Genomic DNA, 277058 nt, shown 5'->3' with positions numbered 1-277058 from the left:
CATCCTTCCTTTCCTTCGCTACTTTTCCCTTTCTGCCCGACGTTACAGCGTTGACGAGAAACGAATGGGAATAACACGACTGAAAAGAAAGGTGGAACAGACCGGAATCGGAGATCTGCCGCATAAATTTTAGCCAGTGAGCTGCAACGGGTACATTTACAAAATTTGAGTGGACTTGATCGGAGCAAAGAAAAGTAACGTGTTCGCGACTAAATTACTCTACATTAATATTCTACAAGTCGATCCATGGAGATTGTATGTGCGCTGTGCCGTAAACTTTGCCTCAGACATAGTCGAATTGAACGCTAATCGTTTCTCTTTAGAATCGATCGAGTTAATAATAATTGTACGATTGGAAAGATAATCATACATACATAGATCGTTTTAAACCGAATGCGCTTGTCATCGAGGGTGCAACAAATAAAATGCAGAATACAATATATAGGAACAGTAACCGTTATTATGTCTATCTGAGAAAGAAAGTGTAAACACATTTCGTCAAATTTGTCTTAGTCGAATCAAATAGACTTTTTGCGATTAAAATAGAGATTTTATTGGATTTCCGTACGTATGTTTCCAGCAACGTGAATATCCATACGGACAACGGTCGTCAGTGGCTTTCTTGCAACCGCATTCCTTTCCTTTCCTTTATTGTTCGAACGAAAGGTGGAAAACTGGAAATTTTTATGTAAAACAACCAAGTCGATTATTTGAGCAAAGCACTTGTTAGATATTGAAAATCGAATGAAATTGTCGTTGACATTTATGTACAAGTATCGCATTGGAAATTTATTCGAAGCTCGTATTCACCGCTCCAAAAAAATTTTTCGTTTTTCAATGAAAAACTCAAAAACAAGCATCACTGTTATTAGATTTGAACAAACGCTTGAACTTCTTGCGTTCTTTAAACATTGATTCGATGGTCGACGACGCGTTCATCGAGAAGCGAGCATATGTATATGTAGCTACTCGGACTTGCCGTGAAATGTGCATTCCGTGATTATTAGGCCGCATCGACGCCAAGTATACATTGAAATACCAAAGACGACCTCGGGAACGAAGAAATAGAAAAATGAAAAATTCTATTGGAGGAAAATGAAAAGGAATAAGAAAGGTGATCTATGAAAAATAAGACGAGGGGAAGTGGGAGGGGAAGAGTGAGGAAATGAGAAACAATGATAAGATGAACGAAAGTGATACGAGGAAAAAACAAACGCGACGAAAATACACAACACGTAGGAAATAAGGAGAAAGGAAATTAGACGGGTAAAAATTGATCTATAAGTAAATGGTTGTTGGGTTCGTTTATCGACTACGATGCTTGAACGTTTCGAAAGGTGGTCGAACGTGGAAGAGGGGCGTAATAAGAGTAAGAGCGAGCGAAGCTTGTAGTCAGGGCAGTTGATACCAGTTGATACGTTGATCGACCGGTCAACTGACTGCTTACCTGTTCACTCGTTGCTTACGTTGTTCTATCTACCGTAATACTCTTCGGTTGATTGAAAAAGGATAAAACACAGGCTCGATCGCGAACTCCGACTTTCGGTGAATGTTATTAATATCGCCTTGAGGTAAACGCGCTTGATCGGTCTTGCAGCCTTCGGAAGAGCCCCGCGCGCGCACGCGTCTCGTATATACGTGTAGGCATACAGACACTGGAACGTTTCACGCTTTGTACTCAAGAATCGCGCAATGCAAAATTTCATTTTATTCGAGACACGAACATTGGATAATTCAACGATCGAATGCTCCAATAGAAAGCACATATAATATAGTGCGTTTAAAAAGGAGAATTTTACTTTGTTAAAATTGCGATCTTTACGTCGAGTTTCTTTATCTCAAAATACGCGCATAAACGCATAAAGGAACATGCAGACGCGTAGACGTAGAAACAAGCTTGAGACTTCGTTTATTGAATCATACTACCCTTTTTCGGGCAGATAACATGTTTTAGGCGTAATTTTGTACGCTTGCAGAATTTCAAATATACAAAATAACGATGATTCATTCTCCAACTAAATAGAAAATTTAGATATATAATGTCATAAATACAATCCATTGGTACTTATTTTCTCAATAGTATGGTCTCCGAGGATTATTCTGAAAAAAAAAAGACACTCGAATTATTTGATAAAGCAAATTCAATCCTTATTCTTTCGTGTTCAGCAATAATATCGTACCAATGGATTAGGCCTAAATCTGTAGGCAAGCATCATTCTTTTTCTATAGGCATCGAATTCATCATCATCTCTGGATACACCGTCCGGTCTTTCGGAACCCAAACCAGCGCTATCGAATCTGTTGGTTGCCCTGAGAAAGAACATTATTTTCAATACCGAAAATTTACACTGTCTAAGGGAAAGTATTCCCCGGTGATAAAATTGCTTTATAACGCGGAAAAAATTAACACTTGTGTGCGAAAAAAAATAACATATGAAATGTTAATTGTATTCCAGAAATCGCTTACTTGTTAATAGGTTCGATGCGACCGTTGCCTTCGCTACCCAAACCTTGTCCTTCGCTCCAACCAAGTTTTTGCAACATCTGAAATCCTGAGAAATCGAACATTCGTTCCGTTGATTATCAAATAATTCGCCAAATCTAATGGATGAGAACTAATTTTTTTAAACGTTTGTTAACACTCGAGAGAACGAAAGCATTCTCGTGAAAAATTTCTTTCAGATACACACCTATGTTGTCTTCTTTGAGCTTATATTCCTTGTAATCGCTAAGGTCAGGTTCCTTTCCTTGCTTAACCGCATTGTACTGTTCCATGAACTTCTTAAGTTCATCCGGTGGTAAAAAGTCACCGATATGATGCTTCCCTTCCGCCTGAGCAGTTAACTCTTCTGCCCACATTTGAGTGGCTTCCATCTCGGCGGACCTAAGCTTATGTTCCCAAGTGCCGCCTTCGGTTTCTTCGTCGCTATCGTATTCGTATTTATGTTTCCCCTGTGCCTCTAAGCGTTTCAATTCTTCCCTTTTCCTCAATAGATTTTGATAGAGAAGGTTTATCTGAGTAAGAAACGATGGTTGATAGAAATTTTAATCGCGTTAAAATACGATGCAGACGAATCGTACAACGATATCACTGATTAGTAAAATCTTACCTTGTAATGATCCTCTGCTTTTTTCCATTGTTCTTCGGTAAGATCTAAGGTACCGAAAGTTTGTCGAGCATATTGTATTAACGCAGGGTCGTTCCTCGAAATTTTTGTCAACATAGGATTCTTCGCTTTCGCGTGTTGAACCTTCGACGATGGAATTATAACGGCTGGTTGTCCAATTTGCCCAGGAATTGCAATACCCGGCTGCGAGAGACCACTGTTTTGTTTGCGCACGGATAATGTGTTCATTTCCGTTATAGACACTTTATTATCCGGATCGCCCCAACGACTACGTCTTTTCCGTTTACGTTCTTCCTTGTTTTCGTCCTTTGTCCTATCTGTAGAATTATCATCATTATCATCTTCATCATCATAATTATGATCGTCATCATCATTATTATCATTATCATCATCATCATCATTATCATCATTATCATCACCATCATCACCATCATCACCATCATCACCATCATCATCATCATCATCATCCTCATCATCATCATCATCATTATTATCGTCAAACTCTCTTTCCCTTTCTGTTTATATACGTGCTCATACATATGTATATACACTCGTTGTAACAAACTGTAACGATTAATGTTCGATAACCGATCGCTTACCTTGCGAAGAAACGTGTCTATTCATCTGACTTTGTTCACTGTCGTCGTTGTCACTGAGAGCTTCTTCTGGACAATACGGTTCCGCACCGCTGTCTTTAAATTCTCTGGCGGACTTTTCAGCGCGGAACTTTGCCACCAACCCCCTGTACTGCAGATACGCTGCACTTTGCTTTTGGTGCAGAAACCTTGATTAAAACAATACTTAAGACTCTGACGAGTAACATATTCTCCTAGATTAGGTTCCTTTGTTAAAGAAAAAAATTAATACAAAAAAAAAAAGAAAAAAGAAACAACAACAACATCAACAACGACGACGACGACGACGACGACGACGACGACGACAACCACAACAACAATAATACAACGACGACAACAATGACGACGACGACGACAACCACAACAACAAAAATGACATAGAAAAGAAGAAAAAAGAATAAGGTGGTATCACGCGTAAAGAAACGGCTACGGAAAAAATCACCGAGTGATAATGTAACGTGAGTGGTAGCTGTTATGTTCCCGAGAACTGGCCGAAAAAATGACACCCGACTTTTCGTTAACAAAACGATTCTATCAATAAAGTGGTAATTTTACATTGACTATTTCAGGCAGTGTTACATCGATCGACTGCGTGCAAATGCATAACAATTACCAATATACAAACGATAAAATGAGATTGTCGTCGTCCGCATCTCGACACGTGATACAATTGCGGACGACGAACTTTAAATTTCAATTACAACTTCCCACGTCGTTGGTGTTTAATACTACAATTTTACTACATACTAAACTAAACGCAGTTGCGGATAGAAGGGCAGAGTTTCATTGCATCGCATTATACACTATCCCACTATCGCGTAAACTAGAGAAATTGAAAGAGAACGACCGGTACACGAGTCGAAGAGGGGAGGAGATAACGCTACGCGACGCGTTAAGACACGAGACGGGGACCAGTGAGGACAGTAGTTACCATAATTTAGGATCTTGGGCATTCTTCTCTCGCGCTTCCTGTTCGATTTCATCCCCGCAGTCAGCGACGATGCGTGCCAGCTGCTCAGCCTCTACGGGACACACTTAGAAGCCTTTGTCAGACATGCGTAACAACGCTAAAACTTTTTTTTTTGTTTCTGTAGCGTAGAACCTACGTATATCTACACGGATGGTCGACAGATATGCTTTTGCAAATCTCACGTTCTCCCACGTGTCTTGTATTCGGCGTATCGCAAGCGCTTATGCGCTCTCGATTACTCGAACGAGCAATCATTTTGACAGCGAATAAATTCTTCCCCTTAAAGACCGATACGCGCAGCGATACGTCGAAACGAAGAAACGATTGAAAATAATCGACATGTCGTACCTAGCTGTTCGGTAGCTTGTTGACCGGTCAATGGCCTCACCGGTGGTGGCACTTGAATGTTAGGTGGTCCCACAGGTACCTGAGTGACTTGATTAGGAAGAGGATAACTGGTTGACAGCAATGGAGGGGGTGGACCGGCATTTTGAATAATAGAAGGTGGTGGCACATTCGGTGGTGGGATATTTAAGTTCGGTGGTGGAACTGAATTAATACTTGACGGAACGTTATGAACTGGAGGTGGTGCGGACATCATTACAGATGGTATCACATTCGGTGGAGGGACGTTCGGTAGATTCGATGCATTTGCTGGTACAGCGACCACGATTGTCTGTGAGGCCGGAGAAATCGGCATCATGTTCGGCGGCATTTGCGTCATCGTTGATAACAAATTGGGAGGAGGAATATTTGATGGCAGTAAATTCGTAGTTTGTAATGTCACGGGCGAAGGTCCGGCGCATTGTCTCCCGGAGGATATTACAAGCTGTTGCGCGTTGCCCGACGCTGTTGGCGTTGACGATACGGATGACGGAGACGACAATGAAAACGATGCCGATGCCAATGCCGATACCGATGCCGATGCCGATACCGATGTCGACGTCGATGCTGATGCCGATACCGATACCGATACCGATACCGATGCCGCCGCCGCCGTCACCGCCACTACCGACGACGACGATGACAACGAAGCCGGCGACGCCGGCAACAACAACAACGACGACGACGACGACGACGACGACGACGACGACGACGACGAAGACGACGGTGACGACGTCGACGACGACGAGGATGACGTCGACGACGACGACGACGAAGACGACGAAGACGAAGACGACGACGGCGACGGCGACGGCGACGACGACGACAATAACAACAGCGACGATGATGGTTGCAGCGCTAATGTCGTTGAGGAGGGGTTTAAAGAGGATGAAGAGGCCGTGGAAGAAGAGACGACTGTGGAAGAAGAAGTACAGGAGGACATGAATGATGACGGTGACAACGATGATGAAGATGTACAAGGTGCTGGTGGAGGTGGAGGTGGAGGTGGTAAGTTTTGTAGATTAGGTGCTATTGTTCGAGAAATATGCATATTCGGTGGAGGTACATTGGTATTTGGAGGTATAGGCTGTATGGCTGGTGGAGGAGGAGGTGGATGTATCGCGTGCGGTGGTGATATTTGCATTCTTGGATCGCTGGACCGGTCATCCATTCCAGAGTAGGCATTGACCAAATTTTTTGGAAGAGGCATTCGCGATAAATGTGGGGGAGGAACATTGGTTATGATATTTCTTATATTAGGTGGTGGTACGCTTGTAAGATGCATTATAGGCTGAGACGCGAGGGAAGGAACAAGAGGTGAATTCCCATTTCGAGGAAAATACTGTTGTTGGCTGTGTGGCACACGCTGTCCATTGGAAGGTAATTGATTAAACGAACGTCGAGCTTCTGGACTTTGAGATGTTGGACGTCTAGTAGGAGATGGGCTCGAAGGAGAACTATGCCTCTTATTTGAGCTCTTTTCCCATCGAGAATCGCCTCTTCTACGATCTCTTTTACTCTCCCAATCTCTGCTTTTATCATTGTTTCTCTTTCGTTCTTTGTCGTGCGATCCCTCTTTATATTTTTCTTCCCTCTTCTCTTCCGATTTCAAACCAAACGCAGACTCTGTTTTAGCTGTTCCTTTATTACTCGCAATTTTTTTAAATTGATCTAAAAAACTGCCATCGTTAGCAAATAGATTGACTGATTGCGACACGGCTGGCTTCTCTTCTTGTTTCCTGTAATAAAAGGTGTTCCTTCTGTGAGAGTAGAGAGAAAAAATATTTCGAGTTGATAGAAAATTCATAAATAATTATTCTCTAAAGAATTAAACTCGCGATACGGTTCAAAATATAATTTCATGGATTAATTGACATTTAGAAACAATGCCAATCCATTGTTAATATCTAGACGTGTCGTTTGCTACTTCGTTCTGGGCGTAAGCAGGAATGCATTTGCTACTTTTGGCACAAAACCAATCGGCTAATAACAATTACCGAACTAGAAGAAAAAGTATCGTCTTTTTCGAGTTACGTGATATGCCTACAAAATTATACTGCAATAAAGAAGCTTGTGAATAGTGTGAAAAATAGCAATTACTCACTTGGTAGAGTTAGATTTATTCACTGTTGAGTTCGGGACTAACGCATTTGTCTTTTTCAAATTTTCCACAGCTTCTTTTGCTTTTTGTTCTTGCATCTTCGCTTGTATTTCGAGTTTCTTTTGCTGAATAATTTGTTCCTGCTTCGACATTTGCGCAAAACGTTCATTTCGCGATGTTTTTGAAACAAATGGATCGGAACCTTTCACACCGCGATACGCCATATTTGTTGTGTCACAGACGATTCTCGAGTAAGCTTGGTACTTCGAATGAAAATCAAGTAATTCGAGGTCGAGAAACGACTAACTTGTAACCTATGAACGACGTAGAAGCATTGGCGACTCTCGTAGAGACAGTAGCGTAACCAAGTGAGAAAATTGAACGGTTAATGACCGAAGAACTAAAATCAAATTTTAACAGCTTTTCGATGTTCTTTTTTACGCGTTAACTAACTAGGAGTTTCGTTAATATACTATTTTCAAAATTAACAAAATAATTAACGTTCAAGTATGTTGTAATACAATGTAGAAGCTCTGATCATTTTTCTATCATCGGTATAATCTTTTGAACGATCATGTATTGTTTCGTATATCGGTATACAAGCGTGTACGTACAATTTTTTATTAGATTTTATTTTAATTTACTGTTATTAAAATTATTTATTTACAAATAATTTACTAAAATTTAAATCAGCAATGTATTGTAGTTTTACAAATAGTTAAATAATTATATTAATTAAATGTTAATACTTTTTTTTACATTTTTCAATTCTTCGAATCGTTTATTTGCGCTCATCCGCGAGCCTTAACTATGAGCACGCGTAACTATGTATGTTGTACACCAGGGTTCGTTGATTCTTGCCGCTTGAGGAGAAAGTCACCAGCTTTGTATACCCTATTCTGATTTATCATGTATTAAGATTAAAATCGGTTATGAATTCAAGGATTAAATCTTTATTTATTAAATATGCTTCATTACGATTTTGGATTAGTTTTAACACATGTAACTAGTATCTTGCTTACTTTAGTTTAATGACATATATAAATATCTTATACATATTTAATACATTAGAATGTAGAGAAACGTTAGAAGATACAGTAAAAATCATAAGTACGTACAAAGGATATTACATTTCTCACCCATCTTCAGTTTTCAGCAGTTCAACAGTGCGTGTTTTTAGGACGTTTTTACAATCGGTTAGAAAAAATTTTGTAATTATTTTTAATACTGACCAATACAAAGTACATACCGATTGAAAATCTTTGGCTATACGAACGTATTGTTTTTCGGAAACATCGTGTAAATATATATATATCAACTTTTCCTTGCACTGTATAACGTACTCTACTCACTTTGACGTTTTAAATAAAGAATGAGATAAAGATTTCAATTTTAGACCAATCTAATGGATCAACGTACATCGATATTTGTAAAAAAATGTAGGTGATGGAAAATAGAAAAAGAATGGGATGAGAGGAGGAAAAGGGGGAGAGAAAATACAACGGAACGATGATCAAAATTTATATTCAATGACTAAATTTTAAAAAGTTATTTGTTAACAAAAGACAGGTACGCCAATGGATAAACGTGTATTACGATCTCGTAAAGATTGCAGTGTGTTAAGATGGCAGTACTCTTGATTGCAGGCTGCCGTTGATTCAGGATTGACCTAGAGAGATGTTTTTTGGATGCTAGAATTTTAAGAGCCTGGGTATTCTAAAATGAGTAAATGTTGGAAGTGGCAACAGAGATCCTTTAAGTTAGCTAACAGATTGCTACGTCGCTGAGAGAAATCTATTAACTGCTCGTACTCTATAAGGATATTGCTTTACAGACATCTCAAAAGTAACTTGTTTAAATAGATTTGTAAGAACTTGGATGGGAAAAGCATAAATGAAAATAACCAAAGAAAATAAGGCAGGAACGAGAGAAAATATTGGTGTATTAATTTAAAGAAATGGATTACGTGTAATTTTATTTCAGCATTTAAGTATCGGAGTTGGTAATATGATTAGAAAAGATTTCTATTTGCAAGTAAATGCCTTGATCAAAATGATTAAATTACTTTATCATTTGATAAAAAATCAAGAAAAACTACCCTTAGGAAAGGAACTATCTTGGAACGTGCAGTTACATAATTTTGCGAGTAATATAGAGAAAGCCACAATCGAAGTAAAACGTACGTTTTTATGTAACATATTTATGTTGATAATTGGTGACGTAATGTATTGTGTGTTTCCTTATACAATGCAATATGTAAAATTTTGTCTGGACAATTGCAAGATGGCTTCTAAATATTTCTTAACAGAATGGACATTTGGCCTTTGCGAGCAAAGATTACATTTTATTCATTTTCAACAAAACGCTAAGATGAACTGGAAAACAATAGAGTCGATAAAGATGAATATTAAAAAAAATTTGGAGCAAAAACTGGCGGCACAAGTGTAGGTCATTTTTCTTCTTGATCCATTAACGAGTTCAAAATAAAATAAATTACTACGAATTAGCTACCTTTGAACAATTTTCTAGAGAGTATCGTTTACCAATAACTTTCTAATTTGTAGTAACAAAACTAAAACCATTTTAGCACACAATTTAGAACGAAAATGTTAGCTACAAATCAGGAAAACGAAATTCGAAAGAAATGTATACAAAACGAAATAGAATTGTTAGAATTTTATTCAAAATCTATAGATAGAGTACACCATACGAGGAGAGTCGATCTGTGCAATGCACGGTACGTAGCAATTTTATGTAATAAGACTGACTTTTTGCTTTTGGATCATTTTAGTTGAATTTTGAATTAGAAAAACTACATCGTAGATTTACATTTAGCTGTTGCAAATGCTAACATTAATTGCATGATGATTATGCAGCTTTAAAGCAAAGAAACAATGTTTGGCGCAGCTCGCAAAATATGACAAAAATATCGGAAAGCTTTATAATTGGAAAATTGCTCTTCTAATTGATAAAGATTCAGTCGAGAAAGAGTACATTGTTATTCAGGTTTGTCCTACTATTATTATCCACTTTCGATTTATTGATACTGCTTCTTCTTCGGTCGTCTACTTACATGGTAGTAATAAAACAAACTGTTTTAATTATTCAAATGCAATTCCTTTTTGATGTTCATGCATAAATATGTATTGCCTTGCAGAATGAACTTATCGTTCAGCGTAGTTTATATAACCAAATGAAAGAAGAACGTGAACTAAATAAAATGAAAGCTTCTTTGGCAAAATTGAAAAATTTTCGTCGAAATCGCGCAGCAAAAATGATTCAGCAAAATTGGAGATTATATTGGGCACGTGTGTCTGCGAAAAAAAGAAAAGGCAAAAAGTAAATGCTACTTGGATTCCCGCGTATCAGTCGTCGCGTCCGAGTCTTATATGGATCGATAAACTGTTATGAATTGCAGGTGCTTTTTGGATGGTTGAAATTAAATAATAAAATGATGATTTTACGAAGTACGTATAAGAAATATGTACGATTGCATAAAATAATAAATTTCCAAAGAGATTGTTCATTCAAATGGTAGTACCTATGTAGGTACGTACTAAAGAATTTTTAAATAGGAAACATACAGCCTAGGTATTATGCACATCGGTTCATTTTTCTGTTACAATTTGATTTTAATCCTCTATCCTGTAATGATGAATTCGTTTAAAGACAACACCTTTGATATCTTTATTAAGTGGTGATTAATAAGATTTATTTTTCATTAATTGCACCGGGCGACAGTAACGGTAATGTGCTTATATCGTTGTAGTACAGTTTTTGAAGAGAAAATAACGAAGTACCCAACTATATTGATCTTTTGCTATGTTTAGAAATCTCTCTCTCTCTCTCTCTCTCTCTCCCCCTCCTCTGACGCCTTCCCTCCCACATTCTCCCCTCTTTGCCATTCTTGCTATCTGTCTCTCTGCCACTGTGCCTCTCTTTTCCTTCGACCACCCCTTTCCGTCCTCCATTCCCTGCCCCTTCTAGTTTGCTCTCGTATCGGAATATATGTACCTACGTAATAACCAATGCTTGTCATTATGCCCGAAGAAAAGTTTGTTTTTCAATTTGATAAACGAATTCGAATTTTGTATTTTTTTTTTATTTCTATGTTTTAAGCACAATCATAAATTAACAATTTTTCGTTAACCATTTTGTTATGGACGAATTGGTCACATAGCTCTATCACCTGTAGAGGAACATTGGATATCATCAGCGTGTGTTGCTGTTAATTAACGTACAATATATTTGAAATAAATAAAACGGGAATGAAAAACATAAAAAGTATGAACGAAGCGGAATCCACTTTGCGAACGGAAAGCCACTTTAGTTGCGTATCGTTTTGAGTGATCGGTTAGCGGGCATCGTACGAAAATGGTTAAAGATCTTAGAAATATGTGTGGGCGAATGACACAAAAGAGAACAAAGGGGCATACGAAAGAGGGAAAGTAACGGTGAAAGTAAAAATGTGATAAAAGATACTCGCGTCGGTGACAACGAAGTAGCGGAATGAGAAAGAGGGTGGTAAACCGCGCGCACGCGACTGAGGAGCGGGTAGGTAAGTAACGGCGCGCGGAGGTCGACGCAACGCATGCTCCGAAACGTTTTCCCGGGGTGATATTCAGTGAGGGAAACCAAGTAAGCCAGCAAGCAAGCCTGACGAGCGGCCCGATCGTTACGAGGTGGTATCAGTGACCGGCCAGTCATCCCGCGGATCACAATTCGGAACACATACAGATATATAGATCGTTATCGTTCATACTTACGTATGATTATTTTCCGGTTAAAAATCTTAACCACGGTTGATATTTGGTCTCGTATATAGAAATGTTTCGGTTCCTCGAAAAGGGGTGAGAAGAGAGTCGGATAAGCATGAGCAAAAGTGCTATTAAAATTCGTTGCGACACAATGAAACGATTCAATTGTATAGTACGCATTACACCTGACTAAAATTGAATGAAGTTTCGGCGAAACAAGCGTGACGCGAAGTGAAAGCAGCGCCCGATAACAGTACTAACAGCTGTCTGGATGCGTGTCGACATCGGATAGTCCGGATCCAGGCTGACTCGTAAAACGAATGCGCACCACCTGTAGCTCGATATCTACGCTTAAAAGGTCAACCGCCCCTCTGTCGTCGAGTTTCTCTACGAATGTAAGTGAAAGGATTCCTTTTTTTAATTTACAATTCTTTATCGAATATGTAGTACAATTCATGGGTGCGACAAAATTTCTTAATTTCTTAATATTCGCGCGTTCTACATATAAAATCGTGACTTTGTGCGTGCCACATATCGCTAAATTTTCTATTAAATACGAGAATATCCCCGATCTCCTTGAAATTACGAATAAAGAAGATCGGAACCATAATTACTTTACGTACTTGCGCGAAATTTAACGATCGAAATAAAAAATATGCTGCAGACTTTTTTTCTCTGTGATTTCTTTTCGGTCGTCGAATGAAAATTTACTTACTATTTACTTAAATCGTTTTGATCGTTGAAAAACGAGGTAAAGAAAGATTCGTACTCTCGATAAAAGAGATTTAAACGTAAGAACAGTAATCGAGGATACGTTTCACTGTTTCGAATCTTTGGAAAAATAAATGAATCTTTTTGTCATTTTTGTCGCGGTAATAGTGTAAATTGGAATAAGAAGTCTAACCGTTTTACGTACGACGCGATAGCTCTGCAGAAGTTACAATACTATATTTACACGTGTATATATGTATACTCACTTGTACGATAAATAACGGGATAAAATATGACGCGTATGTAGGTCACACGTTTTTAGCGATGCACACAGGGGCAAAATACTAACAGTGCTCCATAGCAAAACAACTGTCAACTGATGATTATGCGATCATCCTTGTAATTTGAGGCGTTTAAGTTTCTTTCGCGCAGAGAACAGGAGAAACAAAGAAGACGAAGAAGAAAAAGAAGAGGAAGACGAAGACGAGGTCGAAGTCGAAGTCGAAGTCGAAGTCGAAGTCGAAGTCGAAGTCGAAGTCGAAGTCGAAGTCGAAGTCGAAGTCAAACTCAAACTCAAACTCAAACTCAAACTCAAACTCAAACTCGTAGTCGAAGTCGAAGGAGAGGGAGAGGGAGTGCTGGACAAAGAATAGAAGAAGCGAGACAGAGGGAGAAGTGGCGAGAACAGAAGGAAGGAGGTACGGAGGGAGGGAGGGAGGAGTAAGAGAACAAGAAAATAAGGGTAGCGGAGGGAAAATAAAAAGGAGTCTTGGTGCCGTGTCACGGGTCCGGCAACGTGTCAGCGGCAACGTTCGTTTTTACTTGGTTTCGCTTTATTTTTAATAAAAGTGCTTTAAAAGGGGATCGTTGCGCGCAATTTTGTCGAGATGTAAGTGCGCTTCGTTTGCACACGACAAAGATCGATTGCCTCGGAATCGTATAATTCCGACTGTTATCTTACTAATAATGACCGAGGGAACAAACAGTATCGCATTTTGTAAATGGAGCATGGAGGAACGGGAGAAGATTTTGGCCACAGGGACGTTAGATCAAAGGAGAGAGGCTTTTAAAGATGACGATGAACTAATGCGAGAAACTACAAAATTTGTTAGCGAAGTTATAGAAACGGCGACCACAGAGGCCTCTAAGAGGAAAGCGCATTCCGAGGTAAGCGACACGTACGACTTTCGTTCGCGACATTTCAAACGTTTCTACCAATTACAATTGTTCGTTGATCGTTCCGTTTCACATTTCAGGAAGGCGATGTCAGCGAAGGTAAGAATAAAAACCAAAACGGTTGTATGAGATTGCTCGAGAAATGATACAGATAGAAAAACTTGTTGCTGATCGAACGAACGAAATGTATGTTTGTCCAGGAACTAGACTGAAAGGTGCTCGTAGCATCGCTGGTTGGAATCATCGTGCACGAGGTTTCTGCAATCGATTATTGAACGCGCTTTGCCCGTGTTTCACCAATAATGGTAAATCGTAGAGCGTTTCGAAGTATTGTAATTGCGCGCGATGCCACTCACTCCGAATATTGTAGCTTTGCATCGCTCTTATTGATAATCATTTTCTAACCTAACCATCAAACAGACTACAAAGCCCCGCGTTCGCATATTATGTATACACAATAATTTCATGTTCGAGGACGGACCGAATATTATTTATTGTTTATCGGCTATTTCGTATATCGTTCGTTTCGATCGTCGAATTCGAGGATTCGAATCGATTCGAACGAAAATATTGCTTTCGAAAATAGTACTTTGAAGAGTAATGACCGAGAGAATACTAAGAAGGGGATGGAGTGAGCTAAAAAGGTGACGATCGGAGACGCGGAAGCAACAATGTTCCGTGAAAACCAGAGAAAACGGAGAAACGCAGGACGGTTCTTTCTACGGATTCGATTAGAAGTGAAACACGCGTGTCACTGCATCGGGCAAAACGTCTGTTCGCGACAATCTATACAAGTGTCTACGCATAAAAGCATTCGATGGAATTCATTTGCCGTAATATTGGCCGCGCAAATGAGTTGCGAACTTTCAATTTTTGTCGTTAAGAATACGCACGGATCGCCATAATTGATAACGAGTAACGCGCGATTTAGTTGATAAGAAAATTTTCGAGAGGTTCGACACACTGCCTGTTGGACACTTCGAAGAACAACTACGACGTCCTCGTTCATTCTTGTTGCTGAACGATTAACGCATGCATCGTTCGACTCTTGCCTCTTATCCTCGTATCCTGTAGCAGCTGTTACAATAGGAGCTATTCAATTCACCTAGCATGTTCAACCGAGGCATCTACCATTGACGATGCGCCCACTTCAATCGACTTATGTACCTTTCTTTGCTACCTTCAGGATGGACCATTCAATTGAATGCACCTAAATGTACTTCGTTTCTTGTAGATTTGTGGAAAAAGAATGATTCGGGACGTAGATAAACTGTTCGAAGAGACAAACACAAAGTTAAAGAAAGAAAAGTTCCCCCGAGGTCATAATTCTTTCGAAATTTCAAAGTCACGGATGTTCTTTTTAAATAGAATCGCGTCGAGTTGTTTTTAAGTATTATAGATCCAGTCTTTTCGTCATTTTGCGCATGAAAAGATCAGGAAAAGTTGTTCGACGAATGTGATTTAATTAGGTGTGTATCTATATCTTTTTTTCTTAATGCTCGGGTTGTATATTCATTTGAATAACGAATAATATTTTGTTCGTGAGTTACGAATTCGGGTTTACACGTGTAATGTATATAGGCGAATAAATATTGATTCATATTATGTAAATGATAAAAAATATATATATATATACGTAAGTAACATACATTTAGGTGTTCCCATTTAAATGGTTTAATTTATATACATATGTAAGATTAGGGTCAAAATGTGAATTTGGTCGATGCATGCGCTTACTAGTGAATTATTACGCGGATATTAATTTCGCCAGGGAAACTGTATATAAACCAAATCAGTGATACGGGTGCTGTGGTAAACTTATACATCTACCAGTATATACGGAGTGCCCCAGAAGAAGAGAATCTTCTTAAGAAAGCTGATTGGGAAAATCAATTTTGATGTGTAAAAATCCTATAAATATGGCGTCGAAAATGTATATTGGAGCAAATGAATGCTATCGAAGAAATAGTAAAAGTTATCGAAGTTAAGCGTTAATAAGAAATAGTAAAAGTTATCGAAGATACAGATACGATTCGATGTTTATGTTTACGTCAAAAGAAAGTTTTTTCCGAAGAGAAACACGGAAAAGCATCCAGAGTCGAATGTTGCAATCACTTTTACGTTTGTCAAATATCTACGTACACACACACGCACACACACATTTTTTTTTTTTTTTAAACAAAATTTTTAGTTTATTTTATTTATTTATTTTATTTATATTAACAATCAGAATAATTAGCGTCCTTCAAGCTAATGGCTTGGCGTAGAACTTAGCGATATCCATACAATGACCATAAATCTTCCACTACATCTTCATTATTTTTGAGACTACAGTCAGGGGATCGTTTTTAATCTATCGGTACAAAGATTTTTTAATCGATAGATTTGTAAAGTATCTAGTAAGTGCGCGCATTGACAAACTTGATGTTTTCACTGTAACGCATATACATATACACTAGTAGAGAAAAAACATCGTACCGATGCGATCTCGATATTCGTTTCATTGGTGGTTCACGGTTGAACTGTGTATTTGTTCCGCGTGGCCACGAATAAGACGGAAACAGTATTTCTCTACGATTTTGCAATCTACTTAGAAAGATATTGTATAATTACGAATGTCAGCGATGGAACAGTATCGAGACACGCAGTAACATACTGCACGTTGCAACCCGTAGAGATAGTAATCGCTCGAAAGAATGTATACTATCAGTGTATCTATTCTTTTCGTAGAATTATTCGCCTGGACACCGTATCGATATCGCTTCACGAGACCCTAATCGGTCGCTGGCCTTCCAGAATTACCATACATTGCCGAGCAACCATTGATTCGATTGCTAAACTAATGAAATGCGCGATTACACGTTGCGTATTAGGTAAAACGAGTTAGCAACCGATCGGGAAAGAGAATATTCTCATCTCGGACAACGATTGATCGTCAAGTCCTTCGTACGTTTGGATTTACAAAAAAGCTTCACCCTAACATCGTAGCCAAATTGTACGGTTTGCCATAAATACTTTCACTTGATTGTACTTTCCCTACATTCGGATTCTCGTCGTTTTCTTTCACATTCTACTTTGTATGCGTATGTGTGCGAGTATCTACTATGCTCGGCTCCGAAATATTGTTCCAACTACTCCAATTGTACGAAACGTATTTTTAGGGAAGATTCTTTGCCAATGATCGAATTACTTTTCGCATAAGATAATTGTGAAATTAATTTTTCTATCGAATCTTCCTTCTACTGCTTCTATGTATTTATTTCTAACAACAGATTATTACAAAACAGTCGATAATTTATGAATTAAGTACGATGACAGCTTGATTTCTTTCTTGTCTCGCATATATATGTATTCCTAAAAAACGAAATTCCATTAACTGTACAGTAAAAGAAGTATTGAAAATTTAATTACTTAATAATGTTGTAGTAATCTGTACACGCGCGCGTGTGTGTGTGTGTGTGTCAGGGAGAGTGAGAACGAAATAAATAACAGTAGAAATCGATATTTGAATTTATTGTACAATCATTTAATGTGGGATCAACAAAAATAACATACCGGAATCGCTCGACTGACAATCAAACGAATACGTTACACATGAATGCGAGTTTATATCTATACATTATTCTTTGCCCACGGTTATAAGCACCGATAAACCAAATAGCATATTCGATGACGTTGGTTTCTAAAAGAACTTTTTACTCTAAAACTGCTACGATGAAAAATTTATCAATCAAACGAATCGTTATATGAAATAATGTATCGCACATGTATATTTCTTTATATACGACTGTTACTTGTACGAGTGAGCGTACTATTAATTTTGTGTATCCGTTAATAAATATAGAAATTCAAACACAAATGGTCAAAAAGTGTATGTACATCTTTTTGTGAACACGAAAGGAAAAAAAGTATGTACAATACATATACACACATAATGTACGTACATACATATGTACAAATAATGTACATACATTCGTCCATTGTAAATCACAGTTGCACAGTTGGTGCAAGTAAGGCAAAATGTGTGTGGTTACGATACACTAGTAATTATTGTAGTAAAAAGTTACTACCGATGAATAACATATTCTATAATGTGAACAAAGTTTGTGGTTTGTAATTGTTCGAAGCTATTAGCGTTTAAAACTGAGTTGCATTTTGAGTTCGGAAGTCTTCGAAACAAAGAAACGGAATCAGATACGACTCGGTTGTCATGGAAAGTTACCTCATTTGCCGTATTAGCGAACGCGTATTGAAATAACATCTCGTTGTATCGAAACACAGCTAGTAGAAGTAAAAGTTCTATCCACGGTATCCGTAACGTTCCTAGTCGCACATGTGATTCGTCGGATTCCAATTTCACCGAATGTTCTCCGTTCTCAAACGCAAAATGTCGAAAAACGACCGAGAGTCAAAAATCGCGTGTTCGCCCGTGTACTTACATATAGTTAGGTCATTTCCGGCATTTCGTATTTACGTACGTGGCGCGTAGTGGGCAAAGTTGTACACAATATGTATGTACGTATTACCACCAACTGTAAATGGTTAGCGATTAATGCGACGTTGGTTGCTCAGATCGAGGAAATTATAGCGATCGAATTTTGAACTAAGGTATTTTGACTCGATTTACCTTTGTCGATTTGTGCGTCGTAATACGCAGCAGCTATGGAACGCAGGAAAGGAAAGTCAATTTTAAAAACGAAGAAATATCTGTCGTTTTGTCAAGAAAGAGACAATTTTCGTGCGCAACTTGTCGAAATGATGAAAAGGGAGAAACTGTTGTGCGAAACGGACGACATTGAACCGAGACCAGGCAAAAGAGGGAAGAAAACGGAAAATTTTATAACGGACAAAGACAAAAATATCTTGCGATATTATTATTATTTAACGCATGGTATCGATGATATTTATGTAGGGTCAATGGACCTCGATCTTTTGGGAAATATTTTACGGATGATTCCAGCCAAATGGCAAAACAAGTTTAAGGGATCTGTAACTCGTTTGGTGAGAGAAGTGAAAGAAGAATATGCGTTGAACGTGAAGAAATCGGTCGTAGAATTTGTTATCGGCGATCCGTCACAACCTTCGTTCGATCAGGTGCGTTTATCGTATAAATTCTTTGAATTCAAATTCCCTGGCCATACAATTCTTCTTCTTCTTCTTCTTCTTCTTCTTCTTCTTCTTCTTCTTCTTCTTCTTCTTTTTCTTCTTCTTCTTCTTCTTCTTCTTCTTCTTCTTCCTCTTATTATTATTATTATTTATTATTATTATTATTATCATTTTTGTTGTTATTATTATTAATAGTAGTAGTAGTAATAGTAGTAGTAGTAGTAGTAGTAATAAAAGTAGTTGTAGTTCTTAGTATTGTTCTTGAGGTTGTTATATTTTACGGCAACTTGTAGAATAAATAGAATTATAGAGGGTGGTTGAGTGGAAAGATGGTGGGAGCACAAGGAAGGAACGAATGTATTGAGAGTGGCTACCATTTTCAGTTCACCGTGTTCAAGAGAAACGAGAAAGTTGAGGCAATCCGTCTGCCGGCAGGACACGCGGACAGTTATCGACGGAATAAAGCGAAATTGAAGAGAATAATTATCCTCTATTGCCCTGTTATGCGACGAATCGTAGACTATTGGTATCGGGAATTCAGGTTAGTTTCTACTAAAGAAAAGTACACCGAGTAATTCCGATCTAACGTTGACATTTGTCAACGAAATGTGTAGCTTTTGCTGCGATAGTTAACGAGACGAGGACACAGTTGGCTACCGACCGATTTTCACGGGTTTTCGCGCACAGTGAATTTACATCGAGAATAAGTCGACGTGTGTCCATACGTTTGTGCCAATGAGCCTTAATATTTAAGATTCGAACGTATTAAAATCGTGCAGGTTATTTCAATTGTTATGTATATTTTTAATCATTTTAATCGCATTTTAAACAAAATTGCCATTCGATCGGTGGCTAGTCGGCTGTGTCCTACCCTTCCCAAATGTATCTATACATAATACACATGTGTGCGCGTGTGTGTATGGGCGTGCGGTTGACACGATAGCGAGAGTAAGCTGATAAACGAAAAGCAACTGATGGCGCGCGGTACGTCGTACAATCTCCGTAGTTTTGAGAAAACCGTCTTAAGGATGTGTCGTCAAACGAGGGAGAATCTTGAAAAATACTGGCTACCGAAACTTCGAACCATTTTATTTGCGGTATGAATAGAAACATTATTCTTATATACATATTTAGCATTGTCTGGTATGTGCGGTATTTCCCGGATAAGTGAAAAAACTCGAGACCGTAAAATTTCCGTTATTCGTGTTTGTTCAGGTTGCATTCCCGAAATCGATCTTTCGTATTTGGGCCGTGACCCAACGCACGCGAACCATTCAACGGGGATGGTAAACGAAATACGGTAAATTCTTGTTGTACGATCGACATTTAGGAGCTTTACGGCTTATGGAATGCGAACGATTCGTAACATAAGTCACTTTTTGCGCACGCAATGAGCTTTCACAGACAACGGTGCATCTCGTTTTGGACTCGAGTGATACGTAGATGGATAATATCGTTGAAGTTGGTGGAGATAGCGATGATTATAATTGTACCGGAATTATGGAACGAATAGAATTTGGTGATTGTACAACGAGAATTTACTGTACACTAAAATTGAAGGCATCTTGTATTACATGCCCTTGGTGGACGAAAATGATGCCGTGTATCTATCGGTGTAGCAGCTTTTCGTACACATAGATATCGCGATATGGCACGCTCGAACCGAATGAAACGAACAGTGCCGAAGACGATTCCATTTCAGTTATTTGGGGTAAAATTGTTCAGTTATCTGAAAAATACTGCACTCGTACAAGTACATACTTATGCACGATATACATATACTCCGGGTGGGCTTGTAATTCATGGTACAAACGAAAGAAACAACTTTCCATGAGACAATAAACAAGTGAGAAAAGTAATTGAACAAATTTTAGCGTTTCCAGCCGAAACGATCCCTAATGAATATTTGCACGTATAACGTTTGCGCAGCGTTAAAAAAGTGGAAACTTCCAATTGTTAACGACAGCTGCACGACGTAAATATTTACACATGTAGGTAGGTACCTACGTATCCGATTCAATCTGTTCAACCGTGTACTCGTGTCGCGATTCCAAGATCGTTCGAAGCACACCCTCGCATAAATGCTTACTTTCGATAAAGTTTAAAAATCAAAAACGAACGTAAGCTCTTTACTTGATACCCGTTTTTGAATGAGAATAAAAACAATAAAAAATGGGAAAAATCGAAAAAAAAAGTGAAACTGGAAATCAATTGTACGTGCGTTCCTCGACCTCGGTTACTAATACACGAACAAATCTTGTTCTTACCTATACGAGACTGAAATTTCCTACATCAGAAAATGTGTTGTAACGAATCCACGGAGAACAAGCCTCGCTCGAACAATGATCTCCAATTGTACTCGTCGCTTCCTAAGTAACTATCCCTTCCACTTGCCAACTCGATGCAACGATGCTTCGATAAAAGTGTCGACTGACTCACCAGCTAGTTACGAAAAACAGTTTTCGGTTGTGGCATGAATTACTAGCACACAGCTTTTAAACGAGGATGTAGATTTAAAGATTTTAATTGACAAAATGAAAATTTTGTCGTTTACAATGTACAATGCTTGTCACAATGAAAGATTAATTCGAGCAAGTAGGTCGTAAAGATACAAGAAAAGTTTCGTATTTTCGTCAAACGTCTTGACCCGTTTATTGACATTGTACAGTTGGACACTGTACCCTCCGTGAAAAGAAAAAATAAATAAATAAACCATAGCGCTACGACAGATCGGCACGGTCGCCCCTAATGGAAGAAGACGTAAGTAAGTTGTATTATTAATAATAATATTGCTGGAATTTTGTACGATTGTGTTTAACGACAGGGAGTTTATTGGAGGAGCACGTGCAATCGTTGGTATCGCGATTTAATAAAAATAACTATTACATTGGTCCATTTTGTACGAATACGGAAGCAAGAAACCAGATCTAATCGTTTAATAAAAGTATGAAACTTCGTTTGTATCGCTACGATCTATTTGGGTGATCGGTTTAACGGTCGATATATAGTACTTCTATTAGTAAAGTTTCAAGTTCTCGATCGATTTGCTTTGTCCGATACATAATTACGTATGAATACATGTGCGTGTGTACACACGTAATACGAATCTAAATCGGAGGTGTTCGAAAAATGGTAAATACGAAGAATATTTAAATAATTCGGCTATAATTTATAACGCAGATGTGTGTGTGTGTGTGTGTGTGTGTGTGTATATGTGTGTGTCTTTAGGCATACGAAAGAAACGAATTACCTTCGACGAGTGACGTTCCCAGATTGAGAAGATTTTTCAATTGTGTCGCTTTTATTATGGAAGATCAACTACGAAGACTCTGTTTGGAATCGATGAAAAAATACATCGACTATCTTTTCAACGCGAACGTAAGCGAAGAATATTTGCGCAGATTGTTGGTGGTTTTCCCTTCGATCGGTGAATCGAGGGATCGATCGTTTCGGATATGTTTCCGTTCGTAGAATACGCGTTGCGGATTCGATGTGAGGATGACCGTAAGGGGTACAATCGTGTCGTTTGAGCCAACGTTTAAAACCTTTGCGGAAACGCTGTCGAGGTTGCTGAATGCTCCGCGGGAGGCAGTCACTTGGTTGCCGCGCGTTGAAACGCTACTGAAATGGAGGAACACCGATCCCCTCGAGGTTGGTCGATCGTTGCTCGAGGTAAATATTATACTATACGTTGTGCCGTTAACCGTGTAACGGTGAATTTTAGGAACACTTGGTCTCGTTCGATTCCTCGATACACGATACGCGTGTGCACGTGTATTTTAAAACCGCTAGTCTACGCGGTAGGTAGAAATAATGTATTTAGACGTATCTTCGATTCTAACCGGTCAACTGTTCTAGCGTTCACAACTGTCCTTCAGCGTAATAATTTCACAGTCTCCGTTGTTCGATTTGTCATCGTAGCCACGTATATCGGAAGAGTACATCGAGCAACGCGCAGAGAAAATCGCGCAATTAATCAACAACGAAAGAGCAGAACTCGAGCTTCAAGTTGGGGAATTTGAAAAATATGCGAGTTTCGTAGACGACACGGAAACCCAGAAGGTTCGAGAATTTTTGAAAACGGAAACCGACACGAATTTCGAAAACTATCGAGATCTAATCGAACGCTACGATCAGCTGTCCCGTCACGTACCGGTCGAACTTCATCGAACTTATTTCGGTGAATTTTTCGTCGTCTATAGAGGAAATTTTATGGATCATGTTGCTTCGGTTGCCCACCGGCTTAAGGAGGAATTGGTCTTTAGAATGGTTGGCGATTGTTTGAAAAAATCTCGAGCGTAAGTAATTCTATACACGTAAATCGTATTATCGCAATCTCCTTCTTTGATTATTGTGACATTGTTTACGGAGCGTGTCTTGCCTTCAGTGTGTACATCGTGTGACAAAATGCGTGTCTAGCGTTTGCTTAAAATGTCGGTAAAGTATCTCTCCTCTTCTGGAATTGTTCGGTCGTCGATCTCATCCGTACTAATTTTTCATAAAATGTCGGTAATTCTCATCTCGGCCGTTCGTACACGGTTCGTACATATTTCCGTTACGCTTTTTTCTTTTACGTTTAATTTTTCTTCAATGGTTTCAAAGTCGCGAGATATGCGTATTATTCTACAGACGCGAGTACACGTACATTGCTACACTCGAAGTATACACAGACAGATAGGACACGAACTTGTGTAGTTACGTTTGTACGTATCCGAGTGAATAGGTAGATATCATAGACACGTAGATAGAGAAATCCGCTCACGCGTTATCCAGTATAGGGGATGCCTATCAACACATCGTGGACCGAGCCTTGAGCGTACCGGCAAACACCTTGGAACTGATGAAACTCGTAGAATTCATACACGAGACGAAAACGAAAACTGCCTTTGAGTTGGAAGGCCGTTTAAAGGAAATTGTTAAATACGTTCTCTTGCTATCGGATCATTCGATTTTGAGTCCCGTCGAATTGAAAACCAATAACTTTGCTTTTCAATGGTAAGTAAAGACGACAATCGTGATTGAACATTTTGCTCGAACGTTCGAGTCCTCGTTCTTACGAAGCGTAACGCAAGGTATCACAAGCTTCCGGAAGTTTTCGAGCAGCACCGAGAAATTGTTGCGAGTAAGACTGGAGAGTATCAGAAGAGCTTGAAGAAAAGGATCGAACAATTCGAACGAGAGCTTCGAACGTACGCGAAGCACTGCAACGAATTGCAGTATTGGGGTAACATCGAGGAGATATATCGGTATAAGAAGAAGGCCGATCGTTTGGAAGAGAAATTGATCGCCGCGATGGACACTATCGATCGATTCAACGACGAGGAAGAACTGTTCGGTTGGAAGGAGTCCGAGTATCCGCTACGAAAGACGGTAAATACCTGTACGGTGCCCGATAGAATCGTTTGCGCTCAAACGGGTTTACATTTAATTGTGTCTGGTTGTACTTTCATCGAAAAACGCGACGCGAGACCAGACAGCGGACAAGCTCGCGCCGTACAAAAAATTATACGACGCCGCGTGCGAATTCCTGACCAATTACGATACCTGGATGAACTCTACGGTGGGTAGCCACTATCCAGAGGACATCGAGGCGTTGACAGGAACCGCTTATCGTACCATCTATAAATTGGAAAAATCCGTACAAGAACCAATCGCTCGGAAGCTCGCCGAAACGATTCGAACCAAGATAGAAGAGTTCAGAGAGCACATGCCCGTGATATCTACTCTTGGAAATCCATCCATGAAGAGTCGTCACTGGGAACAAGTTTCCGAAATAGTCGGCTTTCCCATAAAGGTCGACGAGTCGATGACACTCACCAAGGTATTTATTTAGGTGGACAATCGTATCCACGTTTACGCGTCGATTGGTTCTCTGACGAGAGTGTTTCGAGCAGATCCTCGATTACGGTTTGCTCGACTATGTTTCGAAATTCGACGCGGTCTCGGAGTCAGCGACAAAGGAGGGCAGTTTGGAAAAGGCTCTCCTTCGAATGCATCTCGATTGGGCAGACATTGCGTTCGTCGTTAATCCTTATCGCGATACCGGTACATACGTGATTGCCAGTATCGACGATATACAGTTGCTTTTGGACGATCATTTGACCAAAGCTCAGACCATGAAGAACTCTCTCTATATTCGACCGTTCGAGAAGGAGACGCTGTAAGTGTTTTTCGACTCTGTGCGATCGATTCTTTATTTCTCTCCCGTACCGTAAACGATCGATCGACTCTCTGTTATCGCTCTCAGAGAATGGGAGTCCAAGTTACTCTTGCTGCTGGATATCATGGATCACTGGCTACAGGTCCAAGCAACGTGGATGTACCTGGAGCCGATATTTTCCTCGGCCGATATTCAACAGCAAATGCCGGAAGAGGGTCGACGGTTCAGCGCCGTCGACAAAGTACGTCTCCCTTCGTTTGCTTCCTCCTTGTTCTTTTTATTCGTCGTCGAAAAACCGCTCCGCGCGGTCGCGATCTAACGAAATTTTTTTAACAACGGCCCGACATACGTAGATCTGGAGAGAAATTATGCAGCTCGTAGCGGCCGATCCGCGGGTCATGTCCGTTGTTGGAATCGATCAAATGCTCGAACGTTTCAAGAAATGTATAAATTTACTCGATCTGATACAAAAGGGACTTACCGCCTATTTGGAGAAGAAGAGGCTCTTTTTCCCGCGATTCTTCTTCCTCTCGAACGACGAACTTTTGGAAATTTTATCGGAAACGAAAGACCCTACCAGGTAAGAATTCGCTCGTGTGTACGTTCGTACGTTCGTACGTTCGTACGTTCGTACGTTACGCGCACTCGGTCGGAGCCGGCTGGAAAAATATTTCGTCTCTTTCTCGTTACATTTTACAAATCGATGACCATCAGGGTACAACAGCATTTAAAAAAGTGCTTCGAAGGTATCGAGAGATTGAACTTTACCGACGATATGGAGATAACGTCGATGAAATCGTCCGAGGACGAAGAAATCGCTCTCGTGGAGATCGTTGATACGGCAGCGGCTCGGGGACAGGTCGAAAAGTGGCTGCTCGAGCTCGAATCTTCCATGAAAAAGAGCGTCCGAATGCAGGTAAACGCGATAACGGCGATACTTTAAGGTGATAATTTTTCTTCTTAACTCGGTAGACGAAATTACGTACCTACGCTTGAACGCATGCAAGAGCATGACTCGAATATAGTCGTTGTATTCGAAATTTTCTAAATAGGTTATTCTAGCGAAGGATGCGTACTCGAAGCAAATCAGATCGAAATGGAGTCTAAAGTGGCCTGGTCAGACGATTTTATGCGTCGGCAAACTTTATTGGACGGTAAACGTAACGGAGGCATTGTCGAAATCTTTGAGCAATTTGGAAAGCTACGTCGGCGTTTGTACAAGCGAATTGCACGAAACAGTAAAATTAGTTCGTGGACCGTTATCGACGCAAAATCGTACAACTTTAGGTACGAAGGAACTTTACCGTAGATAACGTTTTCTCGGAATCTTGCAATTATTCGTTTCAGAGGCATTGGTCACGATGGACGTTCACAGTCGAGACATCGTAGCAGCGTTGTGCGAACAGAAAGTTAACGATGCAACGGACTTTGCATGGTTGGCGCAACTGAGATACTATTGGATGGTAAGCGAGCCGAGTAATTTAGAATCGAAGTGAAATATTGGAGATCCTCGCACCTCGTATCTTATCGGTTACAGAACGACGACATGAGGGCAACGATGATAAACACTTGGTTGCGTTACGCGTACGAATATCTGGGCAATACGTCGAGACTCGTGATAACGCCGTTAACCGACAGATGTTATCGGACCTTGTTCAGCGCGTTGAGTTTGAATCTTGGCGGCGCACCCGAGGGTCCCGCCGGAACCGGTAAAACCGAGACGACCAAGGATTTGGCTAAAGCAGTGGCGAAACAGTGCATCGTTTTTAATTGTTCCGAGGGACTCGATTACATTGCCTTGGGGAAATTTTTCAAGGTAAGGAGAACTCGCGCACAGCCTCCTCCTCTTTTCTTTTCCTCTCTTTGCTCTTTACTTTACCGTTCAATTGTACAATTATACGAGATATAACGCCGAAAATAATGTGGTCAGGGATTGGCAAGCACGGGTGCATGGTCTTGCTTCGATGAATTCAATCGAATCGATTTGGAAGTGTTGTCGGTGGTAGCGCAACAAATTTTAACCATTCAACGAGCCATCCATGCTGCGAAGGAAACGCTTATCTTCGAGGCTACGGAGATCAAATTAGACCCCACTTGCGCCATTTTCATCACAATGAACCCTGGATACGCTGGAAGAACGGAACTTCCGGATAATCTGAAGGCCCTCTTTCGATCGGTCGCTATGATGGTTAGCAGATAGTTTCGTCCGTTTTCGATCACGGTCAACAACGGTCAACATTCAATTGTGGAATTTCTACGATATTCTAGCAAACGTATCGTAATCGAAGCTACTAGTTGCATAATTTTACTTTCGGTGTTTGCATCCGTAGGTCCCGGACTATGCTTTGATCGCTGAGAACATGTTGTATTCTTACGGATTCTACGAAGCACGCCCGCTTTCGGTGAAAATCGTGACAGCGTACAGGTTGTGCTCCGAGCAACTTTCCAGTCAAAATCACTACGATTATGGTATGAGGGCGGTAAAATCTGTTCTGGTGGCGGCTGGAAAGCTAAAGATCAAGTATCCGGATCGAAACGAGGATATTTTAGTGTTGCGTAGCATCAAAGACGTTAATTTACCGAAATTCCTCAACGAAGACTTACCGTTGTTCAACGTACGTGAACCACTTTTGAAGAAAACTTTCGACCACTGATCGCGCTGCCGTACAGTTCCTTTTCTCGTTGCAGGGCATCGTGTCGGATCTCTTTCCTGGAGTCGAACTTCCGGAACCAGATTATACCGACTTGAACGCGTGCACTCGCGACGCCTGTTCGGCATCGAACCTGCAATGCACTCCCGTATTTTTAGAGAAAATACAACAGATGTACGAAATGATGATCGTCAGACACGGATTTATGATCGTCGGGCCAGCGTTCGCTGGAAAAAGTTCCGCCCGTAACGTTCTGATCGATGCTCTTGAGCTTTGCGAACAGCGGGTAACGAGCTTTGTTTAAAAAACGTGCAGGGCATCGCCCGTACGCGTACAATTTACCTACCAGCCCGTTATTTCACCCGATACGTTACAGAACCTGATCAACGAACGTAAAGTAGAAACATTTGTCATAAATCCGAAAGCCGTGACGTTGGGTCAGCTCTACGGAGAATTCGATCCGATTTCTCACGAATGGTCCGACGGAGTTCTGGCCATCGGTTATCGCGCTTTCGCGACATCGGGCAGCGGGAATCGCAAGTGGCTGATCTTCGACGGTCCCGTGGATGCGGTATGGATAGAGAGCATGAACACGGTACTCGACGATAACAAGAAGCTCTGCTTGACGAGCGGAGAAATTATCCAATTGGCGCCACTCACGAATCTGATATTCGAAACGATGGATTTGGAAGTAGCCTCGCCAGCCACGGTGTCCCGTTGCGGTACGATCTCCTCGATATATGATAAATACACGCGTACACGGAATTATATCCGATCACTTTTCGCTACAGGAATGATTTACATGGAACCTGGAGCGCTCGGTTGGGATCCTTTGCTCGAGTCTTGGATAGCCGAGACTCCGGCTGCGTTGGACCAATGGTTGAAATCCTATCTGTATCGATCGCTTTTTCGAAGGTTTTGCGATCCCCTGTTTTACTGGTTGCGGCACAGCGACGTTCAGGTCCTTCCCCTTAAACTCGATTCTTTCTCTCCAGCTGACTCTTGCGCTTTTAAAGGAACACGGTTTTCAACGGTGCAGGAAACGTGTCCGATGCCGGAGTCGAATCACTTACGTTCGTTGACGTATCTAATGGACTGTTTCCTCGACGAGTACCGCGACGAGAAGATAACCAAGAATATAGACGAATTGGATCTACGGGCGCAAGTCGAGGTTGGACGAAAACGTACTCGTATTTCGTTCGTGTACAGGCTACGTCGAGCAGAACCGTCTATCGATTCGCGATCGAATCTAAATTATCGATGAAACCGATGACGTCGAGTGCGTTCGTGCGTTGAGACGGCCCCGAAAGGGGTCGAGTGCGGCGTGCGATTACTTTCGTAGACTCCGATATTTGTACGCGTGTTCTTTCGCCTTTTGAAAAAGTAAAAGCGCCGACCCCGACCTTGAGATTTCCACAAATCTCGTTCGAAACGAAGCTTCGGTATCACCTTGTACCGCGTACGGTATCGTCCGTCCAACTGTATAGTAATACGGGTTTCAATCGGATCTGTTATTCTCGTATATTTTTGTACAGGGTTCCTTTTTCTTCTCGTGTATCTGGGCCCTGGGCGGCACTTTGGAAGCGAACTCCAGAGAACGCTTCAGCGTCCTATTTCGCGGCTTTCTCGAGAGAGATTTTCCATCGAATTTGATGGAAACGTTTGGACTACCGGCATCGATAGAGCCTCCTTTGCGCCCGTATATATTTCTGATGCCGCGACACGGGCTTGTCTTTGACTACAGATTCGTCAAAGAAGTGAGTCGAAATTAATTTTCTATTAGCCGGGACACGCTGATCACTCGCCGATGACGTTTCAGGGGAAAGGAAAGTGGAAATTGTGGTCCGATGAATTACTCGACGGCCCGTCGATTCCTCGCGACATTCCCGTGAATCAAATAATAGTGCCCACGATCGAAACGGTACGATACACGGCTCTGTTTCGATTGTTGACGAGCAACGCGAAACCAGTGCTGTTCGTAGGTCCGACCGGGACTGGGAAATCAGTTTATATAATCGATTTTCTACTGAGAAAGAACAATCCTACGGTGAATAAACCGTTGATCATTAATTTCTCCGCGCAAACTACGGCGAACCAAACGCAAGACACGATTATGGGGAAACTCGACAGAAGACGGAAAGGCGTTTTCGGGGCGCCGATAAGTAAGCGCTGGATCATTTTTATCGACGATCTTTCGATGCCTATGAAGGAAATATATGGCGCGCAACCACCTATCGAACTTTTACGACAATGGCTGGATTACGGAGAGTGGTAAGGTCTTCGCTTTGGATTTGTTCGAAAGTCGACGAACGTTCCGCGGCTATTTGTTCGGTCGGTATCATTTCGCCGAACTCGTTTTAAGGTTCGATAGGAGAGATAAAACGATGATAAAACTGATCGATGTTCACTTGATGTGTGCCATGGCACCGCCGGTACGCGGTGGAAAAGACGTTACGCCTCGATTCAAGAGACACTTTGTCGTTTTAACGATATCGGAGTTCGAGGACGAAGTAATGACGATGATATTTAGCAAGATTGTTCTTTGGCATCTAGACACAAGGTAACTCTTACGAGTCTCGTTATTCGAGATGCGCGCAACTCGCATCTCTGTTTACGCGCGCGAAAAGACGAAAGAGGGAATTTTTAGCCATTTTAATTTTAACCCATATTTCCGTTTCAGAGGATTCAGCAAAGAATTCGATCCGTGTATCGATGAAATCGTTCTAGCTACGTTGGACGTGTACAAGCAGAGCCTTTGCAATCTTTTGCCGACACCGACCAAGTGTCACTACCTTTTCAATCTTCGAGACTTCTCTAGAGTGATACAGGTTCTCTTTTTTTACGAACTTTGAACACGATTCCATATACAATCTACGTAGATGTGTATGGAACATAACTGAACGCACGGGGAACACTTTACGGATGGATTCAACATTTGCGAGAATAAAAGTCACAACCGTGTGGCCGCTTTAATCTTGTCTTGTATGTCTCCGTGAACATCGCATACAATACGGGTACGTGCAAAGGTGTACCGTACACGCGTGTACGTTTTTATCTTTCCAAACTCGTAGATATCGTTCGTGTCCTATTTTCTCATCGCATCCAGGTGTTCCTCGAGCCACACGCATACACGTACACGTGTGTGCGCGTCCACCAACGATTCGGCGAATAATTGTTTACTCGTAGGGTGTTTTGTTATCCGTTCCTGAAACAATGTCGACTTTAACGAGTATGAGAAGACTTTGGGTTCACGAGGTACTCAGAGTGTTCGGAGATCGCTTGATAGATCGGGAAGATCTGTCTTGGTTGGTGGAGCAGATACGCGTTACTTTGCGAAATCGTATGGAAGTGGTCATAGAAGAGTTGTTCCAAGACCTTCTTCCCACGAGGGGATCGACCAATGCCAAAAACGGAGTAAGTCGATCGATGTGGTCGACACGCTCGTTCGGAGAAATGTTTGCGAAATTACTTGCATTCGTGTTCCATAGTCGCAACTCGTCACCGAGACGGAACTCCGAAATTTGCTGTACTGTGATTTCGCGGACGCAAAGGTGGATACTCGACTTTACCAAGAGGTTCCGGATCTCGATCAATTGCGAGAAGTAGTGGAAACTTATCTGGACGAGTATAACACAATGACTAGGAAACCCATGAATTTGGTGTTATTTCGGTAAGTGTCGTCGAGAGCCCGGGAATCGATTGAAAATAAAACGTTGCTTCGCCATCGCGTTAGGTTCGCCATCGAACATTTGTCTCGCATCTCTCGCATCATCAAACAACCGCGAAGTCACGCGCTTCTGGTCGGCGTTGGCGGTTCGGGAAGACAGTCGCTGACCAGATTGGCTTCCCACATATGCGACTACGATGTTTTTCAAGTCGAGATCACCCAACAATACGGAGTTTCCGAGTGGCACGAGGACGTGAAGGAAATTCTGAAACGGGTAACTAGTACGGATCTTCACTCGACGTTCATCTTTTCCGATACTCAGATCAAGGAAGAGAGCTTTCTCGAAGACGTCGGCAATATGCTCAACTCCGGGGAGGTAAATGCATTCGATTCGACCAGGAAGGCATTAATTTGAAAAACGATTGTTCGAACGAAATTTAGATACCGAACGTATTTACCACCGATGAGCTGATCGAGATATCCGAGCGAATGAAGCAGATAGATAGGCAGCGGGACCGATCGGTGCAAACCGATGGAAGCGCGGTGGCTTTGTTCAATCTTTTCGTTCAGATAACGCGCGAACAATTGCACATCGTGGTGATTATGTCTCCGATAGGCAATAATTTTCGTATTCGGATGAGAAAATTTCCAGCGTTGGTGAACTGTTGCACCATCGATTGGCTTCAGGTACTCGTGACTTTGACTTCTCCTTTCTACTTATTCTCGAAATTGGAAACGGAGACGCAAACGTCTCACGTCTCACGTTTCTTCGTTCACTTTCTCTCCCTTTCATCCTTTCACCGAAGCCGTGGCCAACGGATGCTCTATCGGCGGTCGCGACTAGATTCCTATCGACGATCGATCTGACGGATCACGAGAGAATCGCCAGTATCGATATGTGTCAATTTTTTCACGTATCCACGGAGCATCTCAGCGCAGAGTTTTTTATTCGATTGAACAGATACGTTTACGTCACGCCAATTTCCTATCTCGAGATGATAAACACGTTCAAAGATTTACTCGAGAAGAAACGCACGTAAGTGTTTAATAATGTTACTCGAGTCGCCGCGTCGTACCGTTTCTCTCTCTCTCTCTCTCTCTCTCTCTCTCTCTCTACGAGACTGTTTATTTGAACGAAACAGGGAAATAACGAACGCGAAAACTCGTTACGAAGGTGGTTTGGGCCAACTGGACGAGACGCAACGGCAAGTTGGAACGATGCAAGAGACGTTGAGATCGTTGCAACCGCAATTAATAACCGCCACGCATGACGTTGAAAAAATGATGCTCGACGTGGACAAGGAGAAGGAAGAGGTGGCAGCGTTCGAAGAAATTGTTAAACTCGACGAGAGCGTTGCCGAGGTCCGAGAATCGAGACTCTCGAGTTCGTTCTCCGTTCGGTTTCATTTCGTTCTGACCGTTGGAAATTTTCAGACTTACGCGAACGAAGCAGCCGCGATCAAAGCCGAGTGCGACGCTGATTTGGCCGAAGTTATGCCAATCTTGAAACGCGCTCAAGTTGCTCTGAACACGCTGACAACCACCGATATTGCGGAGATCCGAGCGATGAAACAACCACCGTACGGAATCAAATTGATCATCGAGGCGATTTGCGTGCTCAAGGTTGCGATCGATTCGTTTCGTTCGATTCCATCGTTGTAATATCATAGATACACAATAATAATAATAATAATAATAATAATAATAATAATAATGAAAACGTATGTGTTGCACAGCAAATAAAACCGGAAAGAGTTCTGCAACCCGACGGCACGTATCTGGAGGATTACTGGCGATCGGCACTACGAATGCTAAGCGACGTAAAGTTTCTCGATTCGTTGCTCAATTACGACAAGGATAATATACCCGATCACGTGATCGAGAGAATTCGTAAACACTATCTGACCAATCCAGATTTCGATCCTGAGAAAGTAAAGAGAGTATCGACGGCTTGCGAGGGACTGTGTCGATGGGTGTACGCGATGTCGGAATACGATAAAGTATCGAAAGTCGTTGCCCCGAAACGAATAGCTCTCGCCGCAGCCCAGGAGGTTTACGACGCCGCCGTGGAGACTCTCCGAGCGAAGCGAGAACAACTTCGTCGAGTACAGGTTATTAAAACGATTTTCTCGTTCGATTAACCCCATTGAACGAAAAACATTCTCATTCTCATTGCCGCGTAGGAAAAACTGCGAATGTTGCAAGAGATTTTGGACCAAAGAAAAATGGCTTTTCAAGAAATGTCCGACAAAGTGGCGGACTGCGAGATTAAATTGAAGCGCGCCGAGGACTTGATCGGAGGCTTGGGTGGAGAATATACGCGTTGGTCCGAGACCGTGAAAGCTCTGGAAAAGAGGTAAAACGATCTCGCGTACCGTCGATCTCTACTTGGTACGTGGATGGAAATAGGATATACAATACTCGTGCGCGTATACTCCGCGATCTCGTAGATATCACCGTTTGACGGGCGACATTGCGATCGCTTCTGGCATAGTAGCGTACATGGGTCCGTTCACGATGCCGTTTCGCGTTCAACAAATCGCTGCCTGGATTGAACGTTGTACCGACTTGCGAGTGATTTGCACCCATGATTTCCAGTTGCGCGATGTTCTCGGAGATCCAGTTTTAATTAGGTATTGGAACATCAGCGGATTACCGAGGGACGCGTACTCCGTCGACAATGGCATTATCGTCGAGTAAGTACCGTTACCACCTGTACAATATCTTACCTACCTACAAATTCCTATTGTTTCCCCTTCGCGTTTAACGTACGCAGAAACGCAAGGAGATGGCCGCTGATCATAGACCCTCAAGGTCAAGCGAATAGATGGATAAGGAACATGGAGAGACAGAATAACGTGAACATTATCCGATTCAGTCAACCCGACTACGGTCGTGTATTGGAGAATGCGTTGCAATTTGGTCAACCGGTACTTTTGGAGCGCGTCGGTGAAGATATAGATGCCGTCCTCGAGCCGATTCTGATGAAGAAAACGTTCAGACAAGGCGGTGTGCTTTGTATAAAATTCGGAGATTCGATCGTCGAATACAATACCAATTTCAGGTACTCGACGAGGAATAGATCGTTCGTCGCGAGAACGCAACTCTCACCGTTATTCTGTTTACAGACTCTACGTTACAACGAGGTTAAGAAATCCCCATTATTTGCCAGAGGTAGCGGTTAAGGTAACCTTGTTAAACTTTATGATAACGCCGAGTGGATTGGAAGACCAACTATTAGGTATTGTGGTTGCGAAGGAGAGACCTGACTTGGAAACGGAGAAGAACGCCTTGATCGTGCAGGGGGCCGCGAACAAAAAGTTTGTCGTATCATCGAGAAATTGCTCCCCGTTTTATTATTCTTATTGGCGCGCGCGTTTCATTTCAGACTTCTTCGCGAAACCGAGGACAAAATCTTGGAGATACTGTCGATCGCCGAGGGCAATCTATTGGAAGACGAGGAAGCTATCGAAGTTTTAACATCGTCCAAGAATTTAAGCGACGAGATTCAAACGAAACAGACGGCGGCCGAACAAACGGAGGCGCTGATCGACGCAGCTAGATTGCAGTACACATCGATCGCAGAATACTCGACCGTACTTTTCTTTGCTACCGGTATTCCTATTTCGACATTGTAGATATCGCGCTAGATCTAATCCACCGTGCAAGGGTCGCCGCCGCCTCGTGTTCCTACCAAGGAATAGCTGGTCGAACGTAACGTAACAGTTTCGTTTCCTTTTCAGCGGTACTGGCGCACGTCGATCCGATGTATCAGTATTCGTTGACATGGTTCGTCAATTTATTCGAATTAGCTATCGATAATACGGAACCGATGGAAACCGTGGAACTGCGGCTAGCGGATCTCGTCAAGTATTTCACCTATTCCCTTTACACGAACGTCTGCAGATCACTTTTCGAAAAGGACAAGCTACTGTTTACCATGTTATTGACCATCAATTTGCTCGAGCAACAGGGAAAGCTTTCTGTGCCGCAGTGGATGTTTTTGCTGACGGGTGGAATCGGTCTTGACAATCCACACGTGAATCCGACAACGTGGCTACCGATGAAACAGTGGAACGAATTGTGTAATCTCGACACCGTGGAGGCATTCTCGGTGCGCGTTCTCCAACTTTTAACCGTTATTTAAAAATAAAAGGCACGACCGCGTGAATAAGTAATCGTTCTGATATACCCGACATTGTTCGATCAGGGTATTCGAAAGGCCTTTACGAACGATACCGAGCAATGGAGAAAACTGTTCGATTCGAAAGAACCACAGAACGCGCCAATTCCCTCGCCGTTCCAAACATCGAATCTATTCGAAAGGATGTTGATATTGAGGTGCATTCGTCCGGACAAGATCGTTCCGGCGTCGCAGAATTTTGTCGAAGGTACCCCTCGGAAATGCGCGCTGTACGACGCGGTGATATCTATCCATATATTATATATATATTCACGGTATATTCGCGCGTCCGAATCTTTCACGACTTGAATTTTTCTTCTTTAGCGGAACTCGGCCCGCAATACGTCGATCCTCCACCGTTCGATTTATCCTCGTCTTACGCCGATTCCAATTGTTGTACTCCGTTGGTATTCATCTTGACGCCTGGCACCGATCCGGCGCAACTGTTGCTCGTGTTCGCGGACGAGCAAGGTTACGCAGCGAGTCGTCTCTTTTACCTTTCCCTTGGTCAAGGTGAGTGCACCGAAATAGAAATAGAAAAAATAACCGTTTCGAGGAGAAACTTGTAACCGTACTCGGCAGGTCAAGGTCCGGTTGCCGAAGAAACGATTCGAACGGCCGTGATGGTCGGTAACTGGGTGGTCCTGCAGAACTGTCATCTGGCGATCAGTTGGATGAGCACCTTGGAGAACATTTGCGAGGGTTTGATGCCCGATACGATTCATTCCGAATTCCGATTATGGTTGACGAGTTATCCGTCCGAACATTTTCCTTCGTCGGTTCTAGAAAACAGTATCAAAATGACCAACGAACCGCCGAAAGGCCTGAAAGCCAACATTCTTCGATCCTATACGAGCGATCCGATCAGTGATCCGGATTTCTTCGAATCTTGCGCGCAACCCGATTACTTCAAGAAACTTCTTTATGCGTTGTGCTTCTTTCACGCTATCGTGCAGGAAAGGAGAAAATTCGGTCCAATCGGTTGGAACATCGGATACGAATTCAACGAGACCGACCTACGGATCAGCGTCCTACAGTTGCATCTTTTTCTTAACGAGTTCGAAGACGTAAGGTTCGACGCTCTTCACTATCTGATCGGAGAGTGCAACTATGGCGGCAGAGTGACGGACAATTGGGATCGCAGAACTCTCAAAACTATTCTCTCCATGTTTTACCACAAGTAAGCATTCGTAAATTTCAATCGCTCGAATTCCTATCGGGCAAACGCGACATCGTTACGACGATCTCGATCGTTTTACAGAGAACTACTCACCGACGAAATCTATTATTTCGACGAAACTTCCACCATTTATTACTGCCCGAACGTTCGAGAATACGAAGCTTACACGGAATACACGAGAAATTTACCTTTAATCGCCGAGTCGAGTGTTTTCGGTATGAACGAAAATGCTGACATCATTAAGGACCAGCAGGAAACGCAACTTCTATTTTCCTCGATTCTACTCACGCAGGTATATCCACTTACAATAATACAATTTTCCGCGTTCTAACGTTTCTTATTCATTGTTTATCGTGTTTCCTTTTCCACGAGGCACGTTTACTCAGGACCGTGTGGTATGTATAGATTGTGTACATTTCGTGTGTCGTATGTTCGACCGCGTAAGACAACTTGTTCTTTTTTTTTCTTTCCTTTTTCCTTCTTTCTACAGTGAGCACAGATTAATTGCTCGATCAACGGAAGCAAAAAAGTGATTATATACACGCGGATCGCTTAATTACTGAACTTTGAATTCGATGCTCGCGAATGCGGTCAAATTCTTTGTTATAAGAGTAATTTGTTTGCGCTCGCTCTGCTTTTCACCATCGAATGATTCATTTTTCAAACCGTTGTTCCGTTGCATCCACCTCGGATATTCGCTCCTAGGATCTCTGGCGATCGAGAAAGGTTAGTAAGCCTATGATGCGTGTCAAACAATGTTCCACCGTCTACCGTATTGTCGTTTAACGCGCGACGGTGGTTAGAATTTGAAGAGCCAAAGTCTCTTGAATAAACGAGACGGGAACGTGTGTATTTCTTTGCTCGTTGCAGGAAACGGGTAAATCTGGAACCGGGGATGTTTCGAACGATGAAATAGTACTTGATATCGCCAGCGACATTTGCGGCAGGCTCCCGCCGGATTATGATCTCGTATCAGCGCTGCAAAAGTATCCAATGTCCTACGAGCAAAGCATGAATACCGTTTTGGTACAGGAAATGGGCAGATTCAACAAACTTCTTCGCTACTTGAAAACCAGTCTGGAGAATATTCAACGAGCTATCAAAGGTTTAGTCGAGAATATCAATTTTATTCGACCGTACATGTCGTGTTTCAACTAGTATTTACTTACATACGTCCTCTTGTAGGCTTCATCGTAATGTCCTTTGAACTCGAAGATATTTACGATGCCATTTTCACTAACAAAATACCCGAGTTGTGGAAACAACACTCTTACCCGTCTTTAAAACCTCTTGGTAGTTACATCCATGATTTGTTACAACGTTTGAAGTTTCTTCAAGTAAGACACGTTATTCTCTAGTCGTTAATTTCTAGTCATTCTTATGTTGGCAAATAGAGAAACGAAAAACAAAAATGTCGAAAAACTTTAATCCTGTACAAATAACTATTAATATTATCGATGTTTAGAGGTGGTACGAAGACGGACCGCCAATTTCTTATTGGATCTCGGGATTTTACTTTACTCAAGCGTTCCTCACCGGAAGCACGCAAAACTACGCGAGGAAGTATCAGATACCCATAGATCTTCTAGTCTTTGACTTTGTTATATTGAAACCCGATATGGTTCGTGTCTCTGCTCCCGAGGACGGAGTTTATATATACGGATTGTTTTTAGACGGTGCTAGATTCAACATGGAACGTATGACCCTGGACGAGAGTTTCCCGAAAGTACTTTACGAAGAAATGCCCTCTGTAAATATATTTGTGTCTGTTCCTTTGTACCGTTAACTCGCTCAATTAAATTTGATTCCCGTTTCTTGATTAGTCATCCTTTACTTTTATTATTATTATTATTATTATTATTATTATTATTATTATTATTATTATGTCATCATTATCTTCATCGTCATCATTATCATCGTCGTCGTCGTTGTCATTGCCATATTTTTATTGTAGGTATGGTTGATTCCTACGAGGAAAGAAGATGTTAAAGTAAGAAAAACGTATCTTTGTCCAGTATACAAAACTAGCGAAAGGCGAGGAATTTTGTCAACCACAGGACATTCGACCAACTTCGTGATCGCTATGACTTTACCTACCGTAAAACCACAAGAACACTGGATCATGAGGGGAGTCGCCATGTTTTGTCAACTCTCCGAATAGACGCTGTTGTTTTTCACTTATTTCTACTTCTAATAGATGAAAGATTTTAGTACTGCAACTTTGAAACAGAAACATTCAATTTGGAATATATCATAAAAATATTTCTTACAATTATCGAAAGAACAAAGTTTCGGTGTTACCTAAGATGTTTGAACGAACTTGTGATTAATATTAAATAAACTTGAATATGTATTAAATTTAAGGTGATTCTCGACAAACAATTTATTACGTGTTATTTATTAATTTTACCGAAATTATCCTTTACATATAAAAAATGGAATATAAAATAAAACATATAACCATTATTGAAAATTACGCAATAACAATGTAATGTATAAATATTGATTATTGTTAGGAAAATATGGAGTTAATTTTATAGAGACCATAGACTCGTTGGATAGTCACGAATAAAGACAAGACGATTACTTTTAATTCATTGTTGATTGATTTTATTTCTTTATGTCTTAATAACTTGTTCCACATTTATCAATTTGGCTTTCTTAGCTAGGTATTTTCTTGAACAAACGAAATTGTATTATAAATACAGTATTATAAACACTGTATTAAATTTCGTTCAAATCGGCGATTTACACTTAACCGGTGTCCCTTGTAAGAGGAAACAGGACAGTTACTAGTATTATATAATCAGTAGGGTAAACTGCACGAGTGTAATCCATGTATCTATATAAAGCGGTCTCTGTTAGCAACAGCTTCTTCGCGATGAGATCCAGGATTGGTACTATTTGCAACAAAGAATTATTGCTTGTACAGAGTCAATCAGCTACAAATTTAGAGTATTTCTTACTATCTATAAAGAAATATAACATTGTAACGTAGATAACTTTTGTAACGCGCAAGAAATGCAAGAATATGAATGTTAATTGAAATGAATTTATTGAAATGCGTTAGAGTTACATGCGTAGCTCTTTTCCCTTCTTTGCTTCAATTCCCTTTATTTCATCCTACATTATGAATAAAAAAGTGAGGTATGGCAGTTCCAAGTGTTATTTGACTATTTCTCCCTTTGAATATAAGATACCGTCATCGCCAAATCCCTTATAAACGTTTAGGAAAGTAACAATGTTTAAAAACGTCAACGATATTAATTATACACCGTGGACCGTAAACCGTTGTACAAGCAGAGCTTCAAAATAAATGCGTACGCGTGTAAATACCTGATTGGTTCCAGGCGTAAAAGATTTCACTACAGACCGTTGTTATAACTGTTTCTCTGTATATGAGCGAAGCATTGTCACGAATTCATCGACTACAGCCGACGACCAGGTATTTACATTAGAACTCTTTAAATCATAAGACCTATACGCCTGGTTGGACGCATCAGACAGCACACCGCCGCCCTCTACATACACATACGTAGCATCCGGCACCTATTTTACGCAGAAACCTCATTTTCTTGGTTGCTCTCAATAGAAATGAATGATTTGAAAGCTTTGTTCGTCCTAAAGTAAAATGTATTTGTCACAGAATTTGACGATTCGGAACGCAAGAAAATATCGCGCGGCCATGAAAACGTTAGGAAGGTTATAGGTACAATTTCGCCGAGCAAATATAAAAATATTTTGCATACGCACAATATAAATATCTCAATTATCTCAACTATCACGGAAACGATTGTAAACGTCTCCTTTTGGCCGACTCGTCGCTGGCCAATCTATACCTTTTGCGTTCTCTTGTTAAAAGGACGAATGTGAACATAACAATTCGGTCGCGATCGGCACCACTCGGTGATGATCGGTTGTCAAACGAAATTGCTATCGTTCACTAATTGGCCGCAAGAGGGCAGCTCCTGATGGGTCGTGAAGAGTACATGCTATGCAGTGTCGAACGCGGAAACAATTATCATTCGATGGATAAAAGGAACCAAATCTTTAAAAGTGTGTTTAATTTTTGCGATCGTTTTGTGCGATCGTGTGTTTAATTTTGCGATGACATCGTTTACAATGAAAGAAGCATGTTTGTATTTGTACTCCTCCTTACTGTATCGCGTCGTGTCACTTGTTCGATGATATTTAATAATAGTTAATACCGGTGGTACGTACGACAATTCTGATAGTAAATAACGCTTCTCGTTGTATCGTATACAGAACAACTGTAATAACGGTATGTGTCCGTAGTGCAATTCATTACATCACCAATATCGGTTACGTGCACGCGTATTCGATTGATTTTCAAATTCATTTTTCGGGAGAATCAAGAAACTTCGTGCGGCAAAGTTATTCTGGAACCAATCCCTTTCACCTTATTTGTTTCATAATTTATACCTCTTTGTCCATATTTAGATTTAATTTTTGCTGTTCAACTGTGCCTCCTGAATACAAACATTGTCTAGCGTCGCAATCAAACCCTTATCTACGGATTATGTTATCTGTCGCGACTGAACTGCTTGCTGGCTTATTGTGTCACAGCTGCCTCTGTTTTATGTTTCATAGATAGAATGTTAGTTTTTAATCTTATTTATTACTTTTGTACGTCCTTCGATAAACTATTGGTCACTCTTGTCGAGTCTGTTTCAAATCGTAACTCGATAAAGGAATATTTCATTGGCAGCATCTTTTAACAGTAGTGTTTACCAACACTTTCTTATTATTATATATTGTTGCATTTTTTCTTTTTCCATTCTTATAAGATCCCTTAACAATTATGTTAAGAAAAAAAAGAAAATTAAAACGCAAACTTTAAAAAGATATAATTATATCAAGTAGTAAGTAGAATAGTATTTTGGCAGTACCAGAGTAATTTCTAAGTACCTAGGCATGTTTCTTACCATTATTTTTAATTATTTTACATCTTAAAATATTTTACTTCGTATGCGCCGCGTTATTCAATAGCCTGTAACTGTAGATGAATTTTACAGTTGAAGTATTTCACGAAAAATTGTTGTTACTAACTGATCGTATATAACATATTATTTGGATACATAAATGAAGAAAATGCGTCGGTAGATCTTTTAGATTGTACGTGACTCGTAAAATATTTTGTTCCAAGTGATAGATGCAGTTAGGATAATTTAAATTAAAGTAATTGGTAAGTTCAGGAAAACGGTTGAATGAAAACTCGAACTCGGATCGAAGCGTTCATCGAAAGGGGACAAGAAAGTTTGTTCTTTTCTCTTTCACGAAATTTTCGTTATAGAATCACATTGAATAAAAAAAAGTTTTCTCGTTTGTAAATACATGGGTGGACGAAAACGGTATACACAACCTCGCGAATCGATTCTAGTAAACCGCTGGATCGCAATGTATCGAGATGTAAGCGCGTAATTCAATCGTCTCGAATCCTTTGCTCGAGACGGCGCAGCTGACACGAGTGACGACACAGTCCTTGTAGCAATGTGTCAAGCTGTGAAAATCCATTTAAAGATGGCTGCTGATCGAGCGATGGTCTGCCGTGTGATGTCATTTTCGAGCAACGTTTCGACGTTATAACACGAAGAAACTGTCGATAATCGTTTGCTGTCACTGATGCGAGCAACGTTTACAACTGAGAAGTCAAATTAACGAAGAATGAATTAATTTTCAATAAAAAAAATGAATTGTCATCAAATATTAAGTGGAGCTTGTAATGTGGGCGATCGGTGTTACGCCGTCGGCTCTGTCGAAGGAATTTCTTTTACCGTAAGTATCTCATTTTGCAGAACTACGACCGATGCAATTATTTACGTTTGAAGACATTTTCTTTTCTATTTGTATATTAAATTTTTATCGCGCTCGCGAATCATCAAGAACATTCTACGCACTACGTTCTTGACAATTCGTTGAACGAGTATCTGTAAAATATTTTTCAGTGTTCCCGGTTTTATAGGATCTATTGAACATCGTTTTATATCGCCACTCTATTAAATTATTATTTTCTAATCGCATAATTATACTTGTTATCGATTATTAAGATGCTTATTGGTTTTTATTGCCTGTACATAAAATTGAACATTTCGGTGCTTACTTACCCTACTTTGTTACAAAAGTAAATCTTGCAGGCTGATACAATATTGACAATGTATTTTTAAAAATTTTTCTTCCATGGTCGCATTATGCTTACAATATGTGTATTGTCCGATACAGGCGTACGCAGCAGGCTGCAATATAGTAATTCTTGCCAGCAATTTTGAACGAGTTCAAATAATTCCTGGAGCTGTACATAACTATATAAGAATCAGCTGCTTGGATTGCAGTACCGATACAGGAAAAATTGCCGCTGCGTATGAAAATCAAGTCTGTATTTTCGAGCCTACGCCATTGATTCATAGCACATGCTCTCATGTTTGTATTCCTTTTTTCCTTGTATTTATAGTTTATAACGATTATTTGAACATGTATTGTCATTTTTTGCACTAATTCTTTTAAACAATACGTGTAGCAATTAGAGTATCGATGGGTCCAAACTGGAAGTTTACAGACAGAATCCAATATCAGTTCGCTGTCGTGGAATTTAGAAGGAACGCGATTATTGACCGGTGGAGAACTACTGCAATTATGGCATCAAAACATAACACCGTTTCAGGAAGAACACAGTAAGCCTTTTCCGTTAACCTTTATTCAGATTCTATGTAGTTATAATTAGCATTGTATATAATTTTGTCCACTTTGATTTACGTAATGGAATTCTTGATGTTAGTCAAAGTAAAATTGTGTACAGCGATGAAGATGAATATGTTACGCGCGCGAGAAGCTGTTGTAGCCGGGCAAGAAGAAAATACTTCGAATGTTCCTCTGGATTGTGAGTTTGTTTTCGATGCAAGCGTAAAGTTGTAACAAGCATCGATTGCGTTTGAAATTTTGCAACAGATTTATTACCTTGGAAAAATTAGTGTGTATTTAGAATTATTTACAAGCGCTGCAACTTACTTCCAGTAGTTTTCTAAAATTTAATTAAAATTTCCAATGCTTTGGCTGTGAAGTAAATGATACGAATATTGGCCTTTGCAATTTTGTACATAGCTAATTCCTTTGATGCTTAAATGCGCTATTGAAAAGAAAGACGCTACGAATAATGTTGCTTCTCTCAGAGTCAACATCTTCCGTTTAAAGGAACCAATTCTTTGATTAGAATAGCGTTGTTAGCGTTTGAAGTAAAGAAGGAACTTTACTGCGTGTACATGTACCTGGTTAAATTCATTAAAAAACAGCCATGCTAAAGAGGCGTAACTTTTTTCAGCCAGTACCGTTACTTTTTCGATCGGCGGGGAAGCGGAAAGTCCCGCACCTGGAGATTCAAGCACCGGAAATGAACCGGGAGCATGGAATTGTGTTTGGAAGTGTCGCACAGCCTCACCGGTTCATCTCATGAGTTTCAGTCCGGATGGTACATTATTCGCGACGACAGGATTCAACGATAGATTGGTCAAAATTTGGTTAGAGTATAAACAATGTATGATTCTTTCGTATCTAATAGAAATGAGATATTTTTAAACGTTGTAAATAGTTTATCGAAAGTTTTAACGAATCCGTATTTTGAATTTATTATTTAGTGTTTTCAACAAGATTGGATCACACAAATATTACGCAATCCACGGCTAGCGACAGTTACAGTTTCGTTTATGTCGCTCATCCTCGTGCAGTCACACATTTATCTTGGCGCAAGACTAGCAAATACATGCCAAAGTATGTTAAATGCGAAAGCAAATAATTCTTTGAAACATTCATACTTAAATTGAATGTATTAGCGAACAAAATGTTATCGATGAATTTTCATTAATTCTTTGTTTAGGGGTTCTGTTTCCAACATGCTAGTTACATCTTGTAGAGACAATATTTGTCGAGTATGGGCAGAAACAATACCACCCGAGGCCGAAGGATTAGCTAATATGAGCCAATTTGAAGGATCCGACAGGCACGGTCATCACGGGAAACATCGACATCACAGTATGCACAAGCATCGATTCATGCAGCGACTCAAACACATGAAGTGCGTACAACGTAATCGCCCGTGTCGTTTCACTCCATGTCCTTCATCTGCTTGTATACCTTTACGTTTGATTCGTTTAAACGGTATGTATTTTTCATAGAACGTGTTTCCACATTCGTCGACATGCTAAACAACAGCATCAAGCAGGACATGCCACAGCTCCAACGTTACCGACATTACCATCAACGTATTCTGTACACGATTTTCATAATAATTATCAAGGTGCAGGCCACTATCCAACGATGCATTTTCATTTGGCAGCTAGTATCAATGCAGAAACTGGTATGATTATTTTACGCGCGTGCGCGCGCGCGTGTGTGTGTGTGTGTGTGTGTCGGGGTGGGGGAGGGGGGGGGTGGTTATGTCAGAGGTCGGCAACCTTATTTCGGAAAGGGATCAGTGGCTATATCAATGAGTAGATCTTTGGCCACGTGTATCTATAACTAATAAACAAAGTTAGTAATAATAAGCTTATGTTCATACGATTACCACCTTTTCACGGGTTCTTGTTGAAATATAAAAATTTGTCACAGATCTATTTCAAATCGATCAAAAATATAACGAGAGCAACAAGCTTCTCGATGTTTCCAAGTTCTAAATGGTATTTTCCATATATTTGTGGCTTATAAACATTTACGTGAATACATATTTATATGCGGTAAATCGATAGAATTTCTTAAAATATGAAGATTCTACGTCAGATCTAAAATACTTGAATTATTTTTTTCGTTTAAAACTGTTATAAGTTGCCAACGCCTAAACGTATACAGAATACCCCACGCTACGGAGACCAGTTGTATATTCGAAAGAGTCAGAGATGGATAACAATGTCATAAAACCAAATTAAACGATATCGAACGATGCATAATTTCTAAATAATTTTGAATTAACTTTGAAAACGCAATTATTTCTTTTTATTTAACAAACGAGACATTGCCGAAATATTATTTAGTAAACTTTCAACTCTAATAATTTTCTACGAGAAACTACTAGATTCAGGGCATAAGTACTTTGGTACTTTTGTACTTTTCTGCAGAAATTGCATGGCTGCATCGACTGGTCCAGTAAAACTAACAGGATTCCATTTATAAAAGAAAAGGAAGAAAGTGCAATTGCATTTTCCGGGTGCACCAATGTATAGAATTGTACAAAATTAGATTCAGATTACGTATCGTTCGTTACCATTTAATTTCGCCGCGTGGCATTTTTATCCATCGCTAACCATTTTGAAGATGCATCTTGTCGCATCACTTACGTGTTTCTCTTGAACGTTTGGATGAAATCGATCTTCCGTGTCGTAGATATACCACTGGTACCGAGTTTAATTACCGGAGATCCCGAGAGGGAACCAAATTTCATTTTACACTGGTTGAACAATAAAGAAATGCACTTTACGATGCAAGCGGAAAGTATTTTGCAAGAACTCACTCGTAAAGTGGTAGAAAAGGAAGAAGGATTGCATGAGCAGGAGATGGATCATGCAGATCATGATTTCGAAGAGGAAGGCCTGTCGAGTGAGTTTTTTTTCATCTATTGTTTCGAATTACCGCGTTTAATTGATACGTTTAATAGCATCATCGGTGCTAGCGACATAATTGATCGTGTGTCATCGCAGAAAAGGGAATACGATCGCAACCTGTACAAAAGTCGGGAGGCACAATTCGATCGACGAGCCAAGAAGATCATAGTAGCGACGAACATCATACGGCTCATACAGTTTCGTCGCATCACAGCTTACCGCACAGTGCTCATTCGCACCAAAGTCTTAGGTACGATAGTTTCGAGAGAAAAAAAGAAAAGAAAAAATAAGGACCAGCAAAAGAACGTTGTGTGTTATTTCTGAATAATAAATTGGTATCTTCGATTGGTATATTTTAAATTGGTTGTTTGCAGCAATACTACATCTATTAATTCCATCGCAACGGATGTAACGTCTTCGATGAATCATGCTCCGGATTCTTTGGATACCAAGATTGAAACGTTATTGCGCGATTGGCATCATAATCCGGATTTACTCTTCTCGATTCATCCGATAGACGGAAGCTTTTTAATCTGGCACGTTGAATGGCTAGACGAATATCATCCAGGATCGTTTCGACAAGCACAAATTTCATTTTCGACGCGAATACCGAACGCTTTTCCCCTTGGCGACGCTTCCACGATGAGTCACAGCGTATCGATGTACTCTCACAATACCGGCGGTCCCTTGTTAAATATTCGCGAAGTGGCAAAATCATCGACGAAATCGTCGAACGACGGTAAGCATTTGTATAGTATTCGATCGAAATTGAAATAAGATCCTAGAGATCGGAATCGGAAGAGTCCTTTCGACGACGACGACGACGACGATTATTATCTTATCGAGGTTATCGGATAATATTCAATTTACGTTACTTGTTGGAACGTTACTTTTCCTTATAATCGTTAATCGTATTTTTTCGTCGCAACTGTCTTATTGGTACAGCTACCGAAACTGCGACGCCGTTACCGAGTCTGATCGAACAAGACGAAGAACAGTCTACGTTAACGTCGAGAACGGGTCAAGAGTTGTTGAAAAATATTGAAAACTCGTCCGATCCGAATCAGAATGCTGCGATGAAAGAGAGAAACGGTCATTTCGGATGTGGGAAAACGAATCAGGAAGCAGTAAACGATTTTCTAACTCATCCCAGCCCAATTGTCTCTATGGTGTCGAAGCATTCAAATGGAACATTGAACCTGTGGCAACTGACGTTTGCCGACAGAACAAAATTTTCCCAGGTAAAAGAAAAATTGTTGGCAAATCGCACAAAAATATGGTATCGTGTTTGTTTTACTCGTTGATTTAACCAGTAGTCTGTCGATCGACAACAGGTATTGAGTATCGGACACGCGTCGAGAGCCTCGGGACATCGATTTCGGGTGAACGATATTACTTGTCACCCGGTTTTACCTTTGCTGGTGACGACGTCGCATCACAATATGCCGGAATGTTCAGGATCTCAGTGCCAGGAGACCGATTCGAACGAAAATTTGAATAGTATAGCGAGTTCCGATAAAACGATGTCGAAAGATGTCTCTTCTACCGTAAGTAAATACATACGTATCCATTGTGTATAATGTGTATATAAATCGAGTAAGTAAACGACCAGAAATCGTTGTGCTGTTTTTTAATCGTTCGAATCGTTGTTCCGGTTGAACCGATTGAAGTTCTCGATCGTGATTTTAGGGGTTTTGCAGCGAATTGATACTTTGGCGCGTAGACCCGGTCGGACCGTTATCAAAGAGCGGCGGAGTTTCCGAATTGGCGCGCATCAATTCCCCCGAGATCTCAGCGTTTAGTAACGTGGCCTGGATTCCAACTTTATTGCCAAGTACCACTTTAGGTAATTTATCGAATTCTCCGAGTGCGTGTTTCGTCGCCAGCGACGGCGAGTGCTTAAGGGTTTACCAAGCTGTTATCGATGCTAGAACGTTGCTGGCAGAAGTATCGAGCAGTGAAAGACGAAGCAGAATGATGGTAAGTGAACGAGTACGAGTAATTGATCGGAGTACGATGCATCAAGATGTCAATTTATTCACGATAGGATTCAATGGCGAGTCTCTCGACGGATATATCGTCGGACGATGGTATTAGGTATTCGATCCACGACAGGATAAAGATAGTATCGCAACAATCAACCGCAAGACCAGGTTGCGTGATACAGTTGGACGCTATCGCTGACGCGACGCACGTAAGTTGCTTAGGGAGAAAGAAGAATTGGAGAAGGAGGAGAATGGGGCTACTAATTGATCGATACGCGATTGGCGTCGCCCGCGCTCAATTCGAGGTTGATCGACGCGAGTGATTTTTGTCCAAATACAGGACTGGCAGAACACGCAGTTTCTACACGTATTCCAAGAGCAATTGATCACCGGCGACAGAAACGACGATAAACAAACTGGAGTGGATACGTCGGTAAACGATTTAGGTTTGATGGAGTCTACTTTGGACGCGATGGTAGATTTGCAGCAATCCGCAATATTCGAGGAACCATTCTATATAGTTGTTTTAGAGAGAACGCAACTGGGTACCACGGTACACATGTGGCGGTTGGTTATAGCCTCTCAGCCCGAGACGACCGGTACGGATCGAAAGTAACAGTTGCGTTGGAATGTTTCCTTCCGGATCCGTTAATACATGTGTCGTTCGATTTCGTAGGATTGTCGGGATCGATGATGTACGTTCCAGACTCTCATTTGGTACAAGACGAAGAGGAGGAAGGTGGTACACCTGGACGATATAATCATCCAGAGGGTAGGAGATCTCGCAGAGCGAGTCAAACTCGTCGCGATAGTCAAGGCGAGTTTGACACGTTTTTCCAAAGACGGCCTCAAAGCAGCCACGTTCTTATCACAACCACGAAAGCTTGTACTCAGGAATTACCATTACCGGACGGAGTTGAGGTTCGTATTATGTTTACTCGATTTTTTTCTTTTTTTTTCTTTTTCGTCAGTCGTCGCTGACGTTAACGAGTATTGTCGTAAAATTAAAAGAGAGAGAGAGAGAGAGAGATTGGGGGGGGGGGGGTGGAGCGAGGAAGGAAGATGATCATTTTTCGTGGTAATCACGCGCAGGTGGTACACGCGGCACCAGCCGCTGGACATTTGAGCAGCTCTTCCATATATCCTGCTTGTTTCGCACCGTACATTGTAGTGACGGCGTGCAGCGACAGCACGACACGATTTTGGAAATGTAAAGTGACAAAGGGTCAACAACCGGACGATAAGCTTCTTTACGAGTGGTGCGAATGGGAGATGACACGGAAGGATCAGGAATCCACGATCGATATTACAGGTACACGAACGTGCGCGATATCGCGATAGTCGCGAGGGAATGGTAATGGAAGAGATCGAACGACAGATAATTTCGGGTAAATGTTTCAGGGCAACCGTTGAATATAAGCGCAGCGTACAGTGGACGAATCGCGTGCGCGTACAAGTATGGAAAATCGTTTACGCGACCGACGAAAAACGATCCCGACTCGCGGTACGTGAATCTGTGCGTCGCCATATACGAATGCGAAAGCACCGGTGGGAGCGAATGGATTCTAGAAGACACTATACACCTAAAGAACATACACTTACCGAGGATTCCGGTGGATCAGCATTTAGACTTGAGTTATCTCTACGACAGTAGATTCTTACAAAAGAAGCAAAGGCTCACTCAAGTGTTGCAAACATTGAGCCACGAAGACGTAAGATCGCCAAGAAACGGAGAAAACGGAGAAAGCGCAAAATCGAACGCGGGTAAGTTTTTTTCGTTCGTCCGTTCGTCCGTCCGTCCGTCCGTCCGTCCGTCCGTCCGTCCGTCCGTCCGTCCGTCCGTCCGTCCGTCCATTCGTTCGTTCTTTCGTGCGTGCGTCCGTTTGTCTTTCGATACGATTACGCTCGCAATGGGAATTCGGTCAGTTGTGAGAAAAAAAGAAACGAGGGCACGAGGCAACATTTGGAAGACCGGTTGAAAAATTGAAAACTTGGACGCATATTGTACGCAAGTATACGGTCGTCGTATACCGATTGTTCCACTGTTGGTTTTTCTCACAACTGGAAAATTTGTTGAAAGATTCCCCTTGCCGGTGTTGGATCGATCGGTTCGTTCCGGAAGCGAAGGTAAAATAGAAAAAAAAGAACCCTGTCTCGAGTTTCGTTGGCAAGTTGTAAAAGTTGCGTGGTCTGTCACGGTTTCCAAAGGTTTGCTGGCAGTTCCGTCGTTCAGCACTCTCCAATCTCTGCGAAAGTCCATCATAGAGAACGGCAACACTTGTCCACTTACCCAGAAACATTTGGTTCAACTGGATTGGGTGTCGAAGGAGGATGGCTCGCATATTTTAACGGTCGCCGTTGGATCGAAGATTATGCTGTTCACACCGGTTTGTTCGGACCTCGCGCAAGCCAATATGAAAGCGATGAAGGAATCGCAGAGCAACAATCGACCGATATTGCGGAAAGCTTCGTCGTTGGCGCAGCCACAATTCGTCGACGAGATTCGTTGGATGAAACTACGAAAGATCGAACTGACCACGGCGGATGGTCTGCCTCCGTTGCCCATGCAAATATCTTGGGTGAGGGACGGGATTTTGGTAGTCGGCATGGATTCGGAGATGCACGTTTACTCACAGTGGAAACCAAATCCTAAGAAGGATTGTTTCCATTCGAATTTACAACACCAAGAGTCGGACGAGTTTCAAGCGAGTCGAAATTTAAGGGACGAAGACTTGCGAACATTGGCGAACGAAACGTCGCAGAGACGGCTGGCGAACGTGTCTTCCATGCCCCACCTTTCTCGCGTGAGCAGCATCAACTTGACGATGCTCGACGCGAAAAAGAAACGAGGTATGCAGAACGAAAATTTGAATTTCGACTACATGCCGGATTACGGTCTGTTCGAAGCGTCGCGTATCGCTTGTCCGGTTCTGCCTCAATACCATCCGAAGCAACTGATGGAGTTGCTCAACTCGGGGAAAATTCGCTGGGTAAAGGCGATATTGGCCCACCTGGTTAGATGCATAGGAAGCTCTTACCCGTTGAGGGCGGACGACGAGAGCCTGATGAAGCAACGCGGCGTCGGTGGTGTCGGTGTCGGCGTCGGTGTCGGTGTCGGTGTCGGCGTCGGTGTCGGCGTCGGTGTCGGTGTCGGTGTCGGTGTCGGTGGCGGTGGCGGTGTCGGTGTCGGTGGCGGGAGCGGATGGTCCCGTTCGAGAACAATGTCGGTCAGTTACGTGGGAACGACGTCGCCGCTGGAACCGAGAGGCTCGACTACCCAAATACCGGAAGAACTCACGTTGGATTACGCGGAGATAACCTCGATATCCCCGTTGCCGCTTTGGACGTTGCTGATCGCGGACAAGGAAACCAATCTACCGCATCAGCACAAAACCGAGGACACGCAGGACTACAACGAACTGTTCGACAACAATTTGGACGAAGGCGAGTCGTTGGACGACATGCTGGAAGAAGAGTACGATTCCTCGCGGCAAAAGGATAGGCGTTCCTCGGTCCCGGAACGGCAAGGAATATCGCATTTCGGGCCGCGGCAAGGAAGATTGCTCTCGCGATTGTTGACGCACACCCATTTGCCCGGGCTCTCCAGCCTCGATCAGATGCACTTGCTCGCTCTGGCCGATACCGTGTCTACCTGCAACGTGGACTTTGCCGAACGATTCGCGATCGACGCCGCGAAGAACGCGATCGCGAAAGAGAATTTGACCGGAATCCCCGACGGCGAAACGGTCTCGATGGATTCGTTGGACGATTGCGGGCTACGGTTCCTACTGGCCATGAAGCATTACAATTATTTGATACGTTGCCTCCCGCTCGCCCAGCGAGCGCAGTTCCAGAAGCAGGGTATAGCCTCGAACAACCTCGTTTGGGCGTTTCATTCCGAATCCGAGGAAGAGCTGCTCGGCTTGATACCCTCATACGCGAAAGGTCAACCAAGGTGGAGCGTATTGAAGGAGCTCGGCGTAGGTTGGTGGATCAGAAGCAACACCGTGTTGAAAAGGTGCGTCGAAAAGATCGCGAAAGCGGCCTACCAACAAAAGCAAGAACCTCTGGACGCTGCGCTCTACTACCTCGCCATGAGAAAGAAGAATCTCGTTTGGGGGCTGTTCCGAAACAAAAGGGACGAGAGAATGACCAGTTTCTTCGCGAACAACTTTACGGAGGATCGCTGGAGGAAAGCGGCCTTGAAGAACGCGTTCGCTTTGCTCGGCAAGCAGAGATTCGAGCACGCCGCCGCCTTCTTTCTATTGGCAGCCGCGCTCAAAGACGCGATCGACGTGTGTTTGAACAAATTGAACGACATACAGCTGGCAATGGTCATCGCTCGACTCTACGAAGACGATACCACCTCTTCCCATATGAGAAGGCTGCTCTACGAAGAAATTTTAGGCTGCGACAAGGACGGCCGAAACCAGGATATGAACAAGGCTCACCCGGATCCGTTTTTGCGCAGCATGGCCCTCTGGATACTGAAAGATTACGCCGGCTCGCTCAACACTTTGCTCCTGACGAACGTCGGGACCTCGCATCCCCAGTACAACGACGAAGCCGACAAACCCGAAGGCACCACAGGTATCGGGAAATGGATCCGCGCGATCCTCTAGACGCGCTCGTGCGGGTCGCTCAATTGTTTCCTTCGTTTCAGCGAATCCAAACGTTTTCAACTTTTACGTTTACCTTCGTACCCACCCGCTGCTCATCAGACAGTACATCGCGTCCACTGCCCAAGATAAGAAGAAAGGTCATTCGGTGGTTATATCCGGATTTAGTTACGGCACGGAGACCAAATCGCAGCCCGACAAGCAATTAACTTTGGAGGACAGCATCACTCCGTTGGAAAGGCAGCTGTACTTTACGACAGCGCACGCGCACTTCAAGGCAGGATGTCCCGCTCTCGCGCTCGAAGTTCTTTCGAAGTTACCCAGTAAAGTAATGGAGACCAATTCCGAAGATTCCCCCAGTACGTATCCTATCGTGTCCGTCGTTCGTTTGCCCCCCTCGATCGATTCCGATCCATTTCTTTTCTTTCCGTATGGTGCCAAGGTTTGTTGAACAGCCCGAGCAAGTCCAGAACGCAAGATTATCAAATAGACACGGGTATCATCAGCTGGGACATTGAATCGAAAAAAATCAACGAGGACGAAGGTAAGTCGAGCAATTTAACGCGCATAGGGATTTAGATACCTTACGTATCGACCTTAGGTATCGTCGATTGGTCCCAACCTGCGTCGCGCAAAATCGAGGAAGAATTGGTGCTCGAGTGGGACGACGACGCGATCGAAAACGACAATACCGAGAGCCCGCCTTTGAGCATGAAGCTGGACAGAAAGGAGTCGAACGATGCTAAATCGTCGGAGAAAGAGGGTGAGCTCGCGCGTCGACGATCGATCGTTGACCACTTGACAACAAACTCTCGCCTCGTGATTCGCAGAGAAAAACTCGAAATCGCCCGGTCAATTGGACATCATGGCGCAACAGTTAAAGTTTGTGGCTTGTTTGAAAATTTTGATGGAAGAACTGTCGACGTTGGCAACGGGTTTCGAAGTGGACGGTGGTCAACTTCGATACCAGCTGTACGTGTGGCTGGAACGGGAAGTGGACGCCCTTAGACAGCTTTGCAGCTACAGCGTAAATTCGGACGGAGACGCGAACAACGTTTCGGAATGTAAGTGAACGTAAAACCGATCTCGATTTCGATTAACGAATATTTCTTTCAGACGAAGGCGGCGGTATGGTGGATGACGTGCAACCGTGCACCAGGCCCGGTGAACAGCCAACGTTGCACGAAATATTGGTGGCCGAGAAATTGGATTTCGAGGCCAAAGTACAAAGAGCCGTACGAAGAAAGAAATGGTTGAAAGGTGACGACAGATCCGAACGCGTAGATCGTTCCCGAGCGAGAATATCGTGACCGTTGTTTCTACCGTTAACTTTTCAGCAAACGAAACTTTGCTGCGAACCTTGTTGTCCTATTGTTCGTTACACGGAGCATCGGGTGGTGGTTTGGCGTCCGTAAGAATGGAGCTTGTTCTCTTGTTACAAGAGTTGCAGCAGGAAAAGACGCAGCAGCAGTTACTCAGCCCTCTTCCGTTCCCAACCACGCTTCCTCTCCTAAGCGCCAGCGTAGCGTGCAACAAAACCGTCGTGGCGGATCCGGTCAGACACTTGCAGGTTCGTAGATATTTTAAACTCGAGTGTGTACTCGGTAGATAATATTGGAAACTTTCTAGTCCCTTGCTCACGATATGCTGCAAACATTGGTGGAACTGCGCAAACCGCCGATGCCGACGAGAAACACCCACTATTGCGAAGTATTTATAATGAGGGATCTAGCGGTAGCTCTGAGCGCTTGCATTTATCAGTCGCTTTGCGATTCCGACACTTTTGTTACGAAACATCAACAACCGGAGAGGTAAATGGTCGTATTCGTTTATTAACCAAGTTGCGGAGTTGCGGAGTTGCGGAGTTGCGACGCGAAATCGTTAAATGGTGGTGAATCCGCGTAAATTTGCGTCGTATAGTTTTCCAGCGGTTGCCGAGATAGAAACGTTCTCCGGCGGGCACTTGGTGGCCTCGAATCGACACCATCGAAGATACTCGACGGACGATGGCGTATGCATTACCACGACGCCCTCGAAATGGCCCGGTGTTACCAACTTGCGCGCGCTATTGGCTCGCGAAAAAGACGAGGACACGCCGAAATTGAATATTCTCCTTTGCGAATCTTTCGTGGCCACCTACATGAGCCTGTTCGTCTACGCCCTTTGGAGCTGCGACAGCCATATTCTCTACAGGCTCGTGGGTCAACGATTCGATAACAGCACGTGGTCTTGCCTTTTCGGTGGCGGTGTGAAGAAATTGTTGCGCGTCGCGAGCACGAGCAGCCAGGTAAAGTGCAACACCGTTTTTTCGTTTCGCGTCGAAAACGAAAATATGCGTTCGATTTGTTCAGATTTGCGGACCGGGTTCGATGGAGAGGGCCGATAGCGGTTCGAACGAAGCGCAAACCACCGCTGGGGTCGTATGGAGCACCATGACGTCGTTGACCAAGCAACGCGTAAAACTGAATATGAAATTATTGGGCCAGTTCACCGGTCAGCAGCCAAACATGAAAGAGGACAAGCCTACCTACAGAGAACAATTCGTGTCGCCTCAAATGAGCATGATCTCCTATTTTTTAATGAAGGTGAGCGGCAACTTTTGCGCGCAATACCCTCAAGGGTGTATCGTCGCGTAACACGTTTATCCGTTTCTTTGTTCCGCCGAGGTAGCCTCACATAGATAGCGAGTACGCGGACGAAATAGATTACGATTCGTCCGACTCTGCGGTGTCGGATTTGGATTCCTCCGAAGACGAGGAAGACGTGTTCGACACCAATTCGAAACCAAAGAGCAAACCAAAGGACAGTACGGAGCACACGAATCCAAACTCGTACAGTTGGTGTGTCATGAGATTGGCCATAGTCAAGATACTGCAGGAGCAGCTCCAGGATTTCTTGAACGTCGCTGGCATAGAGATGCAAGGTATTTTAAGGTCTCGCCGAAACGGGAAACGTAGAAACGAACGAGATTGAACGGACTCGCTCTTTCGTAGAACTACCCGTGAGTAGCCCGTTGATCCACGGAACGTTGGCTGTCGTGGCGCAATGGCAGGAAACGTTGCGCGAAGAGTTGGACAACAGGGGACCACCGCCGATCAATTATATTCCCGGTTGCGCACCGGATCCAACGCCCACTCCGGGAAAACCAGCGATACACAAATATCGATCATTGCTCGAGAGAGGCAATACGCCGTTCAAGTAAGATCGCGATCGGTTTCCAATTTCAATTTCAATTGTTCGAATTTCGGGATCGTAGCTCGATCGGAGTCGTCTTTTACTTTTTACTTTTAGTACGCGGTTAGCGTCCACGGCTCCGGCCAATAGGCTCTGGTGTTACTTGGTTAGACAAGAATCGGCGCAAGATGTTTTCATTCGTGCCGTGTTCGGGAAACGAAGATCTTTATCGTCGATATTGGACAGCAATCAAACCGCGATCGACAATTTGAATCGTGGAACAACGGCGGAAGACAAGGGCAGCGATAGCGGAACCACGAGTTTGCCCGAACCTGTGCGAATTATTCACAAGGAACAAGATAGCATCAGCGCGTTCTGTTTGAACCAGGTTTGTCGCAACTTATGCGGGAAAAGCTCCCGTTTCATTTAAATCGTATTCGCTCGTAACATCGCGAGCGAATCTATACGGTCCGTCATTCCAGGTGAATCCAGGTTTGATGGCTTTGGCCACTCTTCGCGAGGTACAAGAAATGAATATATCGTTGCTGCTCGAACTCCCATCTTGGTTGGAAGACGAATGCGAGTTCGACCTGATCAATTTGAATAAACCACCGGAACCGGAACCGGTACAGCCGAGCAGTTTCTTGGTGATTCAGGCAAGTAGATCGACTCGAGCCGAGCGTGTCTCGTAGATCGATGATGATTCTCATCGTTTCCATTTGCTCGCGTCTAGACGGCAGCGGATCGACCGTTGCTCGCCCAGAGTCCGCAAACGAACAGTCGTCAACCGCAGTCGGGTATCGCGAGCCAAAGCGGAAGAGGAGCTAGCGTGGTAAGTCTCGTCTCTTCTCTCTCTCTCTCTCTCTCTCTCTCTCTCTCTCTCTCTCTCTCTCTCTCTCTCTCTCTCTCTCTCTCTCTCTCTCTCTCTCTCTCTCTCTCGAGGTGATCGTAACTCGTGCGCGCGTGCGTACGTGCGTGCGTTTTACACTTTTACCTCTGGTCTCCTTGCTCCGGCCTAGACCGGATCTTATTTTTCTCCGTATCTCCATATATTTACCTATGTACGTGTAATAACTTGTCACGATAATTTACCAATTGAGGAATGTTTGCGTTAAAATGGTTCTATCCCGCGATAGTTTACGATCGATCGTGTTGAATTCGATTCTCTCCTTTTCGGCTCGACGCCGACCCAACGTAGAGAGACAACCGACCATGTACTTATCGTTTCTTTATTTGTTCGAACTGCCGTTACCCGCGTTTTCGGCGCCTAAGTTTTAAGGCGTTCGTTCGTATTTTCGATTGCATGACACGTAAATAAGTTTGCACCATAGAATGCACTATTTGAGACACGCGGCTACTTCGAGGCTTGTTTCTTGCGAGATGTTGGGAAAGAAAGGTACGAAGATGGAAAGGCGGAAGGGCGGAAGGGCGGAAGGATGGAAGGGTGGTAAAGGTCGCGGGAGGGAAGCCTCGGTAGCCGTGATTGCGCGTCGATATTGCGTCGAGTAGCCGTCGCACTGGGTCGAGTCGAAGTAGCACAATTGGTGACGGACAACATGTTCCTTGTTCAATGCTTGCCTAACGTCTAACTTGGTTCGCGCGTCTGACCGACGTCACTGACCTGGTGGCTCGTTCGCTCGCTCAGATGAAGGGGATGCCCGCTTTTCCTGGCTCCCACGACCTGCGTTTCTGTCGGTTTGTTGCCGATAGGAGCAAACACTTGTTGCAACCGGTGAGATTAACTTCTAACAGACCCTAGCCTGCATAATATATCCTAGTATCTTAGTGCCAGTTTCGTATGCGGTTCTTTCTTTCCTTTTCGTCAGTTATTTTCATTTTCTTTGAATCATTAACTAACCATATACGCTCCAGTTGGTAATATCGTAAGCGTAAATGGTCGACTTAATTTTCTCTCTCGGCGTGTTACGCTCCCCGTGGTGCCGTTCAATATTCATGCGAACAAAATAGGCTGATCGTTCGAAATGCGTGGCCTCGCGTCGCTACAAATCTATTCGCGGATACGGTGTGCACGTTGTCTCGTTGAGAAGCAACCTTGACCGCTCGCGATTCGAATCGTCGATCAGCCAATTGGTCGCGCGAGCAACACGCGATCTACGTATTTAGAAACGTGCGCGCACTCGTATTTACTAGTTCTTCTTGTGCCGCCTCTAGCGCGACGAAAGCTTTATTTCCGCGAAGCTATCTCGACAGTTGGTTTTCGTGAGGCTCGAAAACGGGACTTGTTCGATCGGAACACCGACGCGGCCTCCGTAACGGAAACCGTTCGGCTCAACGATCGCAAGCGCAACGCGAAGCTTTCGCGAGCATATTTCTGTACGAGATAGCTTGTATACCTTTTCCGGGGCGAAATTTGTTCGATGCAATCTCCGAGCGAACAAAACGAATCAATCGACGCTACGCTGACCATTCTTACGGATCGTTGTTCAATTCCTCTCTCGCGGGGAGCTGCATGCCCCTTTTATTATTATTATTAACCTTTACTTTGCCTACGGAAAAATACTTGGAGCATCGAGCATTTTCTGCCTTTTGAACGTTGTCTCGTCTTGAATGTCGTCCGTAGTATTTAGCGCTACTTTGCTTACCCTCGGACCGCGCCTCGAAGAAATCTCCAACGATTTCCATCCGAATCCCGAAACGCGGGGTCCGCTAGCTCCTACTTAAATTCGGTTGCGATCGTACACCATCGGGTTTCAAGAACGAACCGTCTAGCGGACCCTGACGGTTCGCGGAGTGGCCGCGAGAACAGCTACGTACGTCGATGAATCGAAGATCGAAAAACCGTTTCGTTTCGTCTCGTCGATCCATCGACGTACGTCCAAAGAGCGATCGTTTGCTCCTAGGCTTTGGCTTCTCGAATCAACGACGAAAAAACTAACGAGAAAGACGATAGCATGCGTTTCTCGAACGTGCAGCCCGATCGAGGCGCCTTTTACACTAGGTAATACGTATATGTATTGTATGTGTTGAGCGTAGATGATCGCCCCTTCTTCTTTATCTCTATTTCGTTTACTCGTTCCACTGCAAGTCTTAATGTCCGCATCCTAACGTATGCTGGCATACGCTTGCAGAGTTACATTGACTTTTCACACGAAACACTTATATATGTACGTATTGTTTGCGTGACAACGAAGCAATCGATTTCGATTACTCCTGGCACCGATATAACATCGAATATACATTTTCTTCCGACAGATCTTGAAGCATAAAATCGACGGTATCCGAAGAATCTCCTCGCATCCACTTTTGCCGTTATGTAAGAATATTATTATTCGTAAGGTTGCGGTTACCTACGTACGCGTATCTACTCTTTGCCAATACGTATCTTCGCGTGTTCGACAGACCTGACCGGTTCTCAAGATGGCTCGGTATCGCTTTGGGAATGGGGACACCAAACGGCTGTGGCGACCCCCAGACAGCCGGGAACCTTTGCAAAAGTGACTCGCGTCCGTTTCTCCCAGCACGGAAACAAGTTCGGTGTCGCTGATTCCGATGGGCATCTCAGCTTGTTTCAAGTAGCCTGCAGAGAAGGAACAGCCCGACCGTTCTTCGTAAGAAATTTTGCCTACGCTCGCTGCTATCCTCCTCTTTCTCTGCCTAGAATACACCATCCGTGTACTTACGTATGCATTGCGCGTTTACAACCATTTGTCGTTCGTTCGTTTTTTCTCTCTCTCTCTCTCTCTCTCTCTCTCTCTCTCTCCTCTCTTCTTCTTTTCTTTTTTCTTTTCCAGAATTATCGATGTCACAGCAAAGTGACGGCAGACTTTGTCTTCCTCGGTGCGTGTAGTTTAATAGCAACTGCCGGTCATGGTTCCGAAGGACGTAACGTTGCCCTTTGGGACACTCTGCTTCCGCGAAAGAAATCTTTGATTCAAGGTACGTATCGTTCGTCTTCGATGTATCGTATGCACTCGTTCCAATGATTCTCGTCTCTTTTAGATTTTACGTGTCACGAGCAAGGGGCCAGCTCGTTGATATTGGCACCGCAACATCACCTATTGATCAGCGGAGGAAAGAAAGGGGACATCAACATATTCGACGTTCGACAGAGACAACAAAGACACCGCTTCCAGGCTCATGAATCGGCCATCAAGTGTTTAGCCCTGGATCCGCACGAAGAATTTTTCGTCAGTGGAGCAGGAGATGGTGACATCAAGGTGACGCCTGTACAGAACGAAACGAGTTTCGTTTTCCTAGAAATGTATAAATACCACGTTCTAGCAACGTTTCGAAAAAAAGGGAAACTTGTTTATTCGAGACCGATAGAATCTTTTCTATTAATTACAATTATATTAGCGTATCGAAAATTAATAGAAATACCTGTAATCGCACAAATATTTTTCTCTTCTATTCAGATATGGGGTTTAACGGTCCATTCTCTGCTTTATTCTTTTCCCGGAGAACATCCGCGATCCAGTTTTTTCAAAAACATTGGACAAGTAAGTTGGCTCGACTTAACCGACACATATTTCTGTGAATAATAACGTCAAGAACGTTTTCCAGGGTGTGACGCAACTGCACGTCGATTCCGCAGGACGTTTATTTTCTTGCGGTGCCGACGGATCCATGAAAGTTCGTCAGTTGCCGGAACGCGATTGCATTGTGCACACTTTATATTAGAAGAACAAAAATATGTTAATCTCCCGTAAACCAAACGTTTAAAAATGAACCGTTCGTTCGTTCGTTTGTTCACGAATCTAAACGCTATTAAATATATGAATGCGTATTCTCCTCGTAAATATTCTTTGTACGAGATTGTACGATGAACGATCATCTCTTCTGCTAAATTACGAGCTTGGATGGAAATATCTTGTTCGTTTTTCCTTCTTTTTCCTTCTTTTTTTTTTTTTTTTTTTTTTTTTCGTTTGCCCATCGAGTACGGAAAATCAATCAAATTTAGAGAAGAGGATCGTTAATTGCCGTGAAATTGAATGCATTCGAAAAATTGAAAGGCAGTGCTAACCACCGATGAGACCCTTTGCGCATCGTATGATGTCGATATGGGTTATTCGCACGTAATACGATGTCAATCAACGTTCCTGCCCATGGTAATGAAGACAATACGAGGAAAACTTCCTAAGCTTTGGAGTTTGCGTTGTATGTACGATATCGTTAAAATTGATGACTCGGTGAAAAATAACCTGGCCGTGCTACTACAAATAGACGATCGCCGTTAGCGAACAAGCAATCGCGATACACGACGAGAAGGACGCGTAATGAACGACGATAGTGTATTCGTTCGCGTGGCTCGGTTTTTTTTTTCACCGAATGTACCGTCCGTGTGTACTCACGGGATACGCACCGCCCAAAATTTCTTTACCATAATATTAACGGAGACAAAATTGTTGTTGGTTCTAAAATCCCGAAACTCGTATTGATCAGCACTGCTTCGAACGATTTGTTACTTAGTCGCTCCAATCCTTTTCCACTGAAATTCGCATTACGAAAAACGATCACTTTCTTATATATTCCGATATGTTGCACATGTACGTCCAAGTACCTTTTCAACAATTATATTCATTTATGTCCTCTTTTATCATCTCTCGAACGTCTTAATGCCATGCTAATATTCGTTTCCTATAGAATGTACATTTCTAGGTTACGAATGTGTATAAATTTGAAATGATACACCAAAGTTAGTCAAATTGTTAATGGCGAGTGTTGATCGTGTATCGTCTTGCTTTTACATTCGCATCTAGTATTATGTAGTTAACTTTTCGTCGCAAAATACAATCGTATTTGCATTCGCTAGGATTGCGACGAAATACATTTTTAAGAAAGCTTTTATTATGTAAAGGAATGTTTAACGCAAATACTACGTCATATACTATTCGACAAATATGTAAATTGACGCAATGAAAATACAGATGAAATCAGACGCATTTATTTCCTACCGCATCGTGACATTTGTATACCATTGCGCACCGTGCGGAATCGGTAGGTCGGTCAAAAGGATTCACAGGTATCTACTAGATCCCGTCTCTCTCGAATGTGGAGGCAAACTGACCTGACTTTATCAACGACGTATAAAGTTATCGATAATCGTCGATACAGGGACGATGATTGAATTTCGTTCACTAATAACAGACCAAATATTTATATTTTTTAGAATATCTTTATTCAAATACTATCAATGCTTTGGCAAAGGGACGCGTATATTAATGGAAATCATAAGTTATTCGAATAAAGTACAATTAAACATCCGCTGAACATAGTTTCGTAAGAATACGATACACGATAGAAAAATGATAAATGTTTTCGTTGGGGAATGAAATTCGATCTCGTACACGTGCCGCGTGTCCTACTCGACCGTCGAACGCCGAATATCGAGTACGCGTAGACAGAGGATCGCTCGGACCGCGTAAAACTTTCCGAGTAAAAGTGAAAGAAAACGATAAATTCATTTTATTGACATTTAACTGAATAAAGTTGACACAATTCGTTCGTGTAAATTCGGGCCTAGGACGTACGAGCGCCCGATCCTCGAAGAAAACATAATCCCGGAACGATACTCTTCTGCGAGAGAGGAGCTAAACTTTTCTAACGTCACCAGCAGGAAATTACTTTTACCCGTTTATTGTATAGGCGCTGATTTTGCCAAATATTAGTATTATAAAAGAAACGAGAATTGGAGAAAAATGGAGCGCGATATGTAAGTGTGTTACATATCGCGCACAAAGCATAAATTCATCAAAGAGATCTGATCTTCGATTATCGCTGGGGTGTTTAGACAGCGGCACTGTCTACTTAGTCCTCTACTAAATCGACTTTTTACAATACTTGCATATTTTAGAATCACAAGCAAATGGAACAAATCACAAACATATTAATCTTAATATATTTCATAATCGAGTCTCTAGATTTGCCAATAGTTTCATGTAAGATTAAAACTTTAAAAGTAAAAACAGTTATGGATTACTTCCGTAAACAGACGCCGGCACGGAAGTGACAAATTTAGAGATCTAAGGACGACAACGTTCCAAGAAGCGTGGGTAAAGGCATACTTCGCGTATATGGTATCTGTTTAAAAGCCAACAAAGGAACCTTTCGAGACCCAATCCGTATCCACCGTGAGGGCAAGTTCCATATTTTCGCTGAATAAATTACATAAAAAGTCCATTAATAACGTGAACCAAATATATTAGTGTGTGTGTGTGTGCGCGCGTGTCTATTTATTTATTCATTTATTTATGTTGAATTGTGAGCCTTACCTGATCCGTGTACCAATAATAGGGTTTTGGGTCAATGTTTTCGCGAGAATAACCCTCCAACAATTCATCGTGATTCCAAATACGCATCGAACCGCCAACTATCTCGCCGACGTTCGGCAAAAGCACATCCACGGATTCTGTGAGGCGTTTATCATCAGCGCAACGTTGCATATAAAACGATTTAATTTCCGTAGGAAATCTACATAGCATTATCGGCTCGTTTATTGTGTCAGTCATTTTTCTCTCTGGCATTTCTGGAATGTCCTGCAATTATCAATTCCAAGTCGTTTGTTTTCCCATGTTAAAAAGAGTAAAGTAAGAAAATAAAAAAAATAATTGATTCTCGAGCGACATCCATATTTATTGATCGTACCTCCCCAAATTCATAAAATGTTCCGTCTTCTTTGGTTATGCCGTTAGCTCGGAGATACTCGATTGCGTCACTATAATTCATCCTCTTGAACGGCTTTTTTGGTATTACAAAATCTGGATTCAGTTCTTTGACGAGATAACCGTAAGACGAATTTAAAACGCGATCGACAACATCGCATATTAAATCTTCTAAACGATCGAGTAAGTCCTCGAATGTAATAAATGGGCACTCTGCCTCCACATGCGTATATCTAACAAGTAGAGAACTCTGTATAAATTTTATTTATACGAATTTTTTTTTCTTAATGTTCGCTTCAATTTCAGTTAAAGAAACTGCACAAAATAAACCAGAGAATATCACGAATTCTGCGTATTTACTCTGCAAGATGTCTCCGAGTCCTAGATTGTTCTGCTCTGTAAGATTGTGCGATAGAATACACATCGCCCATTGCTGGAAGACAAGTTTCGAGGTAAAGCTGCGAACTTTGAGTTAGAAACGCTTCTTCTCTACAAATAAAAGTTAAACTTTTAAACAATAACCAAATAAGTTAAATCCAAGCACAATATTTCCTGAGAAATATATACGAATGAAAGAAACAAACAATTAATGTCTTTCTACACTTACCCAAAGTAATTCAATTTAAACAATGTCGAGCCACCTTCTACCTGTGTTTGTACCAAAGTTGGTGGTGTTACTTCGTAATAACCTCTTTCCTTGTAATGATCCCTAAATGCGTTCGTCAATATAGATCTCATGATCAATACGCGAGATGTCTAGAACAAGTAAATCATAATCAATCCCTTAGATAACCAAAATAGTTAATTATGATTTAAATATAAGCTACCTCTGTAAAAATAAAAGTAATTTCTAATGAGAAACAGTACGTTACAAATAAAGTCAATGTTCAATTTTCATTTTTTCAATCAAAAGTAAATCATTTACAATTCAACAAAGTATCTGTTTACGTTAATTATCTTACATTTTCACCACGTATCATAATGTGTCTGTTATCCAACTGCACGTCTGGAAGAGCTTCTTCGTTTAATATAGAATCTGCACCACCGGGAGGAGATGTTCCTATTAATCTCCAGTAATCGACATGCAATTCGTGTCCATTTGGAGCCTAAAAATCAGAGATCATTGTATCGCGATCAATTTTCGATAATCTTTGTAATGCACAATATAATACATTTTTTCCTTCGGGCACTGTTTTCAGAGTTCCAAACACTTCTATGGAAGCTTCGGTGGATAATGTCAGTGCGTCGTACGTTTGACATAAAAGATCGCTAATTACACACTGCAGAAAACCAGTTCCATCTCTCAGTGTAACAAACATCAGTGCTTTGCCTATTACAATAAAATACCAAGTTGATATTTGTAAAACAATAATAATTCATTACAAAATGATTTATACTCGATCCAAATGATCTTGTCCATACTATTGTAGACGCACAGAGAGTGCTATGTTTCAATTTCCAGCCGATAGAGCGAGATTACGTGCATTCTATCGATTGGAAGTTGAAACGTGCTTAAAATTTTTCATATATACTAGGTCGTTTGATACGTCTTGTCGTTTCTTCCATTGTAAAAAACATACTATGACACTTCAACTTTGAACAACTGTAAATATACGAACGAGTCAACGGATCTACCTGAAACTTTACACACATGTTCATCAAACAGTAGTACCATCTATAGAAAAATAAAACAACAAACCTAATAGCTCCATTTCCTATCGAACAACAAAACTTATCGAGCAACCTATTGTGTGATAGTCTGAACAGAATCATTTGGACAAATAGTACCTTGACGTCTAAGCCTGTGTACCCATCCAAACAGTTTTACACGTCGATCTCGATAATCAATACTTTTCTGGATTTTGATACAGACAGCGGGTAACAACGTCTGATCTACTTGAATTACGATTGTTTTAGCTTCTTCTAAGTTCTTCAATCTCTTTTCTTCGTCCCCCAATAATTTCTTTTGTTTGTTCTCATTCTTATACTGTTCTCTTGCCCAAATTTTTTGGACTTTCTTTAATTGAGACTTAGACGCTACTTCATACTTTTTGCCATCTTCTTGAGAATCTTGATAAATCGGTGGAAATGGTTCCCTTCCAATGTAACGCATTGCTTTTAAAATTGTTTTGAAAGGATTACATTCAGAACCATCACCCGTTTCGTCGTTTCCATTCTTTTGAGATGTGTAAATAGCATCTGAAACAAAATGTGTGAAAACTGTTTTCCGTCCTTTATACATTAAAATTATAAGTGTCATGTTATTTAATTTTTTCTCCAAATGTGGACAGTATGACACGATTTTCGTAATTATGTACATCTTAAAAGCATAATTCTTAAAAATATTAACACCGCGTTGGAAATGTGAAAATAATTTTAATTCAAATCCATTGCTTGCTCACAAGAAACATAACACAAGTAATAAATACTTACCCGGCATCGGGTCCAATATTGTCATAGCCATTATCGTTTCGATGTCAAATTTCTTTTCCTTTTTCCTATGATGTTTGCTCTTCTTTACTGACAATCCTAAACTTTAATTATGTTTTCAAACATAAAAGTTGTAACTGTTATACATGTATAATTATGATTTGACAGTTGCAAACTTTAAATAAATGCAATTTGTTATTTTAATTTTACTGTGGTTATACGTAAGGGTGAAGTGTTACGGTTCACCGTGCATTAACACGTAGTTAGTGACTGCTCCACGTAAACACAATTATTAAATGTACAGATATTGGTTGAACCGTTCCATAAAAATTGTATCCGGTACAAATCAATATCTTACCTTGCTATGTGCAACGTGTAAACCTTGAGAGGTTGCGTGGATCCATATATACTACTTAGAGGATCACACGTGAATCAGAAAGATTCAAACCTCGTTGTGGCTCCATCTATTCCTACTTCTATTCCAAAGCACTAATTTAACCTACTTTGGTTTTATTCGAAGCGGCTACAAATTACAGCAGCGAGTGCAAATAATCATTCAATACTTCTATTCATTACTAAATAATAATCCATTAGGATCCTTCGTTTCACAAAATCAATAAATTAAATCTATAAAAAGGAAAAGACTTTTCATTCAATTTTTCGTTTCGATTTTGGAACGTAAATTGAAAAGAATTTTCAAAAATAGATTGGAGTTTTGTCCAGTTTTTGCTGGTGAATTAGTCAGTAAGACTGATTCAGTATACCTTGTCTTAAACGCTAAAAGATATATTTTTAAAATACATATTTTGATGTCATTACTGGGGATAAATTAATAAATTTTGTATATAATTTGTCTTTTTTTGACAGCACGATTGCAAGAAAAACCTGCATATTTTGATAATTTATCTTTGCTGGTGTATCTTGAGATACATACAATTATGTACTTATGTATTGTTGTCCAATTCTTGACGGTAGGTTTGAGAATATTAAATAGTGCATGTTAGTAAAAACCTTTGTTTTTTTTTTTTAAATAATTACAAGTCTGGATTTATAGGTAAAACTATCTAAATAAAATAAATTTTTATCATATACGGTAATTGTAATATGCTAGATGTTCCACGCATTTGAGTATCTTTGTCAATAAAGACATTTATTTAAAATACCTCAAGAACCAATTATATATTTTTCTACAACTTTACCTCCACATTTTTTTATGTAGAACGATTAGATGATTCAATCTATGCCTATAAAAAGATAAATTTTCATTTAAAAAGAATAATGTATTTGTTGAATTTCAATCCAGCTTCTTCGATCGATAGTTTTCCCCAGCTGCATTAATAGCGGAGTTGCAACTTGAAACGATTACATAGATTATCTAGTATATACTTACGAATGTAAGATATTTTTAAATTATACGTAAAGTCTCAATTGGTTAATGAAAATATTTGTAACAAGTATACGTACTAGGATTATGATTGCATGCAGGTATATACCAGAGTTTCCAAGATGGTAGTACGATTTTGGGTATCGAAGAAGGAAAATGTTGATTTAAAAGTTTTTGATATTCGGAATGCATAATTACGATTTTTGAGAACCACTTGATTTAGTAATGGCTGGTCTGAAGGATCATAAGAGAGTCTATCGTGGAAAACGTACAAGGTTTTGGGAAGGTGGAAACAATTACTCGTATCCATACAAAGAAGGAGAAGAGGTTATTCATCCTTCGGATGTTTCCGATGAGCATATTTATCCCGAAGATTGTCCTTTTACCACTGGTAAGTTTCGATAAGGGATCGAAATAAATGAACCGCATTTCATTTTATAGACTAGCTCACTTTCACGCGATAGACACTGAAAGTTTAACTTTAGACCAGTAATTTTCATTGAAGTAATATTTTGAGTAACTTTTGGTTTTCAGCTCTCATTCTGAAAACATACATTGCCGCTGGTTGTGGTTTAGCAACCTTAATCACCGAAACTTTATTAATTCATCCATTCACGGTTCTAAAAAGACAATGCCAAGTAAACCCTGGATCAACCAAATATCATATAATACCATTTACTTTGGTACCTGTAATCATGCGTCTTCATCAAACTCAAGGATTAGGTACACTTTGGAAAGGAGTTGGATCGGTTTTGCTTGTGAAAGGAATGATGTTAGCTATTGAAGATTTTATTTATAAAATTACGCTATGGCCAAAGTAAGGTGACCGTTGTAAAATATATTTTGTATTTATTGCAAGTTTTAGATATATAAATGATTAAAATGTTAAATGGAAGAATATTTTAAATTGGATCAACATTGTATACATGTATTTACGTACGACTAAAATATTTGAAATACAGGCATTACAAGGTACAATACAAATTAATAATAATAAAACGTTTGATTTTAGGGAAATAACGCGGAACAGTTCGTTGAAAGAGTTTGTTCAGCATGTTCTTTTAAAATGGTAATAATAGATTGGCGTATATGCTTCTTACACCTTAAATTTATTTACAGGGAATATTAATAGGAAGTATAATAGTGTTTCGATAGGTCTGGCAACACCGTTTTTCTCTGCATCGTTAGTTGAAACGGTACAGTCCGAAATTGCATCCGAAAAACCTGGAATATTAGACGTCTTTCGAGATGGTGCAATTCGTTTAGTCGATGTGAGCAATAAGGGTAGACTAATCTCTGTATATGCACTTTTGCCACCGACTATTGCTTACGAAGTCTGTAAATATCTCTTTAACTTGACTGTTCTGAGAATTACCAGTCACAGTATGCAGAGTAGGAAAAAATACACTCAAGAGTTACAAGTAAGTTACAGACAAAAGTTGTTTACCATTGGAGATAAATACTTTGGAATATGTGTACATAACACCATTTGTATGTTACGCGAAGGGTGCATATAGCAAAGATTTGCTGTCCGAGGAAGCTATACTTGATATAGAGCTACAGTCAGGATTGGTTTCCATGTTTATTACAGATGTATTGTTTTATCCTTGGGAAACAGTGATTCACAGACTTCATCTTCAAGGTACGCGTACTATTATCGACAACTTGGATACTGGGCGTAGCGTAACGCCGCTGCTAACCGGATACAGTGGAACATGGGATTGTTACCACACAATAATTTTTACCGAAGGTCCTTTTGGTTTTTACAAAGGGTTCGGTGCTTATCTTTTTGCATTTACTATGGAAATAATATTAGCGCGGGCGATTAAATGGTTCGGTGTGAAATTAATAACGATATTGAGTTCAGCATCAAAGTCGACACGAAAACCGTCACATTAGAATTATAACGAAAATTAAGGGACAAAAAACATGCGTGCTTTATTTTCGACTTGTTAACTGTGGACATTACCATTTGTTTGATTACATTTTTGCATATTCTGCTTGAATAGTTAACTGTATAGGCGAGATCATATAACACGTGTAAAACTATCAACTACTTGAAACGTTTCATTTTTTAGTTTATTATGTGCTTTTATTAACTATTTAAAAGAAAAACAAACAAATTTTTTTTAACAAGAAATGGAGAAAGAGAATTTCAAATTTTCAAATTTTCAAATTTCATCGTTTTAAGTGTATTATAAAATGGAAATGTTAAAACCGTCGAATCACTGACAATGGCGCATATAAAAAGTCCATTTGTTCGTTGAAACATAGTAGACAGAGGAAGTACTTTATGTATCTATTGTATTACTTCTGATTTTATTACTAATAAAGAGATGAATGTGTCGATGCCCGAGAACCGACAACATATTTCATGAAATTAATATTACATAATATTTAGTAATAAATATTACTAATAATCTCAGTAATATTTGTTTACAATTTCACATGTACTTTTTTCATCTTGTATCATATATTACACAGCCTTCTTTTTTATACCTATAGCATATGTAATATGTATGATATACACATATATATTACCGCGCGTGTATGTATGTATGTATGTATGTATAATATATATATATATATATATATATATATATATATATATATATATGTATACACACGCTAATAAAATGTTCTCAAGTAACTTATATTTGTCGGTAACGAGTGTTTCTGTTTAACGTTACTGTTAAAAAGTACGTGTAGTTTCTAAACTTCTAATTTCGTTATTTTCGCTAAACTATCATGTATATGTACAATATGTTACAAACATTCTTGATTTACTTATCGATGCATCATTATTCTCATCGATTTTCAAACTCTAATGTTTCTTTTACGAAACTTAATATTTGCCTAAAATTTTGGATACGTTACCCATTATACAATATGTACGAATTAGTGCACAAGTATCATTAACTTCGTTTTTATCTCTGAAGTGTAATAATGTACAGAACGTACTCATAAATGTCGTGTTTGTAAGGAACGAAAATATTGATTTTCTGTTCCCATTGTAGTCGAAATATATCTAGTTTAAGCGACAGTATACGAAAGTTTTTGCTTAATTTCCTGCGTAAACAGTCAGAAGCGAAGGAGAAGGAAAAGTATATTTTTCGATCAAATATCCTTTCGTACGATTTCGAATTATTCGCAAAACTAATAAAATATCACTGTTTGACTCGATCAATATGCGTACGCATTTTTATAAAAACCGTTATCGTAATTTCAAAGATATAAATCCTTTTGCTTGAAAATCTTGTTTTCTTATGTCGTCACCCTCTTATACAGTATATTGAAAAATATCTCTGTAAGTGTAGTATCGAACGATATTTAGGAAAGGGAGAGAGGAAGGTTCAGATGTGTGACACGCCTTTCGTTTTAATAATTTGTTAATTGTGTATATGCTGAGCTTGCAACTCGTCCTCGGTGGCATCGGTTCTTTTGACATACTGCGGTTTCTCCTGTCCTCGTACACATCCTTCGGTCACGTGAACGGACATTACATCGCTACCAGGTACTTCGAACATGGGTTCCAATAGTAACGACTCCATTATTGCTCGAAGTCCTCTTGCGCCAGTTTTCTTCTCCATCGCTAATGCGGCTATCGCATTCAAAGCCTCAGTGGTGAACGTTAATTCTACCTGCAAACCAGAAAGTGAATTAAACAAAATCTGAAATTTTGTGTATATATGATATATAAGTATTAAAAGCTCCAACACGTAAATTGTATCCTATACCTTGTCCATTGAAAATAACATTTGGTATTGAGGAACCATGGCATTTTGAGGTTCAATCAGGATTCTGACCAGCATATCCCTGTTAAGAGTGTGAAAAGGTACTAGAACAGGAAATCTGCCAACAAATTCGGGAATCATACCGAAATCAATCAAGTCTCTTGCTTCGACTTGCTGTAGCAAAAAATCTTTCTCTTTGTTATCTTTTTCTGAAGAAGGTGTCATATTTGCGACATCTGCTAGACTCGCGGCTCTCCTTCCTTGACTCTCGGAAGACGGCGTTGCACCAAATCCGAGATACTTTTCGGTTTTTCGCCGCGAGATTAATCTATCTAATCCATTGTAAGCACCGGAAGCAACAAATAAAATATTTGTGGTGTCGACTTGCAAAGTATCGCCGCGTAATTTTCTGGAACTATTTCTTTCGGGTACGTTCACAATCGTACCCTCTAACATTTTTAGCATCCCTTGCTGAACGCCTTCTCCACCAACGTCCCGCAACTGATGTATACCAGGAACGGCGCCGATTTTATCAACTTCGTCTAAAAATACAATACCCATTTGTGCTTTGTCCACTACGTAGTTGGCATCTTGAAGGAGTTTTGCGATAACGCTTTCTATATCTTCGCCGACATAGCCTGCTTGCGTCAGCGTCGTACAGTCACAAATTGCAAATGGTACGTCTAAGCATTGGGCTATTGTCTGCGCAAGTAAAGTTTTCCCACTACCGGTTGGACCGAGTAACAGAATATTACTTTTTTCTAATTTTAACCGATGCTGCTTATTATCCAAGATATCCGATCCAGGAGTCGATTGATTGCCAGTTGATTTTTGCTCCTTTCCCGTGGGAAATTGTTGAAATCCAACCCCGAGTGAATTTCCGATTGTCGAAATATGTAACAAATCTAAAATGAAAAGTAATAAGTGTATTCAGTCCAAGTACATGGATATACAGATGATTTTAATGATACATTGCAAAACCCAATTAAAACGTATGCGTTTAGCTATGGATATTTCGTATTAAGAACTGTACACCGCATTTTAGATTTTGTCGTTACATGCGAAAAGTGTTATTTACGTGGTTTAAGACCTCTGTGAGTAAAGGGATGATTCAGATCTTGTGTACCGGTTGTATTGGGAGATCCTTGCGCTGAATTCTGCAGTGGCAAGTTATTGTAAATTCGTTTATAGTGATTATAAACGGCAACGCTCAGAACTTTTTTAGCGTACTCTTGTCCCACAACGTGTTTATTTAAATACTCGAATATCTGAAAATATGAATACGTCAAGCAGCACTCTCGCATATGCAACACGCGAAGCAGAATACGCTTAAAGCACTTAAAATGGATCGCTTTTAAAATGCACCTTGCACCAAACAGGCGACCTAATTGTGTTCTATGCTGCGCATTGTATATGTGGAATCATGGCTTTACATTAATGCCTCCAGTTACATATAGTGTGCTCATATATACAGTCCTTTATTTTGTTGCAAAAATATTTGCCTGTAAAACTCTTGGATGAAATTATTACCTTCTTTGGTGGAGGGGGTGGTTTTCTATAGAATTCTTGTTTTGTGTCATCGGGTCTCAATGCTTCTTTGAGACTTCTTTTCGAATCTATCTCTGACAGAACAACGAAGAAATGATGGCATTTTTCGCACTTTACGAACCTCGTTGATGCTAATAAAAAAAGATGCACTTATATCCTGAATGATTCTGTAGCATTTCGGTAAATACTCTGTAGAAGAACTTACGCACATTCTCTACTTACACACAAAGGTTTCTACGTGTGTACAAGGATCTCCACACTTTGGACAGGTAAGCGTGGTTTTCCTTGTCCCACCGTTACTGGTGGAGGATTCTTTTTTATTAGTGTCTTTGCCGGGTGGTGTTGGTTCAGTGGGTGCTTTTCCTAAAGTACTACCAATCATCAAGGACCTAGTCACAGCTACTCTCACAATTTTGTGAACTAACACAGAAATCATATGGTTATTTGTTTTTGAATTGCAATAATTTGAGAGATCGCGAGAATAAATGTATTGCAAACTTACCGCGATTTCCTACATGATTGGAGGATACTATACGTCCAGCGCTAATTAAGCAACAACGAACACAACTCATTTTTGATCTTTGATCTTTTGCAGAGAATATCAAAAAAAATAAAACAATGAAAATTGCTTTAGATAAAACCTAAAATTATAAAACAAAACGTGTTAAATTAATGCGCATTTTTTGTTACCTTCAAAGAAATTTACATAAAATCAAAAGTTAAGTACAATCTAACGCGATTGAGGTAATATACGAGAAGAAGAATATAATCTTATGTATTAAAAATTTGTGTAATTTCAGCGAACAGTCTAATAAAAGGACTGTAATCAAAGAAACGTTTAGCTTAGTATGTTACAAACGCGATACCATTACCAATTACAAAATAAAATGTATTACAAATTATCGTGAATGTTGATAAAATTCTAGTCAAATGTTGTATTCGCACGAAATTCGTGTAAATTGTGTAAATATAAAATAAAGTTGATGTTTCTTTCAACGAGCGGCAAAGAGAAACGGAAATACGGTATCGAAGAATAAAAAGAATATCACAGTAGATATAACACTGTGACTTAATGTTTATAGAAGAAACGAAGCTGTGATGTACGTATCAGGAAAGTAAAATATGGGTACGAGCGTAACGTCAATATAAAAATAAACATTGAAGAAGAAGCTGGAGGTTGGACGAAAACACTCAAGTGTCGAAAATACTAACCTTCCGAATAAACATTAGCGCACAAAGAGTCGTTATTATTCATAATTTATTTATTTTTGTCACAAGATGTGTAAAAAGTCCACCGATCTAAAAAATTTTGTACAAATTGTTTATCGCGAATGAATTAGAGAAACAGATTAATTTAAAGACACGGCTATTTGACATATCGCGTTAGAAGGTCCAACATTTGCTTGACCATGATTCAAGGTCATTCGATGATTTCCTTCTGAAATCTTTCGACGTTGTATTTGCTGTTCTTAATATTTGCTTGAAAACAATCGGTGCTCAAGCTGCGCGAAATTTACCTCCATATCAACGAAATATCTAAAAACCACCAAATTGCTGGAGAATCGTACGACACGATCGCGTACGCACATACCTACATACGTGGCGAATATATATATGTGCAGTCAGTCACGGTCAGAGAAACGATGTAGACTCTCCCACTAATGGTTGATTCTCCTTCCAGGAATCTATGTGCCACGGTTATTTTTTCAATTCACTCACTCTGTCCTCTGGCCAGAATAATTTCATACGTTTACGTTAGTGTTAGGTTTTATGATCGAAGTTAACCGACGTCCTTTGCACGAGCATGCATTACACGAAATGACGTTTCTACGAGCTAACAAAACGTCAGAATGCTGCACGGTATTGTCACTCGAGGGCGCTTAATAGTGTGTCGTGCGTGTATCTATACCAGTAAGTATTTTCACTCGTAATAAAAACGTCGGTGAACGAATGAAATTCGTTCCGTTACCTTACGGATGATTTCAAACAATTTCGGCCAGTCACGGGTTTAGTAGGCTAGTAAACAACAACGTATCTTTGCATCATCCGACTATATACATTTAATTGATTTGCTTCGTTTATACGAATGCAAGTTATTTTACCATGTGTTCACATAGCATGCGCTCTTTTGAATATAGGCGATAGTGTTGTGTAAAAACGATTGCAAACAGTATCATTACGTGGTCCACGTAAAATTGGCAAAAGTTTGCGATTCTTTGATCAATTCAACTGTGCTTTTCTTTCGCTCTGTTTTGAAATATTAACACGATAATTTCACAGACAACATGACTTTGACGGCAGCTCGAACGGAAGTAAATAACGAGGTATGTTTTTATTGAATTTGACATAAATAAGCAAACTTTTGAGGTTCGCAGGTAACTATCGATAATTTTCAAACATTTTGTTTATTCGCTTCAATTTTACCGAATTTTACATTGTTAACTTTTCAGATTGTTTCGTTAAGACAGTACGTGCGTCAGGCTCGTATTCGTATTGTAAATAAATTGGTTAGAGAAACTAAACGATTACGTACCAATCGTGGTAGTGAAAAGCAATTGGAAAAGAATAAAAACAAAGCGGATAAGTTTTTGAGAGAGGTCTTTGCCTTAAAAGGAATCAAAGACGATGAGATATCGAAATTTGGAATTGCAAACTTGGACCGTTTACAAGAAATATTGCAGAATTCGTCCACCGACGATAAATCCAGGGCTATGACCAAAGTTGTTTGTTACAAATCTTTAAAAGCAAAAATAATAGAATTTAAAGAGAAGTTTCCAGATTACAAAGAATATATTTCTCAGAGGAAAAGGAAGCATTCAGCGAAAAGAAAAACAAAGGATTCCGTGGATAAGTTCCAGGAAGATAATTCAAAATATAAGGCTGGACAAGAACAAAGCGTAGAAATGGATGCGAAATACGATAAGCGGTCCGGAAAAATGTCTCCGCGCAAACAGATGGAAGAGAGATCGGAGAAACAGCTCGAAGGGAATATTAAAGATTTTACGAAAATGCTAGAAATTAACGATGCGAGTAACGACAGAGGATCAAAGTGTACTTCTAACGTTGTAAGTAACGAAGCTGCCGTTAAAAGATTCGCAGAACTTTTGCAGGAGACAAACGCAGAGGGAGCGACCGATAAATGCGAAGCAAATAACAAACAGGAGTTGTTTAACAAGCCAGTGGAAATTGGGAAAAAGATAGATGACTTTTTTTTAAATTCGTACAAGGTCGTATCAAGTTTCAACGTAACAACATTTTCACCCAACGGATACACAAATGTCTTTGATAACAGATTCAACACGCTACGAGTGAGAAACGAAAGGGGCAAGTTCAGGAGAGAGAAAGTAAACAGGGAAAACAGTATGAACGCCAAAATACGAAAAATCAATAACGAGGATACTTTCTACGATAGGAATACTATGGCACATTGGAAACAAAAGAAAATAGTTACACCGGCTGAAAAGACATCCACTGCATACAAAAATGTTAAGATTGGAAATTCTTTGGAAAATGAAAATCTGCATCCCTCGTGGATAGCCAGGAGAAAACAACAGGAGATTATGAAACAAGGTTTCCAAGGAAAAAAGATTCGATTTGACGAGGATTAGGTAATGAAATTACAAATTCTCTATTAAAATTGTGGAAAAGAAAGTTGATCGCACGAGTGACATATTTACTATCTACCCTTCCTTTTAAGAAAATCGCGTATTTAATCGTTATAAAAATAAAATGAGACGTGATTCGCATTTTGGATGGTATCGCGTAAACATGGTAATTTAAGGCTGAAATAATATAATTTATTGCTCAACTGTTTGCGCGCTAGAGGAAGTTGCGAGAGTCTATTCGAAAAATGATAAACGAGCGGCACATTGAGCCGAATAAACGTTACAGTAGGACCAAGGGAACATCCACTGTTGAGCACTCGATGCCTCGATTTAAATTTGTGCTAAAAACGAGCGATTTTTACGCTGCTAAATATTAGTCGAACGTTTTGGGTATATTTGCACAGCATGCGATATGCGACGTGCAACGTATAAGATACTAGTCTAATTCAGGTCTCAACATGGAAGTTATAGAAGCGCATTTTCGTGCTCGTTGACACTCTGCATGAGAACCGTAGGAACGTGATCGCACTACTCGATACTACTCATGCTTAAACAGTTAAATTTATCGATGTGAAGAAAATTAGTTTTCTTTTTTCTTTTTCTTTTGCTATATAGACAGATATTTCATTTTTCTACGGATCATGGTTTCTTTTTTTAACGACTTTATTGCACCGTAACAGAAATACAATGATTCGACTTTCATCGAAATTGATATTATCGCGAGTCACATACGAGTAAAAAATATTCTATTAGCATTTCTTATTTAAATATTTGCATTAATTATAAATAGTACAAAGTGGTTTGGACTAATTAAGATTAAAAACGAGGTTCAATTATGAACTAATAGTTGCGTCCAGCGCTCGTGCACGAGTTCCAAATCACTTTTCGCCAAATTTATTTTGCGTAAGTACGCGCGTGTATGGTTCATCGTTGGGCGAAACGTTAATTCTTGAGGTAGTTTTCGATTGTTATTTAATTATATCGAACGTGGGAAAATTGAGTACAAAATAATTCGGTAAATATCGAATAAAGAAGAAGAAGAAAGATTAATCGTTCAATGATTTCGGCTAGAGTCCGAACGATCAAAATGTGGTATACGTCTCGAATCGAGAAGTTTTTTTTTTTTACGTATTTGGCACGTTACTTACTTTTAGGTAAATACTAAGCGACATTTTCAATGCGCATACTATATTTTGGCCGTGCTTGTTTCTTTTATTAATTTATGTTCCGTTAGATAAATCATTCGAAAGGTACTTTTATTTAAAATACATTTACAGAATTGGATTTTGTACACGATCCGTTATTTTCTGTCGGAATTTATTTCGGTTAGTTTATCGCTTAACCAATAATAATAATAATAGAAAAAAAGAAAGAAAGTTTTCGATAAATGAAAAGAAATTAATCGTTTGAGACTAAGAAAAGTTTACAAACGACGTACGAAAAGATGATTTTCAATTTGGGTCGCTCGAAATGTTACGAAATTCATTGCATCGTACATAGTGTGGCAAGCAAGACAAGGGAAGCTCGTCAGCTCGGATACCAATCGAAACACCTACCCGAAAGAAAAAAAAGTGTGCAACTTTCCCTCGAAGCGAAAAGGAATTAATGCTCCCCGGTGTACATACTTGGAATAAGAGTTAATTGGTCGATCGCGATCTTTGGGTAGAATACGAATGTTGTAAAGTGTAAACAAAGAATAGATTTGGTGTGCACGTTATATCGATCGGTCGTATTTCCCTGAGAATGCATCTCGGTATGGTTGCTTTTACGTTGTTCGACATTGCGACTAAAGGGGACTAAAAATCATACACAAAGGATTTTACGTGATTCGTGGTACAGTCGAAAAGAAAGCGAAAACGTACGAGTTTTTCTTACGTGGGTTCGTATTTCGAAGAATCGGGTCGAGTATCGATGCAAATCCGGTTGAATCTCGTTCGGTATAAGTCGTTATTTCGTTCGTTCGATATTCACGAACACGGAGAAAGTGAAACGAAACACAAGTTTTCGTAATATATTCGTTTACGATGTGTCCCGCCTATACGTGCATCGATTAAAAAACAATTGTAAATATTCCAAGATCGAAGAATAATTGTTGCATTTAATTTGTTTCTTTACCAGCGACAGATTGTCGTAGCGCTGTTGAGGTATGGTAATCCGATTCGATACGATTTTACAATAAAATCAAAATTGATAAACTAAAATCGGTTCAATCGAAATTGAATATCAGCTGCAGTTGTATACGACGATTTATCGAAAACAAGGAATTACGGGACAATCTGTGTTCGTATAAAATCGCATCGGGAATATAATAACTTTGGAAACCCGGAAATTACGAATCGATAAGGCAAATGACGTTTATTCGCACGGTATATTTGTCGAGTCGAAGAGGTAATCTTGTTTTATAACTAATGTGTAACGTACACATGATCGTTTTGCAATTTGTTTGTTTGTTTTTTTCTTCTAGTACATACTAACGAAGACGAAGATTGTATTACAGAAATCTATCGAATTGTCGGTAATCGTAGTTCTCCTCGATAATTTGGATCACTTTATCGTTAGTTTGTATATACATCGGGAGGAGGATATACATTGATTCGACAAAGACGTTGAAATCGAACACCGTCTTCGGATTACTTGTTCTTCGAAAGGGTACGTTGTTTTTCTGCATGCGTAACGAGCTGAGAATCCACGGATAAACCTTTTCGTCGACGGACCGCATCTATGTACTTCTTGGCTCTATTTTCGCTGTCCGCTTTGTCACCGAAGTGAAGGTATTCTTCGTCCGTGGAAGGTGTCCAATAAGGATCTTGCTCGATCACCTGCGACGCGAAGAAGACAATTTGTACAATCGACATCGAACAACGATATTATTGGTAAGAAAGAAAATGGGTATACTTGAACGTAGTAGCACGGAGAAAAATATAAAGGGTAAGATGTTTAAAACGAATCACCCGAATGGATCGTTCGGTCTACCATAATGGATTGTTTATGTATTCTCTAATAGAGGTTGTCAAAACGAGTACGATAATCTTTGATTTTGCGAAGAAAAATATTTAATTATTACGCGATACATACGCGATTAAAAATGGTGCTTCGAGTAAAGTTCGCGATAGACACTCCGATAGAATTTAATACGGAAAATATTCGATTCGAAATTTCATACACGGCGTACGCTCGCTTTCTCTGTTTCGAGTCTTGTTTGGTTATCGGTGTCTGGCGGTAGAACGCTTGTTTTTATTTATCTGCGAATGGAAATTTAACGGTAATAAATATTTTTCTACGTAATACGTCGTACGACGTTGAACGATCATCTCGAGTCTTAAAAGTCTTTGTCAACGCGTTTGCACTTGGAACGAAAAAAATGACACTCGTATCGTAGATCAATACGTTGTTTTCTATTTTCTCAAGTTCTGTCTTACGAGTCAGTAGTCTGTAGGAACAAGTACAAACGAGCACGCGGTTGTTCGTTTCGACCACCGTTACACATTTATTCGTTGTAAGGAGTGTTCCGTACGTTTTCCGGTCAGTTTGCGATCGAGGAAAGTGGAAAAACACGGAGATATCGAGTGTCCCTTGATATGGAAAAACTTGCCTCCCAATGACTGAAAACCAGTTGAGGACTAGCCAGCCCGGACGTTTGAGTTCGCAACTCTCTGGCAAGTTGAAAACTCTCTGGTACAGGTAACGTTGCTAACACGCGAAACTGTCCACCGAATCCGGCACTCTCCGCAGCGATCACACGGCCTTGTCTTTTCCCAAATACTGCGTACAGTTTTCCTGAAACAAAATCGCAGCTATTTTTCATGTACTCTATACGTTGCGTGCGTGTGCGCGCATCGTCATCGTTGTATCGCGTTCGTGTACCTTAACGCGGATAATTGTCAAACGAAAATACGGAATCGGAAGCGTAACAATTTGAAACGTAATTTGTCGAAATATCTCGAACGATAGGTGGTGTAACGTTAAAGAGAGAATTTTCTGGGAAACATGTTCCACGGAAACGTTGAGAGTAAGCTTTTTCAATGTTTTCCGAGATACAAGCATTATCGAAAAGTTTGCCACTTTACGAACAAACGTTGAATCGAACGTGACTCTACAAGGTTTCCAAAGTCCGGTAAACCCAATTCTGTGTGCAATTACTCGAATCACAATCCCCCCTCTAAATACGCATACGCAACTTGTCGAGTTTCGACGCTCCGTTCTCAACCGCGCCCTACTCCGCTTTTGTCCGGTAATCCGTTGATAAGCGTTCCTCCCCACTCCTTCCCGTCGTTCCACCGAGAGAAGTTCGTTCATGTTATTCAGCGGTTCTCCCGCGTTTTACAGACAAATACATTAGCGAATGTTCCATAAAAAAAAAAAAACAGTTATCGAACATGGCGGAGTAGCGATGGACGTTGAAATTTTAACGCAGAAAACTACATTTGTTTCGATCGTGTAGGTGTTGATTAAATATCCCTATAGTTTTACGGATTGTTCCTTTCTTCTCGCAGGTCTCTAGAACTTGAACCAGGTCCGGTTCGAAAGACGAATCACGATCTCGTCCCGTTGGATGGCTCGATTCGGCATACCGGTAATTCGTCGATAATTTTACGTTACTCCGAACCGAGTTCGATCCGATTCCATTTTATTCGTTTTCAGAAACGCAGAAGAGTAGCCGCGAGGAGATTAGCGCAACGTCTGCAAGGACGGCGGAGAAGGGAGACCGTGGGAACGAGAGAGGAAAGAGCTAGAGAGGAAAAGAGAGAAAATGCGAGTGAATGGATGGTGGCGTCGATCAATGAAACAGTGATTCTCAAACACGATTCTTGGAAAATGTTTTACAATTGGAAAGTTGCGGGTCACGAACGTCCCAATCGGGAAGTCCTGGTGCAAGGGTAGAAAAATTCCGCGCGAGTTCGAAAGCTCGGAAAGTAATAGACAATTTTTCGAATAGGTGCACACTCGCACGAATCGATAGATCGAATCGATGCAAAGCTATCCGAAAGAATGGGAAACAGCTTTGAACATTTGCAACAAATTCGTAGTAAACCGACAATGACGGATATCGTGTTTCGGAGAAGGTTCCCGTCTCTCGATTTCTTTCACCTACGATTACCCGAAGAAACAAAATCGAAAGACGACTGGTTGGCTCGCTTGAATTCGACCTTTCTCGTGTTTAGAACTCGTTTCGTTTACCGCAGAATTTCAAGCAAAATAAGACACAAACAAGAATAAAAAAGTTATCCGTAAGTAAATATTTGTCAGGTAGACGTATACGAAGAAACTTGCGATGCACGAACGATAGCAAGACGAAGCGAATAGCGACCAACGAACGAGAATGTTTCGAGCGTGTTAGTTACATCTGGAAAGGTAAAGCACACGGAAAGAAGGAAGTTGAATCGAGTAGAATAGAGTAGAATAGAGTAGAGTGATGTGGAGTGGTGTGGTGTGGTGTGATGTGGTGTGGTGTGGTGTGGTGTGGTGTGGTGTGGTGTGGTGTGGTGTGGTGTGGTGTGGTGTGGAGTGGAGTGGAGTGGAGTGGAGTGGAGTGGAGTGGAGTGGAGTCGAGTCGAGTCGAGTGGAGTGGAGTGGAGTGGAGTGGAGTCGAGTCGAGTCGAGTCGAGTCGAGTGGAATAGAGTAAAGTGAAGTCGAGTAGAGTAAAATGGTACGGCACAGAATGGAGTGGAGTGGAGAGGAGAGGAGAGGAGAGGAGAGGAGAGGAGAGGAGAGGAGAAAGAAGAGCAGAGAAGGGAGCATTCATTCATGGTTTGGCTCTAGCCGTTACAAGTCCAGTCGAACAACTGGTATAGGTTCGCGTAGCAGCTTGAGCTCGGGTCGATTCGAATCGCGCCGCGATACGTAAACGTAAAGGCGCGAAGAACGCGAAGAACGCGAAGGAAAAGGGAAGACGGGGCAAGGGCCACGGGAAACAGTGGAAGTTGTGGCGCGAGTTACGATAGGAAGGTCGAAGGAGACTATAATCCCGAGATCGCGGTGGACGCGGCGATCATTCGCTGGCTTTCATCCGCACTGGACACGGGAGGAGGATCGAGATAACGTTCATCGTAAAAGGTTTAATGTTTCGTTTCGGTTATTTGGGAGCTTGATCTAGCGAACAACGGTCGAAAGATAATCCGGGTCCGTCCGATCGGTCGATCGGCCGTCCGACCGATCGATCGATCGATCGATCGCTACGACGCGCTAGAACCGCGCCGGAAGAAAGTAAATGTACCACGAGCTCGTTGTTTTCTACTCGGGGATTTGGCAACAGCTTCGATCGACCTGCCAGACCGATGCAAACGCGTCGATCTTATTCGCGTGAAAAGGTGCAACGATTTACCGGATTCGCTACCCTCGATCGATAGTCGTCCTTGCTCGCTCGAGGGTATACACGTATAGATATTACATATATACGAGTGTCGTCGCCTTTAGGATTACCGTGCGGTTGCTGCTCGCGAATCGCACATCCTCCTCCGCTATGTTGTGCTCCGATACGCGACGCAAAGTGTTTTCGATGAATCGCAACGATTCGAATATCGTATTACACGCACCAGTGTAGACGCGTGGTGCTCTATATTTTCAAAATCTCGAATGCGGCGCATCGACCGTACGTCGTCAATTTTCTCTCCATCTTCGAGCGTATCCAGTGACGAACGACGCACGTTAAACCAGTTATTTTTCACCGTTTCTACCGGGTGACGAGACAAGGACGGTATTTCGCGTACGCGCGCGAAACAATGGCCGATTCGATGTGTCTGTTATTAGCAATGTTTGGCCAGTTATTCGTTCGTGGAGTCGAAGGTAGTCTTGTTGGCGCGGAACTCGATGAAACGAGCCAAGAGTTTCTCAACGAATACTCGTCTCTCGACGAAGGCAAACACTTCACCGAGTTGCAGAGGTTTCAAGATACAACGATCGAGATCGACTTGATCGACCAAAAAAAGAAGTATCGTCCGATACATCGAGCACCTCGAGTTCTTTATCAAATCGGGGTAAGTTCGATACCTCGCGTTAACGGTTTCTACGTTCGCGATACATCTTTCGTCGCGTCTTACGAACGATCGTTAAAGTCCGCGATAGCAACCGTGTTCCATTCGATTCGAGCCACGTTACGGAAGAACGCGATACCTGACAGGGTTCGCGACAAATTTTTAACGTTCGAAAATTTATGGAAAGAGATCGTTCGCTTCGATGAAAAATTGCGCGCAGCCAGCCTCCGTTTATCGATCCCTTTTTCTTGAATTTTTTCAATTTCTCGTTTCGCGCAGATATACGTTGAAAGTATTGTACGAAAGTACATTCGCGAGCAGTTGCATTCGCCGAATTCGAGCGATAATTTTTCGCTCGAGTAATCCGAACCCGAATATTTCGTTCGACGAAGAAAACGATAAAGTCGTAAACGAATTACGAATTTCTCGAATTTCGTCGAACGAAAACGGATTACGTTGCAATAATCGTCATGGTACGTAGTTTTCCAATTTTCGGAAGACGCGACGTTCGAGATTTATACCTTTCGAGCGCGTATACCTCCCGAGAGGCAGGTGTCATTTTCACCGTAGTTGCGAAAGAAGCGAGAGACTCGTGAGAAGTTCCGGATGAATCGTGCACAGCCTTTCCGGTCCCTCTATTATACCGTTTTGGTTTACCGTCACCGATGCTTTTAACGCGTACGAACAATCTTTTGAGAAGGGCACGAGGACAGAAGAAAGAGAAGTGAACACGGCAAACCGGGAGAACGGAAGAACGGACAACAAGGTACGGACAGTGGAAAAAGCGTCCGATGAGTTTAGAAACGATACATCGGTACCCATGACGTTACTGTATCAACGTCGATGTACACTCGCACCGATCACAGCGAGATTGGCCAAAGAGGCGTACAGTCCAAATGTAAATAAATAACGATTGTAACAGAATCGGTACGCGACCAGCTAAAGAGAGACGTACCAGCTAAGCGTAACAGAAAAAAACGACTAAGAAGAACTATCGTCTTTTTCCACCGCGATCCCATTTTCCGTGTCTCGTCTTCTTTTTATCCATTTTTACTCGAGCGAAACGAGACGAATGTTCTATTTCTATCGATCGTTCGCCTCGACTGGCGTCCTCGGTTGCTAAAGTTACACGATCGATTCACGGTTATACGGACGAGAATAATTTAAAAGGTGGAGATCGAAAAATCGCAATTAAACGCCAACGCGATGCTATCGGTGGACAGAGAATTTGAAAAGTTTGGCTCGGATTCTCCAAGGCGACGTAGATCGTTGGCAACGACTCGACAGGACGTACGCGATTGCCTCATTCGATGGATCGACCAACGCCATTTCAATAGTGCAGTTAGACCAGATGTTTGTTCTTCGACAAGCTGGGGAAGATATATATGCGTATTCTTTGACGCGTTTGCTACAGAGTTTCCTCCTCCTTCTCCTTCCGCGCCTCTTGTCTGCCGCTCGCTGTCGCGATACAAGATTGGATCGGCCGGTTGCGAACGTTCCAAAGCAACAAGGTACTCGTCGAAATTCAGAAACAACGCTCGAGCGATATCCAAACGAGCGATCGAACATCGGGATTCTCTGGAGGAACAATGTGCCGTGCTCGCGTATGCTAGAGATCTCGCGGTTACGTTAGAGCCGTTAAGAGCCACATTATTGGTAAAAACTGAGTCTCGAGCCTCGAATTTCGACGGGTTCTCTCGAATGAAAAACATCGCGCCGAAATACGTGTACAAGCGCGACATTGTCGATCGACGAATGAATTCGAGAATCGTTCAATTTTATTGTTTGTGACCCGCTGCTCGAGAAATCGATACTTTTCAATACCGGGTACAGTCGTCGAATAAATGGATGCGATCGCCTCTCTGGCGAGAAACAACGATTTTTTCGAGAATCCAGCCGTGGCTGCGATACGAACCGAATGGACGAAGCGGAAACCGATAGAGATCCGTGATTATCGCGAACGCGAGCGAGCGAGGCGAAAACGATCGATCGGAAACACGATAGATTTTCGATGAGCGGTAAATAGAACGAATGGGAATCAAAAGCAAAATCAAAGCGAAATGGAAATCGTATCGCGGCGAATGGTGAATATTATCTATGGATATACGGATAGATGGACGTAGTATGTACGTATATCGAGATACATGTGTCGGATTATATTGGACGACACAGGAGGTGGCGGTGCGCTTTCTCCGAGGCGATGCTGGTAGTAGCAACGTAGGCTGCGCATTACGAAATCGATTCGTCGCGTTCCGATATTACGAATATTCGTACGCGAATAGTATACATTGTTGTCGAGCTGTTTTCCGAATGGGCGAGCACGCGTGCCACGACAAACGTCCGCGTGATCTTTTATCAACAACGACCGGCGAGTGGGGAAATACAATATGTTATTCGAGTCGAACGTTCGTTCGTTCGTTCGTTTCTCTTCTACTAAATTGTCGAGTTTTGAATCGAGTAGTGGGCGTAATTTGCGATTTTCAGGCGAGCGAGGAGGAGTTGCCCGAATGTTCGGACCGGAGCCAAGTTTGCAGCAAAGTGGATTTATACGGGTTGCCGTGGGTCGAGAGGCAGTGTCGTTGCCCGGATGGCCGCATCTGTCCTGGTAGCTTACACGGAGACGACGGGCACACGATAGTCGATAAAACGCGCCAGTACAAGCTCTGCGAGCCAGTGAAACGTCTTCCGATCTGTCGTTACTTCAAGTTAGTCGACTCTCCAGCCAAGTATAGCGGAACGATCAAACGAACCGATTCTTCGACGCTTTAACGCGCACCAGGATGGTATTACGTACATAGAATGGTCGTTTGCTGTTTACAGGGACGTCACGTGGACCTTAGCTCCCGGAGGGGGCCCGGCGAACGCGACCATTCAGCGAGTTTACTGTCGATGTCGACCAGCCAGCGTACCCTATCTAGTTCGAAGACAAGCATTCAGATATCCCGAGGGAAATCCGGGATTTATTTATGCTTTCGCGTGCTCTCCGCAAAGTGTAAGTCCTCTCGTTCTCGTTCTCGTTCTCGTTCTCGTTCTCGTTCTCGTTCTCGTTCTTGTTCTCGTTCAGGATCACGTTTTATACATTTTTCTACGAGTACCGCGCTGCACCGAGAAGTAAAAACGAAGCAGCGATCGAGGGGAATGTTCGATTTCAGAGGCTACGCTGTCAACGCAAGGAACCCTGTCGACTGTTCACGGTACGAAAGAGACGGGGCTCGCAACTCGAAGAAGTGAACGCTTCGCCTCTTTGCCAATGTCCAAAGGGTCGTCGGTGTCCTAGGCGACACACGGATCCGGGCTCGCTTCCGGCAAAATCGTACTCGGCCGTTTTGGAGATCAAGACTTACAGCGGTTATTGCGTTCCCTCGCAATCCCACCGTTCCGAAGTGGTCTACAACACCGTATGAAACACCGCGCGCTCTTTGTTAGCTCGTTACTTATACGGAGTAACGCGAATCGGCGTCGATGCGTCGGATACATTCGGTAATGCGCAAATATTTCTTCGTCGTGGACACGGTTGCCCATTTACCGACATTTTATATTCCGAATGGAACCAATTCTCCTTCCTATTTACCCCTATTTAATCGCAACGAAACACAACGTTAGAACCTCTACGTACACGAGGATACTGCCTGTCTGTCCGTCTACCTGCCTATCTGCTTGCCCGCCTGCCTGTCTGCTTGCCTGCTTGCCCGCTTGCTTGCCTGCCTGCCTACCTGCCTGCCTGCCCGCCCGCCTGCCTGCCTGCCTGCCTGCCTGCGAATTCCCTTTTATCCTACATTATTGTATCTGTGTAACGTTGCCCTTGTAAATATTTCATTTCTCAAAGTTGTAAAATTTACAATAAAAGAATTCCATTACTCGTTTCTTGTCGAGTGGTTTTTCATTGCTGTTACACGATGATGCCAATGTCCTGTTGCTGCTGTTAATAATTGGGCTCGTCGAGAATAAATTAAATTCATTTTTACTTATTTCTTACGGAACTTTGTTTCCTCGTTATTTCGGGGAGAAATTTTTTCTTCGAAAGTTAGAATATTCGTATAGGGTGATACGTAATGCCAGACGAGCGTCGACGTTAACGTTGTTACCGACGATCGTCGATCTGTGTCTCGCTCGCTCCGAAACAGACTTCTTGTTCGTAGTTAAAACCGTTTAAACGTTGCGGGTCCCGACGCATATTACAGCTACGCGAGAGCGAACGCGGAGATTTCTGGAAACTTTGGAAAGAAAACTTGCGAGAATCGATGGCTGTTCGCGGCCCTCTAGCGACGGGTCCGGAAGGTGCTGCCACAGATATCGAGAAACGCGTCTCGTACTTATCCTCGGAGAATTGCAAACTGTACGGCTTAAAACTTGTACAAAATTTTCACGGACAGAAAATCCTTTTCGTTTTGGGGACAACGTCTCCGATATAAGCCTCGATTGTCTACTCCCCATTGTCGAATCGATGACGAGATCTAGCAGCAAACCTGCTCGTAACGGGTTCAATGTATAGCTGCAGGTATTGCAGCGACTATAAGTTACAGCAAGCGCCACCGTGTAATGGAATTTCTATAACATCGTATTTCTTATCGTAATCGCGATTAGTAAATCATCGGTCGGGATTCGTAGTTACGTTTGTGTTACGTAATTTTTTTTAAGTCGATTTCGTCCAACCTTCGTCCAGTGCACATACGCGGTAGGAACAAGTTTTCGACGCGCTCTGCGTACCGCGTCTTCTCTAAACCCTTCTATAATAGTTTTCTTTGAAAAGCATTTTATTAGCGATACCCTTTCGTTCGCGACCGATCCTACCGTTATCGATTAATAGAAAACGGTACTAATTTCGAATTTTACTTTGTCAGATTTTAGACAAACGACGTATCCTGAAGTATCCCGAAGTATCCGAATACGACGCGCTCGAATCTTCTTATTGTCTGCTTTTGCACTGTCGATAATTAATCGTATTTGCTCGGCGGAACGTTGAACGATCATTCTTGTAAAGCCTCGGTTACGAGTTCGCTGCGACAATCTTTCACGAACAATTTTCACATTTTCTATTCATCTTACGAACCGAAGTAGCGTGTGTAGATAGTATTATACGTATGTATGTTCATTGTATGCGCATACACTCCTTAGTATTTCCATAGTAATTGCATAGTAATTGCAATTGGAAAAGAGATATGGACTCGTTCCAGTTTCGTGGACCACTCGGTATGCAGGGTAGGACATTTAAGACGAGTCACCTGGATAACCCGTTTCTTTTTAAAGATAGAAAAGAACGTTCGAGATAGAAGTTGCGCATAGTGTACCGACGATTTTACGGTTCCGGGTGGAAGTGCCAAGAACATTTCAAGGTCATCGATACATTTTCCATTTTATTCGTTTATCAATGGAGTAAGTATTCGTCTCGTGAGACGAACACGATGAGATACGGTTCAAGATCGAGATCGTCGTAGGATAGATACGACGAAAAAGATACGTTTTATTGCATATACTTCGAGTCGTTCGACCGTTTTTTCGTATCGCGGTAACGAACGGACACAAGCAACGAGTTTTATTTACATCTGCATAGACACTAGAGGTGAGTTTAGCACACGAAATTAATGTTTGTGGAAGCGTAAATTCGACACGGATCTTCTTCTCTATTTCGAACGCCCAACTATTCTTCCCTAAGATAAAGATAGCATACGTGTGCAGTTGAATAACGATTTGTCGTTTGTCTGTCGAATTTGAAGACCCCGCGAAAACGTTTCCGAATCATCGCGTCGTTTCGAACACATCTTTTAAAGGTAGGCCCTTAAAGCACCTATTTTCGATCGATTTGTACAAGAGGTGACACGTGTTAAGAAACGGGCTGTATGTATGCATGTATGTATGGTTGTTGAGCGACATTGTCATCGCGGGAAAAAGTTTCGCGCGACGATCTATATTTCGAGTTGGTCACGTAGAGCGATCGGTGTTGCATTCCTCGATCGGAGGACGCGTTACCGCGACCAAAAGCGCACTGGCGAATGAGAGCGAGCACCGACACGATCGCCCGATCGCTACTAGAGAACCTATCGTTCCAGGATCTGATTCGAATGCCAGTGAACTTAACCGACTAGTTTGTCGATGAGAACACCACAGTGATTTCATGCTCGATATATTTTTCTGCTGTTCGATCGAACTCGCGAAAAGTAGCGGTACCGTTGCTATCGATGCTCCAATTCGTCTCCTTTCTCGCTTTTCTCGAACCGCGCGCGACCAACTCTGTTCGAGAATATGTCCGGACGCTGAAGATTGCTCAATGTTTTTCCAAGCCCTTGAAGTACGTCTACACGGGCAGACGGTCCGATACGAGAAGGAGGACTATTGGAAACTTTTAATCGTCTACAGCTTGCGTCGTTTTTTCGTATCGCGCGATCGACGGAACAATTTACTTTTGCTTCTTACGTTCAAATCTATCCATGTCCTAATGACGCTAACAAATGATACCGAGTCTTTAAAGACGTAAATTCGTCATCGTAAAGCGAAAAGGATCGCGACGGAAAACTCTGAAAGGTGAAAAGATTACATTTGTCGATATTCGGTGCATATATTGAAACTGCGAGAATACAAGGAAAAGGGACGACAGAAAAGAAAGAGGACCGAGGGAAAGGAAAAAGGAAAGGAAAGGAAAGGAAAGGAAAGGAAAGGAAAGGAAAGGAAAGGAAAGGAAAGGAAAGGAAAGGAAAGGAAAGGAAAGGAAAGGAAAGGAAAGGAAAGGAAAGGAAAGGAAAGGAAAGGAAAGGAAAGGAAAGGAAAGGAAAGGAAAGGAAAGAAAGGAACGGAACGGAACGGAACGGAACGGAACGGAACGGAACGGAACGGAACGGAAAGGAAAGGAAAGGAAAGGAAAGGAAAGGAAAGGAAAGGAAAGGGAAGGGGAGCTGTCACGAGGTGGCTGTTTTTCGTTTCTAAGCTGAATCTTGGAGTCCGACTGCTAGTTCTCGGTTCCGTGATTCTGTGGTTTCGTCCCTCTCCGAAGACTGGGTATCGTAGGTGTGTTGCCATACACATCCAGAGTATCCAGGTGCTCGTGTATAGGTGCGCGTAGAGCGCGAACGAAGGTAGAGGATTGGCGGAGATGATGCAGCTTAGGATTCCACGCATAGTCGAGGAGTTTCTGGTTGGTTGGTAAGTGGAACTAGCCGGGACTCATAGGCAGCATGTCTCCTACGAGAGCTCGCAGTCCCACTCGGATCTTAAACGTATCCAACCGCGCATCGGTTTTCCGCCAAACTTGTACTCGTGCAACATTCTTTAGATATCCGATGAAACGTTCGACGATGTGGAGAGTATCGTCGCGGTTCGAATTGCTCGAAACATAGTGGAGAGTAACGATTAGAGCATTTAAACAGCGTGGCGGGCATCGAGACAAGTTTTTTTCACGCGAGACGGTCGAGTTTCGTGCTTCGTTTTCCATCTTTCGCTCCCTTTAAATTTCACTTGGAAGACGTATCACCCTCTGCATTAGTGGACCACGCACGAGAGGCGAAACTCGAAGACTAGCTCGAAGATCGGGGCTCAGGGTTGAGATTCAGATCGGACCGAGATCGAGGTCGAGGTCGAGGTCGAGGTCGAGGTCGAGGTCGAGGTCGAAGGCGAGTTCAGGGTTGATTCGTCTGCCGTTAGATCTCGAAACTCTATTTAAAAAGGTACGATCTTGTTTACTGTTTACGCGAATTTTCGTTAAATAAGCAATCTCGGACTTGACGATAACGTCACGATTACCGAATAGAAACGGAAATCGTCTATTTATCGTTCGATAAACGTGAGAAATATAAAATCAACAACTCGCAATTTTTTAAAACTTTTACGAAATTGCTAATTTTCGTTTGTAATAAAAGACGATAAACGAAGAAAGAACAAGTTCTGGCTTTGATCGCGATACCGACATTCTTTTACGCTGTATCTCTGTATCGATCGATGTTCGACAAAATATCAATTTTTCCTTGTCGTCGACGCTTTGCTTCGCATCGTGTTTTAAAGTTTATTCAAAGTTATCGACTATTTTTCGCGAAAAAGGTAAAGAACGTTCAAATCGTTCGATTGCCACCGTATTTTCGATCGTAAACAACCCTTTCCGTTTCAACGTTGACAGCTGCTTCGAACGAATGCCCGAAGATTTAAAACGCAATTTCCCTCTCTTCGAAGGAAATTATTTTGGTAAAACGAATACGCGACTCGCACGCGCGCGCGCGCGCGAGAGAGAGAGAGAGAGAGAGAGAGAGAGAGAGAGAGAGAAAGAGACAGAGAGAGTACGTAACGTTTTGTTCGAGTCAGCTTTATCGTAATTTTCAACTTGAACGAATTTTTTGATCGCGACTAATCGTTGACAACAGGGTTTTTAGGCGTGTCGAAATTTTTGCAACGAGAACGCATACGTATACAGACGGAAACGGGTTTTTTCGCGTAGACAAAATCGATTCGATTCGATTCGATTGTTTCAAAGGATTTACGTGGACGACTCCAGGCAATTGATACAGGATCGGTATCTATCGCGAAAAGTATCGAGAGAGTGGATCGAAGAGGTCGAAAATTAAGGAATCATCGAGCGGACAGCGCTTCGTGCATCGTGGGTAAAGCCGGTCGAGTGGATTCTATTAGTTACCGTACATCGCGACCTTGAAATTGCTAAGAAAGATAACGGCCCACGAGAAACGCGAGTACCAGTTAACCTAATTTCACCGCATCCGCATGGTAAATCATATCGCGCGATAATTATTACGGCACCCTGAACGCTCTTCGTGAGAATGGAAAAAGTTGATAAACTTGCTCGTTTACTCGTGCAAATATGCACGAATACATTTCGGTCTATAAAACGGTTAATTCGAATATTCTCACGAATCTCGAGTACGTATATTTGTTTGTTTACTCGTACGTTTATATCCATGGCACTTGCATTTCGCTGTAACGTTAGAAGAAAACCATCGACTTAAACGGAGAAAGGAATGGTAAAGAAAGGAGTATGCGTACGAAGGGGAGTAGTGAGTGGGGTGGTGGGGGTGGGGGTGGGGGTGGGGGAAGCGGGGTGGGAACAAGGGCGGCACACGTGGCCCGATGAGCTACATCGGTGCTCGGTACGCGTTTAAATTTCGCGATCGAATCGACCGGCTGGGAAATCGCGTCCAGTCTCTCGGCGAAAACACAGCGTTATACCGTTAAGGGAGCTGGAGCTCTCCTTCTTCCCCCATCGCGTCCACCTTTACTTATTTTTCTGTCGTGTGTTTTTTCTCTCCGAACGAAGCGCTCCTGTTGCGCGTTGCTTTACCGTGCAAGGTATGAAATACGCGTGAGAAACGAGGATTCCAGGCTCGGGATTCCATGCGATCTCGTATTCTACCTTCCGTTCTGCGTCTCTGTCGCGCATTCGTGACACCAATGTTCGATTCCAATCGGTCGCGATCGATTTTAATTTTTCGGTTTTCGTTGGAAATTTATTCGAGGATTTCGAAATTGCTCGCGTACCGATAAGTCTCGTACGCTGGTACCGACTGCGGCAGCGTATTCCAATCTATCGCGAGACAAACGACCGCAAAAAAAAAGGAAAAAAGAAAACATATCGCGTTACGCACACCTGTCGAAACGATCGGTGATCGGGGTACGCGTTCGCAAACCCATTTTACTTTCTTCGTTCGCTCGTTCGTTTTAGGACGTATCTGTAACGCAGCAGCTGCACGCAGAGAATCGCGGAAGGTTTCTCCTTTCCTTTGATCTTTCCGTCGATTCGAGCTCGGAATGGAAATGAAGCCTGTGCGAGGAGCGACATGGTTGTTCGCGATGCTGCTAACTGGAACCGTGGCTCTTCCATCGCAATCGCAAACCCACTTTCGAGCTAGCCAAGCGAAGACGAAACAGACAACACCGATGTATTTCAACGAGGATAGGTCTAGTACTTTGGCATTGACATCGAGCACCACTGGCGTTACTAGCACCGATAGCGGCGGTACAATTTCTCTCGGGGTTCAATCGATCGCGACGCTCACCAACAATGTATCGTCTTCTTCGTCGCCGCCGTCGTTGTCGTCGGCGTCGGCGTCGGCGTCGGCGTCGGCGTCGGCGTCTTCGTCGGCGTCTTCGTCGTCGTCGCCATTGCCAGTAATACCATTGGTATCAACGGGTCGTAATTCTTTAACGGAAACGATCGAAACGATGCCTACGACATCGCCGGCGGTTACGTCGGTTATAGGTACAGAGTTTGGAACATCGATGATAGCAAGTGACACAAGCACCGTGAAAAGAACCACTACTGCGAGCAGCTCGAGTACAGGCTCAAGTGCACCACCCACCGAAACTTCATCAAGAACGATTACCTCTGTTCAGGACACCGACACTTTTCTCTCTTCCTCAAAGAAATCTACCATCACTTTCAGCGAATTTACAACCACTCCCGCTTCGAGTTCGGCCAAGGAGACGCGGGAATCGACCGGAAAAATTCGTCCCCAGATCAAATTGACAACCAATTATACCAACCTTGGCGAGGTGAGTAGGCATCTTTTTCGCTTTTCTCGCTCTTCCGACTCCTTTTTTCTCTTTCGCGAGTTGATTTATCTATTTATCCATCTATCGAGGTAAACGATTCGCATTGGAGGTTGACTTTCCAATTGCTACCGTGCTACTAAGACAAAAGCGATAGAAGGAAAGCGAAAAAGAACGACACTGAACGGAATCGAAGCAACGCAACGAGAAGAAGAACGCGTTCGTGCATGCGAGATAGCAGGTACATGCGTATAGAGAGGCGCGCTCGCGCGCGCATGTACGTGCATACACACGTTGTGTAAGTATAGTATACACGATTCACCGTTCGTTCTCGCGCGATCAACGTTTTGCAAACTTGCCGGTAGGTACGATTAATTGCCGGAGCGGGTGGTACAATTTCTGTAGTTCTCTCGAATGTTGCGCAAAGAAAGGAGAGAAAAGCAGCTACGTCGAGCGATAGAGTAGAAAGGGGCCCAGATTCGAGTCGTGCAGCAAGGACCGTCAAGTATCACGAACTTGAGAAAAAATGTCATATGGGTCGACCTAGAAAGTAAGGAACGTTGCGTTCGTGATACGCACGTGTGTGTTCAGTAGTGATACGATACGTTTGGGCCAGGCTGCTTCGCAGCGATCTGCAATTCGGCTCGACGCTCGAACAGCGTGAGTCGATCCAGTTCGACTCGCGTCGCTCGGACGCGTTACGATTGATAAGCGTTAGGTGCGATACGTTAGGTGATCTTGGACACGCGTACCGGCTCGTTTCCGCTGGTTGTAGCCGAACGTAGGGCGTACGAGTAGCCGATACGTTTTATTTTCAAATATTTCTTCGCGAGAAAAGATCGCGCAACGTATCGCGGTAACGAAGTTTGTCCCAATAACCTCTTTCTGTCCGCGTTATCGAGAAAACGCAGCTTCGGTTTAAAGAAAGTTTACGAAACGTTATCTTCGTTTCGATGTTGTCCATTGGAAAGAAATCTTTGCGAACGGAATTATCTCGAATGTATTATATATCGATAGACAAGATCGCGTAATTGTTGCGTTTTCGATTAGGTCGGGCGCGGGAACTTCGATTATCGATAACGATACGGATCGGTTGCCGTACACGGAGCGAGCTTCGAAATATTTCGGAGAGAATTTTCGAACGCGTCCGAGAGCTTCGATTCTCGATCGAGTACTCGAGTAAAACGTTTCTATACGTTGGTACCGTGAATCGCGATTCGAACCAATTTCGTTCGGCATTAGCCGTTAATCCTTCGAGTTCCTCGTTCGAACAGTGTATCTTGGGTACGAACTTCCACGCGCAAAGTATAATATAACTGTTTAAGTTATAACTACGTTTAACTATGCTACCGTAAGTACCGTAACTACGTTGCTACAAAGCAGTTAAGTTTCACGGGTCAAAGATGCGTCGTGGTCGTTACGGAATCGCACGGCCGTCGACAGAACGAAACTATTCTTCTTCTTTTTCTTGTCCATTAACGCGACCTTTCTCTTCCGACGATAATCCGAGCAGCGCGACCGTATCGATACCACGTTCGAATGTTCCGTTGGTACGAATAATGTTGCGATAATTGCGGAAGTTTCCTACTATATTTCGAAAACCGATAACACCGATCGATCGTGAAACTGTCCTTTAGACTCAAATTCTCTTCGATGTACTATATTTCATTCGGTTTTCTTTTCCGAGAGCAAATTCTCACCACTGGTGCACTTGTTGTTCGTTGTTCGTTGTTCGTAAAACGTGGGAAAAAGACGTACGTTTCAGCGAAGCGAGTGCTCGTAGATCGGGTATAACGCATTAAGGGTAAGTGGCATACATTGGTCGTTACCGTTACCCACTTTACAACTGCACGAAAAAACTTGAAAACGAAGTTTCTCTCGATGATTGACTTGCGCTTCTGCATAAGTATAAAGCGAGTGTCTCGCCGAGAGTGTATCGTCGATATCTACGATGCGCGTACTTTCTTTTTACGGTGCGGGAAAGTTGGAAAATTAACACTGAAAATCGAGTTTTGTACTTTCAAAAGCCACTATTTCATCGAACGTTATTTCATCTTGTTTATCCCGATTCGAGCAAGAGTCGACGCAATCGACATCTCTGATCGGAGGAAACATTTTTCCAAATACGACGCGCGCGACGATCTTTGTCTCGTAGAGTTTAAAAATTTTTTTACAACTGGTCGAAAGACGATTAAATATTTATCCGTAGAAAATTTTAATTGTTAGCGTTCGATTGTTTTTCTTTTTTTCTTCCGTCCATCTAATTAGAGAAATGAAAAAATCGTCCGTAACACGACTACCTATACTTTTTCGTTGGCATCTGACTCGGTTTCTTGTCATTTTTCCACGGTACTCTTCTAGAACCGTACGAAACCGATGCTACCTTTCTCCGATGCTACATTTACCAGAAAGTTTTGCTCTCGATACCGAGTGCCGCGAGTAAAACTTTTGCACAAGTTGCCGAGTTGTACGGATAGGTAGAGACGGAGACAAGTGTATACGCGTCGACAGAGCATAAAGGAACAGGAAATATCGTACGTTTCACCGATTTTCCTCGCGCGCAACGTACGCCTATTCGAAACTTGAAGTTGTACGCGAGAATCGGAGCGAGAGAGACGGTAAGCGGTCGGTTTACGGTTTACGGTTTACGGTTTACGGTTTACGGTTTACAGTTTACGGTTTACGGTTTACGGTTTCCGTAAACGAAAATAAAGATCGATGAAAATTAGTCGAAAAATTCCGAACGAATGTTTTTAATCTTGCCTTTGACCGTGAATCGCGATAATTCGTCGGAAAGAAATTGGAACTTGTACTTGCACCGACTGTTCGCGATGCAATATTGCTAGTTCGAGAATCGAGTCGAGCTTTAACGGTGCTTCTACCGTATCTATACTACATAGCTTTTTAATCGTATCGGAGAAAGAGGGAAACCGTTAACGCTGCTCCGACTGAAATCGGTTGAAAGTAATACACGAATATTACGCGTAAAGATCGTTTTGACGTAGCGTTAGAAAAACGGAGGAATAAAAATCGAAAGAAATTGTTTACCGTACAACGTATACGCGATTGGAATGTAATTGATATTTTCCGAGAACCGTTGCACCGCCCTAGAGAAACGTTATCCTTGGTTTACGATACCTGCGTTACATTCGGAAATTGAATTATCTTTGTATCTATCGTCGTAAAAATTCAAGTGTAGAGAATCCTTCGATCGAACGGAATTGGAGCTGTTTTTCTCAAACGAACGCACGTTCCGCGACGAATTCGTCGATATCGGACCTTACTACGTTTCGTGACTCGCAACCGACAATTTTACTTAATTACGTCCGAAACCGCAATACCGAAGGCGAATCGTCCGGTTGCGAATTCCAAGCGACTATTTATTTCCCGTTTCTCTACGCAGAAGCTCCGGGCCTCGTCCCTCTGTATCCGGCGTCGTCGCGAAACAAGGTGCTTTTACGTAAAATTCGTCCGCGTTCGAAAGAAATGCTCGAGTTTTTCGAGTCGTTTCGCTCGAATACACCGAGTAAGAATCGTTCCGAGTTGCTTAGGAAGTTGTCACGAATCGCGTTGCTTGCTTTAGCGTTTCAAAAGGAGGGCAAGTGTTCATGACCGTGACGCGCGAGCGGATCGACCGGTGTTAATATCGGTAGTGGAACGTGACGATACCAAAGAAAAAGGAACGATTTAAAGGAAAAGAAAGGAAAACGGAAGAACGGATCGGAGGCAAAAGAAGGGTAAAAGGAGCACGTTTGATTTACCAAATGATTTTGTTGTCGCTGCAACGTACACGATTTCTCTCGAGGGCTGCGCGTTCTTGGCAAACGTTTGAAAACCCTCCGACAACGGATCGATAAAACCATAGAAAGAACAAATAATATCGAGAGATTAGCTGCTAATTGTTCTTGAGCATACCGTTCCGAAATCAAGTCGGAACGTTGAGACGGTTCCTTCTCCGATTACCAGCGGTATCGAAAAGATTCGTGAGGCTTGACGAATAAAACGAAATCGTGAATCGGCATCAGCATCGGCATCAGCATCGGCATTGGCACTGTTGCTGTCGTAATAGAACGGTTAGATTGTGGTTCGCGAGAACCAGCAAGAATCGTGATCGTGACCCCGCGATACGGCGAATTCTGATTTACTCGTTATCTTTTCGTTCGAGGAATTGTTCCTCCTTTTCGTTGGTCGCGTCTCTGTGTTCGTTTCGTCCGATTCTCTTTCTTCGTATTATTCCATTGTTTCTTCCTTCCAATTACCGCTGTGCTACGAAGAGAAATATGATTTGCTCCGGCTAAAGAAGCGACGGTAATTTACGGAAAGGAAATAGCGTAACGAATTTAGCGAATCACGCGATACGATCGTGCGGTTACTCCGGCCAGCCAGGAAGAACGCAAATAATGCTTCTTTCGAACGATTCGGTATTCGTATCGAAGTTACAAAATTTCACATTATTTCAACAGAGTCCGTAGACGAGAACGATCGTGCCCCGTTTTCGACAATTTTCGATCCGTGAAACACAAGCGGGCAAAGAGCGAGAACAGCGAATAGAAAGGAAAGAAGGGTCGGCAACGAACGCTAACGGTACCGTTTGTCGATAAATTTACAGACAGGAGTACGATTACCGGAAGGAGCGAGCGCAGCTCTCGCGAAACCAACCAAATATCATTACTACCCGCACAATCAGCACATCTATTTGTTACCGGAGTGCGCAGTTCAGCAAGTCTGCAATGCCGTTTACGTTAGACTGAATTTTACTCAGCCTCTGTGCGCCTGTCCAGGAAGGTACCGCGACCCTTGCAGCGCCTCTCTCGACAGCGACGACCTCCACACTACGGAGCTGGTCACCGACCCTAGGACCAAGGTTAGTTGCCTCGCCTTTACTTGGTTTCTCTACCACCGTTGCTTCTTTCCGCTTCGCTTATCGTACGAACCGAATTCATCGTTTCCTTCGAACGGAACAATTGCATGCTCGCGCTTTTCCTCTAATTTCGTGGTTCGTGGCTCGTGGCTCGTGGCTCGTGGCTCGTGGCTCGTGGCTCGTGGCTCGTGGCTCGTGGCTCGCGGCTCGTGGTTCGTGGTTCGTGGTTCGTAGTTTGTCATTCCTACTCATCGAACGTTTACGCGAACGTGCGTACTATACGCTAAATAACTTTGACGCGATCAAGATTCACCGTCGTTAATTTTATCACGTTTACGGACCGAATCCGATAAAAGAAAAGAAATCGATGAAACTGTACACAGAGCCACTCTGTCCGAAAAACGAGTCAATGTTCGTCGCGGTGATACTCGTCCTTGAAATTTTCTTCCAATTTGGCAAACCGTGAGTTCACGAAATTGACAAAGGTACTCGCACAAAGAACCGAATTAGACAAGTACATCCTCGCGTCGATTTACGGACATTCCTCGTATACGAATGCCCGTTACCGACTCGATTATTTTCACTCCAAGTCGAACCTTTCTTTCCTCGCTATATTTTCCTTTTGCGATACGTACACCGACTACGCTGCGGTATATAGTATGTACGTGTTTCCGTTACCGTACAGAGATACGAACGACACTTTTCGTGTACGTTGTTCCTTTTTTCCTCGTCGATTAAAAACCGAACAGTTTTATCTCGTTTTATTCGCGGTGATCGATTCAACGCGGCGCAATTAAGGCGCGCATCGAAACTTTTTCGAACACTTAGAAAGCTAGCCGCGTACTAAGTACGTATTATACTTATGTAGGATTGTAGAACGAAAGAATCGCGTAGGCGCTTCGAAGCGAAAGCAAGTTCTCTCCTTGCGAGAGACGAGACGAGACGAGACGAGACGAGACGAAACCGGACGAAGGTTCCTTCCTTCGCATCACGGACGACACGCGCGACGAGTAGATGCGATATATTTACTCCTCGATTCAACTATAATAGGTTGTTCGATAAGTTTCGTCGAACGACGAAACGATAGTACACGGCCTACCGGGGGAAAACCGGACAAGGATATCTACGCGTAACTTACGGTAAGAATTATAATAGCAACGGTCGTGTCGATTCGCCCACGATAATGGATAATTGGTCGGTGAAAAATCTAGAACAACCGATCGATACGCGATTCTTCTATCGCGAAACTATCGTACGTTGCGCGCACAACTCGAACGATGTCTCGAAAAAGAAACGAACGGAACTTTTCTCCCAAGATACCATGACAAGAATCGTATCGACAAATCGATTACCGTGTTATCTCGTATAACGTAAAACAAATGAAACGAAAGTAGAACGAACGAAACGAGAAACGAACGTATCCTGTTCAAAATTCACCAACCATTTACTACGAAATAGAAACGTTCGACTTTACAGCAATGGATCATGAAAAATGAGATATCGCTTATTTGTAACCGTGAACAAAACGTACGACAAAAGGTTTACGCATCGAGGACGTAAGAAATGCGGTTGTTCGTGTAGGAATCGAACGCTGCGATCCTTTCCACCGAAACGTTGTTGACGCGAGTATTGGCTCGATTACTCCAAGTAAGAAATCCGAAGATTCTTCTTCGAGTAACTTATCGAACGAAGAAACTCCTCGTTCATTTTGCATTCCAGAATAGTGAGTTTTCAATCGTACTTGGAAAGAACGAAGAACCAATTTCATGGATAACGAACGAATTTTAAAATTGACGCGCAATATGCTTCCCGTGGAAAGAATTTCGCGACGCGAGTGATATTTAACTCGATGAAAAGAGGTAAAAGAAGCCGACAGGTCGAAAAGGAAGGACAACCGCTCGATGTACGGCAAAGTTGCGTTGTACGGCGGGTGTTCGCAGCGACGCATCGCGAATCGGAACTCCGCCGCGTGGTTCCGAGCAACGCGTTGCTTTACCGAACGAACCGTTTTCAAAAGTTGGCGGTACGCTGCTGCGCATCGTCGTGGCCGTGCGACCAACTTTACTTAACGAAAAATTACCGTTCTCGGTAACCCTATGAAGAAAAAAAAAAAAAAAAAGAAAGAAAAATGCGCACGCGATATGCATCGAATAATTGTGTACTGCTCGCTTTAGGCTCTCACTTTGGTTAAAACTTGCGAACCGGTGGCGGAAATGCGAGAGTGTAGAACACCACGAGACTGGTCTCTCCTCGCGTTGCAAAACGTAAGAACGGGAAAATCTCATTACCTCGTAATATGCCGGTGCCCCGATGCTAATATACTCGGTAAGTAAATATCGGAACGACGAAAACGAAAAGCGAAAATGAGACAGTTATCGCCTACGATACCGTAGAAAGTAATCGTTCCCGTGTTTTTCGTAGAAGGCCCTATGAGCCACGATCAGCCGACGTACGCCAGTGTACCAGGAATTCGTGTTTACGGAATGATGTGCGTACAAGGAAACAGAAGAGGGCGACCGTTGCGGTACACTCGCAGCCTTTTCGGTGAGTACGCGAACGATAACTACACAGACATCGCATCCGCGTGTCCCGTAAGAAAAATTACGTTACGAAAGTTACATTTTTCGTTTAATCGAACACTTTTACGACAGTTGTCGCCTCGCTTTTCTTGCCGAGGTTCGATACGATGCGATGCAATGCGATGCGATGCGATACGTCGTATCGTTCGATACTTTTATTTTAGAAATCGCGCGTTAATTTCAAACGAAATTTGTCGGCAATGAACGACGAGTTGGCTATTTCTTTCGTCCATAGATTCTCCGAACGAAGAAACCGTGCAAGATTCGGTGTACATCGAGAAAGAGGACCGATTAACTTTTCCATGGTACAAGGTGCAACAACTGATGAACGCGGCTGTTTGGGATTAGATCCAGTGGCTCAACTTTTCAACGTACAACGACATATCGAACATTGTTCGATTCGCGCGCAATTTGCTTATTGCCATTCATTCGTTTATTTATTAAGCATTTCGCTTCGCTTTCTCTGGCTTTTCTTCGTTTAGCAACTCGTACTGTCTTTTTCATCTTCTTATTTATAATAATACTTGTATACGCGTACAATCGATATCGAACGAGAGGATAAATTCCATAGGACCGTTCTACGAAAGAGTCGGCTTTACCTAGCCGACCGTATCTACGTGTACGCGCCATTATTTAACCTACCGGTCGAACGAATACGAACAACGTCGACATCACCGTCGCCGTCAAAATGCATCCATCGAATTCGAGTAACTCGGAGTTGCACACTTTTTCTCCGAAGTCACCGCATCGAAATAGCGGCTTACGAAGACTGCGTGTCTACGCGTTGGGCGATCGTTGTCGATTAGCAATCCGTACCGTGGCTTTTGCGCGTATGTATCGCTTTTGGGCAAAAACACGCAACGGTAACTTCAAACCTTTCGTACAATTTGTAACTTTAATAGTTAAACATTAGGAAATTACATACGATACGTAACCAATTTAGATTCGTTGACATACGTCACATTGAAGATTACTTTCGATCGTTTGTCCTTAAAAAAACAACCAATTCCGAATCCCTGAGGCATATCGATCGTTATATACCAATGTAGTGGTTCGAATACGAACGGGACTGAATATTTTTATATTTAACTCGGCTCAACTTGGTGCCTTTTTGTGTCTTCCTTCCGAAGAATAATAATCTCAACATCGATAGTGTCTCGTGCTAGTAGTTTTCCAGTAAAACGTATTTATTTCACTTTCGATGTTTATTGGCTCGTTCTTGGTTACGTTTACGCGAAACAGTCGATACTTTGAAACAAATGCATATATATATATATATATATATTGTCAACGTTCCATGAAAAGTAAGTATTCATCGATGAGAAAAATCAAATATCCCGTTTATATTTGAATCACCTGGTTCGTATTGCGCGCGCATGTATGTATGTATGTATGTATGTATGTATGTATGTATGTATGTATGTATGTATGTATGTATGTATGTATGTATGTATGTATGTATGATGTATGTATGTATGTATGTATGTATGTATGTATGTATGTATGTATGTATGTATGTATGTATGTACGTATGTACGTACGTTAGTATATGTGTATGGGTGCATGTATATATGTGCGCATGTGCGCGCGCACGCGTATATACGTATGGTATTGTAAAATACATGCGTGTATTGTAAAACGTGTACAATTTATGAAACTAAACATTTGAGCAACGAAAAACTGAAATTTCCGTTACGATGATTCGTCTTTTAATTACACGATGATTTCAGCGATGTCTTGTCTTCTTTTTGTATCGAGGTGCAAGCGTGTTTGCATTGTCAGCGCAAATAACATCGTCCCGATGAACTCGACCGCAAAACGGCGGCAAACGACACCGGTCGCTAAAGTTCCTGTGGTCGCGGAATCGTTTCGCTTTAACGATGGTACAAGACGGTGTAACAAAATCAAAGAACGGAGAAAAAAATCTATGCAACGAGTCAGTGATTGAGAAAATCATTCGCCGTTTTTCGTTAATAAATTCTCATATTTCGTATATTTTCCTCCAATCGCAATTATTCGAAATCGTATAAGCTGCACGAAGAGCATACGAAGTCGCCTAGAAAATGTTTGCTTTCTCGCAGGTTCTACGAAGAACGTTGTGTATTCGTTGCACGCATTTGATACGGAAAACTGTTGCATTAAAATGATAGAGAGAGAGAGAGAGAGAGAGAGAGAGAGAGAGAGGCGGGGGGGGGGGGGGAAGATCCGGTTCTTCGGGGAAATGTTCGACCTCGATATGAATACATTACTACACTTTGAATAGTAATAGCGGCGCACACTTTAACGCAACGATTGAAACGCGAGTACGTAAACCTTTTTGGAAAGAACGCGTTGCGTTCAAGAGAACAGCATAATGTTACGACGTTCGCTACCGATCGTATACATTTTGACCATCTCTTGGTTAGTTTCTCCCAACTGTTACCGTTCCTGGACCAAAGCACACAGGCGAGAATGAGGTTATTTGGCTGCGATACGCGATACCAAAGTTAGGTGGAGATCCAAGGTCTTGGCGAAAATCGAGCGCTAAACGGTAGATGGGTTTAAAGTTTCTACGGTCAACTTACCTAGTACGTCCGAATTGACTAAAACGCTGCAACTGTACATCGGTGTGACTAATCGAGGATGTCCGAAGTTGAACGCACGCCGACAAGCTTCCTTGAATGCAGAAATTAAGTGACCACCCACGTAACCTTGATTCTGGCTGCAATTTTCACTGTCGACACAAGTGCATTTTTCGAATCAGATCGACGCGTGTTGATGTGAAATCGCTCTAAAAAGAAGGTAAAGCAAGAGGAACGAAACGGGTAACGCTCGTCTTCCAATTTAGTTGAAAACTTATTTAAATGTACATTTAAACGGACAGAAGGAAGAAAACTGAATATCGATGGACGATATTAGGGGAGTTTGGAAAAGACTATCGTACTGTCGTTTCGCGTGAACCGAGTGAATTGAGAATACGTTATACCTATGAGAATCTTGAAGAATTTCCCACTTCCTCAGGATAAAACAGACACCTGCCATGGGCTCTTCGCACAATGGGCCGGCAAGCGTTGCCAATTGAAAGCCATTGACCATATCGGTTTCGTATCTGATACATCATAAATAACATTACACGGTTTCTTAGACGTACGATCGTTTTATTTCCTTTGTTTTCGCGTACCCGGGACGACGGGACGCGGCCGCAGCCGCGCTAGAATCAAATTCCATCGATTAGCAAAACTCCCATAATAATTGTCTCGTTCGGTAACGAGAAACTTGTAAATCGACTTGTGTTCGATTGTTGGTCAAATCCCGAAAAATACTCGGGAAAAGTTTCGTAAAGTATCGAATAGAATCGAGTAGGCTGCAGATCGAGTCCGAGTATTTTTCGAAGCTTGGTTCGGCAAACTGCTAAATACTCACGGGAATCGTGGATCGGTAGACTTGGAGCGTGCCTCCCAAAACTTGTTCTGTTTGTAATCGGTTTTGTTCAGGAGGACGTTAGAGCCGCAATTGCGTGGACCGAAAGACCATATTTGATTTAATACGTCGTCGTCTTGTTGGCCGGCCTCTCGAAAAGCAGTCACCAGCTCTGCTTTGAACGACTCGAGCGCTCTTTGTTTCCTTTCGGATATCGAATCCGTTCGATCGGCTTTTCCCGTATCCTCCTCCCGCTTCTCTCGCTCCTCCAGCTCCTCCAGCTCCTCCAGCTCCTCCAGCTCCTCCAGCTCCTCCAGCTCCTCTTGCTCCTCCGGCAGTTCCTTGTCAGAGGACAATTTACCATAACGGTGATACAACGCTTTGATCAGATCGGAATTCTCCTCCAAGATCTTGGTAACCTTTTCCGGCAACGGTTTAGCGTCTATCTCGAAATAACACTGCCGAATGGTAGTCCCGATGTTAAAGCTCGCGTCTTCGGTTTTCTTTTCGATCGCCTCGTTCACCATGTCGATCTTTGGCGCGGGAACGACCGTTTCTCGGAACGGTACGATGGGCTCCGAGACGTTTACGTCGACCTTGGCATATCGCAATTTTAAATCTTCCAAGCATCGTTCCAAGTGAACTTCTCCGGCGGTGCTCAGTACAATTTCCCCGCTCTCTTGAATACAAACGACCGCACAAGCGTCCGCCTGATTCAGTAGTTTCAGACCGTTTATCAGCGCTTGCAGGTCGTTCGGGTGTTTCGGCTCGAGAGCTACCCGCATTATAGGTATACCGAGCGATGTTAGCTCCGAAAAGGACGGGCAAGCAACGGTGGTGGAAAGAGTCGCTGTCTTCAACACGTGTTCCTCTAAATCGCCGATTCCGAATACGTTACCCGCCAACACTCTATCCGTGGATTCTAATTCCCTGCCCATGAGAAGATACAGTTTTCGCACTGTGGTTCTGGTCACGTGTCTGCCGGGCTTTAAATTTTTCACCGTTGTATCCTCAGTGTCCACCGGTAGTAGCTCGCCTACTTTATCACCTTCCAGCGCTTCGCGGGGGTCGTGTTTCGGCCCTAGAACGAACACGGTGCTCCCCTTGCTCAAAACTCCGGAATAAATTCTGGCGAACGCTACCAGCGCGGTTTCCGAACTTTCCTCGCTCACCTTGGAAACCGTTGCCGCATCCTCCGATGATTTCACTCCAACGTCCGATCTTTCCGTGTTTTCGTCTCGTTGCGACGCTCTTTCTTCCGATCGTTCTTCCTTCGTTAATCTCTCCGCGTGTTTCGTGCGCGCTATTTCTCTTCGTTGCGCCAACTCTTCCGGAGTCAACGGTTTCAGTTTGTTCTCTGGTAATGTTTTTTTCTCCACTGGGAACATTTTTGAAATAAACACAACGGTGGGGAAGCCTGGAGCAGAACTGCAAGCTAAGAACGCTTCCTTTAATCGTTGCGTTTCAACCGGCAAAGATGAGAAATCAATGTTTCCGCTCAACAACCGCTCTACCTTTTCGGAAGTTAAATTATCGGGCGATGGAACTTTCTCGCATATTGCGTCGAGGCAAGCACGAGCCAAAGGTAACCACTGTGAGCAAATCGCTTGCAGTTGAGCCTTAGGATCCGTGTATCTCAAATCTCTCGCCGTTAATTTAATATCCAGACTCTTCGCCATCGAAATTACTTTTTCTTTATCCCTACGCACGGTTATCGTTTCGTACAAAGTCCAAAGATTCTCGAAAATAAGCTGAACGAACAAAGGCTTTTTGGCTCTCTCCTGAGCTCCTTTCATTATCCTTTTTGTCTTGGTATTTACGTAAAAGTCACCCCAGAGTGTTTTCAGTAAAACTTTTTCACTGAAACCTAATTTTACAGAAAACATCTTAGCAAAATCTTTCACGCCGAATCCCCAGCCGTCCGTAGCGCTGGAAAACAAAACGTTACCTTGTTCCGGAGAAAAATATAAACCAGAGTCGTCCAAGTCTTCCAGAACGGACTGCCAATCGGCTAGATTTCTTTCGGTGACGCACTCTACGTTTTCCTTTTTTAGTTCCTCTTTTTCTTCTCGCTCCATTACGTCGCTAGCGAATAATTCTCCCATTACGGCGTTTACTTGTTCCAGAACCTGCGTCAAGTGCACGTAAGCATCCAACGGCGATAACTTCATTTCGGTAATTAATCTGTCGATTTTGTTCAACACTAAAATTGGTTTCAGACCCTCCACGTAAGAAATGGACAAAGCACTGCGCGTTTGCGGGCATACACCTTCCAATGCGTCGATCACGATAATGGCTCCGTCGCAAAGTCTAACCGCCGTTGAAACTTCGGACGCAAAGTCTACGTGCCCTGGAGAATCTATTAAATTAATGGCAAACTCTCGACCGTCGTACTTATGGTAAAGAGCGATACAACTCGATTTCATTGTGATCCCGCGTAGTTGTTCGTCCGGACGGCTGTCCAAATACCGAAGTTTGCCAGCGAGTTTATTAGAGATGATTCCATTGCTGGCAACCAACGAATCGGCCAAGGTGGTTTTGCCATGATCGACGTGCGCTAATATACAAATATTTCGAATATTAGCAGGATTGCTTTGAATATCTGTTAATTTTTCTGCACTAACAAGACGCATCCTGCGGTTAATTTGTACGCAAACATAAATTATATACACTTCGTACGCATCGATAAACGGGCAAATTTTTAATAAAACCAGAGTATCGAACTAAGATCTTGAAGGCGGTGGAACGGATTTACTTGTGTTATCGGCACACAAACTATTAACCTACAAGTTACTGTACGAAGAAGAAGACGATATTAGCGAATCAAAAAATCAAGTTTATATGTATAATATACGATATTGTGCGATGCGCGTATAAATATACTAACTTGTACCAACAATGGTAAACACTATTTCACTTTATTCTGTTTCCAAAGTGCGTAACGTTCGATGAACACAGGTATATATCGTAACCTCGTTATCATCGTTTTCGTTTTCCCCAGCATGCCAGTTGATTTTACAGTTCTACTAGTCGGGACAAGAGTAACTTATCGGTCGAAAACGTGCTTGGCGCTTTTTCTTATCCTCGCAGGTTAGGAACACGAACGAAGAAACTATTGTCTTCCGATCAACTTTATTTCACTTTTACCTTCTTCCACGTAACGAAACACTTTAACTCGATTCTTTTCGACAAAACGGTTTTTACCGACACATCGTTTAATCGACTTTGAAAAACATTCAACCAACAAATACTCTCCACGATCTAATACGCGACGAGTATCACCGAGGCGGCCATAATACTTATTAGTTACTTGTTACAGAAATATGCGCGTATATGTATATTATATTGATTAATAATTCCGTTAAAGAATTCGAGTCGCTTGAAAACGACCGAAATTCACTAACCGGATATAAAAATTTATTGAAATTAAATGGAACTTTGTTTAACAAAATGTCGACGCACGCGCAAGTTGCGTATTGGTCAGGTAAAACGTGAAAAGTATGAATTTGCACTTTACGATTATGTCGTGCGTGATTCTTACCGGTATAGAATAACAGAATAGTATAGAGTCAAATACAACATGTTTGATTCGGAATAGAACAAGACTACAGCGCTGTTAACACGAACAATTAAACCGAACAGATTCAAAAAACATTCTACCATAGATAAGATAGGGGATAGACTGGACATTCAATGGAAGTTTGTGTATCGTGAAACCAATCTGTGGTTTCGTTGCGCACTCTGCGTTTATGGATGCCGACTCTGAAAACCATATTCAACTGAACTACCGACACGTAGTCAATTATACCTGTACACCCGACACGTAGTGTTATATATAATACACACATGCAACCGTAATGTGCATATCGTGTGTACGGTTGCATACTATATTTTACACAAACCTGTAAGTATCGTTTTCCAACCGGCAAAAACATCAAATTTTATTACCTTTCTTAGGGTATTGAACCAACCTTGTTTAAGTATTCGGTACATTCAAAGTTTACTAGTAATATAAATTACTACACTTACGAATACCAACATTTATTAAAGTTACCGATCTAGAATTTTTCGTCTATCTCGAATTTTCATTTCCAATATTCTGTGTCTTGTTACAAATTCATAAATTCTATTTATAAATTGATTATTCAAATTGTTTACAGCTGAGGGTGATTAGAAAAGGTTCTTTATAACTTTGTGATTAGTATTCAAGAATATATGACAAAAATTGATTTGAAACATTTCACATATAGAAAGTAAGTGCCTATTGGACGATACTATTAGTATTGAATACGTCTAGATACGACATTAACGTATTAATCGAGACAAACGAGCCATCCACGGTCGCCATGGTAATTGTACACGATGATACAAATGTTAGAGACTAATATTTTCAAAACTCGAATGATTTGAAAATCACTTTGATACATTTTTGGAGGATAAATCATCCAAAAATGTTTACAGAATTCGATGCTATCTAGTAAATTTGTGCTAGAAAAAAAATCTTTATTTGCAAAACGTGCAAAACTAATGCATAAAAAATTCTTTTTTAAACTTTTGTGCCCATTTACAGCCATTCGCAAACACAAAAATATACATTGATCACGTAACTCTTTTTCATTTTTCGAAACCAAACTGAACTTTTTGATACTGTTAACTTTTACGTAATATCTAATTTTTATTTAAAAAGACATGCATTAGGTAATAGCACAATTCTGCTTTTGGACTTGTATTTGAAACGAAAAAGTTTGCAAGAATCGTACAATAAATATTCCAAATCCAGAAAAATGTTATTATTCGTTGAATAACCTAAGTGACTAAAAAATATTTACTTCGCTAAAAGAACATTTAACAAATTTAAAGTTTATTTCGTATGACGCACAATCTATTCAAGTTTTAATTATTGTTCTTCTATATAGAAAAATTACTTCGAATTCACGGAAATCGCCTTGTTGCCCGTAGCCCTCTGATGGCAAGTCTGAGATGCTTTGCTTGAGCCATTGCATCGTGCGTATATGTTATATATATTACTCCGTGGTGACACTACAATAAAACTCGAACTGAAAATAAAGAAAGTCTACCGAATTTCATGATCAACGGTGGTTCGCTACGTTGATTATCAATTTTGAAAAGATGCGGCGCGCACTTCCGTCTCGTATATTGTTTCGCGAATGGTTAATATTAAGGAAGTCGTTCATCGAAATTACGATTGTATTCGTATACGGCCAAAAATGCGAGAGACAAACCTTCATTGCGATATATTCGCAGAACGTCACCCGATACGATCGTACCAATCGTCTGATTAAAATATCCGATAATTGTCTTCAGCGGTGAAGGTCTGTAACCGGTTCAAGAACAATGTCCACATCATTGGTAGCTTTTTAAAAACAACGACATGAGTGATCTCGTGTGGAACATCCGAATTCTTTCGAGTTGTGAGAACAAGTACCTGAATGAATTAATACTTTTGAATCTCGGGCAAATTTCTTCGATCAGCAGATCGTACAATATCTCATAACGATTAGATTATTGTACACATTTATACGAAATGCCACCTAGTCGTTTAGACGCGGTTTACAGAAGCATCCTTCTCACGAAATTCTTCACGAAGGGCTGGGGTAGCCCGCAAAATCTAAAAAGGTAAGTCAAATATTCTAACCTTGTGTTCATTCAAAAGAAACCCGAACATTTGGTTCTTCTTTCGAGATTGTTCTCCGTTATTCGTACAGTATGTGACGCAATTAAATTCTGTATATATACCATAGTGCAAACTTTTCTTCACACTTTTTCTTTTAATGCGTAAACGATTTCGAGAATTACGCTATTTTGTAAATAAATGGAAATCAAATATTACTTTAAAAATATTAGAAACGTCGTGATACTTTTGCCACTTCTTGCAATTTTATATTTAAACAAATTTTTCTACATAATTTGGTAACTAATGATAAGTAATGTATTCTCTTTTTAAATTTTACTTGTTTATGAAAATTAACAAGTGATTTTGGTTTTTAGGGTATTTGAATTTAGAAAAGTTGTGGCCAACAGAGAAGTATGTTATAATCTTATACCCCGTGATTATCCAATCAACATAACTAAGGTACGATGTAATTATTTTCTCGAATCACCTTAATACATATAAAAAAATATGTATTTATAGCATTTTTTATATATATGTATATATAGGATGAAGAATGGTCAGACTGTCATATAATAGAAGGATGTTTTGAAAGTCCGTTTCACAAGCACCTTCCTGGAATAATGCCAAACGAGACGATAACTGCACATTTTCAAATGGTTCTACCGCGTAAATGGTATTCACATAAAACTAAACCCATTTGTCTACATCTTGCAGGTACAGGAGATCACGTAAGTAATTTGATTTTAATTTTTATTATAATGTTACTTTTTATTATAATGTTAATCCTTACCTTTAAATGTAGAATGATAAAACAACCATTAAATGAATAAATTTGTTGTTTCTTTTTAGTTCTTTTGGAGGAGAAGAAATTTAATCGCCAAACCCTTGCTTAGAGAATCTGGAATTGCATCTTTATTATTGGAAAACCCATTTTACGGATTAAGAAAACCACAGAATCAAATGTAAGAACTTGTATTCGGAAGATTTGTAAGTGAAGATATATTAAGTTTATGAAATATTTTTTCAGTTATGTTAACATTGGCGTGTTTTGTAGACGTTCTTGTTTGCACAATGTGTGTGACATTTTCATCATGGGCGGATGTTTAATAATGGAATCGATTGTTTTACTGAATTGGTGCGAGCAACAAGGTTTTGGACCCTTAGGGCTTACAGGATTGTCAATGGGTGGTCATGTTTGTATCATATGTTAATATTGAATATCACTATGCTAACAAGTCAAGTTATTGAATAATAAGTACCGATAACGATTATAACAATGATAATTACTTATGGAAAGTATAACATTTCTTGTTTATTTGGTACATTAATGAGTGTAATATTGTAGATGGCTTCTTTGGCAGCAACTAATTGGCCAAAACCAATACCATTAATTCCTTGTCTTTCATGGTCAACTGCATCACCGGTATTCACTCAAGGAGTAATGAGTGCCTCTATTAATTGGACACTTTTGGAAAATCAATATTTTGCGAATGAGCTTTATCAAAACGATCTTGCCAAAATGGTGAGAATTGTTGGCGAAGAAGTGAGTGAACAGTCTTTTCCGATGAAACGACAATTTTTAAATAACGATTACGAGACAGATATTTCCATTCGTTCGATTGTAGGATGCGTTCTTAGCTGGTCAACATTTTGCTCAACATTATCCTGCAAGTATGACTAGGGTGAATGAATTGAAAGAGAACTCCGAAGGTGGTAATGAAGAGATTAATAAAAAAATAAACACTACAACTGCTACTCAGACTGTGGTCGATAGTAAATTAAATAAGAGCTGTGAATTTTCAAACGAAGACAATAAACTGGAAACCCAAATTACCAATGAGAAAGCAGCAGCCAAAATATTTCCTCTTAATCTCATTTCTAACAGATTTAAGCTAAAAGATTCAAACGCACTTAAAGGCAGGTATTTCTGTAGGCTGATCGGAGATTGAGTTTCGATTACTGTTATGCAACATAATCGTTATTTACATCTAAAAATCGAATATCCTGAACTTGAATGCTGCAAATAATTTACACATTAATTTGCATGAAGTATCAGTTACACACTACAAACTTTGTTTCTTTTTTCGTAAACGCAAATTGTATTTGAAATCGCAATAATATTAATATTGATGCAACTTTGATCATTTGTTACACTATTAGAATAAAGTAATTTAAAAGAGAATACAGTTAAACACGAGATAAGGACAAAGTGTGAATTTTTAATTAATAACTTCCTATTAATAAGTATCTGCATCCATAAGCAGTATGCGAATTTAATTTCTTCTTTTGTAAATTATATATTACAGTATAATACAAATTAGGTAAAAGCATGGTTAATTAAGAGCATGACTATTACGTATATTCCTTTGGCAATAGGCGTTTGTTTATTACCAGTTCCGAGGCATCCGTTATTTTCGGATTACAAGTGGCGTGAACGGGAAGCATTGCAATTTATGTGCGGTATAATGGACGAATGTACCCATTTAAAAAATTTTGAAGTACCTGTTGATACCAAACTCATCATTGCTGTCTGCGCGAGGGATGATGCGTACGTACCGCGTGACGGTTGTATGAGTTTAGAAAAAATCTGGCCAGGCGTCGAGGTTCGATACATAGAAGCGGGACATGTAACCGCATATCTTCTTCACCAGAAAGTATTTAGGTATACGAATAAGTCTAATTCAGTTTATTATATGGTAAATGTAATTATGTTTGTAATTATACTTTGATTTTCATTCAATTCAATTATTACTTTCAGATCTACTATAGCAGAAGTATTTCAACGATCTTTGAAAAAATACCCTTTACAGATCAGTTGATATATATATATGCAATCTTATGGAAAATCCAAATTAACTAGAAATCGTGTAAAATAAATTTTACGAGACAATATTTTGTTAAAATGGAAATCTGAATGGCCAATTGTGATATTATTAAGGAAATTTGTAGTCGGTCTCTGTTTTCGAAACGCTGCAATTACTATTGTCCTTAAATCGAGTAATTTTATAGAGAAGAATAGTAAATTGTGTAAACAGATACGACTCTTTACATACTCAATGTGTACAGAATACTTTAATATTAATCGAAGTAAAAAAGAGAAAAACTATACGAAGTGTTCAAGAACAGAGTGAAAATAAATTGTAATATAATCTGTAAAAAGAAATAAATAATGTTGTGCTATGATTATACGGTTACTTTACTATTTAATAGTTACATATAAATTGATATGAAATAATGTGAATTTTATTACATCTATTAACGAAAATTCGTCGCCGTAAGTTAGTTGTTCATTTTATAATATCAAAATACAAAACCAAAAAAATCTTTAAAAATGAAACATATGAGCTCCTTGGACTTGGATTTCGTAGATGATAATACAAAATTGCGAAACAGCATTGATATGATAACACGTGAGAAGTGATCTTCCAATGGGAGAAGTCAGAACTTCGAACAATTATCTAAGCTCGATAATCTTTTGGTAGAGATAACCAAAATCTTTATGTGAATAAAACTTTCGAATAGCAAATAAAAAGTATTATCCGTTATTTGTTGAGTAAATGTAAACAAATTATTCAGATCCTTCTAACGAAGAATAAAGATGATTGACATTTATTCGATCATTTATTTAGATAATTTTTTTTTATCTAGATAATATTCAACTCCCTCCAAGACGTTAAGAAGCAAGACAGAAATGGTGGAAAATCTCGGAATAAGAAAGTTAAAAATGATTATTCGTTTCCCTTCTTCATTGTGTTTTTATTCAAATGAAACTTCAAATCAATGTTTTTCAAGTTTCTAAAGGAAGTAGATATTATTTGCGAGCAACGAATAACTTTATTCGAAACAAATTTTTATTTAAATTTGTTAAACAAGTGTACCGCCACTTTCAAAACGTACTTCCGTTTCGTTATCAGAATTATTCGTTTTTAAAAGAACAAAAAAGAAAACAAGTAAGATTATTTAAATTACAAAATCGAATGACAGTTAATTCTATTGCTGATCTAATTTGAACGAATTGTATGTATATTGTACTTTTATATACATGCAGCACGTACGACATGACAATGGAACTTTTCATGAGTAGAAAATTAATCGATGGAAACAGAAACAAGAGATACATAGACATATTGTATTGTATTTATCCAAAGGATGAATGCTCGCAATTAAATCGTAATGAATAAGGAATGATTTATTAGAATAAAAATGTATTTTTTACTAACTAAAAAATTTAATTTCAAATAAAAATTGACTTGTTAGCTATTGTAACTTTTACTCATTATTCTTAATTCAATAGACGAAATAATTGTAGTACATAGATGTGTATAAATCAAGAGTAATTTATAACTTCTGAATAAATTTCCTTCGCGTTTAAAAAATAAATGTTTATACGATAACAGGTTAAATTACGCGGGTATTGATGAAAAAGGAAACGGAGTGGCGCTACCTATAGGGGTTACGGTAGAATCGATCCAACCGGATGCTCCGTAGCCGCTCGCGTAAAGGCCAGGAGCCAGCGTTGGCCACATGTGTTTTGTGGATCGCTTTTCCGTGGAAAAAGATCGCCGAAAATGCCGTGTTTACGTAATCCGTGGTAACGTGACGTTGAAAACGGTGCTCTTGAACTCACTGCGGTTGTGACAAAATTTCTCGGTCCGTGCTAAAAGCAAACCGGGAGGAAAACTCACGAATTCTATAGGATATTTGCGACAAAGAAAAATTATTCGTTCCAACGAGGTGTATTCTGGTTGTCTGCTAGCTCCTTTTATCGTACTTCATACACGTACATACGTTTCTTACCTGCGTGCGTTTTATTAGCAAAGTTTCGTCCGCGAACAGATAGACCGAATCGTTATCGTTCAATAACTCTCCCGCACCGGTTGATTTTTACTCGTTCCGTGAAATCGCCGAGTCAGCGTATTCTTAACCACGCAACCTCGAGATCGCGCCTCGTGCACGTCGTGTGTTTCAAGTTCGTCGAACGAACGTTCAACCGAATCAACAGAAACGACTCCTATTTCGTTGAGCTTTTTGTTTTGTTCGTCAAATATTGAAAGAATTCTTATACCTGAGAAATAGAAAGAAACATATTTCGAGTATTATTTGGTAACGACCGCGTGCGTGCCCGCTGCGCCTTCTGGAAAGAACGATCCCTCGTGACGAGTCTCTCGAGTGGGCGTTCTCTCGTGCTGGCAGAAGTACCGACGCCCGTGATTCGACGCAAATATCGCGTAGTTTCTGTGAAAATTTGAACGCGTTCGTGCAATACTGCACGAACTTTGGGCAGACATGCGTCCGGTCCACGGCGCGGAGGATGCCTTTAGATTGGTGCTTTAAAGCCGCATCGACGCACGAAACGTCTCGAATCTTTCGATCTTGCGACGAGGCTGCTCGGGTGAATTAATGTGCCCGAGAGTGCTCGACGTTTCTCAGGACTCTTCGACCGCCTGAGAGGGAGCAACATCTTGTAAAAAAACTATTCGAGTCAATCCCTCGTGTTCCGGGACCTCGTGTTTTTGTCTTTCGGCGCGTACCGTTCAAGATGGCGGCCAAGGTGGCCACCGGTGCTCAGGGAAGTACTAAGAGAGAGGAGGGCCCTGGAGTCTCTTACGCAAGTATCTTAAACTCCAAAAGTGGAAGCGAAACTCGACCTTCCAATACTAAGGGTAACAACAAAGAGAACATTGGTGGTCAGGTGGATCAACAAATAGTACTTGTCAAAGATTATGTATCCTCGCAAAATCTGACTGCCAGGGGAAAAACTTATCAGAGAAGTGGAAGAAGGATCAATCCGCAGATCAAATTGGAGAAGTCCTTTGAGAACGAATTGTCACTTTCCACCGAACACAGTCAACCGATCGTGCACAAAGAGGTTCCGGTTGAACAGGAACAGGAAACGATTCCTGAAAGCGAGCAGAGAAATGGTGACGTTGGAAGCAACGGAGAGTTCCAGACGGTAGCACCAAAGAGTGCTAGGAGAAAGGAAAAATTAAGGGAACAACATCGAGAGCATAGAGAACGGCATAGACATCGAGATCACAGACATCCGCTTCGTGGACATAGCGGAAGTAACGAGAGATCGCATAAGGAACGCGAACGTGTAGATAGAAGTGGTTCGGATCATATCGTGGGGAGCAAAGAGTTTCCAAAAGATAAAGAGGAATCAGAGGTGGAGTCGGAAATTCAATTGTCGCAACCGATCAAGTACGTCGAAGCACCTCTGCCTATCGTCAACCCTTGGACCAAAAGTAAAACCACGACGCAAACTGCACCTTTGAATTTTGTTACTGCCGTGCCTTCTGGAGCTTTAACGACTTTGGAAAAGCAAAGTGAAAAAGAGAAGAGGGTACTTCAACCGCAGCAACAAGAAATTGTTGGTAAGTGTTGACTCTTGCATTCAGAAAAATCTTGAATATCTTATATCGTCGTGCGAGGAGTACACGGTTGATAAATATTAAATACTTGTCGAAAAAATATATTCATACCGTTTGTTTCCTTTATCTATACGAGATTAAAGTATAAGATGAAGTTTTGCTCGAAAGTCGTATAATATTTTATATATATATATATATGAAAGTATAAGGAATACGGATAAAGATTTATTGTACCAAGAGAAAGTAATTTCTTTTTATTTGCAATATATTATGTACATTATACCGTAGACTATTTTATATCAGTTTCGAAATGTAGCTTTATCTTTTCCACTGCCAGTATTACATAATGTTGCGAAAAGCATACGATAGAATAAAAGTCACACGTATTTAAATAAATATATATATATATATATATAAACCGCTGGAGTATTGAATTTTCAATAGATTTTAAAATTATATTCCAATATAATTTCCACATAAAATGTGCAAACACGAGAAACAAATTGTACAAATGGAAATGTGAATCGCGATTAGTTTAAAACGAGCGATATAAAGACAATTATTATATACTTAAAAAGAGAAAGAAATCAATTTTACATTACGAATATTTTCACAGTGATTTTGCAACATATTAATTTATAGATTTCGAAAGCATTTCTCTAATTTATACCAAGTGTATAATAGATGTGTGTAATACATTCTTCGTACATTAATTTGTTAAGAAGATCGGACGAAGTAAATTCTCCCTTTCGCGCGATATAATTATTTTTGAAAGTTTATTCAGGTATCGTATTATTGAAAGAAGAAAGTACGTTTCGACGAGAAAACGCGAGTAGATGTTACACGTGGCTGTAGTTCAGGTGTTTGATCGTTACAACGATAATAATATCGAATTTCGTACGTTCAAATCAACCGTCTTATCTGTATACTGCCAACGAGTTCTCGATACACGTGGCAAAGAAAACAACCATGTTGGCAATCAAGTCTCAACACGTCGTATGCGTATAGTCTTTCCTCATTTGCATAACGAACATTTGATCTCCATTCTGGCCGCCCTTTCTCTGGTTCGTAAAACTTTCGAACACGCGATTCAATACCGTTTCGGTCGTGTCTAAAAAATAATGACACGATCTAGCGTTCTTTATCAATTTGCGACCACGCGGTTCCTCTAGTTCCGTAGAATTTTTGGTCACGTGGTTTGATGAGACCGTTTCGGTCATATTTGAAAAATAAAGACGCGAATTAGTATTTTTGAATTCGGTTTATTCGTGGAACGAGTAATCATCGTATTGAAAAGGGAGAGAAGAAGAAGAAGAAGAAGAAGAAGAAGAAGAAAAAGGAAAGATCCGAGTTAGAATATACTGAAAGAGATTAAGCCATTTATATAATTTACAATTGAATTTGTTTAATCGATCGAAGATTGTTATACCGTGAACGTGCACCAGCAGGGACGGAGGTAATTGTTAAGAAGGTACTTGTAAAAGTAGTTAATTAATTAACAACTTTTATGTAGATCGTTCCGGCACGTAAACGTAAATATTTTCTTGTGTAAATTGTGTTTGTATTTGAACTTGGAATAGAGCAACGCTACGTTCTGTTATTGTTTATTCAGCGCGAGTAACCTTTCGATTCGTGTGTTCGACGGTCTTGAGTAACTGCGTTCGAGTATCATGGGTATCGACTACATAGGTCGCGTCGGAGTATAGCGATGAAAATTCAAATTTTGATATATTATTGTATGTAGTTTTTCGACAAAAAAGTGAAAGCTTAATCGATTCGAGATACAAGGAAAAGTTTTACAGTCTTGCATAAAACTTGATACAGTCTCATCGAGATACGGACATTCGGGACGCTCGGCCTCGACCCATGATAAGAAACAGAAACCATCGTTCGATAATTATAAACGAGCGAATCCGTTCGACTACGATTAACCGATCGATTTTAGTAATTATTATTAGTTGTGCAAAAGTGTAGAACAAATGTCACATTTAGTAAGTCGAAGAACGAAATAACTAATACCGATGTTGTTGGTTGGCAGTGTTGTATAGGAAAACGATGTGAAAATTTTGTCGGTCGGTAGGTAGTGGTGTATCGCGGAAAATGTTTTTCGCTCGATCATTAAACGAACAATTTACGTGCTCGAGTCTCTGTTACGTTATAGTGTCAACTTATCGATTGTAACTTTATTTATTATCATTTATCATAGACGATTACGGAAATTTGACGGTGAATTGAAAAAGTAGCGCCATAGAACGTGTAAGTACGTAGGATAATGTTTCGGTGTTTGCGAATGGTCAAAAAAGAGGATTACATATACGTGGACGAAAATACGAGAAGAACCGGTCTATTGTACCAGATAAGACTACTTATCAAACTTCTCGTGGTTTAGATATATATATACATACCTACGTACGTAGAGATATCTGATATCAGATCGAATGGTCAAATATCATTAGGGCTTCCTAACCGCTGGTACTCGAATTGGTATCGGTACGCTGATACTTGGAAAAAGTATAGTAATAAGCGCTAAAAAAAGATGTACAACAAACACAGAAACTCGATGGATATTGAGTCGGATCTTGGGATAAACAAGTGACCGTATCTCGTTAAAGTTTGCAATTACGTAATTTGTTCAACGATTTTCATTTTTCGCTTTTCTACGGATCTACTTGCTTGAAATTCTTACAAGTATATGAATTTTATTCCATGGGCGATAAAAACGACAAGTTTAAGAAATTAAAGTAACGGTAATGGAAACCGATCGAACGACCTTCGACAAGCGCGGAAGGTGCTACGACGAATGAATTATTATCGATTAATTTGTTAACCGGTCGGTTCTGACCCGTACTTGAATCTATTCGTTTTCGTTTGCAAAATACGCGGAGCTAGGTTTAATTACCTACTCGACGTAGATTACTCGATTAACGGAAAAACGTCGAGGGCAACGACATTGACACTCTTTCTAAGTAGTCGACAGTGGGTCGCAACGCGTGATGCAATTACCGGAGCCTCGTAACTGCATTACGTTCTTCGCTGTAATCTAGACGTTCACTCTCGAATTCTTCTGGCATTTAATCGATGAACAGCTAACACGAGATCGTATGGATCCGGTAGTATGCGAGAGTAAAATCTCGATTATAATAAAGCGTCGTCGTCGTCGTCGTCGTCGTCGTCGTCGTCACTAGTCTCGAAAAAGCCGTTCACCGTTATTATTTGCAAATCGTAAATTTTACAATTAAATTTAACTCGAACGAAAGATAATTTAACACATCCGCGAGTGACGGATATTCCGTTTTATCGATATCGGCGATCGCAACGTAGTTCGATAACAATTAATATAATAATAACCAAGCTCTAGCCTCTAGAGAAAGATAACGGTTATCGATTCTTTCGCGCTATCCATGCCAGCGTTCGATTCACATTGAAATGTGTCGCAGAAAGTGAGAGTGGTGAGAGAGGAAACCTGTTTCAGACCGCCAGACCTTCTACCCTCGATAAAAGTAGAATCGTAAAGGCCAATGAATGCCTTTCGACCGTATATGCGTCGAGCAAGTATTTCGAACGAGAGTAAAAACAGCAAAAACGTAGGCGAAGTGTCAAGATCGTTTCCTTTTCCTTTCGAGTCCGATACACGTTAAAATATACGAAGACGACGACCGAATATCGACGAGCACGACGAGTGCCAGTCGAAGTATTCGGTTTCCATACTAGGAAACTTTGCTCTCGAGGTTTACACGTACGTACTATATGTACGTATCTTTCGTATTCTCTAGCCGATGTTTAGTTCGAAGAGCGCGCCGAACGATTCGTGTTTACGCGCGAAACGCGGGACGGTCGAACGAGTTTCCGGTGGTTACCGTAATCGCGCTTCTTGGATGGCACACCGACGATTCGTTCCAACGACAAATTTATGACCATAAATTGTTAGACGTTCGCATTCGTGTAGCATTCTACCGGCCGCTGGTTATCGATGTAACATACCGGGACAAATCGGTTGCCCGAAAACTTTCCTGCCTGGTTACTACACTCGTATTTAGGAGGCATTGATTTCTCGCGCGGGTCGCGAAACGGAAAACTTTTGCCCGCTTGTGGCGCTACTTTGCTGTATCGTATTTTTCGAAAAAGGTATCGAGTCTTGCTCTTCGTTGGAAATATTACTTCTGTTCGATCGTTCGCAAGTATTTGTTTCGTAGATCGGATCAGCGTACGTACAGAGACGTATCGTTTCGTCGAACGTACGCGCATTGTTGCGCGACGTGTACGAATTACGAACAAACGGAACGTAGAACGTTATTCGTAATAGAGGAATAAGAGTACGAGCTGGTCGGAGAAGAAATATATTTCGGACAATGGCCGTGTTCTGTCGTGTTATCGATCATTCGAGACGTTACGCGTGGATTAATATTTGAAGGTTATTCGAAAGAATTTTCAAGAAACGATAGCGAGCAAGAAACGACGCAAGTAGGTAGGTTGGCAAGACGTAAAATGGGACGGCACCGTATGGAGATTTCTACAAATTACGATTCCATGTGTCGAAATTTATTCTAAAACGGGCCAATTTATTATAGAAGAAAAAGAGGGAGGAGAGGAGGGTGTACGTTGTTAAATTCTTCACGATAGACGATCGAACGAATATTCGAGGTAGTTTGACGGTTCGTTATTATCGAACTTTGGCGACCGCTTTCCTGCCCCCGTTCCTCTTGTTTCCCAAAACGTACACATTCGTATTTATACGGTACACGAAACTAACTCGGGGCACGCAATATAGTATGTACGTGCACAGTGGGCTTCGTAACAATACGAATTGGGTTACCGAAACGGTGATCTTTGATCTTTACCGCCGTTAGCCTTTACGCGTAAATACATACGTAGCGTGTACAATAAGGAATAAAACTCGCGGTCAACGATGGACTACGCGAATATGTATCGCATACGGCCAAGATTTCGAGGGGTAAGAAATTTTACGCGGGGAGTTGGTTTTCCCGAACCAACCCATAATTTATATGGGTGATATTTGATCGAAAATCGATCGAGTCGTTGATAAAATGGTAAGGTTTAAGTATCGCGCTTTCGCGAAAAGATGGTTGTTTCGGGTGTCGGATATTTTTCCATGAAAGTATCTGTAACGATACGCGCGAAGGGTCAAGTACGGGCGGGGAGTCTCGAGACGTTTGAAAAATCGTTGGAAAAATCGTTGCACCGCAACCAATTGTTGATCGTTCCCGGAGTTTCCCGAATCGAGAACAAAGAGGGGCTGAATAGGAAGGAGATCAAAGCCGCGTTTAATGCTGGGTGCCTGCGCGTCAAAGGCTAGCGAAGCAGATGCGAGCTCCCTTTTTCCCTAGTAGCTCAGTGCACCGTTGACTCGCGAGCTGCGATCATCGTGCACGCCGATCGAGCGGCGAACCGCCCCGCGTCCCATTTTTCCTCGAGGAACGTTACTACATTCTTCCGTTTATTGTCCATTGGCAGAAAAAGTGCAAACAAGTGGTGAAAAGATGTTCGGTTGCGCTTTATTGTGCAGGATTCGGAAACATCGGTAGTAGCGAACAGCGATACGTATCGCGGTTTCGGTGGCAGGGGAAACCAGGAAACATTCTTTCGCGCCACGTTGCTTTTCTGGTGCGTTTATTTCGCCGGAAAAGAACGTCGCTACTGAAACGTATTTGTGTCTTTGATTCGTAATTGTTATCGGCCGGTTTCGATGAAAAGTACGGAAAATTTAATGGCATATGGCAAGATGCTATTTCGATGCCGTAACAATAGGGGCATTGTTTTTCGAGAATTGGTTTTCAGTCCGTCACCGTTACTATTTTCTCTCCAATTTCTACAACCGTGACTTTTATTTACTCAGGTTTTTCCCATTCGAAACGATAACAGGTAAAACTATTCGGAGTAACTTATGCGTAAAAGTATAGACGAGGGCACCGGCGAGCGCGCGCACGCACACCTGTTGCGCTGCTTCGAAAGTTGTTGGACGAAAATGCAACGATAAAGTGACAGGTCGGTCGCTCGGTTCGTCCGTCCGTCCGTCCGTCCGTCCGTCCATCTGTCCATCTGTCCATCCGTCCATCCGTCCATCCGGTGCTAAATGCGCGCGCGATTGTAACGCGTTCTCGTTGAATACGGCAGTATTTGTCGGGTTCTCGTTACTCGGTGTTCTCGGCAAGTATCGGTTTACGCGTGTCCACGTTTACGTAAACGTTATGTAAAAGTTGGAGGTGTATCCTCTTGTTTGTGCAAACAACGCGAAACGGAGACCGGTGAGAAAACCCGAGAGCGTACGACGAAATGGTTATGTTTCGCAGGTGAAGAAGATTCATGCATGCGATACGCACGATGAAGATCAACAAAAATAAGAACGGTGCCGTTCAACGTGAGTTTCTCGAACCTCGTACATCGTTTTCCAGGTTTGCCGCGAATACTGCTACTTTTATTATCGCGTAAGGAGAGGCTTGTCGAGTAACGCGTTGCTACGAGACGCCGGTAAAACGGAAACGTGTCGCGTGGAGAAAAGACGAGAATTGTTTCCGTTTTGACTCGTTGGCCGTCGATCGAGTTTCAAATCTATAGAAATTCAATTCAATGTTCGGTGATCGGATAGTACCGGTTGTATAGGTCGGGTAAATATCGAAAATGTATTTTAAGAAATATCGTTCCGTACACTTTTCGCATCGTTTTTCGAGGGGAGGACAAAAACGTCGATCACGGTTCGAAAACGGAGGAACAGAGGAAAAGAAATAGTGCCGTTTACTGTTCGCGGGTTCGCGGGTTCGCGGGTTCGCGGGTTCGCGATCGTTAACTACGCTTATTCGAGCGAGTGTATCGTTGTTATTACGGGGGCGTAGACCGATCCCCGAACAAACTCGTTGGCGAAACAAGATCGAGGTAACTGCGCCCGCTAACGAGATAATGCCCGAGGATAGCTCTCGCGGCCGGGAAACGATGCGTTAAAACTCGAAACGGACGTCTCGCCGTTCCTCCGAGTGGTAAACAAAGCCGATCCTTTCTGGCCCTTTCGGGGACAACTCTTTTCAGCTTGAAACGTTTAGGTGACAATTTACGGAGCTCGTTTCGCCTCGAACGGAGCGCTTTTACTTTTGCCGTGAGCATCTGTTTTATCGCGGCGCAGCGTACGCACAGTTACGGACAAAATTTAGCGGACGGCTAGTGGAAATTGCTACGAATTAAATTTAGTCAAAGTAGTTCTATTATTATGTAATCGAGTTTTATACGTATCTTCGCGGTAGATGGATCATTCAGCGAACGATCGAAATTAATGTTCAATTGATATTCCACTAGCCGTTCGCTCGCACAATTTCGTCCGTAACTTCGGTCAGTTCCATAACAGTGTATATATCGGTCGACGTACTTCTCTTTTCGTACGATGCGATCTAATACGTATTTAGTTACGGTCTGTGGCTACGATTGGATTTCAAGGTGACCAAAGTTTTCGAAACGTTGGTAAAAAAAGAATAGGAAACACGTTATCGCGATCGAGCTAGGTCATTTTTTGTAAAGTAAAGAATTCGCGTTCGATCCAATGGTACAGGGTTTGCGATAAATCGGTTAAACGTACGATCGTGTAAATGTTTTGTACGTTTCCTATTAGCTGTGGAAATCGAGTATATATAATACGTTGCGCAAACGAGTCGAACGGAATTGGAACGAGTCGATAAAATTACTTTCTTTCTTTCTTTCTTTTCTTTTTAAACTCGATTTTCGTTTCTCGGCGAGTAATCCGCTCGGGAAGAAATTGTAACTAGTCTTTTTAAAATGGAAGAGTAGCAACATCTTCCTCCGGTTGCATCTCGCGACTAATTTATTTCGTCGATCGACGATTCGTTTCGCCTCGATCGACGACGTAGCGAAGGTTTATCGATTTACCGTTATATTACAATTGAAACGTTTTCGATCGGTCGTCCGCTTAAAACTTTCGATCCAAGATGGAAGAATTCGTATTCGTTCGAAGAACGTTCTCGGTGTGGTACGATCATCGTTGCGCGACGATGATTGTTTAAAAAGTGTTGCGTTGTCGCGCGGGCGCAGGCGCTAGGTGTACAGATGCATCTGAAGTTGGTTTTGCTTGTGTCGCGTTACGACGGTACGTTTGTCGCGGAACGCGGAGTTAATCGTCGGACACTTGTTCCCGACGTGGTTGTGTCGTCGGTCTAGGAAAAAATCGAGATCGTAATACGAGGAGCCGGGGCGCACAGTGGCAGGTTACTTTCGCTTTCGCGCTGATTTGTGTTTTTGAAGCGAACGAAAGATCGACTCGAACGAAAAGGGGTCAACGAGCAAATCTACGGCTGTATCACTTGCGTAACGCGTTGCGGTTAAAGCGGAGCTGTTCGCTTCTAACCGAGGCTGCATTGATTATTTATAGAAAATAAGGAAATTGACGTTAACGTTCGGTATCTTTGTGGAAAAGTTCGCGAAATATTTACGAAATATCCGGACTACGCGTCGAGAGAATATAGTAAATCGAGCGAATTTCTCGTTCCGATGGAAACACATTATGCCCAGAAACCGTGAAACAAAATACGTACGTAGGTTGCTCTCGCCGACGTAGCGAAACGTTCTACCGAATAATCGTTTACGGTTTATCGCCTGGTATTATAGTATTCACGGTAATCGTTGCGCAACGTTTCCAAGTTTTTGGACCCGCGATAGGTTTTCTTCAAGAATAACGCTCGACGACAACTAGTTTGTCGTACGCGGCTAGATTTTTCTTTTGCATTGGCTCGAGGTTACCTCGACCCGAGTAAACCTAGTATCGTAACCGACTCGGAACGATACTCGAACGACTTCTTTTTCCTACGTATCTACACTATTCTTTATTTCGGTTAACAAAAGGTCCCTTCTAACATTTTAGACGTTAACAGTTTGTCGATCGATTCGAACGTTCGAGCAACTCGAATGGAAACGATGAACTCGATTTTGTTCGATCCTGTACCGAGTAGTATGTATTTCGCATACTCGAATAGTTTTGCTTCGTCCGTGTACCGTACAAGATCCTCGTAACGGTAGGAGTTTGTACAAAATTTCACACGTTTTGCCGAAGATTCTCCGAGCTTGTTGTTCCCTACGACGGTCAGTTATAGATAAAAATATTCACGAAACACACGCCTGGCTGTGCTGTGTACAGATAATCGAGGTCACGAAGTTTCGAACGGGTTAAAAGCGACGCGATAAGGATACACGACTCGCCTTGAAAAATTTGGCGTTCAATTGTACGAACATCGTGTCGATCGAATATTTTGTTGTTTGTTGCAGAAAACGGTATCAACGCCGGGAATCATCCAACTATAATCACAGCTACGAAAGATAGAAGAAAATTTAACCAAAAGGTGCGCGGTGATTTCGTTCCGTAGATAACGATTTATAATTGAATCTTTGTTGCTCTTCGATACGTTTGATCCGCCAAACGATTCTCAATTACCTTTAGTAAATGTGAATTTTACCAATTCACTTTCTCATTGATGTCTTCGTTTCGTTTTATAGAGCATAATTAAAATTTAACTCGTACATTTAACAGGCGAGCGATTTCTCGGACATCGGTGATTGGCCAACCTTGGGCGCTCAAGGAGAGGTGGGTTAAATTTATTTATCGTTTTTCTTAGCGGTTGCGTTTAATCCTTTAACGCGGCAAACGGTACCACCGTGTATCTCCGTAATGTTTACCACTGTCCTAATTCTATGCTGCTGCCGCTGCCGCCTATGTAAAATAATGAAATTTTTACCAAGTTTAATTAGAAATTTCAAATCGGAAGAAAAAGTTTTTCTTTTGAAATTTTGCTCCCATCGGACAAAGTAAAGAGCAACAACCGGTGCAAAAGCTAGAACTCGTAGAGTATCCTTGCGTACCTGTGAGCGTAGACGCTTTGCTAGAGTAATATCGAACGCGATCTCGTTACGGACTTGACCGTTGGTCCAGGCACTGTTCTTGCGTTCGTACATTTGTTCGTTTGTAAAACGATCTCGAAAATTATCTCGTACAATAACGTATCCGATGGATCTTGTTCGAAAATATTGACAAACACGGAATATTTTCTGTTAGAAGAAGACAGCTGCGACAACACAGAAGCAAAATGGTGTTGTTGAACAAAATAACGCCGAAGAAAGTAGCGCAACTATAGAAAACAGAGGGAAGGAAAACAAGGAACAAAATCACTGCCAAGATGATAGCGACGACCACACGGATGGCAGTGAAAAGAAAAAGAAAGGTAATGGTCGTCGGTCTACTCGGGATATTACGTACCGAGCGATGGAAAATGGGTGAAAAGTTTCCCCGAGTGGTTCCTTTCGCAACTGTTTTCTTCTAATTGTAATTCGGTTATCGTTTAAAACCATTGTTTCATCGTTACCACCGTACGTATTGCAAAACTGTACGCTAACGTAAATATTGTAAGCTAACGAATAACGAACAATTAACGGTTCCTTTGCAACTTTTCAGTGAGTAAACAAAAGTGGGTACCCCTGGAATTTGACATTACGAAGAACCGAAGTAAACGGGAACGTTCTCCAAAGTACCACAGCCAAAGGGAAAAGAACGGAGGAGGTATCTGTAATATTTAATATCGTTTGTCGTCGCGCGCGTATCGTACTTTCCCAAGTGCCCCGCCCTTTTCGATACAACTGGATACGTACTCGTGTGGAGAAATATCGTTGGTCGTTGATTCGAAATTCGTGGTTTTTGACAGAAACAGATTCGTACAGAGACAGGGAGCACGATAGAACAGGATACAGTACCAGAGGTGGGCGTGGTGGACGGAGCTACAAGGGGAGAGGAGGACGAGGTGGACGAGGCGCGTATCGTGGTAGCTTTAGGCACAGGCATAACCAAGACTATTCCAATTATCCAACGGACTATATGCAGGTGATTTTCTATTTTAGATTACAGATCGGATTACATTGTTTCTCGTGGATCTTGGCATTTCTAAACGAACGCGCTACAATTTTACGAATCGGCCGTTGCGTTCTTTTTTTTTTTTCTTTTTTCTTTTAATAATGATAACGATTACGACAACAACGGTATCAGACCTTGAGCAACGATCCGGTAGAATGATGAACCATCGATGGGAATCTCTCGGAATATTCCTTGACGTACGAAAAGAAAGTAGACCTGACGTGTTAAACATTTTCAGATGAAATGGTACGCGCTGTGAAATTTTTATCTCAAAGTAGCACATTTTTACAGATGCATAAATATGGACATCTGGATCCGGCTTACATGATACCTTACATGGGAACGTTTTATTTCAACAACGCAAACTATGTTAACGTAGACACGGCAACGCTCAAGGAATATATAAGGAATCAGATGTGAGTAGTTCACCGATCCTTTCGATATAGAAAAGAACACTCCGAGTAAAATTAATTGAACGGATCGAAGTTGCCCGTTTCTCTCAAATACGATTTATAACTTTACAGAGAATACTACTTCAGCGAGGAAAATCTTTTGAGAGACTTTTTCTTGCGTCGAAAAATGGACGCACAAGGTTTTCTACCTATTACCTTGATCGCTTCCTTCCATCGTGTACAAACTTTGACGACAGATGTGGCTTTTGTCATCGAAGCAATTATGGAATCTGACAAACTAGAATTGGTGGATGGATACAAGGTAGAACGAATTCATTCTTAATTATTTTAATGTAGCACAAATCGTAAACTAAATCCACCTACATCTCGTATGTGTATTGGATGAAAGATTTGTGCCAGAGTAAATGGAGGAGGATTCGCTGACACCATTAGGGTTTTCGGTCCGAGGAATGGCGTTTGAAAGTAGACCTCTTCACAATTGAACATTTAACGAAATAAACGTATCGAATTTACCGACACGTTCGATCACGACGATAATTGTGTAAAATTTTCTAAAGAGTAAAGCTCGTTATTCGATCGGTGATTTCGAAGGCTAACGCGAACGAACGGTCGATCGAAAACATTTGGAAACAACGAACGGCTCGTTACGAGCACAATCAACGTCGTTTCAATTATCGAATGTTATCTGTTTAGAATATTGTCGGAAACGATTTTTCTATAACGATTCTCGAGAATGGTAATCGATTGCGTTCTTTTTTCATCCCTCCCCCTTTTTCTTACTTATTAGGTCAGAACGAAAACAGATCCTTTGAAGTGGCTCATCTTGGACGCAGCTGGAAATCCTATTTTCTCGGAGACGTCCGATACTTCGAATCCGTCACAAAATGAAGTAACACTTTCCCCGTCCAAGTCCGATTTTTCTCCCATTTCCAGACCCTTGTCAACGATTCCTATGCCTCCAGTTCCGCGTGTTCTTCAATCCGATTCGATTGTTTCGGCGGTAGGAAGGGTTAGTGAATCGGAAAGTATATCCTCCTCGATAGGGGACAGTTTAAATCCCGACGTACCAGAGTTCGTACCGAACGAATTGACGAGTAAGAATAACGAACCTATTGTACCTGACAGCAGAACCGGGCAAACAAAGAATCAGGAACAATCGGATAGCGCGAAAAGCATTCCAGCAACATCGAGTAACGATACTTCGAAGACGGACCGTAAAACGTCCTCGGCGACCAAATGTTCTAGTCCAGGCCAAGTAATGGAAGTACAAATCAACGGCGAGTCACAATTGCCGAGCGACGACGTTTGGAAAGAGGTACTTTGTCTTTTCTACGATATTGGTTAACTTGTAAATTTGTAACAAAAATTCCGGTGAAATTTATAACGAAAAGCGCGGGAGTACGTTACGGATCGGATAATTTTCTTTTTTTTTTTTTTTTTTTTTTTTCCCTCTTTTTTCGTAACGTCGGTGTAAACGGCGTATACGAAATCGTGGGTACATTTCAAAACTTTTATTTACGTATGTATGTATGTATGTATGTATGTATGTATACTAGTAGTGTTAATTAATAACCGAGTTTATGAATATACAATAAGGTAAGGCGAAGAGTGAAACCGTCGCATAAGGAAAAAAACGAGGAAAAAGAGAAAGTCGATAATAACGTTAAAAGCGAAGAAAGGGAGGAGTTGGACTTTCAATTCGACGAGGAACTTGATACGCCACCTCCGACCGGCCGACACAATGCTTTTTCCGAATGGTTTGTGGCTATTTCTCCGTAATTGTTTGTCGACGTCACCGTCTGTTTCTAAGAAATAGGCGTTTTCTACAAGTATCTATGAATTGACGAGCAACGAATTATGTAGGTCCGAAGACGAAGAAGACTACGAATTGTCCGACAAGGATTTAAATAAACTGTTAATTTTCACACAAACAACGGTACCTATATCGACGACACGGATTCTGAAACACGAGGGTCACGATCGAACCGGTGATTGGACAACCAGAGTGAAAATGACCCAGGATCTCGAACAAGCCATCAACGATGGATTGTATTATTACGAGGAAGATTTATGGATGAAAGATGGTCAAAGAGTAAGTTAGATAGTCATTCGATAATACACTTGGGACGTTGAACAATTTTTCACGATATTCTTGACCCGCTCGGTGTCTTATTATTTCACAGTACGGATCCTCTTCGTCCATTGGAAGTTACAAAACTGTTAACGTGATCAGTCAGGAAGACTTTGAAAAAATGGCACCCAAAGCACCCAAGAAAGCTAATCCGGAAGTTCCTCCCCCACCTCCGGCCGCAATGGAAGACATGGAGGTGTCACACTCGCTCCCGACGCAGGTGCTTTGTTTCTCCTTTTGCATATTTTTGTCCGTGTATCGGTCACAATTTTATAGCATTATTATCTTTCTTTTTACCAAAACTATAGGTGCCAATTGTTGCGGATAATCAGGAAAAGAGGGATCGTCGAACGGATAGAAATCGGTGGAACGATAAACCGAGACGCAGTAGAAGCGGCAGAAGAGGAGTGGTTCCTCGTTTCTTTGCCGTAGTAAAAGACGAGCCTTCGGTCGATCCTAGAACACCTCGGAAAAGGAAAACTCGTCATAGTAATAATCCGCCTGTTGAACATCACGTCGGTTGGATTATGGATGTTCGAGAGCATCGACCGCGTACATATTCCACAGGGTACGCTTTACATCGATCGACGATGGAAAAATAATTTAACGACTTTTTTACCTTCTCATCCGTTTCGTTCTATTTTGCAGAAGTAGCGCAGGAACGAGCCCTAACGAAGGTTATCTCGCGAGTAGTTATGGAAGTGCACCGCAATCTGTGCCTACGTTTCAGCATCCGAGTCACGCTCTTTTGAAAGAGAACGGTTTTACTCAACAAGTTTACCACAAGTATCATTCGCGTTGCTTAAAAGGTAACGGGAACGTCCATATATTTATCGCGCGTATTTCGCAATCAATTATCTTCGAAATGATGAATACCTTTATTTTTGTCTTCTTTTCCCGACTGAGAATTAATCGTGAAGAGAAAAGAAAAGCTGAGAATTTCTTCAAATCTACAAAGCAGGATCGGTTCAAGGACACCGGAGTTTTAATTATCTATCCGTTCTGTTTTAGAACGTAAGAGACTTGGAATCGGCCAATCTCAAGAAATGAACACACTCTTTCGTTTTTGGTCATTCTTTTTACGGGAGAATTTCAATCGTACCATGTACGAGGAATTTAGAACTATAGCCAAAGAAGACGCCTGCGAAGGCTACCGATACGGTCTGGAATGCCTTTTCAGATTCTATAGTTACGGTTTGGAGAAGAGGTTCAGACATCACCTTTATAAAGATTTTCAAGTCGAAACCGTACAAGATTACGAGAGCGGTGAGTACATTTATATAAAAGAACGACGTAGAACTTTGTGCACATAAATAGGTTGTTTAGCTATGACTACCCTTGATAACTAAACGGTAAATTTGTGCAAAAACAAATGAAATGTAGTGTTGATACCGCGAGGACGTTATCTCGTGTGTGATATTCAGCATGGCGACAGATCGTTCAACGGCAGTCTATTAGTAGGGGATCGTCGAATGCTTTGAATTCCGTTACGAACATTTTAATTTCATACTGTAGGTCAATTGTACGGACTGGAAAAGTTCTGGGCATTCTTAAAGTATTACAAACAAGCCGATCAACTTCAAGTGGATCCAAAGTTGCAAGAGTACTTGTCCAAGTTCAAGAGTATCGAAGATTTCAGGGTCGTCGAGGTAAGTTTCGTTTACACGTAGTGTTGTTCGGACAAGTAAATGCAAAACTTAAAGTAGAGCATGTACAGGGTTAAACGAAGTGCATTTCTTTTTTTTTCTTTCTTTTTTTAAATATCTACACTGTACACTATCGACGAGAATATACGATTACACAGGATTTTATCGGACATAATTCAATAGCGCCGGTTTGATTCGACAAAAGCTACAATAGCATATAGGAAACTTTCGTTTCGAAATATATCGTTCTTAACCTTTTCGTTACGATAGAGCCGGCCGTAAAGCTATTACCGTTGTAGGGGAATTTTTTTTCAATATACCACGGACAGAGCTTAAATCCATTATTGTATTTTCCACCTACTAAAATCTATTTCGTAAGTTCATAAATGTTGCCCTTCAATCTTTTGCGCTCGAAACATTTTTTTGCACGAGAAACCGAAAACCTTTTCTTATCGTGATATTTCGTATATTTTACAAGGCACTTTGTTTCATCTCAAGTTACGAAGAAAGCTTTCTTTGGTAATTAGAAAAATTCCAGCGCATCGGTTGGCGATTATCGATCGCTTCTCGAGTGCAAAGGGTTAATTGCATTCATTTGGAAAATCAGTCTGATCGGTTATTATTGTTTTTCCGATGTAAGTAATGTGTAAAAGATAGGAAGAAAGTTTGTTCGATGTTTCGGTAAAATCTCACCGCTGTTATATTGTTGTTGTCGTGTCTTATTGAAAATTATACGTTGCAGCCCCAAATAAACGAAATGCTCCAAGGATTTGCCGCAAACTCTCGATCTCAGGCCTCAAAGAGACGCAATAGGAGTGTCTCCGAGAGCGCTGGCGGCGGTGGCGACGGTGGTGGCGGTAACGCTTCACCGATCGGCAGAGTTCGTCGATTGTCCGGCGGTTCCAGCACCGTGACACTGCCAACCTCCAGTTCCGAGAACAATTCTGCCACGCAAAAGTCTCGCGTGGACTCGGTGAATCTTTCTCAGTTTCGAAATCGAGCCGGTTCGTTTGGTTCCGGACGGTTGGGCCATTCCAAAAGACGAAACGACGTTGCCTCCTGTTCCTCGAGCAGCCAGCGAGATCTCAATAAACAGCAACCGCGTAGCAGACACAATTCCGGCTCGTTCGCGAGACCCCAGGAAACGAGCAAATCACTAAATACTGCCAGGGATCGACTGCAGACGACCGGTAGCAAGTTCGAGCAGACGAAGTCGGTCACAATCAAGGTCGAGAGTACGTCGATTTCCCAAAAATGATGGGCTCAAAACGGGAAGGGTAAGTGCACCCAGAGGCACTTGCTCGATTGCTAAAACGGATAAGTGCGTCGCTCTTCTTGGAATAGGATACTTGTTCTAGAAAAGAGAACGTCTCGTTTGAAATAACACCACGCATATAGGAGTACACACAATGTACTAGAGTGTAAGAGAACGAGCACGATACTCTGTCTCTGTGCCCCCTTCCCCTCTGTTTGTCTGTCTATCTGTCTGTGTTTGTGGGGGGTGCGTGTGCTCGGGTTTCTCTCTCTCTCTCTCTCTCTTTCTCTCTTTCTCTCACTCACTCACTTACTCACTCACTCACTCACTCACTCACTCACTCACTCACTCACTCACTCACTCACTCACTCACTCACTCCACTCTTTGTACATAAAAACGAATATCAGCCTGGACGTTGAGAAAAATTAGGAAAGAAATAGAGTAAAAACGCTAAAAAGCGAACGTGGGATAGGTGGGTACATGTATTCGTCCCTACGAAAGAAGTTTGCGTGGAGCTGTTATTAAGGTAGTCCGTTAAGGTTGTATTTACCGATATATTCGATTATGTTCTTGCTTAGATCGGGAATTTACTAAACTCGAAGGAGACTCTGCTTGGTTCGTCCTCGGTTTAAGATGTTGGCCAAAGCCATAGTGTACGCGAAAAGGGCCTAAAGTGAACGAGCGAGTCGTTGATAGATTTTTTCGATACCGTTTAATAGATTTCTGCGTTTGCTCGAGGGGATTTTTTTAAAAACAGAGGGAATAAAGTTGTACAAGATTGGTCTCGAAGATATATCATTGTGAATGCAGATCACACGAACGTGTTGTCATTGCGTTTGTTCATGGAAAATTGTTGATCAAATAGCGACAAGAATCGAAACATTGTTTCTTTTACTTTATCGTCGCTTGCCATTTTCAAAGGCAAAACCTAAACACCAACGTATACCTTCTTTCGAATAATTGAAAATCCAGCTTAGCGAACAGGCGCGAAAGAACCGGTCGTTCCGCTGTTTTGCTCTGTTGCGTTGTGGAATTTTCCTATAACTAAGTACAAATTTCTGATAATTTAACGATACTACGTATTCGACAAATTCGTTTAATCTCAAAATAGAATTTCTTTCTTATTTTTATTCGGAATCTTCGTTGTTCCGTGGATAAAAGGAAAAAACTTGAAAGAGTCCGTGTGCAACTAAAATGCAATTGAAATTCTTGGAGCGTAATTAGCAAATCGTTGACGACATTTTTAAGTACGTGTTGGAAAGGTTATCGTAAAATCGTTAGCATTCATCCGTTTAAGTACCAACGAATTGTCTTTAACTTTTTAAGTATTCCGCGGGAATGTTGTTCAATTGGTACAAAATGTTGAATCGATTGTGAAAAAGAAGTGAAAATATTGCGTCTATTTGGGTAAACGTTTCCTCGGGAAACATCGGTGAAGTACATAAACGATTCGATCGGTGAATAAATGCTCGAAGAATTTAAAATTGATCTCTGAACGAAGTAAAAGGAAAAAGAAAGGTGAAATCACGGGCATGCTGAATTCGTAGTGAGTACGGCACGACATATTATATTTTAAACGCACAAAATTTCTTCTGCGGTTCTTTTTTCCCATTTTTTTTCTCCCCTTTTTATTCCTTCTCCGTTTTATAAATAAGACGCGTGCTATTTTCGATAGTGGTTTCGTAGAGCGTTATCGTTGCTAACGTTGAGCCAACTGTGTTCGAAGCTGAAGGAGAAGGGAAGCAAAATGGCGAAAAAAATCGGTTTTAATTAGCTACCTTACACTTTTCGAAATCAATAGCTAAAAGATATCCCGATTGTCCGTGAGCTTTTACCAGAGCACATTCTGAAGTTCTTGGATCGAAAATACCCGGGTTTCGATCTCACCGCAATAAAATCTTTGAAAATAGCGCTTTATTTATTCTCTCGTAATTTTTATGAAATTTCAAGCAGGTTCAAAGACGCATCGTGATTCCAATGTATTAAAAATTTTGTAACTTTACACGTACGATAGTAACTGGTAGAATATAGAAAAATGTCGTTGTCGTTTACTTTTGGCTCTTTCGCGACACCGACGAACAATCAACTTTTAACAGACATCCAGAATCTCGACTGCCAATTTTTTTTTTTCGAATCAAAATTTGTACCTATAACGTTTCTGTGGACGTGTAATGTTTAATCGACGAGAACTACATATAATATTTCGTAAAACGGGCTCGAATCGAATTCTCCAAAAGGCTTCGTCGAATTTCTCGGTATAACGCGTAGAAAAACAACTTCGAGCTAATCGGCTAGAATTTAGAAACGAATAATCGAACTGAAACAAAACGCTGAAACTTTTTAATCGTGCAACGAAATCGTTCGACTAATTGAAAAAAGAAGTTGAAATCCAAGGCTCAATAGTTACGTAGAAGTATAATTAAGCGTGTACGGTTATGTAAAAATATAGTTAGGCTAGATAGAGTTTGTAAGTGGGCAAAATTGATCTTCGAGTTCGGTATCGAATGAGACAAATTATTGTAATGTTAATTAAGAAACGAGTAATTTTAGATCAATTCTATTATTTAAGAGAAAAAGCATAAACTAAAGATTTAATTCAGTAGAGAAGTAACTCGAAACACGAATGGCTGGCTCATTCTCGTAGTGCACCGTATCTCAATTCCATTGTCGACAATTTTCTTTAGAAACCGTGCGTTGTTGCGAATAGATGTTTGAAATCTGCAGATCCGTTCTCTTTTTTCTTTTTTAATGTACTAGTCACGCGCACTGAGTCAACGCATCGCGAACATCGTTTTGCAAAAAGTACTGTTTGAAAAAGAAAACGATATTCGAATTAAAGTATAGCTTTAATAATCGCTGTCGTCTGAATATTAGTTTTGTTCTCCCGCCCACCCCCTCTCTCTCTCTCTCTCTCTCTCTCTCTCTCCTTCTCTCTCCTTATTTTTTTTAAATCTTATTTTTCATAAGAATTCTTCTCGACCAGATTTCGTAATTCCTGTAAAATTGTAACGATCCAAGAACTGTAGCGCGATCCAACATTCTTATCGTTTAAAATTGTTCGCAACAAGGAGTCGTATTTCTGTAGAAGGATTGTTTTCCGTTATCTATGCGTAACGAAGATTGAAACGACAGAGAGAGTGGAGAACCAATAGTCGTTTGTTCGCAGTATCGTACGCCACGAGTTTATTTCTTTGAACAAATTCCACGATTTATCCCGGATAAATTGAAAGACACTGATCGAACAGATAATTTCCTCGTCTTGTGTTTTATACGCGTATGGAAATTCCCCTCGATTGTCGATAGTTTTGTTGGTTCGATGTTTCTACTACTACATATTATTATTATTATTATTATTATTATTATTATTATTATTATTATTATTTTTATTTTTATTTTTATTTTTATTTTTGCTATTAATTTTTATTTCCTTTTTTTCCTTTTCTGTCCCTCTTCTGTTTGTTATTTTATATGCGATTTTTTTTACGTTGTTCACGTCCAAAAGGCGGTTGTTTCTTGTCGCGAATCGATTTGCGAGTCAAAACGTGTTCAATATTCATCTCAAGTCCGTGTAATTGTTATTTAAACGGGTTAACAGCGATGCGATTAACGAAACAAAATCAAGCGGTCCAAATTCGTCGAGTTCTATTAAATCTTTTTTCTTTTCAGTTGCCTTAAAAGGAATGGGTTGCATCACAACTTGGTTCGAGTTCTCTTTAGCCGGAAGCCACTGAGGAAATTTCATCCGTTGTAGGTGAATCGTACTAAAATTGAATTAATCTTGTGTCGCGAAATTTTCTCCAATTTTCAAAGGCTCGAGAGAAAAGGAGAATACGAGGGTAGGGTCGATCTACTTTTTCCAGAGAAAAGAAATATAGCAAGTCGAATGGCTCGAAGTAGTCGCGAACACGACAATGTAAGACAACATATCGGGACACTGTACTTTGCGCAACTCGGTGCAAAGGATTGGACGAAAGATCTTATTCTCGGACGAGTGACCGGTTTCGTAATCATTTTGGCGATTGGTTACTTTTTCGTGCGTCGGAAGATTCGATTACCCACGGATTCCATTAGAAGAAATATAAGAGGGAAAATTGTGCTAAAAGTCCTCGACTCGGTGCGACAAGCGTAACGATTGACCGTTGCGAGCAGGTTACTCGGGTTGCCTCGTCGAAAAGTTACGATCGCATCGTTTACCGATAACCGCTTTAGCGCCGAGGAGTTGTTAATTCGTAGCGATATGCGATCGATCGATGAATATGGTTAATTTATTTTGTACAAATCGCAGGCAAACTCGACGACCGTATGTAAAACAATTGCTACTCGATATTCGTTGGCGAAACTCGTATAATTGTACGACGATGAATTATCTTCGACGATGAAGCGGTTAAAGAAATCGATTTAGTTTCATCGAAGGACTTTTGACAGAACCATCGAAACGATATATATATCACGGTTGGCGTTGTTGCACCGACGAGAGGCGTTGGAAGAGCCACGCAACGAACGCTCTCCGCTTTTTTGCCGTTTCTTCCCCTTCTCGTCTTCCCACTGAAATTTTCAAAAAAATTTTACGCACCGTGTGTTTCGATTCTCTTAGTCGGCATTGATCGATAAAAAGTAGAAAAATATAGTTTTACGAGCCACGTTACTATTAGTTAACGCGTTGATTTTCATCGAGACACTTGATCTCGTATCATTTCCAAACAAGACGATTCGTCATCGAATCTTGGTTGTTCGTCTTTCGTCTTTCGTCTTTCGTCTTTCGTCTTTCGTCTTTATCGGGATGATCGTTTTAGAGTTCCTACGTCCGTTCGAACGATCATTATATTTGTGATAGTCCAATCGATACGTACAATGAAACAAGTCCACCGCAATGCGAAAGATTACGTTATTCGTTTTACTTTATGCATTATCACTGTGCCCACTCGCAATTCTCTCGGATTTATAACCTTGCGATATCGTCGTTGTCGCTATTTGTGAACAATCGTTCACGTTGTCCAGGAATCGTTGCGAAACGTTTGGTCGTTCGTTCGAAATTGTGCGTCGCGAAAAAGCCGGTCTCTACTATCTCTTATGGCGGTCTAAACGGTTTTATACACCGATTGCGAATCCCTCGATGTTTTTATTCCTAACTCGTGATCGCGGTGTGATAAAATTGTCCGCGAAACGAGCAGAACGCGTTACGGCCGATAATTCTTCGAATCGAGTTTGGTTTTCGACGCGAGGTCGATTTCGAAGACCGAGGCGATCGTAACGATTCGTGTCGTTGTTACGCCAAGCGTGATCTCGAGCGCGTAAAATTTATCGAATTTTCCTTGAAATATGTTTTCGAGCTTTGTTCACCGCAAGAATTTCATCGTAAAACGACGGCTTGACACGGTTTACCGATCGTTGAAAATTAATTTCTACGTATTTTAGAACATAGTGCGCCGAAGCTGTACATCGATACAGCTATTGGTACGACAAGTTGCACGAATTCGAAGCTAGCCACGTTATCGTCATAATTTCCGTTCGAGAGAGTTACTTTACACCTCTTTGGTTTTACATCGAATCTATAAATAAAGGAACGATTTCTTGTTCGAACGTTCAATAAACGTATCTCAAGGAAAATTCAATTGGTTTTGGATACTTGGTTGCGCCGGTATCTCGGGATCGTGGCGACTCTCGTAAAATGGTCAAATTGTAAATCGAATTCCGAAAATATCGCTATCAAAAGGCATTCGATGAAAATGTTTCCTCAATTGGCAACATCTTCGAGTGTAATTTCCGATACGAGTCTCTTTCGTCGCTCGTATATTTCCATCGGCTTCGCTGATTTCTCGCATTCGTTAAACTATATTTATATTATTCTCGATTCGTATTTACGAGTCGTGTATCGATCTTGTCGGGTAAAATGTTGATGATCGTCGAGCAGCGTGTAACTCGATAAGAACGACGCTACGATGAAAAGAAAAAGAAGACGAGACGAAGCCATCTCGAACGTAGAGAAGAGAATTTCGAAGGAAGGAAAATCGGTTAGCACAAATTAAAGGAGTAATCGAAAATACGAGTGTACGGCCGCGAATGTTTGAAACCCGTTTACGGTGAGCGCTTTCCTTTCGCGTAATACATTCGTAATCGCCATTTTGCCATTTCGTACACGATCGACGACGCGTCGTAGGTTTAGTCATTGTAGCTTTTAAACGAGACGTCGTTGCGCACTCGTAAGGCAGTGATTTAAAAGGGAGGAACGATCACAGGCTTCGTTGAATCTAGTTAAGAGTAACGAATGGATTTTGCTACGGTTCGATCGTCGATTTCAGATTTGGAAAATATTTTACACAAGTTACAGAAGCTAAGAAAAAACAAATCGGCGATAATCGAGAGAGAGATACGTCACGTTCCGTATCGTTGGTTGATTTTTGTGCGAAGAGTTATTCGGGCTTGACGTTAAACGGTGTATCGTGATCTTTCGTTGTTGTTATTTTATTGTTTAAGCGTGATCATCGAAGAAAGGAAATCGAGACGGCAGAACGCCGCGCGCGGGCTCGTTGCGTAAATTCGGTTCGTTTGTTACGTTAACGCGAAGACTTTGAAGAATTTGTTTTAAAAATTCTGGTCCTCGAAACAGTGTTGTCTCGCAAATGTACAATAGTACCCTGTAACTGTAAAATGAATCGTTCCGTGCGAAACGAATTATCCAGCACCAGATTATGTCGGTAAAAGCAGTCGATGCTACATATTATTAAGGAATTTGCATCGCGGATAACGAGTTCAACGTCAAGTTCGTATTATTATTGTTGTTGTTGTCGTCGTTGTCGTCGTCGTCGTCGTCGTCGTCGTCGTCGTCGTCGTCGTCGTCGTCGTCATTGTTGTTGTTATTGTTGTTGACACATCGCGGATCAAAAACATTCGAATTATGAAAAGGATATCTCGGGCATTGAAATTTATCGTCTATGTACATACGCTTCGCACCTTTTGCCAAAAATGTTTAATCGATACAACCGATCGAAAATTGAAGACAATACGTGAAATATGCTCGGTAGTCGGGACAAAATCGACTGGCCCCTCGAGGATGATTCTCTCTCTCGCTCGCTCGCTCGCTCGCTCGTTGTCTCGTCCATCTGCCTCTGTCTTTGCGTTTGACTCTGTGCCTGCCATTGCTCTCTTCGTGCGAACGGAGAGACGGACAAGTTGGTGTAAAAGCAGAAATCGTGCCCGGTGTGATTTATAGCGCGAAGACGATCCTGCGCGGTTAGTCGAGTTTTGATCCGATTACAGTATCATTGGAGTGCGTAGGCGCGATAATATTTCCAGAAAAGCGGAAGAAACCTGGTTTTACGTCTCCGACGTCCGCGATGCGTTGAACGGTGGAATTTGATCGAGAATCGGGAGACGCGACACCGAACGAACAATAAAAATTATATATATATATATGTAACGGAAATAATGTCGATCGGTACGACACAGCGTCGTCGATATCGATCGAAACGCATTCTTCCGACGACTACTATCTTTTTCCATCTGTGATCGACGATTCTGTAGCATAATAATGTAAATAGTTTTTCCAGGAAGCACTTAGACTCGTGTGTCACCTGGCCAATGTCCTGTTATAGAGGAATGAAAAAGGCGCTATAGATATTACGGATTCTTATATTGTTACTTATATATACATACATACATAGATGCGCACGCGCGCACATGCATGCATACATCTCTGTGTATGTATATAAAGAAAATATTAACGCTAATAAATATTACTTTTACACGTAAGGCTTACGCTAAATATACACTCACGTGGACGAACGGGTGTTTGGGTTTGGACGCGGGTGGGGTGGGTCGGGGTGGGTTGGGGTGGGTGGGTCGAGTAGAGGATAACGAGATTTAAAAATATGTATAAAAAGAAGGAGAAAACGCGTAGGGTTTTTCTTTTCTTTTTTCATTTTTCATTTTTCATTTTTCATTTTTCATTTTTCATTTTTCATTTTTCTTTTTTTAAGATACATTTCGTAGACGAAGATTAACCCTCGACCACCTTTTTCGACGATACTTTTTCGTATTTCATCGACGACGTAACCGAGATCCCGTGTATTCGATTTCTTTCCTTTTTCCGAGCGTTCGACGGAAAATTTCATCGAACGAGAAAAGGCGATAACCGAGAGTCGTGTAAACGATTCCCCGTGGTTGAGAGTTAATCTTGCGCGCGTCGGTTAGGTTCAGCGACGAGCCACGACGAAAGAAAGCTTGGCTCGATCGACCGGTAGTCGCGAGCACTCGTTTCGGAGTCCCGAAAGCGAAAAGTTTCGCGCGTCCCGCGATAAATTGTTCGCGTACCGAACGCATAGTTTTACGTTACGCCGAGCGCGTTTCACGACGTTACTTTACGAGACGCTAATAAAATAATTATCACTCTACGGACAAAGTGTTCGTTCACGCGTACGTAAAATCGAAGCTTTCGGATCGTCGATGTATCGCGTCGATGAACGAATCCATCGAGGCGAAATGGACGACCGAAACACTCGGATTCGACGAGTTCGATCGGTGGGCGTCTCGAACTCGCAAAGGACGAGAGAGAAAACGAACGAAAGAAATATATTTTCAAGCGGAATCGAACCTCTGTTCGACTCGAAGGATAGAAAAGAAACGAGCGCGCAAAGTTCCATCGTAACGGGAGAAAATGTAGGGTACGGGTCCGGCGGGCGCGTCGTTGTTAACCGGAAGAGAGATATATTGGAAGCCGTGGAAGGCGACGTCGGCGAATAATCTGTCCCAAGCGTTGCGTTGCGCACCGCTCTGCGAAACGGTTGGAACGCGCGGCTTGAAAATTTCTGACGCAGCGACGCGTCGTTGCGTTGGCGATTTTCGAAACGGGCGCGAAACCACTCTCTCTTTTCGTTTCCCTCTTGTTCGCGTTTCTACGACGAGGAGCGCTCGTTAAAAGTCTAGGACTCTCGACGAAGAATAGAACCTAAATCGAACGAAACTCGAAGGAGTCTCTTTCCCCTGAAATTCATTTCGACCGAACATCGTTGCCGGTCGCGATCGTTAATTTCTTTTCCTTTTTCTCCCGCGTACGTCGAACGAATACGAATACACGATGTCGATTCAACGACGAAATTACTTTCGGCTTCGAGAATAATCGTAAACGAACACCGAATTTTCAAATTGTTTTCAAAACCGAGAAAATATTTCACTTTCATCATCGATCGGAAATCGATACACCGTAATCGATCTGCGTCTCCTTGTCGGCGTAGACTCGTATTCGACTATCGAAAGAAAGGGAAAACGAAAATTCGCGTGTCCCAAAGAGTTTTACGTAAAACTGCGCTAACTGTAGATCGATCTTGCGGAACGAATAATCGGCCATTTAGAAAGGTCTGTTTAGATACGCACGTAAGTCGAGAAAAGCGAAAAGTGATAAGTTAGCAGCGAATCGGCTACCGAACGATTTTCCAGGTTAGACGCGAAAAAGAAGGTAAGAGCAACGGAGTCGAGCAATCGACGCCAAAAGGTTGAAGAATGATTCGCGCGGCGCGAATCGTATCCGAGGCTCCTCGAGAAAGTCTGCTCGATCGTTTAACCGTCGTTTCCAGCAACGCGAAGGAAATCGTTTCTTTTCGACTCGGAGTTACGTCTCTCGCTCGTTCGACGGGAAATTCTTGGCAGAGTTTTCCGCGAGTGTTCGAAACGAGGTCGATAAAAGAAGAAGAAAGGGGGCGGGGGAAGGAAAATTTTGTTCGCGAAACGCGTCGCGACGGAAGAGAGCAGATTTTCGTTCGTACGACAGTGCCTTCGACTAAAATCGACTCGGAGACTCGCCGATCGATTCTTCGATTCTCGATAATTCTGCTCCCGAGCGGCGCACCTGCTGGATATTTATCGCGCGGAAAAATACCACCGTGACCCTTTCGCTCGATCTACGAGTCGTACCACGGTACCGTAAACTCCCTCGACGGAAACGTTCGATCGATTACCGTTCGGAGATAGCGTCCGAAGCCGATTTTTTACCATTTTTACGCGATGCGAATGGAAACCGACCACTTTGAAGCAGGGAAACGAGAAAGATGGGAAAGCGATAGACGCGAAGCATTTTCGAAATGGAATTTATTCGAATTTGCGCAACGGCGGTGCTATCGGAGACCACCGTCGCATCGACTCGATTTCTATCGAAACGAGTATCGGGTCTACCGTACGAAATTTTCTCGTTTCGTGACCGGAGAAACGTCGAAATGATCGCGAGCACGGCTCTTGAACGGTTCATCGATTAAAAGTGGAAATCGTTTCGAGACGACGACATTCTTGAAAACTCGTTTACGAGTAAACATCGAGAGAACGTAAAATCGTAAAACCGTAAAACCGTAAAACCGTAAAACCGTAAAACCGTAAAACCGCAAAACGTAATCGATATTTATCGGGGTTACGCGCAAGGTACGCAAAATTTCTTCACGTTACGAATAACCATGTTCCCTTCGGGTCCGCGTACCGTACCGTACCGTATCGGATGGGCGTACCTGCGCGTACTCGTTGCGAGCACGAGGGAGAAGCTTCGAAAACACGTCTCAACTGTTCCTAGTCACGATAATAAGCGACGGTATTCAACGAAGCAGATTCCGGCGCGCAACGAATTTTATTCTCGGGAACGAGTATCGCGTTGAAAATTGATCTCGAAGAGCGTGAAAGGGTTCGAACGGTGTCTCGTAAAGTACCAAGGTCCGGCGTCGAGGAGAATCTTTCGAGAATCGGACTTTTAAAATAAAAAGAACGGACAATTGTCAATGTCGACCGGGTTTTTCGTTCGAGGAAACGTACCGATGTATTTTTTCAGACTTAATTACGGGACGGACGCGCGTAGACGCGGGTAGAGGTTTTCTTACGATACGTGACCTACGACGATGATCTTTTTGCATCGAAACGAACAAAAAAGGAAAAAAGGAAAAAAGGAAAAAACGAAAAAAAAGAAGAAAAAAAAAAAAAACAAAACGAAACAAAAACCAAAAAAAGAAAGTGGAAAACGAAATAAAACTCGATAATAATCCTGCTGCGTCGAGTAATCTCGGCCGTGTAAATACGATATACATACGTAACGTAAGAGTATTATATACACACGAAGAAGAAATAGAAAAGTTGCGCGAGAAGAGAATGTGGTGTACGTTTGCGTGTATGCGAAAGAGAAGGTAAAATGAAGAAAAATGTGCGCGCGCATGCGTAGATACATATACACGCGCGCACGGAATATGTAAAATTTACATATTGTAGATGTAACGCATTGCCTAGGGATGTACGAGATAATACGAGTGTAAGAAAACGTGGCGAATCGAGGGTGTCGTGCGAGCGATCTCCGGAATTCTGTACGCGTAGAAAGGTTGTAACGTTTGCGAATGCATCGAATAAAGAGTAAAGAAAAAAGGAAAAAAAGGACAAAAAAAAGCCGAGCTGCGAAAGAAAAGGTCGTGTCGTTTTATTCCCCGCGTAGCCTTTACCGTCCACTTTTCCCTTTCCGGTGGTGTTTCTTGATGTCCGAACGGTATTCTTTGGTCGAACGCGCGAACGTTAGTTTCCGTCGTAACGTAGGAACGTAGCGCGCAACGCGATCGCGGGAGAAGGTAGGACCGTTGCTCCGTTCGAGCTCTCGAGGGACGATCGTCGCGTCCAATGTCCGATACCTGGTCCTACGAGTTATCGTAGAAAGAATGATTACTCGTTCGCGCGACCTACGGGTAAGTAGGCAACGGTTGCTTCGCAGCTTCCCTTGGAAAATTCGCGAAGCGCGAAACGTGATCGAAGTGAGTAAATTGGCTCGAGTTTCGGCAGTACGGGTAAGCTGGGTTTTCGTATCTCGCGATTTCGTTCGGAGCGCAAATTGAACGCGACGGGATTAAATTTCTTTAGGGGGAGAAAGAAACGAAAGGAAGAGATGGCTGGAGGGTAAGGAGTGCGTAACTAGGCGTGTAATTCCTTGGACCGGAACTACCGTGGGCCATGTGGTAACGTAGAGTTTGGTCGTAACCGTAAAGCTTGGAAACGCCGCTGGCGGATACGAGTCGACTTTCCGCCACTCTTTGCTCGAATAAACCATCATACCTAAATACTATCGGAACGGACAGGAATAACGAACGCGGTCTCGCACGGAACTCTTGTCCGCGATCGTATCGCGTTGGTCGATCGCGTCGAATATATCGAACTCTCTTTTGGCGTTTCCAATTTCGATACGCTCGAAAGATTGCGAGTTTTGTTCGGATTTCGAGGGTGTCGAGGTGTACCGTGTGCTCGCGCAAACGCGTTCGGTCGATCGTGGCGGTGGACCATAAGGACCGAGAACGGAGAAAAGTCGAAAGAAGGCAACGAAGCTCGAGTATCGTTATTTTATAATACAAATAAATACAAGTTCTTTATTTCGTCGCGTCTCAATTACACTATATCTTTGGTCGTATTGTTTCGTCGTCGAAGCGGGTCTCAAAAGCGCGAATCGTCGGCGTAACGTCTAGGTTTCTCGAAGAGGTTGCGCGGCTGACGTCCGAGTCTCGGAGACGGTGTCCACGGTAGTCGACGTCCCAAACGGGGAGCGAAAAGGGGTGGGAATATTTGCTCCTCCGCGTAGAGCTCCTCCCGATCCTTCGGGAATCGGTAGGAGAAGTTATCCTCTCCCGAGTCTCGTCCCAATCGAGGGGTGAATTGGGTCGATTGTCGTTTCTCTCCGCCTGGAAGGAAACTGGTCGATGTCGAACGATCGCGTTTACCGCGAGGTAATCGCGGCGATGGAGAAATCGTACCTGGAACGGTGACGAGGGCCCAGCGCCCGCCATCGAGGATGTTCGCGATCGCTTCGATGTCCGGATCGAGCTCGAATTTTCCGTCGGCTCTGCGTCGTCTTCCCAATCGCGGTCCGAACCACATGCCGCTGTTGATGCCTTGGGTGTTGCGTTTCGTGCACTTGCCCTCGGTGCACGAGCCGAACTCGTTGCCCGATGTTCCGTCGTTGGACGCGCTGCTCGACGATTCTCGGCCCTCTGTCGAGGAAACTCGGTTCGCGTTTTTAAACGCGTACGAACACCGTGGACGAAACTCGGCCTCGTTCGTAGAATCGTAGAAAACGAGCCAGAACGCGGTGCGACGCGACGCCTAGCGACGCCTACCGAGAATCTCGCAACGAACGATAGAGAGACTATCGTTTCGGTTTTTCTCGAACATTTTTTTTCGTAGCTCGATATCTCTTCGATAGTTCGAAAATCGTTGCGTCGCGTCGCGTCGCGTCGCGTCGCGTCACGTCGCTTCGGTATCGTTGGAATTTGATCTAAAGAACGTACCGTATTCGCCGTAAGCGTAGGATACGGAGTAAACCAGGCAAACCAGAGCGCAAACGGCGACGACGCGAGAGGGTGGAAACACGCTGGAACCGATCATTGCTTCTTCGAGTGAACAGTATCCCGAGACTTGGAACCACCGAATGACGTCGATACGGTCGCGATCCGTGGGTTTTATAGGGGCGCGAGCTACCCTCCCGGGTCGCTACCCTCCCGGGTTGCTCGCGTTCGTCCTCCTCCGAGACTATATTTCTCTCTTTCTTTCGATTCGGTTCGAGTGACCGGCACGAGGCGCAAACATCCGTCGCAGCTCGTCGCAGCTCGTCGCACCCCGCTGTGCCAGGGTGGCTCGCGGCAATCTCGACGGCCCACGAACCGATTCGTCTCAATTTCCATGCTCGTCCATACTCAATGAGCTCTTCCCGCCCTCTTCGAGCCCTCCGCGTTTCCTTCGCGAACGATACGAATCTACCGTTCGTTCGTTTTCAGTTTTCATATTTTTCTTCCCCGTAGCGATCGAACAAGGTTCGTTTCGCTACGAGCGTGAACGCAAACGCACCGACTCGATTTTGTAGCAACGATCTCTCTCCGTTACGCGAAGAATAAAAAACGCGGTGGAATCGGGAGGGAAGGAATCACCGAAGCGCCCCCGCGCATTTTCCCCTCACCGTCGAGCGAAAAGAATCACCCTCCGGGCGTTCCAGCGGACGGACAATCTGTTCTCGATTAAGCTTGTCAATTAGCCGATTCAATTTCGGGATCAACCGGATCGAGCCTTCCGCGCGGAAGGTCTGCCCCGTCGCGTATAAAAGATCGAGCGTGCTCGCCGAGCGACGCATTCGTGGCCGATGGCTCGACGAGAATCCGCTTCGATTACAACGCATCGCAACGCAACGCAACGCAACGCAACGCAACGCAACGCAACGCAACGCAACGCAACGCAACGCAACGCAACGCAACGCAACGCGGAATTTTTCTAACTAACCCAGCCCTTTTCGTTCGCGGCAACGATCTGGATTTCGATCCGAACATCGAAATAATAAGCGTCGCGCGTCGCGACGGTAAACCCGCGTCCCGATCGACGACCGTTTGTTTATCGAAATGCGCGTCGAGTGGCGATATATTATAGCCGCGTACGCGTACGCGTACTAAATACTCGTGGCGTATTTCCCAGAGCATCGTTTCGCGTCGTAAACACTCGTAAGATCGTATTTTCTTCGTCCGTCTCCCTCTCTCGCATCGTTCTCGATTACTTTTTTCGGGGCGTTCTACTCGGGGAAAAGCGGCCAAGAGTTCGGATCTTTCGAGTTACTTGGACATCGATCGACGAGAGACGAGGAAAGCTCGATCGATCGCCGCGGCGCGAACAATAGGATCGCGAGCGAGCGAACCGTTTCCGTTCTCGTTGAGCGAGCAGAGAGCAGAGAGGAGCGAGCAGCGAGCAGCGAGCAGCGAGCAACGAGCAGCGAAAGAAGAGAATCGCTCGGGCAATTAGAGGGCGGCTCGACACATGCACGGGTCAGTTTTTCATGAGACGGCTAAGTGGTCGTGTCGTAGTTAGTCGGTCGTGCTTCGACTTCTCGTGCGCGGACCTTCGATACTTGTCAAAGCAAACAAACGTCCGCTTCATGTTTTTTTTTTCTCCGCTCGCGTATACGTATTCGGCGAGCGTGGCACGCACACGCGTCCATACCCCTCGAATCGGTGCTCCGAAAATATTCCCACGTAACGACGTCTTTTGCTTTTGTTTTTCGTCCCCGGCGTTCGATGTTCGTGTACGCGTCGAAAGAGAGAGAGAGAGGGGGGGGGGGTGGGTGAAGGGGGCAGGGGGAGACGTTCAATTTTTTCGGAGCAACAAACTCGCGCGATGTTCGCTGATCGCGCGGTCTCCTTCGAAATCGATGCTCGCGCGATCGCATTTTCTTACCGTCGAGATCGAAGGAGTCTCCTCCGGTGTCGGCCGGCGTACGTTTCCGCGTACGTTTCCGCAAGTTTCGCGTACCTCGAACGTATCGCAACGTCGCGTCTCTCTGTCGATGGGACAGGAACAGGGAAAACAACGACAACAACGACGATAATTTAACGCCTAGGAGTAACGAGCACCCGGTTAACGCGGTTTTCTATCACGTTTCGACGAGAAAGCGACGCGATTCGTTGGTCGGTACCGAGAATAACCGAGTTCCTCGGATACCGCGGAGTGTTTATATCGTCGATTCGGGGTTCGGAAGTGTTCTGGGTTTCGTCGAGAGAAGAGTTTACAGAGCGGTACCGATTCACCTTCTCGCGAGAAAACACCTCGTGGCCGAGGTAGCGCGCGCCTCTCCCCTCGATCCCTTTTGCCCGGCTTTCGACGGAAAATTTCATCTCGGCCACCGAAGCAATCTCTCTCTCTCTCTCTCTCTCTCTCTCTCTTTTGTCGGTCGATCGGGAACGTTTCCGTTGCATAGCGTCGCGTCGCGTCGCATCGAAGAACGAGACGACTCGTTTACACCGTACAACACCGACAATGTCGTCAACGCGCGAACTTGTCGACGACGACGACGAGGCGTCCGAGAGAGACGAGTATTTAGTCTCGATCGATCGTTTACTCGATATCCGGTGGAACGATTTACGCTTTCGTACTCGAGAGGGTCGAAACTCGACGATTTACTCGGCGAACTAACGTAAAATCGACTCTGTTCGAGAGGCGCGTCGCTTCCGGATGGATCTTCTTCTCTTTGGATGCACGCATCGACGGCGCGACGAAATCCGAGACCGTCGCCACCGAACAATGCTTTCGCAGCGTGTAGCCGAGGAAAAGTCTCGGGATCCGAGAGGATCCGCTCGAAGCTCGACGATCGGTCGTCGAACGTTGTCGTTTCGATGAAAAAGGAGGCGGGACGCGATTTCGTCGCGCGAATCGAACCGACGACGGGATAGCGACGGACCGACGGAACGCGCGCGCTGCTCGAAACCGTTGTTCGATCGAAAGAATTCGCGGCTGCGAATCTCGCAAAGTCGCTCGCGTCGTTTCGAAACGGTTGACTCGTTTTCTTTCCGAAATCGCGAAACGCGAACAATTCTCGGGACCGAAGGACTAAATTTTCGAACGCGAGGAGCGCGCGTTAGATCAGCACCGTGCTCCGTATCCCGGCGAGAACGGCGAAAACGGCGAGAACGGTGCTTGAATTGGATCGATCTCGACGTGTCTGGTCGCCGCCGACGCCGCACCGTTTGTTCGGAAATAGATAGAGATCGGTGATTTTATTGCATCTGGCTGGCCTGCGATTCCTGCTTCAATTCGAGAGCCCACATGTGTTGCGGCCACCCGGTTCGTCCTTTGCTCTTGGACGATTCCTCGGACGCGAGGCTCGACACCGAGTGCAAACACGACTCGTTCTGCAACGAAAAGGAAGGACGACTTTTCGTATCGCGCGTTCGTTCGGAATCCCCCGTTTCTCCCGTTACTCGAAACATCCAAGACCTCGAGATCGCGGAGCTTTCGAAGCGTCCCCGGATACCTTTCCTCGAACGATCGAGAAACGCGCCACCGAGAAAGCTCCGCGAGCCCGATTCTTTTTCGAGGAACGAGCAAAGAGGCTCCTCGGTTCTCTTTTCGGTCACCAACCTGATTCGGTCGAGCCGTTTTGTTCCTCCTGACGTTCGAGAGGATCTCCGCGCGGAAAGTTTGCGGTTCGTCTCCCTCGTCGCTCTCGAGAACCGCCATCAAGTAGCCGATGTAGGAAGCGGCCAACCTCAACGTTTTGATCTTGGAGAGCTTCGTGTCCGCGGGAACGTTCGGTATGCAGTCGCGAAGATCCGCGAACGCGTTGTTTATGCTCTGCGTTCGTCTTCGCTCTTTCTTGTTCGCGGTGTTCCTCCTCTTGGGTCTGACCGTTACTCCGCTCTCCCTCGCCCCCTGTCGAAGGTGTTCCGGAAGCGAAACGTCCACCTGGCTCATCGACGAGACCGTCGAGTAATCGCCGTCCCTTCCGCGAACTTGCTGCTGCTGCTGCTGCTGCTGTTGCTGTTGCTGTTGCTGTTGCTGCTGCTGCTGCTGTTGCTGCTGCTGCTGCTGCTGCTGCTGCTGCTGCTGTTGTTGTTGTTGTTGTTGTTGTTGTTGTTGTTGATGATGATGGTGATGATGATGATGATGGTGTTGCTGTTGCTGCTGCGGCTGGTGCTGTTGTTGTTGATGCTGATGCTGGTGGTGGTGGTGTTGGTGATGCTGTTGCTGCTGTTGATGCTGCTGGTGCTGCTGCTGCTGATGATGATGATGATGATGATGATGACGATGGTGATGATGGGAGAGCTCCGGCCGGGCCGGATAGACCAGATTGGGGTAGTGTTGGCTCATCGAGGGGTGAGCGTACTGCTGCAGAGGGGAGTAGCCGGTCTCTTGAACGCCGATCTCTTCGATCAGGGGTGGCGTCGAGGCGGTAGGACTTCCCGCGCCGGAACTACCCCCGGAGATGCCGGAATCCGCGCCCCAGTACGTCGATTGGCTGTCCGCGTCGGGTGCGTGCAGCGGACCTGCACAGAAATGGTGTCGGTGGTTTTTCGCTCGCGAAAAGAAATTCGCGCGTTTCGTTTCGTGCGTGGAAGATTGTTGTTTCGAGGAGGTTCGTCGGCGAGGCGGAACGACGAGAAACGATATCGAGGATCGTTCGGCGAGGAGGCGGTCTCGCGAAACTCGAGCCGAGAAAGAGGATTCGCGCCGGCGCATCGCGGAGAGCTCGATGGAAAAGTCGAAGAAAATCGCGCGTTCGTTTCGTACGTTTCGTACGTTTCGTTCGTTTCGTTCGTTTCGCGATATTGGAAAGATCGGTCCGTGGAGCGAGTTCGCGAGGGGCGCGGGTGGAGGATCGGTTTCACCTTTGGTGGTAAAGTCGGCCGATCGTGGTCGCCGCTCGTCGAAATCTCTCGACTCGTCCGATCGAGCGAAGGGAAAGCGAATTGAAAAATTTGCGACTCACCGTAAGGCAACTGCGTGACATAGTTGCAGGGTTGATGCCACTGCGGATAGTAATCCGACTGCGCCTCGTAACCCCCCAACATCGTCGCGCTCGGTCCGCGACCTATTTCCTCGAATCGGGCCTTTTTCCCTCCGATTCGATACTCTCGGAACTCGTAGACGGTAGAACGTCGCACGGATCTCGAAACGAGAAACTTGGATCGCGCGCGCGCGCGCGTGTGTGTCTCTCGCCGCGACGATGCGTTTCCGGATGCGGTCCAAGCGCCACTGAGAGGAAGAAGGGCAATTTCGGCGACGCGTAGGTCGCGTAGGTCGCGCGGGTACGGAGAGCGCGCGTATCGCGACGCGTTGCCGCGGTGGGTGTACAGACCGGAGAGGAGAGGAGAGAAAGAGAGAGCGAGACCGAGAGAGGGACCGAGAGAGAGAGAGAGAAGCCAAGGGCGGAGCGCCGAGCGGTCTACGCCCACGCGGGCTTCCCTCGATTCGATCGGTAAATCGAACGGGGAATTCGGACCGCGCTCGCTCCTCCCGCTCGAATCGTACGTTTCGAAGAACAAAGAGACCGCGAACCGAAGATGGATATCGCTCGGGATTGCGAACTCGACCAACGCGTACTTTTTTCCTCCCGGTGAAATCTTTAGTTTTCAGCTCGAAACGCGGAGAAAAGCGGACGGACGCGTTTCTTCGAATCCTATTTTAAATTCGCGGCCGAGTTTTAATCTCGAGTGGCGTCGAGACTCTCGAGTGGCTCTCGATAAAGGTCGCTTCCACGAGCGGCGTAATTAGCGGCAAAAAGAGCTGAAAATAGTAGCGATCTTCGAGCGCGACTCGCGAGTGGCTTTATCTGCCTTTTTCCCAGGGCGATGGTTCGCCGGATGGCAAAAACGGTTCGTTCCGTCACCGTGGATCACCGGCGACCAGGATTCGCGCGAGAGAACGAACCTCCTCCGAGGACGATTTTCCGGGAACTAGGTTTCTCTCTCTCTCTCTCTCTCTCTCTCTCTCTCTCTCTCTCTCTCTCTCTCTCTCCCGGCAACGAAGACGATTCCGATCGGTGTCGGTCCCCGTTGAAACGCGACACCGTTCCAATTTTTATTAACCCGGATCGGGGATCTCGTTCCCTCGACAAGGAGCCACTGTGCGCCTCGTCCGTCTACGAACAAAAAGGGTTTGTTTATCGTTCCGGTAGCGAGAAGCGACTCGTCGTCGTCGTCGTTGCTGTACCTTTACGGACCACGGAAAATCGATCTCTTCTCGCGAAGAAGTCGCAGCGCTCGTAAATGGCGGAGTTGGTAAAAATTGGTCGATCGCGAAGGAAAAAGGCGTTGCACGGTCGGACGTCGACCTTGAACGGGTAAGGGAAGAAAAGAAAGGCAGGGGGGTGGAGGGGTTCTAGGCAGACTCGTTGGAGCTTTAAAGGGCCGGTCGTTGTTGGTTTCGTGAACGAACCCCGAGCGGCGGACGTAGTTTACGATATACAGAGGACACGTGCACGGGACGTGGTTGTTTACGTTTTGAATCGGTCGCGAGGGAACGCGGTCGAAATCGGGGTTGCTCGGTTTCCGAATTTCGACGCGCGAAACGAAACACCGCGCGAACTCGTCGTACTCGAGTAATCGACGGACCGGCCGAGATCGAAAACGATCGACGGTTTTATTTTCGGTTTTTCCGAACTGTTCGACGAGCGGGCGGATCGTCTCCGTCCTTTCTATAGAAGCTCCATTAATACTCGGTAACGCAATAAACTATATTTAGGGGGCGGCGTGGCGTACGCGTAGTACGATTCGATATCTCGTGAAAGGCCACATGGCCCCTGTGCTCGGTCGGTCGGTCGGTCGGTCGGTCGGTCGGTCCGTCGGTCCGTCGGTCTCTCTCTCGCACGCGCGCTCGCTCGTGCGCTCGCTCGTTCGCGTTCTCGTTGTCCCGGTCTCGGGCCTCGCGAGTACGTTTCTCCGTCTCTCTCTTCGTGGAACCGAACCGCGTTCACCCGCGTAACTCGCGCTCCTCTCCGAGAGATTAACTTTTAACGAGTATCGATCTCTCGGTAAATTGCGCGGCGAGCTCCGTTTCGTCTTTCCGTTCGGGATCGCGTTCGCCGAAATCCGTGGCGCGATCCCGGCCGAGCCCGCGAACGGAAAAACGAGGAAAGACGGCGAGGAAGAGGAACCGCGCGTCGTCGCGCGGAGCGTAAACAAATTTCGGTAGCTGCGCGCCGATAGAGCGCAGAACACCGCTCCGTTGTTTACGTCTGTCGGCCGTTTTCTCGAAAAAGTAGCCTACTTAACGGGAGGAAATAATAATCGGTGAACGCGTACCCCGGAAATTCGAGGCCACGAGACCGGCACGCGTTCGCGGCCGAAAAACTTGTTCGTCCTCGAGCAGGAGGGCAAAGATTCGGGATCGGGATAGCCGTACCGAGAAGGAAAGATTCGCGATCGAAACCGAGTCGCGGCTAAAACCGAGTACCAACGGGACCAATCGTCCGACTAAAAATACCTCGTACCGACTTTACGCGCCGCGTCCTCGATTTATCGGCTATTTCGAACGATTCGAGGTTCTCCGGACGTTCGTCGAGTATCGTTGCTCGTCGAATATCGCGAACCTTTTACCGCGACCCTCCTCGTTCGGCTTTATCGCCGGAAGCCCTATTAAGTGATTATCGCGGCGGGTAAAAGGGTAGGGAGGGCGCGCGTCGCGTGGAACTCGCGGATCGGAGTGGGAGAAAGCGGCTTCCAACCCCGTATCGGCGCAACTCGGTCGTCCAATCCTCGACTCGGGGGTGTAAGGGCGACGGCGACGGCAACGGCGACGCATGCTCGATCGGTCGGCCGCGCGCCACTGGGACGCGTAACGCCTAACCTCGTCGTACGCGATGCGCGATGCGCGATACGCGATACGCGATACGCGACGCGCGACGATACCGACTCGAACTCTCCTCGATCCTCGGGAAATGTCGAGAAAATTTCCACAGGAGACGCGCGGCCCTCCGGCGAAGCCGCGGTAATCGCTCGCCCGCCTCGCATCAAAGGGAACGAATTAGTCGTTTTCGTAAGTGGTTCTCCGATCGCGCGGCATTTTTTCTTTGACAGCGTCTCGAGGTCCGTCGAGAAGTTTCCGCGACGCTTACGACCAGACCGGCAGCCCGCCACTCGACCGATCGCTTTCTCCGCTATCTGTCGGAAAAACGGGCGGGAAAAAAATGGATGGTAAAAAATGGAAAGCCACGCCGGGGAGAAATAATTACGTCCGGAAAAGAGAAACGCGCGCAATTGCGAGGAATCCAGAGGCGGTTACTCCCTCGATGGTCGGTGGCTCGGTGGCTCGGTGGCTCGATCGCGAAAAGGGAAGGAAAATTGTAACGATTGCTCGCCGGTCGATCGCGGACACCGTGTCTGGTGACGTTCCGGTGTAGGGACCAGACGCCTTTTCTTATCGCCGACGATTTACCATATTTTTTTCCGTTCGACTGTTCTCCCGACTTCGTAACGCGCGTTTACGAGCGTTTACGAGCGTGACTCACCCGATCAGCGTTCCTCGACGATCCACCGAACGACTACCTACGTGGATCGAGCGCGTCCCGGCGTTCGACGAACGCTCCGCGATCCGAATCCCGACGCCTCGGTTTTACCGAGACCGGGACGGGTAAAACGGAAAACCGGAAGAGCGAACAAGCGGAAAACAGGTGCCGCGGCTCGTGTGTTCCACTCCTCCCTTCTCGAAGAAAAGTCCCCGGGGACGAATCCCTTTGACGGCGGAGGATACTCCTCGATGTTTGTTCGAGCCCGACCGCGAGATCGAACGCGATCTCGATCTCGGCGCACCGGAAGTCCCGTGAACGTTCAACTGGAAAATATGTTGTTATCGAAGGCTCGCTTCCGCGTCGTCGATCGTGTTTTATTTCGGTACGAGCGAGGATCGAGCACGCCGGTCGGTGCTCGTCGTGTTCGTTGCCCGCTATCGGCTTTCGAAACTGATTACGGGACGAACCGCGCGAGCGCAGATTCCCGCCATTTTGAACGCGATCGAGCGAAAAGAGTCGAAAACGACCAAAGCGCGAGAAAAAGAAAAAGCAGCGGCAACGGCAACGGCAGCCACCGTTGCGGCGGTGCCTCAACTACGCGTTAAGAGGGAAAAGAAGCCCTCGGTTACGCCTTCGTCTCGAATTACACTCGCGACGAGATCGACGGCGGTGGGCGTCGATCGATAGGATCTCTTGCGCGAAACTCGATACGCAAACTTTTTTACCGCTGGTCCCATTTACGTACAATTAGTATCGAGGTTGGAAAAATATCAGGGGACGCGAAAGCGGTGACCTTCGATTTCCTCGGACGTTGGAAATTTACGAGTTTTCTTCGACGCGGGTAGCCGAAAAAAAAGCACTCGAGCCTTTTCGTAGATGCCTCTTCGTGTTTCACGCTCGTGAGAGCCGTCCGGCTCGTCTCCTTTCTTGTCCCCTCTCGTTCGACCGACGACAAAGTTCGCAAAACGCGTCTTGCTCGGTTGGAATCTTTCCCCGAAGAAAGGAAAGGAAAGGAAAGGAAAAGAAAGGAAGGGATGGGAAGGGAAGGGAAGGGAAGGGAAGGGAAGGGAAAGGAAAGGAAAAACGTTGGAACGTAACGGTCGCGAGATCGTTTCGATCCGTTCGGGCGGTTCGGGGCGTTCGGGGCGTTCGGGCCGTTGGGGCGGTTTGCGCGGATTTCTCCTCGGTGGAGAAACGGTGGAGAAATCCACGTGCGCGCCAGATACGAACGATCGCGGACCTCGTCGGGTTACGGTTTATCGGGTTCCACGGGAACGTCGGGCGCGCGAACGAACCTCGAGGGAGGTCGGCGCCGTCGTCGCCGCCGTCGCCACCGATATCGCAAAAAGAGACGTCCCCGCGCATCGTTGTCCTGGAAATTGGAGAACGTCCAGCGGAGATCCTTGAAATTCGAGATACCGAACGGAAGCGAGGACGCGCGTTTTCCCATTGTTCGATGTTTACGGGCTCGCTCGTCCACGGGCTGCGAGACTCGCGGAAAGTTGGAGGTTCGCGTTCTCTCGACGAGCGGCCTTGGCTCGTCGCCGTTGTTTCCGCGCTAATAACCCGTGGAACGAAAAGGCGGCTCGCTCGTGGAGGAGGAGTAGAGTCGGTTTCGCGGCCTAGAGAGCGTAAATAAACCGTGGAAGAGAATAGGGGGGACCGAAGCTCGTTGCGGAAGAACGGTGGGTCTCGCTCGCAGATGTCGAGCACGCGTACGCGACGACGATCCGTTCGAAATTCGTTCCCTCTGTTCCTCGCGACGGGGGATCGCCGCCACCGCCACCGCCACCGCCACCGCCACCGCCACCGCCACCCAACCCAATTTACGCAATCGCTATCTGCCCTCGACCTGCCTCCGCAATTACCAAATGCACCGACACCCGCCGTGCGTCCAACGGACGTTTACGATTCGCGCGCAACCAAATCCGTCCGTAATACTCGTTATTACTCGTCGCAAGGAAAGAAAGTTACTCGCGTCGAGCGTCGAGTTTTCCCACGAAAGGGAGAGAATCTCCCAAGGGCGTTTTAAAGGACCTTCCAAAGGGAGCTTTAAAGGCCGTTTTAAGCGCGTGCCGGCGTTCGTTTACGGCGTTTTCGAATAATCTCGTCGCTCTTTTCGCGATCCCTTCGTTATCGAGCCTTCGCGTTCGCGAACGCTTCGGAGAAAGAGAAGAAGAAGAAGAAGAAGAAGAAGAAGAAGAAGAAGAAGAAGAAGAAGAAGAAGAAGAAGAAGGAGGAGGTATCGATTTCTTCCGCGGAGAAAACAGGCGGTTCGTTCTCTTCTCGGTTTACCGTCGCGTCGCTCCTGTTCGTGTTGGATCGGTTCCGGTGGATGCGCGAGGGAAAAGGGCCTGAGTAAACAGCGACGCGAGCACCGACGAGCGCGTTCCTCGCCGAGAATTCGAGCCCGAGAACGAAACGAGCCGCGAACGATCGCGTTGCCTCGATTCTTTCCAAAGAGTCTTCTCTCGGATTCGAGAAAGGACGTAGCCTGTCGGAAAGTGTTCCTTTATTTATTTACAATATATACACGAATATTATCGTAGACCCGTTGGTAAAGAAGTATCGTCCATCGACGAGATTCGATCGAGCGATCTTTCGATTTCTCAAGGCGACACCGCCGACTCTGTTCGTGAGTCGGTCGTCTCCGCTCGCGATTCCATCTCCGTCCGTCTCGTTCCGACCGGGTCCGGCACTTTGTCGTATAAATTAACGCTCGACCCGCGAGCTCGTATCGCGCGCGAATCGCGGAGGAGAACGGATCTCGGTCCCGGTCAACCGTCGATCGTTTTCTTCGTTTCGCCGGAAGCTTCGTTCCCGAGATCCGCTCGCGACGTGTCCGCGCTCTCCGTGTAATCGGCGTCGAAGCCGTTATTGCGGTGAACGTTTCTCGCCTTCGACCAAGAATCGTCGTCCATCGGGCCGCCACCGATCACGAAAACGAAGGAACGTTGCTCGTCCTTCGAGAGAGATTTCGAGTCTTGCGAGGAGTTGGAGCGGTAGCCGGTGACGTTGTCCCCGGCGTTCGACTTGCGGTCGAAGCCGACCTCGCAACTCCGCGAGATCGTCGAGGACAACTCGTTCGTCGAGCGATAAATCTCCTTGCTCGAGTCGGTGAAACTGTTTCCTTGGTTCGATTTCGCGGCGAGGCTCTTCGAGAGGCTCTTGCCGCGCGAGAGAAGCGCGCGATCCAGAGTCATGAACGGCATCTCGAAGCAAACGCTCCAGAGAGCGGAGAACCCCATCGTGAGGCACAGGTTGCTGCAGAAGCTGCGGAGCTACGAGTTGCGTCGAAACACCGATTTCGATTAAAACCGTACGAACGAAAGTTGCGTCGGGAGAAGAAGAAAATCCTAGTCGGTACTCACGATCGACATCGGGGAAATGATCCCGGTGGTTCGAACCGTTCCGACTTCCATCAACAGGAACACGTAGTGACACAGGAAGGCGCTGTAGGTCAATCTACCGAAGGGAACCCATCCCTTCCACGAGAGAAACCGACCCAGGAAACCTACGAAATATCGACCACCGTTTGCAACAGAACGGTACACGTCTAGCTGCGTGCGTAGCTAGTTGTCCGATGCGTTTCGATCGGAGTTGGTTACCGGCGTATCCGTGAACGCTGCAGAAAATTATCCAAGAAACGGAAAAGACAAAGGCTTGCCTGTGCAAACCCGCGTAGAAACTTGCTTCCAGCTTGTCGTAAGGGTGGTCTTCGAAGTACATCCATCGCGGACCGACGATCGCGATGAAGCCGGACAAGACGGCGATCACCCAGCCAAGAATCGCGTACACCTGAAAAAAGGTTCCTCGATACCTCGCATCGGGCCTTTTTACTCACCGAACCGTACCTATAATACTTACCGACCGTATTTTCACCACTCGCGTTTGCGTCTTGTACAGAATGTAACCCAGACCCAATCCGGCCACGTAAGATCCGTATCTGTTGTAAACCTTGGTGTAAATTTGCACGTAAACGTCTGCTACCGCCAGGGGACTGATCGAACAAATAGAACACACCCGAATGAAACGAGTGTCTGCGCATCGATTAACCCTCGATTCTCGATTCTCGATTCTCGATTCTCGATTCTCGATTCGTTTATCCGTTATCCGAAAAGAAAGAAATTATCGTTACCTCTCCTCGCGGTTCGAATCGAGATCGATCGTTCCCCCGACTTGTTCGAACCTCCGTTGTTCCTCCTGAATAGAAACGCGTAACGCGATCGTTCTTCGAAATCCGTAATACGAGGCGATAGAGGGTTAAACCGCGGAACGAGTTCGGGGTACGCCGTTCGGTTAAAATTCTTCGGATTTCGACCATTCAAATTTTCACAATTTCGTGAAAGATCTCTATTGTATTTGCCAAACGTTGCTCGTCGCTCGTCGCTCGTCGCTCGTCGCTCGTCGCTCGTCCCTACCTACACCGAACGGATACCGAACGATCGAGAAGCGAACGCTCGAAGAAATCAGTGATCGCGAACGAAATATATCGGACGCTGCACCGAGACACCGCGATGCACGGACAAAGAACGGGGAAGGGTTCAAGGTCGTCGAGGAGATACGATCTTTCCTCGATTTTTACACTCACTCCTTGTAATAGAGCATGGTTCCCGGGAGCTCGTAGACGAACGTTATTACGAACGGTACGAGGACGGAGATGACGAGACTCGAGACGATAATTAGCCAGAAGAAGATCTCTCGGGTAAACCTGAGCATAGGGTACAAGAAAATCGGCGACAGCCAGACGAGTTGCATATCGGTCGCCAAGTACCAAGACTGGGACAGACACTAAAAACAAAAGAAGAGAAACGATTATCGAACGATGCGTTGGATCCGAGGAAACGTATTCTCGAGGTTTCTCGATACTCGTTTCGCGCGAATCCTTTCGGTCGCGATACCGGACGAGTCGCGCGAGAACGCGTCTCTCGCGTTCATTTTCGAACGGAATTCGCGCGCAACGAATTCTTCTCTTTCGAATTTAGAAACGAGCGATCGGTCGCGTTTCCCTCGTAAACGTTTTTCCCGTTACGCACCATCCTGGGTAGATTTACGTAGTTGTTCACGTAGAGGAGATTCGTCCACCAATTCTCCCGGCAGTAATCCTTGTTCGCGCCGACCCACTGATGCCATTGCGGACCGGTTCCGAGTTTGTAGAACAGCGTCGCGTAAAACCCGATCATCATCGCGTACGCCGGTGTCAGTCTTACGTATCGATGCAGATAGAGACCGATCACGTCGAAACGCCCTTTCGGATTCTTCTCGTTCTTCGTCATCGCCGTGTAAGCCATCAGCACTCCGCTCAGCAGGAAAAACGTGTCGGTAACGAGGTTAGCGTTCAGCAGGAACATGTTACCCCAATTCAAGTGCATCTTGAATCGCGAAACGTTCGTTACTCGTTTATTTGCCTCGGTATTTGCCTCGGTATTTACCTCGGTATTTACCTCGGTATTTACCTCGGCATTTACCTCGGAATCGGTACAGAGTTGCGTATCGTACTCACCAACGGGATCTCGTTGAGGTTGATTTTAATCCCGACCACCTCGCAATAAAGCGTATGACCGCAGATTATCCAGCAAATGCTCAGATAGCGTAATCCGTCGAGACATCTGATGGAATCTCTGCGCCTGTCGGTTCTCAAAAGATTTCTTCCGTTCGTGTAGACGGAGAACGAAGTCAGAAGAACGTCTCTCGTATCTGAACAGACGCGGCGATCGATTACGGTTGCGTTGCTACGATACGAACAACGAACGGCAAGACCGGTGGGGGGGGGGGGGGGGCAGTGGAACAACAACGAGGGAAAAGAAACGTACGCGAGTAAACGTACTCGAACCGCGAGCTTCTTTCTACGCGAAGAACCTTCCTTTTATCCAAGTATCCCGGTCTGCGTTCCATCGTTTCGCGAACGTGTGCGTTTCCTCGATGTACGGTAGCTACGCGTATCGAGCGAGTGAGCGCGACTCAAAATTCGTATCGAAGATTCGAAAGATGCTATCGTTGTCGTTGCTCGATCTCGCGATTCGATCTTTTCCCGAGATTCTCCCGCAAAGTGTCGATAAGCCGTGCCGCGATCGATCGCGTAAGAAGAACGCGGGCGCGAGTAACCCACCTTTTCGGTTCAACGGACTCGGACGGCCTTGCTTGGCGATGTCGTAACTCGTGCTGGCGATAACGATCACCGCGAATGTCGCGAGGATCGATCTGAAATGTAACACGACCCATACGTTATCAAAGGATTTCGCAAAACGATCGCCTACCGAGTATTCGTATCGTTTCCCCCTCCCAAATTGTTCGAAAGTTTGGCTTTCGGGCGAGTTTGCGATCGCTCCGCTCTCGTCTTTCCCGAAAATCCTTCGAATCTATTCGAGGGAGTGGAACGCGGGAGATCGGATGCGAGCTTGCGACGCGACTAACGCGTCCACTAACCGAGACCAATTTTTCTCGACCTCGTTTCGCGTTTCACCGTTCCTATCGACCGTACTTGAATCGCGACGGATCGCGACAGATCGCGACAGATCGCGAGCTTCGACCAGCTTCGAGAAAGGGCTTCGGTATTTACGAGCCGCGAAGCCCTCCCCCGTGGCTAGCGCAAAACTCGATCGAAAACGGCTACGTTTCTCGTAAGATCGTCGAGTTGCGTAAACCGAGAATGCACGCTGTTCAAAACAATTCTCGGACCGCGTTTTTAAACAACGTTATCGCTCGGTGAAATATTCAACCGCTCGCGTTGTGTAACGCGAGTTTTAACGACCCGGAGCACGTTTATCGGTTTCTCGAATTCAAACGTTCAAGTACGTTCGCGAGAAGACACGGTACAATCCGATTCTTCGATTCGATGCTTTGTGTTTCCTCGTTCGGGATACGAACGTTTCTCCACCGAGAACGGGCCGATTTCGAACAATATCGTAGAAAAAAGATCGGTGTTTTTTCCAACGAGGACGCGTACCCGTAACGACGTGTATTCGCGAGCGAACCTTCCCCGCGTTACGAGCCGATATCGCTCGGCGATCTATAAAAACGCGCGAGGTCGACGAGGACGCGCGACGCAAAATCCGATAAACTTTCGATCCAAAGGCGTCGTATAAGATGTTTCGATTCGGGCGTTTCGTTTAACCTTGTCTTCGGTGACTCGAGTAAATAACGACGCAAAGCCGCTCCAGACCGCTCCACACCGCTCCACACCGCTCCACACCGCTCCACACCGCTTCACGCCGCGCGATCGTTCGTCTTGCGTTACTCGAAAAGACTCAACCGTTGGCAATTCGATAAGAATATTTACATGTAAATCCAGTCGAATACGTCGAAGACCGGTCGATCCGTTTCTGCGGTGTGACAAGAGTTCTCTGGAACGTTAACCACCATATCCACCCGACCTTCCACCTTAAGAGGGTCGAGGGCGATCTCCAACGCGTCTTGGATTTCCGTGTGGTTGCAGGTCGACGGAACGCACCACATCCACTCGTAAACGACCGTTTTTCCGATCGCCTCTTTTGTACCCTGAACGAACAAATTCTCCTGTACTTTTCTTGCGCCAGTTTTCGACGCCGACACCGTTGAATCCGTATATTCGCGTTCGTTCCGTTTTATCAACGTTAATTGGATGCGATCGGAACGCGAGAAAGACCAGGGTCGTGGAGAAGAACGGGAGAATTAAGGGTTCAGCGTGGTCAGGGATGGCTGGAACGTTTCATGGCTGCAGCCGACGCGACGACCAGCTGTTTATTACTCGACTCCTTCCTAATTGTCCAATTTCTTAAGCCCGTGCGTCGTTCGACGCGTGTCACGAAATTATCGATGAATTTTATTTCGAGAAAAGTCGATCGATCGATCGTTCGATCGTTCGATCGTTCGATCGTTCGAGGAACATCGGTCTCCCTGATCTTGTTTTTGCCGCTCTACAAAGACGATCGAGATCGACGGTGGACAAGACCGAAGCTCGGTAATTAGATTTTTCTCGTAGAATCGTTCGAGGAAATTTTGTCGAGAACGAAGAAACCGAAAACGGTCGGACCGCGCGAACAAACAATGTTAACAACAATGCTCGAAGCTCGACGATAAGAAGCATCGATACACGGGCACGCCGAACGAGTCGACCGAGATAATCGTTGACAAGATCGTGCGCCGATAACGTTTTCGAACAACGACCGATAAGACGTTAAGAAATGGATCCGAGTTTGCCCGCGACGAACAATCGAACGATTCGTATCGATCTACCGATATTTTTTCCCTATTCTTTTTTTCGAAAATCTTTTCGGAATTCGTCGAAAGAACGATGAAATATCGAACCGAAAATTTTGAGCGTTTTTACGTTTCGTAAGTTTTCGCGTAAACGTAGCTACGTAGCTGGATACAGAAATGCATACGTACGTACGTATTTCCCAGTGCGAACTTCCGATGCACCGATGCGAACCATCGAACCGCAAAATATTCAACGATTCCTGTTTATCGATGAACGTATGCGAACGCGCGTCCCCGAGATCCCCGAGACGACCGTTTCAAATACGAAACGAGCTTTTCACAATTAACCGGCCGATTTCTGTCCAAAAATAGCTATTTTCCTCGCTTTCGCGTCGCGTAACGTTTTCTTATGTTCGGGAAACGTTGTCGAAAACGTTGTTCGATCGTTGACGTCGATAGCCGACCGTTCTCAATTTTTGAGAAAGTAACCTCGACGAACCGAACTGTTACCTTATCGTTCCCGTTTCCCGTTTCCCGTTTCCCGTTACGCGTATCGTTTTAACGAGCGACGCTACGCAATACTCTAGACTCGGTAAGCTGCGCGGTTACGTATGCGCGCATAAAACGGGCGTTACCGCGTTATGAACGAATTTTCGATCAAATGTTATACGCGCGATCGAGATTCACTCACCGACGCAATGGCTATATTGCGGAAGAGATCGCCGAGATCGCGTTCTCTGGGTTCACCGATGTCGTCCGTGACGTCGAATTGCACCATGGCGGTGCAGGCCTTCCCGGCGAATCCGTGTCCGCTTCTCGCTCGTAGACACTCGTCGTAATTGCCTAGCAGCTTGTAATTGCCCGTGATTACGCCCGATGGAATTTTCACGGACGCGTCGTACACTGGAATCCAGAGGAAGGTGTATGCACTTTTCTCGTAATTCCTTCTTTCACGGTTTCTCTCGATTCAACGATCAACGTTGCCATCGAAACGGTACGGTTATTTTCTCGGTACCGAGAGCAAGCGTAACCCAGCCCTTTGAAATCAAAAGTGGCGGCCTTTTTCTCGCAACGACGATCGTAAATCGAACATTCTCCAAATCGGAGACGAAGAGATTCGCGCGGTAGAATTTGAAACTTCACCGTTACCTGTAATTGCATCGTCGTTCGGGACAATTGTACGTTTTTCTCTATCGAAAGATTTTTATTTCGAACGCTTCGGGAATAAGACGAGACGTGAAAGAAGAACGAGTAAAAAGGAAAAGAAAAGGAAAGAAGACGAAGAAGAAGAAGGAAAAAAGGAGCGACGTATCGCGGGTAATTATGCGCGAATCTTGTGCAAATAATGCGACCTCGTTCGAAGAAATCCCACGTTGTACCTACCTAGTTTCCGAGCGAAACGATTTTTAACCAAATTTCGTCTCGCTTACGGCTACTTTACGCGTACTTTTCTTCGAGAGAAAGATTTTTTCCTTTTCTTTGGAAAAGTTCCATGCGTGCGATAAATGAATTTACGATGTCGCTTTTCTTTCCCGGATCGTGGTTCGATTCGTTAACGATCGTTTGGGCCGAATCAATGATCACCGAAACGAAACGAAACGAAACGAAACGAAACGAAACGAAACGAAACGAAACGAAACGAAACGAAACGAAACGAAACGAAACGGAATCCGATTTCGATATCGGAGAAAAGAAATTTCCCGCGGACACGTGCCGCGTTCGCGTTGGCATTTAATAATCGTTCGCGCTTTGTAACAAATCGGATGGAACCGGTTGACGTTGTACCGCGAGACAACCGATGCGTCAAGGAGTTCTTCTGTCCTCAATCTCCTCGATGATAACGACGTTCCGCGTTTTAAGAGAAACTTTGAACATCTTTAACGAAGCGAGGTTAAAAACAGTCCCTCGAAAGAGACACCTCGAAGATCGGAATCATGAACGAAACGACCGATTATTTCTTTACGAATTTTACGATACGAGTGGGCATTTTACGGTTGCGATTGCACGTACTTGGAGCATAATCGAAATCGGAGCAGAAACTATTCGCTATCCGAGCTTGGTACCGAGTTATCCCCGCCGTAGGCAAGAATCGTTGGAAAAAAGCTTTCGGTACGAATTGCCACCTGGAGTTCGAGCCGGGGAACGTTAAAACGCGGTGTACAGGATTTATCGTAAGGAAAATTCGTAAACGAACGAATCGTATCGGAGAGTCGGTGTTTCCTGTATACCAACTGTTTTACTTCGAACGAGAATAATTCTTTCCACGAAAGCGTGTAAACGTAAACAAATCTAGACAACACGAATATACGTAACGTGTAGCGAGATAATGTTCGTTTACGAGTATTTTCGATTGTTCGCGTGTACATCGAGCGTACATTTTATATCGTCGTACCGTACGAACGTTGAGAAATTTGAAATACTTTGTAGCGAAATCTTCGAAATGGACTTCGAAATTGTTAAATTCGCGATAAAATTTCGAAACGAAATCGTCTCGTATAATTGGGTTTCGTAGTTTATACGAGCACACCGATATAAATAATTTATACTTGGTTACGCAATCGTAGAAAAACTTTCTTTCGAAGATTTTCTTCCCTCGTTTCATCCGTTTCTCGATAAAGGTATCGAGAATTAAAAAACGATTGAACGTTCGATCAGCCTAACCGAGATTTCGAACAGCGAACGTAACGAGAGTGGCTCGTCTGCGGTTTCAAGGAGCATCGATGGGTAAAAATCTTGCAAATTGTACGCGAGTCGACTGTCCGTTCAATGTCGTTCGGTGCAAGCGCACGACTGCGTACACGGAAGTGCGCGGTAACGTAAATTGTAATACGAATCGACTCGATTCGGTTCGATTCGGCTCGGTTCGACTCGGTTCGACTCGACGGAGGGAAAACGTGGGTCCGATATCATGGATTTTTTCATCGATGTTCGACGAGCGAGAATGCGCGAACCCGCGGTCCGCTATCGCTCGTAAACAAACGTACATCGACGAGAGACCAAGGAAACCGTTCGAGTTGGCGTTTCCCAAACTGTGCGCGAACAAAATCTTTGGTTAATTTACCGAAAAACCGGATAATCGAAACGATCCTAACCGGCGAGAGAAATTAATCGTAGACGATCGTGCGTAAGTACCGGGGACGTACAAATACAAGTACGGACTGTTACGTTACGGTAGCTCTTTATCGGATAGGTTATCCGTCGATAGTTGCGCGAAACTCGATACTCGCAAAAATTATCGGCTCGGTTTTCTACTCGCTATCGAAGATTTATCGTATCTCTTATTCTTGTTTCACCGTTTTCGGAGAAATATCGTTTCCTACGTTAGGAAACGTAACGGCGTTCTTTTCGAATAGGAACGAAGGTTTCCGTGTAACCAACGTTCGTTCGAAATTGAACAAAGAACCTTTCCCTTTTAACGAAATTTTCACAAAATCGTACATTTTACGGACGTTGTACGTATACGATTTACTCCCGAACCGAACGCGACAACTCGACGTAGAGGCAGAGTTGTATCTCGCGAGGACCAGGCTAAGGAACACCGAAACCGAGCGATTCGAGGAACTGCCCCGGGATAAGCTTTTCGACGATCCAACGGAGAGAAATCGCGACGTACCGCGACACAGAGTACCATTGTACGCACAATTCGGTATCACGGCACGGGCCGTTTCTTCAAAGTATGCGAATACTCGAACGAATTGAAAAAACTCCTGGTCGCGAACGATTCCCGGCTAAAAATGTTCCGTATCGTCGGGGAACACGCGATCTTCGTGGAATCGAAGAGTCTCGGATCAACGTGTCTTTTACCTCGTTTAGAGGCCTCGAGATCCTCGACTCGCGGGATTATTATCGACCTTCGCTCGAGTCTCGTGGGACCGGCGGCGCAGTTTTATTGTTTCGGAGCACAATTTTTCACGCCGGATGGTTTTCGATAAAAAATTCCGCCATAGAAACTTGGCCACGCGACCAATTGAATCGTAATTTACGATCGTTTCCATCGTTTTCTGACGCGGTAAATATCGATTCCTGTGAAACTCGTAAATCCTTGCACCGGTTTTGGTCGAAAGATTTTTCCTCGACGATACTCGACGAAACCGTAGGCTAATTTCGCACCGATGTCATTTTTCGAAAAAGGAAAACCACCTGCTCCTCTTCTCGGTGAATTGAATTTCGGGCGCAAAATCGCGAAAGATGTCGCGCGTCTCGAATGTCAGCCATTCGTTCGCCATCGTCCGATTCGATAGAAAATTTTCCTCCGGTTCGCCTCACCGCGCCTTACCGCTCCTCACCGCGCCTCACGGTGCCTCGCTTCATCGCGTCTCACCGCGCCGCGTCGTCGCTCGGATAAAAAGTCCTCGCTCGCGATACAGAGAACGCTCTCGGCCGTCATCGATGAAGATATCGACGGAGGAGCGAACGAACTCGTGACCTTAGAATACTAATTCGTTTGAAATGCGCGTCCGAATAAATCGGTAATTTCCAAGACGGTACGGTGTTATTCCCATCCGCCGCCGCCGCCGCCGCCGCCGCCGCCGCCGCCGCCGCCGCCGCCGCCGCCGTCACCGCGTCCCTGGGAAAATCGTTTTCGCAATCTCTTTCCTGTTCGTATTTCGACGACACATTGTTCTCGAAAAGTGCATTCTCGATGTTTCTGGAAACGTTTTCCCGCGCAACGGTTTCAATTTCGCCTCTTCGTTTCGATCTTCGTATTCTTTTTGCGCAGAACTTGTACTTTTCTAACTAGACGTATACGATGTTCGTGAAAAGTACGCGGCGACTCGACCCGCGAGAAGGTACCGCCCTTCGGAAAATACTTAAATCGGGAATTTGGAACAAGCTTCGTTTCGATTCGTTCCGTTTCGTTCGGATCGCGCGACTCTCCTTGAACATTGGCAAGCCCTTCGAACAATCCGCGTATACAAAACGACGCTTTCGTAACTTCATCGATGGACGTTCATCGTTTTTACGCTCGACGTTTGATTTCGGAATAAAAAGAAAAATTTACACGACCAGCCTTGAACCGTACGGTTGTACGGTTGTACGGTTGCACGGTTACACGGTCGCACGGTCGCACGATCCCGCGATCCTCGATTTATTCCGTGGAGTTGCGTAAGAACGGTTCCTGAATCGATCGATTCGTAGAAACGAAACAAAGGTCGCCGATAAAAAGAAAAACGTGCAAACCGTTCGTCCACGGATTCCCGTTTGTACGCGCCAATAATTACGGACGAAGACGCAGCGAACATCGTTCGTAAATTTTTGCGTAATCTTGGTACCGTTTACGAATCATCGCGAACATTTCTTTCGGTAAGAGATCTCTCGATCGCGGTCATTTTTTACGCTGTTCGAATACCGAATCGATCGACTACGGGAACTATCGGTTTACGAACCGAGAGAACCGAACGTGTACCTTGGAAACGATCGTGCGACGTGCGATCATTTTCGGAACACGAATCGAGCGGTACGTACCTGCGACGAGTGACGGATCCGCGATACCCGTAACGAGAGACCCGTGATCGAAATTTCACGCGTTCTTTCCCCAATTTTTCGCAAATCGGTCGCAAATCGAATCTATTAGACATCGCGAGACGCATCGAAACAAACAATTACGCGGACGCGTGTTCGCAACGACCTACTTGAATAATTTCCGTATAAATACAGATAATGGTAACGATAGTAATAACGTCGACTTCCTTGTACTACGGTCGATAAACGCGGAGAACGCGCATCGATGAAAAAAGAAGAGCTCGTAACGCGAGCGAGCAGCGTAACGCGGCGCATTCGGTAAAACGATGGATGCGTTTTTCTTATCGCGACATCGCGAATAGATAACGCGATAAGAAGAATAAACGTAGATCTTTCGACGGTACCACGATCTGCCAACGAAAGTTCGCTCGCACGTACTGGTCTTTTACCGATAACGCGGTAACGAAGCTATTGAAATTGAATTCTGCGGAGAGATTGAAAAAACTGCAACGAAAGAAGCGCGTCCGACAAGAATGTTTTTCTTAGTAGGATATCGTGCTACCGCGAACAGATAACATCGAATATCGGATTGTTCCGGTCCGATCGACGAACAAGAAAATCGGAATCGGTTTAAAACTCGTGGGAACGACGTTTCTTCGCGCGCGACGTTCCTTCTCGTCTCTCGCTCGATCGCTAATTGGCTCCTGTGAAACGAGCTTAAGAGACGCGTTTGTTTCCCCTTTGAAAAGAGGAAAGATCGATCGATCATCGGTCAGCGAGCAAAAAGACCGACGTCCGATACACAAGGACGGTCATCGGCACCATCGTTGTTCCTTGTTGACCCAGTTTGCGCACGATGCACCACGCACCACGCACAACGCACCACGCACCACGCACCACGCACCACGCACCACGCACCACGCACCACGCACCACGCACCACGCACCACGCACCACGCATTACGCACCACGCATTACGCACCACGCACCACGCGCCACACACCACGCGTACATCGATTCACGGATTCGTCAGAATTTCTCGCGTATTTCTCGCGCTCGTTGTTCGCGCGCCTCGCTTCCACGTGGTTTTTTTACAAGGTGATCGAAGCCGCAACGTGGCCGAGCGGATGCAAGAGAAGAAATACGCGCGAAAGGCGACGAGACGAAGAAACGGCTGAGATGAAAATTTTCGCAACGAAAATTCGACGATTTCGACGAAAATCGGTCACAGACGATTCTCAATTTCCACCTTCGAGGTCGATATTCGCGCAAAGATCAAGAGCTAACGCGGACAGAGGTAGGCAGACGTATGCGCGCCAATGAACTCCGACGTTAGTACTTATCGGCGAAATCGGTATTTCTAATAGAGTTACGGTACAGTTATCGAAATGGTAATGTCAAACACGAGTACCTGTACCACTATCGAATTCCAACAGTGGTACAGGCACTCCAAAGAGGCTCGCCCGTAGCTAATGAAATTTTAAAGAAACAACGGTATCGACTATCGACTATTCGCGAACGAAACGCGTCCAAAGATAAGAAGAAGCTGCGAAAAAATAAGATTTTTCCCTTCCGCGTCGAAACGATTGAATAGTAATAGCAACGGTATTTATCGCGAACACCGAAATTCAAGCTTCTCGAAGCGATACGAGTTTATTTATACGAGACTTTGTAAATACGTAAGACTTTGTATTAAGTTGTTTTCAGGTACGGTTATCTGCCCCTGACCGAAGTCTCTGCGATACGTAAAATACTCGTTGTAATATCTTTCGAGATTCTCCGAGGTTATCCGAGCTTTTCCGGCGGAAAAGGTTAAGTTGGATTCCGGAGATCGGTGTACAAGCATCGAGTTGGAAAATACGTTCCTAACGCGTTCCTAACGCGTTCTCGACGCCGACCCTTCTCGAGAGCAGTGTCGATCTCCCTTCGTAAGAAAGTGAATCGGAACCGGTACCGACTCGCTTTTTTCCAATTTATCCTTTCCAAACTATGGTTGCTATTAGGAGCTACTAGGACAGGCGACATCGTAAAACTCTCGTCGAAAGTGTGAGTCGCGTAAAAAGCGTTTATCGTGAAATTGATCCGCTTTTTGAGGAAAAAGAGCACCCAACGAAGGTATTTACGAATCAAATTTGAAGTTTCTCGAGCCGACAGCGACCGATGTATCGTTCCGAGGCTGACACGCTCGAATACGCGACACACAAATTCGTACTCGGGAAGATAAAAGAAAAATCGTTCAATTTCAGGAAGCGCAGAAAATGATTCTTCGCCGCGAACAGGACTATACGTACGTATATCGTAGGTGTATCGTACGTATACGGATATAGATTGTAGGATCGTATCCTCGTTCACGTTCGATCGTTCGATCGTTCGTTCGTTCGTTCGTTCGTTCGTTCGTTCGTTCGTTCGTTCGTTCGTTCGTTCGATAGAAAAATTGGATAAACGAAATAACGTGCGACGAGTATCGGCGCAAAACGTTATGCAATTAATACGATGTTTAATGGACATTATCGGCGCAGAGCGCGCAAATTTCCGTTTATCGTGGTGTTAATGGATTTACGGATCAGTGGAGCTCGATTTAATTAAAGCAAACATTGAAAACAAGAGCGACGAGTGATGTTTTTGCATTGCACGAGGCATTGTTTTGTTTCTCGACGTAATTTAAGTACTTACGTCGTATCGATGGCTTCGTTGATACGATCGCAGCGACGACTGTAAACACAGCCACGCTTATTTTTCGCTTCGAGCGACCGAATCGATCAGAAATTCGCGACGACGATCCGAATTCCGCGTAATTAAATCGATGCCGCGGTCGGGACCGGGCCGTAACGATCCGAAGGACAGGTAGACGAAATTCGATCTCTCCTCGAAACGGTAAGAGCGAGCGAGAAACGCTCCGAGTCTAGTAGGAAACTGCGAGACCGCGCATCCTCGTAATAACCGACAACGATTGTGGTTAATTGTGATACATTTTTACGGAAAGTAATACGCAGATCTCGATAATTTTCGCTAAATTTTACGTTTCTTTACTCGTATTCGACGGAGAGTTATCCACGGGGAACGTAACGTTACGAAGAAACACCTTTATTCCGCGATCCCGTCAAACGGCTAACAAAATAGATATCTCTTATTTTCAACGGCTATTATTTTGCCGGCAAGTGTCCGTATCGAAGGAAAGCAAACAGTCTCGACGAATCGATTTGTCTGGGCTTTCGAAAAACGTTCGTTCGTTCGTTCGTTCGTTCGTTCGTTCGTTCGTTCGTTCGTTCGTTCGTTCGTTCGTTCGTTGGTATTAAAGTTACGCTTCGTAAAGAAACCGATTCTCGAACCGTTCGAGTGCGCGTAGAGTACCTCCCGAGAAACTCGTTGCCATCGATCGAAGAAAATCGATTCTTCGGTACGCGTGAAAAATGAAATTTGTATCGGTGGTTTTTCGCTATTTACTGGAACGTTTTATTCGCCTCCGGTAGATAGATCGTTCGTAAGACCACTCTTCCAGCGATGAAAGTAAAAATCGGAAAAACTGGACTTCTCTATCGCGGTCGATCGCGCGTCGGAGATAACGCCCGAACGCGTTCGGTGCGAGCGATTCGAAGAAAACGGTGGGGATCAATTTTCAACATCTCGCGAGAGAAAATTTTTAACGATTCGAGAAACATTGTTGCACAACGAACGGAACGGTGCTGCGTAGACCCGTCGTTGCTCGTTGACTCGTGTTACTCGGCGAAGGAAACTCGATTAATTTTTAGTCACCGATAATGGTGTAATCTTCTACTTGCGGTTCTTCGGGGTCGATGCGGATATATTTAATATTTTTGCGCGTTACAATTTTCATCGACGGCACAAACAGCTCGCGGATTTCGACGCGAACGCGTTTAACGTTCTCGTCGATAAACGGCCAACACGGAGATATTTGTTTACCTTGGATCCGAACGATTTTCTCGTTAAGTATCTCTTGCCGATCATTTATCGAACAAGGTATCGAGGATACGCGAGGAGCAAAATCTTTTGCTACGGTTTACTACGTTTCCTAACGTCGCGTCATCGCGTGGCTGCAACGATGAAATTACAAGCTGCGAAAGAAAACGATCGTTTTCTTTCTCTCGAAGGAGGCTCGACCGTAGATATCGCTTCGTCGCTCCCTTTCGATACGATTTCGCGTTTCCGAAATCGACGCTGAATAGCTCCGCGAGCGAACGGATCTCCTCGAACGGTATTTTTACGGTAGCGACTTCTAACGCTCGCTTTCTATTTCGAAGAACCGGCATATAGGGTTCACCGACCCGCGAAACCAATTGAGCAATCCACGAAACCGAGGCCCGGCTGCATCGATCGTCGAAGCCGATGGAAGAACGACCGTACGTCCGAAAAATCGTTACCTCGACCATCACCGATCGAGTCCTCTTCGCCAACCGAACTTCTCCTACCTCTCGAAAAAGAATCCTCTCGAAACAATCGGAAAACCCAACTACCCGCGTACCTACGTATCTCTCTATCGGAACTAATAATATATATATATATATATATATATATATATATATATATATATATATATATATATATGTGAAAACGTTTAACATCTGGTACAAGATGTTTCTCTAAATGTAAAATAATGTCGCTGTTTCGAAACGAAACAAGACCGATCATCGTTCGATCGTTCATACCTACGAAATAAATTGTTTCCCATCGAGTCTGTCGAGTTTCTTAAAGTTTCGAAAGCGTCGCGTCGAGTTTGCTTTTTCTTCGCAATGCGCCAAGATCGGCTCAACCTTCGTACCAAGAGTCGGACATGTTGCCGAAACTGTTTTTGCTTCTCGGTAGATTCTTTCGAAAACTCTCGATAAACTTTCGAGAGAAATTACGAAATTGCTTCTTCTTGAAAAGAAAAGTTCAACATTCGTCGAAGGAACGCGTCGATTGGTCGGTTCGTCGGTTCGTCGATTCGTCGGTTCGCCGATTCGTCGATTCGTCGGTTCGTCGATTAATCGTGATACGCGTTTCGAAGGTGTACAACGATTGCATCTTGCGGTCGTTCGTTTTTCGTAACGAGGACGCAAGTTTTATCGACGCTTGTTACGAATTTCTTTCGCAATTTGCTCGCGAGATCGGAGACACGTCGCGAGGCGCCAAGGTGTCGATTTAACGGGAAATTACATTTAGGGTAAGCGTCGACGAAAACGTTCCGTTCGGCAAAGTTTAGTCGCGAAAGGTCCGTATACGATCGTGTATCGAAACGAGTCGTTGCGCCGTTTCAATTTCCGTTCTTACCGCGATCGTACCCGATTTTCGTGCACCCGATCCGATCGTCGAGTTCAACGGAAAAGCTCCGAAGGCTAAAAATGTATCGAACGTTTCATTTGCTCGAACGGAGCAAAGTCCGAGCTTTTTGTGTCGGCAGAATTATGATTTCGATCGTGGAATTCTAGTTTTCCTTTCGATACCTCGATACCTTCGATACTTCGAGACCGTCTAAAAATAAACGAAACGAGCCGAGCGTGTAACTTCGTTTCGACGATCGTTCCAATAATAAACGTCAACGTCGAGCGCTTTTCGCGTTAACGCAATTTTCTCGCAACGTTGAATTTCTTCGACTCGTTTTTCACAGCGTTATCGCAGAGTTCAGTTTGTATTCGCAAAGAAAACCAATTCGAACATCCCCGTTGCTCTATTTTTGTTCTTTGTTGTTCAACGCGCTGTACGCGTAACGAGCAACGTTCTTTCGCAACGTTTAAACGTTAAGGTGACTAGATGCTTTTTTCCCTCGATCGTTCGATGCGAGGAGAACTCGCGGTGTACACCATCGAGCATATTTTTTCATTTCCCGATCCACGATACGGCCTCCCCCGACGAAGGATTTTCTAACTGCGTATTCGCGTTAACTCGTAAAATTGTTCGAACAACGTCGGACGAAACGAGACGTACCGCTGCGCAAAAAGATTCTTTTCGATGCGTTTCGTTGGATACTTGACATCGAAGTGGCAGAATTTTCGGCACAAGTATTTCTTTCCGCGGTTCTCGCAACGAAGTTTCGTACAGATACGTACCCGTAAGTATTTATGTATCGAGACGTCGAATGCAATTCCACTCTTCGTAGAAAGGAATTAGCAATCGCGAAGATTAACGTCTATTTTCGCATTGTTTGAAATTATACGAACCTGGTGCGAAGTTTCTTGGTCGCACGTTTGGACGCGAGACATTTTTTTTATCGTATATAAGTTAATTCGCGTTATCTTATCGCGAAACGAAAATTTCGATCGATCGACCGTGAACAACGTTTTCGTTTGTTTTCGAAGCCGTAGATCGATGGCACTCGGCGGAAGCAAGAAAGGGAGAAAGCGTAAACTTACTCTGTAGAGCCCAGGGCGCGTAGCGAGTAACTTGCTCCAAATAAATCGCACTATCTTCGAGGCACTGCTCGGACGCACCGTCCAAGGGTGCGAAGGGTTTCGCGAGGAAGTCCAGGAGAACGGTTTCCGGTTTGTCGGTGGCGTTTACCGGTGAATGGAACCCGCCGAGAAGAAGGAAAGGTAAAACGACGGGGAAAAGTCGGTTAAAACGCATCGTGCGCGCGTGTCTTTCGGGACCGAAGCACGTGGCGTCCCTGCGGTCAACTATCCACCGATCCATCGGCGGGCAAAGGTGTGCGCGTGTGCCTGCCTGCCTGCCTGCCTGCCTGATTGACTGACTGACTGCCTGCCTGCCTGCCTGCGTGGCCACGCGTAAAAGGAACGGCAAGTACGAGACGTCAAAACGTGAACTGTACGTTCTGTCAATCGCTGGTGCATTTATATATTACCGAAGGCGCTGGCACGATGATGGGGGTAAGAGCATTCGACTCCGATGGGCAACACTCTTATCGATGCGACCGAGGATTACGCGCCGCGCGTAATGTGTCTTCTCCTCTTTTGTCGGAGAGGAGCGGAGAGGGAAGGAGAGGAGAGGAGAGGAGAGGAGAGGAGAGGAGAGGAGAGGAGAGTGGGAGCGCGCGTGCGACACCGTGGAAGGAATTCGACGACGAGAAAGATACTCGCCAAAGATTACGGGATCGACCAACTTTTTCCGCCCAATACCTACTATTCGCGTTTCTCGATCTCTCTTCGAAACAGTTTGGTCGTTGGTCCGTGGAAAAGTCTATCCGTTTGAGCTTTTCGAGTCGCGAGCAAAGTCTGAGAAACCGCACGGACAAGTTTTCGTGGAAAACCGAACGAAAACGTACAGAGGGACCGATAACGCGTACGGAGAACTCGCAAAAAACGTAAACATCGGGAACTTGGGTCGGGAAGCGCGCTCCGAGATGACAGGTCGAACAACAACGATCCGTAAAATACGTCTCTCCTTGACTCGCGAGACCGAAAAGAAGAAGGAAGTAGCGGAAAGTTGCTCGGTTGAAAAGAATTTGTCCACCGAACGACTACTTTTACAAGTAAAAACGTATACGGTTACTATTTACGTTTGTTCAAATTTACGGTGTACTCGCTTGAATCGAATATCGTTAAGAGGAGCAAAGTCGACCGAGAACGCGTACCGTAATTCGCGCTTCGAGCGTTATTTAGGGACACGCGTTTGCAAACGGTTTGTAAACACCGATGACCTTGACTCGCACGAACCTCGGACCTAGGACGGAACGCATCGATGGTACTCGTCGTCGCCGATTTGCTCCGAAATGGACTAAATTTATTTCCTTAAAAATGATTTATTAAATATATATATATATATATATATATATTCCGACAAGAAGCTGCGCGGTCGGGTATTCGTTCACCGAGTTTACGCTCACGTATACGTTTTACGAAAAATTAACGATACCGAAATAATATTCGTTTCGGCCGTGCCAGCGAAAATGGATTCGCTTCTCCGTTTGTTGAACAAAGGACTCGGCGTTTACGGGTTTACATCGATGGACGATAGATGGAGCACCGGAGAAGCTCCGGGGGAAGACGCGATAGGGGATAGTTACACCTTGCCGAGGAACGGCCAACCGATAGGTGATTTCTTGCCCCTGAAACGTAAAATAGCGAACCGAGAGAAACACTATTGCCAATTTAACCCGTTTCGAAGATCGAACGAACACGAAAAGGACGCGTCTACGTCTCTTTTACCGTCTACGCGAGTGAACCGATATCGTTGGCGACTGAAATTCGTTAAATATCGACGACCGAACGAAATGGATATTGCGATCGATATCGTTTACCATTAACGCACCTAACGTACCTAACGTACCTAACGTACCTAACGTACCTAACGTGCACTCGTTCTAACGGATGATCAAAATTATCGTAAGACCTGTAAGTTTTTAACGCGAATTATAAAAAACGATTATACGGCCAAAGAGAAAGATTTTTGTTCGCGCGAAATAAAAGAATCGTGATAGGGTACAACCTCGATTGCGTACACCGCGTCGACGAAATTGGAGAGGGAATAATAACGAGCATAGTCGAGGTATATTGCGCAACTAGGGCCCGTTCTCGTCGCATTTACTAGATTATCGCAGAAATTTTAACGATCGAACTTCTACCGTAGACGGAACGAACCGAAATCTTCGTGGTCGATCGCCAATCTGTAATAATCCACGAACAACGTTCGATCGAAGAAAATAATAAAAGAAACAGGTTATCGGCCGGGAGCGATTCTATCGAAAAGAACGGAAATTACGACGCACGCGTGTCGTCGTAACACAATGAGCCTTTCCGGTCCGCAACATCTTTCGCCCACTCTCTTCCCAGTTAGCGGACCTAACTTCCAATTTTGCACCGCCCTGAAATTTTTACGGATATAATCGTAAATAAAGAAAAAAGATACAGTGTCGCGGTAGGTGCTCGCGACGACGATGAAGGTCGAACGAGAAATCGGGGGGATGAGAAAGGATGGCGAGAACTCTCCTCGTACAGGTAGGAGAATATCGCTGTTCGAGGCGAAAGGAAATTTTTATTCTCGGGAGAAAAATGTTCTCGAAAATGAACAGGAAGGTAAAAACTTGGCCGAGAAATTGTCGAGCATTGCGTAAACAGAATGTCCCGCGTGTCTCGTTGCATCCAATCGGAGAACAATTCTGTGGAATATACGCGATAAATTCGAATCGAATCGCTGACCGAAATTACCTGCACGTACACACCTGTGTACGTGTACAGGTATGTAGATACCTACGTGCGCGACGCGTGGAAGAATTTTCGATGAAAAAGAAACAAAACGTACGTTTGTTTCAACCAGAGTTCCGTAAACGATCGATCGATCGATAGAATTCCCCCTAAAAAGGTATCAAAGATATCATTTGGCACCATCCTTTGGTAACCCATTGTACGATGTTAGTGGAAAATAGTTTTCCATTTGTTTGGTTTGGTCGTGTTCGAGACAGAAATGCAACCGAAACGTCGATATTTACTTACGATTGATATTGAAATTATATTTGTACATTAAAATGAATCGTTTTCGAATCGTTTACTAATTTACTTTCGTTTAATACGTACCAATATTAAAAACAATTATCGTCAAATTCTAACTAAACGTTTATTTGCCTTGCAACATTTTATTCGGACAATCCTTTAAATGTGCCTTGCATCGAGCAATGCCCCGACTCCGAGCTACCGGATTATTTTCACGCGCAACGGAGTTTCTCGGCGACCGTGATGCCTCATTAACGATACAGATTTCGGCTATCGCGATGAGAAAGTTGAAAACGGGTCGATCTTTCGACGGTGAAGGCACATTATTTTCGGTAACACGCGGTACCGAGGATCGCTTTTAGAATCGAGCAGCAGAAGAAGTCAATGCTCTTTCAATGCAGAACTCCAGCTTCCTCTTCGTCTTCCGACTCGTTTTACGAACAACAGAATACGCGAAACCATGTTTCCTATCGTTCGAATAATTTCGAATAATTTCGAATAAATATATTTGTCCAAAATAATCCTTGCGGTCGGGCAACGAGAAAAATTAATTTCGATCTAATTACTTATTCGCGATTCGCGATTCGCGTTACTCGGATAATTTATTAAAATTAGCAAATAATATTTCGAATAACCATCGGATGCACCATTCGAATAAATTTAGATATAAATTTCATGATGACGACGATGATGATAATATTAAGTTGTAAACTATACTATAATAGTATATTACATTTTATATCCGTAGTGTAGTATTCTACCCCGTGGAGTGTTTGATACCGTTCTTCGCTCTGTTTTATAATAAATGCACATTATGCTTGACTACGACTCGCGATTTACTTTCTGTCTGACAGAAATAAATCGAATGAATTTTTATCGAATTACTTATAATTCGTTTTATTACAATGAAAATTTATTACAGACGCGACGAATGAAAAATGTTTCGTTATCTCTTCTCCAAATAGAATTCATTTTATTTAACATTTGTTAAATAAAAATAATTACTTGGAACAGCGAAAAAGTATAGGAAAAGATAGGAATACGAGACAAGGTAGTACACAATACCATTCGGTATTACTATCCGATTTGATCGTTGCCAGATTTTTACTCTCTATAGAAAAGATTAAACAGTTTTAAAAAGCCTACAACGTTTCTATTTATGTCGCACACTTTCTATCAAATTTCCCATAATTTTTCCTTTTATTTCCTTTTCTACGATTAATCTGTAATTTCCCTAGCTACATAAACGAGATAGATGTCTCATATTCTCGCATTTCCCTCTAATTATATATATATTACTTTACCGTAACCACCACCAATTTTACCGGCCTTGAAATATGTTTAATGGGAAGGACCACAGATATAATTATTCTAGATATAATTATTACAAATCTGACAAAGAATTACGTATGAATTTACGCCTACGCGGACGCGAGGCTACGACTCGTCTGAACATCGAATTGCCTGTCGTTAGGGGTACTTTGGTAAAAAAGTACAAAAAATAAAATAATAGATAATTGTGACTTATTTTCAATTTAGAATTATATATTCGCCCTTACTCTCTTGTAAATAAAATCGAACAAACCCAGATCGTTATAAAGCGAAAAGTAATTTTCTCGGAACGTTCGGTAACCTTCCTCCTCCAACGTATCTACTTCGAAACCGTTGAAACTGTAATCCAAATTTTATTTATAACTAAAGTCATTTTCATCTGGTAATCCGTTGTCTTCGATATAAGCATACAAAAATATATTCTTATTCGATTGTTGGTTCAACGATTCTAAAATCAGAAATTTTCAAAAATTTATAAAATCTTTTGAAACAATTTAAATATCGCTAAAGACTACAACATGTTCAAATTCAAAATATTACTCCAAAAAGTGTTCGATTTGGTATGGATTAGCTCACATACAATAATGTTAAATTATACGAATACTCTAAATAATTGCTATTCTACAGGGAATCGATATTTAAGCTCAAGTTCTCAAATTTCATTTTTATTCGTACATTTTCAGTGAAATCATAACCATTTTAAATTCTTTGCGATACAATGTCAAAATTAAATTACATAATAATGTAAATATAGACGATAAATATAGACAACATGTTGGAATATCGATAATCTTGTAGACGAAAAAATGACTAATTTAAAAGGGTTTCTGTATCTATACAAAATAATCGTATTTCAACAATCTTACAATTTACTATCTTTAGTTGGAAAACAACGATACAAAACTGTGTTATATTAATCTTCCTAATTATCAGAATAACGAGGAAAGGACATTGGTCTGCTTTGAAAGAAACTTTAAAAGTATAAGAAAAATTTTAGATAAATTATTAATGAAAAATAATAACGTAAACATTTTGATTCCAATGAACAAAATAAATAAGAGTTTCTAATTGGATTGAAATACAAAGTTATGTTACATATATTTAAACGCTTTCGTTTATACATACATACATACATACATACATACATACATACATACATACATACATACATACATACATACATACATACATACATACATACATACAAACATACATAATGCATTATATAACATTGATAACTATATTGTACATTTACATACAAAATTTTCTCAAAGGTCATTAAATTATCTATTTTGTGATAGTATAGCTCAACGGTAGACTTTCAAAAGGAAAAATACTGAAAATATATTAATTCGATACTTTGTTCAGTTTATTTAAATTTGTACAGTACATATATTCCTAACTGGTATTGAATACCTACTTTCTGCATCTATACACATTATATTATATAGAAGAATTTGGTCTTTTCGTATAAACATTAAATTAATAAAAATTATTGTAAAATATTTACTACGTTTTGGATAAAGTTGTTATCTGTACCAGACAAATTAAGGCTGCCCACCTTGAAACTAAAACTATCTAATATTTTCATAAATGCAATTAAATACCGTACAAAGTATTTTCTATACAACTATAAAAAGAAATGTATACTCTTTGCAATGAAATGTTGTTAAGCATAAATGGAATAAATCTCGATCTCTTTGAGACCATTTAGATTTCCTTAATTTAATATTTTTACTAGTTGTATTACCATCCTATTTCGGTTAAAATTTTTACAGCATCTTCAAATACATTCTTTGGTGACTGCGTACTGTTTAATTTATAAACCAAGCCCTGTTTCTCAAAATGCTCAATTATAGGCAAAGTGTTTATAATATAAGTTTCGTGCCTCTTTGCCAAAACATTCAAGTTATCGTCGCATCGTCCACTTCCTTCAGCTCCACGCTTCAAGCATCGTTGCGTGCATATCTCTCTGCTACATTCGCAAAATAATACCCCCTTCACTGTGCATTTATCGGACATTACCTATTAGCAAAAGAATACATTTGTAGCTGCATCTGCATCGTTTAAGTCTCTAGGTAAAAAACATTATTAAACACCCTATCCCGTGTAAAAAGAAAAAATATTAAAATTACTAATAATACATAGAAAACAAGTGAAATATTATTAAAAGAATAAATAATTTCTATGATTTATAGAATTTTAAATGCCCTATTTTTTCGCCTATCTTACGCAATTCCCTAAATTTTCCTGTGCACCGAATACATTATTAGAATATATTACATGGGAGTACCATCTATTTATAATAATTTCAAATTTATTCAAAATTTAATACAACAATTTTATTGTGTAGTATATGTACCTTGTTCCATCCATCAATATTATCCTGATTTCGTGGGAAACCATCGATCAGAAATTTTTTATGTGGGTTTTGAGACGATTGTATCGCGCGATCCAGTAGATTGCAAGTGATCGCAACAGGTACAATCGTCCCATTTTTAATGTGATTTTCAATGAGTTCTCCGTATTGTGAGCCTGGCTTTGCACGTTCCTCTCTTAACAAATCACCAGCCGACAAATGTACATAACCGTATTTATCTGTAATGTTGGAACACAAGGTACCTTTACCAGCACCCGGTCCACCCAAAATAAATAAAACCTCAGGTTTTTGGATCGTAGACATCATAAAAAGTCGTAGTCCAGCTGCAAATACCTTGAACATAAAATATCACTATGCTCCGTTCACGCTATCACGAATTCCTATATAGAGTGATAACGGAAACTTATAATGCAATTTTCAAATAGCTTGGAAGATAGTCGAGTCGGTTACTTCCTATTGTCCGTTCAACGATGATCGCGAATAAAGATTGTAGAATCATGTGGTATTCACTGAATGCCGGAAAAGAATATATTAAATATACTTATATGTTAAATATAGATCCGAAAATCGGATCACTATGTAATTTAATACGTATACATTAATGTTTCCAATCATTTTTTTTATTGGAAAACCTACTATTAATGTTTTGACCGTCTATCAGGTTTTTCATGTTGTAATCTACTGCACCTATTATAATTTACTATGACACACCTATAGCTGCGTCGATACAACGGACCAATAGAATTCTCATCGCGTTAAAGTACGCAGTCAGTATTGTCATCTTTTTAAATTGAATGGACAATAGTTAAATTTTTCGTACACACTGACATCTGGAGAATAATTTATAATATGAAATATATGCGATGATAGATTAAACGTAATCAACTTACTTTCAAGCAATTTTTATTTAAATTAAAGTATCATTTGGTACTTATATACAACGATCAATTATATCAGATACAGATTCACTTACACACATTATATGTATAATACACAACACATTATGAATAGAAAAATTGAAATAAAACTATTATTACCGTAGACGCATGAGAAGTTGGGACTGCTCTTAAAATCTGAACTGGCAAGGAGAAACGAAACTTTGTCTACTCGTATCATTTGTGACGTATAGCTACGCTCTTACGTAGATACATTATCATTATTGGCTAATCTGATCACGTGATGAAAAACGTGAACGAAACAAAGCGCGACGAAGTGAAATGGAATGATAAAGTTTCGCAAACGTATCTCACAAGGATACATTTTTTCTATCTCACTGTGTCGTTTTTTATTTCTTTCGTATTCTTTGTTACACGGTGGCTTCTACACCTGTCCAAATTTAACCATTAGTGATAATGTGTCTTCATAGAGGCGTAGCTGTCACATCATAAATGTTGCGATGGACAATTACCCTTTTCCCCGTACTGTTCAAGCTTGTACGGGCAGTGTATTTCTCGTGCGTCTATGATGCGACCTTTCCATTTACAATTTATGGCATTAAATATGCTCTTGACTCAGATTCCACTTGAAAATGTCATTGTAAATCAGAGATCACATGTTCTTTTATTTATTTTATCGTAAACTTTTATTTTAAATTAAAATCAATTGAATTCGGCAGCATTGGAGGTACGTATTCAAGTGACAGTAAAAGTCATGACTACTCATGACATTAACGACAACAAATTCAATACCGTGACAATGTGACAGTCATGTTTTCATGTCAAGATGGTCGTCACTAAGTATCATTTTCATGGCAGTAAATAGAAAATTTCGATTATCTGACAAAAAACTTTATCGCTTCAAGAATGATACGAACAGATGCCAAAATTGATTCATTTAAAGCAACTGGGTAGAAATAGTCGAAAAACCATTACACACTTACGACAGTTACAACTACGTGGAAACGTACCTTGAGACTTTAACATTATCTATTTATGAAACACGTGGTAACGCCTGCTCTCTTATCGATCGAAAGAGTTATTTATTATTATTCCATATTAATATACAGATACGTTGTAAGCAATAAAATTTTCTATTGTAATTATTGTAAGTAAAAATAAACTTAAATGGAAAATGATAATACCTATTTCATAGACGATAAATTCCATACATTTCTCTTAATAATTTCTGATTAATGTAAAAATAAATGTACACGTCACTCCAATTAGAAAATCACTACTTTGAAAAATATGCCACTTGGCTATAACAGACACCTTTCAATGGTGTACATGTACGTCAATTATTATGAATAAGTTAAACTATTTCGTCTAAAATTGCTAGACACTTATAGTTCAGGGGGTTCAAACGTAGAAGTATACAATTTAACTTCAGCCCCTTACAGGGCTACAAAGTACGAATAGTCGTGTATTTTCAAAATCCTATTTTTTTAGTTACTTATGTACAATCAAAATTCAATACTACGTAAAAAGTATATGTATGCATGTATATTTTAAATTACATATTTAAAGTATATTTAAGTATATCTTATTTTCACATTACTTACGGTAACAAATCTTATCTAATAAAAGTACACAGATGTTCTTAAACATGAGCACAATCGAACATCTCGGAGTTTCGTTATGACTGTTAAAAACATGTTCAGTATTATTCCTATATCAAATTCGTCGTATCATATTCTCTTAATCATTAGTGTACCAAAACATAATTAATTGCTATATATGTCGTGCATATTATTGTGCAACGGTTACATGCATGCAATTCTGCTGTGAAGCATGATCACTTAACGTTACTGTACGGTTTACCGAATTATTTACATAATGTGAGAATACATTGACAAATTTATTATTACAATGACTTATATAATTGCAAATGATATCTGGCTATCGTTAATAGATAACCATACACGAGAACTTGTATTTATAACAAAGTAAATCGATTTAAAAAAAATTGAGGTTATATCAAATTCACGGTCATTATTTATAACAGATAAAACACGGAACAATGATAATAGTGCAGAGGTGTCAGCGATTAATAGGATTCACAAAATTGTTAACATCCTACGTACAATCTAGTCAAAAACATTTTATTGTTAACCAGTTGTACTCTCACATCGCAATTCGCACTTCATCTTTTTCATATAATAAACATGAAAGTGTAAGTAATTATGCATCAACACAAAATGTGTCGAAACCTGTTAAAGTCTTATCAAAGACAAATGATGAAATGGCACATGAAGTAATAAAGGTACAACCAAAACAAAAAGCAACATTTAGTGCAAAAATAATCAATAATTCCTCACCTAAGGTACAACCGTATTTGAAACTATTGAGAATGGATAAACCAATAGGTGAGATAAAATACAACTATGTTATATAATTAAGTGTAAGGTAACTACATTAATGAGTAATATATTTAATCGATAACTATATTAATATAAAATTTGTATAAATATGAATTCTATAATTACAATACGATTGAAAATAAATAGTGTAATTTATAATATAATTTTTAATTGTGTATAATTTATTTATACAGGATCATGGTTATTGTTTTGGCCTTGTGGTTGGAGTATAGCCATGGCAGCACCATCGGGTGCATTCCCAGATTTCCAACTTTTGTTTCTTTTTGGATTAGGTTCGTTCATCATGCGTGGAGCAGGATGCATTATAAATGATATGTGGGATCAAGATATTGATGGAATGGTAATATCTAGTTGAAAAATATTTCAAGATTAAATGTTATGAAAACTTTTTAATACCAGGTAGCCAGAACAAAAGGTAGGCCATTGGTTACGGGAGAAATTTCACCCCTCCAATCGCTTGTCTTCCTTGGAAGCCAGTTAACTTTGGGACTACTTGTATTGTTACAATTAAACCTTTATAGTATTATACTGGGTGCAAGTTCAATAGGTACTTTTATGGATACTAACATAGTATTTCTTAATTTGATCAATTACTCAAATTAGTAATTTCTTTTTAATTAAAAAATAATTACAGGGATTACAATTTGTCATAAAGCAGATAAGAAATAAGTTTGTAAGCCAACTATTTTGTATGCGATCTTTTTTTAAGAGGTTCCCAAACTAAAATTTGGAAATGCTATTGAACTAATCGTAACAATATCATTATATTATTGAACTTTTTTATTACAGTTTTAGTAATATTTTATCCCATTATGAAAAGAGTAACATATTGGCCACAATTGGTACTAGGAATGACTTTTAATTGGGGTGCACTTTTGGGTTGGTCTGCTGTCCACGGATCATGTAACTGGTCTGTATGTCTACCTCTTTATTTTGCTGGAATTTTTTGGACGCTATTCTATGATACTATATATGCGCATCAGGTAAAATTAAAGTTCGCGTTCTACTTTTCATTTAACGCATTTTTATCATTTATTTTTACATTGCAGGACAAAATAGATGATATTATAATAGGTGTAAAATCAACAGCTTTAAAGTTTGGAAATAGAACAAAAATATACTTATCTGCATTCAGTTCAATTATGATAACGGGCTTAATTACATCAGGTATACTAACTGAACAAACTTGGCCATATTATACAGCACTTGGATTAATTGGTACTCATTTTGCTAATCAGGTATAATAACATTATACAGTTTGAAAAAAAAGTATTGCTACTTCATTTTATACACAGAGGCCCCAAGAAGTGATTAGCTTTTGCATTGTGATAGATATTAAGGAACTATTTAAAAACTGATAAAAAAGTCAATATCAATCTTTGGGGCCTCTCCTTGACAGAGTCAAACAGATTTGAGTTATACTATAATTGCTCATTTACTCGAAATAATCCATTGATTGCTTATGTTCGAACAAAATACATTTGTCTAAGTTTTATAAGACAAATCATGTCTTTTAATATTCATGAATTGGAATTAATGTTTAAATAAGTAAGGACGTTTATTAATTCAATTATTACAGCTTAGTACTGTATTATGCTAAATAAGAAATATGTACAATATATATCTTGTAGTCATGTTATTTAAATAATGAAAAATCTAAATTAAATAAATTTGTAGATTTACAGCTTAAATATCAATAATTCTGCAGACTGTGCTAGAAAATTTATCTCTAATCACAGGATAGGAATGATTGTATTTGCTGGAATTGTGTTAGGAAATTTAGTAAAAGATTCTATACACAAAAGAAATGACAATATCAAACAAGAATTAAAAATAGAGTCTACTTCTACCAAACAGAAAGCACATTAGTTTCATCCTTCCTCCAGGTAATACTTAGATCAATTTAGTTAAAGATGAATAGTTTTTATGTGTATTATGTATTAAGTATAAAGATTGTAATTGCATGTACTGATCTGTATATGTTAAAAACAAAAAAATGATCTGGATAACTGGTTGGTTCCAGTAAATTAAAATAATAAGTTTCAATTGTTGCTTGTGCTTGTGCCATATAAAAACTTTAATTTCTGATTTCAATTTATACGATATCGTTTTTGAAATCATAAATAACATAATTGAAGCATTGAAAAAAATAAATACTGAAAATATAAACGAAATTTATAACAATTTATAATCAACAAAAAATTAACTTTACAAATTAAAAGTTACACCAAAGATTACACTATTGTAGAATAATAATAACAATTGAAGTTTATAATACGTAATATTAATTGTAATAACAAAAAGAGTACAAAACAAAAAGTTATTTGTTATCATTTATTTGTTCGACCTAAAAAGCCCATATACAATAGCTTCTTGATTATCCGATCCCCGGATTGTGTAAACTTCCTGATCGTAAAACTGCAGTAGCGATACAACTAAAGAAATCATTTGCAAAATTCAAATTAATTCACAAAATTTGTTATTTAAATGTATATTAAAGAAGATATATATTATACCTTTAAAATGGTATATATTATACTAATTCATGTATTTATACTATCTATTGGTTACCTTAAAGGAAAAAATGCCCCGATTTTTCAACTCCCTCAATGATTCGAACAACCCTTTGCCCCTATTCGAGCGAATAATCGAGGGATTATTGTATAGTAGTTTCGGTAGTTTCTGAAAGTGAAGAATCGATTCCACTAACTGTTTTTAATTGAAGGTAGGTGGCGAATTTTATCTCAAGGTAAAATTTAGCCACGTGTCAATCGTTTCACAAAGAAAGTAAATAGTTATACACCGATGCTGAGAGAGTGACCGACACTTCAAAGCTGTACCGCATATGTATCAGTATGTAAACACTAATGCGAAATAAAAATGTTCACATTTTTCATTATTCCTTTATGAAAATATTATCAATGAAATTAACGAGCTTTAGGAATATTTCGTTATACGCTTAAAAATAATCCAATTAAAGTCATGTTATAAATTCATTTTTATTGAAAAAATATCACTCGTTGGTAATACTCTTATGAAGATGAAATAAAAAATGTAAAATAAAATTTTGAAAAGCACATTGGTATAAGCATCTTTGTTTTATTAGAATGTTTTCAACTTAGTACTGCACTTATATATCTTCAGCGTCTTTGTACAAATTTTAAATTTCATCTTTCATGCTTAAAAAACAAACAGTAGTGGTAATGAACCCAGGATAACAAGTTAGTCTTGAAGGTAGGTATTACTATACATTTATTAAAAATTATGTAAATGACAGATATGATTAACATTTTTATACATGAAATCAACTTGAAACAGATAATGTAATTTGATCTTTGTTAGAGTTTGATTGAGTCACAATATTGTGACGCTTTAACATCTCTAATTCGTATTGTTTTTCAGTTAGCAAAGATTCTTTCATTTTATCTAAGTGTTTTATATTTGGGAGTATAATAGCTAAGTAGCCTCCTTTATGTGGTGGTTCCATTAAAAGTTTTGGATTTTGTAATAATGCTTCGTTCACTTCCACCAATTTTCCAATTATACAGCATTTTATAGTATATGTTTTTTTATTTGAACAGGTAATTATACAAATATTAGAATTAGCTTGCAAAGGTTGAGCACCATGTTTGCTCTTACCTGAAACTTTGTTTAGAACTCTATCTAACTTATCGCTAACTTTAAAGTCAACTTTCATTATTTGCATATCACTTTGTAAAACTGTATGACTCGGTGCCAGAGTAAGCATACAAATACGATTACTATGCATTAGAATGCGAATGTCATCAGTGGTACTTTGTACATTTAACTTATAGTAAGTAGTAAAATATCGGTCTGTAATTGTTGGAAACAGTCCCTCGTATTTCACTTCTTCTAACATATCTGTAATGTCATCATCTGGTGGAAATGGAAATAAATGATTATCTTCTTCATTATTTATCAGTGACATTTCTTCATTCTCATTATCTGTTAATTCTGTATTTTCTTGATATTCGAAATTCTTATTCATATTACATTTCTTTTGCAAAGCATTTGTACTTTGCGATTGTTCATACATATGACATAAATCTTTGTCTGTATCATCAAATAACTTTAATTTTTTTGAAATTGATTCATTATTCGAATCAACATTCATTGTTGATCGTTAAAATATTATTATAGATAAGTTTTAGAACACTGGGAAAGAACTTTTATTTCATACAAATTGAATAGAATTCAAGTAAACTACTTTAAAGAAACTTTTAAAATCAATTTATATTGTTTATTCACGTTTTTTCTTTCTGTTCTTGAATGACATGTAATTTTCTTCTTCTCTCCTTAGAAAGTTGTTTATTTTTGGGTCTATTGATTTCTGGCTACAATAGAATATTAAGTAGTCAAGTATGGTTCAACCAACAAAATAGTATGCATTTTGAATATCTTGAAATAACATAATTTATATAAATTTTGAATTACATTGACAGTAAAACTTTACCTGTTCCTTTATACACAAAAGCATTTGTTTCTCGAAATTATTGCAGTAACCAAGAAATTTATTTAATGGGTGCTACAATCAAAAACCAAATAAAATTTGTAAGTTTCAATCTGATTAATAAACTCACTGCATGCAATATATGTAGGTACATAGATACATATATTAACAAACTACCTCGTATTGACAATCTTAATATTTGAAAAAGAATTCATTGTAGACAACATTATGAGTTGCTAATGAATGATAATTACGCATAATAACATTTACACAATTGTTATGTTTGTTGTTATATTCACATGTATACATAAAATAATTATTAAAATATTTATCATGAAGTTATGTAAAAAGAATTTCTTTGTATCAATTGAACAACTTCGAGTCGAGTAAGAAGGAAACGCGAGTCTTTCTTTCTCGCTCTTGAAATAACTAAAATGAGACTTATCGACAAACGGTATATGATTTTGTTAGTTGCTGTTTCACAGCTATCCAACATTCGTACTCTACAAGAGAGGAGCAAAATTTTAACTCTGCAATGAATTGAATACACTTGAAGTAACGAAGTTTCGAATAATCTCGATTAACTTTATTTGGTGAATTAATTTAAAAAAAAAGCATTTGTTTTTCTTTATATCGAGTGTTGGTAAAGGAAACCTAAACTGCTTTTTCTTTATACTCGACTTTATTACTAAAAATACAAATATCAATAACTTGGTACATAATACAAAGCATCCTGCATAAGACAAAGCAATTTTTATTTTTTATAGTGTACAGGCAAGCAGGCAGGCAATATACTCGTGATCAAGCACAAGGAGCTTAATTCTTAGCCCCTTAGAAGAATGTTACCAAATCCGACACCAACCAAAACATCTGTCGCAAGAATACAGGGGTCCTGATTGGTATTAAAACTGGTGACTTTCTTCTAGAAAAGCAAGAATTAATTCTCTCCAGTGACATATCATATCTACATGAACAGAAAAGCGCAGTGTAACCGCGGAAGAGGAAGTAATACACAGTCTCTACGAAAGGAAAGTCAAAGAACTGTTAAACAAAACGCGACGAAATGAACCCTCTATAATTATTCTTTTGAACCGTGGCCTGCTTTGATTCTTTTTAAAAACAACGTGAAAAATACGCGAAAAAGTTATTATTTTCGTTATGTATGGTTATGTTGGTCGTACATCTGGCTAATTTTAATACATATGCTTTTGAACAGTGAACGGTGCCTCGCGAGCGGAATCCTAAGGAATTTTGTAAATGACTTGCCAAAGCGCGTTACTATTTTTATATATCTACCACGTCACCCAGTCGACACAGGAACAGACGCTTTAACGGTAAAATATGTGTTCATCGAGATATTTAACTTCATAATTCAATTGAAACATGTCAGAGAGAAAAGTGGATGCGGAAATCGTACGGAAGCAGTGTACAAACGATGCAAGCTTTATGGATAAAGCCGAAATCATTGATGTATTTGCTTTCGACTTCAGTGACACAGATGTATGGTGAGTAGCTTTATCATAATCTTCGATTGCTATACAATTTTTTGATTGAAGGCAATTGCAGTCTTTAAATGTCATTTATGCCCTTAACTGATCTTAATTCCTTTTCAAGGTCTAAGTTCTGTGCATCATTTGATTGTACACATATATTAGTTTTAAATTTTTAGACTGTTGTAAAATTGTTTTATATAAAATCTTATGTTTATCATGGAAGTGCAATATTAGTTTTTTCTTTTTTTTCTTTGTTTAACATGATAACGTTTTACTTATAACGTTTCAACGTTTTAATTTAACGTTTTTTAATATGATAACGTCAGACATTACAAAGGTTTAAAACAATTTACAAACTCCAGAACTTTTTCTTTGTTATCATTTATTATTTATGATTTAATTAAACAATAAATAAAGCAATTGAATTGTATTAGTATAGTTTGTAATATGTTTTTCTCGATAAAAATTTAAAGACATGAAAATCCAAGGTTTTTAATATATTTAATCAAAAAGTTTTTAACTGAGTTCTTATATTCTTTTGAACAATCATCTTACTTATTTATTAAAATTTTATAAATACTACAATGTACAAAGGATTAAAGCTTCACAAACAAAAAATATAGTATGTAATATATTTCTTTGCCAGGTTATATATACCGCCAGAGTATCAGATAGAATCCAAGGTTCAGGATTTATATACCTGGTTAAAAAGTGAACCTGAGCTAATTTTATCAGGTATTAAAAAAGCTTTTCAGGTATTGAAAACAATTTTATATAATTTTTTAATATAAATTTCAATTGATATCCCCTCAGGTAATAAAAGATGTATCGACACTAGAACATTCACAAGACCTAAAAAGCGGTCTAGTAGAATTAATTTTGAATCTATTCTTGAAACTTTGTCTCCCTCTGTGACACATACATGGAGAACTTCTTGTTCAAATTTTTCAAATATAGAAGAAGATGTAAGTTTATTTATGTTTCTATTGTATAAATTATACATATATGTTTGCGATGTATACATTTAATTGTTCTTTCCTTAAAGTTGAGTAAATATACAGATGTGCATACTGCCAACAAAGAGGAAGGTATACCTCTTATGTTAAAAATGACACCTATGGCAAACGTCAGTCTTCTTTCCGATGAGACCTTGGTAACATCAGGTCAAGAAAGTATGGAAGTTTTTTTAAACATGTCTCATTCAAAGGGAATTGATTCGTTTATTAATTTAATGGAACCTGGACTAGGTGATCCATTAATGAACATCTCGCAACCTTCTATTTTTTATTCATCTATCACTTCATTACCCAGAGACGATTCTTTACATAATGCGGATTACAACAAAGAGGAGGAAACTTCAAATTTGACTTATTTATATGACCAAAAAGCTGACAAGCAAGAGGATGCTAAAACTTTAAACATCAATGAAACTTTTTCAACAGATAATGATTCAGACAATAACAAAAGCTATTGCCTATATCCAGCAAACAAAATACTTACCAATAAATCTAATATGATTGAAAATATGGAATTAAATGAAACATATGAAGCAGAACCAGTTTCAAAAATACTTCTATCGTCCAACTCGGATAAAGTTAAACACAGTACAACTAATCTGTCTTCCACATTTGTAAATAAAGGTGACAGAAATGTGAAACTATTGCAATCAGGGAATAATGAAGAAAAAAATTTGTGCACATTGAATGCTACGTATTTTTCAACCTCAGAGAAAGCTGAGAATCCACTTGTTTTAGATGTTACATATTGTGCAGCAGAAACTGAGAAATCAGACACGAACATATCTGTAAACGTTAAAAGTGATATACATAAAGATAAAGATCAAACGTGTGACTTGCCACATAATGCAGTTTACAATGTTCCAAGAAATTTAGTTGAATCTTCACCCCTTGTAAATTCTACTTTTTCATTCATGAATGATAATGCTTTAGATTCTATGTTTAAGTTGCCTATTCCTGTTGGCAATCAATCAACCCCAAAAAATTTAGATACATTAAATTCTACATTTAAAACGACTAGTAAGCATTTAGAACAACCTCGAATATATAACTTTAATTCAAATTTTAAAGCTCCTACATCATTGAGGAGAGAGTTATTGGCAGAAATACACAGAAGCAATGATCACAGACTTGATTGTACATTTAATCATGTCAGTAATGAAGTTTACGATGAGAAGATTAAAAAGAAAATAGTTGATGAGGTCCCTGATCAGAATATTAGGAATGAGATTCCTATAGAAAATAAATATAATACATATAAAAAGGAATCATCAGTTAATAGAAGTAATGCTCAGACTGAAATAGTAAACGATACAGGAGCATGTGTTCAAAGTTTGGAAGATAAGAAGTACTACACTTTTACGAAAAAAGGTAATGCTTATGGTGGAAAGACTGATATGGAAAGTATTGAATCTTCAGATAATGTGGATGCTACGTTCGTAAAGCCGCTTCCAAAACTGCAAAAGAAGAAACAACATATTCCACGAATGCTTTCGAAGTTACCACAATTTCTTCAAAAGTCAAATCCCAATCTTGTATCTAATTCCTTGAAAACTATCAAGATGACAGAGTGTACGAATCCATCCAGTACTGGATACATGAAAGGTTCACAACCGAACTTCATAAGAGATGTTGAGAAAAGTCTAGCAAATAAACTGTACTCTCTAGGAAAAATAAAAAGTGGTTCTGAGCAACGGCTCCTAGAACTTAACACAGGTGTTGGGGAACTCCAAATGATGGGTGCTGGAGGATCAACAGAAAGTATAGAAAGTACCCAAAGTGCTCACAGTGCACCTGACCTAGATGATAGACTCAGTACGTGTTCAGATAGTAGCCACAATTCGTACACTGTGCGACCAATGAACATTGAGCAATTGCATCAGATAGTACGAATGCAAGAAGAGAGTAAGTAAATACCGTCTAACAAACATGCAAAATTAAATATTTCTATAGATTGTTAGGGATTGTTTCAAAACAATTTTGAAAACCAACTATTGTACAAACTATATGTTATGTAAAATAATTGAAAATGTAGAATAGATTTATATAAAAGGTATTTGAGAGACAAAAATGTATTCAGAGTTAAGTAAGGTTACTTAAATTATATAATTTAAATTAATTATTTAAGTTAATTATATAATATGAATTTAAACGAGCAACAAGATATAATATGTACAATAATATTAATTAATAGTAAACATTTTAAAATGGAACTGGTTAAAAATCATATTTTTATTGCTGAACTATTAAATTCTATATTTCAATATAATTATTAGGCTTGAAACAAGATGCAACGTCTCGATTAAATAATCGAGTCCTAGAAAACACTTGGGTTGGTATGAAAAACGATTTACCTTCCCCTATTTTAAAAAATGGCATCAATGGTTGTGAAAGCAATTCTACTTCACCATTGAGTATGGATTTTAGTGTTAAAACAAGCTCTCCAATATTAAGTCCTACCAGATCTAGTCAGTCGATAAATACTGATGGTAAGCTAATATGCATAATCTACAATAATTTACCGAGCATATTTGACAATGAATTAAGTTTAAGAAGTGTATATTACTTAGTAATATATGTCATTAATAATTCCATAAAATATTTGAAATGATTTTGTACATAATAGTATTTGCACGTGTATTTTCATACTAAAATTTGTACATAATTATTTCATATACGTTTTATCATACATGTATTCCTTACAATGCATTTTTTAAGGTCATCCTATGGAACATGTATTGAAGCAACAGAATGAAATGGATGTAGTAAAAAAAGCCGAAGTGAGTTTATTACTGTTTTCATATATAAAATCTTTGTTAAAAAAAAGTTATTAATTTAAGCCTCGTATATTTTATAATTTTGTCTGTATCTTAAATTAAACATATTCGATTACAGGTGTTTAATAAACCAACAATGAAAATTGAAAACAAGACGCGACTACGACAACCAACGAATTGGAACACTGGAAACAGAACTTCAAATATGATGAGCGCTATCCCTAGACCGCCGTCACGTATACCAGGTCCTAGATTTGTCAGGGCAACCACAAAGAATGTTCAAGGTGATGTAAAAAAAGGACACGTGTAAAAATTCAGACGGTACTAATAATTAAAACAGGCATGCGTTTCTAAATAAAGCACTTAATTTAATCTGTATTCATACAATAATTTGTATAAAAAGTGTTTAAGTTATGTCCTCGGAGAATGCGGGACTCTTTTGAATGTGACAAAAGTTCAGTATTATTATACTTCCAAAATGATAAAGGATATAATTGAGGTCGCGTTCTCAATCCTTTTCGTTTCCATTTGTTTGTCTTTAAAGGAAATAACGAATTTAAAAATGAAACAATCCCCATCAGAAAGAATTCTGTACTAAACTGGTTAAAATTTTGCATGTTTTGTAAGGAGATGGAATGGAAAAATTTGATGATAAATGCTTGTAGAATGTAAAACCAAATTAGCAAATAATGTAGTTTATTACAAGCAATTATCAAAATATATGAATTCATTTTTTATTTCTTCTTTTTTCTTCAACTTTTATTAACGGAATATATTATTTGCTAAGATGGAATACAATTTAGTTTAAAAGATTGATTATAAAGTTATTAGAGTGTAATGTTTTATAATGGTTTTCCAAAGATTGAATTATGTATCGGTGTAAGTTTTAAAAAATTGTTTTATAAACTGTTTTACTCAAAAGAAACGAACATAGGAAATTAATGGCTGTTGTTTGGACCAAAAAATAGTCCTTCAACTTATTTTTTTTTCTCAAACATTACATGGCGTATATACTTGTATTTTGATTTGCGGTTTGAATCAATCATTGAGAATACAATAGTGTAATTGAACATTATTTGGTACATATACAGCGTGAGACAACAGTCCTTAACGCGTGTAGATACATAAAAATAGTTTTTTTACGAGGACATTGTTAAATACGAAAAATAATATTGTATTTCAACAAAAATATATATGAGTAATATATGTATATTCCATTTGAAGACTTAATGATATACCATTGATATGTTGTGTATAATTATACATAGATAGAATTTTGAAAACCAACTATTGTACAAACTATATGTTATATAAAATAATTGAAAATGTAGAATAGATTTATATAAAAGGTATTTGAGAGACAAAAATGTATTCAGAGATAAGCTCGTATATCAGGCCTTACAGGAAAAAATTTTCAATTCTTACAAGAAAACTAGGAATACATTCATAAGAAAAATATTAAACTAATAAAAAAATTTCAAAAGTAAAAGATGCAGATGAAAGAGGTTCGTAAATTAACTTTTATGTAATCAAATTATTTATTTTCATGAAATACTGAAACAATACAAAGTTTGCATTGCAAATGATTATGGACAGCTTTGCAGAAGAATGTAAATTGAAATTTTGTAATAGGATATTAGAAATTTAGAAACATTATTTCATAAATAACTATTTATAGGTAAAAATTAAAGATTCAAGAGTAAAAATAAAATTTTCATAATTTTTTATCCACTTTTGTAAAAATATATAGAAGTACTGTATTTAAAAAAAAATTCTTAATGCAGTATTTTTTAATATAAGTGGCCTATACAAAATTAGATACACAACAATTTATGGTACATTATTAATCATACACAACATATCTGTTTATTAGCAATACTCCCAGTCATAATTGCTTTGTTGATTTACAATAAATATATTTTTAATTGTACATTTTATATCAGCTTTTATATTTAATTTCTTGAATAATTTTAACTCGCAGAAATTAGTAAAACACTTTCATGATTTTAGAGTCTTTTAAATTTTAAATTGTAGTTACCAAAAATTAATTACAAAATTGTTTACATATCAGAGGTTGATGTTAATTCTATTGTTAAGAATATAAACTTTTAATAATCCGTACTCTACATTGAAGTAGCAGGAAAGAAAGAAGCTTCATGCACTGGCAATTAAGAATTCCAAAAATACGTATGAAGATGTATATAAAATATCCAAGTCTGTAGAGAGTCCTGTGGCGAAACTCTGCAGTGTCCTTCCATTAAATAATAACAAATATAATTGATTAATTAGGAAATGCAGTTGAAAACAAAAGACTGGAACTGTGACTAACTCATATGTAACAAAGTGTAACACTTTTGTGCAAGGACAGGCACAGTAAACTTTTTGTTATTAAAAGAATGTCAATTTTTGTAAGACATTTATAGTAAAGAAAAAATAACATTTCTTGATACTTTATTAATCGAAGAATTTTAATTAATCACACTCTATACAAAATATTTTGAACAAAAGAGATATAACTATGTCAAACGAAAATGATAAATTTATAATTTGTTATAGTAAGAAGCTTACTCAACGATATATACGATAAATAATTGTATCCTCAAATTGATTAAAATATTTTTAATATTTCAATGAATTGAAATTTCTATCGATAATGAATTAATAATTATCGTATACCTCGTCTATGCTTTTAATTTCCGTCCTGAAATTTTGTTTTTTTCCAGTGAGCCAAAAACTTGCAAACTATAACATATCAAAATTAAAAAATATTAACAAAGGAATTGTATCGATTAAAATATATAAGTATAATAAATTCAAGTTAAATTACTATTTCCATTGCTGACAAAATAATATACTGTAATGAATATATTAAATATTAAAGTTTTATAAATACATAAAATAATTGTGGTATAGGATATTTGCGAAAAGTCTATTAATAAGTAGAAAAAGAGTAAATAAGAAAATTAATTATATTCGTGAATACAGAACTTTGAAAATGATTTTAGAAGACATTACGTTTTTATTACTTTTTAGAAGTTTGCTTTCAAAAACATTATTCGAAATTTCTTCATTATTACTGCAAATGCAGTGCTTTATAATACTGTTGATTCTCCAAAAATGTCCTACATATGTACATACATATGAGTATTATATACTATATATCTTCATGCGTTTTTAAACCAACTTTACAAACGATTTGTATTAGTTACTAAATAGCTTCGTATTCGATGCTCTAATCAATGTTACCTTCATGTAATTTTGTGCTTCAAACAATGGTAGCAAGAGAAACAAAAAAGTACTCGTACTTGACCCGTTCTTTTTTTTTTTTTTTTTTTTTTTTTTTTAAGTACAGTTTTCCATACATAGTTGTAATTTGTCCATTTCTCATTAAAGTTTACTGCTGCATATTTTACGGTGAATTGTTACGCTTGTTGCGTTGTGTTTGAATTTGTAATATCACGAGCATGAATTTATAATTACTTTGTAACGTATATAATACACGGAGCATTTTTGGTCATACTGAGCATTACCTCCGAATGCCAATAATTCTATTAAATTAATTTGGCAACTCTATGCTTCGTCCAAAAAATTAGAGGATAAGGAGGACAAAACAAGTCGCGATATGACCACAAAAATATTTTTTAACTATATAAAACCAGTGACAAAAGTCAAATGGTAACAGTAACATGTCCAATACAGAAATGGAAGAGATAAAAATAATGTTCTTGAAATTTCATTGTTGTCTCGTTTTCCCATTAGCAAATATTTACGGAAAAATAATTTGCAAACTTGTACCCTTCTTGTAAATAATAAACATAAAAGTGATAGTCATGTTATATTCTTTATTTCTTTTTATATATTAGACCTTAAGTGCCTTTATTGTATTACGATATAACAAAACTTTTTTATATATTCGAACTAAGAAAGCTAAACAGCTGCTCACTAATCATACTGCCCAGTGTCTGTGTAAAAATACAATGTGATCTTTTTCTATTAAAGACTATATTAATAAACATTTTACAATAGTAAAATAAATATTTACATTTCTCAAAACATTTCCCATTCCTTGCTACATGAAAGTACTAATAATTTTTTTAATCATTTTTTTATGATAAATGTTTTTTCTTTGAATTGAAGTTAAGAAATTATTTATGTTTCATGCATTAATCATAAAATGCTAGGATAGAAAATTTTCCTATATACTGGTGGCCACATAGCGCACAATGAGCCACTTCTAGTCCATTCTCTTTTCCAATACTTTGCACTTTCATAAACGACTAAGTTATCCAATTCCTTTAATGGAGCCTGAACTCAGGTTGTACTCCTCCAACAAACGTTTTACTGATAAACCGTACACTCTGGCAAAAAAATAATTTCATATTTTCTGTATAATTAATCAAACACAAAATCGCAAAAAGAACATTTTTTTTTTACATACTGTTCATTTGGTACAGATTTCTTATCAGTCGCAGTTGTAGCTGGTACAGCAGTTGCCGCAGCTGGTTTCGTGGTTGTTGGAATAACAACATTTTTCCAATCCATTCCTTTTTATACTGTGATTGCAATTAATTGTCCCACTTCAACCTGGCTACCTTCAGAGGCCTATTAGATAAAATTATTTTTTAGTTAAAATATTACCAAGCACAATCCAATGCTAAATAAAAATTATATACTAGAATCTTCGCAAACATAGCATCATATCAACAATTGCATCGCCAGGTTCAATTTTGCTACCTTCCTTTTTCAGCCACTTGACAATTGGTTGCTTCCATAGCAGATGACAAGGAGGTCATTAAAACCTCCTTTCCTTTTACTAGAATTGAAGAAAATAATTTTGCATAATTTTGCAATAAATTCTACATAATTATATCATAAACACATGATCACGAATTGTAATTGATAACAATGAGGGAAACGCATATTGTTTGTATATTTGATATTGAGATTGCTATCGAAATTAATGTTATCTGAATGAAAAATTATTTGCAACAAATGATCGTATGTTAACCTCAATCAGTTACGAACAAGTGCATTAACAAATTATTTCTAACTAAACTACATACCGTTGAGAATCCAACTTGTATGAAAACATGTTCGTTGATACTTTACAGGCACAGAAATGCGCGGTATTATACGGTTACTCTTTCTAATAGATAAAAGCACGACCTTATGTTAGATAAAATATCAATGTAATTCTAGGAACTAGATTCAACTGCATCACTAAAGCCAATGAAGCCGGTAAATGTAGAAAACTCGTCTTTTTATATTATATGAGGTTCTATCAGTGCCATCAGTCTCAGAAAAGATTGTAACAATAAATTCCATTCATTCTCATGTCCAAAACATTCTTAATTTGGTGTTGCTAGGTGACACGATCTATTTTCAAACCTCATTCTGTTCTACGTATCTAATATTCCAAAGAAGAAATGTTCAAGCAATACCTGGAACATTAATATTTCATTCTTCGTCTCATAATTTAGAATAAAATAAAGAGAATAGAAGCAAAGCTGGAAAAAGTCGTATTACTCGAAATAAATTTATTCCAATGCATCAGTTACATTCATATATGTATGAGTTCATTAAAATATTCAGACTTTCATATGCGTTACAAAAATGTTCTGTTACGATATTTTACTTATTCGTACATGTTAAAAAACTATTCTAAGTTCGCAAGCCGATTAGTTCAATATTACTCACGACGAACAGTCATTTGTCATTTATATATTGATATAAGCACTATTTGATATAATTGTCTTATTCAATTGGCATAAAAACAATAATGTTTCGATCATAAAGATACATTCACAGAATAAACGAAGTTAAAATTTTTACAACAGAAACAAATGTTAAAAAATTCGTTTAAATTTATTTCAATGTCTATTTAGCATTAGTATATTATTTACTACGTACGTACGATCAATTTTTCATTCATGTGGCCCGATTATCTACACACATGTGCAAGTTATTCGCCTTTCGATGAAATTTATATAATTATACTATGGGACTCAAATGTTTCAATTAGTAGATTCTTTGAAAATGTAATTGATTAAAGTCGAGATAAGTAATATTACAATTAGATAGAAAAACGGGATTGTCTCACCAAAATCCGAGTGTATGGTCGTTTCAAGCATTTCAAACTAGTTTTCTAAATATAAGATTCATTTCAAGTTCTCTTACATTATTCGACTTTATTTCGATTAAAAATATTATTTCGTTGAACATTGAATTTGCTTCAAATTCACCAAAATTACGCGGAAACACTATAGAATATAGAATGAAATAGCTAGCTAAAAGATTCATAAGTTGATTTATTCATAAACAAAGATGACCGTGACTCTTGTAACCGTGATATATGTTAATAAATATCTGTATTAATAAGTACATCAGATTCAACTAGATCCAACTATCTACTTGTAAATAAAACAAAACTTTCTATTGACATGGAAAATCATTGAACTCATTTCGTTTACATATAACTTCTATTGACCTCGAATGTAAGTCGTTAAACTCGTTTTATAAACCGCTATCGCATACTACATAAGTGCTTCCATATTATGTATAGAAATCAAGGTGACCTTTGTTTCTCCTTAATGCCTGCACCTAGAATGAAAACATTTATATATTTGAAATACTGAAAATAGAACGAATATTTCAAGTAATAATATTATGTGTAACACCGTGTATAAGTTTAAACATAATTATTCACAGTATTGTACATACATACATATATTTACCAACGTAACATTTATGATATACATCTATGATAAATTTGAATAATTTCAATTTTATGCAGTTTTTTTAGATAAATTGTTTAATCAGCGAAGGAACGATTTAATGAGCAGTGACATCAAGCGTTTAATACATCGAGTGGAAAATACCTTCTCTTTCAATGGAACAAATCATCTCAACAGTTATCTCTGTGCATTTTGAAACTTATAGATAGAAACTCTTGTTACCCTCAGCTTAATTGCTTCATATCAAATATGGCGCAAATGAAGATACCCAAGATCGTGCTTTTATCTATTAGAAACAGTAACCGTATAATACCGCGCATTTCTGTGCCTGTAAAGTATCAACGAACATGTTTTCATACAAGTTGGATTCTCAACGGTATGTAGTTTAGTCAGAAATAATTTGTTAATGCACTTGTTCGTAACTGATTGAGGTTAACATACGATCATTTGTTTCAAATAATTTTTCATTCAGATAACATTAATTTCGATAGCAATGTCAATATCAAATATACAAACAATATGCGTTTCCCTCATTTTTATCAATCTCAATTCGTGATCATGTGTTTATGATATAATTATGTAGAATGATTATGCAATCAAATATTATAGTAATTTAAGGGTACATGGTACCTGTACTGTGCAATAGAATAGTTCGCAATGCAAAATTATTTTGTTTAATTCTAGTAAAAGGAAAGGAGGTTTTAATGCCTTCCTTGTCGCCTACTATGGAGTCAGGCACAATTGTCAAGTGGCTGAAAAAGGAAGGTAGCAAAATTGAACCTGGCGATGCGATTGCTGATATTCAAACCGATAAAGCTGTTGTCACTATGGAGATCGACGACGAGAGTATTCTTGCAAAAATAATTGTAAGGTTTAAAAAATTTTTTAAACACAATGTAATAGATATAGTTTGGCATATTCTTTCAACAAAATTTATGAATCTAATACGTTCAAAGTATTTCTAAATTTTCTATTAGATGTTATTGTATTCGTTGATAAAAATTAATGTATTGTTTAACTAGGTGCCAGAAGGCACTAAAGATATTAAAGTAGGAACCTTGATAGCGCTTACTGTTGAAGCAGACGAAGATTGGAAGGCTGTAGAAATGCCAGATACTGTTTCAACTGTACCTGCCGCTCCAACACCTGCACCTTCTGTACCAGATAGTGCACCCGCTGCAAGTGTATCGGTTGAACCACCTCCTGGCCAGTAGGTTATCGCGTATATAAAGCTGTGTATTTCATTTAGGCAACAAGTAATGTACCGACCAAATAATCTTATAAACCTTTGAAGGAATAATGTTAGTATGCCAGCTTTGTCGCCAACAATGACTACAGGCACAATAGTAAAGTGGCTTAAAAAGGAAGGAGATGAAATACAACCAGGTGACGCGGTAGCAGAAATACAAACGGATAAAGCTGTTATGACATTCGAAATGGAGGATGATGCTGTGTTTGCGAAGATTCTAGTATATAATTTTTATTCAGCATTGGATTGTACTTGGTAATGTTTTAACTAAAAAATAATTGTATCTAATAGGCCCCTGAAGGTAGCCAAGTTGAAGTGGGACAATTAATTGCAATCACGGTAGAAAAAGGAATGGATTGGAAAAATGTTGTTATTCCAACAACCACAAAACCAGCTGCAGCAACTGCTGTACCAGCTGCAACTGCGACTGATAAGAAATCTGTACCAAGTGAACAGTATGTAAAAAACAATGTTCTTTTTGCGATTTTGTGTTTGATTAATTATACAGAAAATATGAAATTATTTTTTTGCCAGAGTGTACGGTTTAGCAGTAAAACGTTTATTGGAGGAATATAACCTGAGTTCAGGTTCCATTAAAGGAACTGGGCGATCTAATCGTTTATTAAAGAGCGATGTGTTGGCCTATATTCAAGCACATAATGTTCAAAAAGTTGCTCCAAAAGCGGGTATGTTAATATTACTATTAACGATTAAAATACTTTATTATTCATTAACGTTTTTATTTAATGATAGCATTACCGCCTAAAGCCGAAAAGGGGCCCTCTTCTCTTTCAAAAGCTCATGTACCTACCGTTCGTTCGTCTGACTACGAAGATATTCCAGTTTCCAATATACGTAGTGTTATTGCCAAAAGACTTGGAGAATCGAAGGTAATTAAAAATTAATTTATAGGGCTAAACCAAACAAAAATTGACATAAATGTATACGCAAGGATTGTCTACTTATTCGCGTAACAACTTTTTCAGAGTACTATTCCACATTCTTATGCATTCATTGACATTAAAATAGACAAACTAAATGAAATTCGTAGTGAACTTAAGGCTGAAAATATTAACGTTTCAATAAATGACTTCATTACGAAAGCGGTCGCGCATGCGTTAGTTGAATGCCCGTCAATCAATACGTTGTATCAGAACGATCAGGTCTGTATGAAAATTAACATAAAATAAATTGATGAAAAATATTTAAATAATCTATATATAAACGGTACAACGTCTTTTTTTAGATAATACGTATGCCGAAAGTCGACATTTCTGTAGCAGTTGCTACAGAAAATGGTCTTATCACACCAATCGTTTTTGATACTGCAGCAAAAAGTTTGACAAATATTTCAAAAAATATTAGGGAGTTAGCTGAAAAGGCCAGAAACGGTCGACTAAAACCAGAAGAATTTCAAGGAGGAACATTCACGTAAGCAAATGAATATGTGTAATATGTAAATATATGAAAATCTAAACAGTACTTTACATATAATTTACAACACTGTTTTTTAGAATATCTAATCTAGGGATGTTCGGTATCAAACAATTTAGTGCCATTATAAATCCTCCTCAAACAGCGATACTCGCTGTTGGCGGTGGTCGAGAAGAATTAGGTGAATATGTTAAAAATGTATAGTTACTGTGGAGATGCGGAATACGTTAATTTATTATTTTATAGGGACTGCATTACAAACAACAACAAAAATGTCAGTAACGCTATCATACGATAGACGAGCAATCGCTGAAGACGAAGCTGCTGATTTCTTAGCTGTTTTAAGAGCTATGTTAGAAGATCCAACTTTTCTTGTCGCAGGAAGATTGCGAGCTCTCAGGTATGCACAGGACTGACCTTTGATTAAATGTTAATTCTGATACATTTATTGAAAAAGTGGCTTACGTTATACAAATTTTAGTTATTCTCATACTAATTCATATAATATAAATTCAGAAAGCTTACGATTTTTTAAAATAATACACAGTTTTAACCCATCCTTCAATTGAACAGTTCAATAAAAACTATTCGATCTTATGATATGTGCAAATCTCGACCACAAGAGTTGGAAAATTATGGAAAATAATTTTTAATATTAGATCCCAACTAAAGAAAAAATACATTTACCTGTTTATGTACTGCCATAAGAATAATTCAATCTAGTAAAAAATTAAATGGTAATATTTTTATTTTTAATATCTGTATAGTACGCTATGATAGAAATGTGAAAATACATTTAGGTCTTAAAATTATAAATAAAACGACCATTACCAATTTTAAGAATGTGTTATTGATACAATCTATAAATGTAATATTTTTATACATATTATATTACAATGATTTAAAGTTACTTCTTTATCTTTTTTTTTTTTTATATGTATATATTGTTTAATGTATTTTACATTTCTATTAAACCAATCAACTGAAAATAAATTTGAGTGGCCATGCTTATGTACATACATTGAGTATATAGAAAAAAAACTTTTGGGTCAGTATAATGCATAGAGTACATAATGATTATTAATCAATAGAAATTAAAAAATATCATTAAATTGGCGGTTTTAAATGGAAATTGATGAATAATATAAATTGTTACGACTGTTATTAATTAAACTAATTGCGAATGTAACATATCCAGTGCGATATTTACTTTTTGTAAAAAGTAGGAAATTCGTGTCAAATTAAATGTCCTATTTATATATTTATTTTGATGAAATAGTTACCACACTCTAGTCATTTCTATCATAAAGTAAATAAATCATTCAACTTGTGCGTTTTGCATAGAAAAAGGATTGACAAACTTCAATATCTTTTCTGCATTGTGATGCATAAAATTGATATAAATATGAATATAATGTAAATACCTGTATTGTTAATTTTGTGTATTAGAAGTATCATATATGATTGGAAACATTGGTGTGGTTTAAAGAAATTTGTGGGATTAGTAAAATGTACAAGATTATAAATTTATCTTGTAAATAAAGTATTTATTGTTCAAAACGACGTGTGATGTTTTGTCTATACATAACCAGTAATAATACATAAAAAATTGAAATCATTTTGTACAAATTTTGCAAGTATTCTCAACATTATCGTTTCCTGTAGCTACTGTTGATTAAAAGATCATTATTTTCGTCACTCTTACATTTCATTATCGTTGAAAATAGTATTTGTAAAGTAGTTGCTATAGGACCATATGTACTGATGCGATAAGGCACAAATATTGCTATCGAAATACGATCGATTTTACATTGAATTTTTTGAACGAACAATGCTTAAATCTTTGAATTTATTTTAATATAAAAACAATCAAATATGAAACGTATTTTATGCTTGATTGCTAATCAAATTTAATTATTCTATATTACAAAATGAGCACTTGTTGTGTATCAATGCTCTTAATAATTTGAAGGCAAATTAATTTACATTTGGATTGAACGTGTCATATTTGATGAAGTAGAAACTAAAAATACTAATGTGATAATAATATAAATGATCAAATACAGTAATATAATATAATATAATAGGACTTAACATTCCTTATCACAGTTGTGATTTTGCTCGTTATGACTGCTCGAATCTTAACTAATTGTGGACAACATTTAATCGCAGTATAAATTCAGCTGTTCTTTTAATAAAAGGTATTGTAAATACAAAATTATTTACATAATTTACCGCGTAGTATTCGTTAAAATTTGGCATTTGGTTTGAGCAGAATTAAGTTCTAAAATACAAATACAAAATTTCTGAAAAAGTTGTGCATTATAATACTCGATAAAATCTTATAAAACTAGTTGTGTGTCTTAAAACCTTTAGAAAATGCATTCTGCAATGTGCGGTATGACACATCATTTACAATACTTGATTATTAATACATATGCTTGTAACACCAAAGCACAAAGTTCAATTTCTTACGATTACTAAGAGATTGTTCTCAAAGGTTTCAAATGTTTCTACAAAGAAATGGTCCTTTTTGTTTCAATTTCATGATAATACATAATTAATCAAGTATTAAATAAGACACGCTAAAGAAATACCCATTTTATATGTAGACTGTTTGATTTGAAGTATATGGCTGGATAACTTTATTCGTTACTCTATGAAGTCCTAAGTAATAAAAAAAATGCAATTTAGAAAATATAAACACTAGGTCTAGAAAACGAAATTCATTGTATATACTTGAAATGTTGATTTGGTAACATTATTAGATTAATTTGTACTATAACTAAATTGGAATTATTATTTACCACAGTGTTTCAATAACTGTCGAATGTAAAGTAATTTGTATAAGATCCCTGATAGATACCATGTGCATATATTTTGCACTTTCAGTTCTTGAATAAACTAAGTACAATATTTATAATAAAGGTGTTATACAAATCATATTTTGTCACATAATAAATGCAAAACATATCTTAATCTACTATAGAACACCAAATGCATGACATATTATTATTTTTGCCCCTACTTTTTTATTCCGATCGAACAACTTGGTAAGTTATACTTTTCTAAATAAAAAAGATAAATAATATAAGAGAAGAATGTAGAGCTTACACAACAGATATTGCACGTAAAATAATTTTTAATAACTTATATTAATGATAATATTTCCGTTGATTCAAATAAAAGAAACCGATCTATCGCGTTCACTTTAATAACCATGTATTTGTTAAATACAATAAACGAATGATTAAAATGTTAAAAAGTGTTTTGCAGTAATTTCTTTGTTACTACGCTTACACTACTTCTATTGTAAATTTGGTAGCACATTGATATGAATATGATAGGTGGTCACGTATCATAAAATATATAAAATTGTAACACTGTATACAATTGTATTCCTTAAACGATATAAGAAATATTTTTTGTTATGTAAATTGTATCGACGCAGTATCACGTACACTTAAGAAGTCGAATACATAATAAAATAAAATGAAATATTTGACTTCTATTTTACAAAATTACCTAGTAGAACGCTTTTTGAAGAATTCTTTGCGCAGCACGAATCAATGGTGTAAGGGTTGTTAACTCTGCACAATTCTTTAGGAATGGATGAGAAAGTAACTCTTCGGCTGTTGCTCTTTCATCGACTTCGACGGCTAAACATCTTTCTAAAAAATTCTGAAATGTTGGACTTAACGTGTCCCATCTGGGAATAGAAGGTTTACCGATAGCAGCGATTAAATATAAAGCCCTTAACGGTGTTTCTTTCATATAAGGTGGTTCACCTTCTATCATTTCGATAGCCATTATACCTAAAGACCAAATGTCAACCTTTTTGCCATATTGTTTTCTCGTCACTACTTCGGGTGCCATCCAATAAGGAGTGCCGATCATAGTTTGTCGTTTCTCGTCGCCGTCTATATTAGCACAAAAACCAAAGTCCGTAACTTTCACAGCACCGTTCATACCGAGTAACACATTATCCGATTTGATATCTCTGTGAATAATTCCTCTTGCGTGTAAAAAGCTAATCGCCTTTAAAACCTCCCTACAAACCGCCGCAATTTGTGCTTCTTTCATTACTATTTCCATAACAACATCCGTAAGCGGGCCACCTTCTAACAACTCCATAATCACCCAGAGATGCTCGTTTACAAGATACGCGTCCAGAAAGTTTACCAGATTCGGATGTTGAAATTCTTTGAGGATCTTAATTTCGTTCAATATCAGCTCTTTCTTTGGCTGCTTTGATAAATCTATATCTTTAATAGCGACTCTGTAGTTAGTCTGTAAGTCAGTGGCTATAAATACAGTGCCCGAAGCACCAACTCCGACTTCCTTAGTCCTTTCGAAACGTAGATTAGGATCGTCGTTGTGACAAATAGCTCTGAGTTCGTCGAAAATCTCTTTATCGGTAAGCTTTACCATTGCACAATCAGTCTTCCTGCGAAGAACAGGACTCTCCTCCAATCTGTTTGGAACGCTTTCATCTTCTGGGAATTGATCATCCTCGATCTGGTATGTATTTAAATCTTCAAGAATCTCCGTTAGAGTCTTCTCTACTCTATCAGGGCAGATTCGTGGTGTGGGTTTTGGGGTCTTGTTTACCTTAGGCGGAAGCTCCGGTAATCTTTGCACTTGACTATCCGTAGAGCCAGCAGAAGTTGAACCGTCCGAATCTCTAGACTGATACTTCTTTGACAGGATTTTGTCAATTTCTTGCGACTCCTCCTCGATTAAGTCTTCCGTGACAAAAGGTTTAAATACCTTTTCCTCCGGTTTCCGTTTGATCGAATAACTGTAAAATTTGATAGCCTGCAAAGCGGCAGCAGGATGCTCGTCCTGCTCCGATTTCGATATCTGGGTGTTGAGCAGGCGAATCCATGATTCGGGCAGACCCTCCAATTGTCCGGTCTCAGCATTTTTACTCACGTGAAATTGATGAGAAACATTGGTGGGTAAACCGATCTCGGCAGCGACCGTGTCGTTGATCGGACCGATTTTTTTCCTCGAAAACAATTTCGTTATGCTGAGACTCATTTTAGCGCGCAGCCTCGCGCCCTTGCCGTGTTTCCGTTTACGATGTATTGTGAATTTTTGTGTCGGGAAGGACAAAAATGGGAGGGGAAAAGCACGGGCGATTTTTAAATCGCGATTCTCATCGTAACGTGACTTGCCTATCAGTCTGTTGCGACAGGACATCGAGCGCGACTGTAGGCGTGTTACTTGAACCTTACGTCACTCTCTTCGATAGGTGGCGGCACATTTTGAAAAAGTGAAACGTAAATGTGGGTATTTTATTTGTAATTTTAATAATGCATGATAAAGGACTTGGTTAGAAAAGATTTTTTCTACACTTTCTTACAGAAATTAATCTTCACAAATACACGAGAAAAATTTGCACGAAATGGATTATCGAGAACAGATTTCCTACCAATATTATTTTTATTAAATATAATAAAAATTTCATCGAATACAAATTAAATCTGACAAAGTTGTTTTTTGTATTCGATGTCGATACAATTTCTGCAAAATCTAGAAAAAATGAAAGAAATAAGGAACGACTACGCGTCAAGTTGCAGAAAATTGTGACGACGAATTCGGACAAATCTATAAAGGAGAGTTACTTCGTCTCGTCTGGATCCAAAAAACGACGGAAGAAAATTAAAAAAAGAAAAAAAAGAACCATTTAGAATAACAAAAGAAAAGAAATGAAGGAAAAAAACCAGGGATGAGGATCAAGGGTAAAAGAAACAACTCGTTAGGAGAGTGGCACTCTACTGTGATAAATAGTTTCTCCACCTCCTTTGGAAGATTGGATAGAGTGCAATGTCTGTGAAGAATGGTCTACCCTTGTTACTTTAGTGGACGATTGTTAAACAACGTAACGATAGAAAAATAAGTCCTGTGTAAAAAACATTGGAGGAAAAAAGAACTCGAAACAAATCGTTAAAACGTATTTGCCTATATCTTCGGAAAGAAAGAAGTGATATACATCTATACATGTATGCGTACGTACATACATATGTAGATAGGTAGATGGTTATTCTGTTTTTGACAGGATAGGCTATAATTGAATTAATAATGAAGAATTCCTCGATATAAGGACATGAATCATCCCGACCAATGTTTCTTTAGCGTGAGCGGTCGGTTGACTTCTGCGGCCGATGGTCCCAGGCAAGAGCGATAAGATATTATCTTAACGATACAGGCAGGATTACGTTTTATCTTGAATCCGTGAGATGTTCCCAATGCAAATGAGTCCAAACACGATCTTCTTTGGACTATTATTACGTATGCGTATGCGTATGCGTATGCGTATCTACCAAATTGAATGTTTTTCGGAAATGATTCAAATAACCATATAATTAAAAATAGTCCGAACGAGTTTGAGTTCTCGTTTTAGTTAGAAAAACCTCGTCGATTCATTGATAATATTTTCATAAAGATCCAACGAATAGTACGAAAGTATCATATTTTATTAGCGAATAACTCATCTGACGCTCACGCCTTTAGATTCTCGATTAGGTTCTACCGTAGTGAAACTCAGAGGGGCCGGTAGGGTTATTTAACACCGATCTCGCACCAAAGTTATATACCTACCCCTGTTCACTTGAAAGCGACTATCCAAGAACGACGTTCGACTGTCCGAGAGTCGACGTATCGCGACTCTCTCTCGAATGAATATTAAGTAGATAGATATGTAGGTAATAATATTACTACGAGTATCGCATAGTTGCTTTCGTATTTAGTATTCTGAGAGCAACTATCGTGACAGTTGGTCGCAAATTGTACATCAGAAGCATGGCATCTCGTAAAGAATGGTCAAACGAGGAAACATTTGAGTTAACGACGTTGCGGGAAGAACATCAATTTTTCGATCAACATTCCGATTATAGAAATCGAGAAAGAAAATACAATCGGATCGTTAAAAAATACATCGGATCATTGAAATCAGCGTTTAACGAAGCAAGCTCGATTAAAAATTGTTCGTATATTTTACTTTCGTTTTGTTTTGTTGGGAACTCGAGCTATTGTGGTAATTCGTTGCGAAATTAGACGAAAGAATCTGATAACCTAGAAACAATAAATAACTTATCCTTGTACGATTAAACGACTAAGGAAAAACTGTAAGTAAGTATAATTTGTATTAAAAGGTGGCTACTTTTTTCTCTTAAAGGCTTGAACGCGTTCACAGTTCACAGACCCATGGGTGAGTCAAGATAGTTTTGACTCGACAAATACTTATCGTCGGTACGATTAAACTGAAAACTTTTTTAGAAAGAAATCGATAAGATTTTTTGCACATTCGAGTGATATACACGCTTATAAACACAAACTGTGAACGCGTTAGAATGGCACCTTATCGATTCGCTATATTTTTACTCAGCGTAGTTCCTTCGCGATAAAAAAAAAAAACGTTTGTAAATAGATATTCTGGATACAAGTATTTTAGTAATTATTTTAAAAAGAGGGGTTTTTCCTCAAAAAGATCGTTGCCGCTACTACATCGAATTCTGTCTATACGTACGCGTCTGTGACTCTGCACGCGTCAGTTCACGATTACCCCTTATCACTTGTTTCTATACAACAACGGAATGGCAATCAAACGGGTGTATCTAATAACTCGGCCGAGTAGCCGATCGCCTCGAGGCGACCGGAATAATATCACCTGACCCGAACCTTACTTAAACCCAACTATTCTACCTGGTAACTAATTTAACGAATCAGGTTCGGGTCAGGTTCTTTTATTCCGGGCATCGCGAGGCGACCGGTTAGTCGGTCGAGCTTTTTAAGTACACCAGTTGTACGTGTCCATTGCCGGTCGCCTCGACGTAAATATCTATAGAAACCATAAACAATCGGCGACTCAACGTTTACACACGCGCTACCACAAACACGTAACTATAGGCAATATTCATTGTAGTAGTAGTAGTAGTAGTAGTAGTAGTAGTAGTAGTAGTAGTAGTAGTAGTAGTATCAACAGTTGAAAACTAAGACCGAGCCGTGGTTAGGCGTATGGGAAAAGTGGTTCAAAATGTTGATTTCTACAACGTATTAAAAAGTCGTAGAAATCGGTGAGAACTCCCCACCTCGCTTTTCTAAATAATTACCGGTATTTTTTTTTTATAATAAAAGCGACCGATTGCATAGGACTTTTTAAATACGTATAAGCTATCTGCGTAGGTAAATTTCACAAAGAAACCAAAAACCGTGAACGTGCGAAATTATTTTTGCAGAAATAATTTTCACCGGGTCTCCGATCTTCGTTCGGTACACTCAATAAATATTTATACGATACTTCTATACGTTCGGAAATCGAGAAACGTTCGACGTTTTCAACAACAACGCGCGTGCTGCCCTTTCTTATCGTACGAAGAAACCATATTATCGTCATGTTTTCAACTCTCTGTTCCCCAACCCCGCAACCCCGCGTAACTTGTTACGCCCCGCACCAGAATTTATCCCCCCGTTTCTCGATGGTGTACAGTGCTATGAGTTTCATCTCTTGCATACAGAGCGTTCTTAAAATCTCGTTACTCTCGAAATCGAGATTCAATTGTTTGCGCGTTCATCGATTACGATTAATCATTGTAATCGAACCGAAGCTTCCGCCATTTGGGCCATCCATATATAATGTAACGTAAATACATTTCTCAAGAAATATCGTTGAATTCGTGTCATAGTCTTATCGTGCGTAACAACTTTATTTGTTCGTTTCATTTTTATTTCTTTGCTTGATTTTTAAGTAGAAAAACTGAAACGATTTAAAATTAAAACGATCAACTAATTCAGAGTTAGACGGAAATTTCCTCGACACTCTATGCGTTAAAAGTACGTACATATATTAAATTGGCAAATGCCTCCCACTCTTTTATTCTTGGACAAAGAGAGGGGACTCGTTGCTCCTCTTTGTCGATTTCTCACGCCCCTTTTCTGCTAATAAATAAAATATTAACCGATGGTTACTGCAAAAGTACATTATTCGAGAACGCGCTAGGAAGCGGATAGAAGTTTTTACCTGAATAATCACGGTCAATGTTCGTATTTCTAACAGTGATATTTTGTGTCATTCGTGACTATTCGTAGACCGTGTTCTAATCAATTTTGTTATCCTTCTTTAATATAATCCTTGGGACTTTGTTCGTTTTCTTGTCGTTGACATTTAAACAAGACTTTAAAACGGGATTTTAATATCCGTTTCGTAAAGTGCTAATTTGCGCGCCCCTAAATTTGTGTGATGAGCCTTGTGCACTTGTCGAGGGTTGTTCCGAAGGATTAAATTAAACATTTCTCAATCTCCGATCAATATCTAATTACTATGGTTCAATTGCGGCGTCAGGTAAGATGTGATTACACTTTCCTCTTTTTCCGGATAAAAGTATTTACCGTAAAACAATACAAATTTATAAATATTCGGTTATACATTGTCACTTGCCTTCTTGAAAATCCCCCCCGTGGTGACGTCTACGCACACCACGTGCTTGTGCCCTCTTATTTTGTTCGCTGATAATATTCAATTTAGGGAGGGGGGGAAAAAAGAAATTCCACCGAGCTGTGATAATTAATAGCAGAAAATTTTACTTTTACGTATGTGCGTTTCTTTGATCCCCGTTGAATAAAATAAAATTCAATAAACAACGCTTTTACGATTCATTGACTAAATTTTATTGTTGCTTCCGTAAGTGATTTATTGCATTAAACGATTTATGATAAGCATTTATTCTATTTATTGTAACACGTGCGATGGATTATTTGTAAATTCTAGCACGTTATCGTTTCAACTTGCCTTGTTTGTCTCGTACAAGTTGTTGAGGTTAAACAGATATACATATGTACATACAGTGTTCAAATAACACTTTCGTAATTCCGATATAAATTGAACTCGGATTTCTACTGGCATTCAGTGGGTCTCTGTTTCAAATCGTAAAAGTATTACACTTTAATTTTGAAAAATGTGATCATTTTCGAATCATTCTCGAACAATGCGTAAATTCATCTAAATGACTTTATTCGCGATAAATATTACGTAGACCGAAAATTATATAAATTTGTTAATAATTGCTTAATAATATTTTTATACTGTTTTTATACATTTTATATTAGAGCTATTAAATTGCAACAAGCTATTTTTGAATAGATTTTATCCTGCGGCACCTTATTAAATCAATTTCAACCCAATATTAGATGGAGTTCGTCTTTGCAAGTTAGGGACAAAAAAGTAATACAACTAGAACGCTCTTTCAAGGTATAATGTTCTTGGCACAGAAATTTTTAAACACATTCTTGAAAGAAATATTTCGATTAACGTTTATAAATATTGTATTTATAGTATGCAGATTTATCGGTCCGTCTTGCAGGACCGGAACAATTGCAATCTAAGCCCAATGTTAGTGTTTTGACGTTCGGCAAATACTTCACAGATCATATGTTAAAAATATTTTATCACGGAGCTTTGGGAGGATGGCAGATGCCGGATATTACGCCGTTTGAAAATCTGGTCCTTCATCCAGCATCGAAGGCACTTCATTATGCCGTAGAGGTATGCACAACTTATATAGAAAAAGATTACGAGTCGAGTTTGAGAGCAGGATGGAAAGTAAGAAGGAACATGTAATACTTTATACGGTTTATTACAAGGTTTTGTAAGAATAAAATATTTTATTTACAAAAATAAGATTGTTCAACGATAGAAAAGTAAAGGAGACCTTTAAGGGAAATCGCGTACTCATATCTATACGCGTTACTGTTTCAGTTGTTCGAAGGTCTTAAAGCTTATAGAGGAGTAGATGGAAAAATACGAATCTTCAGGCCACAATTAAATATGGAACGAATGAACAATTCAGCTATGAGAACTGGTCTGCCTACTTTTATCGGAGACGAACTAATCAAATGTTGTTGTAGATTAATTAGTATAGATCAGGAATGGGTACCTCATTCTACCGCTTCTAGTCTGTATATACGTCCAACTCTTATAGGTATAGATGTGAGTATTTACTTCCTGTTATAAACAGAACTCTTTAATTGTGGGCAAAGGTTAAAAAGAATAGATATTCTGTATAGTAGCGTCATAGTTATTCTGTACATTATAATCAGTCGTACGATAGGAAGAGTAATCATGTCACTTATGTCACAGACGTCACTAAGACAGATACGTATGAAAGTAAGCAATATGTTTCTCAATACCTAATGATAATACACGATAAACAGGGGCGTGATGTTCTTTTGTTGGGGCAGGGCCATAAGATACAGCTAGATCAAAAGCTGCACGACGATTGATACACATAACGTACTGTATAAAGCAGCAAACAAAGAATTGATGATGAAAACTAGAGAATAATTGAATCACAATACAAGGTTCTAAATAATTTGCACGCGTTTTGTTATCTTACATTCGAGGATCGATATACAATTGTATGTATATTATTTTTTTACTTTTGTAATCAAATAAATACGAGAACACTATCCACCGTATATTTCTTCGAGCAGTAGTTAACGCGATAATGTTGGTGCTTACATTAATGTTACGTAAAATTTATATTAAAAATATTGATATCGTATCTTTGTATGCAAATTACGTTTCAAGAATCCACTGACATATTAGTTACGCATGATGCAACATTCTTATTAACAGAACTTATCTAAGTAAGTACATAATTATTAAAAAATTGGCTTTTCGAGATGTTTTAGAAACAAGTATCGATAGAATTTTTTTACGTACGGGAACAATAATTAGAAATAAAAGCAATAATTGATAACGATTCTATTTGTAAAAAGTAAAGTAAGAATGGCGAATGGTTCCATGAAAGTAAGGGACTTCCAAATTTTGTCAAAGACGCGAGTAGCATCTAATTTAAGAAATGGATTGAAATTAAAAATTTTCTAAAATAAATATGAAAACGTTTAGTGCATAACTTTAATTTTTTCTTTTTATTTAGCCGACGCTCGGAGTGGCGTCCTCAGAGTCTGCTTTACTATATGTTATTTTATCACCTGTGGGTTCCTACTTTAAGAAAACAGATGAACACAATGGTGTCTCTTTACTAGCAGATCCTCGATACACAAGAGCATGGCCAGGTGGTTGCGGTAACTACAAAGTAGGTAGTAATTATGGTCCCACTATTTATGTGCAAAGAGAAGCAATAGAAAGAGGTTTGCATCAAGTGCTGTGGCTTTATGGAGAAAATAACGAAGTAACCGAAGTTGGGACTATGAATATTTTTATGTTCCACATAAACGACGATGGAGGTAAGCGGGTTTCAATTTACTCAGATTAACTGGGTTTTCCGCTTAATTTAAAATTATTTAGAAATATGCAGTTTCGTATATACCACTAGAGATACTGGCGTATGTTCTAGTTATGTCACTGGTGGTGTCTTCGGTTCTTGTAAATATTTAGTTTACAATTTTTAGAGAAAGAATTAATAACACCGCCTTTATCGAATGGTTTAATCCTTCCTGGGGTGACAAGAAATTCTATTTTAGAGATGGCTAGAGAGTGGAATCAATTCAAAGTCACAGAACGAACATTCTGTATGGACGAAGTTTGTCAATTACTTTTAGAAAATAGAGTAAGATCGTTTGCTTTTTATTATATATCTTTTAAACAGTCTTACAAAATTCTACTCCAAGTGTTATTTCACTGTAGTTGTTGGAACTATTCGGATCGGGAACAGCCTGTGTAATCAGTCCCATATCGTACATTGAATTTCTTGGTCGACCGTTACACATACCAACGTTGAAACATTCGGAGCCTGTTTATAAAAAGTTTCTACAACATTTAACAGACATACAGTACGGTGTTATACCGGATCATCCGTGGGCAATACCTATTGAATGAAAATAGAATAATTTATTGGTTTATTTATTATATAGTTGTCAGTAAAGGTGGACCCGTATACGCGAATGTCAATATTCGTTGTATATTCGATGTTGAGTGATTTATGAAAATTCATTAAATGACAACTAACGCGTTACGAGTTTTACATCGCTACTTCGACGTATACAACATAGATTTCTATTTATTCTTAGCTTCGAGTATTTGTCGCGAACCAAGCATGGAAGACTTTTTTAGAAATATTTAAGAAATGAAAATATTCGTTCCGAGTGAGACAAAACTAGGATATACCGTAATGGTTTACCATGGTTGACAAAATAATTGTTCAATGTTGAATTCTAAAAACTTAGACGACAATTTGTATATAAATGTAAAAGCTCGCACGTATGTATGTACATATGGGTGAATGTATGTATGCGTATATGAACACATATTATTCGTTGAACGAAAATGTGTACTTAGCAAGGAGTGTGTTTCTGTATATGTATAAATATATATTTTTTTACATTATGACTCATTTTATTTGATTTAAACGAATCTTTGTATCATCGGGTAAGGTAAAAATGATTTTACAAGTATGAAGTAAGAAAGTATAAAAATGAGGTATTTACTCATCGATTAATTGAAGCAACGGAACAGGATTAAATAATGAGTTATTTATAAAAAGAAATTTCCAATTATTAACACTAATCGTAACTCAATTAACCCCCTCGTTTGACTATACACGCGTTAAAGTGTTGGTTTTTTAAAATGTTCCTTCACCTGTGACCAACACCATAAACTATCGCCTTCGTTATCTATCTATTCAGATATGCGACTTACCTAACTGTGCAATTTTATAGTTTTTGCGAGCATAATACATAGACAAGATATTAAATAGATATTACACCTTACGTGGAGTTAGGCTTTATTCGAATAAGTTTTGAATAAATATCTATGTAATTATTTAGATGAAAAATCTTTTTATTCGAATAAAAGTTTATTCGTGATTCACGAATAAAATGTTATCTAGATAAAGTGTTATTCGGTATTTAAATGAAAATGTGCCCAATTCTGAGCCGGTGGCATTAACGTTTTTTTGAAAACTCATTTTCTATTTGAGAATTTAAATACGTTTAATTTTCTAATTACGATATGCGTTCTCATAAGTGTCTTAAATAGATCAATTATGATGCAAAAAGAAAAGTATTTGAGTATAAATTTACTCCATTGTTTGATAATCGTTACTTGTAAGTATATTGTATATAGGCAAAATAATAATAAGTAAATGTAGTATAATCTGGTATTAAAAGTGATACCGAACAAAATTACGCGAGAGCAGTAGTGTTATTTGGTAGAAGGCTATTCCCTGAATACATACTATATAAATATATAGTTTATTCAGTGACGTACGATTCTAACGATTATTCTTAAAATTCCTTCGACTTTCCTGTCTACGTCCACGGAGTGTCGCATTCGTTTACCGCATTCCTAGTAGAGAGATCGATTATCGGGGTTATCGTGGTTCCTCTGAGCTTGGTATTGTACAAAGGGATAGAACATGTACGCGATTCAAAATATAACTAGAAAAAGTGCGCAATTAGCGAAGTATATCGGAAATCAACATAGGACAATCGTTTCCACACCACCTAGAGTTAAAATATCGTTCGCTGTAAGTATTGTACTCATTTAACGTAGTTACGTAACAAGGTGGTGATACGATATAAATAAAAATCTAGAAAGGGCATGTTTGATTATGTTATTGTAAATAAAAATGATCAGCAGATGTTATTAGTTGTGATTTAAATCAAACCTTATAGCAAACTGGTTGAAAGGTACCATTTGTTTTATTAATGAAATTTATTTAAGGTTTAACTTTTTCAAATAATTTAAAGTGTACGTATAATGAATCAGAAACAGAATTGAGTAATCTTTTTTATCAAATTACAACGTTAATGCGACATTTGAGGAAGTTTGAGACAATAAAGGGACAACTCGATGTTGTCTTAATTTTAAATTTTGATTAGGAGGAACGAATCTTCAGGGTGAATCGCACGAGTGATGCAAAGAAACCGTGGATAACAATAAATTAAAGGCTTTAATTGAATCCAAAACATGGCAAACTTAATAGCAGAGATATCTGAATAGCGTTTAAAATCTAACGGAGGACTAAGAAAGTTCGATGAATAGATTTTGCAGAAAGCAATTCGAAGAATATATACAGCGCGTCGTTCGACGGGTAGCTTATAACAATTATCGACGATTCGCACGAAGGATCAATATATACCAAGTAGTAAAACGCGTATCAATGACGAATCGCTGTACGAGAAATAATATTGCGCAGTTGGTGTAATATATTATTTATTTCCAAAACTAAGCAAAAGTATAAATCCAGAGAAACATTGTACAGAATGAATTTGTTTGTATTCGACAAATTCACAAAAACTTTGGCGATATCGAACAAATTGCAAATTATACACACAATGGTTGGTAACCACCTTGCCCAAAGTAAGAGATTTTTTTATCCACTGTTTTCGCTAGACTTTACATCAATCAATTCTAACATTACCAAGCATTTTGTCCACTGTTTAACAGAGCAAACATTTAACGACAACGACGGGTGTTACATACGTCCTTGAACAATTTCTTACTTTCGAAACTACAGATTTTTATATTACACACATACACACACACGCACGCGCGCGCGCATGCCTACACGCACCTCATTGGCAAAAGGGCCAACGAATCAGTTAGAGCTTATTCAAATTAATAAAATTTATTTTTCCGTGAATTATCATAGTTTAAAGTTTTATGAAAAAGTATATGTATGTGTATATATATATATATATATATATATATACTACAGACTTTACGCATTTATAGATGTTAAAACGTAAAACATATAGAAAATGTACAAAGAAAGTATTTTATAAATTAGTACGTATATACGTTTTTCATATTCGTGTATGCTATAAACGTATAAAATCTATGGTCTAATAATCAGATGTATCGGGCGTTGAACTATTGGATCGACGGTAATAGGCAATTATTGACATTAGCTCTATTTGGTTGCAGGAAAAAATGATACACGGAGCAGTACTGTACACAGGAATTATGATAGTGCCGATGTACATCACGTGCAAAATAAGAGTGTACAACAATACAATAAACGAAGAGAACCAATAGTCGTAAACCAAGTGCGTAAGAATGTAAAATCCGAACGCGGTGTATATCGGATTAAATAAAGTTAATAACACGTATCTTGTTGCGTAAATTCTTTTAGACACATCGTACGTTTATGTTGTACACGTGCTAGGAAAACATCTGGAAAGCCGAATGTATTATTATTGTCGGAATTAACGATTATTAGAAAATGTAATGTAATTTTTATCGGATGCACTTTGCATAAATTTATTACGCAAACAATTGCAGTCTTACATTTACGATTGTACAAAAAAATAGTACCATAAAAACGTAAAATATACCGGTTGTTATAAAAGTAGATACGTATAAACAGTAGTAAAGTAACACGAAAATTTAGATGCAAATTTAACGTTCATCAATGTTATTTAATTGAAAAATATGAGTTTCTGTACACAAACATTTATTCATTGTAATTTCTGTATTTGCACCGTGTTAGAATTACTGGAATTGCAAGAATTACAAATTTCTCAATTTATCTGCAACGTTAAAGTAATTAATTTACACATACAATTCCTCAATAGTAACTAAAAGTCCGGATCAATTTTAGATAATTTATAATTGTAAATATAATCTTTTAATATCAGTTTGCGTTGGAACATCGAAATGTATCTGTAGTTTTTCTTAGATCGTTCGGTAATGTAATTTGAAAAACAAAAAAGTATGTAGACGGACGGAATTCAGATACTTTTATTTGCAAAGTTCGACGCAATAGTTGGGGAAATTAACCGTACTGAGAGTATTTTTGTCAAGTACTTAACACGTGACAAACTCGTCTGTTCGGTGCATGGAAAATCGGTGAAAGAAATACACAACTGGGAGAGTTCGCGTTTCACGAAGCGAGCGTTTCTTTCGCGATAGGCGAATCTTGAAATTCGTTGGTCCAGGTAGTGTATCCGACAGCCGGTCAATCGCCAAGACTGTGTCGTCTATTCTGACGGCCGTGTCTGCGTTTTCTGGAGCACGTGGCGCAACATTTCTCCTGTACGATCGATGATACTTCGCACATACGTGTGTACGTTGAGCACATCGAGTTCGGCACGATTGTGTCTCTGCACTCTGAAACAAATATATTTCTTACCACGAGGATAGAGGGCATTTTTTCGAGTGGCCGGTACGATGCACGATCAAGACGGTTTCTCGAGACGCGATGTCTTTTAATATATAGTAAACCCCTGTAAAGCGTCTAAACGGTGTCTAACGTCACGCGTTACACAAGTGGAACTGTAGTCCAACACGATTGAACGAAAAATTGCAAAGTAGAATGTAATCGATGAATCTGTTACGCAAGCAACCGTTCAAGTATCGTGTCCCCGATACCAACTTATTTGTACGAGAGATACCCGTAAATAGCAAGAGGTATCGTACGCCCGAAAGTGGGGTTGGGCGGTCGGTTGAGTTTGTTTCGATCGTACAGAATAGAAACGAGGGAGCATCCGCTCCATTTAGGAGGGTTCGGGAGACTCGAGAGGACTCGAGGCTTCCGGTGGTTAAGGTCGGTGTTAAAACGATCGATCGATCGATCGATCGATCGGGAGATTCGAGGGGGTAAACTTCATCCGTTGTTCCGGGGCTCCGTGCCTCCATGCTTTTCATGGACGGAGAAGCGCGAACTGGCGAGCGCGCAAAGATTTTTACGGGAATAGTTTCGCAAAGATATAAATTCTGTAATAATAAATTCATGGGTTTGTCACCCGTTGTTCGTTACAACGAACGTACTCGGTCGTCGAACGATCGTTCCGACATTTCTGGCAAGCTAAGCAAGTATCGTGGCCTCGAACGCAAACGAATATTAAGAATCGAAAGTTAAAAGTTTCTTTTAACTGTAAAGTATTGGTTCGTTGGACGCCAAGTACCGTGGCTAACGGTTCACGGACATTGTTGTTCTCCAAATACACGCGAAACGTACGAAACATAATGAACAGTCAAAGGTTTCGCGCGTACATTAAAATTCACGCACGCATGCATCTCTGTCCAATGACGTTCATCGTTGACATATGCAAATATCGTACATATGTGTGTAATTACCGGATTTATCGTTCGCGCACTGCCGCCTATGATAACAGCGTCTTGTATCGATTGGCCTTCTCCCGGGGTTGCAATCATCGGACAGTAATTCCGTTATACGGTCACGACACTCGACTTCTCTGCGCTTAATGCCGAGCTTCGTTAGGCAAGACGCGTTGCAGGATCCCCATCTTCCTGTAAGCATGTCCACAAAGATCGATGTCATCCGTGCAAAGTGTTCAACGGCACGGCTAAATCCGAGTATTCGGCGAAGATAAAGAGTAGACAGGAAACGGTAGAAACGACTCCGCGTAGACGTAGACAGTTGTACGCGAAATCGCCAATTCTTCGTTGAAAAAGTTCACGTTATCGAGGAAGTATCTATAATACAAGTAGACGGCAAGAACAGTTTTTCGCGCGTTAGTTTTTTAATGTCATCCGAAGGACACTCTGTGCTTTCGAAATCGAATTTTATATTTTTGCGAAACGGATTCGTTCGAAGTAACTCGTTCGGTGAAACGATTCCTTGTACGAGCAACGATCGATCGTTTCGGATACGATACGAAGCGAAATCGTATTTCGATTTTAATTCTGCTTCTTCGGATTGCTTTAAAGTGACTTTGGACGAGGCTGTTGTAAATTGTTCTTTAATTTCATGGCATCGATAAGAAAATACAAAATTTTGTTGCGATCCAGTTGCAACACGTTTACGGCTTCGTAAATCTTTGCAGGTGGATAAAGAACAACAACAACAACAACAACAATGACGACGACGACGACGACAACGACAAGGTAAGAAATCAAGGTAACGTACAAGTCCCGGGAAAGGAATAACTTTTCCTTTGGGAAAACTATGTCCGTTCGATGCGATAGAAAACGCAAGGCACACCACCTTCTAGTTCTGAAAGAACAATCATCGAGACACGACTCGTGTTTACAAAGATATTTTCTATGAACAAACACACTCGAACGACACATACAAAGATACGTTACTTTGCATCTGTACGTAGAGATTCGATCTTACGAGACTCGGTTATTCGTCGCGATGCATTTTACTTGTATCTGGTCGTTGATCGATGTATAGGTAATCGTTCAATCTGTATACCGAACCAATCCCACGTTGTTGTTAATTCGACAAGATTGGCGGAAATTGTATCGAAAAAGCGTAGAATAACGTCGAGAGAATTGTACACAAATCTTTAATAATCGGCACTTTAACTTTGAAATCTTTCGGAGAAGCGATACCGTCTTATCGTATTCTTTTTGCTCGCGTTAAAGAAACATAGATTCCCACGAAAGAAAGAGTAGATAGATAGGTAGGTAGGTAGGTACGTAGGTCTGTTTTCATTCTTTGATATTCGTAAAATGCACGCGCGTGCACACACCCGGCCACACATTCGGTAGCTAATGGACTATAGTAGGAGAGCGTTATACGTTAAAGGAGAACTTACCGGCGAGCCACCTTCCACCCTGACACGGTTCAATGGTGATCGGTTTGTTCTCGGGACTACAGTCTCCCTGCACCGAACAGGTTACTTTCCTGCTCCGTTTTCCGTTCGAACAGTGATTCCATTTCGAAACGATCCATTTGGATTTGGTATTGTACATGGAATTGTCCGGGTTTTCGTCTACGACGTTGTCGAATTCGAGTATCTCCGGTTCCTCGGTAGTGAGACCGTCGACGATCGTGATGCCGTCCTGATCGTTCGAGCTCACGTTGTAGAAAGAGGCGTCTTTGTTGTCCGCGTAGACGATCGCGAAAGGCGTTTCGGTGGTGGTACCGCAACGCGGCAAGTTGGAACACGGGCTGACTTCTTCGGGCCTCGCGTCCCCGTTGCAGTCTCGATCGGGCAAAGCCAGGTCCGAGCGATCCGGACCCATCCCCGAGGAGACGCACATCACCGATCGTTTCCGCAGCGCGCCCTCTCCGCAAGTTACCGGGCACATTTGCCACGGTCCGATCCACCATCTGAATTGATGCCACTTGTGTTGAACGTGTTCGTTGAAACGAATCGATTTGTCGCGGAGGTCGACGAGAGCGTTTAGGACCAGGACCGTGGCCGCGTTACACGTAACGAGTAACTACCGTACCGTACTTTGTACCGAAAGGCGAAGCGCCTCGAACCGAACGGCGTTCACGGTTAAATTAAAAGCGACGCTTACCGTACCGTACCGTACCGTACCGTACCGTACCGTACCGTATCGTACGTGCGATTCTCGCGTATATTTTACCTGGCGGGGCAGGGATTCGGATTGCATTCCCGCAAGATCGACTCCAATTTTTCAATGCCCTCGCAAAAGTGGTCATCGACGACTCCGCTCTTCTTCTCGTTGCAGAGGGCTTTCGAAATTTGCGTGCCACCGCCGCAAGTGGCCGTGCAGAGGGACCAATCGGAGAATACCCAAGAGTACTCTGGCGCCCGGTCGGGTTCCTTCTTCGGAACCGTGTACTCGTACCGTAAACCAAAATTGCGATAATGTCCTCTGGAAATCAACTGAAGCGATGGGACAACATCGTGTTATTGCGAACGAGAATACGTGTTAATGCGGTATCGATCGTATACGATGCGATCGAGATGTAAGAATAAGTAGGCGTAATACGATATCGTAAGACGGAAAACTTGTTTACGGTGTTCGGGCGCGATCGTAAACGATGGCTCGAAGAAAGAGCGGTCCTCTACGATTAACGGAGTAGTCGCGATCAACGACGTTGGATACGTACGTAGACTGCGATGTCCTCTTTGATGGGACCAGGAATTCTGATCTTCTCTCTATCGCGATCACGTTCGTACAAAGCTGGAGTTCCGGCCACTTGGTACTCACCCGCTAAGGTGATCTGCCTGTCCGGTGAAAGCAGAGATCGCAACTTTTTATAAGGTACGTTTTTCGGACATTCGCTACGATCGGATTTGCCGTTGATCGACCTATCGTAACTTTCTTTTCGAATACGTACCAGATATATCGCGTACTTACCGTTTCCCATTGAGGAAGTACTTGTCGGAATTTGGCACCCCTATGCCGATGTAATTCTTGCTGTTACCGATTTCCTCGATTTTTATGTTTCTCGAACCAAAGGGAACAACGACGACCTCTTTGTATCCCGGACCGTCGTTCTTATCGTAAACACCGCCCGTTGTTTCGCATTGCGTTCCGTCTCCGTGACAAATGCCGCAACGGTCTTCGGTGGCGTCGGAATCGACCGTCCAGTCGCAGCCGACTTTCTACGGTTCGAAGGTTAATACCATCCCAAATTCGATTGGAAATCGATCAGGTAAATCTCACACTTATCGTTATTGAAAAGAACAAACGGACTAACTCGACAGATTCCAGAGATGCACATGTCCCTGGTACCGACGTTACAGGGTGTACCATCCAGAGCGGCTTCACCCCACGGGACGATCACGCTTTCCTCTGTATCGGTGCAATACAATTCGCAAGGTTCCGCTTCAATTAACGACCACATCGATCATTATACCAGAAATTGAACATGGCCGAAAACATCGAACGATTCAATGTACGTATGTATGTACGTACGTACGTACGTATGTATGTATGTATGTATGTATGTATGTATGTATGTATGTATGTATGTATGTATGTATGTATGTATGTATGTATGTATGTATGTATGTATGTATGTATGTATGTATGTATGTATGTATATCGTACAGGGTGTCGCAGAGGTGTCTTGGTTCATCGAATCTCCGTATAAAGAGAAGAAACGAACGAACACGATCTTTCTCGGACGTACAGTTGTACCGGCGAGAAAACGATAGCCAGTCACCGCATTACGCGTCGCGATTAAAAATCGATCGATGGAGTCGTGGGCGAGCAACGTTCGAAAAGAAGGCCTCTGGTTTCGAGTTTTACACGTTCCGAAATATCGGGAGAACGATCAAGTATTAATCGCGAATAAAGTTGAAAGCGAAAGCCTCGGTACGGCCGTTCGATTTCGAATCTCTCACCGTGTGTCGCGTTCGATCGGTTTCGCCAAGTACGTCGAGCTCCGAAGAAAGATCGCGTGGTCGATTAAAAAGATATCTTACTTTGATCGAAGTAGGGTAACCAGGTGTAATTTTTCCCCTTGTACTCCTTGCCGTCGTAGTGGCTGCATTGAACGGCTCTAAAGCTGGCCGTACCTTCCGGGCAAGGGTGCGTGTTGCAAATTTTGTATCGACGTCTCTCGCCTATGCAGAATTTGCCGCCGTGCGCTGGCTCCGGATGATCGCATTTCCGCTCGACGATCGAGACACCCGCGCCACAAGTTTTCGAGCACTCGCTCCAAAAGCCCCATTCGCCCCATCCGCCGTCGATCTGACGCGGCCTGTCCACGATTGGCACGCACTCTTGGTTTTGGCACCACTGCGACAGGTTTTTTACGGTTGTCGATCGAGCAGTCCTTGCTTCGTAATTACTCTGCCTATTTTATATTTCGGATTTTAATATTTCGCGACGAACGTTTGCAACGCGATCGAATTATTCTCTCGACGCGATATTACCCCAATTTACGGCAATTTATTTTACGATCTATTCTTCCCGTCGGTCCGCGTACGAAAAGTAGATATCGCCGGAAGGTGTTGGAAGAACGATTCGCGCTCGATGGAACGTTTCGAATTTCTCGAACGAGGTACAGGTTACGTTCGATTCGTTGCTGGAGCACCTTTTATACGCCGAGCGACGAGAAGAATAATTTATCCGTTCGATGAAAAATCTCTAGTTCCGTGTAAGAATTTATCGACGATCGTTTTCTTTTTTTCTTCTTTTCCTTCTTCTTCTTCTTCTTCTTCTTCTTTTTCTCTTTCTTTTTCTTCTTCTTCTTCTTCTTCTTCTTCTTCTTCTTCTTCTTCTTCTTCTTCTTCTTCTTCTTCTTCTTCTTTTACATGTTTCTCTTCTTCTTCTCCTTCTCCTCCTCCTCTTCCTCCTTCTTCTTAGCGGGTTCCGCTTAAAGAGCTCATCCGTGGTAGAAATTTAGATACGCGTAACCCCTTTGTTTTGGTTCTCGATGGTAAACGTTCGATTCATCGTATCAATTTCTCCCGTTTATTTCGAAACAACTTTCTTACGTACCATACGGGTATGTACCCAAATTAAAATACAAATAGCGACCGATAGCAACGAATTGTTCCTTTATTCGGGCGTAAGAGCACGAAAGGGCGAAAGGGCGAAAGGGCGAAAGGGCGAAAAGACGAAAACCATTTTTGCATCGAATTTAGAAAAAGAAGTTGGCGGGGGGTTGAATACGGGATGTGCGAGAACGCAAAGAGAACGTTAAAGTCGGTACTATTTTTATACCATGTGTTTCCCACAGTGGGTCCCCGGAGCAGCCGGATGAAGCATGGTGGTGCAAGTACCGTCAACGATGCACCATAATTTCGAACAGATCTGCGAACAAGTATTACCGAGTTTTATCGATCGCTCCGAATTCCTCCGTTGTACTCGATCGCATTTAGTCGGTCACCTCTTGCAAGGGAGAGCAAACGGAAGCCTCTCTGACGCCGAATTGAAGTCTACATTGATGCTCCGCGTTGTACATCGCACCGGGCGGTAAATCCGGATACACGTAATCGTTGTCGGCCGGTTCGTCCTCCAAACATTCACCTTTTCCTTGACTGAAAGAAAAGTATATACGAACAGACTTACGTATCGATGATTTTCTCCGAAACATCGCACGCGCAACGATGCACGGATACCGTCGAATTACGCCGAGGACTCGAGGTAAAAGCCGCTCGTTGGCCACGCGGGCTCGTGTCCGATTATTCGCGGAAGAAGGATCCAAACCGAAGGGTTTCTCGCTCCGAGGATCGGGGAATCGACGCGTTTTCAAGCTTTCCCGTTTACCGCAACGCGATACGTAATTGAGCCTAATCGTCGAGAAATTTTGCGAGGAAAACGGCCGGATAACGTTCCAAGGTTCTATCGCGGTTATTTGTACGGTATTCGGTAGCTGGTCCGATCCCGCTGGGGGAAAGATCCTTGGATCGCTCGGGGCAGCGGCGCGTTCGCAAGAGCTTACTCCAAAAAATTTGTAATGTCTCTCCTGGAGCATCTCGACCAGGCTACGCCGATGGTGTCCACTTCGAAAGTTGGCGTCATCACGTGCAGAGTGTCACCGTCCCGTTTGCTGCAGCCGATTTTCTCCGTGTCGTGATACATTCCGAAGCTGGAATTTCGATCGAAAACGGCGGTGAATCGTTTCGTCGACGATACGCGCGCGACACGCGTAACGGTTTATACGTATGTACCGGTGTCTTCGATTTTGTCCGTTTCTCTATCGGAACGAATAGTTTTCGATCGAAAGAAAAGAGAAGAAACCGATCGCTTCGGTATCGTAAGCTCGGTGCCACCGAGGATCGAGCGTTCACGCGAGCGAGACTCGATTCTCGTTGAACCGTACGATGATTTTGCTCACTTGTGTCCCAGTTCGTGCGTGATCGTGTGCGCCAGGGTGATCCCGTTGTCCTCGTTGACGCTGCAACTGCGGTCCGGTTGGCACATACCGGCTACGTGGGCCACTCCCAGCGTGCTGCACGGCGTGTTGGCCCTCGAGCAGATGTCCTCCCTCGTCACTAAAATCGCCACGTCGTGGTGATTCGGATGCGAGTCGTCCGCCGGATTCAGTTTCTGTTGCCATTTGCAGAAATTGTACAGCGTCCGATCCGCGTTCACCGTGATGTCCAGTCCTTGCTGAAAGAGACGTTGGTTCGACCGTTTCGTGTTCCGCTGAATCGACGCAAAACCTCGCCCGTTGTTGTTACGTACAAGCACCGACGCTCCGCGGCTATCGATTTCCAACTACCGATTACCGGTACAAACGGATGCCAGAGGGAACAACGAGCTTCGCCTTCACGGTTTTCCTTTCGGTGCAACGAGATACGTACTTTTCTTTTTTCTATCTATTCGCCACTTTCAAATTGGATCCGTTTCCCTCGGATTCCCGTAGAATCGTGTCGGTTTGCGCGCGGCCACCGAACGCGAACGCGAACGCGCTACCTTACCGAGTTCCCTGCTCGTTGTCCGAAAGGAAAAACGTTCTTTCTTCGAAACGTAGTTCGCCATCTCGAGAAAAGTTTGGGAAAAACACGAGATCGTACGAGGGTGGATCCTTCCTTGGATCTGAGCGAACGTTCCTCTACGTGAACAAGATCTTCGATCGATCGTACTCTCTTTCGATCTATGGGCATCGTCGCGCGCGTTATCGAAAAAGAAATATCGATCGTTCGAAATCGATAGCTTTCGCGACCGAGGACGGTATACGTACGCGCGTACGTTCGACGAGCGATCGTTTCGGACATCGAAGCGGTATCGATCGTGAACCACTGGAATGGTTGGTGACGCGAGGACGGTTGGTCGGCTTCGTTCGCAAGGAATCGAACGGAAAAATTTCGTTCCGCGCGACTCTTTGGCGGCGAAGATTTTTCGTCGACGAATCGGTCGAACGCTCGGTGGAAGAATTTCTCAAGAATTCGATGCGCGTTTGGATCGTTGGAGGGAACGAGGATCGCTCGAATTCGCACGTACTTCCGCCTCGTCCTCCTCGACGAGAATGATTCTGACCACGACGACGCTGATGAAATTCCCGATGGTGGGGTCCAGATAGAGGGACGACACCATGTTCATGATGGTCAGTAGATACGTCTCGACGTCGCCGTCCTGATGGAAAGCCATCATGGTCGTGTCAGCGACGACGAGGGCCTCGACGTGACGCGGTCGACTGATCGATCTCTTGGAGCGCTGCCATCGTTTCGTCGGATGGTGTTTCCTTCTGCCACGTCCTTGAACTTGAACGAGACCGGGCTGCGTCTGCCACTCGAGCCGCGTTTCCGTCAATCTCCTCGGCTCTGTGCAACGTTAACGGATACCGATTACGCTCGGAACGAAATCGATCGTCTTTCGAAGCCCACCCACACGTTATTTTTTCCATTTCTCCGTTCGGACGTACCGATCGATTTCTATTTAAAAGGAAACGTGAAACTTTTCGTTGGCGAGTTTCGTCTTGGCGGTCGATCGCGGTCGCTCGGAGGTGTCGACTTACGGAAAAGACCGACCGGCTTCGAACCGATCGAACGACGTTCGTTGGAAACTCGAACGAGCGGTAAATGCGCCCGAGTTCCGACTATCTCTATCGTTGAGAATAACTCGATTATCCGAGAATTTTGAACGCGAGAGATCGAAGCGCGTTCGCGAGTGCAATCGAAATCGCGGTCCATCTTTCTCGGTAATTCCTATCTAGAAATCGGGCCGCACACGTGCGAACGTAATCTCGAAAAAGACGTGGACTCTTAAGACACGTAAGACACGTAAGACGCGTTCGTTCGTTCGTTCGTTCGTTCGTTCGTTCGTTCGTTCGTTCGGTCCCTTAATTTATGCGGATCGGTCGATCGCAGGCGTGCAATTAAGATTTCGTTCGAGCCTATCCCGATAGATCGGCCGACTCGCCGAAACGGATATTCGTTGGAGCTAATTACGGGTTTGCGTGGAATTGGATTATCCCGTGTTCGTTCGACGCGGTTGCGCGCGTATCGACCGTGGCGATCTTACTTGTACGCGTATCGGGGTTCTCGCAACCGTTTAATCCGCCGAAACGACGGGTCGTCGCTCGATTAATAGGTTCGATTCGGAAATGGTGCCAAACACCGTAGGTACGCGCGGTTCGGTGCTTTCGAAATTTCTGGACAAAGGATCGATTTTCCCAACGGGGAACTGGATTCCCCGTTGCTCTCGACGCACGGTTACCTCGGACGTGTTTTTCTTTCGTTGGGTACTCTCGTTGAGCGTATCGCGAACGATTCCTCGCGACTCTTGCTTTTCCTTTTCGATTTCAATTTGTGCCGGCTACGTTTACGTTTACGAGCGTTCGTCGCGCAATCGTATCGTTGGATGCATCCAACTTGGACACAACTAGCGGCAGAAACGGTTCTGATACGCGCCCGCCGAACGAGAAACGAGAAACGAGAAACGAGAAACGAGAAACGAGAAACGAGAAACGAGAAACGAGAGACGAGAAACGAGACTCGGGAGTACCTGGGAACGAACCTTCTCGAAGCCGAAGATGAAAAAGAAGGTGTCGCGTCGGTCCGTTCTCGTCCTTTCTTTCGGATCGATCGCGATCGGGAATGGGACCGAGCCTGCCGCTCGAGTACGCCGCGAATAAGATTATTTCGAACGAAAGAGAGAAAGAACACCTACGCGCGTTCGGGTTCCGAGCCGTTTCGATATCTTGGACGCGACTGGAACGCCAGTCTAATTAAAAGGAAACGAATTCGGCGAATCGTTCGAAGCGTTCGGTGTTCGGTAATCGCAACTCGACGAACTATCTGTTCGTTGATGTTTGGCGGTCGGTCGACCGAGATACACGAGAGTCGGTAGAATTTTTCGGATTCGCGAGAAAGAAAGATATTTTAGGTACGAGCGATCACGAAAATTCGCGCCTCGAATTTGTAACGATTCATCGAAGCGTAACGAAGAGAAGTCGGTGTTTTAATTACACCCGGTGCACGCTGGTTTTCCACATTTTATTCGCCTCGAAGAAAAGGAAAACAACTCACGTTGTTCGTTCGGCGTGTAATAAACTGTTCCCCGATCGAGCTCGTTGCGAGCGAATCGCGGAAACTCGTACGCGAATCGAACAGAGAATTTAACGTAATCCTTGACACGCAACGCTCGTTTACCATTACGATACCTTATGCCGACATTAAGTCGTACAATCGCAACGGTAAAATTCGTTACGACCGTAAATAATCGCATCGATACGACGCGACGATCGAACGATCGGACGATCGGACGCGTACGCGTGTATCGCGCGAGCAGAACCGGACACCTAACGATCGAAGAAATGGTATCGCTTGATTAGGAGCCTCTGTATCCGTGTTCGCCGCGCGCTAAAGCGGCCTTTAATTACACGGCTCGGCAATTAGCGGGAGAAAAATTTCCGAACGGTAACGTTCGTCGTATCCCGGAGCAATTTCCTCGGATAAGAAGATGATAACGTTCGGCACCCGATACGCCCACGCCCTTTGCAACTCGTGTATCCGATTACGCTCCGTGGCCTCGGACGAGGGACCAATTGAAAACCTACGAGGGGAGTCGGTCGCCTCGAGCGAAATTAGACAAAGAGTCGAACCGAACCGGATCAGCCTTATTTTACGTTGTACGATTGTACGATTGTACGATTGTACGATTTTACGATTTTACGATTTTACGATCAATCGGAAAAGAAGCTTGGGAAAAATGCGACGAAAACGTAGCTCACCGTGGAACGAGTTGGGAAACCGATTTACGATACTTGCGCTTTGCGCTTCGATCGTTATTAGAAAGGGTCGAACTCGTTCGAACGTTGCAACGATAGGAAACGGTCGCGTGGCGGTATTTGTACTCGTTCTTGTAACATCGCGAGAGTTTTCGGCTTCGAAAGACTCTCGTTGCGATTTATCGCGTATCTCGCTTCGGATAAATCTTCGCTGCTGCGTCGTCGAAGAACGTAACAGCGAGTGAATTGAGAAAAAGCGGTTAGGCGGACGCGGTTAATAGTAAATAAAGGCTCGAGAACGAGAACGAGAACGAGAACGAGAACGAGAACGAGAACGAGAACGAGAACGAGAACGAGAACGAGAACGAGAACGAGAACGAGAACGGTGTCGGTGGATTCTCACCGCGAGTGCCACAGTTTCTCTCGAGTTTTCTCTTCTTTTTTCGTCGACGTCTGGTGCGGGCGGTCGCGACGCCGCCGATTTCGAGCTGCGACTGCTCGGCGGATCTACGGAAGAGAAGATGCGGCCTACCGACCAACGAGCGGAGTTTCCGGTGGCGGTCCTCGGCGCCGGCGTCTTTCAGCCTTTCCTCCAGGCTGACTCGTTCTTCTTCCGGGGACACGGCGACTGGTTCCAACCAGAACTCCCCGTATTCGCTGCGCAGCATACCCGCCTGAAACACGAAACCCCGCTATCGCGTTACTCCGAGTCTCTTTGTTCTGGTTTTGCCTCGCCGTCACCTCCTTCACCACCACCACCACCACAACCACCATCGCCATCGGATCGTTCCGCGAGTAACGCGAATTTTCATTTACAAAGTCCTCCGGTCGGCCGCGCCCGCGCCCGCGCCCGCGCCCCCGCCCCCGCACACGTGTACACACTGGAAACTCGAAACAGGCCAGCCGACGCGACGTCTTCGCTATTTTACATAATCGGCGGAAACGTTGCGTAACTCGGAGATGGACGCGATATACGATTCGAATAGTTTCTCTGTGGGTGAGACGTGGGAGAGATTTCAAGGTCCTCTGAGTTTTGAAACGATAACGGATCGATACCGTGTATTTTGGAAGTGCGCGGAAATACCATACGCGAACCAATGGCTCCGTTCCTGTTCGTCGGCTGCGAACGAAACGTTTCTCTTTTACACCTTTCCTCGCGGTCTTGGCGAGCGGAGACGTCGTTCCGTTCAAGAACGACACCCCTTTTGTCCTCTCGTTTCGAAATTTCGACCTCCTCCCGGATATTCGATCGGGCGTACCGGTAGCTGAAATTTCGTAGAGAGCGCGTCGCGATTCTACGAAAGGGAAGAGTTCAACGTTTCTCGAATGTTGCGAAAGCGAGTCGAACGGGACGGTAGTCGGTCGATTTGTTCCGAGTATCGCGAACCACGGAGGGAAAATTCGAAAAAATTGGAAACTCTCCCCGGTGGCCGGTGATCGCGCAACGCGCGTTTCGAGAGCCACGGCGGTGCTAGGCCTGGCGTGTAACACCTTCGAAACAAGCAACGGTACAATGTAAATCGGTTTCGATCCTCGTAGAGATTACCGCGTTTACAGGTATGCCGAGTCATTAATCATTCCCGATCATCGATAGCGTTCACCGTTCCCTGTCGAGTAGCGATCGATCGATCGATCGAACATCCATCGTCCGCTTTCGATCTACCTAATTCTCGTTTCGCGTCCGACCTTTCTCTCGTAGTTTCGTTGTCGTTCTTTCTCGTCCGCTTCCTCCTTTCTCCTTGTTTCGCGCCCGTCGCGTCGTTGCGAACGGACGAAATTTTCACGGACACGTAATTCGGACAGTTTCGCGGTATACGATTTTACGAACGCGCGACAGCCGATCGACGTTCCTCGTCTTTACGTATCGTTGCGTTACCATTTCGCGACGACGTTTTCGAACGTACGCGTATCGCGAATTACGGTTGCGTCGAAACGCGTTTTTCCCATTTCACGAAACACAAAAACCTCGAAAGGTTCGATAAATTTGTATTTTTAAATCGCACTTTGCGATCGCCAACGAGCAAGAACAGCCTCGAACGATCTTCTCCGTTTGGGAGAGACGAAGAAACTTTCCGTAGTTGGTATGCTGTTTCGATGGGATACCAGTTTTTGCGGGAATATAATTTATCCCGTCGCCGATACGGAGAATCCCAGAAACGAATCTTGGATTCCGTGGGAGCTCGATGAAACGGTGAATACCATGTAAAAATAGTTGGGAATAATCGGTTGGAAGCCGAGCGACGGGGAGCGGCTGCGAGCGGCGGAGGGCGGTGGGTGCAATAGGGAAGTCGGTGCGGTGCGGTGCGGTGCGGTGCGGTGAGACGAAGGGCTTGAAATACAAGTCGCGCGAGACCGGTGTTCACCGTTTCGACTATTCTCCGACGCGACGTCGACCGTGAAAAATCATGGCGCCAGCCTCGCAAAGGTAAGCTCGAAGAGAGACGCGGTCGAAGGACCTCAAAGTGAAAAAGGTTCGAGCGTGATTCAGCGCCGCACGGGGTCTCGCGGCTCCTTCCCTTTTCTTCTCCCGTCTCGTCTCGTCTCGTCTCGTCTCGTCTCGTCTCGTCTCGTCTCGTCTCGTCTCGTCTCGTCTCTTCATCTTCGTTTTCGTCTCCATCTCCTTCTCCTCTGTTCCGCGGCCGCCGGACTTGTTTTTTTGCACCGTTTCTTTTCATTTTACGCGCACAGAAACTCCGATCGCCTATACAAGGAGTGATTCGTTACCGCGGTGGTTTCAACCGTGCCGCGAACACTGTCGTCGACTCGGTTAACGATCGACGTCGATTTGTCTTCTCCCTTCTCGAGCGCGCCGCGATTATTTCGTCCAGTCGAGGTACGTATCGGGGAAGACGAGACGATCGAATCGCCCCGAAGAGAACTTTCGAAACCGTCGAGATCGAAATTCGACGATAGGAGCGTCGCGAATCACGGTTCTCGTACCTTCCGTAAGAGAGTGTTTCGCGGGACGCTCGTCCTCGATTCCGAACGGCGACGATTACGCCTCGAAGTAGATACGATGGATGCTTTGGCCACGCCGGTCTTCTCGTCGACTCGATGCGCTCGTATTTCCCGGCCCGTAACATAAACCTACGCAACTCGGTTTTTTCTCGAAGAAACGGTCGATCTCGCGTTGGGAAACTTTGGGAAATTTGAACGGCAAATTGCAGCGTTCGCGTTTCACGCGACTACGTATCCAAGTCGAAAGGTGGAAGCTTTCGAACGACACGGTTCGCGGCGGAGGACGAACCTTGTCGCAAAATTTATCGTAAACTCGACGTTTTCGAGCACGATGCTAACTAGTCGAATCTAGATAAATCGCTCGTCGCATAAATTCGCTACCCCCGTTGCGGTTTATAAACGGAACCGGTTAACCGGTAAAAACGTTGTATTTACCGTAACCTTATCCCTGGAAGACTCGTAATTTTTTTTGCGACCGCCTCGTCGCACTAAGCCAGATTTATCTCGGTAAAGGTAGAGCCTGTCCTCCCGTCTTATCGATAGAATCGATCGTTTCGTTTCGACAACCCCCGTGTGGATTTTATTTCTCTCGCGCGACGTTAATCGAGTCGAATCGTTTTGCACGAGTTTACGACTTTGAACGCGCCAAAGGCAGGCCAACGATGGCCAACGGTGGTCAACGGTGGCTAACGGTGGCCAACGCTGCCATTTCGATCCTGTACAGGACGATCGAAACGGACGATACCTTTAGCGTTATCGTTTGCTCGTTCGTTGCTGGTTAGATTGCGTCGTGGCTACGAAAATTTCAAAGTGCCGCGTTTCAATTATTTCTCCGTAGATTCTCAATGGATTTTCGGATCGAGTACCGTTGCGAACGGAGAGCGCGAGGTGTAACGGTATTCGGTATTTTCGGTATTTTCGGTTCAAAGTCGCGATTCGCGTATCGAAAAGGTTCGAGATCGACAAAGTTTCTTTGGCCGGTCGAGGGAAGCGATGCTGTTTCAACGATAAAGACGATAAAAACGATAAAGAGGATAAAGAGGATCCGAGAGGGACGCAGGTCGTTCCGGACTATCGGTAAACGACGATCGTCTCGGACGTTTGAGCGGAACCCGTGCAAATGAAGTAATTTCGTTCTCGGTAGGTGTTGCTTCGATCTCGCCGAATGGAAATGGACGAGGACATTATCGATCCTGGGATCTGCCGGTCGTTCGTTACACGGTGTCCGGTGCATGCGCGGGCTCGACGCGGGAACCGACGGCACCGATCGCGAGTAAATATATTTCTACGAGGGTCGCTGCCGTCGCTGGCGTCGATCGTTTCGACGTCTTTGTTGGGTTTCGCGGGCCGATCCTGGCTCGAGCTCGATAATTTACGACCGGCCGGGAGTTACGTTCCGCGAGAAAACCGCGATAATCGAGAACGGTACCACCGGTACGATCGTAGAAGAACTCGCCGATCGACTCGGACGGGATGTTCGATGAATTGTCGCGGGTGCCGTTCGCGGGGGACGGAACGTGAACGTGAACGGTAGGTGGTATCGGCATAACGCGCGTAACCGGCGATCGGACGTGGAACGACTCGATCGTGGATAGTTAACGGTGACCGAGGAATCGTTATTCTCGCGCGGCGATACGTTGCGATCGTCGAGGCAACCTTACCGCGCGAACCAGCCTATATAAATTATCATTGTACGGGCAACGAGGTGTATCGATGGGCGGTCGCAATACCGTCGCGCGTCGACGCCCATGTTCACCGGTTGAACCGAACCCCGTGGTTTTGCTTTTCCCCGGCGCGTATTCGCGCGTATTCGCGCGCTCGATGTAAATCGCTTTTGTCGAAGCTGACCCGCGCGCAGCACCTGCGCTTCTCGATAACGGAGGGAAGCTCGTAGATAACCGTCGAGCCGTTCGTTCGGTATTTGTCGTTGGGACTGTTCAGCCGTCCCGTAAATAACCCGAACGAGCTCTCCTAGTTTTTCGCAACGGAACAATTATTTCGTACCGCGCGATCCAAGAGGAAGCAGTTTGCCCGCCGCGAGCATCCCAACGATCCCGTTCGATCCTCGCTCGTCGCATTCGCGATTCTCGATTTTCTTTCTTCGTTTCGCGGACGGATTTTCATAATTGCGCGAGGTCCTTGCGAAGAAAGCTGCAATCTCGATACCGATACGATCGGAGATACGCGTCGCGGCGACCTATCTCGCTTCGTTTCGTCGAACGTACCAACGCAATTATCGGCTCGACTCGTCGACGGTCGTTGCACCGATTCAACGAGCCCGATCGCGAGAACGCTGGAACAAAAAGAGACGACTAACGTTGAAAACGAAGGTGCGGTCGGTCGTCGAACGGGTCGTCGATTCGCGACAACGCGATAACGCGATAACGCGATAACGCGTTAGCGACGTATCAAAACCGACGATTACTTGGTTTCGACCGCGGTGTTACGTTTACGATCGCAAGGTACGATTCGTGTATAAATTTCGGGATTTAAACGGAAGGGAAAAATTGTTGCGACGTGGTCGTTGAAAAATTGTTTTCGAACGAGTCCGAACGACCGTGAGACCGGCTCGAGAGCGTCGCCGCGGCAGAAGTAGCGCTCGCGAAACGATACATCGGAGCCAGGTACCGGGATTATGCCCTTCTGCCTCGGCAGAATTTATTAACGAGCCGATAAATTATTTTAAATGTCAATTGCGCGATATCGTTCGCGCCACGACTCGCCGACTAATCGCGCGAAGGATCGACAATGACGTCACGCGTTGCGAGCGACCACTTGTTCCTCTTACCGAAGACAAGACGCATTAACCGCGAGCATGGGTGTGTACACTTGTCGCGAGGCGGCGCGAGGCGGCGCGAGGCGGCGCGAGGCGGCGCGACGCGGCGCGACGCGACGCTGCGATAACGCGAGAGAACCGAGGATCTAGATTCGCGATCCCACGAGCGAAACACCCTTGACAACGGAATTCGCGATCTTCGAAACAATTGGACGGTGATCGTGTTCGGAGGGATCTTAGAAACGGGCTCTCGGTTTATGGAAGTTTTCGAGTCGAAGGTGGAGTACTCGTAGATTGGCCGAAAGAAAGTGGTTTTTCTTGATCGATGTTCGTTAGGTTTTTCATAGAGGAAACGGGCAAGGTCTCTCCGAAACGGTTCCACGTTTCGAGCGTCGACGACGCCAGAGTCGTTGCATCGTTGTTCCGCGAACGAATAATTCTCTCCGACAAGAATCCGTGGCGGCGCATGGACATTCCGTGGAGTATAAATCCTCCGCGCCTTTCTTTCGTTACACGCGTTTCCTGTCAAGTAGAACAGATACGACAACGAGATCGCGACCGGTGAATAACGATCGCTTTTATTTCAACCGCGACAGTAATCGGTCCATTCAGCGTCGCGGAACGTAACACCTTGAGTCGCGAGAGTTCGCGGAATCCGTTCCAAGGCGGACAGTGCAAGAGTAACGAGATCGAGGAATGCTTTGCTCTCGCGATGCGCGCGCGAGCGAGCGTTTCTTTATCGGGCCGTAACTCGTCGAACCTCGAAGATTCTTTTACCACGGAGGATGGCGACCGACTCTGCCGCGAAAGTGCCGTAGGTGAGCAGACTCGCGCAGCATTTGGAAAATTACCGATTTTCCGCAAATCGCTCCGTTCGCGCGAATCGAAGGAAAGAAACGAGTCCGCGCGACGAAGAGGACAAATCGAGGACGAAGAGAAACCGAAACACCGTCTCGAGCGGCGTTGCCGCGGGTGCGTAATCGCGCGCTCGATCGATCACGGTGACGTTAAAAAGGATCGCGCGCGCGACAGGGACGATATCGGGCTCGTTAATAACCCCGGTTAAACTAATCCCGTCGTTCGAAGAAAGAGAAAGCAACCGTTCGCGAAGCGTCCTTGGTGTCGCTTCGTTTTTTCCCGTAGCGCGTAATTCCCGATATCCTGGAAAACGGAACGATCGAGGAATTCTGTCGGTTCTCGTAATTTCGCGATAAAAGGCTCCCGTGTCTCGATGATCGCGACGGCCGTAAACACGGTCCGCAACGGCGCATCGGTCGCTCGTTGTCCCGACGTTGCCCCCGAGGCCTTCCAGGTTTCGAATCGGCAACGAATTTCGAGAACGAAAGAGGAAAGGACAACTCGAAACGATCGTCGATCGTTCCTGGAAATTAGCGAATCCTCGATTCTTCGACGGCGAGGACTCGACGGTGGGATTCGAGATAACCGATAAAGAAGCCACAGCTTTCCCCGGTCGGGCGGCGATACCCGGCACCCCATCGGGCCCTTTGTTCGTCGCGTTCGTGGCGCGCGTCGAGTCGTTCCTGTTTCTCGGCGAGGGAAACCGAGCCGATAAGATTCGCGTGCCGGCATTATCGTTGCCGACGATGCAACACCGAGGGGCTACCTAGGTACCGATAACTTGCTTCGATAACGGTGGAGCGATATTTCGAATTTGTTAGCGTTCGGGGGGCGAAAGCGGCCGAAGGATTTGCGCGTTCGCGTTCCTCCAGTCCGCGGAACGGTGGGCGATCTCGCATCCGCTCGAAAGACGATTTCGCGATGTTTCGGTAGGATCGATCGCCACGGGTAAAATTGAGCAATTACGCTATATCGCGCGACAACGCGCCCCTTCGGGAAACGGAAGTTTCCGCGGGTATTCGTTGGACGGAAGGTAGAGCGGATTTTCGTTCGCGTTCGGAGACGAGTTGCTCGCCACCGCGGAGTAAAACGCACGAATTTGCCCGGAAGCCGGTACGTAGGGCGCGTTCTCGCGTTCTCGCGTTCTCGCGTTCTCAGGTGGACGACGCGGTCTAGGCGCGCGGTCGTAAATCTGCCAAGCCGTGGCAAATGAAATCATTATCTGGAAGCTGAGAGCAAATTGCGCCGATGCACGCTCGGTGACTCCTCCCTCTTCCATATCGGTTCCCTGGTATTTCCCCTTCTTCGCGATGCGCTCCTTTTTCGTCTTTCCGTTGTTCTCGCGGTTCTTTTTCCTCGTTGCCAGCTGCGGTTTCTCTCTTCTCTCTCGTTCCTCGTCCGTTCCTCGTCCGTTTCGCGGCGTTATCGGGATTTTCCGCTCTCCCTTCCGCCGCGGGAAAATTACCGCGGCCGGTGGTCGCTCGTCGAGGATACGCGGCCGTTCAATTTCGCGTTTCGGTTTCGCCGGCCGGGGAAATTATTTCGGCCCGAGAATGTTTTCAGCGCGGAGATAGGACCGAGGTCGATTCGGGCTCTTTTGCGCGCGTACGTTCGGAACGAACGCGGGGAAAAGGAACGCCGCGAATTCCGTGCCTTTTCGCTTTGCGAAAGCGAAAGAATTGCCGGCCGTTTTGTGTAAAATGTGATTCCGAAAAGTCCGAGGAGATGACGATTTTCGCCGGTACCGTTGCCGTAGCCGCTTCGCGTTCAAAGTGTTTCGGTGTTCGCGAGGCGCCGATAAACTCGACGTATCGTTTCCCGTCCGTTCAGTAGGTCGCGTGTGTTTTCTTTGGAATTTACTTGGCAGCAACCTGCGCCAACGTTGGCATACGTTATCCGGCGCGTAATGCCACGGGTGAACCGAGACAAAGCACGGAGCGAGGATGCGGCGAAAGGTCGAGCGTTCTTTTCCAATGGTAGACGCGCAACGATATTTTTCAAGCGTTCCGAATCGAACGATGCGTCGCTCCTTCGCGAGTCCCCTTTTTGTCGGCCATCGAACCGGGGTCCGTCCGTCCGGACCGGAGACGACGATTTTCCTCGAAAGCGCTCCAATTTCGAAACCGCGCGGGCCTTTACGCCTACGGCCCCGAATACCTGCCGTTTCGTTTTTCTCGTTATTTTCAAGGAGCGAGGAGACTTTGAACGATCCTGTTTCTCCGATGGTCGGTCAGCAACGTTACGATTTCTCGACGAGGAAAGTTCAAGTGAAACGCCCGTACCATGTATCGGACGCGTGGGAAACGCGCACCATTTTTATCGAGCGATTCTACTCGCCGATTTCTCCGGTCGAGTTTCCAGAGTGTTTGCGTATTTGGGAGCGACTCGGTTTCCCGGTTGTCGAAACTTTGAAAATACGTAACGCGAAAGGAGGTAGTTGGCAAACGCAAAAAGAAACTCACCAAACCGTCGCAGGCGGACAAGGTAACTTGGGAATTGGAATGTCCGTGAACGAAACCTCGATAATGGCATTTGCTCGATCGATATTTCGGCGGGCTGCGCACGTGTACGTCTCGTTTTCGTCTCTCGACGACCATTTTGGGTCCGATGAAGTCGTCCACGGCCGTCAATTCGATGTGGTACGCGTTACCGGCGACCGACAACCGATAGTGGACCACCGGACCATCCTGGTGGTAGTGGTGGGTCACGTTGTGCGAGATAAACTCTCCTCGGTGGGTCACCTTCCGCGGTATCACGATCTCTTGCCCGTGGACGTGTTCCTCCGGAGTGTATACACCTGAAGCGAGAACGAATTCGGTGAGTTCGGTCCGGGATCGAGTCTCGCTCGCGCGTACCGTCGCGACGCGCTCCGACCGCGAACAGCCGATCGAATACTACTATATATCTCGTTCTCGCGGGACCGAACTATCCATTTTGCGCAAGGAGGTTCCTTTTCCTCGTAATTTATTCGCAACGTCCGATAAATCTCGCGCCAAGGGACAGCGCGCGTATACCGGAATACTGCGCGTCCAGCGACCGTTTACCACCGCCGGCTTCGCTCGATCTACGCGAGATAACGTTTATCGTAGCCCGCGTAACTGGGCAGACTCGTAAACGCCGGCCAGAGGGGGTGACTCGGTCTCGGAGGAGAGCGCGATTCATCGCGGAGATCCAGCGCCGCCCGAAACGATATTTCGAATAAATAATTACATCATCGTTCCGCTGGCGCTTCCTCGAGACGAACGTCTTCGTCGACGGCTGTCTCGATGCGATTATCGGGCAGGGTGGTCCGTCGTCGGTGGCGCGAATCGGTAGAGAGCGAGCGTTCGATTATCGGAAGTATCGCGCGACGAAGGGGGTCGAGCGATCCGAAGGGACGACGACGGTTACGCGGGGTAAAACCGATCTCGTTCTCCGCGTTAACACCTCGTCTCGCGGTTCGCGAGCAACGCGGCCTATCGCGGATAGGCCGGTACCGGGAACCGAAATATAGTATTCCCGAAATACCAACGGTTCCGGGCGCGTATCAATTTTCCAAAACGTACGAGCGTCGACGAACGATACACGGAAACGGGCGTAATCAACGACGCGCGGTAAAGACGTGGAATTGTACGCGGACCGTGAACGGGATTACGGGGGAATAAACGCGCGACGCGGGTGCTGCAGCTTACATCGCGAAAGAATCGATACGGTGGCGTTGCGACGTATCGCGGGTAAATTTTGTTTCGGACGATTCGAAACCGCGCGCGATCGAAAAGAGTGAGAGACCGAGGAACGCGTTCGTCCGATCGGAGTCTCCGTTTTAACGAGAACAAAGGGAGCGGTGCTCGTTCGGGCGCTCGTTCGCGATATCCTCGTTGGAGAGGGCCGAGCACGGGCTACGGGGGACGCGCAGGGTACGCGATCGCGTTCGATCGTTTTCCGCTCGATATCGCGAGGATTCGATTTCCACCGCGGGTGGTTCGGTTCGCGAACGACGGTAGCCCGATGGGAGAAAATCCCGATCGAGCGACGCCGGCGAGCCGCTTTCCGCGCTCGATACAGGTTTCTGCGATGCGGATAAATAGCTGGACGGAGCGAAAGAGAGAGGTACCGTCTAGCGCGTTCGGTGAACGGTATAATCATCGTTATCCTATTATCATTAAAGTCGGAAAAATGGCGGGTCGACCAATCAGCGCGCGCCTCGAGCCGGTCGGGGTTAACCGCAGGTGGGGACTCGGACGAACACTCGGACCTCCCGTACAGCCTCTACCTACTGCAACGATCGTGTACGCGATCCAGGACACACGGCTGCCGATCCTTCCCACACCGCGTCGTTGCTGCGCGTAATTACACGTTCCTCGTGCCTCCGGTTATCGATCGACCCATCTCCGCGCGATGACGGATTCGAGCGCTCCGCGACCTCGAAGAATCCCTCTCGTCGCGCAACGCGGACCCTTCGAGAGAGTTCTCGTACCTTGCGCTTCCGAGAAAGGTGAAAACGAAAGCGAATTTCGACGGTAGGAGGTTAGCGTCCAACGATCCAAACGGGATCCAGTTTCCCGAATTGGATATTTACGAATGGTCGCGACGCGCGACGCGCGACGGGCGTCCCGTTCGTACCGTTGGAAAGAGAGCCACGGAGTTTCCGTTCGATCGGCGTCGGGAGCCCGCGAGGACTCGGGCGACCTTAGATTCCGGTTCGAGCGGGTCGCGGGGGACGGTGCTCCGAGTTTCAGGAGTCAAAGTTATTAGGCGTCGGGGCGATACTTTATCGTCGATACCTGGTATTACGGTAGAAACCAGTTCCCTCGGATGACTCACTCCCCGAGGGCCGTCTCGGGCCCATCTCGGGCCCATCTCGGGCCCATCTCGGGCCCATCTCGGACCCATCTCGTAAAAATTCTCGCCCATTAGCATATACCTACTTATCGAATTCATTAAGGTTCCCGCGATAATAGCCGCGGAAACGCGCCGCAACCGCGATACCTCCGACTCCGCGACCCTCCCCCGATTCGAGCTCCTTTCGATGAGCGGCTCTCGGGGGAGAACGGCCATTTTCGGACGCTAATTGAACTTTTATAGTTGTCTCGTTAGTCGCGATTACTCGGGCCACTCGTCTCGATGTTCGCAATTTTCTACCTCGTAATAATTATGGAAGCGCGGTGGGCCGTGAAGCGCGTAGAACGATTCGAGAAACGGCTTTCGATTCGGAAGCGTAGAAAACGGAAACGCGCGCCTCTCTCGAAACGCTCTCTACGGGATCGCTTCGGGGTATCTCGGATATGATAGCTGCTCTCGAACGGTCTCCGTTGTTTCGATAAAACGGTCCTCGGTCGTTACTGTTTTCTTCTTTGCGAGCGGGCGGGTAAACATTGGAAATCCAGGAAGAACGCGGAAACACCGTTTCGCCGGTTCGTATTGCCGATCGCGCGAGAGAAGCTCGCTCGAGGTCACCGACGAACCTCCTCGACGTTCGATTCCTTTCTATTTTGGGAAGTAAAACTTTTCGCTCCGCGTTTGCCGAGCAAAAACCGTTTTCGAATTACTATATTCGGAGCGCCGATTCGCCGGGACGGTACCTAACACGGTTCCATCGTTTCGGGTGCGCACGGAAAGTTTGGATCCTCCCGACCTTCCTCGCGCGAAACAACGCGAAAGAGTAACGCGATCTACCGCGCAGAGGGAGTTTCGAAAGCGGAGTATTCCTCTCGATCGCCGGTAGAAAAGTTTCGAGTCTACGGTCGAACGGAACGCGGGGGAAAGGATCGAGAGGCGAGAGGCGAGAGGCGAGAGGCGAGAGGCGAGAGACGAGAGGGTAAATTTCGGTCGGCGCAGCGCTCGGAGAACGGAACGCGGTCGGTCCGTCGAGCAATTTTCCGGGTATTCTGCGTAGCTCCGGCCGGAATAGGGTTAGGTCGAACAGAGACGGCGATCAATCATGGCCGTGCAACTTGATTATCGTCCACGCCTTCCTTAACGCGTGCGCGCGTTCCACTGGCGCGCTCGCGACTTTTTCAGCGATGACCCGATAGACGGTTTTATCCGCCGAGACGGTAAACCGATACGAGCGGTAACGGTGATGGAATATTTTACGCGATCCTGGGAAACGAAACCGCAAACGCGAGTGGTTGGACGGTGGATCGAAATTGAACGGTCAATTTTAGCGAAACGCGCAACATTCGGAACGGGTGTTTCGACGACGACGGGGGTTCCGTCGCGGAGATCCGAAGAAACCCGAGCAACGGACCATCGGGTTCTTCCTCGTGGCCCGAGTAACCGTTTTTACGCAATTTTCGGCCAATTTTCCATCAATTTTCCAAGCTGGCGGAAACCACGTAACCGTTCCCTCCGTTCCATGGGTGGGTCGGAGAACGCTCGAACCGTTCGGAGCGCGAGCGACGCGGTTATCGTTTCCAGAGCGACGGCATCGAGGATCGGAGAATACCGCCGATTCGACGCAACGAAAACCCGGCGAGACCGCGGACGATAATCGATCGAATAGAATTTTCGCTCGAGCGAGGGCCGTGGAAACGATTCCGGAATGATTTTTCAAAGGCGAGTCCACCGCTCGCACGTGGGTGGCTACCGAGCGAGCGTAATCTCGGGCTGTCTCGACCAGTTCGTTTTTCATTAATTATCTTAGGCACTTTCGCAGATAGGATCGCGCGGTTGGGCAACTTCGACGTTCGAAAGAGTGGAAACTTTCGGTTCGACGGATTTACGAGAACGCGCGCCGACTCCGTAAACAGCAACCTTTTTCTTTCGAAGGAAAGTCGGATTCGTATCGCCGCGGCGCGCACCAAACCGAATCTTTCGAAATTGCATCGGAGCCGATCGCATCTCGGAACACGAGTTATCGTTCGACGTTTCGTTCGAAGCCATTGAAAGTGTCTTCTTCGGTGCGTTCGTCGCGTTTACTCGTTCGTCGTCGCGCTCCCAAGCAGGAATTTCTTCCTTGGTAATAACAGCGTTCGTTCGATCCTTTCCCCTGCCGTTATCGCGAATCTTCCTTATCAGCGGGAGGGAGTCGAATTACGACGACCGGTCGACGAATCGTTGTCACGGGGGCGGTATCTCTCCCGATCCGGCGGCCGTTTGTATCTTATCTCGGTAACCATTTTCGGGAAACGGCGTAAAATTGCAACGTTCGGTACCGTACCGTTTCCCACGTGCTGACGAATTTCTCTCGGTCGCGAGCACAGTCGCGAGCATCGTCGCGAGCATCGTCGCGAGCATCGTCGCGAGCATCGTCGCGAGCATCGTCGCGACAAAGGAATCCTTGTTTCGTGACGAGTGTTGCGCGAGTTCGGCACGCGGATGTCGAAGACGAAGAAGGACGCCCTCGATGTCGCCCCAAGGGACTCGAGTCGAACCATCCGGTGTTCCGACCGATGGCCGTGATCGGACGGTCGTCGCGCGTTTCAAACCTCGAAACGACTTCCACGTCCGAGTAAACGTTTTTCTTCGGACGGAGAGAACGCGACACCGCGATACGTCGAACGAATCGAAGGAAAGAGAAGCGAGACGAGAAAAAGTAGCATCGGGGGATATTTGCCTCGACGAGATCGGCGCAACCCTATCGAAAAGTAGAAGGGACCGTGGGGCGCGGGAGGCAAGGATCGTGGGTGAGGACCGCGAGGTATCTTTCGAAAAGGATCGAGTCTCGTTCGCGTGGGTTTCGTTCGTTATTGGCGATCGAGCGAGTCTCGGCCCACGCGAGTCCTGTCTGCCCCCGCAGGTGCGAATCGTTCGCTCTTCCTCCGACACCGATGCGAATTTCGAGTCGATCGCTCTCGAACCCGGCCCGATACCGCCTTCGATGTTTTCGATACTTGGATCGAAATCCGAGTGTTTCGTACCGCGGCCGGAACCGATCGGTTTCTTCGTTTCGAACCGCTATTGGCTCGACGGGACGTATACTCGGTTCGCTCGAAGCACGCGTTTTTCCCAATTTCGAACGTTATCGACGTTTCCTTCGAAAGCGACCACCGTTTCGGGGTTAGCTTCGAATTCGGTTTTGCTCTTTTTCTCCAATTTGTTGCAAGAAAGTCGTCGAAACGAGAAGAAGAACGTTTTCCGCGAAATCGAAATCCGCGTTAACGTTTACCTTGGGCGAATACGAAACGGAATCGAAATCCTGAGATCGCGACGCCAACGTGAACGGCAGCGACAACACGGAACGCCGGTCGAACGGTCCTTGATCCGTTTCGGGGGATCGACGCGTTTCCGTTTTAACCGCCGGATGCGTGCTCGCCGCCAAGCGAGAAGAACGGGAGAAGACCGAACGCGTTCGGCCGACACTTTTCAACGAAAATAAAGACAACGCTTCGTCATCGAGTGCCTACGCTACGTCGGTGGCAGTCGCGTTTCAACGTTTTCAGATTTGCACGCGGCGACCTACGCGCGTCGCGTCGCGTCGCGTCGCGTCGCGTCGCGTCCCGGCGAACCTTTTATTTCCTGCCGGTTTCGCATCGAGACAAGGAAAGACGAAAAGCGAGCGCGTTGCGTCTATCGACGGCGCTGCCCACGCGATCGCCCGCGCGCCTGCCGGCACAGGTGCGCGTCTCCGTTTCGCGACAACTTCCCGTGCTTTTCCCTCTTCGAATCGATTCGCGAGACCATTCCTTCCAACGAATACAGTACTTATCAGCGGTAGAGAAGCTACCGCTTTCGTTCTACGAACTCTCGTCGAGTTCGAGGACCGTAACTCGGCCAGCATTTTTCAGCCCTCGATCGTCGAACGGGGAAGCCGCGACGAGTTATCGAAAACATTGTTTCCTTTTCGAGGGAACGCGCGAGCTCCGTTCGATACGTAAACGCGAACGTTTCGAGGATTCGCGCGAAAGAACCGGATCGTTGGAAATCTTCGATCCTCGTTGGCAAAGGTCGGCCCGTGGTTCCGTGTAATTGGTAACTTTTTCGGAGAGTAGTACTCGAAAAAGTCGTTCGTTCGAAAAGCTACTCGACGATCGGTCGGGAAGCGACTTTGACGAGGAGACGAGCGCGACGAATTTTTACGGGCGAACGGATCTCGAGACAAGTTTATCTCGCGCGGCGCGGCGCGGCGCGACGCGAGAAACGAGTTTCGTTTCGAGTCGTTTCCGTCGCTGCGCGTACACCGAGAACTACGCGCGCACCCACGCCGCGAACGAGAGAGCGACTTTTCAACGGGTTCGAACCATGAATGGGCGGCCGGTGTCACGGACGAGCCGCGAGCGTTCCTTTTTATTTAGTTTTGCGGACGTTCGGCGCCGTCCCAGGAACGCTGGGTTCTCTTCTCCGATAAGGAGCCGAAAATCGCGGGAATCGTTCCGTCGACGTTAAACGCGAACGGAACATCGTCGCGTCCCGCGAGGAGGTTGGACGATCCTCGGTTTCGTCTCGCGCGTCGCGAATCAGAAATCGAGGCAACAACGTCGCTGTAATTTTCTCTTTCTCGATCGCGATCGTTGCTCACCAACGACGGGCTAATTTCGAAAGCCGGCTAGCTCGTCGTTGTCTCCGCGCCTGCGAAACGAATAAATATTTACGAGCGGTTCGTCCGCTCGGTCCCGTCCTGGCTCGCCGAGTTATCTGCATTGAAAAGGCACCGTGAAGAACGAGTATTCTTCTTTCGCGGCGAGAGAAAAACGACCACTCGAAGCCGAAACGCGTGTCTCGAGGATGCGGGTCCTTCGATCGACCTTTCGGTTACGGTGCGAGCGTCCCGAAAAGATCTCGGATTCGCCGCTACGGGACGTCGTATCGTCGAATCGTTCGGCTCTCTCGAAAACGGAAACGTTCCTCCGTGCGATCTCGGACGCGAAAACGAGCTCGCGAAGCCGAGAACCGCCGAACGAACGAACGAACGAACGAACGAACGAACGAACGAACGAACGAACGAACGAACGACCAAAGAAGAGGTCCTTTCGAGGACTCGTCGCGGCCGGTCGGTTGTTTATCGTCGAGTGTGGTTTTCGAACTCACCCCGGACGCTCGGTCGATGGAGACGGGCTTCGGGGACGATGTGCGCAACGGCGATGAACGCTCGAAGCATCAATGGATAGCGCATGGCTGCGGTCGAATCGGAGCTGAAGTTTGCGATAAGTACGCGACGCTCGATCGGTCGACAGGCTCCCGTCCTTTAAGCCGTCGCTCGTTCACCCTGGAACAACAAAATATAAGGAATCCTCGTACGTTCGTGCGTTCGTGCGTTCGTGCGTTCGTGCGTTCGTGCGTTCGTGCGTTCGTGCGTTCGTGCGTTCGTGCGTTCGTGCGTTCGTGCGTTCGTGCGTTCGTGCGTTCCGCGAATCGACGGCCCTTCTCCAAACGCCGACAGCTTCGATCGTAGATCGCGTCGATGGTAAGAAAGTTAGACTCGAGTACTCTGGAGTTCGAGCATCGGAGTCAAGTTGGACGATGCCGTTTAATTAATTTTTCTTTTCGCCATTTTTCCGATTTCTCTCGTTCCAACTTGTCCGCGACACGACCCGCGAGTTTTTTCGTTCTTTCGTTCTTTCGCTCCGTAAAGTCCGTTTAAATTGTTTACCTTCGTACGAAGACTTTGCGAAACAATTACTTCACCCTCTCGAATCGAACGTAGTTCGATCGTTTGTAAATATTTTGCGTCCAAAAGGGTTCTCACCCGTTTAAAAAATAGACAAATCCGGGGATCGTGTACGAAACGTTGCCTCGGAAAATTGCACTTTGTCGATCGGACCGAGGAACGTTCGGCGAACGTACACGTAAGGGTTTGCGCGAGGCTGAATCGACGATCATTTTGCCGGCAAGAGTATCGGCGCGATACGCGGTTCGAACGAGGCGTCGAAGTCGAATTTCGTTGTCGAAATATTCCGAGGGAACTCGTACCGTACCTCGTTGCGCGAGATTATCATGGAGGGTGTAACGCTCGGTAATCGGGACGATCGCGATTCGAGGACCGTGCCGATTGTTTCTCGCGGTTCCTCGCCGAGTACGAGTAATTTTACGGATTCCACGGCTCGAAAGGTCAAACATCGGCGAATCGACTCGACGTACGCGGAACGAGGTAAACCGGATTCGGTATCTCCGAAGGGTCGCTTCGCGAAACCGAGCCGGTCGTCCCGTCTGTCCTCGAACGCCCGCCTATTTCTTTTTCTTATCGATTTTTCGGAAAAATCGCCGTTCGAAGAAGAACGTCGCGAAGAGGCGCGATGAAAAATTACCGGAGTCGCGTACGCGTTGCCGGTTTTCGGAGCGCGCGACGATAACTCGCGCGGAAACCCGTTCGGTGGCTCGCAACGTTTCGACGCGAGCGCGCAAATACGCGTTCAACGAACAAACCGTCCCGTTCCTATCGGACGCGGCCACTCGAGACGCGACTGCGGAATATTTATAAGAGAGGCGCGGTTTTAAAGCGTCTCCTGTCGCTCGGATTGAGACGTCGCGCGTGCAATGTGCCGCACGAACGAGACGAGGACGTCGCCGGAGATTAACGACACGAGCGCGGAGCGCGGAGCGCGTAGCACGGAACGCCGAGAAATTCTCTCTTTGCGATCGAACGATCCTTTTTCCTCGAATATCGTAAACGTTCCGCCGTTCGAACGAATCTTCTCCTATGAAATTTCTTCGATCGACCGGCGATCCTTTCGACGCTCCGACGACGGTAAACTTACGAAAGGAACCGCGAACGCCGATCGTCGGGGAGCGGGCGCGTTTCGCGAAACGCAATTGCTTCGGCAAAGAGTCGTCGTCGTCGTCGTCGTCGTCGTCGCCGTTGGGATCACGGTCAACGACGGAGACGCCGAAAAAAGAGGTACACGCGGCGAGCGGATGCCACCGCGACGGTGACGGCGACGGCGACGGCGACGGCGACGGCGACGGCGACGGCGACGGCGACGACGACGCGAGAAAACGGTTCGCCGAGTGAGAGGCACCGGAAATGCATTCGAGTAAATGTGGGAGCGCGTGGGTAAGCACGTGCGAAAATCCGTGTACTCGAACGAGAAAGCGAACAAGCGGAATAACCAACGAACCCGTTCGAACGGGATTTACTCCTACGAATGCGTATCGACGCTCGCCTCCGACTAATTCGCTAATGTTAATAGCAGTTAATTGACAGGCTGTCGAGACCGAGAACGTCGGAGTTGTTCGAGACGAAAACGGCGCGGCTATCTCGGCCGTTGCGCAAGCGAGTTACGCGCGTCGAGCGAACCGATTTTTATGGAAATCGTGCGCCTCGAAAGTATTCTTTCTTTTCTTTGGTTTTCGATGAAGAATTTCGAAGGAACGAACGATATCGATCTATGGCCGCGCGAAACGCGCTAGGTGGAAAATTACGCGTCGATCGGAGCGCAACGGGAGCTGTACGATCGTTTTTCGCGGCGGTGCGACACGGTGCACCGAACAGGGATCGTTTCCCGAGCGTTCCTCGAGCTCGACGCTTTCACCGTTCTACGAGCCGCACGGGGATCAGGGATTACGCGCTTACGGGGAAACCGAGCTCGTCCAAGAGACGCCGGGACCGTAAGAACGGCGACGTTCGTTTCCGCGGCTACGACGAAGATGTCCGACCGAGGTGGCTCCTTTGGAAACAGCCAAAGATTTCGCTTCGCTTGGGTCTATTCGATGCTCGGCGCGTAATTAACGCCGCTGGAACGAGAAAACGTTGCTTCTTTCTTTAAAATAAATAATAACAACGATAAAAGGTTTCTCGCCGTTGGCTGGATATACGCGCGATGCGCGATGCGCGATTCGGACGTCGCGACGAGGGGGGAATTTATCGAAACTCGTGTAAATCCGACGACGACGACGACGACGACGACGACGAACACCGAAAGACTCGCGGGCCCGGCGACGTCCGAGTTTTGAAATTCGATCGAGACGTTTAAAATCGTCGCGTCGACGAAACAAGATGCTCTCGACGCGCGCGATCTTTTGTCCGCGGAACGGAAGCTTGGACGAGAACCGTTCGACGATAGCGGCGCGGCACGACGAAGGAAGAAGAACCGTGCGCGATAAGACTTTGAGAGTTCGTTTCGATCACCGAGGACGGAGGAGACCGCGTTGCCGGCTAAATATTCATGCGCGATTTATGCGAGGTATGCGGTCGCGAAGCGCGTGTAGCGGTCGAGGCGCCGCTGCCGTTGTTGTCGTTGTCGTTGTCGTTGTCGTTGTCGTTGTTGTCGTTGCCGTTGCCGTTGCCGTTGCCGTTGCCGTTGCCGTTGCCGTTGCCGCGACACCGATCATTGTTTCTCCAGCGTAAGATCCAAGTGGAACGGAAAAGTTATTTACGATCGCGAATTAATCGCGACGAGTCGCCGACGTCGACGGAATGTCGCGACGCCTCTTTTCTTCGGGGAAGCGGCGCGCTTCGAAGGGCGTCTCGAAGGTTTACGCGCGATCGCGTATCCATAGTTTTTCTCGACGCGAGCTACGTACAGCAATTCGCAGATTCGTAATCGTAATTGCGCTAATTTCGGGGCGAAAAACTCTGAAACGGAAACGTCGTTTCGACGAATTTGCCCCCGCGCGTATTTCGCTCGATCGTCCGTTGAGATACGTCGCGTAAATTTCCCGCGTATAATTTACGCGACGATTATCCCGCGTACGTGGACAATTGTTCCGAGTGGTAAACGCGTTAACGCGAACGAAACGAATTTGCGCGTTGTTTGCTCGTTCGAAATGTTACTGCGTATTTATGCGCGTTCGAAGCCCGCGCGCGTGCGCGCATAATTAATCGATTTAATGGCATACTTCTTTTGTGCATTAACGCGCGGTGAATTTTAAACGAACTCGTTGAAACGTGCGTTTCTCTATCGAGATTTTTCATTTCCGAGCGATCGTTCTCGTTGGTTCGATGTGCTCGGTGCGCCGCTGGACACGTTTCGAACAATAGGGAAAAGCGTTGCTCGCGAAAATGCTGTTTTCTCGGTTACCGGAGAAACTTTTCGAATTTTGCGGTAGAATTCGACCGAGTGACGAACTCCGAGAACAAAAGCGCTAACAATTTGGCAAATATTCGACCACCGTAGCGACTACGCAGCGGCGTCTATCGTTTGCTCGTGTCCGAGTCGACGAGGCGACGAGGCGACGAGGCGTACAGCGGTTCGCAACGAATCTCGCGATCTACTCGAGACGCACGCGACTGGTCCCTCGAGCGATACCCTTGCCGTTCCCGAGTACTTTTCCCTCGGTTAACTGTCGGCCGATTCCTCGTTAAGTCGCGAAACAACATTTTTCTGCGTCGCGTCGCGTCGACGCGCGTCGACGTTTTCCGTTCAAGGACGCTGTTGTATTTGCTCTTCACGGTTTTCGTAAGATCGTGCTCCATATTTATTTCGTAGGGTACCTGCGCGATACTTTTATGCCGAAAGTTTGTATCTCCGTTTCGGACGCGCAACGATTCTTCCCGTTACTCGAGGCGGGAAAGGGTTCGAGTCTGTTCGCTTCCGAACAAGAGCAGCCTGTGCGTACGCGTAATTACGATTTTTCCGCCGATAATTTAAAGGAACGGATAAACGTTTTACGATTTCCGGCGTTAAGATCTTCTTCCGTTACCCGTATCTTCGGTTTTGATTCCGCGACCAAACGAACGTATTTATCGTCGAGATAACGGTTCGTTCGTATAAATTTACGATTCTTCGATTCGAACTTGGGTTGCGCGTTAACGATTATTTGCTAAAAAGAAGCGCGAGCTCCGTGGGACCGTGGTACGGGTTCGCAGCCTCTTCGAGTACGATGCGTACGATCGTGAGGATTCAACGATCGATGATCGCGCGACAACGCGACCACGCGAAAAAACGACATATTTCGAAGGAAAGTTACGTTCTCGCGCGCGCAGAATTTTCCGCGTTTCGAGTCCGGCCGAAGTTCGTGGATCGTTTCGTCGTTTCCTACGATAAAGCGTGGATACGTCTCGCGCGCGAAAGAAATTCGAAAGGGGCGTCTCTCTCGCGACGAGTACGTTCCCGAGTTGTTCGCGGTACGCGGTCGACCAAAAAAATCGAGGTATTCGAAAAAGAAATACGTACGTATGTACGAGGTTAAAGGGGAAGCGAGCTCGAAGGAGGATCGTTGGGCGGGCGCGTCGTATCGTTTCCTCGGATTACGCACCCGGTGTTCGTCAAAAACACGTCCAACGACTCTATCCGTGGTCTTCTCCGTCGCGACGAATCGGTCCGTCCTCGCGTTACGGCTTCGAAGAATATTCCCGACGCGAACGGTGTCCCTCCGAAGATATCCTTCGGAGTATTTGTTCGTTTCGTTTCGAGACACCGATCGAAATTTCGAGCGCGCGTAAAGCGACAGCGAGTGCTCACTCGACGTTCGTAACGAGTGCTTTCCGATCTTTCTCTGAAAAGTTTCGACCGACCGCTCGGTCGGTAGTACGCCTTATTTGCCAATTTCATCGAACAATTGCACGCGTACGAATCGATTTTCGAAGCTAATTATTTAAGTAAGCCGAGAGGACGAAGCGTAAAGTTTCCTTGTTCGAAGTGCGCGCAACGGACGCACCTGCCACCGCGGGTCGAGCTGCGGGTCGAGCTGCGGGTTGAGCCGCAGGAGTAGCGATCGAGGATCGAGGATCGAGACTCGGCGTTTCGTTGTTACGATTTATCGAACGAGCGGCGACCCGTTGCGAGGTTCGAACAACGCACGATGTTCGATGCGTAATACGAATCGAGAAAGGTAGATATCGAAGCGGGATCGTCGAGGGACGCGAATCGAAACGATTAAAGGAATTCGAGATCGCGCGATCTATAACGAATTCGAAGAACAAGGAGATTTTCGAAGGACAAGAACGGACGTTACGGGGCGAGAAATACGATCGCGGTCCGATCACGGACGAGTTCCTCTTGGCTCGCGTACGCATCGCGGGGAGAAAGAGAAATCTCCCTCGTCGACGGTAATTCGAAATAAATTTTGCGTACGTCGACGAGTACGAATTCTCGAGCTTGGATCGCGAACACTCGGCCGATTGTATTCGCGTCCAGGAAAACGGAGCGAAGCGTAGAACGTTGAGATGGAAACCGTAAGTAAAATCAACGACACGGATGGAAAAATTCGGCGCGCGAATGGAAAGTCGAACGAGACGATAGATGGGTAGGTTTCGAGTTAGCCGCGATATTGTTTCGGGTCGCGGTGTATTTGTGCCCATCGGTGGATAAATTTTAGCGTTTCCGGGAACGTTGGGCGAAAAGCGGCAGTACCGCGCGTGTCTACGTACAACGTCGAACAAGTTTACGAGCAAAGATAGAATCACCGTGTCGTCGTTCGCGGACAAAGGTCTAGTGTCTTCTACGAGCGTTTCGCGTTCGACGTACTGGCACGTACCGTAAATAAACGAGCGTTCGAGACTTCGTTTAAGGCATCGTTAATGGAATGTCCGTGCCGAGAGTTAATTCGCGCTCGATACACTTACGGAACTTACGGTCGCGGCGTCGTTATTACGACGAATGTTCGTTTCGATCGCACGAGGGGAACGTTTTCATCGTTTTCGGAAGAAATCGCGACAGCTTCGAGACCGTTTTGCGCACACCGACGGTGCGCCGCGGCGTCCAAGGAAAATCGAACCGGAACCGTCGAAACGCGATTCGTTCCCTGCTCTACGGAGAGACGTGTCCGAAGACCTTTCGAATCGGTGGCCATATTTCTCGCGATCGTAGATCGGATCTTGCAACGATCGAAGAGCTCTTTCGCCCGTGCGCGTGGAAACGAAGCGTACGAGAGACGGACCGCGGACCCAAAAACACCCGCGAGCCAATTATCACCTCAATCGTCGAACGAGCGAAACAATTTTTCAATTTTTCGTTACGCCGCGGCGGTGCAACGAGACGTCTAGGTTGCAAACCCGAACGATACGTTTGAATCGTATCTCGTTCGGTGCTCGTCGACGTAACGTTCCAATCGGTGATGGACCAACGAGACCAAGACGTTCCAATCGAAAAGATTTAACCGATACGAAGCGGTAGACGAAAAGAAAAATTTACCGTTTTCGACGCGTTTTCCGAACCACGCTGAAAACGTTTCACCTACCGAGACTAAACTTTGTCGCGCAAATTCGATATCGTTCGACCGGTTCGTTTGCTCTTCCGTCGGTATATTCGCTCGATCGTTGCGTGCCCTCGGTTTTCGCAAAATCTAAACGGCGATGTAGTTTATCCAAGTACCGTCGTTCGACCGCGCAATCGCAATTCTGATCGCGCGTTATTTAACGGACAATACGGACGATCGCGCGGATTTATTCGAATCCGACGCGATTACGTCGAGGCTTCGTTGTTCGAAAGTCGTCGCCGTCGTCGAAAATAACTGTAACCGTTTCGAGACGTCTCGCGCGACGACGATAAAACGACGCTCGATCGATTTTTATAGACGCGAGAAAGCGAGCCGTGAATCGTCGAAGAAAAAGTTCTCGATTCGAACGCGTTACCGATGGAAGCGTTCTTTTCTTTTTTTCACTCGCGAGAGATCCGAATGCCCGTCGAGGAAACCGTTTCGTCGACGTCTCGGGCCCGCGGAAAGTTTTCTTATCGCGGAGTTTGGCGGGTATACTATACAGCGAACGGTTGCCAAACTACTCGACTTTGGCCGACTCGACGAGTGGACGTCTTCGACGCGTCAACGATACAGGATGGTTCGCGGTTGGTCGAAAAAACCGGACGAAGATTACTCGCGGAGTGGTAGAATCGATCTCGATCGTCGAAATTTCGTACGTTTCATTTGGATAGGATAGATGTATTCTCCGAGCGCAAATACGATCGCGTCGAGTCGATCGAATATTTCATTTTCGACTCGATCTTTCGAATTTCGATCGTGCCCGTAAATTTTCTCTCTCCCGAGAAGGCGAAGGATCGGCGCACAAGCGGCATTCCGTCGGTTCGTTTCTAGATCGTCGATCAATTTTTGCATCGTTGTCGGTTCAAAGTTTGAATCGAAGCACGGCCTTGATTCTCTCTCCGTCTGGGTCGGTCGGTCGGTCGGTCGGTCGGTCGGTCGAACGACGGTTTCGAACGGTCCGATTCGAGTTTTGTAATATCGAGGCTCGCACACCGTTGCGAGGTACGCGAGGTACGCGACGTACCGTTCGTTGACTCGAAACTTTCGATTTCTTTTATCGAGCGGAATCGGCTCGATCGGTCGTCGGTGGATATCCGCGAAGCGCGATCGTCGAATTGGTTTCGCGCGGCCAATTGGTACGTACCCGTCGATCGTCGCGTCCTGTTCGGCACGTGGTGACCGGCGGTGCACTAACCCGAAACACCTGCGCGCACCTTCTCCGCACAAACGATTCCGTGGATGTAGCTCACTGCCGCGCGAGATGGTCTGCCTCCCTCGTCTCTCGGACGAGCGTTCGCGCGCTGCGGTTCATCGGGTTCGCCGGTTCATCGCCTAACAGTTCACTTTTCGCCGGAAGTTCCGACGCGGATCGTGAAAACGCGCTCGCACTCGCGCTAGCGCCCGCGCCTCGGAAGAACGGACCCGTGGGGGAGGGCCCGTTGCGCGAGTAGGGGGAGTGCGTGGGACCACCGAGCGGTACGGGAGGGAGAATCGAAGAGAGAGAGAGAGAGAGAGAGAGAGAGAGAGAGAGAGAGAGAGAGAGAGAGAGAGAAAAGGAACGGTGAATCGTCGAGAGAAGAGAGAAAACGAGAGGGAACTGGGAGAAAATAGGGTGAGAAAAAGAAAGGGGAAGATATTCTTGGCGAAGAGCGAGGGAGAGACGGGTACGAAAACGGAGCGACGGAGATCGATAGAGACCAAAAGAGAAGGATAAAGAGCGTACGCGGCAGCGTGCGCGCCTGCGGGAGGAAGAGAGAGAGAGAGAGAGAGAGAGAGAGAGAGAGAGAGAGAGAGACGGAGAGGGGAACAGAAATGACGGAACACGGATGCCGGGCTGGCAGAGAAGTCGTGGGCACGGTCGCCGTCACAACACTAGCGGTCCGGTACACTCTTCCGATGGTCTACGTACACGCGATCCTCCTCTCCGTGTCCCTGTTCCGACGTCGTTCCTCCGTCTTGTTCCCTCTCGGTCGGCTGGCCCTGCGCGCTCGCCCTCCCCCCGTCCCGATGAACGCGTATGGTACCGTTCGTACGATACACGGATTACGTGTGTTCTCTGCCGCGCGCTCGCGATCGCGCGATCTCGCGATCTCGCGATCTCGCCTCTCTTTTCCGCCTCCTCTGGCTCGGTTACGACGAACGGAGAACTCGGTGGTTCCCTCCTACCTCGGTCGGCCGCGAAAGAACGGACCGAGAACCGAGAACCGAGACAGGGCAATCTACTAGGTAAGACTAGTTCCTCCGGCGAGTCGTGGACCCGTTTTCCGTCCGGCCGCTCTCCCTCTCTCTTTCCGTCTCTCTTTCCGTCTCTCTTCCAGTCTCTCTTCCAGTCTCTCTTCCAGTCCCGTTCCCTCTCCGCTCGGTCGGTGTCTCTCGTTCGTTTCTCCGCGTTCCTCTCGTTCGATCTACCTTGCCCGCTCCCGCGTCTTTCGTCCTCGCTCCGAGGCATCTGTCTCCTTTCGGTTCTCGCGGCTCCACCGGCGCCGCTCCGTCCACGCGGGGTGTACGACGAAACACCGGAATTTTATTTAACAATTTCGTTCCGCCGGTGATCCGGCCACGTCCGTAAACTTTGCGCGTCCGTAAACTGGTTTCTCGATTTCATCCCAGAAGAACCGGAAAGCCGTCTCTTCGATCCATTGTCGCGCAGCTCGTTTCGAGATCGATCGCTTTCGGAGTAACCCGATCGAGGCGCGAAAATACGAGAAACGTTGCTCCGCGTACCTCTGGTAAGATTCGCGGGTTTTGTTCCCGGTTTTCGTTCGCCTCGTTGGTTCTTCCTCGGCCCGTTTCCTCCTTCAATTTCCTTCCCGTTTGTTTCGGCTTCGATTCGTTTTGCTCGTTACGGGTAGCGCGCGCGCGCGCGCGCGGCATCGTGCGCATAAATCTCTCGCGCGTCGCGAATTTCCTCTCTTTCCGATGCATCGAAAGCAAGACGCTCGCAGTTTCTCGTTCGCGCCAAGGGCGCCGCGCGACTGTTTACTCGAAGGAACAAATTTCAAGCGGAAAGGACGGAAAGAATTGCGATTCGCAGGATCCTCGCGGTAACTTTCGCCGAAACGCGATCCCGAGATCCCGCGACCCTTCGGGAATCTCGCGTTGGGCGAACGGGATCCTCGGAACGTCGTTCGATGGAAACGGCCACCACGTGGAGCAATTTTCCTCGCGTCCGAGTAGCGCGAGGAAAACACCCGTTGCGGCGGAGTTAATCGCGATCGAGACGGCGTTTTCGAATAAATATGACTCGCGACGAACGCAAAGGGCCTCGAGTTCGTTGGAAACTTTTTTCGCCGATTACCGCGAAACCGTGGAAACACCGTCCGCGACGCGCTCGTACGACAATTTCCCTCGATCCGTTCGAGGAACGAGCGCTCCGTGTTTTTCCACGATACTCGGTGCAACGAGTCACGGTTTACCGCGAAAAGAGGGAAAAACGCGAAACGGAGTCGCGCGACGCGTTTTCGCGCGCAGCAAAGGATCCGAAGCGAAAAAGGCCCAGGGAAATTTGGAAATTCGTCGAGCCGCGCGAAAAGTAGATCGAAGCCGATCGCTTTTCCCCGAGGATGTTCGATGCTGATCCGTTTTCGTCGGCCGGCGTCTTTAACGCTCTTTCGTAGTAACTTTTTTATTTCCGGTCCCGGTTCTCGGCTCTTCTCGATTCGTTGCCGGTAGTGTCTCGCCTCGTCTCCTTCGAAAGTCGATTACCCTCTCTTTTTGCCTTCTCGGTTCGCGATTCGTTCTTCCCGTTTCTCTCCGATTCGCGGTTCTCCAACTTCCGAGGAGAAAATTCTCACTTTGTTCGCGTTTTCGAATCTCGGAAGGTTCGCGGGAGGTATCTCGGAAAGGAGGTCCTCGACGACGAGCACCTGGTAGCTAGTCGCACGGGCTGCGAACTCGTTCGCGTGGGTCGATCGTCCGATGATTTTCGACCGTAGCACCGGCGGCGCGTTCGTTGCGCGTTCGTTGCGCGTTCGTTGCGCGCTCGTACGGCGTTTCGAATCGCGTCCAAGGAGACCGCGAGATACGATTCGGAGCCGTACCGGTCTCGATCGGTATAGCCGAAACCGTTGGTTCCGAATCGCCGAATCGTTGGCAAGTCGTTAAAATAATTGTCGATCGCGAACGGGGAAAGGAACGGGGGCCCCGGGGTACGCGCGAGGCGCGAAAATGCCACCTATCCGCGAGAGAAAAACGGTACCGCGAGCGAGTGCCGAGCGTTCGTTGGCGAATCGAGTCGCGGGTAAGTAAAATGGCGCGCAGGGACCACCCACTCGGTATTCGCGATCGACGTCGTTTCCGCTCGACTCGACGAAACGCGACCGCTTCGACCAAGATTCGTTTACTCTCGCGCGTGACGAACGATCGCCCGTAACGTCGAATCAACTTCCAACCGGTCGGTGTACGTTTGATCGAGTCTATCGGACCGTAGCCGCCAGGATGCATCGAGTTCCTACGCTCGATGGTAATCGATCGACTGTAAAATACTCGCGAGTAGGGTAACGCGATCCAGTCGGTCGGTCGAACGTTTTCGCGCGACGCCGCACCGTACGTCGAATCCGTTCGCTGCTCCTCGGCTCGAGCGATTCGACTTTTCCGAGAGACGTTCCTCGCTAATTTCGTACAATTTTCGACCCAACGAAGAAATTGAATATTCCGTTGAAAAAAGAAAAAGGAAAAGAAGCAGAAGAAGCAGAAGAAGCAGAAGAAGAAGAAAAGATCGAGTCGGCCTTCGAGCGGGCTGAACGCCTCCAGCCGCGAAGGAGGTCGAGCAACGTTTCCTTTCGTTGTTCCGTTTTTTCTTCGGCGAGGAGAGATCTTGAGGTGGCCCGTTGCCAGCGCGACATCCTCGACGTTCGTTGGCCGTTTTACTCGAAAAGGAACTCGAACTCGTTCGATTCGTTTTCGAAGGAGTTTCGTCGAGGAGAAAGTTTCTCTCGGGGTGGCTCGTACCTGGGTCGTTTTCGCGGTGTTCGCTCGCGCCGATTAATTCGAAAGGGACGAGAAACCGTGACCGCTCGGTGCATCCCGTTTACGCGATCCCTTTTACGGAACGAAACGGCGCAAAACTCGGTGTCTAGTTTTACTCGGTGGTCTCCGTCGAAGGAGCGTATCGTCGCAATCCCCGCGACGAAGAGAGCGGCGAACGTACGGGAGCGCGGAGAGCGAGGGAAATGGGGGGTGGGGGGGGGGGGGGGGTGGGTGGGAGAGGAAGGAGAACGCTCCGGGGTGGTCCGTTTGCGCTCGTCACCGCGGCTGTCGATGACAACCGGTCATTGGCCGAGAAATAATTAAGGCCACGAGACGCGGGGAGGGGAAAGGGGAGGGGAGACATCTAAATTGGCAGGATCGAGGGAAGTCTCTAGGACGCGGTATAACGCGACGAGGCGCGGGAATATCCTTTGGTCCGCGTTTCTCGAATTTTCTTTCGCGCTCGCAACGGGTAAGGCGGACACGGGACTTCCGAATCGCGACGGTTGCGCGCGTCGAACGATTACGCGACATCGACGCCGCATTCCGAGCGAGTATCGCGTTTACCGCGTACCGGGACGCGGACCGATTCAAAGAAACGACGAACCGTTAGGTTCCGCACCGCGTTCCAGCCGAAAGCTGGAAATACGCGATCGTACGGGAGGCGTGGCCGATAAGGTTAAGACCGATTGGAAAATAACGCGGATCTCGACGAGGTTCCCGCCAACGTTGATCACGCGCTCGAGCACGAGCCGTCCTTCGAGGTTATCATCGGGTTCGAGCGATAGTTTTACAGGGTTTCGAAGTACGTACGCGCACCGTTTTGCGGGAAATTGTCGCGTCTCGGTTTACTTTCCACGGACCACCGGGAGCTTTTTCTCTCTGGCGAGAAGGTCGCGCGGTGGAGTCGATCGCGGTCCGCGAAGGTTCGCGCGCCGAACAACGCCCGCTACTCCGCGGGAACGAGGTTTTTCGAAAATGGGGAGATTCTTCCGAAACCGCGGCGTCGATCGGAAACAATTGCGCGAGGATTTCGTTGTTCCGTGGCGTTTGGCCGACTTCAGGAGGCGAGGCACGAAAAACTGGTCTGACATGAAAGGATTCCAAGCGCTTCCGACGTTGTTCGGGATTCTCGTGATCGCGGACGGCGACCTGCTCGAAAAGTACGCCCGCGGACCCGGAAACGTATACCATGGTAGGTAAGTGCATACGCGGGCTGCGACGGTTATCGATCCCTCGCCGAAAAATTCGATTCGGTGCTCGCGTCGACGACGATTACGTCCGTGCGACGCGACGCGATCCGATTCGATTTTATCGGCACCCCTTCCTGCGCGAGTCCGCCTCCTCGATGAAAAATGCACCGTATCTTTCTCGACGCGTTCGTTCGTTCGTTCGTTCGTTCGTTCGTTCGTTCGTCTTTTCGTCCTTTCGTCCCGTGGATCGCGCAACGATCCGTCGTCACGGATTTCCATTCGACGAGCGAACGACTGCTCCCGGTCGAGTCGGAATTTACGACTCTTTGTCTTTGCGAAGGGGTGCGCCATTCGCGATAATAGATAGATAGATACGTTGATTTATTGGCTCGGAACGGTATCTCGCGAGCATTCGAAACGGTAACGGTTTTAGAAAGACGGTGACACCGTAAGAACCCGATAAATCGGCGAGTCGAGCGGCGGAACCGATAAAAACGGTAGCAACGTCGGTAACAACGATAATCCGGGCGCGTACGGGCGTTTTTTGCGCTGCCGAGCTTTTCGGATCGGTGTATCGCGGTTTTGGTCCGAAATCTCTGAAAACGAAGAAACGAAAACGGAAAGAAACTCGGATTTTTCGAATATTCGCGCACCGAGAAGGAAAGGAAATAGGTGACCGAACCGCTCGGGATCACCGGGCGAAACGCGTAACGTTTCTCGAACGTCCCTCGAAGGTCCTTCGATCGAAATATCCGTTGTTCGGCGGTGCCGCTTCAGGTACACGAGAGACGTCCACGAGCCGAAATTGTTGGTACCGAGACGAGTGCTTCGAGACGGAAGCTTCGAGAGCTACTCTCTGCCGAATTTCTACGACCGGCGGGAGATCACCGAGCGCCGAAAGAGATCGAGCGACCTCGAGACCGATAAATTGCACCTGGTGCTGCCTTTCGACGGGATCGAACATCACGTGGAGCTCAGCCCGTACCACGAATTCATCTCGCCCGACATGGTGATCGAGACGCGAGGCGCCGGTCTCGCGAGCAACCTGAACGAGGCGATTCGATTCAAGAGGGCTTCGGATCGCCAGTGCCATTACCGTGGCTTCGTCAGGGGCCACGCCGGCTCGAAGGCTGCCCTGTCTTTGTGCGACGGCGTGGTTGGTAAACTTTTCCCTCGTTTTCGATTCGTCGAGCGTTCGATTTTCGGGAGGAAAGAAATTTCGTACGAGCTCGCGATCGTACCCGAAAGGAATGTCGAGGCGCGGCGAATCGGTCGCGAACCGTCATTTCCTCGGATGGGTAAATTTTGGCCGAGTATCGAGGGGCGCGGACCTCGACGTCGAGCAGACCGGAATTTCCAGGGAATTACCGAGCGGTGATCGGCGCGATCGAGATCTCGTTGGATCGGAATAAGTCGCGATTCGATTTCGCTCGGCGGGGTTAGGTATGGGTTAGGTATGGGTTAGGTCTGGGTTAGGTCTGGGTTAGGTCTGGGTTGCGAGTTCGTCGAGTAATCGAGGTCCGTAGTCTCGGCGAGGCTCGTTCCGACGTCTTGTTCGCGATACGGTCGATTAACGAGAAACGCGGCTGGATCGCGTGCGCAGGCCGGCTACGTGGAAACCGATCGCGGTCGGTACTTCGTCGAGCCGATGCACCAAGTTGAACCGGAACCGGACGGCCGACACGTTCACATCGCCTACAAACGGGACCTCCCTCCCGAAAAAGACACCGGTCGCGACCTTCCGGCCCAGCGGACTTGCGGAACCAGCGGTCAGTGTCGACCGATCGGTCTCCTTTGGTAGTTTTCCTCGAGGAGCGACGCGAAACTCGGGAGTTTCCAACGGTTGCAAAACGAACGATTTCATTTAGAAAATTTCCAGTCTTTTCGCGAGCGAGCAAAGGTACGCAACCTCGGCTTCGAAAGACCACCGGAAACGACCGAATCGCGAGTAAATCGATTTGCGAGATCGTCGCTCGAATCGAAGTTGAATTTCGTTTGTTCGTCGAACAGATAATTGGGAGGCCGCGTGGGCGGAAGAGTTGGCCAAACGAGAAAAGAAGCTGACGGAGAAGAATTCCGTGGAAACGAAGCGAGACGCGAAAGCGGGATTGTACGCGACTCACAGTATACATCGGTACATAGAAGTTGGATTGGTCGCGGACAGAAGGTTTCTCGACTTTCACAACAACACCGACTACGAGCAGTATTTGTTAACGATCATGAACATGGTGTCGGAATTTTATCACGACGGCAGCTGCGGGAATCAAATAGACGTGATCGTCGTTCGCATGATATATTTGGAGAAGGAGAAGGAAGAGGTAAGAGACCGACCGGCGAAAGAACCTTTCTCCGCGATACGAGGCGCGACGATCGAGTTTCGCGAGAGATCGAGCGATTCCCCGAAAAATTTCGAGATCTTTTTATCGAAACCGTGTTTTCGTAGATAGATTTGACGATCAGCCCCGCAGCCGAACAGACGCTCGAAAGTTTTGCAGCGTGGTCGAAGAAAATGAACCCGCCGGACTTTGCTCACCCGAATCACTACGACATCGGCGTTCTCGTTACTAGGTGCGGTTTTGCTCGGTGTATCCGAATCGTCGCGATTCGAGACGATTCTAGGAAAAAGAGAATCGCTTCGACGTACGCGAATACTCGGTTGCTCGAGAAAATGTTGGAGCCGGTACGCGTTAAATTCCCTCGAGGAAATTCGTATTTCAGATACGACATTTGCTCGGACGGGACGGACTGCAACCTGATGGGTTTGGCGTACGTGGGAACCGCCTGTAATCCCGACAAAGCGGCCTCCATCAACGAAGACAGCGGTCTGCTGCTCGGAATCGTAATTGCCCACGAAGTTGGTCACGTGTACTGTCCATGCACGTTTCTTTGCCGCTAAGCTCGATCCTTTCGCCGGCATCGACGCTCTCGATCGGCTATCGTCTCCCGGACCGCGCAAAACCGGGCACGAGCGAGCGCGTTGTCCCCTCGACGGCGAAAGGGTCGACGAAGACGGGAATCGAGACGATCGAAAGGAGTCGATTCTTTCGCGAGCGTTCCCCGTTCAGCCTGTCGCGCGCGAAACACTCGCGGAAGAAAGTAATTACGCAAGGTGGGTTTTTCCAGGATGGGCTGCTCCCACGATCAACCGGACATCAGCGGATGCCCGTCCAAGGACAAGGACGGTAGCTATTTCGTCATGTCGCCCATCGTCTTCATTTACACGATCAGGTGGTCCTCGTGCAGTCGAAAGTTCATAACCGCGTTACTCGAGTAAATCTTTTCCCGATCTTTCTCTCTCTCTCTCTCTCTCTCTCTCTCTCTCTCTCTCTCTCTCTCTCTCTCTCTCTCTCTCTCTCTCTCTCTTCTTACGAGGTTCGACGCGAGTCGAAAGTTTCTCCCGTCGATTCGTTAGGAGCGGCCTCGGAGAGTGTTTGAACAACAACCCGAAAAATCCACCGGAAAAGTTCAAGCTCCCGGACATGTTGCCCGGCGCGATGTACGATGCGGATTTCCAGTGCGAGATGATGATTCCTGGCTCGACGTTGTGTCCGAACAGTGCGGTACGGTTACGTTGGTTGTTCGCGTTGCGTTCCTCGAAAAATCGCTCGAGAAACGATTACGCGTTTCGTGGAAATATAGTATTCACCGAGAGAGGCAACGTTCGACGCTCGATATTTGTCGCTTCCCCGAGCGATTTTACGAAACGACAATGGAGGGAAAACGAGCGCTCCGATCTCCTAAACGGCGAATGTGTCGCCTCGACAGGCCAAGTGCGAGCGTCTCTGGTGTCGTACCAACTCGAGCTGCGTGACCCACGGGAGTTCCATGGCCGATGGAACGAAATGCGGCGAAAACAAGGTTCGTCGAACGGGTGGTTCCGTCTCCAACGGCTCCTCTCGTTTCTTTCTCTCTTTGCAACGCGATATTCGCGCAAACCTCTCGTATCGTATCGGTGCGCGTTGCGCATCGAGCGCAATGCGAATATTTTCTGCGTCGCCGTCGAAATTTCGATCGTTCCCTTTCGCGAAATCGTCCGGTACACTGTACGCGTATCAGGTCGGATAGTAAAGAACGCGCGTGTATTCAGTGGTGCATTCACAAGGAATGCGTGGATATGGGCACTCGACCGAAGGCGGTGCACGGTGGTTGGGGTTCCTGGGGTCCCATGAGCGAGTGCAGCAGAACCTGCGGCGGTGGCATCAAACACGCCGAGAGGGAATGCGACAACCCGGTCCCGTCCGGCGGAGGCAGATATTGCACCGGACTCAGGAAAAAGATAAACTTTTGCAACACTCGGGTAAATTACCCTCCCCCGTTTCTATTCGCCGAATCGAGAAATCGGCAACGTTCTCGCTGCGTACAGGCTTGCGAGATTTCCCAACCGTCGTTTCGCACGGTGCAATGCGAGCTGTGGAACAAGGTACCGCTGATGACGGACAAATCGTTGCATCGGTGGACGGCTTTCATCGACAAGTCGATCGTCGATCCTTGCGAGTTGTACTGCATCAACGAGAAGCACTCGTACATGAAGCTCTCCGCGATGGTGAACGACTCGACGCCCTGCAAGGCCGGGACGAACGACATGTGCATCGGTGGAGCGTGCAGGGTGAGCGAATCTTTCGCCGCTTTCTTTTCGATCGGTGCCCCTCGGAGGGCGAACGTTAGCTTCGAGCGTAAAAGGTGGGTCGTTTTAGAAAGTCGGTTGCGATTGGGTGCTGGATTCCGAAGCCGTGGAAGATCAGTGCGGCATTTGCAAGGGCGACGGTACCAAATGCAAGAAGATAGAAGGTCTCTTTACCACGACGAACCCTCGCGAACGTAAATTATATCCCTTTTCTCGTAAAACTTTTCGACGCGGGAATCGGTTACCGTTTCGCGTCGATGAAAATGTTCCCTTCGTCGGTCGTTTCGAGCACGCGGCAATTGTCGCGCGCGCGACCAAACCGAAACCGAAACCGAAACCGAAACCGAAACCGAAACCGAAACCGAAACCGAAAGGTTCGAGAAACGGTGTTAACGATCCGACCGTGTACGCGTCAGGATACGTGAAGATCGTGACGATTCCTAAGGGTGCTCGCAGCGTGAGCGTCTCGGAAAACAAGCCTGCCGGAAACACCCTGGCGGTGAGACTGGAGAAAGACAAAACCTACTGTTTGAACGCGAACATGTAATTATTTTCACTCGCGCGTCCGAAACGATCGCGTCTCGTTATACAATTTCGAACGTCGGTCCGTCGGAAAAATTTTCTTGGAACGTTCGTTCGCGTTTTCCGATGTAAAGTTTTCGAAATTGGAAAACTTTTGAAAACCGTTCGGCCGAAAATGTATCGAGAGCGTGGCGTCGTTGTCGGTGGAGAAAGAGCGCGCACGTTGAGATTCTCGCGCGTTGAACGAATCTCTTGGACGATTGCAGGAGCGAGCAACGAAGCGGCGATTACCAATGCGCCAATGCCGTTATGATTTACTTGCATCCCGAGCCGGACAGGGAGCAACTCGAGATAAAAGGGCCGGTGTCCGAGGATATTCGAATAGAAGTGAGTTCGGTGGCGATCGCGTGCCGCGATCGCGTATCGTTTACGGTTCGTTTTCGAGAGCACCGAGAGAGCGAACGAAGAGACACGAGTTTACGGAAACTCGGTTCGAACGGTGCGTTTTCCCGATGCGCGCGTCAACGATTCATCGTTCGGACGATTTCAGTACGTGTACTACACTCTGAGCCAGAATCCCGGTGTCCGTTACTCGTACTACGTGGCGTCGAGCGACGCCTCGTACACGCCGAAATACCTGTGGGACTTCCTCGAGTGGACCGAGTGCAGTGCGAGATGCGGGGGCGGGACAATGGTAATTCGAAGGGTCCGAGTACCGCGACTCTCGAGACGCGTTTCGAGAACGCGCGTAGGTCGAGGGATGAGCGCGTTTCGGTATCGGGGGACGTCCGGTACTCGGAGACGGTTGCCCCGCGCGATCCTTGCTCACGGAACGTTTACGCGTTTCACGACGAACACAGACCGCCGAACCGGCCTGCATCGAGGAACACGGTGGAATGGTCAGCGTCGATTTCTGCGAAGGCATGCAGCGACCGGAATCGAAAAGCCGAGCTTGCAATACGCAAGTTTGCCCAGCGAGGTAAGCGAAATTTTCAACCGGTAGTGGCTCCCTTGATCGGATCCTCGAACTCTCCAAGGTGGCGCGTGAGTCAATGGAGCAAGTGCAGCGCCTGCGACGGTAAGAAGGGATCGAAGCATCGGAAGGTGCAGTGCGTCAGGCCGGCCGCGCGTCCCGGCGAGGACGACGTTCAAGCCAACTTTGACGCGTGCAAAGGTCGCGTGCCGAAGCAAACGGACACGTGCGTTGGTAAGAAGATTCGCGTCGCGTCGCGTCGCGTCGCGACGAGTCGAGGTGCTCGCTTACCGTAGTTTCGTCGTCAGGCAAGAGGCCGTGCAAGAAGACCTGCCCGAATCCGAAGAAGACCCGGGAGGCGAGCACGGGGTTCGAGGACCGGGCCGAGACGATCGACGCGCTCGTGGACGAGCGGCTCGGAAAGTCGAACGATATACGGGAACTCGTGCGCGAGTGGTCGATCGGGCAGGAGCAACGGGCGAGGAAGAGGGGCAACGCCTGCGACACCGAGAGGAACTTCACCACGCCGAAGCCGGGATCGATAATCAAGGACTCGGTCCCGATCGAGAACTTTCTTTTCGTAGAGGCACCGTTCGTCGAGGAGGACCTTCGATCGAACTTGTCGGACAAGGCGTTCCACGAAGTCGGGGACTTGGTCGGCTCGAGCATCGACACCTCGCGCGAGAAGGTTTACAAGGGCGCCCGGGCCATCGAGAAGATCGAAAGCATCAGATTTCCAAACCGGACGCCTCCGCCGCAATTCCTCGGACGAAACTCGACCTACGATCGGCTCTCCAGACTCGTGGACGCCGTGGATCGGTGAGACGCGATCACGGAACATCGCTACGGACAACCTCCAAATTCCATATTCTATTGAACATTGTCGCGTTCGAGGGACGCTCGTCGCAAATAAACGTATTTTCTTCGCATCGGAATCGAGATCCGTTTCGTCGGGCACCGCGAAATCGCGAAATCGCGAAATCGCGAAATCGCGTTGCGCTGGTTCGAGTAGCGTTGCGAACGGCACTGGACGGGTACGGACAGGTGCGGACAGGCGCGGACAGGCGCGGACAGGCGCGGACAGGTGCGGAGACGCGTGGACGGGTGTTCGGTTCCTTGGATGCGAATCGTTGCACCGATTTTGGAAAATCTTGCTTCGCGTTGAAAGTTTTCGGCAAAAGTAAATTCGATTCCGGCGTCTCCTGTACGCAGCTGACCGCGTCCGTTCCGAGCAAGGCAAACTCGGTGCCGTTCGCGGCCGGGCGAGGTTCCAAGTCTCGCGGTCCCGCTCGACGAAGCCCCGCGAGAATTCCGGCTCACGGAGCGAACCAGTACCGTCCGGTCGCGTTCTCTTTCGGTAGGAGCTATCGGACGAAAGGATTCGAAGGGAAGGTAAGGTAAGGGAACGGAACGGAACGGAACGGAACGGGCGATTCTCGGTTCTCATCGAGAGAGGAGTCGGTACGCGAGATATCGGGATAGACGGGAACTCGAGATACGTTGGCGCGCGACGCGAGGCGCGAGGCGCGAGGCGCGAGGCGCGAGGAAAGTGTCGCGCCAACGGATAAGAACCGTCCGCGCTCGGACACCTTGTTCGAGATACGTTATCGATACGGTCGGCCGGTCGGCCGACCGACCGTACGGTTAATTAGCGGTTCGGGTTCGTTGTGTTTACCGATACGATCGAGTTCACCGTGACGGGTCCTGGTACGTCGAGAGTCTCCCGGTTCGGTCTTATCGTTCGTGGCCACGCCTTCGTGCCCGCGACCTCGAAGAATTCGCGAAAATGGTGCGTTCGCGCGACGAGGAAAACGCGCCCAAGATTACCTTCGAATCGCCGTTCGCGACGATCCAAGCGATCGTTTCTCCGTCGTCCGATATTCCGTTCGCGCGTCTCGAGCGTAACGTCTCGATCGGAGTCGCGTCGACGTTCGTACGGCCGAGAGGGAGAGGGAGAGAAAGAGAGAGAGAAAGATTTTTATCCGCCGGTTCCACCGGGGTATCCTACTGGACCAGATTCTCGCAAAAGTCTCGCCGCAGAGTGCTCCGTGACGCGTATCGTCGAGGATAGAGGTTTCTCCGTGCGATAATTTACCCTCCTCTCTCGGCAGCGCGTGCCCTCGGCGGGTGGTTTCCCCGTGGAGGCGCAACCTTTTCCCGGAACGGCGCACCTCGGGGTTTCGCGGGTCCGAAAAGGAGAGGCGAGGGAGGGATCGGTTTCGCGGGGATCGCGATACCGCGAGAACGGTATCCCGGGTCCGAGCGTCGCTCGTCGAAACTAGGCGCGATCCCCCGTATTTCCGTAAACGGATAAAGCAGACCGCCGCCGCGAAAGGTAGAAGGTTGGTCCGTCGAGCGACAGATGGTGCCTCCTTACGCTCGACCCGTATTCCGTACCGTTACTCGAGTCGCCTCGACCGCCTCGACCGCCTCGACGAGGAAAACGAACGGGATCCGACCGCTCCGAGAGAGAGAGGAGCCGTCCAGGAGGATTTCGCGACGACAAGGTAAACAACGGAAACTGATTCAACCGACCTCGTACCCGTCGAAGCCTTTCGACCGAGTCGAAACTTGCGAACGAACGTTTTTCCGTAGCGGCGACCGAACGGACGATTCTCCCTTCGTGTCGCGGTGCGCGAAAATATCCTCGCGAAATAGCCGAAAACTTTTCGACGAGTTCGCAAACGTCGCGCAATATCGGAAAGAGAGGGAGGATGATCTTTTGGCGTAAAACGCGCGGCGTATCGATCTCGAAAGAGAATTTTCGAGTTTTGGAGTTTTCGTCGGGTTCGTTGGGGAGAATGGGCCTCGGATAGAGGGCGCAGCGGCGGGAACGAGTTTGCCGGACGGTGGCGCGGCAACTTTTCGTAGCGGCGAGTCGACGAAAGAAAAGACGGAAAGACGGAAAGACGGAAAGAACCAGAGGAAGAGGACGGGGTACAATGGGCTCGCTCGGAGTGTTCTCGTTTCTTTCTTCTTTTTCTCGCCGATATTTAATTCCATTTCGAAGGTACGACTGTACACAAGGAGGAAAAAGTTGCTCCTTCGAGCGGCTACGGTAAAAGGCACTCCGTCGGGCTCCGAGGTGACTCGCAACGGCCGTTCGATGCAATCTCCTTATCGTAAAGTTCGGATCAAAGCGGTAAAAAGTTTTATACTCTCCGTGGGAAAGTTGGGTCGCTCGCAGCGATTCTTCTCCCGGGTGTCGGGGTTGCATTTTTTTCGGCCGGTCTTCTTTGTTTCGCAACTGCCGGCGTCGTATATTCTCGGTGAATCTGTCCGAGATCTTCTCGAGGAGGTAGAATTGCGCGCGATACCGCGCGATTAATAGCCGAAACGCGGCTCGAGCGTTCGCTGTATCGCTGCCCGGCGTTGTTGTACTTTTGCGTTCGCCGAGACTCGAATTTCGCTCGTTCCTATTTACGAGGACGATACGAGCGGTCGGGCGGCTGTTTTACGGAAGCGACTCTGCCTCGCGGAGAACGAGCGACGCGTTCTCGATTTCAGCCGCGAGATAGAAAAAATCGATCGTTTCGCGAGGCTCCCGATATCTCTTTCCCGTTTCGAAAATTCGAGTCGAAGGTCGGGCCCGCCCGATTTCTTCCCGTCGCGTAACAGGAGCTTGTCGGTTTTTCGTCCGAAATCTCGAACGACGAGGAGAAGAGCGAGGGGTCCGTCCGATCGTAGGCAAACGGGCAAGTTCCGCGAGCCGAAAGGAACGCCTCGGAGCCCGTATCGACCCCCGACTCGTTCGTTACCTTCCGAATGATAACGAGACGGCGAGGTGGTTGCGCTCGAACCCGGAGATTTTAGCGATTCGAACTATCGTTCGGACTTGCCGTGAGCCTCACCGTAATCGGGGAGAGCCAACCTCGCGAACGCGCCTCGATCGTTTACGGACAGTTTCCGCGTTACGCGTCCTTTCGATGGGATCGACGAGACCGAGGATCGAATCGGAACCGACGACCGATCGAGACCTCTCGAACCTTCTTCGCGCTCGATGCGTTTCTCGAAGCGAACAAAGTTCTTAGAATTCGCAGTCGCGACACGGTGTTTCTCTTCGCCGAGAAGAAAGAAACGACGTAAAATTGGGTCGAGCCTCGACAAAATCCAGCATTCGTCTCCGCGTAGCAGGGATGCTCTATATTTAAAAGATATTCCAGGCGGGCTCTTCCGGGACGAGCGAGTGCAGGATGTCGTCGAAAGGAGCAACGGGAGACGAGAGACGGGAGACGGGAGACGGGAGACGGGAGACGGGAGACGGGAGACACCGGTGGGAAACAGACGCGTTTCGAGGAGCTCCGCGACCACTCCATTTCCTTCCTTTATTTCCCTTCTTCCGTGCCCGACTCCCGTTTCTCCGATGAGTCCGACCGACCGGAACTCCAGTCGTCGTTGTACTTTTAGAAACCTTCTCGGATGAAATTCGAATTCGCTTCCGCGTCGGGTGGCGAACCGCATTTTCCTTTGTATCGCGTCTCGCGTCTCGCGTCTCGCGTCTCGCGTCTCGCGTATTTCGGAAACGGTCGGTTTCCTCGAGTGGAGTCGACTCGGCTTATTTTCGCTTCGAACGTAGCGTTACGATCGTTCCAGCGTCGTTTCGAGACTCGCTTCGAACGTACGCCGATAACCTTTCGACGACTCGTCTCGCGGACGATAAAGGTTATCCGTTAACGCCCGTACGAGCGCCAACCGTTCAGCGCGTTATTCGAGTTGCGAAAAATTGCGACGGTTCCGAGAGCTCGAAGTCTTGTTCGAGCGCATCGTTCTATCGTCGAAAAACAGGAAATCGTTGCGCGACTCCGATCGAATCGGTTCCATCGGAGTCGGTAACGGAGTCGGAGTAGCTAGCTGCTGAGATCGTACCGCGTCGAGGTTAATTTCGTTCGGGGGAACGCGTTGAAAATTGCGCCCTCGTAAATCGGCGTTAGTCGCTACCGCGATTCGACGATTCTCCGCACCCTCCCGACCGTTATCTCGGTCGTTTCGCGGCATCGGGTTAAACGAAACCGTTCGATAACTTTCCAAGGATTTAGCGCCGGAGGCGTTTCGCGAGTGATTCTCTCGATTACCGTCGATCCGATATTCTTTACGACGCGTATACTTTGCCAGCCGATAGATAGATTTCCCTCGATGCGATTCGCTCGTAAATCGCGAGCCGGATAGCGCCAACGACCGAACGATAACCAGAGACCGCTGGAAACCTCCCTTCGAGACGAGTTCGTTCGCCAACTCGAAAGAGATCGAGCCCGGTCTCGCCTCCGATTAGACGCGAGCCGCCAATTTCGAAACTCGAAAATATTCGATCGCGCGTTTCGTTTCTCTTCGAGAGCGGATCGTCTTTCGAGAGAATCGAGAAATTTCCACCTCTCCGACCATCGAATTATTATTCGCGTACCGAAACGTTGCTCGAAGGGTACATCGTTCCTTCCCCTTTCTTACGTAACCGCTGAATAATTTACTCGGCCGAGCCAGGAAGTACGGAGCCTTGGCCAGGAAATTTCAATTTCGGATAAAGATTTAGCGATAACTCGACGATTAACGTCGAAGCGTTGTCCGTAAGGTTTACCGATATCCGACGGTACGGTCTTTACCTTCGAACCGAATGGAAATTGGAAAAGATTCGATAAAATAGTTTTCGCGAAATACGCGGCGAAGAACCGCAAGAGTGGCTCCTTTCCGTATCGGTGTCGAATTCGAGAACGATATCGATTCAAAATCGAACAATCTTCCGTCTATCCTACCGGTCTTCGAAACCGTTCCGACAACTTCCGACCCATCGTCGTGGCTCGATTTACGATAGATGGGCCTTGAAACGCTTCGGAGATGCCGATTCGAGTATCTTGGCAAAATCTAGACGAAACTGAGAATATTTTCAAAGTTACGGCTACCCTGGCGTCCAACCGACCCTACTTCGATATTTTCTATTCGAACGCAGGAACGTCGAAAGAACGCTCGGCGGATCGATGTCGCTCCATTTGCCTCGTATAACGAGCAAGAACGCGACGAAGAAAGCTGTCCGCGATTCCGGGAACGAATTTATCGCGATACGTCGGAGTTACGTCCGTATTTTCAGGTGTTTCGCGTTCTATTTATTCTCGTAGCTCGCGAACAAGCTGTTCCGAGTTCCCGATCGATCGTCGGGACCGGCCGCGAACACGGTGGCGATGTTCCATCGATCTTCCTCTGCGCGCGCTACGATCGAGATTACCCTCTACGGAGGAGAGAGAAGGGGTAAAAATTTCTTTGGTCGGTCAAAAAATCGAAAAATCGAAAAATCGAAAAAACGCGAACCAAGCTCGTTGTTATCCGTCCGCCGGTATTTTTTACAATAGGATAGTTACGAGGGCAGCTGTCGCGAGGAAGCAACGGTTCGCGATCGGAAATCGTATCGCGTCGAAATTGAATCGTTCGTCGATCTCCTCGGGGCCGCGTAAAAATTTATTACACGGATAAACGTTCGATACAGGCGACGAATTTAAATTTCGGCATCGGCTGCAGCGGTGCGATCGGTGCACGGATCGAGTTACGCACGACCGTCTCGTAATCGCGACCAAGTTGCTCGACGTGCTCGAAGCGTGCCGTTCGATATTGATTATTACGCGAGATCGAATCGCGCGCGTTGCGCGTTTCGCGTTTCGCGTTTCGCGTTTCGCCTTTCGCGTTTCGCGTTTCGCGTTTCGCGTTTCGCGTTTCCCCTGTCGTCGCGGTGTCGTCGATCGATGTCCGTCGTGGAAAATTAATTTCGCGCCATCGACGAGAGGAAGGGGATCGATCGTAACTGTTTACGGTACCGGGCGAATAGACGAGGAATAGTTGCTCAAAGACCGAAGGAATCTATTTTGGAAATATCGTCGAGTCGAGGAGCTGGACGTTACCACGAACGACGAAACTTATCGAACGTCCTCGGCGTCGCGAAGCTATTCACCGCTGAATCGCGCGTCGTCCAACGCGACGAACAACGCTCTCGTGTTCTCCGGATTACCCACGTATCGTAAAAACTAACGAAACATTTGCGTTCCGCTCGAGGTTTTTTCATCGGGGAACAATTATTTCCGAATCGTTAAAATTTTATAACTTGTCCCTTGGATAGACCAAAACCGGGTGTCGGCGGATTTGCGTATCGCGTCCTTCGAACGCAACGGATGAACACGTGGAAAAGAAAGAAGAGACAAAGCGGTCGGCCGGGACGAGACGTAATCGAGAAGAGTCGCTCGTTGACCTCGAACGGTGAATATTATCCGCTTCGGAGATCGTAGCCTGGGAACGACGCTTCGCTCTTCGCGTCCTCCTTTTTTCTTTCGATTTCTTTCGATTTCTTTCGATTTCTTTCGATTTCTTTCGATTTCTTTCGATTTCTTTCGATTTCTTTCGATTTCTTTCGATTTCTTTCGATTTCTTTCGATTCTTCTTTCGAGGAGAACTTCCCTAGACGGACGGGCAGTCGTCGTCGTCTTTAAATATTCGTCGATGTCTCGCCGCGTCCCGAACTATTCCTACGCGTTGCTTCGCTTCGAATCGAAGAATCCTCCGTCCATTGTTAACGGAGACGACGATGATAAATATTTCTGGCTCGCGTAAACCTCTTTTGCGGGACGCGACAAATTGTCGGGGTTCGTGCGTTGCAATTGGGACGCTCTCGCCTGGCAGTTCCAGCGCATTTCCGGAAGTTTATTTGTCGCTCGAGAACGATACGAACGCAGTCCGTCGGTTTTTTTGTCAGCTCGAACCGCAAACTGCGGTTTCGTACCGGCGTGGCGGTCGAACAACAAGGGCCGAATTTTTAACGAACCCCCGTATCTTCGTTAACCGCTGTTTTATTCGTCCAGCGACGTGCTTTCGTCGTGTCGCCGCGCGATTCGAATAATATATGCCCGCCGAGTAATTTCAACTCCCGTTAACGTATTCGTGTACCGCGGATTCGATGAATTACGCTTCGCGCGAAACGCGGGTCACGACGGGATCTTGAGCCGATTGGCTCTCTTTTCCCGAAACTTTCGATGAATCGATAGCGTCGAAGTTACCGGAAATTACCGAGCGGTCCGCAAAGTCGACGCTCGGCTGTCCAAGGATCACGATCACCTCCGGCAAGGAACTCGAACGGAGCGAGAAATATCGTGGGATCGTTTGGTACTCGCACTCGATTCGATTTCAACTTTAATCGTTCCGACACGGAAAATCTTTTACAAAACGCAACTTACCTTTTGACGTTGATCGATTTTGTTTCCAAAAGTCCATCGACATCGCCTATACAAGACCTTGTAAATTTTCCGAGGAACGCGGTACATTCAAGCGGAGACCGGTTCCAGCGTAGGTGCACATCGGACCGAGTCGGAAGATCGTTATCTCGCCGCCGCTGTGTTCGTCCCTCTGAGCAGATAAGAGCTTCTCCGTCTCCGACGTATCGAGTACGCGCGAGCGCGCGAGCGTACGAGCGTACGAGCGCACGAACACATCCTGCGCTGGTCAAATGTTAGCAACCCCTATTTCAATTTTACGCCGACTTGGTCGAAACCCTATCAGCCGCTGTGACGTTGACGGGACATAATTGTACCACGGGTTTATCGGTCTCGTCCTGTCTCTTCGTCTCGAAAATTGCATTCGCCGCAATTATCGTCGAAACGTGTCCGATCGCTTCGAAACGTTTTGCGCAAAGACGCCGAGAGTGGTCGAACTTGCGTCACAAGAGAGATTCGTTACGGAACGACGAGACGGAAGCTCGAAGGACGAGGAAAGAGCGCCGCGGTGTACGGTGTCGCCGCGGGTGGGTCTTGC

The 277058-nt window shown here is 43.5% G+C and overlaps 27 protein-coding genes and 4 long non-coding RNA genes across 108 annotated transcripts in view; 18 read left to right on the top strand and 13 right to left on the bottom strand.

The window, feature by feature from the left end:
* Positions 1-615, bottom strand: part of LOC143152609 (uncharacterized) — a 19852-nt gene extending 19237 nt beyond the window's left edge. Inside the window, exon 1 of the mRNA XM_076322910.1 lies at positions 569-615. The gene's annotated coding sequence lies outside the window, so the exon portion shown is untranslated. The remainder of the gene's footprint in view (positions 1-568) is intronic.
* A 1277-nt stretch (positions 616-1892) lies between these two features.
* On the bottom strand, positions 1893-7531 carry LOC143152731 (uncharacterized). Of its 3 annotated transcripts, none has more exons than XM_076323156.1 (9): positions 7222-7531; positions 5082-6874; positions 4695-4797; positions 3728-3912; positions 3111-3445; positions 2691-3015; positions 2468-2552; positions 2181-2310; positions 1893-2100 (listed from the first exon to the last, which is right to left on the bottom strand). In XM_076323156.1, the coding sequence occupies exons 1-9, from the start codon at positions 7440-7442 to the stop codon at positions 2074-2076; spliced, it is 3204 nt and encodes a 1067-aa protein (XP_076179271.1). In that variant the 5' UTR covers positions 7443-7531; the 3' UTR covers positions 1893-2073. The 3 variants fall into 3 exon arrangements, with proteins under 3 accessions (XP_076179271.1, XP_076179272.1, XP_076179273.1); XM_076323157.1 differs by having other exon boundaries at positions 4695-4785; XM_076323158.1 differs by having other exon boundaries at positions 5082-6856; positions 7222-7529.
* Positions 7532-8073: 542 nt separating this feature from the next.
* Positions 8074-11041, top strand: LOC143152735 (uncharacterized). 7 transcript variants are annotated; one of them, XM_076323166.1, is made up of 9 exons: positions 8074-8517; positions 8615-8787; positions 8865-9063; positions 9202-9397; positions 9527-9662; positions 9806-9955; positions 10095-10224; positions 10376-10557; positions 10637-11041. In XM_076323166.1, the coding sequence occupies exons 4-9, from the start codon at positions 9226-9228 to the stop codon at positions 10653-10655; spliced, it is 789 nt and encodes a 262-aa protein (XP_076179281.1). In that variant the 5' UTR covers positions 8074-8517; positions 8615-8787; positions 8865-9063; positions 9202-9225; the 3' UTR covers positions 10656-11041. The 7 variants fall into 7 exon arrangements, with proteins under 7 accessions (XP_076179281.1, XP_076179277.1, XP_076179282.1 ...); XM_076323162.1 differs by having other exon boundaries at positions 8074-8328; positions 8399-8517; positions 8865-9397; positions 10637-11036; XM_076323167.1 differs by having other exon boundaries at positions 8865-8977; positions 9053-9397; positions 10637-11036.
* Positions 11042-13645: 2604 nt separating this feature from the next.
* Positions 13646-17881, top strand: LOC143152736 (uncharacterized). The gene is made up of 4 exons (XM_076323168.1): positions 13646-13853; positions 13943-13961; positions 14063-14167; positions 16593-17881. Exons 1-4 carry the CDS (start codon positions 13653-13655, stop codon positions 16637-16639), a joined length of 372 nt encoding a protein of 123 aa, XP_076179283.1. The 5' UTR covers positions 13646-13652; the 3' UTR covers positions 16640-17881.
* Positions 17882-17972: 91 nt separating this feature from the next.
* Positions 17973-39402, top strand: LOC143152621 (dynein axonemal heavy chain 7). Of its 4 annotated transcripts, XM_076322935.1 has the most exons (50): positions 17973-18956; positions 19352-19509; positions 19912-20065; positions 22197-22346; positions 22440-22640; positions 22890-23266; positions 23742-23963; positions 24041-24338; positions 24442-24789; positions 24863-25128; positions 25216-25369; positions 25482-25708; positions 25843-26044; positions 26181-26415; positions 26476-26591; positions 26666-26944; positions 27059-27316; positions 27459-27743; positions 27817-28065; positions 28156-28501; positions 28571-28740; positions 28819-28950; positions 29315-29536; positions 29599-30050; positions 30142-30339; positions 30460-30607; positions 30966-31193; positions 31268-31449; positions 31513-31822; positions 31888-32133; positions 32253-32482; positions 32589-32808; positions 32881-33069; positions 33183-33557; positions 33630-33802; positions 33897-34142; positions 34223-34510; positions 34575-34766; positions 34835-35061; positions 35190-35560; positions 35657-35837; positions 35954-36142; positions 36212-36809; positions 36891-37101; positions 37196-37204; positions 37515-37535; positions 37680-37914; positions 37995-38146; positions 38275-38559; positions 38764-39402. In XM_076322935.1, the coding sequence occupies exons 1-50, from the start codon at positions 18525-18527 to the stop codon at positions 38968-38970; spliced, it is 11844 nt and encodes a 3947-aa protein (XP_076179050.1). In that variant the 5' UTR covers positions 17973-18524; the 3' UTR covers positions 38971-39402. The 4 variants fall into 4 exon arrangements, with proteins under 4 accessions (XP_076179050.1, XP_076179047.1, XP_076179049.1 ...); XM_076322932.1 differs by lacking the exons at positions 17973-18956; positions 19352-19509; positions 19912-20065; ... (3 more) ...; positions 23742-23963; positions 24041-24338 and having other exon boundaries at positions 24502-24789; positions 34232-34510; XM_076322934.1 differs by lacking the exons at positions 17973-18956; positions 19352-19509; positions 19912-20065; ... (4 more) ...; positions 24041-24338; positions 28819-28950 and having other exon boundaries at positions 24502-24789.
* A 2934-nt stretch (positions 39403-42336) lies between these two features.
* Positions 42337-62092, top strand: Rbcn-3a (rabconnectin-3 alpha). Of its 4 annotated transcripts, none has more exons than XM_076323625.1 (41): positions 42337-42605; positions 43050-43247; positions 43345-43498; positions 43624-43704; positions 44143-44355; positions 44456-44588; positions 44695-44892; positions 44993-45174; positions 46194-46406; positions 46508-46661; positions 46786-47150; positions 47357-47652; positions 47746-47958; positions 48101-48391; positions 48459-48605; positions 48737-48995; positions 49073-49317; positions 49489-49708; positions 49798-50160; positions 50605-52986; positions 53060-53374; positions 53458-53559; positions 53617-53778; positions 53846-54079; positions 54132-54275; positions 54353-54585; positions 54645-54826; positions 54936-55302; positions 55367-55600; positions 55686-55938; positions 56009-56213; positions 56307-56577; positions 56672-56845; positions 56923-57021; positions 57835-57921; positions 59403-59463; positions 59550-59758; positions 59942-60086; positions 60150-60367; positions 60566-60649; positions 60714-62092. In XM_076323625.1, exons 1-41 carry the CDS (start codon positions 42519-42521, stop codon positions 60828-60830), a joined length of 10290 nt encoding a protein of 3429 aa, XP_076179740.1. In that variant the 5' UTR covers positions 42337-42518; the 3' UTR covers positions 60831-62092. The 4 variants fall into 4 exon arrangements, with proteins under 4 accessions (XP_076179740.1, XP_076179739.1, XP_076179741.1 ...); XM_076323624.1 differs by having other exon boundaries at positions 60702-62092; XM_076323626.1 differs by lacking the exon at positions 43624-43704 and having other exon boundaries at positions 42338-42605.
* A 507-nt stretch (positions 62093-62599) lies between these two features.
* Asnrs (asparagine--tRNA ligase) lies at positions 62600-66643 on the bottom strand. Of its 2 annotated transcripts, none has more exons than XM_076323629.1 (10): positions 66600-66643; positions 66245-66345; positions 65600-66010; positions 64984-65141; positions 64774-64917; positions 64419-64567; positions 64172-64300; positions 63795-64044; positions 63422-63685; positions 62600-63304 (listed from the first exon to the last, which is right to left on the bottom strand). In XM_076323629.1, exons 2-10 carry the CDS (start codon positions 66273-66275, stop codon positions 63173-63175), a joined length of 1668 nt encoding a protein of 555 aa, XP_076179744.1. In that variant the 5' UTR covers positions 66276-66345; positions 66600-66643; the 3' UTR covers positions 62600-63172. The 2 variants fall into 2 exon arrangements, with proteins under 2 accessions (XP_076179744.1, XP_076179745.1); XM_076323630.1 differs by having other exon boundaries at positions 66245-66340; positions 66600-66617.
* Positions 66644-67664: 1021 nt separating this feature from the next.
* On the top strand, positions 67665-70009 carry LOC143152758 (mitochondrial outer membrane protein SLC25A46). The gene is made up of 5 exons (XM_076323235.1): positions 67665-68016; positions 68160-68442; positions 68638-68694; positions 68770-69046; positions 69132-70009. Exons 1-5 carry the CDS (start codon positions 67851-67853, stop codon positions 69522-69524), a joined length of 1176 nt encoding a protein of 391 aa, XP_076179350.1. The 5' UTR covers positions 67665-67850; the 3' UTR covers positions 69525-70009.
* Clpx (Caseinolytic protease chaperone subunit) lies at positions 69189-74766 on the bottom strand. 10 transcript variants are annotated; one of them, XM_076323217.1, is made up of 8 exons: positions 74499-74766; positions 74120-74443; positions 73410-73548; positions 73130-73327; positions 72890-73038; positions 72438-72627; positions 71363-72264; positions 69189-71266 (listed from the first exon to the last, which is right to left on the bottom strand). In XM_076323217.1, the coding sequence occupies exons 2-8, from the start codon at positions 74132-74134 to the stop codon at positions 71015-71017; spliced, it is 1845 nt and encodes a 614-aa protein (XP_076179332.1). In that variant the 5' UTR covers positions 74135-74443; positions 74499-74766; the 3' UTR covers positions 69189-71014. The 10 variants fall into 10 exon arrangements, with proteins under 10 accessions (XP_076179332.1, XP_076179336.1, XP_076179334.1 ...); XM_076323221.1 differs by having other exon boundaries at positions 72450-72627; XM_076323219.1 differs by having other exon boundaries at positions 74120-74206.
* LOC143152757 (uncharacterized) lies at positions 74556-76563 on the top strand. Of its 2 annotated transcripts, none has more exons than XM_076323233.1 (3): positions 74556-74818; positions 75046-75231; positions 75358-76563. In XM_076323233.1, exons 2-3 carry the CDS (start codon positions 75193-75195, stop codon positions 76513-76515), a joined length of 1197 nt encoding a protein of 398 aa, XP_076179348.1. In that variant the 5' UTR covers positions 74556-74818; positions 75046-75192; the 3' UTR covers positions 76516-76563. The 2 variants fall into 2 exon arrangements, with proteins under 2 accessions (XP_076179348.1, XP_076179349.1); XM_076323234.1 differs by having other exon boundaries at positions 74556-75231; positions 75358-75627; positions 75709-76563.
* Positions 76564-77151: 588 nt separating this feature from the next.
* Positions 77152-108472, bottom strand: LOC143152753 (elongation factor-like GTPase 1). Of its 6 annotated transcripts, none has more exons than XM_076323215.1 (6): positions 108344-108472; positions 104806-107359; positions 104369-104491; positions 103968-104116; positions 80105-80289; positions 77152-79331 (listed from the first exon to the last, which is right to left on the bottom strand). In XM_076323215.1, exons 2-6 carry the CDS (start codon positions 107226-107228, stop codon positions 79143-79145), a joined length of 3069 nt encoding a protein of 1022 aa, XP_076179330.1. In that variant the 5' UTR covers positions 107229-107359; positions 108344-108472; the 3' UTR covers positions 77152-79142. The 6 variants fall into 6 exon arrangements, with proteins under 6 accessions (XP_076179330.1, XP_076179328.1, XP_076179327.1 ...); XM_076323213.1 differs by lacking the exon at positions 108344-108472 and having other exon boundaries at positions 104806-106669; positions 106751-108320; XM_076323212.1 differs by lacking the exon at positions 108344-108472 and adding an exon at positions 107690-108320 and having other exon boundaries at positions 104806-107595.
* On the top strand, positions 78415-81937 carry LOC143152760 (uncharacterized). Its single transcript, XR_012993634.1, has 3 exons — positions 78415-79385; positions 80040-81085; positions 81154-81937. It is a non-coding gene; the product is annotated as an uncharacterized LOC143152760 (long non-coding RNA).
* Positions 82574-103415, top strand: LOC143152756 (uncharacterized). Of its 5 annotated transcripts, XM_076323232.1 has the most exons (7): positions 82574-83487; positions 85969-86189; positions 86305-86476; positions 98573-98827; positions 100999-101149; positions 101246-101368; positions 101639-103415. In XM_076323232.1, the coding sequence occupies exons 1-7, from the start codon at positions 83233-83235 to the stop codon at positions 101749-101751; spliced, it is 1290 nt and encodes a 429-aa protein (XP_076179347.1). In that variant the 5' UTR covers positions 82574-83232; the 3' UTR covers positions 101752-103415. The 5 variants fall into 5 exon arrangements, with proteins under 5 accessions (XP_076179347.1, XP_076179343.1, XP_076179344.1 ...); XM_076323228.1 differs by lacking the exon at positions 82574-83487 and having other exon boundaries at positions 85575-86189; XM_076323229.1 differs by lacking the exons at positions 82574-83487; positions 85969-86189; positions 86305-86476 and adding exons at positions 90585-91139; positions 93137-93966.
* LOC143152761 (uncharacterized) lies at positions 103611-107784 on the top strand. Its single transcript, XR_012993635.1, has 3 exons — positions 103611-104184; positions 104267-106946; positions 107022-107784. It is a non-coding gene; the product is annotated as an uncharacterized LOC143152761 (long non-coding RNA).
* A 1406-nt stretch (positions 108473-109878) lies between the features above and the next one.
* On the top strand, positions 109879-113620 carry LOC143152613 (protein ABHD18). 3 transcript variants are annotated; one of them, XM_076322914.1, is made up of 9 exons: positions 109879-110439; positions 110812-110896; positions 110983-111165; positions 111287-111399; positions 111465-111630; positions 111783-111980; positions 112063-112354; positions 112814-113099; positions 113196-113620. In XM_076322914.1, the coding sequence occupies exons 1-9, from the start codon at positions 110348-110350 to the stop codon at positions 113254-113256; spliced, it is 1476 nt and encodes a 491-aa protein (XP_076179029.1). In that variant the 5' UTR covers positions 109879-110347; the 3' UTR covers positions 113257-113620. The 3 variants fall into 3 exon arrangements, with proteins under 3 accessions (XP_076179029.1, XP_076179030.1, XP_076179031.1); XM_076322915.1 differs by having other exon boundaries at positions 109881-110439; positions 112832-113099; XM_076322916.1 differs by having other exon boundaries at positions 109883-110439; positions 111492-111630.
* Positions 113621-114945: 1325 nt separating this feature from the next.
* On the top strand, positions 114946-152383 carry Larp (La related protein). 5 transcript variants are annotated; one of them, XR_012993638.1, is made up of 18 exons: positions 114946-116811; positions 126085-126158; positions 126347-126400; positions 126869-127034; positions 127265-127369; positions 127512-127687; positions 128009-128133; positions 128242-128431; positions 128918-129445; positions 129727-129887; positions 129994-130222; positions 130314-130481; positions 130570-130829; positions 130910-131070; positions 131273-131527; positions 131777-131910; positions 132650-133422; positions 152367-152383. XR_012993638.1 is itself a non-coding variant. In XM_076323295.1 (18 exons), exons 1-17 carry the CDS (start codon positions 115977-115979, stop codon positions 133163-133165), a joined length of 4134 nt encoding a protein of 1377 aa, XP_076179410.1. In that variant the 5' UTR covers positions 114946-115976; the 3' UTR covers positions 133166-133184; positions 136830-140912. The 5 variants fall into 5 exon arrangements, 3 of the variants coding, with proteins under 3 accessions (XP_076179410.1, XP_076179409.1, XP_076179411.1); XR_012993639.1 differs by lacking the exon at positions 152367-152383 and adding an exon at positions 136830-140912 and having other exon boundaries at positions 132650-133228; XM_076323295.1 differs by lacking the exon at positions 152367-152383 and adding an exon at positions 136830-140912 and having other exon boundaries at positions 126872-127034; positions 132650-133184.
* On the bottom strand, positions 145488-146682 carry Pban (pheromone biosynthesis-activating neuropeptide). Of its 2 annotated transcripts, XM_076323304.1 has the most exons (3): positions 146444-146682; positions 145910-146146; positions 145488-145837 (listed from the first exon to the last, which is right to left on the bottom strand). In XM_076323304.1, the coding sequence occupies exons 1-3, from the start codon at positions 146538-146540 to the stop codon at positions 145593-145595; spliced, it is 579 nt and encodes a 192-aa protein (XP_076179419.1). In that variant the 5' UTR covers positions 146541-146682; the 3' UTR covers positions 145488-145592. The 2 variants fall into 2 exon arrangements, with proteins under 2 accessions (XP_076179419.1, XP_076179418.1); XM_076323303.1 differs by having other exon boundaries at positions 145488-146146.
* Hand (heart- and neural crest derivatives-expressed protein) lies at positions 149549-152398 on the bottom strand. 2 transcript variants are annotated; one of them, XM_076323302.1, is made up of 3 exons: positions 151396-152398; positions 150048-150952; positions 149549-149818 (listed from the first exon to the last, which is right to left on the bottom strand). In XM_076323302.1, the coding sequence occupies exons 1-3, from the start codon at positions 151475-151477 to the stop codon at positions 149684-149686; spliced, it is 1122 nt and encodes a 373-aa protein (XP_076179417.1). In that variant the 5' UTR covers positions 151478-152398; the 3' UTR covers positions 149549-149683. The 2 variants fall into 2 exon arrangements, with proteins under 2 accessions (XP_076179417.1, XP_076179414.1); XM_076323299.1 differs by lacking the exon at positions 151396-152398 and having other exon boundaries at positions 150048-151270.
* Positions 152399-157409: 5011 nt separating this feature from the next.
* On the bottom strand, positions 157410-175325 carry LOC143152797 (O-acyltransferase like protein). 2 transcript variants are annotated; one of them, XM_076323297.1, is made up of 11 exons: positions 174902-175325; positions 163784-163995; positions 162194-162411; positions 161024-161115; positions 160418-160611; positions 159951-160286; positions 159506-159705; positions 158782-158914; positions 158523-158712; positions 158286-158428; positions 157410-158195 (listed from the first exon to the last, which is right to left on the bottom strand). In XM_076323297.1, exons 1-11 carry the CDS (start codon positions 175179-175181, stop codon positions 157692-157694), a joined length of 2502 nt encoding a protein of 833 aa, XP_076179412.1. In that variant the 5' UTR covers positions 175182-175325; the 3' UTR covers positions 157410-157691. The 2 variants fall into 2 exon arrangements, with proteins under 2 accessions (XP_076179412.1, XP_076179413.1); XM_076323298.1 differs by having other exon boundaries at positions 158782-158860.
* A 5286-nt stretch (positions 175326-180611) lies between these two features.
* Dak1 (cytidine/uridine monophosphate kinase Dak1) lies at positions 180612-184271 on the bottom strand. Of its 5 annotated transcripts, none has more exons than XM_076322989.1 (3): positions 184147-184271; positions 181629-181979; positions 180612-181291 (listed from the first exon to the last, which is right to left on the bottom strand). In XM_076322989.1, the coding sequence occupies exons 2-3, from the start codon at positions 181950-181952 to the stop codon at positions 181013-181015; spliced, it is 603 nt and encodes a 200-aa protein (XP_076179104.1). In that variant the 5' UTR covers positions 181953-181979; positions 184147-184271; the 3' UTR covers positions 180612-181012. The 5 variants fall into 5 exon arrangements, with proteins under 5 accessions (XP_076179104.1, XP_076179102.1, XP_076179103.1 ...); XM_076322987.1 differs by lacking the exon at positions 184147-184271 and adding an exon at positions 182684-183275; XM_076322988.1 differs by lacking the exon at positions 184147-184271 and adding an exon at positions 182537-182673.
* Coq2 (ubiquinone biosynthesis protein COQ2, mitochondrial) lies at positions 182880-188039 on the top strand. 4 transcript variants are annotated; one of them, XM_076322981.1, is made up of 7 exons: positions 182880-183269; positions 184590-184950; positions 185139-185305; positions 185365-185512; positions 185755-185948; positions 186015-186203; positions 186643-187680. In XM_076322981.1, exons 2-7 carry the CDS (start codon positions 184605-184607, stop codon positions 186832-186834), a joined length of 1236 nt encoding a protein of 411 aa, XP_076179096.1. In that variant the 5' UTR covers positions 182880-183269; positions 184590-184604; the 3' UTR covers positions 186835-187680. The 4 variants fall into 4 exon arrangements, with proteins under 4 accessions (XP_076179096.1, XP_076179098.1, XP_076179094.1 ...); XM_076322983.1 differs by lacking the exon at positions 182880-183269 and having other exon boundaries at positions 183757-184847; positions 184908-184950; positions 186643-187683; XM_076322979.1 differs by lacking the exon at positions 182880-183269 and adding an exon at positions 187691-188039 and having other exon boundaries at positions 183762-184950; positions 186643-186851.
* Positions 187946-190100, bottom strand: LOC143152641 (protein Abitram). The gene is made up of 3 exons (XM_076322984.1): positions 189614-190100; positions 189440-189511; positions 187946-189320 (listed from the first exon to the last, which is right to left on the bottom strand). Exon 3 carries the CDS (start codon positions 189098-189100, stop codon positions 188270-188272), a length of 831 nt encoding a protein of 276 aa, XP_076179099.1. The 5' UTR covers positions 189101-189320; positions 189440-189511; positions 189614-190100; the 3' UTR covers positions 187946-188269.
* Positions 190101-190293: 193 nt separating this feature from the next.
* On the top strand, positions 190294-196399 carry LOC143152820 (uncharacterized). 2 transcript variants are annotated; one of them, XM_076323360.1, is made up of 8 exons: positions 190294-190579; positions 190653-190941; positions 191576-191664; positions 191743-191894; positions 191975-193850; positions 194222-194434; positions 194664-194725; positions 194841-196399. In XM_076323360.1, the coding sequence occupies exons 2-8, from the start codon at positions 190820-190822 to the stop codon at positions 195030-195032; spliced, it is 2706 nt and encodes a 901-aa protein (XP_076179475.1). In that variant the 5' UTR covers positions 190294-190579; positions 190653-190819; the 3' UTR covers positions 195033-196399. The 2 variants fall into 2 exon arrangements, with proteins under 2 accessions (XP_076179475.1, XP_076179473.1); XM_076323358.1 differs by having other exon boundaries at positions 190294-190941.
* A 197-nt stretch (positions 196400-196596) lies between these two features.
* Positions 196597-202034, bottom strand: LOC143152657 (uncharacterized). Of its 13 annotated transcripts, none has more exons than XR_012993605.1 (7): positions 201601-202018; positions 200794-201322; positions 200637-200718; positions 199786-200163; positions 199396-199535; positions 199161-199324; positions 197626-199080 (listed from the first exon to the last, which is right to left on the bottom strand). It is a non-coding gene; the product is annotated as an uncharacterized LOC143152657 (long non-coding RNA). The 13 variants fall into 13 exon arrangements; XR_012993606.1 differs by having other exon boundaries at positions 200823-201322; XR_012993611.1 differs by having other exon boundaries at positions 196597-199080; positions 199161-199326; positions 199463-199535; positions 200637-201322; positions 201601-202034.
* On the top strand, positions 201530-204946 carry LOC143152656 (dihydrolipoyllysine-residue acetyltransferase component of pyruvate dehydrogenase complex). Its single transcript, XM_076323014.1, has 11 exons — positions 201530-201832; positions 202141-202322; positions 202479-202666; positions 202751-202925; positions 202997-203160; positions 203240-203391; positions 203459-203595; positions 203692-203868; positions 203952-204136; positions 204220-204320; positions 204386-204946. Exons 1-11 carry the CDS (start codon positions 201706-201708, stop codon positions 204553-204555), a joined length of 1758 nt encoding a protein of 585 aa, XP_076179129.1. The 5' UTR covers positions 201530-201705; the 3' UTR covers positions 204556-204946.
* Positions 204947-205664: 718 nt separating this feature from the next.
* On the bottom strand, positions 205665-209359 carry Pak3 (p21 (RAC1) activated kinase 3). Its single transcript, XM_076323013.1, has one exon. It carries the CDS (start codon positions 209342-209344, stop codon positions 207665-207667), a length of 1680 nt encoding a protein of 559 aa, XP_076179128.1. The 5' UTR covers positions 209345-209359; the 3' UTR covers positions 205665-207664.
* Positions 209360-211032: 1673 nt separating this feature from the next.
* On the top strand, positions 211033-217493 carry Bcat (Branched chain amino acid transaminase). 6 transcript variants are annotated; one of them, XM_076322807.1, is made up of 7 exons: positions 211033-211276; positions 214284-214391; positions 214476-214685; positions 214899-215129; positions 216082-216391; positions 216557-216714; positions 216792-217493. In XM_076322807.1, exons 3-7 carry the CDS (start codon positions 214572-214574, stop codon positions 216981-216983), a joined length of 1005 nt encoding a protein of 334 aa, XP_076178922.1. In that variant the 5' UTR covers positions 211033-211276; positions 214284-214391; positions 214476-214571; the 3' UTR covers positions 216984-217493. The 6 variants fall into 6 exon arrangements, with proteins under 6 accessions (XP_076178922.1, XP_076178920.1, XP_076178925.1 ...); XM_076322805.1 differs by lacking the exon at positions 211033-211276 and adding an exon at positions 213096-213485 and having other exon boundaries at positions 216629-216714; XM_076322804.1 differs by lacking the exon at positions 211033-211276 and adding an exon at positions 213108-213485.
* A 921-nt stretch (positions 217494-218414) lies between these two features.
* On the top strand, positions 218415-220219 carry LOC143152537 (uncharacterized). The gene is made up of 2 exons (XM_076322811.1): positions 218415-218631; positions 220035-220219. Exons 1-2 carry the CDS (start codon positions 218521-218523, stop codon positions 220143-220145), a joined length of 222 nt encoding a protein of 73 aa, XP_076178926.1. The 5' UTR covers positions 218415-218520; the 3' UTR covers positions 220146-220219.
* On the top strand, positions 218641-219446 carry LOC143152538 (uncharacterized). Its single transcript, XR_012993591.1, has 2 exons — positions 218641-218794; positions 218987-219446. It is a non-coding gene; the product is annotated as an uncharacterized LOC143152538 (long non-coding RNA).
* Positions 220220-220937: 718 nt separating the features above from the next.
* Positions 220938-258077, bottom strand: LOC143152535 (A disintegrin and metalloproteinase with thrombospondin motifs 7). Of its 10 annotated transcripts, none has more exons than XM_076322796.1 (17): positions 257148-258077; positions 248954-249131; positions 241468-241802; positions 232817-233087; positions 229686-230005; positions 228577-228851; positions 228181-228327; positions 227626-227776; positions 227460-227549; positions 226214-226529; positions 225484-225578; positions 225141-225388; positions 224890-225007; positions 224400-224662; positions 223619-224136; positions 222189-222362; positions 220938-221219 (listed from the first exon to the last, which is right to left on the bottom strand). In XM_076322796.1, the coding sequence occupies exons 2-17, from the start codon at positions 249036-249038 to the stop codon at positions 221068-221070; spliced, it is 3558 nt and encodes a 1185-aa protein (XP_076178911.1). In that variant the 5' UTR covers positions 249039-249131; positions 257148-258077; the 3' UTR covers positions 220938-221067. The 10 variants fall into 10 exon arrangements, with proteins under 10 accessions (XP_076178911.1, XP_076178908.1, XP_076178913.1 ...); XM_076322793.1 differs by having other exon boundaries at positions 225484-225611; positions 257148-258076; XM_076322798.1 differs by having other exon boundaries at positions 225484-225611; positions 232946-233087; positions 257148-258076.
* A 2093-nt stretch (positions 258078-260170) lies between these two features.
* LOC143152601 (uncharacterized) lies at positions 260171-273130 on the top strand. Its single transcript, XM_076322898.1, has 27 exons — positions 260171-260243; positions 261297-262170; positions 262942-263320; positions 263768-263933; positions 264175-264482; positions 264608-264732; positions 264883-265029; positions 265288-265434; positions 265577-265724; positions 265930-266022; positions 266252-266461; positions 266528-266770; positions 266859-267331; positions 267577-267697; positions 267861-268004; positions 268171-268289; positions 268348-268517; positions 268592-269102; positions 269178-269188; positions 269296-269519; positions 269645-269680; positions 269936-270072; positions 270600-270790; positions 271100-271220; positions 271311-271454; positions 272415-272624; positions 272860-273130. The coding sequence occupies exons 1-27, from the start codon at positions 260171-260173 to the stop codon at positions 273128-273130; spliced, it is 5796 nt and encodes a 1931-aa protein (XP_076179013.1).
* Positions 273131-277058: the final 3928 nt, after the last annotated feature.

This window comes from Ptiloglossa arizonensis, chromosome 11 (assembly GCF_051014685.1).
Source record: "Ptiloglossa arizonensis isolate GNS036 chromosome 11, iyPtiAriz1_principal, whole genome shotgun sequence".
Classification (NCBI taxonomy): Eukaryota; Metazoa; Arthropoda; class Insecta; order Hymenoptera; family Colletidae; genus Ptiloglossa; species Ptiloglossa arizonensis.
Note: the sequence above shows the minus strand (reverse complement) of the source record. Positions and strands in the feature narration are given on the sequence as shown.

Excerpts from the sequence above, each read along its gene's own strand:
- Rbcn-3a (XM_076323624.1), top strand. The coding sequence starts at position 42,519 with ATGAATTGTCATCAAATATTAAGTGGAGCTTGTAATGTGGGCGATCGG. Across the intron at positions 47,653-47,745 it reads ACAGAACAAAATTTTCCCAG|GTATTGAGTATCGGACACGC; the intron begins GTAAAAGAAAAA and ends GATCGACAACAG. Across the intron at positions 49,709-49,797 it reads ATCCACGATCGATATTACAG|GGCAACCGTTGAATATAAGC; the intron begins GTACACGAACGT and ends TAAATGTTTCAG.
- LOC143152820 (XM_076323360.1), top strand. The coding sequence starts at position 190,820 with ATGTCAGAGAGAAAAGTGGATGCGGAAATCGTACGGAAGCAGTGTACA. Across the intron at positions 191,895-191,974 it reads TTTCAAATATAGAAGAAGAT|TTGAGTAAATATACAGATGT; the intron begins GTAAGTTTATTT and ends CTTTCCTTAAAG. Across the intron at positions 194,435-194,663 it reads TCAGTCGATAAATACTGATG|GTCATCCTATGGAACATGTA; the intron begins GTAAGCTAATAT and ends GCATTTTTTAAG.
- LOC143152537 (XM_076322811.1), top strand. The coding sequence starts at position 218,521 with ATGTACGCGATTCAAAATATAACTAGAAAAAGTGCGCAATTAGCGAAG. Across the intron at positions 218,632-220,034 it reads GAGTTAAAATATCGTTCGCT|GAAAAAATGATACACGGAGC; the intron begins GTAAGTATTGTA and ends ATTTGGTTGCAG.
- Asnrs (XM_076323629.1), bottom strand. The coding sequence starts at position 66,275 with ATGGCTATGACAATATTGGACCCGATGCCGG. Across the intron at positions 66,011-66,244 it reads AATATTGGACCCGATGCCGG|ATGCTATTTACACATCTCAA; the intron begins GTAAGTATTTAT and ends ATTTTGTTTCAG. Across the intron at positions 64,568-64,773 it reads TTATGATACGTGGTGAAAAT|ACATCTCGCGTATTGATCAT; the intron begins GTAAGATAATTA and ends TACTTGTTCTAG.
- Coq2 (XM_076322979.1), top strand. The coding sequence starts at position 184,605 with ATGATAATAGTGCAGAGGTGTCAGCGATTAATAGGATTCACAAAATTG. Across the intron at positions 184,951-185,138 it reads GAGAATGGATAAACCAATAG|GATCATGGTTATTGTTTTGG; the intron begins GTGAGATAAAAT and ends TTATTTATACAG. Across the intron at positions 185,949-186,014 it reads ATACTATATATGCGCATCAG|GACAAAATAGATGATATTAT; the intron begins GTAAAATTAAAG and ends TTTACATTGCAG.
- LOC143152621 (XM_076322935.1), top strand. The coding sequence starts at position 18,525 with ATGGAACGCAGGAAAGGAAAGTCAATTTTAAAAACGAAGAAATATCTG. Across the intron at positions 32,134-32,252 it reads GCACCATCGATTGGCTTCAG|CCGTGGCCAACGGATGCTCT; the intron begins GTACTCGTGACT and ends CTTTCACCGAAG. Across the intron at positions 37,915-37,994 it reads TATTCAACGAGCTATCAAAG|GCTTCATCGTAATGTCCTTT; the intron begins GTTTAGTCGAGA and ends GTCCTCTTGTAG.
- LOC143152641 (XM_076322984.1), bottom strand. The coding sequence starts at position 189,100 with ATGAATGTTGATTCGAATAATGAATCAATTTCAAAAAAATTAAAGTTA.
- Clpx (XM_076323217.1), bottom strand. Across the intron at positions 72,265-72,437 it reads TCACAGAGGTCTTAAACCAC|ATTTGTTACATATTTCGACA; the intron begins GTAAATAACACT and ends TTTTCATTTTAG. Across the intron at positions 71,267-71,362 it reads TGTTATTTTCAATGGACAAG|GTAGAATTAACGTTCACCAC; the intron begins GTATAGGATACA and ends TCTGGTTTGCAG.
- LOC143152613 (XM_076322914.1), top strand. The coding sequence starts at position 110,348 with ATGCCACCTAGTCGTTTAGACGCGGTTTACAGAAGCATCCTTCTCACG. Across the intron at positions 110,897-110,982 it reads ATCCAATCAACATAACTAAG|GATGAAGAATGGTCAGACTG; the intron begins GTACGATGTAAT and ends ATGTATATATAG. Across the intron at positions 112,355-112,813 it reads AGATTCAAACGCACTTAAAG|GCGTTTGTTTATTACCAGTT; the intron begins GCAGGTATTTCT and ends CTTTGGCAATAG.
- Pban (XM_076323303.1), bottom strand. The coding sequence starts at position 146,540 with ATGATCGGTTCCAGCGTGTTTCCACCCTCTCGCGTCGTCGCCGTTTGC. Across the intron at positions 146,147-146,443 it reads CTACGCTTACGGCGAATACG|AGGGCCGAGAATCGTCGAGC; the intron begins GTACGTTCTTTA and ends TTTCCTCGACAG.
- LOC143152797 (XM_076323297.1), bottom strand. The coding sequence starts at position 175,181 with ATGGATCGGTGGATAGTTGACCGCAGGGACGCCACGTGCTTCGGTCCC. Across the intron at positions 162,412-163,783 it reads GCAATATAGCCATTGCGTCG|GGTACAAAAGAGGCGATCGG; the intron begins GTGAGTGAATCT and ends TTGTTCGTTCAG. Across the intron at positions 161,116-162,193 it reads GTATTCGACTGGATTTACAT|ATCGATCCTCGCGACATTCG; the intron begins GTAAATATTCTT and ends GTTACATTTCAG.
- LOC143152735 (XM_076323166.1), top strand. The coding sequence starts at position 9,226 with ATGATTAGAAAAGATTTCTATTTGCAAGTAAATGCCTTGATCAAAATG. Across the intron at positions 9,956-10,094 it reads GTCGATCTGTGCAATGCACG|CTTTAAAGCAAAGAAACAAT; the intron begins GTACGTAGCAAT and ends ATGATTATGCAG. Across the intron at positions 10,225-10,375 it reads AAGAGTACATTGTTATTCAG|AATGAACTTATCGTTCAGCG; the intron begins GTTTGTCCTACT and ends ATTGCCTTGCAG.
- LOC143152656 (XM_076323014.1), top strand. The coding sequence starts at position 201,706 with ATGGCGCAAATGAAGATACCCAAGATCGTGCTTTTATCTATTAGAAAC. Across the intron at positions 203,596-203,691 it reads AAAGACTTGGAGAATCGAAG|AGTACTATTCCACATTCTTA; the intron begins GTAATTAAAAAT and ends CAACTTTTTCAG. Across the intron at positions 204,137-204,219 it reads TTTCAAGGAGGAACATTCAC|AATATCTAATCTAGGGATGT; the intron begins GTAAGCAAATGA and ends ACTGTTTTTTAG.
- LOC143152756 (XM_076323228.1), top strand. The coding sequence starts at position 85,582 with ATGGATATACGGATAGATGGACGTAGTATGTACGTATATCGAGATACA. Across the intron at positions 101,150-101,245 it reads CCCCGATGCTAATATACTCG|AAGGCCCTATGAGCCACGAT; the intron begins GTAAGTAAATAT and ends TGTTTTTCGTAG. Across the intron at positions 101,369-101,638 it reads GTACACTCGCAGCCTTTTCG|ATTCTCCGAACGAAGAAACC; the intron begins GTGAGTACGCGA and ends TTTCGTCCATAG.
- Hand (XM_076323299.1), bottom strand. The coding sequence starts at position 151,145 with ATGCGCCGGCGCGAATCCTCTTTCTCGGCTCGAGTTTCGCGAGACCGC. Across the intron at positions 149,819-150,047 it reads AAACGGCTCGACCGAATCAG|AACGAGTCGTGTTTGCACTC; the intron begins GTTGGTGACCGA and ends TTTTCGTTGCAG.
- LOC143152535 (XM_076322793.1), bottom strand. The coding sequence starts at position 249,038 with ATGCGCTATCCATTGATGCTTCGAGCGTTCATCGCCGTTGCGCACATC. Across the intron at positions 241,803-248,953 it reads CCATCGACCGAGCGTCCGGG|GTGTATACACTCCGGAGGAA; the intron begins GTGAGTTCGAAA and ends TTCTCGCTTCAG. Across the intron at positions 228,328-228,576 it reads ACGCACGAACTGGGACACAA|CTTCGGAATGTATCACGACA; the intron begins GTGAGCAAAATC and ends TCGAAATTCCAG.
- LOC143152757 (XM_076323233.1), top strand. The coding sequence starts at position 75,193 with ATGACTTTGACGGCAGCTCGAACGGAAGTAAATAACGAG. Across the intron at positions 75,232-75,357 it reads GAACGGAAGTAAATAACGAG|ATTGTTTCGTTAAGACAGTA; the intron begins GTATGTTTTTAT and ends TTAACTTTTCAG.
- Dak1 (XM_076322985.1), bottom strand. The coding sequence starts at position 181,988 with ATGTTCAAGGTATTTGCAGCTGGACTACGACTTTTTATGATGTCTACG. Across the intron at positions 181,292-181,628 it reads ATATTGATGGATGGAACAAG|GTAATGTCCGATAAATGCAC; the intron begins GTACATATACTA and ends TTTTGCTAATAG.
- LOC143152753 (XM_076323211.1), bottom strand. The coding sequence starts at position 107,435 with ATGCGTCTTGTTAGTGCAGAAAAATTAACAGATATTCAAAGCAATCCT. Across the intron at positions 104,492-104,805 it reads TCTACCGATCCACGATTCCC|ATACGAAACCGATATGGTCA; the intron begins GTGAGTATTTAG and ends ATGATGTATCAG. Across the intron at positions 80,290-103,967 it reads AGTCAATTCGGACGTACTAG|GAAAACTGTACGCAGTATTT; the intron begins GTAAGTTGACCG and ends ATTTTGTTTCAG.
- Larp (XM_076323294.1), top strand. The coding sequence starts at position 115,977 with ATGGCGGCCAAGGTGGCCACCGGTGCTCAGGGAAGTACTAAGAGAGAG. Across the intron at positions 116,812-126,084 it reads GCAGCAACAAGAAATTGTTG|AAAACGGTATCAACGCCGGG; the intron begins GTAAGTGTTGAC and ends TGTTTGTTGCAG. Across the intron at positions 131,528-131,776 it reads CGTACAAGATTACGAGAGCG|GTCAATTGTACGGACTGGAA; the intron begins GTGAGTACATTT and ends TTCATACTGTAG.
- LOC143152731 (XM_076323156.1), bottom strand. The coding sequence starts at position 7,442 with ATGGCGTATCGCGGTGTGAAAGGTTCCGATCCATTTGTTTCAAAAACA. Across the intron at positions 4,798-5,081 it reads ACAAGCTACCGAACAGCTAG|TGTGTCCCGTAGAGGCTGAG; the intron begins GTACGACATGTC and ends AAGGCTTCTAAG. Across the intron at positions 3,913-4,694 it reads GCCCAAGATCCTAAATTATG|GTTTCTGCACCAAAAGCAAA; the intron begins GTAACTACTGTC and ends GTTTTAATCAAG.
- LOC143152758 (XM_076323235.1), top strand. The coding sequence starts at position 67,851 with ATGGCTGGTCTGAAGGATCATAAGAGAGTCTATCGTGGAAAACGTACA. Across the intron at positions 68,443-68,637 it reads AAAATTACGCTATGGCCAAA|GGAAATAACGCGGAACAGTT; the intron begins GTAAGGTGACCG and ends GTTTGATTTTAG. Across the intron at positions 68,695-68,769 it reads CAGCATGTTCTTTTAAAATG|TGTTTCGATAGGTCTGGCAA; the intron begins GTAATAATAGAT and ends GAAGTATAATAG.
- Bcat (XM_076322804.1), top strand. The coding sequence starts at position 213,465 with ATGGTTCAATTGCGGCGTCAG. Across the intron at positions 215,130-216,081 it reads CAACTCTTATAGGTATAGAT|CCGACGCTCGGAGTGGCGTC; the intron begins GTGAGTATTTAC and ends CTTTTTATTTAG. Across the intron at positions 216,715-216,791 it reads AATTACTTTTAGAAAATAGA|TTGTTGGAACTATTCGGATC; the intron begins GTAAGATCGTTT and ends ATTTCACTGTAG.
- LOC143152736 (XM_076323168.1), top strand. The coding sequence starts at position 13,653 with ATGACCGAGGGAACAAACAGTATCGCATTTTGTAAATGGAGCATGGAG. Across the intron at positions 14,168-16,592 it reads CCCGTGTTTCACCAATAATG|AATTATTCGCCTGGACACCG; the intron begins GTAAATCGTAGA and ends TTCTTTTCGTAG.
- Pak3 (XM_076323013.1), bottom strand. The coding sequence starts at position 209,344 with ATGTCCTGTCGCAACAGACTGATAGGCAAGTCACGTTACGATGAGAAT.
- LOC143152601 (XM_076322898.1), top strand. The coding sequence starts at position 260,171 with ATGCCACCTATCCGCGAGAGAAAAACGGTACCGCGAGCGAGTGCCGAG. Across the intron at positions 265,030-265,287 it reads GCCCACGAAGTTGGTCACGT|GATGGGCTGCTCCCACGATC; the intron begins GTACTGTCCATG and ends GGGTTTTTCCAG. Across the intron at positions 265,725-265,929 it reads CGTTGTGTCCGAACAGTGCG|GCCAAGTGCGAGCGTCTCTG; the intron begins GTACGGTTACGT and ends TCGCCTCGACAG.